The 234,764-nt window shown below is 28.9% G+C and overlaps 1 protein-coding gene across 1 annotated transcript; it reads left to right on the forward strand.

Moving 5' to 3' along the window:
- Positions 1-8,068: 8,068 nt before the first annotated feature.
- bark (C-type lectin domain-containing protein bark beetle) lies at positions 8,069-233,830 on the forward strand. Its single transcript, XM_075368299.1, has 36 exons — positions 8,069-8,818; positions 131,988-132,148; positions 139,153-139,346; positions 141,988-142,162; positions 143,571-143,740; positions 144,788-145,017; positions 147,992-148,241; positions 149,409-150,227; positions 152,978-153,197; positions 156,140-156,385; positions 158,473-158,671; positions 159,062-159,225; positions 161,195-161,421; positions 168,274-168,459; positions 170,907-171,151; positions 176,416-176,659; positions 178,763-178,877; positions 181,571-181,780; positions 185,647-186,073; positions 189,273-189,542; positions 190,402-190,691; positions 195,729-195,988; positions 196,706-196,856; positions 197,921-198,181; positions 199,868-200,125; positions 202,035-202,273; positions 203,351-203,562; positions 204,416-204,646; positions 206,024-206,148; positions 209,007-209,132; positions 210,839-210,856; positions 212,843-213,098; positions 218,519-218,720; positions 220,283-220,533; positions 231,699-231,891; positions 232,585-233,830. The coding sequence occupies exons 1-36, from the start codon at positions 8,450-8,452 to the stop codon at positions 232,953-232,955; spliced, it is 8,565 nt and encodes a 2,854-aa protein (XP_075224414.1). The 5' UTR covers positions 8,069-8,449; the 3' UTR covers positions 232,956-233,830.
- Positions 233,831-234,764: the final 934 nt, after the last annotated feature.

Raw genomic sequence — 234,764 nt, forward strand, 5'->3', positions numbered from 1 at the left:
CACTAAATTTTAAATTATTTTTATCTTATGAAAACTGTTGTTAGTAAAAAAAGAAAAATTTAAGAACTAAAATTGTATCTTACTAAAAAATATGGTTATATTAAGTTTTACCCATAAAGCATTAAGTGTGATTTATGAATTAGTATACAATAATACTACTGATACTACTATCATTATATTAAAGTTTTCTGCGTCACATTTTTTTCTGCACAGTTTTAATTTTAGGTGAATTTCTGGTGAAACACTCAGAATGGAATGCCAGTGTGTTAGGAGGGTGCATTATCCCTCTATGGGCTGTACAGGCCTGTACAGCCCATAGAGGGCTATTTCATGATCCAAACCCAATGAAACTTATTTAAAACTATTTAGTTGTGTTCATAGCGACACGGGTATGAACTTGCATGTATGTAGTATACAAATATCAACAATTTACAGGTTCCAACTTGATGTGTACTTACTCCTTGTAATTTGGTCTGCTTGTGTAATATTCACTATGAGAATGTCATGTTCAAACATACATATGATACATCTGAACATGTTATGCCCTCAGAAGTGTAAAAGAGGCATAAGGAATAATAGAACAGCAGTTTAGTTTAGAATGCTAAGCATGCATCTGGTGCCTTTATTTAAATTTTTTAAAGTATTGTTTCATTGAAATTTTGGTTTTTAGTGTGCTGTTAAAAGGTGTAACTTTTTTCTCAATTAGATTCTTATGCAAAATGGATAAATTTGTTAAAAAACGAAGTGAACCACTTTCATCCAGTGAGTCAATTGATAAAAAGACAAGATTGTACAATGACCGTTATTTAAATTACAGTTTTAACTTATTGGATGGAAAGCCGTGCATTGTTTGCTTTCAAGTCCTCTCTGATGAAAGCATAAAGCCATCAGAAATAATTTGACACTTGCAAACTAAACATCTGGATCATAAAAACAACCCTTGCAATTTTTCAGAAGAAAATAACATAATTTGAGAAATCAACAAGCTTTTATTTGTAAATCAAGCCATATAAAAGTACACTTGAAGCACCTTATCTCATAGCATTAAGATTAGCTAAAATGTCCAGATTCCATAGAATCCAGAAAACTTTGTATTGCCTGATGAAATTAATATGGTTAGTGTTTTAATACACATGAAAAAGCAAAAAATTGAAAAGAAATTCTGCTTTTTAACGATATAGTATCAAGGCAAATTGATGACATGGCTGCTGATGTTTGCTAGCAAATATCAAGTGAGTTCAAGTGAAATTTTTAGTATTCAATTTGATGAATCAACAGATGTGACAAACATTTCCCAATTCTTATGTTTTGTGAAATTCAAGTGCGATAGGGACAGTTCAGTCAAAGAAAACATGTTGTTTTGCAAATCAGTACCAGGTTATGCAACAGGACAATGTCTTTTTTATGTTTTTTATGAAGCTACTAAAAGCTATAACATAGATCGGATAAAATGTATTGCAGTATGTAGTAATGGTGCAAAAGCGTTAATAAAAAGAAAGAACAGAGGATTTCAGAAAAAATTAAAAGATCTTATACCAAGGCCAGAATGAACCCAGTGCTGTTTCCTTCACAAACATGATCTTGCCACAAAAAATATGCTGAAAAATGTCAAACAAATTCTTTGAAAAAATGGTTAATTTTATTAAAAGTCAACCATTATAGAGTATGCTAGGCAAACTATGCAATGAATTGGGTGAAAAGAAGAAATTCCTTCTTTTCCACACAGACGTCAGATAGGTGGTTATTAGTTATTGCTGGGGAAAGTGTTAATCCAGCTATTGGTAAATTAATCACATTTTTCCAGAATAGACAAATACCATTCTCAGTGTTTTTGAAAAATAAATGAGTATATGTTGCTTGCTGTTGGCTTACTTAACTTTTGTATTTTCTCATTTAAACGACTTGAATGTGAATTTACAAGGATGCAATAAAAACATTTTATTAATGACAAAGTTCATGCTTTCATTAAGAAGCTTGATACGGGATTATTCGCCTTCAAAACAAAAAATTTGGTATGTTTCCATTCTCTTCCAATTATATTGAAAAATTGTTATTTTGAGATAAATTTGGTGACTATTATTCACCACAGTTTGGATACCATGAAGAAGCATTTGCGTGAGCTAAAAATTCAGTTGGTGGAGTATTTCCTGGAAGGTAAAAATGTTTTCTGAAAGAGGTGGGTACTGAATCCATTTAGTGAAAACACTGTTGCAGCTGCGAAGTTACTAGTTGAGATTCACAACTAGTTCATTGAAATGTTCACCAATGTAACATTACAAGTACAATCCACATTTGAAAATTTATTTAGCTACATTTTGGCTTACTAGATCCTCATTCTTCCTCTGAAGTCATACCTTACGGTGGTTCCAGAGGCTAAACAGAAAAAAAATATACATTTTGGCTTGCTCGTCAAAATGAATATGGAAATTTAGTCATAGAAGCATTCAAGATGTTAATACCTTTCCTTAATGTCTTTCCTCGGTGAAGAGGGTTTTTCATCTATGGTTGCACTAAAAACTAAATATAAGAACCATCATCACTTAAAAACAATTTGTTCTTGTATGTTTCTATCATAGATTTATGCATGGAGAAACTTTTAAATGAAAAACAAATACAAGCATCTCATGAATTTATTTTCTTTACATGCATACTTATAAATGTAAGTAAAATGTATACAATAAGTGATTTTTTTTTTTTCATGAAATGATTTCATTATTGTTTTACGTATAAACTTGGAGGTTAATTTCACAATTTCCCTTTCATATCATCACAACCCCCAGGTTGAGAATCACTGTTCTAGATCATCGATTTTGAAATGCAAGGAGGATGGCATCTACTAGGAGTATTGCTAATTTGCATCATTTTCCTGACCCACTTCACTTTCATTCATTCTCTGAAAACAATTATATTGTTAAGTGGTCTAGCAGATTTGAGCCTAATAACTGATGCTTTGTTCTAGTTTTTTATGCACTATTTACATCATGACGTGTATAGGTTGGCTGATATCCGATAGTTGCCTATCAGTCTGGTAAATTTCAATTGGGTGGTGGGACACTTATTTACTAAAACCACCCAATCTCACATAAACTTCTAAGATTTTTAATCATGATCCATAGGTTAATCTTCACAGCTTGTTACATGAAGATAATTTCATTTTGAAGTGTTTAACACTGCAAAATACCTTGCATCTGGTATATATATTTTAAATTCTATTAATATAAACCAATTAGTACAGAATATTGAGATACGAAATATTTCACCTTAATTTTACTTTTTTGCAGGATCCCATGAAAGTACTTTCATGGGATCCTGCATCCTCAGTCATGATTGAGGATGTAGGATCCTGTGAAAGTACTTGCATGGTAAAATATTTCTTATCTCAATATTCTGTATGAGTTGGTTTATATGAATATAATTTAATGCAAAGTGGTCAATAGAGGACATGAGTCAATTGAATTAAGCAGTCTCCAATTAAATTTATTCATAAACAAGTGGCCAAACATATCAAGGTTAACAGTTCATGATCATATTAAAAAGGCTTGGATATGAATCAAATCCGTTTTGACCAACTTTTGTGAGTAAATTATCAGATGGAGATAAACAAGTGTGTTGCAGATCGTTGTGCTTTATTGGCACAATTTTGAAATGAGGTATCTCACCCAAGAGTGTTGTTTTTTCTGATGACTGTGTAATGTATCACAATTCACGAGCTAGAAATGTGGTTTTCTGGGTTAAGAAGAATTGTCATTTGTGTGTCAGTTGGAAAAAAATTCAGCATATATCATGGTATGGGCCGGATTTCTTGTTAGACCATTTTTTTTTTTTTTTTTAAAGTATGAATGATTCTTATTTGCAGATGTTGAAAAAATTAAATGTTAATACCTCACAAAACAAAGGGTTTCATGGAATGTGTCTGGATACAGTTAGGCAAGGATCCAATTCATCTTGAGTTTGAGAACATGATTTCCTAAATGTACAATTTCCAGGCCGCTGGATCGGCAGTTATTCATAACCACCATACCACCCCCATAGTAATGGCCACCATGAAGCCTTGATCTTAAACATACTTGACTACTCAGTGGGGAGTAATCAAGACCTATATATCTCAACATCAATAGACAACAAATGAACAATTGCATAACAGTGTGGATAAAGCCGTTGGAAATATAACCCTGGAGATATCAACATGTCATGGATAACTTTGTGTGTTCAGCACAAACAGATCCATTGGATAATTAATTACTGATATATATATATATATATATATATATATATATATATAAATGTTCAAAGTATATACTAAGTCCACAACATATATTTGTATGTATGTACAGAGACTTCTTGGACAAACTAGTTACCTCAAGAGTGAGTGAAATTGGAAAAAGCACAATAATTATGAAAGAAGAAATGAAAATAATTAACATATAAAGAAATTAATGGTTCTGTATAAATTAATGATCAGTAACTCTGTTGTGTCGCATATCTAAAAATTAGCCTTCTTTATCTTTAAGAATAATTCTCTGAACAAATAAACTTCACCACTTCATAATACAATTCTAACTCTTTCCAGCTTTAACTGTAACTTATAAATTTCATACAGTGAACTTTTTCAGCACTTACAAGACCTTTTCATTGGTAAAAGTTGTATGTTTTCTCTATAGAGGGACTTCATCATTAGCAGAAGTTTTTATTGTTGCAGTCATCAATATTCACTGTCATGGGAGGACAAACTATATTGATGAAGAATGGATAGTTAAAGCTGTAATACATCAGCAATGTTACTGATTGTTGTCAGCCACTTTTTATTACAAATGATTCATTTCTCTTAAACATGTTAAATATATTTCAACATTCCTGTTAAACTTTTCACATACTTTTGGAAAATCAAATTTATTTATAATTATGTTAATTTCTGTTATTAATTTCATAAATACTGCATTTTATCAATAAGCAGTACTTTTAATATTAATACTACTGTAAGAAACTATCGTACATAATAGAATGAATCTGTTTTCATGAACCTAAGTCTGAATTTCACAATAACTAAGATAGAATTCTTAGATAGACATAACAACTACTTTAAAAAATATAATATGCTATCTTTAGTACTAAAATTAAAATTGAATTGCTATTTTAGCAAATTCTTACCTAGACACAATGCAATGCAATTGCCTTAAAAAATTATATATTTCTTGGCACATCAATAGACTTTACAGTGTTACATAAACAGCTTTCTGATTGTAATTGGCTTAGCAATTTTGGAGAACAGGTTCTCACAGTATAATCTAGCACCATTTTAGAGATTTTATTTTTTTTTATCTTCCTAGGTTAATATTAACAGTGAACTAGTTAAACTTTAAACAGTATTATTTAAAAATTAAACTTTTCAAAAAACAATTGTTAAAATTGCTAAAGAGTTTAACAATTTTATAAATCTCTTGGTTATGTGTTGTAGTTATTTATGAACATATAAGCCTTTCAGGTGACTCCATACTGGAACTTTTTACATAATTAATTTACAAAAAGAAATTAATCTTAAAAGAGAAAAGGAAGAAGGTAGAAAGAATAAGAGGAAATTGTATGGCTTAAAGAAAAGAAAGGGAGAGAATTACCAGTCATTCAATATAAACTGGAAATGTTTGTTGGATCCATAATATGATTTTATAAATGGGGCAAATTACTAAAGAATGGATCAACTGTCAGAATTAAATTATTGAGTAAGCTCAGTCTTAATTAAAAATTAAATGTAATAATGCATTGATATTGTTTTTGGCAATAAGAATAAATAATTTAATAATTAAAGCAAAGAGTTAATAATAAATAATTCATCCCATCTATTGTCTATTGCCTCACTTAATGTTAATTAAAAATGTACATAATTATGAATATTTCACTATAGTAAAAAAATAAAATTTTTGTTTATGATTTTTATCTACACTTCATCTTACTTTGTGTTAAAAAAATTCATATCTTTCAGTTTATGCTAAGCTTATAATGATGTAGAAAATGCTGATTGAATAATAATATAAAATAATTTTAATGAAATTTCAGTTAAGTGTTTCAATAACAGTTTGTTGTTTTTATTCTAGCATTATTTTCTGTATAAGAACAATTAAAAAAGTATACACATTTTATTCAAAGATGATTATCATGTTTTGTGAACAGGTTCGGTGTTAGACCAGAAATATGCCTGTGATCAGTTTTAATGACGCAGATTGTACAAGACATTGAAGCAGTAGTTACAAGGTCTCCTCATAAATTTTTGCAGAAACTAAGCCGGGAAAAGAGCATTTCACTAGGTTCAGCCCATACTGCAGTGAGGAAATTGCTGAAATGTTATCCGTATCAAATGCAGGTTCTCCATGGGCTAAGTAATGCTGATTATGCTAAAGGGTTCATTATTGTCAATGTTCAAGAACTTCATTAGAGGCAACATTGACATTTTAGTTCAAGTGTTTTTCACAGATGAAGCATGGTTCATAGTCATGAGTATGTTAGACCCATGACAGGGTATGATGGGTATGTAAATAGTCAGAACTACCAGACCTGGGGTACTGAAAACCTGCACATTTTCTTTGAATCTCCCCTACACCCAGATAAAATAAATGTGCGGTATATGGTTTCAAGGCAATGAATAATAGGACTCTTGCTTTTTGAAAGAACTTGTGGATGCTGCTATCTACTAAGAAATTATCCAGTAGTTCACAGCCTTACTGCAAAAGGATGAGCATGACTGCTGGTTGCAACAGGACAGTGCCACTTGCCCTACAGCTTACTCTATTATGGAGGTGCTGCAGGATTTTTTTTTGTGAAAGAATCATTTCTAATGGATTGTGGTCAACAAGATCCCCAAATCTGACTTTTCCAGACTTCTTTCTTTGGGGTTACTTTAAAGAAATTGTCTATAGGAGCAATCAACACATCCTACAGTAATAGAAGACAAACATTACTAATGGCCAAGACAGGTCATTGGTAATTGCCATTTTTATTTTTCAGGAAATAGACAGGGTATAGCGAACAAGAGTAGTCGGAACATGATCAAATGTATTGACAAGTGCAAAGAAGTGAATGGACATCAATTTCGACACCTGTAAATTATTATGCGTTTGCCAATACACTATTATTTATAAACTAAGTAATGGGGCCTCTTTTAAGTCAAACTGTATTTTCAAAAATTTAAAGGCACTGTTTTAATCTGCCTGTTAGTAAATAATAATTAAAAATATCATACATCTATTTTCCTTCCTACCTCTGAAATATGAACTCTAAAAACAGAATATAAATAAAATTCAATTTTCAGAAAAAAATTTCTTTAGTTAGCAATTATGTTACTACAGTTGTTTATTTTTATAACAGATAGCATTACAATTCATACACACAGTTTAATTATGACTGCTAACAGCAGTAAAGTAATGTCAGCATTTTATTTTAACAATGTGCTAACAGGACTAATACAAACTAGTCATTCGCTCGCTGAAAGCAAATCTTAATTAGCTGGAACGCTCTGTAGTACTTTGAGAGTTTAAAATAAACGAGTCTTAATTAATTTCTAACGTTAGGTTTATTATAAATACGAAAATTAAAATTAATTATAAATAATCTTAGGGAAAGAGATTATTTTAAATTGTAAATTCAAATCTTTACCTACATAATGTAACTACAGAATATTCGTTGAATATAATAAAATTTTAAGTAAAAAATTTGATATTTTTAATAATGAACATTCGTCCAATTTCTTTCTTAGAAATTAATTTTATCATAGTTCAATAATTTTACAATAGATAGCGTAAGGATATACATTTTTCGAATTTGAAAATACGAAAATCATAACACTGGTCATGTCCGTTCAACAGTCACTTATCAAGGTAGTTTCGTGTTAGCTGCTGCTGGAATGCAGGTGCGTCTACCTGGTGTGACGTCACTTACCCACGTGACCTTGCAATGACTGTCCGTTCGTTCGTCTGAGAAGTGGGAGGATTAGTTTTGTTGGGTGGTGGGGAAGTAACTTGTAACGAAGAGTTTAAACCGCTGGCTTGGTGACTGTTGTGTTTGTACGTTCGCGATTTAGTTAATGTTCTGTTGTAACACCTGGTTTGATCGGTTGTTTATGTCAGTTTCTTTATTATTGTATGTAACTACTATAGTATTCTCTTTATGTTTAGTTATATTGTAAAATGTTGCTTCTTTTTTACGGGTTAAAAGTGTTTTGTATTTATAAAATTCCTTTGAAAGTAAAAATCTTTTTAAATGATTTTGTTCATCAACGTTAGACAATGAAAGTGGTTTTAAACGTACACAGGTAACAGTGGGAACGCCCTCGTTATTATGAAGTTATGATTCTTAATATACTTAAAACGCGCGTAATTATAATATTAATGTAATTTCCTTCATAAAGTTTTATTTTTTATTTTTATAATACATATTAATAACTTTCAAGCCTTAGATAACTATGGCATCAATTAAACGAAATAAAATATTACAAAGACGTTGGAGGACGTTAAATTATGATATATTTAGTAAAATGTTTTTGTTTATATTTTATTTAATATGTGTTCAAAATATATGCGACTGTGAAACAACATTGTATCAACAGCAGTTTACTACTACACCTTTGATTAATGAAGAAAAATTACCAACAGAAATTTCAGGAGGTTTAATCGTTAATCAAAGAATGAGATTAGAAAAATCTTCTAGCCCGTTTCTTGTCCGCGAAGATATTATTATAGACAGATCTTCTGAATTGACGATTGATCCAGGTGTCGAAATTAGATTTTCTCCGATGGTTGGAATAACTATTCGCGGAATATTAACAGCCAAGGTAAGCTGGTTATTTTTATTTTTAAAAATGACAATAACGAACCTTAAAAGTCGTTTTATATATATATATATATATATATATATATATATAAATATATTAGACGATCATTCTTAGTGTCTTCTTATACTCTTAGCTTACAAATATTGATTTAATGAAATATCGCAAGACATTAGAACTGTAACGCTTTAAACGTTATTTCTTTATTATATTTTACGTTAACCTTTTATTTTACTTATACAGTTGTAAATTTTTTATGTACTTTAAAAGAGAGTGAAGTATTTACTTTTTTTATTATTTATTTGTAAATTTTACTCTTTATGTTTCTTGAGAACTTAATTTTATATTGAAAAAGAGTTAAAAGTTTTATTACGTACAAGGAAATTTTGTCTTTTTCCTTTAAATATGCAATTAGGTTTCTCTTCGATTTAAAGTAAAATGTTTGGTGAATTGTCTTTGTCACCCTATTTTCTTCTATAAAAATTTAAAGTTTGCATAAAAATAAATAATCCAAATCTTTGAGAACTTCATTTTTATCTCCATAATACTTAATTTTGAGGTGATTTTTTTTTCGCATGGTAATAAAATTATCTTAACTTTTTCTTCCCGAAAACAGTAATAATGAATATAATAAGACTACGTATGTTTCATGATGTGTTTTTTAAATGAATGTCTTTGAATGTAATATTTTACATTTTTTTATGATTATAAAAGTTATAGTACTATGAAAGAATCCTAATTTTATGGGAATCTAGGGTTTAAGGTATGTTGTATTCTCTGAAGTAATGCTTAACTGTGGACTCGGAGGTTAAAACGAAAACAAAAAAAGGTATGTTGTATTCGAATGGAATTGTGCATTGTGTAAAGAATACAATACTCGACGAATTACAAAACTACGAGAATCTTGTTTTTATTGTTTAATTTTCCTTATTGGCTAGGTTTACATAAAGGCATTCTAGACAACTGTCAAAGACAAGAGTTTAGTCGAACCGAAACCATATAGTAAAAACGAACAAAACAATCTTAACTAATTCCTAAATAAAAAAAAACTCATTAGTTTTTTAATGAGAAACCATACCACATTTACAGAATGAACATTAATGCTTTATAATACTTTGTACTCTTTTGGTACTTATTTTAAATCTTTACTGTTTTTTACATTAGCAACGATACGTTATTTTAAAAAAAAAATAGCTGGACTTTGCTGTAATTTTACGTTACTACAATATTAATGTCACGTTTTAACATGAATTAGAAAATTTATTTGTATTTTAAAAAATGTAAGTGAATAAATTTAGAAATACATAACTGGTTAAGTGTTATTAAATTTATCGGAGAGCATTGCCTAGATTTTGGTTCTCCATTTCAAAAGTAGAAAAGGAGAAATCTCTCATATTTATATCATGAAATTGTAAATTTTTTATTTGTTAGTATTTATTTAATATAAAATAAATATCCTCTGACTTGATATCTCGTAGAGTGTTACTAGAAATTCAAATTGTGATATAAAACAGCGAATAAAACCTTGTGATGGCTATTATGATATATTGTTTAAAATAAGATTATAAAAAGATAATCTTTATTATAAACAATTTTTTCGCAGGGGTTGTTATTTTCGAGTAAATCGCGTTAATAATGTTATGATTAGATATTTCGAAAAGAAAAGGGGATAGTATTTCAAAATTATACATTTACACAAGATTTGTTTTACAATTATTCAATAAATTAAAAAGTTTTAATTTTTAAAAATGTGTCATTGATATATATTTTCAAAATATGAAATTCATCCCTTCCCTAAAACTACTGACGTCTCGGTTGTGTTGGTATCTTCATTGATTCTTGAAAAAAAATGAACACCCATACCAATTTTTATGCTTCTTTGTTGTTTTTTTTTTTTTATTAGAAAATTGTTTTATTAATCTATTATTTTTTATATATTAATTTTTTAATATATTTTTGCTAGTCTATACCTTTGTTTCTTCATAAGAAATAAAATATATTTTTACCACTTACATAGCCTTATTAAATTATTAATATATATAATACTGTCTTACAGAATTGTTTTTTTCAGTTTTGACTTTTTTTTATGATAGTGACTTATGGACGAAATTAATTTTTAAGAAAATGTTTGTTTCTGAAATGTTTCACGTTAGGTTACCCTATAAAAAAACAGAAACTAAAAAATTAAGATTTTAAGTTTTTGAAGTTTTATTTGTATATTTCTAGAAAAATCGTTCAAATAATTGTTTTATGTTTGTGCAGCCCACTCAAGTAAGCTCTGTTTTTTAAGATACTTTGTAGTGAACTATCTATTTTAAAATAGCATTCAGATTAGTGGATCCATAATAATTTTATTTTCTAGTTTTCTTTCGAAGAGGATTTTTAAAATACCATTTAAATCTTTTCCATCAAGCATTAGACATCACTGCCTGTTGGGTCATCCAAAACTTAAATGGACCTCCCATCGCATTCTCGGTCGGCCTATATTTCTTCCTGTAGATTGATAGTCTTTGAACTGCATGGGAAATCTTCCCACATCCATACGTTCAGCATGATATTTCCACTTTAGCTGGTATCCTTGTCAACATTACATTCTGTCTTAACGACTGTACCTTGCTACTGACCTCAAAAACCTCATTTCTGCATTCTTGAACCTCTGCCTTTGTGTACTAGTCCACATTTCAACTCCCGAAAAAACAAGCTGGAACCGATAATACCTTATATAATCCGGGACCTCCGGATGAAAGGCCGTGAGGCTACCACTTGCGCCACGGAGGCCGGCAAAATATCTGATATGTACAACACATGACTTCTTTGTACGTTTATTTTTGTTTAACTTCCGGGTCCACCGTTAGGTATTACTTCAGAGGATGTGATGAACGATTTTGCAGCGTGTGTGAAAATGCCATGCCTGTCCGGGATTCGAACCCGGGACCTGCGGATGAAAAAGTGAGAGATTGGTGGAATAAAAGGTCACATTAAACTAAACTACTCTTGGGTTCATTTCATTTTTCACTTGCCAACAATTTTTATAAGTGGAAATTTAATTTACATGATTGTATTAATACCAATGGTGTCAAATGCTCAGTAAATTAAATGTTCAACTACTCTTACAACCAACAAATCATCGATAAGTATGTATTCTGAGCTAGCTTACAAACAATTTGGCAGTTCTTCTGTAGTAGATGCCCCCATTTTTCAAAAGTTTAAAATTATGTGTTGAAACTACAGTTTGTGTACTTAAATTTCTGTTAGTGTGTTAATAAAAAATACTGTTGTACACTTAGATTAAATTTTTTTTAAATCAACATTAATTGACTGCAGTTTGTTGTTGACTGTTTCGTCATAATAACAAAACCGGACTTCCTGTTATGGCCGCGTTATATTAGCAGTTATCGGCTGGGGCAAAGGTTGCCGTTATCAAATTATTTTCCTTGAATTTGGTCCTTCGTTAGTGAGTTAGCGAGTAACGTTCTATTCTTTCCATTATTTTCAATTCCAAAAATACCGCTTTCAAAATTCCTGCAACGGAAGAAAATTCTCCATGTGCTGCGGATCACAGTATAACTTTACACTTGTCTACAAGCACGATTGGTATCGGAAAAAGGATGTCGAATTGAGAAAGGTACTTGGCTCGAGGACTCAAATTACTATTTCAGTAGCGTTTCTGCTTAATCCGAGCAAACGAATACATGACAGAATTCGATTTCAGAGTAAACCACCGATTAGAAAAATTTCGTACAAGAAGTTTGTGCGGATTCAGAATTGAAAAATCCCATTAAAATCGGGGACCCGGGTAAGACAGTTGAGATTGACGAAAGTTGTTTCTCGCATAGAAAATACAACGTAAGCTGTGTTATTGTTTTTGGGGGCATATGTCGGTTGGATAGGCAGGATTTTCTTTTCACTGTTTCGAACCGAAAGACAGAAAAGCTAGAAGATTGTGTCGTGGCATCCAGGAACAACAGTTATACCAGATTGCTGGAATTCATATCCCAATGTCCCTCGAATTTCGGAAGTGACTAATACTTACTGCTTTGTCAATCATAGTGAAAATTTTGTGAACCCTATATCCGGAGCCCATATGCAAACAATAGAGAGTAATTTAGCGTCAGTTAAAGACTGAAATAAGCGAAAGACGTTTCAGGGATACGACTTGTTCGTTCCCCTGAAACTGGATGCTGGAAAACATCTACGCTTTACAACTACCGGAATAACAAATACGCACAATTTATTATGCTTCAGCTAGGTTAGGTTAGGGTAGGATAGGTTTTTTTTTTTAGGAAAGTCAACTGCAGAAGATCCGATTTGGCATAATTCTTACACATTATGAATACTTAGAAATGTTTATTTTAGTTCCTTTATTCTCTGTACTTTACCAACGTTTCACTTGGGCTGTTGAAGATATCACGATTTATTATTATATCGCATATGTCAATTATTATGAAAAAACGTAAAAAAACATTAAAAGGAAGAAGAGTTCTTGTATTTTTCGTAACACAATCATTACAATCTAGAATCTGTTATTACAGCAGTAAATTATGCTAGTGGTGTCATAATTATGGATATGCTGTAATCATACATTTTTACTCATAAAAACTCTGTTAATTGGCCTAGAGAATAGCGATTAATCTTCTATATATTTTTTAATTATTCTTTTTTTTGCAGTTAATATTAATTGATTACATCTCATGAACTCTCATAAATTCAGTTATATCTTTTATGATAACCTTACAAATTGCCTAACTCGCTTTAAAATAACTCTAAATAATAAAGGTTATTTTTATTTCATTACTCTCACTTTTATAATAAGTTAAGCAATTTCATTTAATTATTGAAATTTTTAATGAAAGTATATTTTGTGTACGCTTTAACTTGGCTTTTACCTCATGAAAAATCCGAAAAGAAGTTCTAAAAAATACATTATTAAGAACGGCTAAACATATTTTCCTTATCTGATTTAGGTATTTTTTTTGAAAAAATTACTTTTCAATTATTTATCACTTTTTTCCAATAACAACTGTTTCAATCAAAAAATGCAAAAAGAAGTCCTGTTATGTTCGCTTTGGTAAGCTGATAATGAAAATACATATAGTAATAAAGATTAACTACTACTACGAAGGTGATGATAGTATCTAATAAAGAAATTTTAAATAACGCTGTAGAAAGAAAAATACTGTAATAATCGCTATATAACTCATTCTTAATTGCTTTTATGAACAGCTGTTCATAAGACAAGGCGCCGCCAGTTAATTTAGTTTTGAATTAATTTGCTAAACATTGCTGATACTGGTTCGATTTATTTGCTTACATATTTGCTATATATATTTATTTGCTACATATTTTGTTTGCATATTTATTTTGTTCACATATTTGCTTACAAACATCATTTCAACGTAATGATTCCTTTTTACGGACTCTATTCGTGTTATCAAAACGAGGGTAAATGTTTTTTAATCATTCTTGGTTGAAATAGCCGCTACATGAAACAAAAATCTGATGTGGACACTATATGACTTCCTTGTATGCCTATTAAATTATATTTACACATTTTCTTTTTAAATGAAAAGTACATAAAATTTTATTTCATTAATAACTTCTGATTTTTTTTTAAATTGTTATTATTGAAATATTATCTATCGTAAAAATGTTTTTACAATCGGAGGTTAATAATTATTAATAAATCAATATATTTAAATTAAAAAAATAGAGAAGATGAAATCGGATTTGAAACGATGTGCCTTCCTCTTGTAAGATCCAAATATTTCATTAATCAAAATTTTATTTGACTATAACTCTGGAACCAATGAAAATAAGTACCACTTCTTTTTTATGTTTGAAAATCATAAAAACCACTTCTTTTTTCTTATGGTTGAAAAGCTCTCAATGAGGGCTAGCTCATTGTAATGAGGTACTCAGTAATAACTGCAGTTAAGAAAAAATTCAAAATCCAAATCTCTCTAATTTTGGGCTTTATTGGATACTTTTGGTCCAGTCGATTGTAATCAAAAGGGGAGGTGCAGAACTAGATGTTACGACAGTCCTAAATCCAAAATTTCAACATCCTACGACTAATCGTTTTGAGTGTTGCGAAATACATACGTACGTACAGATGTCACGTCGAAACTACTCAAAATGAATTCAGGGATGATCAATATGGATATTTCCGCTGAAATCTGGAAACCGAAATTTTTCGCGATCACAGTAATTCCTTTATTTTAAAACCGGTTTTTAATCAATTAAAAGCCGGCAGTAATAATTTTCAAAAAACGGCCGAATATGATTTGAACTATGAGAAAAGATATTTTACTCATTTGGAGCATTGATTTTTTTGCACGTTTTGCTCCGATTTAAAGTTGATTTAAATAATCTTATAATGTTGATTAAAAAAAATATTTTTATTTATTTATGTATTTTTTTAATGCAATTCAATAATAAATGAAATATATGTTAATAAAAAAATTAATTTGATAATAAAATGAGATCGCTATCTATTTTTACTTCCTTGTACGAAGTAAAGGAAATATTGTGATCGTGAAAAATTTCGGTTTCCAGATTTCAACGGAAATATCCGTTTTGACCATCCTTGAATCCATTTTGACTAGTTCGGCGTGACGTCTGTACGTACGTAACTGATATAACTCAAAAAAAACCCCGCGTTGGTGTAGTGGTGAACGCGTCTTCCCAAATCAGCTGATTTGGAAGTTGAGAGTTCCAGCGTTCAAGTCCTAGTAAAGTCAGTTATTTTTACACGGATTTCATATCGTGGATACCGGTGTTCTTTGGTGGTTGGGTTTCAATTAACCATACATCTCAGGAATGGTCGAACTGAGACTATACAAGACTACACTTCATTTACACTCATATATATCACATCTTCATTCATCCTTTGAAGTATTATCTGAACGGTAATTACCGGAGGCTAAACAGGAAAAGAAAACAAAAACAAAAACGATTAGCCGTAGGATGTTGAAATTTTAGCTTTAGGACTGTTGTAACATCTAGTTATGGACCTCCCGTTTTAATTGCAATCGACTGAATCAAAAGTGTCCAAAAAAGTGACTTTTTCTTAACTGCAGTAATTAGCCCTCATTGAGAGCTTTTCAACGATATATCATAAGTGGTATTTATTCTCATTGGTTCCAAATTTATAGCCAAATAAAACTTTAATTAATAAAATATTTGGATCTTAGGGGAAGGCACATTACACTTTATGTACTTTTCATTTTTTTTAAATGTTTAAATGTAATTTAATAGGCGTACAAGGATTATTGTCCACATCAGATTTTTTAATTTTAATATTATTAAGTTCAAACATCGCCATTGTAATGTAAAGTTACATCGCGAATGTAACTTTATGTTTAGATTCTATTTAAAAAATACAACTCTTTAAAACATACAACTATTTAAAAAAAATACAACAAAATCGTAAATATATCGTTTCCGGATATATTTACGATTTTGATATTGGAAATCCACCTAAAAGATATAGATTTCTACGTTTTAGGAATTCTAGAATACGATATAAAACTGTATTACTGTCCGAATTTCATCATATTTTTAATTTATTTAATTTTATTGATTATAGATTCAATTCCTTATTTACCTATCCTCTGTAGATACTCAATTACTATCGAAAAAAGAAAAACTTTTTCTTTTTGAAAAATCTCTCTTTGTAATTTAACTAATGTTTTTTTTGGTTTTGATTATAAACAACGAATATTCGTAAGTTTGTGTCCCAAGATTCATCAGTATATTTTCTTTAATAAAATTTACGAACATACTTTTCATTTATGATATATAATGATGAAATTTCAATATTCTGGACTTAAATTGTAATTATTTGTTTAATTCGGTATAAATTGCCACGAAATTATATTGTTTAGAGATTGTTATGATTACTTTGACGATGTTATAAAGGATGAAAAACTTGTTTCGATACCAAGGTCAGAATTCGCTTCGGCTGTTCTTTTTTATACGTACATAAACAGTCTCAGTTCCTTAATATCTCTCTGTATTCTGTTGTAATGAAAATACGTTAACTGATGGCGTCAATTATTAAAGTTATCTTTTGATGTTTTAATTAGAATAATCAAAATGGTTTTGATATATTCATATGTGTGTGAAAATATTTTCACTTGACATAGCAGAACCCATTTTTTTGCAACACATGAGACCATATTAAATTTTACTTTTTTATAACGTTAGAACGTTATCATGAATTTAGTTTATTTTCGTACTAGAAGATCGATAGCTGATGGTTATGGCCTGATTCTATTTCTAAGGAAGTAAAAATGAAAACAATAGCAATTGTTTCTGATTCACGTTCAAGATATGATTTTGCTCTAAAAAAAAATTAAATTTTCATTATTCCCATGCATTTGAGATTATTTTCGTCCTTCTGGATTACTGTTTTTATACAGTTATAAAAACCATTTCTCCCTAAATATAACGTTGGATGATTAAAGAAGAAAATGATTTCGTACGATTTAGTTTTTAATAAATATTCTATTTATGTACAGTAAAATGTAGCAGATGTGATATCGGTTTTTTTCATCGCGTAAATTTTATTCCTATGGTTATGAAAATTATTTAAGTACAAATTTACAATCTATGGCCAACTGCATTTATAGATATTACGTTTGATTACCGTACATAATTTTATGATTATCTACCAGGTAGTTCAGGTATTGTTTTTTTTAATGCCTTGTCTGTAACAAGCCCATCTATATATATATATATATATATTTGTGTATATAAATGTGGGGGGGGGGGGGTTAAGTAGATAACCCTTAATTTTGTTAGGGGTTAATTAATTAATTTGACTCATTTATTTTTTTTTTACAAATCGTTCCACTGGTTGGTCTGACCTTATTCTGCATTTTTTCTGTACTAATCTTTTAACCTCAATGTATTTACTAATATTAGTCAAAGTTTAGAAAGTTCAGTCGACGCATAGTGTGGAGATATACAGCAAGTTGCTCCGTGCTATCTACGACGTCTTGTCGCGGTACATGTTTCTTCCACAATTTATTACCGGGCCATAGCTATTTTATAAACCCAGGTAGAACAACTGCGCATCTATGTGTAACGTTTTCTAAACTTTAATATATCATAAACTATCTACTTTAAATATTCCAATTTTTGTCATCCTCTACAAGTTTTATCTTATATACATCTTCTTATTACGGAATAAAGTAGCGTGAATCTCTTGGTAAAAGGTTTTCCAACCTAAACTCGTCATCGCAAATCAGCTGATTTCGAAGGCGAGAGTTCTAAGGTTCAAATCCTAGTAAAGACTTTTACTTTTATACGGATTTGAATACTAGATCGTGAATACCGGTGTTCTTTGGTGGTTGGGTTTCAATTAATTACACATGTCAGAAACGGTCGACCTGAGACTGTACAAGACTACTACACTTCATTTACACTCATACATATCATCCTCATTCACCCTCTCAAGTAATACCTTACGGTGGTTGTGGAGAGTAAACAGAAAAAAAGATTTTCCAACCTATCTCGTCTCTTTACTAAGAATCTGCCATAAATTGCCCTCCTTTATTATTCTTCTTTTCATTCTGAATTTTATCAGGCCACATAATTTTCAGCATCCTCCTGTAACAACTCATTTCATGTTCTTTTCCTTTCTGTTTTTCTCATCGCTCCTGTTTTACAATCACAAAGCGCTGTACTTCATAGAAATACTTATAACATTTTTTTTTCTACTTCTTGCATCTATATTTGATATTAGTAGATTTTTTTTTATGGTTAAAAGCTCTCTCCTTACTTGTACCTAATTGCTTTTATCGTAGACTTTACTTTGTCCATCCTTTGTTATTGCATTTCGTAAATAACATAATTTTCTCTCTTCTAGTATATTGCATTCCCCTAACTTAATGTTTAATTCCTCATTACGCTTCGGGTCACATTTTATTTCATTCGTTTCACTTTGAGATTGAAGTTCTCTCTTACTAATCAATCCAATGTCATTCAATGTATTTTTAACTCATGTTCGTTTTTGCTAAAAAAAAAGTCACAAGTGACTCTTATCGTCTTTATTTTTCTCTTTTCTAAACGTTTTCATTGAATTATTCTATGTAAATTTTAAAAAAATGATATATTCTTCTCCCAAAGAGCTTTATTTAAGTTTTGAAAACATATTTATTAAAATTGGTTTGGTTTGTGTTAAAAAAAGCTGATAATTTTAATTAATTTTCATCGTCTACCGTTATAGAATAAAAAGGAAAGGTTTTTGACACAAACCTTTCACCATTAGATGTGAACAAGAAACCTTAAAAAGATTACAATAATTAATATTTATGAAATTATTATAAATGTAAAAGAATCAAATATTTTTAGCTGATCATTAAATTATTATTTTTTAAAGCATTCGCCATTAAAAAAGACGCATTCTTTTTGGCATTATTCCTCTGTAAGACGAATTCGGAATCTTGTCTCGTGAGGGATGGGAAAATAAATCGAAAGAAAGTATGAAATAAAATAATATACAACGAATTTATTTATTTTATTCATTTTCAGGAACTTTAGAAAAGTGATAAAATTTTGTTTTCTGCCAGCAGAACGGTTGCTAATATTGGTCTTTTGTTGGATTGGCACCTGGGTTAAGTCAGCATTTTTATTTATTTGATGTCAAGTAAACCATAATGGAATTTGGTTACGTTTTTTCTTTCTTTGTTTTAGTGATTTGGTTTACTATACCGTTTGTTTCCAGACTGGCTAATTTAAAACTCTATCTGTTCGAATATGATGTGTTAAAATTAAAATAATTGACCGCTTGTAACAAACGTTATGTGCATCAAGTCCTTTTACTGTCATTATTACAAAATCACATGAAACAGATCGCGCAAATCGAAGAATTTTATCCTCTTTGATATTTTCTTCATAGATTCTTTGTTGAGTTTACCTCATCCGTTGGGTTATTATTATTATTGTTTTTTTTATATATCTGCACATTAACCTATTTCTAAGTTCTTTTTATCGTAATGTACTAAGTTGCCTAATATTTATCGTTCGTTGAACAACATGATGAAATGTGATAAAAATATTAAACAAATTAAAATGATAAATTATATTATGAAAATCATATTTAGAAAACATTTTTGAGTGTAATTATACAGTTTCTTCTTCAATGAAGTAACCAATGCCACTGTTTTTTGTTGGCGCTCGTCTCAATAAGGTTTCGACACCATAAAGGTAAATTGTGACACACTTATCCGGTAACAAATTTTATCATTCCACACAACACGAGTATACAGCTTTTTTTACACATGTTACATCTTCTAATTTACATACCTTTATAACTACACTGAATAACTGAACATGATAAAACGTCTGGAATAAGTTAAGGCTTATTTTATCCAGACTTATAGAAAAAAATCCTTCATAAAATTAAAAACATATTTAGTATCGGAAAATATGTAATATTAATATGTTATGTATATGTACTATACAACACTTATACAAAATATTACTACGCCTATTTAAAAATAGTTATAAAGTAAATAAAATTATACACAATAAATTAACAAAAAACTCACGAAATAAAATAAAATGTATAATATAAAATGTAATATAATATTTAAAGTGAAAAAAATAATTTGATTGGTAATCCTGTGGAATTTTAATTTCCGGTCCACCAGGACGAGGGAGAAGGGAATCTCCCAATGGGAAAAAGGGAAATTCAAAGGTGGCTGACTGCGACACTAGCGTTATTTGTGGTGACAGAAGGTACTATAGACGCAGTATGCCCACTTATCCACTAAGTTAGAGCATATTTTGGGGCGGGGGTGCGATTTTGTAAATAAAAAAGGTTTCTTGTAGATATTGTTATTTTTTTAATTGTTAGCAAATGTGCCTTTAGAAAATTATGACCTTAATTAGGCGAAATATGGAAATACTGAGGATGACCTTGCTCTACAGCCTCGCCCCATGATCCATTAAATTGAAAATTTAATGGCATTAATGCCCCCATATAGAAATAATCTGGCCAAATTTGGTCAAAATCGGTCCAGAGTTCTGGAAATATAAGGTGATTTAGAGGCCAACACCGAACACACACACGTACATACGAACATTAACATACGGAAAATTACCATTCGTTTTTTTGGGTTCCTTTGGTGTCAAAACGTCAAGATCCGGTGAAAACCGCATATACCCAAATTGAACCGATTACAATACTTTCCCTTTTAGAGCTATAGCGCTATCTACACGGGAAATTATGAATTCTACAAACATGTAAATTTGACAGACCAAATATATTTAATGATCATACACAACATAAATTGAATAAATTATTAGACCGCATGCTGAAGAGTTTTACTAATGTTTTAAGTCAGGAAATATTATTACCAATTACGCAAACTTTATTGAACAAGAACTGGTAATTATCTCTGAAAGATCCTCTGGAAGGACAATTTTAAATTAATTTACAAGCTGGTCTTTATCATTTTTAATGTTATAATAAAATTTCTCTTACATAAAACTGTAATTAATACGCAGATACCCTACATAACAGACACGAATCAACGATTACTGCTATTAAAATCTGTTTATGTAAACGTGTTGACGTTCTTCCATTATTTTTTCTTTTAATGATGGTTTTTTTTCTGTAAACAGACTAAAGCATACGGGTGCTTATTACTATTATTGAGCTGTATCGTGATTTATGTAACCTTTATTTATAAAGTAAGCCTAGTTATGTATATGGTACTCGGCATTGATCGGCTATGTAATGAAGGACACTCTTTTGTAACTTGCATGACATTTTGCAGGAACTTTCATTGTTTTCAATATTAACCAGATATTTACTGCAAACAAACTGTATATTTCTGTATCCGTTAATGCTTTTATGTTATAAATCATTGTTACATTGTACGCATTAACAGATATTTATAAATTTTTCTGATTAAAGATATATTTAATTAATTGTTTCGCTAATTGTATCCTAGATGTAGAATATAATTATGTTTTTTTTAAATTATTTACAATTACTGAATTCATTTTTTATCCATATTTAGTAATGTTTCAAGTATCTTCAAGTCATCAGAATGTGTGTTTGTTTTTTAATTTATCTTAAAACAATAAATTACAAATATTGCTAATATACTTATCTGTAATTTTCGTATTTAAATATTTTTAAATTAAATTTAATAAAAGTATGTTCTGATGAACCAGAAATCTTTTGGTTCATTAGAAAAAAAATACTTTGTGTGGTTGATTGATAAAGTACTAAAACAGGACAAAAATAAAAACGGTAAGTTTAAAAACTAATTTTATAAATACGATATTTTTATTTAATTGATTATTATTATCGTTTAAAATTTGTTTCTTTCAATATTCCGCCTTCTTTTATAATTTTTTTTTTGTGTGTGAATATATTTCTTATAATCCCAAATGATTCTGGAAATAATTAATTAAACTTCAAGATTTTTTTGTGGGTAGGCGAGTAAAGATTGATTAATTGATTGGGGGAGAAGTACTTTACATTAAAAATAATCTCAATACGAGCTCACTATGATGTATGATCCATAATTGTTTTATCTCAAAATAATTTTTTTGTTTCTTTTGACTAAGATTGTTTTCTAATAAAATGTAACTTTTACACTGATATTTTTAAAGTAACATGAGAACTTGTATAATTGGAAATTGAAGCAACGATATTTTGAACAGCCTAGTGGTGAAATGAAACCATTGTTGTTTTATAGAAACGATAAACTGCGATTCGAAAAACAGTGAAAATTTATATATTTGGCAGCGCGTAACGCTTCGACGAGGGGAAAGGAGAGTATAGATTCCGATAAATGTCACGAAGGGTGGCAAAGTGTACTTGTTTCACGCGGAAAGAAAAAACTCTCGACTTTTCATTAATTTAATTTAGTTTTAATACTTATATATTTTTTTAATCTGGTTTAATATTGCTAACAATATACTCGTACAGTTACCTCAATAAAAAACCTTCGACTTGCAGCAACATAACGAGACCTATTCAAATTTTTTCGACTTTAAATTGAGCGTAACTCAACGACTCAACCAATCTTCATCAGATTTTCACTTCCACAACTTCAGATACAAAACCGTAGCATATCTAAATTTCAGTGAAATTGATGTACCTTTATTTTTTCCTGTTTAGCCTCCGGAAATCACCGTCAGGTATTACTTCAGAGGATGATATATATGTATGTATGTAAGTTAAGTGTAGTCTTGTACAGTCTCAGGTCGACCATTTCTGAGATGTGTGTTTAATTGAAATCCAACCACCAAAGTACTAGGATTTGAACGTTGGAACTTTCGACTTCGAAATCAGCTGATTTCCGAAGACGCGGTCACCACTAGACCAACCTGTTGGGTTACACATAGGCATATAAATACATAAGTATACGTCAATTTAAGTGAATAGTATTTTCATACTCCTCATATCTCAAAATGTAAAGAAAATTCATTTCACCCACCATGCGACCGAAAGTTATCTTACTTTTCCTCGAAAAGTTGGTGAAAATTTGAATAATTTTATTAATATTACTTACGTTCATTGTATTCATTTGATCAAAAAAATTTACATTTTAACAGGATCAAACTATAGAAAAACAGAAAGCTTTATTAAAACTATTATGAACAAGTAATACGAGCAAGAAGGAAAGTATGGTATTCATTCAAAAAATTGGATATCTTTTTTTTTGCATTTCTCAACCTTCCTTGACCCAGGGCCCTCAAAAAAAAAGTGGGAGGTAATGTTGACGGTTTAAAGCTTAATAACTTTTGATCGGATTAACTGATTTTGGTAAAATTTTGTGAGACACTTGTGTATATGGGGCTGTTCGTTGATAACATTCTGGATAGAATATCTCCATTGAGTGAGGTAAATAGTTTTTTGGGGTTAATTTTCTCAAAATTTTGCAAATATCACCCCACTTTATATTAAGTTCAGTACATGCGCGCATGCTTATCTTTTTTTTTAATTTTCCAAAATTCTCCCTTCTCCAAAAACCGAAAATGCTATCTTTTTATTTATTGCCTATTTTTAACCGATTTTTTTTATGTCTTCCTAGGCATAATAGTAGAGTAAGTAACAAAAAAATACTTTGTAGACAATGTAGTGGAGCCGATCAAAGTTTAAAAATATCGATTCTTTTTAACTTCCGGGACCACCGTTAGATATTGCTTCAGAGGATGAGATGAATGATTTGTAACGTGTGTGAAAATGGCATGTCTGACCGGTGTTCGAACCCGAAACCTCCAAATGAAAGGCTGAGACGCTACCACTCGCGCCACGGAGGCCGGCGGTTTTTTTTTTAGTAGGTCTAGTGGTGAACTCGTCATTTGTGACGACGAGAACTGCGTCTAGATCTAAGGTTTAATCCTAGTGAAGGCAGTTACTTACTTACTTTTATTAGGATTTGAGTACTAGATCGTGGATACCGGTGTTCTGTGGTGGTTGGGTTTCAATTAATCACACATCTCAGAAATGGTCGACCTGAGACTGTACAAGACTGCACTTTACTTACACCTCACACATATTATCCTCTGAAACCTGACGGTGATTCCCGGAGGCTAAAAAGGAATAAAAAAGGTTATGTGATATACCTACGATTCGTTATATATCGTTAAAAAAAAATAGAAAATATTTTAGGGGGAGAAATTCCGAAAGAGTACCTTGCTCTTTGTAAACTATTAAAAAAAAACGAAACAATGTAAAATAAACTTCTGATTCTTTATCAAAGATTGTATACTTGTATTTTTACATATACCTATAAGTCTATTCATACATGTTTAGGTTATACGTGAATACACGCTTACTTTATTGGTTTATTCCAGTATAATCATGTACGTAGGCTGTATTCATATAAGAGTGTTATTCACCTTTATACGGAATGTAGTGACAATTTCACACGTTGTATATTGCTTATTATACGCATAGGACATACATTGATACACCGCAGTTTGGACACACCGAATTGCTTTTGCTTTTCACTCATTCATTTTCCATTGTTGAAAGTAACAACAACACTGTGTAATTGAACCGTATATAACAACAATAACGATAACTATAAAAAAGACATTCCTATATCAATTGATCGACCGGCGAGTCCCACATACCTTGACATATAGGCTATGTTATTCTTTCGTATTTTGTACGTAGAACAATAAGCTACGTGTTCGGATCTGTTACTACATTATGATGTGTAAGTGCGTATCTGTGTTATTTTATTGAACTCTGTGGTTAGAGGTCAATTATATAATGTAATATATACTTTGAACATTTTCTTTAAACTTTTGCTCTTACTTCATCGTTACTTTCTATAGATTAATAAGCATATCTGCTTCTGAGAAATATAAATCAATTTTATTTCTAAGTTCTTTTCTCTTTCTCTACAAACCTTTTATTTTTACACGTATCTTGCTTCTAGAAAGTATATTTCTAATAATTCATCCCATTTCTGTTTTATAATTTTCATCAACACTTAAATAGATAGATAAAAAAAAGTAAGACTTTCGTTTCCTATTATTCTTTAGAATAACAAAATTATTTTTATCATTAAAATTTTATTTTTTAGCAAATTGTTTCTATCCATTTTAATCATAATTTATTTTTACATATTTTAATAAAGATTAATGAGGTCATCCATAAATGATGTCATGTTGCTAGAAGGAAATAGGTCTTTGAAAATGTTATAGTTTGTGAGGTTATTGGAATATAATGAAAGTTTTTTAAATTTTTGGGCTTTTTTGAACAAAAAGTGTCCAAAAAAGCCCAATATCCCAAAATGGATTTTAACTTTTTCTGAACTGAAGTTATTACTGTGTTTAGCTCATTACAATGAGGGCTTATTAGCTTTTCAACGATATATCATAAGTGCTATTTATTTTCATTGGTTCCAGAGTTATAGCTAAATAAAATTTTAATAAATAAAATATTTGGACCTTAGGGAAAGACACATCGGTTCGAATCAGACTTCATCTCCTTTTTTTAACCTTTTTTTTAGTTTAAATATTTTGATTTATTAATAACTATTAACCTATCATTGTAAAAAAATTTTACGATGAATAATTATTCAATAATAACATATATATATATATATATATATATATATATATATATATGTAATATACTTTTAGAACGTTCTACTAAACTTCATGTAAAAATAGGAGTATAATAGGAGCATGTATAAATAAATACAAACGCAAGAATTTCGAAGTCTATTAAAAACAAAACATATATGTGGTAGATTTTAACTAGGTATTAAACAAAACAAAATTTTAATTATTACAAAACAAAGGAATAAATATTTTAGAAAAATAATAAATCCAAACTATAAAATAGCAATAAAAACGACTTACAAACAATTAAATTTACAATTGAAAATTTTGTTTCTTTAATACATAAACTATTTTTCGTCTTTTGTCTTTTACCTCAGATTTCTCTTAAACAACTAAAAAACAATTTTTTTTTCAATTTTTTCTGGTTATATTTCATATGAAATCACTAAATTTAGCTCTGTATTTGAGTCCCAAAAATTACAATCTGACCTAATTTTACCGATGGCGAAGAAATCAGGGCGAAATCTTTCGCCAGCCGACACTCGCTAACGAAGTGTTTCCTAACCTATGTTTATATGAGCTTTCCTTTTTTTTTCACTAGTAGAACGTAACCTGAACGTTTGTTACATACTTCGTGAATCACTCAGTATATAGTGAATCATGTATATAGTGAATCTCAGTATATAGTGTGGTAATAATCATGTCTATTTCATCCTTTTTATACAGTTGAAATTATGGTAAAAAATAATGAATAAATTACACTCAGGGCCGGTAAATTTTAATTTTTCCTTGAACTCGGTGGTATATATTTTAAAAATATGTATAAAAATGTTTAATATTATTAATATAATAATAATAATTTCAGTATTTTTTTATGACAGCATAATTAGTAAGTTTATATTTAGTTGGCAGATAACGTGAAGGCTGTTAAATTTAATTACACCTTATTTCTATATTGCGAATGAGGAAAATAATCATATAAATTGGTATTGTAGTCACATAATTAAACGTATATCTTATTTTTGTAATTATTTATATTAATGTGTGCGATAACACATGTAAAGGGCTGCTTACTTTATTTGTATCATATGAACTGTTGTAGTACCCGCATATTAATTTAGTTCAATTGTGACATTTTTATTTTTTACGTTTTTATAAATAATATAAAAATAATAAATTTAATCCTATATACATATATTAAAAAAGTTGTGCTGGAAACCTATTTTCGGTCCTTTTGGGCGGTCTACTGGACGAATCTTAGTAATTTTTTTTTATTTTGCTCGGAATTACAATCAGATCATCAGGCGTCATCAGACCCCAAAATTGAGTGAGAATTCCTCAAAAAATCCTCATTTTTTTTAGTTAATTGAGGAAATTTCCCAGGTTATTACTCACAGGAAAATCACTTTGAAGGTCTGTCGATGCTTGATGATACATCTATGGGCCATTCCGAGCAGAATAGAAATAAATCAGCATGATCCGTCCAGTAAATGGACGAGAAATATATTTTGAGTACCCATTTTACCTGTGGTGGGAAAGGAAAGAAAAAAACAAGGGATTTGCGGGTGAGACGTGAAATAAGTGGAATAGGTTTTTAGCCAATTTTTTTAAATATATAACTTTGTAATAAAAACGCTGTGGAGTAGCACGGGTCTACTAGGTGTTTTGTCGGAATAGGTTTTTAGCCGATATTTTAAATACGTAACTTACTTTGTAATAACGCTACGGAGCAGCAAGGGACCACTGGTATCAAATAAATTAACATCAATTTAACGAAATCTTGAGAAATGTTTGACCTTAATGTTGATACTTTACTGTAAAGTAATAATAATAATAATAATAATAATGATAATATTATTATTTCTTATAATACTTATTTTTATTATTAGAAATTCGTTGAAGGTGTAATTCGTGCAGAAGAAGATTAGATTACAAGAAAAATATTCTCATGAAGAAAAATCATGATTATTATTTTATTACCATAAATACGGTAAATGTAGTTCTTTTACTGTTAAATGGATGTGCTCGTTCTTATTTCAAGATTCCTTATCACATTTAGATTGTTCAATTTCTTGAATAATTGCAGCAAATGTTAATGTAAATTTACTTTTATTTTAATATCATACAGTATGTATTATCAAAAGATATTTTGCGCAGATAAGATTTTATATGTTCTATCATTAAATATAATTATTTTATTTATTTTTTTTTTAATTATCTTACATTGAATAAATACTTCACATTTAATTAATTTTACAAGAAAATTTATATGTTTAGAAATTTATGGAATTTTGTACTGTCAAGAAAACCCAATACTATCGAAAAAACTTATTGTTATTTCTATAAGAAAATAATGAAAATTAAACCTTTTTCTTATTAGTATTAAGTAAATTTGTGAAAATTTCAGAAAAAAATTATATGTATAAAAAAACTGTGCGTAGACTTGTAAAAAAATGGTATAGTTTTCTTAGGATCAAAATATGGGTTTCTTTTATGATTTAATTTATAATCATAAAGTATAAATTAAAAATATATATATATAAGCCTCAAAATAAAAATTTAATTCTTAGTTTTTACACGATATATTAACTTGGTAATCCGAATAAACTTTGGATTATATAAAATATAATTTTTATCATTAAAAAAATAATAATATTTAAGAAGAAAGATTGTAAACTTTTCTTTTCTTGAAATACATTTTTTTTTTAAACTTCGAAAATCTTACGTTTGTTAGAGAATCTTCCTAGTTTCTATGAATTGTATTTATACCATTTTACTAAGAATAAAAATTTTTACATGTTTTGTTTAAAAGTTGTACGTGTTTATTACCCATTTAACAATGTTATTTTACATCAAACATAAAATTGCATATATTTCGACTATAATTTTTAGTCTTTTATCTGAGATTTCTCGAAAACTACTAAAAATTCAGTTCTTGGACCTAATTTTTCAATTTTCCAAATTAGATGTCTACAAAAACTTACCCCTTAAATTGAGTCCCATAAATCATAGCCAGGCTTAATTTTACCGAAGGAGCAGAAATAAGGGCGAAATGTTTCGCCAGCAAACACTCCCTAACGAAGCGTTTCCAAATCTATGTTTATGTGAAATTTCTTCTTTATTTTCACTAGTAGAACGTGTCCTGAAAGTTTATTAGATTATTCGTGAATCACTCTGTATTATACGAAAATATATTCAACGTTTGAAATTTTTGTAGCGTGTGAAAATACCATTCCTGACCGGGATACGAACCCGAGGCCTCCGGATGATGGGCCGAGACGTTACCACTCGCGACACGGAGGACGGCTTTTATGAAGTGTTAAAATGCATCAATGTGTAGTACTATTAAGTAATTTACACTGAACTGACGTATTCGATTCTGTAAACTAATCACAGTCGATGGATAAAAGCAACAAACAAAAAATACTTGCTTATCTGTGTGTTAATTTTTTAAATTATTTCGTTGATGGAGCTATTGATTAGCACAACTGATCGAACTTAAATCTGGATAATGTCACCATCCAGAAAATTTAAATTTTAAACTACTTTGATATAATAAAATTAGAATGTTTAAAAACAGTTCAATTGGAAAGGGGAAAGTAAATTTCTATTAGATCAGTTGCGTAAATGTAAATCCCGTACATTTTTAACGGCCAAATAACAATTCCATCAAATTCGTTCTTAATAAAGGTAACTTATTATTACGTAGGTATTAATAATGTAAGTATAATATTAAAAAATATTAGTTATATAGTATACTCTGTTCAGTGAAAGATGAATCCTGGCTTTAGAATCTTGTACCGTACTGTTCTTTTTACATAAAATAATTTTAAAAAGATTTTTTTTAACTTATCTTGTAAATAAAAAAAACCTTTGTTCTTTTGACACATTTTATAAAATTTATTTGGAAACATTACAGTTGCTAATAAAGAAGAGAATACACGATTTTTACCAGTAACCTTATATCTAAGATACAAGGCACATGTAATTTTCATAAAAAATTTCCCTTTGTATGTAATATTCTCAGATATTTTTTTAGTATGGAAAAAATATTTCAACCTTTAAAGTGTTGAAACGCGACTGTACTGCCATAACTGGGCATCTCAAGGTGGGGGGACCATCGTTGGAGCGATGTTACTCAGTTCGGTGGACTTCAACACTGTGACGGGGTCTGTGACGACTTCGACACTGTGACGGAATACTGCAAATGAAATATCGGGAAGCGAGGGATTGAGGAACAGCTTCGTACGGAGCTGCCGTTCGCCTGTGCTTGCACGGGTGATCTCGGTGGTGATGAAGTGCGGGGACTCTCGAGCCCCTGAACTAAAAGACTGAGTCCCGGTGGGGCTGTCCCCGTTAGAGGCAAAACACAAAGGACCTAGTTCCGGTTGCTGGGTGATGTTGGTCGGGAATGGCGTTTCCCTAGTCTGGTGACTAGAGGCAAAGGCACCTCCCGGAACGGTGTTCATGTTTAATTAGTGGTCTGGTTCCGGAAGGCAGGGAAAAAAACAAATATTTAAAGTTTTAAAGGTTAACAAATTCATCGTTATTTAATAAGGTACCGTAATTTTTTTTTAAATCTAGAAGAAATTTTAATGAGGTTATCCTGTAATTAAATGTAAGAAAACGTAAGATTTTTGTGATTATCACGAGAATACTATAATAGTGTGTATTCACATCGAGTGAATCATTCGCGACACTGAGTAATTGTAGGATGATGAACTAATTAAATTTTATTGTTTTTCTTTTTTTTTTATTATTTATTCATATTTGAACAATATAAAACTATTAACTTTTTAAGCAACAAAACGAATTAAAAAATTTCATTCTTCCGGTCATCTTTCAGCAAGAGTGACTGAAAAAGTAGTTATAACTTGAGTTTTAAAAACTTTGTATTTCATCAATTTGATTCGGTTTATTGCTTAAAAAATTGATAATTTTAAGCGATTTTTAACCTCGATCGTCATAGACATAAACGTTATATGATAATGTAGTACATTATAATATAGTTTGAACTTACTGGTTTGGTCTAGTGGTAAACTCGGCGACGTAAATCAGCTGATTTCGAAGTCGAAATTCTCAGGTTCAAATTCTAATAGAGGTAGTTGTTACTTTGATTCAGATTTGAATACTAGATCGTGGATAACGGTGTTCTTTGCTAATGACTTTAATTACTGTTGCGACTATAAATGAAAGTATTAAAATATATATATATAGTTTGGATAAATTTATTAAACATTTATTATTAAAAGTGAAAAAAAAATTGGCATTATTTGAAGGATTAAAAGAAATCAAATTTTTTGTATGTACACATATTAACACATCGTTGCTGTAAATCAGCTCCTGAAATGTTCTTTCAACTCCACATCTAAAAATTAAACCTGTATTACTTTCCTCCGAGCGGAACGAGGTTTCGCTCACTTTTCTTTTAATTTTTTTTTTGGAAAACAATCTGTAGATTTTATTACAGTTTCATTTCTTTTAAATGAATTCTGTAATTTAAGAATAAAATTGCGTTCTATTTCTCTAATACAAATATTTAACATAACAAGCATAGAATAATGTATAATATATCTTACAATATGTATTCGTGTTGTTGTAATGTAATTATAATATTACTACATCGATCGTATAATGAAAACACTTAAACTTTTTTTTTGCGATTGATCGACATAATCGACAACTGATACACCAATATGGTCGGTTTTTTGTAATTTTTTTTAACTCTTAGGTCTTCAGGGTAACATTTTACACGACATAAGTGGTTAATTACAGGATATGTAGGTTATATAAAGGAGCATTAAATTTCAACTTCGATGATGTGTGAAATTAAAACCGAAGAAACAGTTTTCATATTTAATGTCTTCTTTTATTTACTTAATTTAAATATCAAATAATAACACTATTTAAATATTCAAATTTTTTTTTTGGCTGAAGAATTAATTCACTATAAAAAAGCTGGTGTGTGGGAATGTGCAAATGGAAATCTTTAGCTTTTGAAAAACGCCATTCTTGAACCGGAATTCGAATCCGGGATCTCCAGATGAAAGACCGAAAGCTACCACTAAAGGTTTGAAGGTAAAGGTTTGAAAAAAATACCCGATACCCTTTTTTTTTGACATGATCATCATACTTTTTCCTTTAACGTAGCTATTCTAGGTACATTTGCCGGGAAAGTAATATTTTCTCCATTTTTAAGCCTATTCCAAAAAAAACCTTAAGAAAGAGCTAATAAATTTTTCGATCTGTTGATGATTTAAATATATTACACGTGCTTTTATTACATTTGTTTTAGAAAATAAGATAATCAATATTATTCTTGAAAACACTCGCAGTCATTGATGATTTCTGATAAAACTCAGACTTGAACGTTGGAAGACAAACAATTTTAATTCATAAAAAATTTTACAAGACGTATATTTAATGCTAGATTGTTGGGATAACTTGAGTAGTGATTTTTTTGGACTGGCAGTAATTCTTTCAATATCGGTAATGGCCTGTGGAATCCTAACGGAAGGTTGTCTATTTTGTTTTGCTTGATGATATTGCCATATAAGCTTGAAGCTTATGCGTGAGATATGGAAATGTAGCGTATGAAAAATGCCGTGCCGGACAGGGATTCGAACCCAGGACCTCCGGATGAGAGGCCGAGACCCTACCACTCGCGCCACGGATTTTGCTTCGCATTTAAACCGAACGTGTTTACGCCATTTTTTTTTAACTAAATCGTATATGCTATTCTGCGCTGGGATACAGGCATTCGGAAATTTTTCTACGAATATTTGAGTAATTTTTCAAACGATCCAGAACGAATATAGGCCTCAACTATAGCTATCCTCTCCTGGATTGAATAAGGCATTTTACACAAACACAAATGCACTCACAGTACTGCTCTGCAACAAAACATGTACTGTACTGACCCGTAACCACCTGACAGATGGCAGCAACAATCAGTAGTTACACATATATCCACTAGTCGCGCTAGTTGTGTGACAGTCTTTCATAAATAGTGTTGGGTAGCGGTTTCATTATGGGTTCGGTTTTATGTTGCTCATTCTGTATATTTCTATTTATGGGGCATTGATGCCATTTAATTTTCAACTTAAAAGATCAAGGGGGATGAGGCTGTAGGACAAGGTGACCCTCAGCATCTCGAGATTTCGCCTAATTAAGGTAATTTTTTTCTTAGGCACATTTGTTAAGAATTAAAAAATAATATTTGCCAAAAGTTTTTTTTGCAAAATCGCACCCTAACCCCAAAAAATTCTGTTATACTCGTCTACTATGTTGTGGTGTCACAGGTGAGCGGTAAAATTAAATAAATGAATAATATTTAAAGTGTAAAATGTATTCGGTCTAGCTGGCTCTCGAACTCGATCATCCGGTTGACTCGGCACCGGTACCTGGTGCGTTAAGACTCGTGGCTACACCAATCTGCCGACCGTACAAGCAAAATTTGTTCTGTGTAAGTTGTGAAATTAAATCAGTTTAATTAGTGCCGACCGTTGAAGCCAGTATTGCCACACCCGCGCGAATTAAATACGGTGGTATACGCGCGCGCTTTAGTTAGAATCATTGAATTAAATAAACGAATAAATATATTTAAATAAAATGAGAAATACTTTAAGTTAAGTTGTCTGTGTAAGCTGTGCATCAGAAATAACCCACAGTTTTCAACTTTTATATTGTTAATTTTATAAAGTTACAATATTAAACTTTTTTTTTAAATAGTAAAATAAGTTCAGTTTTACTGAATTCGTAATTTATCTAGGAACTTCCTATATAATATGAACGAATGTATTGTCTTACAAGTTATATTTACTTAAGAATAAAATATGAAGTACCTTGCCGGTTTTTTTAATAAATGTACGTGTAAGGAATGTGAATGAAAAACATTCACAAAGATTTTATTAACTGTGGAATAAGTATTACTAATTAGATATGTTAATATATAACGTAATCAAAATAGCTAAAAGGATTAAAATTAAAAAAAAAAATTATATCTAAAAAAGTAAGTAAACCAATAATTACAGGAATTTAAGAACGTATATTAAATTTAAACGGAAGCCGTACAAAAAAAAGTTTATTTTTGTATTAAGTTTTTTATTAAACCTGTTTATAATTATTATTTTAGTTTAAATTTAAATTAAATCAACTAATGCGGGTTACAAGTTATAATTTAACAATAATATTTTTGTCGACAATGAAAGTTCTATTTAATGTATTTTGTTTTTTTATCAATCGACTAGTATTGATTTTATTAAAAACCGTCACTGTATCTTAACATGAAACAATTTTACTATTTAATTAATTATTAATGAATAGTCATTAATTAAAAATAGTAGTTTCTTTATAAAGACAATCTCTTATAAGTTTGGTAATTATTGCATTTTTGTTTTAATTCAAGCTTTTAAAATAATATTTTTTACATGAAATAATTATTATTACAGTTTAAATTGAAATAAATGTAAGCCTGATAGTCTGTTTTGTAATTTTTTGAAATAAAAAATAAAAGTTAAATTGGTTCACATAATTTCTCAACCTAAAACATTTAATTTTTTTTCATTTGGAATTCTCTATGGATTTAAAAATATTTTGAAATGTGGACCTGTCATATAAAATTACATACACAATGACGTAAAATAAATAATACCGAAGTTAAACTAAATTTTATGTTGATACTTGCAAAATTGTCGATCTCATTTCATTATCTTTTTATCGATATTGTAACTCCCATGCAAATTTGTGATTTAAGTCAAATCTCTTCTAAGCTCTCTGTGTACATTCATAAAAGAATCAACAGTAAATAAAAAAGAGGTTAACTTATTTTTTCGGTTTTCTATTAAAAAAAAGTTGGCAACAAAGTTGTTATATTTTTTTGGCATTGGTTATTATTTATATGATAGAAAGTAATGATACGCAAAAAAGTTTAAAAAGATTTTTTTTAAATCGATATTTTAAATTGATCGGCTTCCCAACCACCAATATTGTCCCCAAAGTTTTTTTTGGGGCCACTTGCACTATTACTATGCTTAGGAAGACAGAAAAAAAATCGGTTAAAAATATGCAATAAATAAAAAAACCTTTTTTTTTATTTTTGGGGAAAGGGAAGAATTTGAGGGCAAAGTTTTTTTTTTAAATAGTAAAATAAGCATGTACGCTTAATATAAAATGGTTATGTTTGCAAAATTTTGAGAAAATTGACCCCAAAATTATCTTCCCTACCCGCTGGATATATCAACCCCAAAAATTTACCAAAAAATTGCCTCTTACACACGAATCTCTGTACAAAATTTTATCAAAATCGGTTTATCCAGTCAAGAGTTATTAAGCTTCAAACACTCATACATACGAACATTATACCCCCCCCCACTTTTTTTGGTTTTTGGGGTCCTTGGCACATGTAACGTCGATAAATGTAAAAAAACCCATACCCCATTTTGTGACTGATTACCATACTTTCCTTGCAGTATAGTTCTAGAGCTATAATGCCAGGAATGTAAAAAATAATGTTAATTTAACAGAAATAGGGAAAAACTCGATTTATCCATATTTTTACGTATAAAAGATTATAATTTATTCGTACTACTTCGTCTATAAATTGTCACTGCATTCATTAATAATTACCATATAATCTGTAATTTTCAGCTTTTCGTTCTACACCCTTTTCATTCTAATAAATTCAACCTTGATCTTTCCACTAATCCTCCCGGTTCTTTCTCTTATACCTTTAATCATTTATTCCAGAAGATCACTTTAACGCAGTATCTTTTCCTGTGCCATATCCTTTTGCTACTTTTAATATGTTTCTTTCATTGTTTCAAATACTAACAACCTTATCTCATCACCTTCCTTAATACCTTTGTATCCACCTCGTTCACTGTCGCATCCTTAAAAAAGTTAAATTTTTTTTTCCTTAATCTGTTCTCTATGATCTAATGTAGTACTTTTTATTTTTTCTTAAAGGCTCTCTAAACTTTTCGCATTATAGGTTCAATACATATATTAGTTTTGTTTTTAATCAAATGATATACATCTAAGAATTTGTTAGAGAAAATTTTTTTGATTTTTAAAAATCAAAATAATTTCATCTGGTTAATAAGTTATAAAACCACAAAGATTTTGATGATTATATCGTTGTTTGTTATATAATTAAAGGGTATATACCTACTCTCTTCCATTCTAACTTAAAATACATAAAATATCAAATATCAATAAATAAGATTTATTGATGTAAAATACATTAATATAATTTATTGAAAATACATTTTTATCTCATTTTATAAATTTATTTTAAAAAAAACTTTAAAAATAAAGTTATAAATTTTAATGTTTTGTTTTATATTTTACGAAAATAAATGAAAGTGAATAATATGCAATAAATGAATAATAATAAACAAAACGCTTTCATTTGAAAGATCATAATTTCATTTCATTCAGCATGTTTATTTATTTTCTGCGGTTTTGCTTTATTTACGTACTTTTTTTCAGAATAAATGGTTTACCAACACATAATTTATCACCATTATTGTAAGCTTACACTGGTAATCCATCTTTCCATTTATACTAATACCTTAGTTTAATCTAATATTAGACCGACTCCGTTGAATTTATAAAACCCTGTCATTATTTTATTGAATTATGTTTTCTTTTATATACAGTATAAATAAGTATATAGTAATTTTGGGGTAATATTATCTCTCTACCGTGGACAAAACAGTTGTTTACGTGTACCTTGATAGGCGGAGAATCGCTTACGTCCTTTGCATTATCATCGAAATTTCAAAGCCGTAAAAGAAAAGCACTTGGATATTTTGTTGCGCGATTTAAAAAAATCTATTTTGTTGAGGTAATAAGAATGAAAACACACTTAAACAGCGCCGTAATTTTGAAAAAGTATATTAAATTTGTTCACATATTACAAGTAATTTATTTTCCTTTGTGGAACACAAAATGAAACTTATAGGCTGAATAGAAATGCTGTAAGGTGTATAGTATATACGTAATACCTTTCATCATCACAATTTTTACTCGTAAGTCTGTACTGAAAAATCACGACGTTGTCATTTTATGTTCTTTTTAACTTTGAAAGTTGTTACATACTCAAACTTCGCTATAAAGCAACGAATGTTTGCCTACCCACAATTAAATTTGGAAGAAGGCGAAGTTTCAATCAATTATTCTCCTTATAAAGATAGTACAGCCGATATTAATGAACTTTTTCCGTTAATAATGAAAATAAATGTAAATATAAATGTTATGCTGAGATGTATGCAGCCTTTACATATATATATATATATATATATATATATATATCCTAAATAAAATTGGCCCTTGGCCCGCTTACTTTGTAAGGATTAAATAAAAATATTTAAAAATAATAAGTATTCTTTTTAACATTGTTTAAACAGTTATTTAGTTACTATCATGATATTTAAAATCATTTATATTAAAATTTCTGGTAGCAATACATCTTCCAAACTTGGCTAATCAAAATAAGATTATAGAGATTAAGAGAGCTTTTCAGTTACAGAAAGTTGTTAAAAACCCCTTCACAAAAAACAACCAAGGAATAATAAGGTACTTTCTAAAAGAATTGTTCTAAAATTTAAAAAAAAAAACACTGAAAGGTGAAAAAAGGAACCTCCTAACTAATAAAAAAGAAAAGGCAAAGGAAAAAACAAGAAGAGTTGAAAATAAAATTTATTTAGTAAAAAAGGCAAAACAAAACTTTATTAAGGTAATAAAGAAAACCAGTTAAGATTTTAACAAGAAAAAAGTGTAAGTTGTAAGTTTCAAGTGTAAAAGCAACACGATTTTAGAATAGAAACTCGGCAAGAAAATGTTTCTGGAATAAACTTTAGTATAACAAAATAAAATCTAGTCAAAAAACCAAAAGAAGACCTACAACATCTGATAAAACTATAATATAAAGATGTATTTATAAGTTAAACCAAAAGTAAATTAACTTAAATAAAGAGAAAAAAACAGAAATGGTAGAACCATAACCATATGAGTTGGGTGGGATTAAGCCGATCCGGGAGGTACACCCTCACCATAGTATTTTTGTTGTGTTTATAAATTACTTTTTTCCATTTTGTAAATTCTAAATAATATAAAACAGTGTACTTAAAAAAATATATTTTTTTAAATAAAATTATGAATCAAAATTCATAATTTTTTTATAAAACTTCTCATACCATGTAGAAATAAAATTTAGTGATCAAGTTTAATTTCGTGACAACTTGAAATTTTTGTGTATCTAATAAAACATTTCAATAAATGAATAAATTTCACTAAAACTTTGATTAATTGTTAATTGAAATTAAAAAGAAATTAATTTTACTATAGAAAAAAATTTAGTTTTAAGATTAACATAATTTCAAAATTGCGCGTAAACCTGTTGAATGGTTTAAGTCGTTATTATTTCGCCGGCTTTCTCATTAATTCTGTGGTAAAAAAAAAATAAATAAAAATGAATAAGTAATATTATATCATGTCTAAAAGTACTGAGGTTATGGAGACCAAAATCGAGAATACATTTATTATTATTGGAAAATAACATTATGAGACCACATATGCGCCATTTTTTTTAAGATTGCCATTTTCCGGCATCACCATAAACCCGTCGCTTCTGTGTTTTCTCGTAAAAAAATTGTGACACAAAGTTTCATAGGCCTCTTTTGAAAATAACTTAACATCATTTAGGGAATTCTGCAGAAACCGAAACAAATGATAGTCTGACGGCGCCAGGTACCAGGACTATACGGTGGATGCATTAAAACCTCCCAGTCAAGTTCTTTCAATTCCTGACGGGTCGTTAAAGATGTATGCAGTCTGGCGTTTTCAGCGTGGTATACGTCACCCTTTCTGTTGACCAGATCCGCCGTTTCTTTTAAATTGCTAATCAAAATTGTGCTAATTGTCGACAGTACAGGTCTGAGTCAATCGTTCTGCCTGGAGGCAGCAGTTCGTGAGGCACAACCCCCTTCCAATCCCATCAGACACAGCATAACCTTCCTGGGCATCAGTATGGGCTTTTCCACAGAGCTGTGGAGCTTCTCCTCGTTTCGACCACGATCTTTTTCGCACATTGTTGTCGCAGGTTATCCACTTTTCATTACTCGTGATCAACCGCTTCAGAAATGGCAAGATTTCCTTACGTTTAAATAGAGATTTGCAAATAAAAATTCGATCGAGTAAATTTTTCTGAGTAAGATCACGTGGTACCAAAAAGATGGAGTTTCTTTTTGTAGCCAACTTTCTCCAAATGGTTTAACACTGTTTGGTGATGGATTTTTAGGGCATTGGCGAAGTCATGACTGCTTACATGTCGGTCTTCCTCGATTTATGCCTGAATACGCTAACGCTGTCTCGTGCGCTAAAGACTCAATACGTTTTAGACTACCTATTATTCATATCTATGAGTTTCGGTACACATTTGCTTAAAAAGGAATTCTTTAAGTATTTCTTGATAAAAGGGAATATTTAGATTTTAATTATGCAGGTGAGAAAAATCCCGAAGTTAGAACGGTTAACCCTTGATCCCTTCAGGAATGAGAAACATGCGCGTTCTTATTATAGAATAAAATATTTAAAATGTAACATATCCATTACGTATGTTCTCATTTATTGAATTACGTTTTTGAGAACAAGAACACTTTCCAAGAACAATTGAAAATAATCACATTCCAAGAACTCGGTGTACCAAACTTTAAATAATTTTATTAATTATGTCGTAAATCTACGAAGAGTCGTAGATGTAAAATGGATATTAAAAATAAGGTAGAACAAGAAAAGAGAAACATGATAAAGAAAAAGAAATTTTTGATCCGTTTGTGTATAGGGACATCGGCACCCATTCTCCGATTCATCGTGTATACTCCCAGTAAGTTATATTCAATGGATAGGACATTTATGTGTTACAAAAAACTTACTTTCCTGTAGAAAATTAAGAATCATCCAAGATAGTTTGAGGATCCTAAATTAATTATATTCCTGAAGTTATATGACAGTTAGAGGTATCTAGCTAATGGTTCAGCCCGATGTCCACTGGAGATATTCTTCTGCCATTATATAAATATAATAATTATATTATATTATGTATATATATATATATGTATGTGTGTGTGTGTGTGTGTGCATGTATAAATATATATTTATGAACTAACTCTATTATTATTTGAACTGAATTGTTTAGCGTTCCTCTGAGATTTGGTCCTTAATTATTTTGTTATTTTCATCTTTTATATGTAAGTCATAGAAAAGTGATGGTGGAAGGATGTGGAGTCCCCCGTTCAAAATCTAAAAAAAACGAGTAAAGTTGTAACCAAATGTAGTCATTTTTAATAAAATTGATAACCAAAAAATAAATGTAATATTAATGTAATTGTTAGATTTTTAAAAAGATATAATTGTAAGATGTAAAAAAAAAAATTGAGGTTGGATTACTCAAGGAAGGTCAGTGCTTAATGTGAAGCAATAGTATGTACAACACATTAATGCAACATACAGACATTCTGTTTAATAGCATAACTCAGAGAGAGAGAGGGAGGGTGAGAGAATCGTTCACGATTGGAAGCCGCTTCAGCTGAATCTCAACCCTTACCTTATGTAGCTAATCGTCCATAACGGTAGTCGTCTTTTTCCTTAGAACACCTTTTTTCTAGTTGTTAGATATACCCCTCTACCACTAACCGATAACTTTCTTGAAATTCATTATTCTACAGCAGAAAGAAACTGAAAAAATGGATCCAGTAAGGACTTCAACGTGATTATCAAAATAGAAAAGATCTTCAAAATCTTAATAGGGAGTAATAATAATAGGGAATAGGGAGTATCTTCAAAATAGAAAAGTAAAAAATAAATCCATTACAATTACACTTACTGTCTGTAATTAAAAATTTCACTTAATTATGTACCTGAGGAGTTTAGTAACAAATATATCAGTTTAACTATTTCCTTGCAGATAACGTCACAGATTCAATATTTGATCTGTTAAATCTCATTTAAGTATTTCCCTTACATTAAAAATTGTCTAGTGCTTACGTTCTCGTACGGGCGTATTCAGATGGTCCTTTCTTCGAAATGTTTGGATGACTAAAAGAGCATCACGGTTTGGCTGATATTTGTAATGGATAGTTTTTTTTTTTTACTATCTTTACACAGCCTTCATGAAATAAAATCAACAATATTCATCTTCCTTAATTAAAATTTCCACAATATTTTATATTTCCCTTAGGATTATCATAATTGATTTGCGTGTTATTTTCTGTCCTTCTTAGCATTATCATTCTAACATTCATAATAGAAAGGAGGCACTCCGAAATGAGACAATTACGGCCGTTAGATTGGCAATGCTAGTAAGGGCAGAAAATAACACTTAAATCAATTCCTTAATTAATGTTGAACTTTCCATGGTCTGTCAGAACCTTCGATAACGATTGATCCATGTCTACTAGTAATATTTCTTTCAAATAATCTCTTAGAAATGGAAAGAACGAGTAATGGTATACATAAAAAAGCACTATTTGTTTTATTCGGTGTTCAGCATATCCCTAGAATTATTAGAGCAGTTAAAAAATCAGTGCTTCGTTTATGGTTTTTAATAACTGATAGTTTAGATACTTATGCTTATCAATCGGATTGAGAGCGGGCAGATTCATGTTATTTTTAAGCTACTATCTGATCTTTATAAAAAATTCCTCCTTAGTTTATAATAAAAAAAAAAACATTATACATTTTCTCTCTGTGATTTTATAACATTTTTTTTTTAGTTTTAATTTATTTTTTATACAATACCAATTTTTTAATATATATAAATCAGTAACGTTTCGGTTCATTAGTTTTATTGTTTTTATTTATAAAAAAAAAGTAGGAAAAAGGCTGCCTATTATACCTTGACTGTGAACTGTATACTGAATAGATAAAAAGTAATGTATATAAGCTATTTATATACATAGGCTACTGAATTAATAACCTTAACAACCGATGTTCCGCTACCTGTATTTTTTTCTGTTTGTTTGTTGTTTTTTTATCTAGTATTTTTAAACAAAACATCTTTAAACATTAATTCTTTGACGCATTTTTCATTATCAGATAAAATGACTGAAAGTTAATGGTAATCACTACTAAAATGTCACGTTTATTTGTTAAAATTGTTTGTTTGTTGTTTGTTTTTAATACATTCTTATCGCTTTGGAGATTCAAAAACATTATTCATTTGATGTTTAATAATTAAATGGATATTTTCACTTTTTATTTTATGTAAGAGTATATAGTTCGACCGTACCTGAGATGTATGGTTAATTGAAACCCAACCCCATCAAAGAACATCAGTATCCACGATCTAGTATTCAAATCCGTATAAAAATAACTGACTTTACTTTACTAAGACTTGAACACTGGAACTCTCGACTTCCAAATCAGCTGATTTGGGAAGACGTGTTCACCACTAGACCAACCCGGTGAGTTTCAATGTAACGTGTTATATCAACCTTATATCTGTACCTTATTTTCCGTACTTTCTTTAGAAAGTACGGAAAATTACTTCACTCACAATTCTTATTATTTTCCTCATTGGAGGACCTTTTGGACAGACGGTTTTCCATGTATTAGTCTACCTTTTATCAAGGTATATTCGTAGATATTTTAGTCAGAATTTTTCTTTCTTTTTAGATAAAACTAATTTCTTTAAATATCCTTTACAATTCTTTTTTTTATTAGATATCTATGCCAATTTAAAAATTAATAACTACCAACAATTTACTAGCGTTTAATTTGATAATGGTTTCAAAAAGCCCAAAAGTAAAGAATGGAAAGAAATGTTATTTTTTAGTACGGGTTTTTTTAGTCAGATTTGGTATTTTTTAAAAAGTTTATTTGATATTTTTTAATTTTATTAGACTATTATTTAGGTTTGGAATAAACTTATACACTATTCATATGAATACCTCTCGCAAGAAATGCCAAGATGAGGGATCTGCGTCTTCTTAAAAATAACAAAAGAACATACAAAACAGCAATTTGAAAAACTATTGAATATGACAATACTCTCTGGATTGCGGCTAGTCTGTATAGTATTTTCATCCTAATTTTTCTATCTAATTTTCTTTAACATTTATGTGTGAAAATACTTTGAATCTCATAATGAAATTAGGTTATTATATCATTATGCTATTATAATTCAATACCTAGCAATTATGACGATAAAATATTTTTTTTAAATCCTTAAGATCACGGGTATAATTAATGTATTTTCCATTTAGAAAATCATTGAAGTTATATGTAAAAGATTTAACAGCAGGAAAATTAAATGAACTTCTACACAATTAAAAAGGAATCATAAAAATCAGCCCATTTGGTAAAGAGGAAGGTTTGAACGTATATAAAGAAGTAACAGGTGGAGGTCTAAGTGGGAACTTCCTTTTATTAAAGTAAAAGATTTCTTAATTAATAAAAACAAATATCATTCACGAAAATTTATGAATGATAATGATATTTACTTGAAATCAAACCATATTTATAACGACAGATAACTGAAGCACCGTAATCCACAAATTACTCACTCATTCACGTGGTCATAAATTAGAGATTTGTTAAAATGATAAAAATAAAAATTTTTCATAAAAATGATTAAATTATTTCATTAAAAATAATATTTTGGATTTTTATATTTTAGGTTTTAATTTTTACCAATCTAAATCTTTACATTACAAAAATAAGTCTTGAAGGATTATCACAGAAGTCCTGAACTTATTCTTTATAAATAGATGTTTATTTTTAAATTATATTTTTTCTTTTACAATATAATATTTTCGTTGAAAATATATAAAATCATGAACCCTATTATCAACTAGTTTCTCTGTATTTGTTTTTCAAATGAAAATTTTCATTGTAACCAGTATAATTTCGTAACAGTAAAGAGAAATCAGTTGTGAATCTATTTTAATGATAAAAAAGATGAGTAAGCTGAATAACTATACATTTAGTAGTTTAATATCATTTCTAGTAATGTTAAATATTATTTTATTTACATAACGTATTTTGATCAGCTTCCGCAAACTTTCATGATTTATTACCCACTCGGTATATTTTTTCGACATATTTTATGATTTAGGTTAGATTCTGATATAAAGAAATTCAGGTCTCCTTGGCGCGAGTGGTAGCGTTTCATCCGAAGGACCCGGGTTTGAATCCTGGTCAGGCATTGCATTTTCACACGCTACAAAATTGCCATTTCATCTCATCCTCTGAAGCAATACCTAACGGTGGTCCGGAAGGCTAAAACAAAAAAAAAATTTTTATGAAATGAAATTAAGATTAAGTTACTTTTAAATGACACTGATTTAATTTAGATCGAAAAAATATAAATTAGAATTACGTAAGTTTAGGTTTATGATTCAATGTTATTTTTGAAATGATTATTTGTAAATATTTGAAATGGGTTGTTATAATTTAGTTTTTAAAGTCTCATCAATCTAAATTCTTATATTGCAGAAGGAAGGTTTAAAGAATTTTCAAAGAAGTCCTAAATCTATTCTTTATAAACATGTTTAGTTTTAAATTATATTTTGTCTTTTGCTGAATAATATTATTATCATTGAATTTAATTGATTAAACAATTTTTATTTCACTTAAATTATGATTAATGGTTTTCCTGTTAATTTATAAGGAAAGACTTTCTTAACAAAAAATATTTCTTTTATTTTAATAGTAGATTCATCAATGAAGTATTCTAACTTTTTTTTTATAAATTAAAAATCTTTAGGTGTTTCTTACGTATTAAGAATTTTAAATAGAATATGAAGGATGTGTTATTACATCATCAGATTGTTACCGCTTGGAATTTCATTGTTGTATACGAGGGTTCATGGGCATATTCATAGTTGGTTTTTCAATTATTTTATCTAGTAAGTACCCAATATTGATTTCACTATAAATTATTATTCAGAGTGATTCAGGAAGAAAGGGAAATAATTTGGGAACTAATTCTGGAGTTTGAGATAAGAAAAAAAGTTCATACCGCATATGTCCGAAAACGCTTTGTTATTGAGTCACGATTACCGAAAAATTTCGATCGGATTTCAGTTCCCCCGGTGAAATTGTCATACTGAAATTTTTAAGGCATAAACCTGATCGTTTCTTATGTTTTTTGACCTGAAAAGTTTTATGAATACTTGATAATTTCTCATTGGCGAAACAAATTGAAATATATTACCATCAATTTGATGGATAGCAACACAGTTCACGAATGAAGTAAGACAGTGCTTAGATGAAAAATTTACTTGTAATTTAGATTGAACATAGTGGGCCGGTAAATTGGCCACTTAGATCACCGGACCTTACTCCTTTAAGTTAGAGTTTATGGGGAAAGTAGACACACATGAAAAACTGATGGTGTACATTCTCCGTGCTGTTGCCCTTGTCAAGGATTGCAAACATATCATTAGTTTGGTCAAAGGGCCGGCCTCGGTGGCGCGAGTGGTAGCGTCTCGGCCTTTCATCCGGAGGTCCCGGGTTCGAATCCCGGTCAGGCGTGACATTTTCACACACACTACAAATTATTCATCTCATCCTCTGAAGAAATGTCTAATGGTGGACCTGGAGGTTAAAGAAAAAAAAAGAAAAGGGTTGAAAAGTGTGTCTATGTCATTGGTGAAATTATGAAGTATACAGTATCGACCACAATGAGTATTTTTTTAAAGTGAATTAAAAATATTTTAATTTTTGAAAGATCTAAATTTATTGTACTAAAAACAGCTGTTTTTTTTTTTTTTTTAATTCATAACATTTTTCTGTTACTCTGTTTTGTTTTAAATAATAACAAATGATTATATTTTTGTTTCTCACACAATTTATTACATCAGTTTTCTCAGAATTAAATTATCTACAAGTTTTGTAATATAATTACGCATATATTAGTCATTTAACAAAGATATTGTAATTAAAACGCAAAAAAAGCTTGTTTTTCATCACAGATTTTTCTGTTTTACGTTGGATATCATGAAAACTACGAAAGACACAATTCAGGGACCTATTATATTCGATTTTAATGTCAAAAAAACACAAGAAATCATCCAATTTACCGCTTGTATAACGCCTTAAAAATTTCAGTATGACCTCATTTCATCGGGTGAACTGACATCCGGACAAAATAATTTTGCTAGCCGTAACTCGATAACAAAGTGTTTTTGAACATGTTTGCATCAACTTTTTTCCTTATTTCAAGCTCTAGATTCATTCCCCAAATTACTTCCCTTTCCTCCTAAATCACCTGAACTTTATATTGTAAAATCAATTTATTCTTCATTCACTAATAAACTGATGCATACATTAGCATTTATTTGTTACTATTTATTATCACAATAGTGAAGAAAATGTGATTAAATCGATTAATTTCAATTTGTTATGGTTTTATTATAATTTTTAACAAAGCTAATAATAAAATTCTTCTGTGAAAAATCGAAATTTTTCACTTAATAAACTGAATCATTAATCGCACTGTTTTATTAATGTACCAGTATTTTCAAACATATTAGCAATACACCAGCTGACACCTCAAAAGGTCAAAACCCTACCATTTTCTTATGTTATAAAATTGAATTTTATTTCATGTGTAATCAACTGGGATTCGAACCCAGAATTTTCTGAATGAAAAACAGAGATTCTACCATTCCACCGCGGAGGTACGTTATTTAAATAGTTAATATTATGTTTTTTGATTGCATTCTAAATTTTGACAAACAGTACGAAGTTTTTGACAATCGAACAATGAAATTATGAAATCAACTTTTTAGAGTAGAGCATATTTCAACAGTAAAGAATTAAGTTACGTAATTTTTTAAATGCCGCATTCATTAAATGGGTAATCACGTTCATATTTCTAATACATTGAACTTTTAGATCATATTTTAAATATGTCTTCTTAATTCGTATAAAACTGTCAGAAATAACTTCTCGTAGAATCACAATGTGATAATAATGTCGGTTATTGATGAAAGCTAGTCGTGCGTACACAAAAATGTTTTGATGTGTAAAAAAAAACTCCGTTATAATATTTTCCTTAATTCTTTAATAAAATAATCATTAACGAAATTTTCGTTCTGATGATTGTCATTTACACCGTAGTTTTATATATTTTGTATACTGTATACCCGTGGAACATATTTTTTTTTTTTTTTGTAATTGGTAATAAAGAGATCTCTGTTTAATGTTTTTTCTATTTAAAAGGGTTTTTATTACGCTCATTTTTATTTTTTATTTTTTTGCAATATTTTATGTATAGTGTAATATATTGTTTTTGTTTTTTATTTAAATTAACTTTCTTTTTCTGTTTTTAGTTTTGTAAACGAATGAGTTTTATACTTTTCTGTATTCTTATTTCATCTTAAGAATTAGAATTACTTATTATATCTTACTTAGCCTTGGTTCTATAAGATCTTGATCTGAATACTACAATAATCACTATAAAAAATAAATAAATTTTTTTTACAGTTTTTAAAAAAAAGTACATTATTTCTTTCAGTCACATGGAGGATTGGGAATGAAAATAAAGTTTCGTTTCATTTTGAGGTATGAAGAGTACGAAAACACCTTCGTGTATAAAATTTTGTAACTTGAAAATTCCTCAGAATACCATTCTTGTATTGTGGCTCGAAAATCTTCAGAACTACAGATCAATTTCATTGAAATTTAGATAACCTCAATACGAGGTTGAGTTGACTCTATAGTGATGTACCAGGTGATTCAAAAAGGACTTCACAAATTTAAAACCATATAAAAATTTATTGAGATAACTTACAGGTTCGGTTGAGGTCTCATTTCATAGAAAAACACATCAAGTCACCCAACGTTCACTTTGGTTCGAATGGCTTTCATTTGTAATTCGACATACATCCCGCCTGAAGTCGATTTTATTCCAGACTGTAGCCAGCAAGTCGGATGTTATCTCTGCAACCGCGGCGTTAATTCGAAGTCTTAGCTCAACAAAGTGATACATAAACCCGATCTTTAATGAAACCCCACAAGAAAAAATCTAACGGGGTAAAATCTGGGGAGCGAGGTGGCCATACAGTTGGACCTTCACGACCAATCCATCCGCCTGGGAATCGAGTATCAAGAAAATGTCGGATTTCCAGGTGGTAGTGAGGTGGTGCTCCATCTTTCTGATAGTAATGGCATCCATCTTGGTCATCATCGTCTAACCGAGGAATTAGAAAATCTTTAAACACGTCCAGATAAACGATACCGTTTACGGTTGCCTCCTACAAGAACAACGGGCTGTATGTACAGTTGTTTATTGCTTAGGGCACAAAAAACATTGACCTTAGGCCTATCACCAATGTGCTGCAAATTTTAATAAGGGTTTTCGCTACCCCATATTTGACAGTTATGAATGTTCATCTTGCCGCTGATGTGAAATTTCGACTCATCACTAAAAATTACATCGTCTAAAAATGTATAGTTGTTAAAAACGACATAAAAATGTATAGGGCTGTTTTGTCTGGAAGAAGAACAACCTGTCTCATCGAAGGTTGGTACCAAGAGTAAATTTTATGCCTACCAGGATACTCTCTAACGTACTCTACGAAAATTACGTTTAACTGCAGTTTCTGACTGCAAATCGTGAAACCAAAACACTCGGCGAACACGTTCCGCACCAGTAAATGTAAACATTTTTAAAAACACTGGTGACAGCACTGATGGCCGAATTCGGTACTATTGAATTGTGTGAGTCAAAACTTGTGTTTTACTATGAAATGAGACCTGAATCGAATATGTAAGTTATTTAAATAAATTTTTATATGCTTTTAAAGCTGTGAAGTCCTTTTTGAATCACTTGGGTATTTTTCATATGCAGTTAGTCACAGTGGTGAGTTCAAATTGATGCTTGTGTATTCTCATTAATCGAACGTATGTTGTGCCTTGTACTCTGAAAATCAATGTTTAGAATGCGAAATAATGAGAGCATCGGAAACGAAACGTCTGTCTTCTTGCGCAAAACTGCGCCAGAATTTTTTTATTATTCCACTATTTCTAGATTTTTCAATAAAGTCAATCTGTTCACTTTAAATATAATTGAAATCATAGGAATACAATACCTTTATATATATATAATTTTCTTTGTCATATATATGATAAAGAAAAGAAAATTTTACCTATATTATCTTTGAATAAAAAAATACGACAGTCATAATATGTACAGGTAAGCCTATCATGTATATTATCAGCCTACTATTTCGGTTCTTTCTTGCAAGAGTTATGGTGTGTGTAGAAACTGAACGTAAAATGTTATGTTAAATTTATGAAAATCTGGTTATTACTTCTTCGAACTACTTATCAAAGAAAAATAATAATAATAATCTAAATAAAATTATAACCGTAAAAAAATATTTAACATAAAAATTATAACTTCCAATACCTATAATGGCAAAATTAAATATACCTTTGGATTGTAGAATTATTATCTATTTCTTATTTGCTACGTTTATATTGGTGTAATTTTTTTAATTTTTACTGTTTGACTAGTATGCTTACTTATAGTAAATACTAAAGAATAATATAAACAAAAATCTAGTTTTGTTGAATGCGTGTTAGTAATACAATTATATATTACTAAAATAATAAATTATATAAAATAATAAAATTTTAAACCCAGCTTTGACAGATATTATCGTAAACTTTAAAATATATATAAATATTTTAATGTTTTATGTAAAAAACCGTAAAACATTTTTCTAGATTTATATTGTTAAATGCGCTCGCCTGATAAATTACTATAAAAGCGTTTCGAAGAGGATAATAAAAACCATTAAAAAGTTGTACTAATTTTAATATACTAATTTTGATATATAAAAATGTCAAATATTTTTACGCTGTATTAATATAATTTTAAATTATTACAGGTCACCTGAATACACTTCAAATAAATCAACCTCACTGAACTATTTTATTACCTTTTTAATGATCATTATTTTTCTCTCTATTATGAAAAACACAATAAATATAATTAGAGAATAACAAACAGATAAATTCATCTTGCAGAGGATTTTAAAATACCGCTTACTATTCTTCTCAGTCATGGTTAAAAAAAATTAATAATAAATACATTTCAAAATAAACTTTTTTTAAAATGTGGACATGTATTCTAAAATTAAATGCTCTTCTCAATGAAAAAGACAGCAGTTTAAAAATAATAACCTTAGTATAAATTAAACGGAAGTTGACTGGTTTTTATCTTAATCTAAACATTTATCTTCAATTTCCATTCGTTTATTAATATAATGCTTTTTTAAACCTGTTTTTAGAAGTTAAAAAGAAAAAAAAAGTACCGTAATTCCCTGGAAATTCTGACGTCTTTTTGATTTAATTTTTTCTTACTGCGTTTTAAAATTTTAGCTGGATAGTAACACAATAATATTAATTTAATAATGTATTTTATAAAAAGTACATTAAGATAAAAATAAATATTAACTGTAAACATTTCTGTTAAGGAAATGCTGTATTCGAATAGGAAGCGAACGTAAAAAAATGAGTGAAAGAAAAAAGGAAGGTTGTAAATAGAACAAAAAGAAACAAAGCGGAGAGAATAAGAAAACAAAATGTTGAAAAAATACTATATATATAGACAAGAACAAGTGCAAAATACGAGGAAATAGAATGCTCGAGTGATTATAGTAGCCTGTAGCTGGGCATCGAACTCGTTTTGTGTTGCCCCAAACCCGTCCATCCTTTGTCTTAACCGTCTTGTGGACCGTAACGTAGAGTCTGATTATAATTACCAAGAGAATGCTTGTTACTTAAGTCGTGCATTATTTAGGTATTTATCCGTTCATAATTTTTTTGTTACTCTTTTGCATTATATATTGGAATACCGGATGAAGAAAAGCTAAAATAAAATAAAACAAAGAATCATTTACATACGACAAAATTATTTATTTCTCACCTCTCTCTTTCTAAATGTATATATATATATATATATATATATATATATATATATATATAATTTTTTGTTTCAACGAACGAACAGTTCGTTATTGAATTCAATAAGTACGTATTTGAACTCTTTTTGTCTCATATTTTGATTTCGAATTCGGTTTAAATATCGTTAAAGGATTATAAAAATACACAAATGACCGCGATCGACTGTCGGGTTTTCCACAATATGGCCGCCAAAATTAAAATTTTGTAATGATTACGTAATAAAGTGTAAGGTATCAAGTTGGTTCAAACGCACTAATGTAAGGTTTACTAAAACGCATAAAATATATAAATATAAATTTTGTTAGATCCTAAAATGGCGGAAAAAATTAACTTTTTAATTATTTGTAAAAATATAAAATTTGCCATAAAACAGACAGAACAAGAGATAAATAAATTATATTAGCTTATATAGGAACTCAATAGGAATTTATTAAAACAATAACAAACCCATTTTCGCCACCTGTTAATTTTAAAAAAATAATAATAATTTAAAATTAGAAAAATGTCTAACTTTTTAATTGTAACAAATATTGAAAAGGAACAACATCATATAATATTTGAAATCATGATTAATATATAATGTGACTACTGATTTGATCGGCCACCAAATAAAGATCACGTACGTGACGTAACGGAACTTTAAAACATAAAAATTCATATCTATAAAATCTATAAAGAACAGTTACATTAAGTCAAACAATAATACTGAAACTTGTTATACACACATTTAATGTATAATAATCTGGTTTAAACAGAAGTTAAAAAAAAATAATAACTTTGTTATAAATGAATTAATAATAATTGAAACAGTAATAATAATAATAAGAATGTTAGTTCGGAAAGGTCTTCTTAGACTTTTCATAACCCACCGGATTGGTCTAGTGATGAATGCGTTTTCCGAAATCAACTGATTTGGAAGTCGAGAGTTCCAGCGTTCAAGTCCTAGTAAAGTCAGTTATTTTTACACGGATTTGAATACTAGATTGTGGATACCGATTTTCTTTGGTGGTTGGGTTTCAATTAACCACACATCTCAGGAATGGTCGAACTGAGACTGTTCAAGACTACACTTTATTTACACATATCATCCTCATTCATCCTCTTAAGTATTATCTGAATGGTAATTCCCGAAGGCTAACCAGGAAAAAGAAAGAATTTTCATTTATAAATAGTTTTACTTTTTCTACATTTTTTCGACACCGGTCACTGAAGGACAACGTAGAGTAGGTCATTTCTGGCTAGTTCTTTAGCGCATCAATACTCCATTCTTTTCATTGTAGTGTTTCCTCCTTTTTTCCGACTAATTTAAGTTAGCGCATTCTTTTATTCTACTTCTGGATCCCTTTGAATTCTAAGATTTTTTCTTAATCACCTTTCTGTCTTTTAAATCCGTCATATTTATTTTTGCTACCCTTAGGTCCTCTTTAACTTGCTTGAATCATTTAATGTTCGTCTTGTCACCATTACACTTTTCAAAAATTCTCTTCGTAAGTCTGTTTGAATCCACTCTTGTCAGATGTCCGTAGAATGCCAGTTTTCGCGTACGTATTGCTTCCGTGATTCTATCTAACTCCAGAAAAGTTCCTCATGCTTACTTAATTTCCATTAAACGTTAGTTTTTCTTGGCCCTAGATTTTTCTTAGTATCCTTATTTCAAAAAGTTTCAGTTTATCTATTTCCCCTTGGTTCAGAGCTACGCATTTTGCCGCGTATGAAAAACCTCTTGGTCGGATTACCGGTCGCGTATAGTGCCTGATCTTGCCCATCCTTGAGATCCGTTCCTTATTGTGCACGTCCTTCATTAGGCCATACGATTTTAGATTCTTACTGATCCTGACGGTGTTTGCTTCCTTGTTCATTACATTTTGTTGGATAACGTCACTAAAGTACCTAAATTTACTCGATTTTTTAATTTTTCCAAGTTCTGTCCGTAACAATTTTGGTGTGTTCTTAATATTCATCAAATACTCTCTTTTTTCTACGAAATTTAATACCCTGCCTGTTTGGTCATTCCGTGTAGAACATTTATTTCTTCTGCTGTTTCTATATTTTATATATATTATATATTTTTATATATATATATTTATTTATTTAATGCATATTTTTTTTAACACAATAGATCGTTGGGTTTAAAAATGGACCTAGATTAGAATATATCTAGATTAACTGAAAAAGATGAATTAATTTACCCGTTTATCTAATCCAATCTTTTTTATGGCTGTAGTATATTTAAAAGAAATTTAAGAGCCACCAATAACATTTGTTTTTTCTTAGGGTAGTAATGCTTAATTATATACAGCGTGCCCCTTTAGGGCACAGAATGAGAATGTCATTTGTAGAGCTGTATTTCGGTTTGTTTGTCATGCTCATATAACCAGTATAAGAATTGGTTTCCTCATGTGACTGACACACGATTCTTATTATTCTTAAGCTTGACTTTGTCTTTTTCGAATGCGATTTATAAGTAGTGTCAAACCGGTAATTAATTTCGGTTATGTGGATCCTAATATACATATAGGTTAATTATTATTAATATTATAATTTAATCAATTAATTAATTATTTAGTAAATCTACATCTAGCAGAATAGTTTTTCTTTAGTTTTAATTACATTTAAAAGATGAATACAAGGAAATTTCATGCCTACTGTAATCCTATAAAAGCCTACTGCAATCTATAAAATGTTAGTTTTTGAGAGTTTGAATGATAAAGATACTACTTACTTACTTACATTTCAACCATTATGATTTATCTAAATACAGTTTTTAAAATTTCAAACGGGAATTTGTTCCTTTATAGATGAATTTCTCTTTTTTTAACCGATTTTGGAAGAAGAGGAATGTTTTCAATTTGACCCGTATCCTTTTTTTAATTATTTTGCGTTAGTTCAAGCCTTCCAAACGATCAACTATCTATGATTCATTTTTATTTTATTTATAGGTTATTCCGGTGGTCCAGTAATTTCTTCCTGATAACTTAAAAAAAATATTTATCGAAAAATTACTTATCTAAAAACAGATGATCGAAGATATTTTTTATAACATTATTTTTGTATTCAAATTAAATTCAAGCGAAACTTTAAAAAAAATCGTTTTAAAAAACTTAAGATAGAACAAACAAATATTTATGAGTAGATTTTCGTATTCAGATAACTTTATTTCAAGTTCAGTAAGTAGTTACGTGTCTTCTTATTTTTATTAATAAATATTTTTTTATTCTTCTGCGATTCTTACAAAAGGTTTTTTTTTTACATGAGTTTCAACCAAACACACACTTTACCCTTTATTAATTAAAAATTTTAGAATTCTTATACAAAATAAGAATATTGAGTTTAAAATGTACTAAAAATTTGAAAATAATATTGAATTATTTTTAATTTGGATTCCTTGATATTGATGACAAAGTGAAAATATATTTTTTTTTTAATTTGATGTCACAGTTGACTTTTACAGGCAAATTGAATCGCATTATTTTTTATTTAGTATGGCTTTTAAGTTTTTTTAAGTTATTTTATATAAGAAAAACATTTTTGAAATTTTCTCTGAACAGAATACTGTTAAAAGGATGGGTTATTCATAATATAAATTTATCTAACCTTTCAACTAGCTTTATGTTTTATGTTTACGAAATTTGTATTTACGTATTAATTTTTTTGTGTTACTATAATATTTTCAAACTTTTATGAAATAGCAGTTTTTCTTTTTAAACAAATTTACCTACAAATATAATATATACATATATAAATAAACGGTGTGTATTAACATAACCTAATATCATAAGAAAGTGTTAAATTAAAATAGACCTTTCAAGTTGCAGCCTGTTTATGATAATCAATAAAAATGTACGTACACGTCTATTACTATATTGAAGCATAGGCTATTTGTGAGTATAATTATGTATATTTGTTGTCGGTGGGTGTACAATAGCAGTTTTTTTTTATGAATAATTAAATATACCGCCACGGATATTCTGTTTATACTATTACCTTTTTACTACTCCGTCTATTAGTAATGTTTAGTAATGTACTTATATAACAGATGAAACGTGTTGTAAGTGGTCAAAAAATTACTTCTCGTGAATTTTTTTCTCGACATTTCCCTTAGTTTAAAAAATGATTTTGTATATTTGAATGTTATACAAGCGCTATTTACTGCTTGCGTGTTTTGCTTTATTTAAAAGGAACGGTTTAATTTGCAATCATAAAAATTGGTGCGAAATGTTGCAATAGTTCTGTTTTTTTTTTTTTTTTTTTTTTTTTTTTTTTTTAAATTGAATTGCAATGAAGAGATTAAAGATGAGTACTTTATCTTCTAAAGAGCCTTTCTGATCATAATGTTCAAATTATACTTGTTTTTTAGCTAGTTAGAAATAAAACTGGAAACAATGCAACAGGAAATTATTATTATTTTTCAAATTGAATTAAGCTTCTTACCCTCTCCCTTTACTAAAAACCCGAGTTAAAATATATTGAAATTTTTTAATTTTCTTGAAATTTTACAATTTTTTTCTTGTAATGACGCGTTGTAAGGGTAGGAGATATTCCAGCCTTTTTAAGTAATTTTTTGTTCAACTTTTTTTAACATTTTTTCATTTGAATTTAACTACATTTAGTAATTTAAAAAATGTATTCGAAACTGTATGTTGTTCTTTAGTAGTTTAAAAAAAATTATTTGGTAAATAAATTATTTTTATTACTGTTCTGTAGAAAGTTGGTGCTAATTCATAATTGTGAATTGTAAAAAAAAAATATTTATATTTTATTATATAATAATAATAATATTTATATTTATAAATATTGTGAATTGTAAAATAATATTCATATATATGTGAATCTTTGCATATCTTATTGAATCCATAAATGTAATGATAATACTTGAAAAAACTAATCGGAGAGCTGGAACTGGACTATCCGAACAAAGTGATGAGCTTGCTTATACACTGTATGTGGAGCCGCTGAATCGTCAGGAGCCGAGTGCATCCGAAAGGAGCCGTGTGAACTGTAAAGAGCCTAGTGATGTCGACAGGAGCCGGGTGCATCCGAAAAGAGCCGGGCGTAGTGTAAAGAGCCGAAAGAATCCCACCGAAACCGAAGCTCTTTAAATTTAAAAGTCCTATATTAAATGAAAATTAAAGTTCCAACATTTAAACAGATGCGACAAAAAGAGTGCACATTTATAAGAATATTTAAAAATTAAGTAATTTAAATAACCCTGAGTCTTAACAGTTCTTTAGATAAAAAATCTAAATAGAAACTTGGAGGTAAAAATAAATTTAAGCTTTTATCCAAATACCAAGATTAATTTTCTTTTATTCAAAATGTAATGTCAGTCAGTTTTTCAAATATTTTAGCCATTCTTCTTTTTATACGACTGCCCAAAAAGGAGTGTAATGAATTTCATGTGTTTGTATATATATTTTTTCCACCATAGCAGCTCAACGGCTGAACCGATTTAGATATATGATCATACGTTGGAATCTTTACGTTATCGTAAATGTCATCATAGAATAAATAAATATGTATATATTTATACATGTTTAAATAAATTTAAAAATTTCGAAAAATAATTATACTATATACAAAATTGTCACCCGCACTCTCTTTAATTATTCTATATTAAACAGAAATGTTTCTTTGGCAGTCGTGTTTTTTAATTTTTAATATTTATATCTTGTTCAAAGGATATATCTTTTCTTTTTCCTGTTTAGCCTCCGGTAACTACCGTTTAAGAGGATGAATGAGGATGAGTGTAAATGAAGTGTAGTCTTGTACATTCTCAGTTCGACCAATCCTGAGATGTGTGGTTAATTGAAACCCAACCACCAAAGAACACCGGTATCCACGATCTAGCATTCAAATCCATGTAAAAATAACTGGCTTTATTAGACTTGAACGCTGGAACTCTCGGCTTCCAAATCAGCTGATTTGGGAAGACGCGTTCACCACTATACCAACCCGGTGGGTTCAAAGGATATATCTGGAAATTTTTCTTTGAAATTAAATTTTTTATGGAATTGGGATATTGACGTATTTAACGTATCCGTGAAGTCTGAAAATGCAAAAATATATAAACAGATATAAATATCAGATTATGGTGATCAGTTTTTTAAATTGAAATAATTTTCATTTAATTTTTCCGTATTGTTTTGAATCTAAAAACTCAATCGTGCGGAATTGAATTCTGACTTCAGCAGATTTTTTAAAAAACCGGAAAAAAAATTAATTACATAATTTGTCTCTCTTCAAAACGGGCTGGATTGTGTAAGTGTGTATATATTACTGTGAAGGACTGAAATTAGAGAATGCCTATATTCTCCGGTGAATATCAACACATACCAAATATTTCTGTGAAAGACCGAAATATTTGCTTATTGGGACCTTCGCCAGTATATATTGACAAACACAGATAAGCTCTGGTGAGGGTCGAAACGATAACTAGAAAAAAATCATCCAATACCAATCTCTAAGGTAAATTGGTTTCGAGAAACTCTCGTAAAAGAAGGAAGTTAAATTTTTGCCAAACTTAACCTACGCTTCGCTTAGCTCGCTAATCTCATCTAAGTAGATGAAATATAAAATTTATATATGTTATTCCAACACGGAAAGCGTTTAATCAAATTCACCGCATTCAGATGCACTGATGATGAAATCTGAATAAACATATTTTTATTAAAAAAAAAACTGAAAAAAGGGCAAACCATCTGACCATTTATTTGTATCGTTATCGTTAATCCACGCAGTTAACATACTCTGTATGTCCTGATTGGGCCTTTCAGTTTATAAAATGCTGAAAATTTGATTAAATCTTTTTATAGATGCGGTGAATTTGATTAATCGTCTTCATGTTGCAAAATAACATATATAATTTGTTATTTAACGTTAATTAGACGAGGATAGTGAAGATATGTTTGGCTTAAATTTAAACTTCCTTTTTTAAGATGGTTTTGTTCAGATTCGTGTGTTTTCTTCATACTCTTGATAAATGTAAACATATCCTGTCATTTTCTTATTTTTTATCTTTTTAATAATGAACCAGCTGAGCTTAAGTATTATTAAGCAATTAATAACTTATGATTTCACTTTATTTTAAACTGTGAACTAAACACATTACTAATTTTATATTTGTTCTAACTATAACATATATTTTGTATTAACTACAGTATGAAACGAAGATGATTTAAAATATTAACTAATTTATTGTAATTTTAAAGTAAATAAAGAAAGTGTAAATTATCCATAGTTTATTTATCCGGCAATTACTTATTGTATGCTATTACCACAATCAACTTATACACCGCGGGTGGAATGACTGTACAGGTTTCGCGTAATCATTTACCTTAGAGATTGGTATTAAGTGATTGTTTTTTAATTTATAGTTATCGTTTCGACCCTCACCGTAGCTTATCTGTGTTCGTCGACATATTCCGTCAAAGGGCCAAATAAGCAAATATTTCGGTCTTTCATCAACGTATTTGGTATGTGTTGATATTCACCGGAGATATCGGTCTTTCATGTTAACATATATATTTTTAAGTAACAATTTTTATGACGTGATATATACTCTACGAGCTTTTACAATACTTTCTCAGATATATTTTTGTCATGAATAATTTTTATCGTCACTTACCAATGCTATATTCTTAGGAAGATAAAACTAGAAAATGTGTTTTTGAATTTTCAATTTGTAATCCGAAAATATTGGAAACAACTAACAAAAGCTTCATTCAAAGGACAAAATATTTATAAGATATTTATCCCTTCACATGTGGAATTACAACTTCATTTTGAAAATTCGGATACAATATGTTTATTGAGCTCAAAAAAGTCAAAGAAATACCGCGATAAGAATTAAGTATTTGGCCTTGAGAAGAATGGTTACTTCTTAATAATTCGAGCAGGTCGATTTATAGTTTCATTCTGGTAACTAAAATTACACTAACTTCTTTAAGGGTTCTTTAAGGGCTTAATTACATTAAACTTCTATTAAAATCAGTAAAACTTTTTTAAAAACTTATCAGTCAGCTAGATTTACAAAAAAGAAGAAAATACAATTATAAAGTGTTTGATTAAACTTCTTTTGTCAAACTGCTTTCTGGACGAGCATAATAAAATTTATTAAGGTGTTTAAATTAAGAACAATTTTTAAATAAATTACTATATACAAATTATCTATAAGGTACATAGTAGGAAGATATTGAAAAAATAATGACCCCTTTAGAGCTACATAATTTCATATTTATTTTTCCCACTCTGATTCACGTTTTCTCACAGAATATTTCTCCTGTTCACTAATATATACTTACTATTATATGTATATTTATACGTTCTACGTACTATATCATTATATTGCATACCATAAACTAACATATTTTTTATTATTTTTTCTATTTTCAAACATCTTGGTTTATTATCTGATCTGTGTTTCCGAAATAGTATTTTGTGTTTATTATTTTTATATGGTAAGGCATTTTATGATTGTGTGCACATAACTGAAGGAACGTCCTGATTCCTCTATATTTAGTACTAGTGAACCTTATTGATTACTCTAACAGGATTGTAAGATGGGTACATTGTCCTATAGATATCCCCCATGGTTTCGGCTATTATCAGTGTTATGTCGACCTACAAAGGTTATATTATACAATGACCTATATAAATCCTCACTTCCTGGGCGATACCACCTAGGATTATTTTGTTTAATGGGTATAGGCATAGTAAGGATATTGAGATCTATTCTTCCTACTTTTATCCAAAAATATAAATAAAAACAGAAAGTAATTAAAACTATATCAAAATAATTATATCACTATTTTGGTTTACTATATATCGTAGTAACATAGATCACTTTGCCTCAGTTTTTCTTCCCGACAAGAAAGTAAGTCTCATGTATTTTATCTAACTAATTTTCCTTGTGAAAATATATGAATATTTGTAGCAAGTGTGAAGTTATAATAATTTAAAAAAATAAATAAATAGATTTAAAAAAGTATTTATTATTTTTAAAACTTCGTCTTAAAATGAAATAAATTGTAAAATATAATGTAGTCTGTATACATTCATAGAGAGCCGCCTGGGGAGAGAAATAAAACCAGATGATATAAGTGTAACAGTAAGAAAGTTTTTTTTCCATACAAATGCTCTCTTTGCCCTGGGAAATTTTGGCATTCAAATCCAAGTTCCAGCTCCTCACTAGATCCAGAATGTTTTATATATATATATATATATTTCAAACGATAGAAAGATATACCCCATTTCTCCGGGTTTTCTGATTAATATAAATTTTTTTTTGTCATTTTTTTAAAATGATCTTTTCTTATCAAATACAATATAATATTACATTTAAAAAAGAACTGCGTCACATCCTGAAATATTGTACAAATTTTACGTTATTTGACGTGTTTAGAAGAAAATAGAAGTTGATTAATTCGTAAGAAAAATTGAAAATTAATTAATGTATTAAACTTACATAACTATTAAGTTACAGTTTAAGTTATCTTGATGATTGTTTGATAACTTACGTTTTATATCCATTAACTTTTTTATTTACCTACGGGTGTACCGTTAGGTATTGCTTCAGAGGATGAGATGAAGTTTGTAACGTGTGTGAAAATGCCGTGCCTGACCGAGATTCGAACCCGGGACCTCTGGATATAAGGCCGAAACACTACCACTCGCGCCACGGAGGCCGGCATTAATCTTTACTCTACCCAGCGTTTATGTAACAGAGACAAAACATTAAGATCGGTTAAAATAATGTACTCCCTCCTCAGATTTTTCTATTTAAAAAAATTTTAAATCCTCTAGTTTAAAAACATTAAAATATTGTTTATAAAATTCTGTAATATTGATATTTATTTTGCTTTGTACATCAGGAAAGATTTAAAATACAATCAGTTTGGTTGTTTTTTATACTTGTTGAAATAAATACCTTGTCAAACATTTTGAAAATGATTGGTTTCTTTTGAAGCGAAAAACGCATAAAAACATAATATTAAAAGTCTTATTGTATGAAAAGGTCGAAAATACATTATTATTTTTTATTAAAATGCTATTGATTAGCGTCAATTTTATAGGTCACTAAAAAATAATAGTAATTTCAAATCAGCTGTCCCTTGTGTAAATAAATTGAAAATAAATTGTTTTACTTAATATTTATTCATAATTATGCAAGTTAGCGTTTAAAACGCTGATTATTATATTTAAATAATAAATTGCTTATTCTCTTTTGTCCCAAAAAGGATCACAAGCTAGAATTTAACGTTAGTTGTAAAATATACGTACGTAAATTGAATTCGTTGATGCTTGGTAATGAATTCATAGTATACTTAGTTACTCATGCATGACTACTGTATTATATTTTAATTGCAGTTGAAACTTTTAATTGGCTATTAAATTAATTTATACAGACTTTTTTTAAGAAATTGAAATTTTTACCAATAATTCTTCAGTAGTTCTAATTAAAAGTAAACATTTAAAAATTATTGTTATTGTCGTATATGATAGCAGTTAATCTAAAAATTAATATTTTTCAAGTTTTAATGTATAGTTCTTCGGCTAAGTATTCTGTTTTTCCGGTGAGAAGACAAATTATCGTATTTAAATTATAAATCAGATTTCCTTTAACGATGATAAAATTATATTTCAAATTCTCTAAAATACATGATCTTTTAGTTGAAAATAAGAGTCATAATAATATAATATTTCCTCGACCGTTTTAACTGACTAACTTTTCCACGAAAGTCAGACTTTCCTCACCTCTTTTCACTTCCGTAATCCTTGATAAATTCCTTTCTATAAATTGTAGCCTTCATATAAACAACTTTTTTTTCTAATTAAATTTAGTTAATTTCAATTAAAATATATACGTTGTAACTTTAAATGAATGGGTCAATAGTAACAAAGGATCTTGTGGAAATCTTAATAATTATAATCTTTAATCATTTTTTTATCAACCTATGTTTAAATGTAATGTAAACATAAAAAAGCGAAAAGAGAATTCATCCACTTTTATTTTATCAAAATGAATTTAAAAAAAAATATTATTAACTAAATTAAAGTAATTTTAATGTATAAGAAAATCGGGTATATGCCAGGGATGCACGGGTACCGGAAAGGCGTTCCGGTACTGCTTTTAGGGGGAAAAAAATTATCATTTCACATAAAATAAAGCCGATAAAGAATATAACCTAAATCAGAGGTTCCCAAACTTATTTTTCTCATAGACCACTTTCAAAATTTTGCTGGTTCCGGTGGACCCCCTGCAGCTACATTTCTACCATATTTTCAGTCGACGGAAAATGTGAAGATTAGATCTAACTATGAAAATTTGCGTTACGGCTGAGTTCCACGAACTAACAGCTTCCGAAAAAAAAAGTGAAACTTGATTGGTTAATTTTTGATTGACTGTGTTGTGAGTGGATGTCAAAAAAGTAAAGTTGGCCAATCAAAAAAAATGCTTCCATCCAACTTTACATTTTTGACATCTACTCACAGCACAAGAAAGCAATAAATTCTCACTTATTTTATTTAGAAAACTTCCCATACAGAATGGTAAAAAGCAAAAGAAAAATAGTATATTTTTTTGTGTTGCATTTATTCAAATATGTAATCATTACACTACTAATTATTATTGTTATCATATTGTAATACAATATAATAAAATTGTGATAATATAATTAAAATTAAACATTAATAACGTAATGTAACTTCTACAATGACAATCACAAAATAGTTACAATTTTAATGGGAGGGATTGATTTTTACTTGATGGACTGACAGCAAATTACCAATATTTGGCTTCAGTTTTGTTAGGAATAAGCGCAAATCTCCCCGTTCTGTGATATTGAATCTGTTCCTTTTTTTTGATAAAGGGTTTGTAACGACACTAAAACTTTTTTCGACAAGATATGACGAGGGAAACGCTATCAAAAGTTTTCTCGCAATTCCCCACAGTCCAGGATATTTTTCTGGTATTTCTGCCTGCAGCCAAAATGTTTGATACCCTCTATTAAATTTCACCTTCAGCTCCTCATTAGTGCTAAGCTCGAGTAGCTCCTCTTGTAATATCACATTCTCCACTTCCGTTTCATCAAATGGATTTATGATCCATGGTGGTATTTCCATCGTCAGAATATCTTCAAATCTGATTTTGAAGTCATCATGCAGGGCAATTAAATGTTGAACGTATGTCTGAATATCCTCATCAAGGCATTCTACCTGTGACAAGTTTGAAAACTGGGAAAATACGCGCCGACTAATATTTTGCTTCATAAATTTCAATTTTCCAAGAAAAGCTTAAATTACACCCTTTATTTTTATTAAATTGAGACTGTCCCCTTGTAATTGTAAGTTAATGTCATTAAATTTTTTGAACAAATCTGACAAATACGCGATGTCAGCTTTCAAAGTGATCAGGTTTTCTTTTAAATCTGAATCTTTACCTTCCAGAAACTCTAAAACTGATTCAAAAATTGAGTAAAATCGTGTTAAACATGCACCTTTCGACAACCAGCGTACTTCAGTATGTAAGAGCAATCGTTGGAAGTCTTCATCATTTTCATCGCACAATTGGGCAAATAAACGCGTATTCAATGCATTGCTTCTTATCTTGTTAACAGCATTAATTACAAGTTGACGTGATTGGTGCAATCTATCACTCAGATTTTTCGCTACTAGGTGTTGTCGGTGGATTACACAGTGAATTGGAGTTACCTCTGGTATAATTCTTTTAAGATGGCTTATAAACCCACGATATCGCCCGACCATGGCAGGAGCTCCATCTGTTGCCACCGAAATGACGTTTGTGAATGGAATTGATTTTTCGTTAGAAAATTGTTTAACCATTTTTTTGTCACGCCAGCGTACACCCCGTCGAGTCTCCCGTGGACCCCTGGGGGTCCACCTGAACCACTTTGGTAATCAATGACCTAAATTATAACAATCAGACCGCAAGAAAATGGTTCTTGCTTCTGAATATCCGTAGGCAAACTGCGACAAAATAAATCGTTAAAAATCTAATTCACGAACAATTTTAACGTTTAACATCATGAGAAAGATAAGTTTTTCTTCTTCAATGTAAACACCTAAATGGATATGCATTTTCATAACATTATAATGTAACCAGCCGCCTGTGGATATGCTGAACCATATTTTTGTTGAGGTCTGCTATAATGCAAAATCAAACGTTCCGGAAATGGAAACTTTAAGAGTGCACCCCTGGTATATGCAGTTTGGGATTTCCACTTTACTTGGCTGAAATTGCGGCATAATTCCCACAGATAAATTTTATGACTATCAGAACGGATGGAACCCAAAACGATTCATAATAATGGAATACTTATACGAATCAAAACAACATATTGCAGCATTAAAAAAAAGAACCCAAAAAAATTCGGTGCATGATAAATAATTTATTAAGTATACAATAAATTTATTTACCAAGTATATACCTTTTTCAGGTACTATTGTATTTTATTTTCTCCATTATTACAGTTTTTTTCACCTTCGGGAGTACGTCTATCCTACATCCAAAACTGTTGAAATTGAAAACAAAATTTCTACACGTTATTTTCATTTTCTGGTAATTTTAATTAAGTTTTCAAATAAGATGCACAGTTCCAGCTAGATTACTAATCAATAGATTGGATCAAACGATTTTAGCCGTCTAAAAGAAAAACAAAAACAAGTAAAGTAGGTTACTCATTCTCCCTAAATGAACTAATTAAAACCCAATTATATGCGTCTTTTTAATTTTTCATTTTCTCGTACAAAATTATTACCTAAATCCTCTCTTGCAAAATGTGTATTTGCACATATTGGGTAGACTACAAATTGAAACTGCAGTAATTTGTGCCATAGATTTTACCACGCAATAATACGACTGTGTAAAATGAACGGTTAGATTTACGCTACTATGAATTGTTTTATTTTTCTTCACCCACTTTTAAGATTTTTCCTGTAGATGATAATCTAATTCCTTTATATTGTATACTGATCCATTATTTTTACAATTCTTTTTTATTAACTGTTTGTAACAGATCTCTCTTATAATATTTTTCAGTTCCTTCAATTTACCATTTCCCCACAATATTTTTTCATTACTCATAAAGTTTTCTCAAATTTACCTATTGCGATAGAACCAGTCGTATTCTTTTAAGAATCATATTAGATTTGTGACTGTTATGAGATTTAAATAATATAATACCTTTTCCATGATTGATTCTTTAAATAAGCTTGAGGCTTAAACATGGGAATAAGGAATGAATATTTTGAAGCGTATAAAGAATTTCATGCCTGATTATTATTAGAACCCGGAACCTTCCTAATGAAAGGCTAAAATGCCGGTGATAAATTTTAAGAATATACTGAAATGTTTTTACGATTATAATATCAAAATATCTTCAACGAGTTTTATTATTATTCATAGTTAATATGAAATATCTTCATGCGTGGTTCCAGCAAAAATCTTTGATTTTTTTTTACGTGTATTTGAATGTTCCAAAAATACCATGTTTTTCAAAATGAATATCGGAGTTTTAAAGTTACGTAATATTTATTAAGTTTTACTTACATTGATAAATTATACATGAAATGAAAGATCAACTCAAACAGTTTTTTCCATAAGTGTTTAATGTGACCACTATTCGTCATAAGGCACACATCTAGTCGATAGCAGAGTTCATCCCATACTTTAATCAACAAATCTGGAGTAACTGATGTGTCAGCTGCTTCAATCCTGTGTCTGAAGTCGGGTAGGTCAGCTGGTAACTGTGATCCTTTATAAACCACCAAAGAAAAACATCACACGGGGTCAGATTGAGCGAACGAGAAGGCCAAGGCTAACAAGCCCTGTCATCTGGTCCCCGGGACCAATATAGCGGTCGGGGAGAATTTCTTTCAATAACGTACAGCGTTATGCCAGTGACGAAGCGCACCATCTTGTTGCCAAATAAAGTTCTTGGTTCGTATTGCAGTTGAAAGATCCATAGTTGTAGCATATCAAGATAGTTTATTCCAGATAAGCTTGCTTCCGCGAAAAAGAGCGGCCCGTAAACTTGCCGTCTTGATTCGGTACAAAAAACATTCAGTTTTGTGAGTCTCATTCACACTGCAATATTTCCTGAAGAGTTTCTGATCCCCAGATGCGGATATTATGAATGTTTACTTTTCCATGAACATGAAATGTTGATTCGTCACTGAATACGACACGATAAAGAAAGTCTTCATCGTCACGGTGCATCATTTCGCTTTCTGTTGGGGGGGGGGGGGGTGGCCATCTTTGCTACTATCGCCTTCAAACGGAAGCTAGAGGAAATAGTTTATTAACTTGCGCACAGCGAACGAAAACTGTTGAATTGCTCTTTCATTTCATACATAACTAATTAATGTAGGTGAAACTTGAGAAATATTAAATAGCTTTAAAACCTCAATATTCGTTTTGAAACACACGGTATAGTATTAGAAAAAATCTGTCTATTCGTTTAATATTCATTACATGTTTTTATGTATTTCATTATGTTTAGGTAGGTTAAGATATTATATTTTTTTTGTTCAGCACTAAATATGAATTTATTGATAAAAGTAATATATCAAATAGTATATTTAGTACATATAATCCATACATAGCCATTTTTTTATACACTATAAAAATTAATATATTATTTTGATAATTAAGTATTTTATAGAATATTTGTATTAGATAATTTTTTTAATTAAACATTTTCTTTTGTTTTAATTCTATTTTTTCTCTTAATTTTTCTATAAGATGCAGTATAATCTGTTATAAAGAATAATAAACACGAGATATTCTATTCATCTTACCTCCATAACTCCCAGATCCAGTAAATCTAGTTCTAACAGCGTAGTGTTAGTCTTACTGCGAGTAAATGTTACTGTTGTAGCCAGTTTGGCGGTAACCTCGTTTCTCTGTCGACTTAACATTTTTTAATCAATATTTGTAGGGAGTCCTATTTTCCAAAAGTCTGCTGCCATTTATCATTCCCAAATTTACGTCTTAAATAAATTTAATTTATGAGTATTCTTTACTGAGTCATTGATATATGATTACAATCAATTTTTTCTTTATATTGTTTGTTCCATTTTTCTTATGAAAGTGACGTATATGAAGCACCGGAAGATAAGAAAACCCTATCACAATTGCTTTTTCTGAAAATAAAGATGCTCATACAACTACTTTCAATGATTAAGAGAAAGTGAAGTATTACTTAAAAATCTGAATATCATCTGCATTTCGGTGGAGTTAGGTATATTTGGGTAGATATAGGAGGTAACAGGAAACTATTTGACTTCATTTTTTCATAGCATGAATGACAATTTTTTTAAGAATAGTTTGTTAGTCGTCATTAGTAAAGACTTGTACATCTTGGCGGGTCATCTACATTACGCACTTACATTTTACATCTATATTTTTTCTCCATTTTTAAATTTCATATTCATTTTTCTCACTAACATATTTTACAATCAACTATATAAATTTTGAAAACTTCTGTACATTATTAAAGGTTACAAAAGATTAACAAGACAACAACCAACAAAAGAAAAACTTTTTCGTTGGTTCCAGTCGTCTTTAAAATTTTTACAGCTTAAGTTACAATAACATTAATTACAACGGATTAAAATGAGTATAGAATACCAAAGTTAAATAAGAGAAATTATGATGTAACAGAGGTCATGTAGGAATCAAGTTGAAAAAAAATCAATTTCTTAACCCGATCAATGGTAATGGATTTACGATTACTTTTATTATAATCATTTAAGTTAAAAGGGATGGAATTTATAAGACTCAATTTAGATAGATTAGCTATCTTCTAATAGTTGTAAAATTAAATAGATAATATCTGAAATTATTATAATTGTTCGTACATTATAAATGCAATCATGTGGGGATTCAAATTCGTTACTGTAGTAATAAAAATATTTAATTATACTCAGTAGATACAACTACAAAAAGTAATCATGCCATTGAAGACCTTAAATATTAAGCAACTCGGTTACGTTCTTGGTTTATTTAATGTTGTTTTTATAATTAGTTTTTCCATGTAAATAAGTCAATTAAATGTCAGTCAAATTCTTCACCCCATATTATTAAACCTTTTTGCAGAACAGATTGTATAAAAGAGTAATAAACTAATATTAATACCGGGATGCTAAGAATCTTTCTCTTTTTATAAAATTTATAAGATATATATATATATATATATATCTTAATCTTTGTTTGTAAATAGCAGGGATACACTCCTAAATTTTCCAGTACCGGAAGGTTTGATTTTGTATTACAGTAGACCGCAAAAATATGGTCCACAGCTACTGGCGGTCGACTATATGTCAATGTTATGAAAAATGTTCATTCATTTCGATATTACATTGATAAGAAGCAAATTTTATTTTTATCATGTCATATGTTTAACTTTTTTCTTAGATTAGTTTTAACGACTTTTGCCTGTTGTCGCCGTTTGCCTGCAGGTATCCAAAAGCAAGGACCATTTTCTTGCGGTCTATCGAATCTATTTAAAGTGGTCTTAGTCTTCTAAACATTACCTAAAACTTTTATCTGAAACAATTTTTGATATGACCAACCCTTACGGCAAGGAATGACCAAAATATTGATGAAATTGTAAGAAGATGGGACTTGCGTATGCTAAACATATGAAACTTTTTTCACATGCAACCATTGTCGTATTGAGTAAATTTGAAGTTTTTCTTAACTTTAAGGTGGAAATCTTTTTTATCCCCTACTTTTTTTTTACCTCCGGGTCCACCGTTAGGTATTGCTTCAAAGGATGAGATGAATGATTTGTAGCGTGTGTGAAAATGCCATGACTGACCGGGATTCGAACCCGGAACTTCGGGATGAAAGGCCGAGACGCTACCACTCGCGCCACGGAGGCCGGCTTTTATCCCCTACTTAGCACCAGTGAAATCTTCCTTCGCCTTCCGGCGTGCCGAAAGGGATTTTTTTTTGTTTATGTTGCGTATAACGTGTTGTTGGGTTGTTACAAAGTATGGAAACTACAATTACTAGGACTGGAATGTTGGTAACACTAATGTTTATCGTAGAACATGGGCAGTGAAATTCCTTTTATTAATTAAAAATGCATTTTGTACTTCATGAGTTCTCTTACAAGTTACTGATAATTAGTAGTATATACAGGAACTCATCACGTAAAGAAGATACATTTATGCACTCGCACGCGCGCTTGTTACACGATTTCAGTTGAATTAAATAAGTAAGAAGAAGTTAACGATTTCAAATAGTAATTATTACATTTTCTTCCACTATATTACGCAGAAATGTAAATTAAAAAATTAAAAAAACCAGTTCAGTTGTAGTCACAAAGGATTGGAAGAAAATCTTCCAACTTTATTAAAGTAATAAAGTTAACTCTTGTCCTTGACATTAATATTGTTTACTTACAAGTACTAATCCGATACATTTATTACTTTTTCTTTAAAACTAATGATACGATTTAAGCCTAACCGACACTCTTTATAATTAAAAGCACTATTACACAGTTTATCAATAATTAAAAGTTAACAAAATTTCATAACACGCATAACTTGAATAACAGACAAGTAATGCACACCTTTATTTTTTTTTCTGTTTTATTAATTTCCTGAAGTTGTTTAGGATTATTATTTTTTAGTATTTTATTAATCAATAACTCGTTATCGGAAGCAAACAACTTCATTAATTTCCTATCATTTTTTATACTTAGATAATTTTTTATTAATATATGTCGGAATGAATTATTATATATATTTATATACCTTTGTTAGGAAACAATTTATTAGTTTACTTTTAACTAATATGTTTACCTTAGAATATTTAAAATAAATATTTGGATTGAATGTTCTATTTTTCGAAGTAATTGATTCATGATTCTTTTTTTGTATACTTATTTTCGTAAAAAATAATTTTGTATGATATAAGTGTACTATTACTCTTTTATTTGGTCTGATTCCGTATCTTATTGTCAGGATTTTTCGCCAAAAAATAAATTTCACCGAGGGTTTGGTGTCGGTCATATGGAGCACCAGGTGATTTTTTATCCTATCGAGGTTTTATTTCCCATGAAGAACCAATACTCATGAAAGAACTTTTTTTGTAGAATCAACTGCCTAAGTGCGAAGCAATAGCATTTAGCAATAACTGGGCGGTTTTGAACCGCCTAGATTATTTATTTCCTCCCTGTATTCAACATATTTGACGAACCTTTCCCGATCCGTCATCTCTTTAGGATCTTGATGGAGGTTTAATAAACCATCTTCGGTACAAACAATAGAAAATAAATAACTTCTATGGTATGACCAGGTGTACAGATCGGGGGAAAATGTACAATAGAAAATGTGGAAATGGAGATCGTTTACAAAGAAGGAAAAAAGTAAGTCGAAAAGGAATTATTGGAATGAGAGTATAGAAGAGACAGATAAATAATGTAATGAAGGTCGGAATACGGGAAATGGTTGCAATAGTTGTAAAATTGCATTGGTCTGCTGTGATTTGATTTCCTTAAAAGGTGGGATTAAAGTATTTTAGTACAACTATAAAGTTTTGGCTCATCCAATTGAAATGCATTGGATGAGCCAAAACTCATTTTCCAGTTTATTTTGATTATAAATTGTGTAAGAAAATAAATAAATGGACATAAGCATTAAGAAAATTATTCATTAATTCATGTATGGTTCTTTTTTTATGTATGAAAAATTACATTGACATCTTCCTACCCTTTAAAAATCATAAATTTGAGCTCTTTTTACACTACTCCCAAAAGGGAGTGTAATGTGTTTAGGGCGTATGCAAGTATGTTTGTTTGCTCCTCGATAGCAGCTCAACGGCTGAACTGATTTATATGTATGATCCCGGGTTGAAATCTTTACGTTACCAGGACTGCACCACGGAGGCTATATATATATTTAAATAAATTTAAAACAAAATTACGCTATGTACAAATATTATATAAGAAATTGTCACTCGCACGTTTTTTTAAAATTATCCTATATTAGTAATTATCCTGTATTAAAGAGCAATGTTTGTCAGCAATGTATTTTTTTGTCAGTGGTGTTACTTAATTTTTAATATTTATCTCTTATAACATTATGTCATTTATACCCACGCAGCGTGAAAGATAAAAAATATATTCTTTAGTAAATCTTATACTCGGCCTTTCATATCTGGCATATCCACAAGACATTCATGGATGCAAACCTGTCAGCACGACATTCTCCAAGATATATTTGTCTATCCTGGTCCGCTCAGGCCTATGTTTGAGGCGCCCTTTAATCAGGTCTAAATACGGACATAGACCGGCACCTTACTCCGTTAATTTAATCTATTTACATCTAATTTCAGTATAATTTAATTTAATATGAAATTTATTAATTAGTTTAAAATGAAACTTAAGTTAATAAATCTAATAAATTGAAATTTATACAAGTGTACATTTGTAATAATAAGTAAAAATTAGAATATCCTTCGGAATTCAAGTGAAATGGACAATGGCGGTGTACTTTTTCCTGTATCTGAGACGCTCCATGACGTCAATTTTGATTACGTTCACCGTCTGTAGATGTAAATAGGTCGTAACATGAATAATTTTTTTATTTTACGATGCTATTATTTTGTAAAGATCATTAGCTCAAAACAGGCTATTCCTCTACAATAATCAATCAGTAATGTCCGAAACAGTCAGTACGAAACAGTAATTATAGTATCTGTTAAATGCTGTACGATTATTTCTGGTGTTGCCTAAACCATTCATACAATCGCCAGTTCCCTCGATTCATATTTTATTTTACTTTTGACTAAATTAATTAAATTTTGTGTAAGAGCTTAATTTGTTAAATTCTGTACAAAATAGGCAATGTCTGCTGTTCACGGAACCTAAAGTATATTTTTTATATTTAAATAATTATTTATTTACTTTTCAATTTTATAATTCGTGGCTCGTTCAAAACGTAATAAATTTGCCGTACTTAAAATTATAGCCGTATAATTTGTTACTACTTCATCATCTGTTTGCCTCACATAATTGATAACTGACTTTTAACGTCCTTGTTAATAAATACGTGATGTTAACGCTCCATTAATCGTAACGATTTTTCAGTGAAGTGTAACATTCTATTTTAAAACAAAATATATATATTTAAAGAAATAATTTATATATCAGGTAATACTTTAATCTTTAGTATTACCAGTAGTAAATAAATTTAGGTTATAATTTAATAAAATAATTTCAGTTTCTTGATAGTATTAAATTTTATTTGCTATTTGATCACTTAGCTGAGAAGGGATATACACGTACTGAGAATTTCATATCTTTAATTTTGAATGCGCTAATTTTAAAAAGGAACAGAACGAACTAAAACCGAGCGATTTTAATTTTGCATTTTCTAAATTATTGATTTCAATGAATGAATGTTTTAGCTTACTATTTTAAACATAGCTTTAATAATTTCCTTGACACGAAAACCATCATTAATTCTTTTCGAATGTATTTTCTTTCTTATTTATTAAATTTATTATAAATAGAAATAAACTATTTTTCCAACAAACTAGATCAGAATAAAATATTTTTGAGTTACGATTATTATATCAGTAAATTTCAAGAAATGTAAAAACTGGGGATATCTTTAACAATGAGGATTAAAATAAATATAGCACCTGAACAAATTTGGTGCGATGATTAACGTCTACAGATGATCAAAGCCAACAGATAGGAACAGGCTTACATACGGACACGTTTTGAAAACTATTGTTAAATATATAAACCTCTAAAACTTAAATCATATTCAAAAAAAGAATATTATCTCGAACGCAGTTTTTATTTCTAATAAATAGTTTATATATATATTTTACTCAACCACCATCTGGAGTGCTGTATCTAAATACTATAATCACTTAATAAATGAAAAATACTTTTATTGCCATATTGCAACATCTGTTATACTGCCATCATTTCTGTGATGCAGGTCTCGGGCCTGATTCATATCTGACTAAAAACATAGTTAATTCTAAGTGGTTTATGTTACTTCTACGTTACTGGTATACTTTGGTCAATAGGTTTCTTTAATAAGAACTGATCGGTCTGACTCAGAAATAAACAAATGTCAGATCAATTAGAGATACATTATACTGTAGAGCATTACAATTATAAATATATATATATATATATATATATATATATATATAGCTATATTCGTGTGTCTATATAGCGTGTTAGCGGCTCGACCAAGATATTGAGAGAATAACAAGTTAAAAATTAAAAAAAAATACAATTTATTAGTTAAAAACATAAAATTAATAATAATAGTAATAATGAATATATGAAATATAAAATAGTAATTCAAATAAAAAGGTCAAGAATTGTTTAGACAGTTAAATTATAAAAACCGGAATACAGTGAAATTTACTGTAAATGTTATAATGATCCCTAATATTAAAACCTAATATTACATGAACAAGATAACGCTAGAAAAGTCTAAAGTTTATTCAGTTCAATTTCTGCAAATATTATTACTTTTACTATTTACAATAGAACCACCCTACACTTTATGAATGAATAATACTGTCGCTTTCACTACTGTTTAACTTCCTGCATTCACCCACTGTTCAGAATGGAATGCTCGTGACGTACTCTTCACTCAGCGTGATACCACACGCTTACTGATATCGCTGTCACCGCAACCGTGTCGAGCCCGGGTTTGCAAAACTATAGCTTGTAATCACGACTACGCCGAACTACTGACCGCTGGTTCCTGGCAATATTTATATCCCCTGGCCTGCAGAACCAGTACTCGCCTCATCCCTTAACTGTAAAAGCGTAATAATTTTCATCGTCCGCGCCCTTAAGTTTTCCCATAAATACTTATTCCGATCCGGTAACCCTTCTGTTCGAACAACAGCTTTTGGAGGTGTCATTGTCTGTATTACAAAAAAATAAATTGTTAAACGGACCTGTTAGTCTGAGAAAAGAATCCCGTTTAGTTCCTTGTGGATTGATCCTTTCATTATTATTTTCTCATTCTTTCTTCTTAATTGGAAGAAAATTGTTATTCTAGTCCGTATGCTGGTCCTGTTACAATATATATACACACACACACACTTTAAAATACTTATTAACTTGTAACTTTAACTTTAAAATTCAATATGTTTTTAAAAATGTAACATATATTTTGTCTGAAACTATATAAACCTTCCCTAATCACGTACGTGTTTCAAAACATTGAACACGTGAATAAGGCGAATAAATAATATTGAATATCTGATTTCAAATCGTTTGGGGTGTGTAATTTTTTAATATCTAAAAATTAAATTTCAGTGATGTATTGACATAATCTTTAATTTATAAGTTTTCTGTCTATTTAATCTTTTTTTTTTTTTTTGAGGAGTTTAAAAAATTATCATCCTCATTTTATTACTTCCAATACAGTAAAATAATACAAAATATAACGTATTTAATTCTCAACATTTTCATTTTTTTCGACCACTTTGTAAATTCCCTATACTTGATAACTTTGAGTGAAACATCGTAAAAATAAATCACGTGACTAATCAAAAGGAAAGTTTTTTCAAAGGAACGTAGCATGTACATGTAAAAACTTAAAAATTTAACATAGGGTTACATATTATTTGGCCTGTGTGATATATCAATAAAAGTAAATCCTCCTGCCATCTTCCTCACAGCCATTACATTTCTGAAATATGATCATCATATATTCTGAAACAGGTTAGTGACAAAATCAAAGTTGTTTGACATACTTTCATGAAGAACTAACAAAGTTGTTCTTGAACGTTTATTGTCATCTTTTAATCATTAGTCTTCAAGGGGTTCTATAGTATACCTAAACGTATTAACATAAGTTCGATCAAGGCGCCGTTGTTCTTCGCTCTCATTTACTCAGTCCTCATTTTCTAATTATACATAGGTTCTTTATTTATAGGTCCTGGGTTCGAATCCCGGTCAGCAATTGCATTTTTTCACACACGCTACAAAGCATCCATTCCATCCTCATCCTCTGCGGAAAAAAATGCTTAACTGCGGGCCCGGAGGTTAAAAAAAAATCCTTTAATATTAAAATATTATAATTATAGTGGTGCTCAAACAGTATAAGCTCCAATAAATGCTTTTACTTCCAGTTGGTATTCTATAATATAGTAATAATGACGTATAGTTTTTATACATAATGAAAGATAACTTATCTCTATGTTACAACATTTATAAAGTACTTGATTTTATATCGCATTAATTGTATATACTATTACTCATTATTTGATTTTTTTTTTAATTATACGACGAATTCAAATAAGACTCATCTTATGATTAGATGTTTTTTAAAATGTCGTATTTCCCCATTTAAAAAGAAAAAACACATTCGTATTCGTATTAAGAGAAAGTTGTTCTACGAACAAGGTGAAACTATATATGGATTTGTATTTCACATGTATAAATAATACTTTATACTAACATACGCGCATGCACAGGTATAAAAAAAAGAGTATGAGAGTAAGAAAGTAAGTTTTATCGTATAGGAAGTATAATATGTTTTGTTGTTGGCCTTCAATGATTTCTGGTATGTTTATATGACACATCATTTAAGAGTTATGAAATCCTCTGATTTGTCAGCTTTTTTTTAAAATAATAATAATATAATCAACATATTTATTATTTTTAAATACAACAGTAACTGTTCTTTGAATGAATTTAAATTGTGCTAGTAAATGATTACGCAGTTGGTTCTAGTTTTATATACATTCATCCTTTAAATATTCTTATTTAATAATTGCAATTTTGAATTAGCTAACGGGAATTTTACTTTTAGACCAGTAATCTGAAAAATTAAAATTAAAAAATTAGATGAAACTATATTTATAAATTATATCCTTATTATTTTACCTTATTTGATGTAAATTATCGTCTAATGAACTCTTTATCCCTTAGGAAATCTCACTCTAAACGTTTTTATATTTTCTAAATGTAAAGTAATCGCGTGGTATCATGCAATTAGATAACTGTACAGCACGTTAGATTAAAGTCTAATTTTTATTTATTATTATTCCATCCTTCCATGGTCCTTATATTTTAATTTTGTTAATGTTTATTCGTTTTTAAACTACCACGATGTAGTGTGTGTGTCTGTGTGTGTTTATAAATTTTAATAGCGTTTTTAAGTTTTAATTTTTATATTGTTTAAAATTAGTATGTTACAAAATAATTACATGACAATTTCCTCAATGTGACATTCATCAAATTAGAGCATAATACTTAGATATGAAACAGAACTGACCTTGCTCTGTCATTGAAATATGTACTGAACAACGAGGACTTACCTTGAAATTTTAACATTATTATAAAGATAAAAACTACGTAAAAATTGTGTAAATAAAAAAGACTATAAATAAAAACTAAGGAAAATTGGCTGTCTTTCCAGAACATTACGTTTTACATAATTCTCACGATACGCACACAGTAATTGAAACAATGAATTGTTTCGCAATATTTGCTAACATATTTAATTAATAAACATACCCTAGTGTTATTTAATAAAATAAAACTCTTTGAGATACAGAATTATTTTTCATTTCTTCGGTACGTTTCCAAAGATATGAACGCCACTAAAGATTGCAGAGAGAAAATTTGCGGTCCCTTTCTCCTTCTGACATTTAGAGCGAGAAAAAAAAAATTGTATTAAAAATTACTGCTTTCAATTAAAAGTAACAATATTAAGACCCTGAAAAAAAATTTAAAATTTAAAATAAAATTTAAAAATAAAATAAAATTTAAAAATTTAAATTTTATTTATTTATTTTTTAAAAATATTTATTAATATTTTTACGTAAACACCCTTACGATCGTGAACATAATTTTCAACTGATATTCGAAGTTGGTTAATGGATGAATAAACACGTGTTTTCATAACTAGGGAGTGTACATATTTTATCAGTCCTCAAGGTCAGACGTTCTATCTTGTTCAAGGTTATAATTTTTACTGCTATTATTTAGAATAAGCATTAGTTATTATCTGATTTCAATGTTGATTTTATACGTAAAGTTCACTAACCGCATTTAGGAAACGATTTAACGTCTGTGACATGATCCATTAAATAAAAATACTTATTCAGATATACAAAAAGAGATACAAAACTGTTGTATATACAAAAGAGATTAAGGCTTGTCTTCGCTGCAGAAGATAAACAGTTCGATACCCGCCTATACCAGTTTTATTAGTTCTTAGTTAAATGTTAAACGGCTTCTCGACACTGTTTCCTGGTGATCCAGAAATATAAAATGCTACAGAAGACTTAACAAAGGATGTTTACGCGCTTAGAATCAAGAAAGTTGCTCAAAATGTATTCAGATATTCAGAATATCATCCGAATCAGTAAAAGTGATTCTTGAAAACAGTTAAATCCATGTTGTTATTCTTAATTATTCCCGTGGTAATTGCAATCATTTACGCGCTTTTTAGAAATATGGTGGAACTCTTTCATTAACTTATAATTCGTCCAACTGAATACAATAACAGCTGAGGCGTTTTCTGTTACGTTCTAAATAAATTATAAATATCTTATCTCTTTAACGATTTTTTTTTAAATAATTTTTTATGTATAAATTTTACTGCCTTTTCGAAAATAAATTACGGTATTAATTTCAATTGTATGTTATGAGTGGGGGGGTGGTGGTAAAAATGAATTTTATTTATATTTTTAAGATATGAGGAGTATGAAAATACCATTCACTTAAATTGGAGTTTCCTTATTTATTATAGGCGTATGTATAAAATTTTGTGGCACGAAAATTTCCAAAACCACTTGATCAATTTTATTGAAGTTAATTTATACTGTAGTAGTGTATTTGAAGTTGTGGGTGTTAAAATTTGATGAAAATTGATTGAGTCGTTCTTCAGTTATACTCAACTTAAGGTCGAAAAGATTTGAGAGCGGCATGTTAGAAGCACGGTTCGTTAAGATGATACAAGTTGGAACTTTGACGTTTCTTTATCTGCGGTATCTATTGTTAACAATATTAAACCAAATTAAATTAACGAAAAAGACTGTCTTCTTGCTCAGAACTGCGGAAAAACATTTTTTTTATATTTGATAGGATTTTTATCAAGTTTAGTCTATATTTGACTGTATCTATCGGATGTATTAACAAACAAATTAATTATTCCATCTGTTATACTAGTTTTCCTAATTGTTACAAATCCGAAAACCGTTATAATTATCTCTTATTTACAATTTTCAGTAGCAGACTAGAGTTTGGTTGTAAAAGTTCCACCATTCCACCAACATATTATGACCAACCTCTAGTTAAATTTTTATTGTTTTTTCATAGTTTTAAATGAATATAAAATTACATATACATATAATCAATTTTAGGTTTATATTTTAGAATTTAATATTATAGTTTATATATAATTTTTGAGTAATGTTCGTACATTTTTTCGGAATGGAAGAACAAATTGTATTTGTACAAACCAAAAAAATTGAGATATATATATATATATATATATATATATATATATCCTAACTACCAAAGCTAATGAAATATGTTCTTAAAAACATTAACCACATCCGGCAACTTTAATAAATTTTTATTAAATGTGGTTTTGTGGTTGGTAAATGAATCAAGGAATCTTTTTTACATTAATTCTATATTTAGGTTGTATTAAACGTATGATCATAAAATTTTACGAGTTAGATATGAATTAAGAAAAAAGATACACCATTCGGACGCAAAAAATAAAGATTTAATAATATTATTTCTGATATCGTTTTTCAATAATAAAATTGCAAGAATATATTTCTTGTATGACTTCAAAGGTCGTCATACTTTTAAATTTCATCTCCTTTATCGTCTCAGATGTCTGTTAACTTGGAATTGTCTTATAAGTAGTTGTTTAACAATCTTATAACATGTTTCTGCAAGCTTCTTATAGATAGCTACGTAAGGAATTTTTAATATTTTATCGATGTAAAAGGCAAGTATAACAGAAGTCCAATATGAAACGTACGTTGTAAAATTGTTATATGTAAACTTGTATACCTACCGAGTTAGACTGTGATTTACTTTTTGATATAGGCTATCATTTTTTCTTTAATTTATTACAACAAAATGTAAATCTTTAATAATTAAATTTACTTTATTGCCGATCTCCGCGGCTAAATGGTAGTGTCTCGGTCTTTCATCCGCAGGTCCCGGGTTCGAATCTCGTTTAGGCATGGCATTTTTTTCATACGCTACTAATTTCCGTCGGGCTAACGATCATAGCCGTCGATGTCTGTAAAACTAAAAAAAATATACTTTATTATTAAAAAAAATTGGTAAATTTGAATATACAGTATATTAAACCATTTATTTATTTTTGAAATTGTTTTCGCACAAATTGAATTTTTGTGATAATCCTTACGATTTTGTCTTACTACTATGAAGAAATATTCTATAAACAAATAATTTAATTTAAATTTCCGAAAGGAAATTTTCGTCTCTTGTTTCTATCCAATTCTTTTATTATTAATTAGATTAAAAAAACTTTAATAATGAAAAATCAAAAGTTCTTTTATTTAAATTTCTATCGGATACTCAAACATATTACTTAATAGATAAGAAATTATAAATTTCTGTAGGTAAGGATATATCACTCTAACATTAATTTATATCATTCTTACATTCCTAATCAATTTCAAACCTTCATGAAATTGCAGAAATTAGGATGCTTTGTGTTTCCTAAACTTTGATTATGGTAAAATATAATTTTATTTTTAATACCAGCTTGCGCTGGTATTAAACTTTTTATTAGTGTTTAATAAATTTATATCACGATTCTACGACTATACGTAGTGTAGTGTGTCATGAATTTATGTAGATGTTATATTTCATGTAATTTTCTAATAGGCCTGGATTTTGAAAGGTAAAAATGTTTGTAAATACAATTCTTTCTTTCCTCCTCAATAATTTGGTGTTATATATTATTATATTGATTATATTTTACATAAAAGTTATTTGCCAAAGTTTCAATTGCAACATTACATGAATTAAAATAAATTATAAATTATTAATTATAAATAAATTTACGAAGTAGTTTATTTATTTTTTTTTAATTAATGTTTATAAAAAATTATCTTATATTAATATATTACTATTTTCTGTTTCATAATAATACATTAATTTTACGACGCATACATTTAATTCATTATAGTTTTATAAGTAATAAATTTTTTATCGTTTTCTAAAGTATTATTACAGCTGAATTTTATAAGTTTTCCTTCATTTATTTTTGAGAAATTAATTCTTTACATGTTTAAGGTAGTTTTTATATTAAACTCAAAGTAGTTACATTTTAAAATGTTAATTTAATTAATTTCCATAATGTTTGCATAATTTTATTATCGTTTAACTGATTAATTTGTAAACTAAATAAAATACCGGTTATTACATTTTTTAAGAAATATGATTTTAGATTCTTATTGAGCTATTTAAAGGTTTTGTTGTTCCAGTAAATCGGGAATATGGGTTATATATAGCATTCTCTCTAGTTTGGGAAAATTTCGAAGATAATCAGTGAAACGCGTGGAAATTTGATGCATTTTTAAACACTTACAAGCGGCATTCGTCAGAGTTGCTTTGTCTGAGATTAATAATGTTGATATATTGCCATTCCCTGCAGTACACAGAATGAAGATGCCACTTGTAGAACTGAATATCACCCGTATTTTTGTAATTTTAGCATTCTGATGCGTAATTATTAGGATCAATAATGAAAAGAAACAGGAAAGCACTTCTCTCCTCACTTTCTTGATAATCATAGTATGGAATGTGTCTCTTTTATTTGTGGGGATGTCTGTGCTATTTTCTAGATCTCATCCTTTTCGATTTTGGCATTTAACGTAAATATTAACGTATCTAATTACGTTTAAATTTCTGAATGAAATTAAATATACCACAATATTTTTAAATAATTGATAATTAATTTTAAAAAAAGAAACGTAACTCATTCTTTCCTCGGATCTTCGTTTATAATTAGCTACAAAATTAATTAATTAATTAGAATTAAATGATCAACAAAGTGTAACATATTTAGTAATAAAACAGTAAATATAACTGAACTAATAACGCAACATTTCCTGCTGAATATGTTTAAAATGATAATTACAAACATTCTGTACTTTGTTACCTGTAACTGTATCTGTCTGGCTGGTTATAATATGCAGATATTAAAAATGTGTTAAATTAGAATACTACTTATTTATAGTAAAACATTATTTTTTCCTTATTGTTTTATTTTTACTTTCCTGACGAGCGATATATACATAATTAAGAGCAAGATTCAAAAAATTTATTTAAAAAAAATACTATTAAATCCTAATTTAAATTTAATGAAAATAAAAAATCCAAAAACAAAAATAAATGTAGGTAGTAGTTACATAGCTGATGCAGCTACGTAAAACTATTGGTGTATTATCTAAAATTTTGCAAAAAACTGGCAATCTTAACGTTTCATAACCTTCTAATTGAAAAATACAGAAAAAAGAACTATTGAAGATCCCGAAAGGATGCTCGTGGGCGCACTCACACAAATATATATATTAGCCTGTATTTTAATAAACATCTTTGGACTGCCTGAACATTAAAATTTTTAATTTACCTTAAATATTTCTATATATGAGAGTGACTAAATTTTGAACTTAAATCAGACTAGGAGTTAGTCTGATTAGTCTGGTTAGTCTGGAGTTAGTCTAAACATTATGGTGTTTAGCGCCATTTTAGAATTTCATTTTTTTTGTAGAGGTATAATCATGATTATTTAAAAACTCTGTGGGGTTTTTGAATCTGTCAAGGCGAAGCCGGGAAGTTTATGCAACCCTTTGTCGGCACTTTTTTATACATAATAAAAAAAACTTCTATTCAAATAAATAAATGTACTTTATTCTGATTAGTATTTAATTATACCTAATTTACATTACGTCATAATAGATAAAAGGTCGGCTTTTTGTCTAATATCTAGCCTATAAAATTATAATTATATGAAAATTCTGTGTTCCAACAGATTTTTATTTAATATTAGTATTTTATTTTTATAATTAATTTAATTATTACTTAACGTTCATATTTAGTTTAGAACTGTAATTAATTTTTAAATTCTGATCGATTTCAGCATGCACTGTTCTTTTAATGTAATCTATTAAAATGTCAGGTGCGGTACGTTTATATTTGTAAACATTTAAAAAGTAAATGCTTGTGTATCTAAATGTCGATAAAGAGTAGGTTGATATCACAATAACTTTACTACGGTAACTGCAAAACATTAATAGAACCTATGACGTCATCCTGTACTATCAGAACTCACATTCAGTATAATCGTACATCACGTTACAATACTACATTGTTGTCAGCAACCTGTTGTAAGGTAAATACATTACACCCAATTATTATCTATCAACACCTGTCATATTCTTACGGTTTTCCGTATGATAGCAATAGAGTTAAATGTCACATCCATCTTTATCTATTTTAAAAGTTCATCACATTTACAAACCGTTATATTTCCATGCCGACAATACTCCTGTTCACTAACAAATGACATTTGATGCTGTGGTACAAGAGAGAAGGATTAAAAAAAAAACCATTGAGCATCTTAATTATTATTTAAAATGTTATGCTTTTTATAGAATAAAAGCTCTTTAAATTTAATTGAAATATTTTTCCTAAATTATTATTTTGTGTGACCTTTAAATCTCTGAAAGAAAATTGATTTGGATTAAATTTCTTATTTTGAAGAGAAATGTCACTCAGAGGAGTTCTTTTTGAACAAAATATAACATATTAAGAATTCTTGATGTTTAAAAAAAAACCTTCTTGAGAACAATTTCAAAAGATCATTAAAATTTTTTAATTAGGAAAATACTATTTCGATAAATTTTCATTCTTGTGAAAATAATATTTTGGTTAATCGTCAAAATTGGTCAGTTGTATATTTAAAAGATTCGGATTAACTTTTCTTTTTTCTTTTTTAAACGTAATTCGGGACAATTAGTGTAATAAGTACATATAAAATTGCCAAACGTGTGTTGAGGCTTTAAATGCGCATACATGGCTTAAAAGATGAGGGCAACCTTAGCCCCACTACTGCTGGTATTAGGATTCATAACGTGATAACAACTCCCTACTTTTTTCGTATTTTTCCACATAAAAATTGTTTAATATAGCATATTTTATAATAATTGATGAATAAAACATTAGAGAAAACACACTAACTTGCTGCTTTATACCGCTCATTTTAAACATATTAGTCAAGGTTACCGAGCAAAGCAAGCGTAGGTTAATGTCAAGTGAAACAATAACAGATTAGAAAATGTACCTGAGAGAGGTGTGTGTGCAGATCCTTTATTATTAAAAACCCCAAAAAGGTAGATAGTCCAGGAATGACGGTAGAAATAGACTAGTGCTCATTTTAAAAAAAAGGTACAACAGAGGCATCCCAACCCCCGTAGGGGAAGTCACCCACCTTGTGATGATTCAAAGTGTGATGATTCACAAGGTCGCCACACCACCCTCCCGTTTCCAGCCCCGATGGGCTTTAACGGTCGTCTTTTGACCCTCTAACTGATTACACCTCACAGTAATTAGCCAGACCTCAGTTGGGATGCCACCCATGTAAATGCCTCGTTAGACATTTACATCAGTGAAATTTTAACTCAGCCTTCGCCTTCGTTGTAGACTTCTTTCGGGCATCTTGACTGTCCTACTTCGTCGCCCTCTGAACTAGCTAAACGAGTTCGCGGAAGCACAAACCCCGCGCCTAGTTCTACATTTTAAGTAAGCTTCAAGTGAGTAAATGTCTCATAATATTCAAGCAATTTCAGTAATTATAAAACATTTTTGTGTGGAAAAATGCGGGGAAAAATGGGTGGTGTAAAACGAAAAAGTACCCAAACATGGATATTTTGTCGTGATTTACAGTAGATTATTTAGAATTATAGAAATTTTAGCTTCAGTTTTTATTTCTCAATTAATAATTGAATTTACGTAAAAAGATTTATAGTTAATCAACTAAACATTTCACGTGAGTTGATTACCACCACACTTAATCAGTGAAATCTCTAAAAAAAAAAAAATCAAAACAATTTTGTATAATTAATTACAATATTTAATGCTAGAAAAACTGGTTAAGTAGAGTTACTGCGTAGTAAAAAAAAACATAGGCAAGCAATAGTCATAGACAAAGACATAGTCATGTCCTGCAATGAAACCTCAAATATTTTTTTTACATATTGAATGCTGCAAACTGAGATTTAGTGATGAGATTATTTTGTAAATGAAAATTCGAGTTAGCCTATGTTCATTAGCCCAAAAAGCTTGTTTAATATTAAACATGTAACTTGCAGTAATGAGGATAGTTATCCTCTTAATTACATAATTTTATTATTATGATTAAACAGACTTAGGAGTACTTCTTTATTCCAGACGGTGAGAGTAAGAATGGATTTTATTAATAATACTTGAATTTTATTATTTACTTTTAATTAGTGAAATTAATTAGTAGCTTATGTAGCATAATGCCTGTAATTAATTTTTAAAACTATTGTAATTAGTTAACTTAGTACACCATTCTACTACGCACTCATTCTCTTATCCGCTTTCACTGTGACTGAACATGATTAACCAGTCTTAAATAGTTTTATACTAAAGCAGGTAATTCTAATTAAATATGTCTTTTACTTTATTTAATTGAATTACTTGATTTGTATGTGACGTAGATTGGTAAAAATTCTTTCCGCATCAAAAAATTGTGGGTTGTCTAAAAAGAGAGGAAAAATTCTAAAGAAATATTTTTATACATTTTTGATGAAACATTTTCTTGAATCGGTTTACGAGTTGGATTTTCTACCTATTAAACGTAGTATATAACACTTATTTATTATTTGTATTTTAGAAGTTTTATGCGACCTGCCTTCACGCGAAAGACACTTAGAAATGGAATTATCAAATCGATTAAGAGTTAGCCTTCCCTCAGATCACATGAAGGATGAACACTACATGTACGAGGTGTGATCAAAAAATATGGTGAATAATTTTTTATTAAAAAAAGTAATAAGGTTCCATAGAATTCGATTTAATCTCCTTCAAAGTACTGTCCTTGGCTAGCAATGCAGTTATCCCAACGTTGACTCCATGACTGGAGGCATTTCTGGAAGGCGTCTTTCGGAAGGGCTTTCAGCTGCTCGGTCGTGGCCCTCTCAATGTCAGCAATGGTGTCAAAACGTTTTCCTTTAAGTACAGTTTTAATTTTTGGGAAGAGCCAAAAGTCGCATTGTGCTAAATCCGGTGAGTATGGCGGATGTGGACAGACAGGAACACTTTTTTCGGCCAAAAACTCGCGAATGAGAAGCGAGGTGACACGGCGCGTTGTGGTGAAGAAAGAAGCCATTGGTCTATTTTTCTGGTCGCTTTTTTCGTACGTCGTTTCGCTTTGAACGGATCCGTACGAGATGTTAAGGTCTTCCGATAGCTCTCGAATAGTCATTCGTCTGTTTGAACGAACCATTGTTTCCACTTTTTGCACATTTTCAACTGTTTTTGAGGTTACTGGACGTCCCGCACGCTGATCGTCTTCAACAGACTCATTTCCGTTTTTAAATCGGTCATACCACTTGTACACAATCTTCAAAGTTACCACATTTTCGCCGTACTCCGATTCTAACCTTTCGTGAGCTTCTTTGGCACTCTTTTGCAACTTAAAACAAAACTTAATGTTAATGCGTTGTTCAAAATCCATGTTGCGCGTCAGACACGATAAACACAACCACACTCTAGCGGCTCTGGCAGCTGATTAGCAAGCTCAAACGTGTTAAAATTTGTCCCTGTCTGTCTCAGTTGATCACGCTATAAAATGTAGCGTCGGCAGTTGCCGCTATAAAAATTTATAGCGTAAATTTATATTTATGATCACACCTCGTACAGGTTCCGGCATCCTGAGTTTCCACCTTGAAGAATCTATATCCGCAGAACTGGTAATGAAATGAGGATCTAAAGTGAAAGAAGGATTAAGCAAAACGAAAATAAGTAAATAGTGAAAAAATACATTTTATTAAGGCACTTTATTAACAACCCCACTCTCAATTCAAGGTTTTCTTCAGGCGGTAGATGCTCGTTTGAGCGGAATCATTCAGAAGGTCGGACTATCTTTATTCAGGATTTGAGCAGCTTATTTAGCATTTATCAAGACTTTACATTGATCTTTCAAATATGTTATGTATAAAGACGCATTTCTTCCAGAAATTGGAGCCGCTCATTCTAGAAATTGTGTTGTGGTTTATGATATATCTAACTGAACTATAGACCGTTCAGGCAGGATATGATGATTTTATATCCCTTAAAATATAATTCATCAATCCTGTCTATTTCATTAATATTAGAAGTTATTGCAGTTAATAATTCAAAGAATAGCTAAAAAGCTGTTTTTTTTTTAATATATACTTGCATTTTAGACACAGTCAACCTATTCGTAGGTTTGCTTTTCAATATAAATTATTAAAAATATAATTTTCTTAAAAATTCTCCATTTTATTTATAAGTATTGCCGTTTCTTCAACAATACAATAAAATTTGACTGTGTTCACGACAGTAAAAAAAAAAATATCGGTATTTTTGGCAATGTGAATCGTAGATGCTATGTATATATACCAGTTTCATTTGTACCAGTAATACATTATACCAGTATACATTTATACCGGTAATGGGAATTGATAATTATATTGAAAAAAATTAAAACAAAAATATATAGAAAGTAAAAATTACTCGGTATTAAATCTTTCCGGTAAGTAAAGTATTTCTAAAATGATAGTCTATAAAGTCAAATGCTCTACACTGAAAATAAGAAATTTTATAGCGAATTTGTACTGTGTTTTCATGGTGATTTTTGATCGAGATGGTCAAAAAGATGGTTGTATGTAAATGCTCAAAATATATTTAGAAACTTATATAAATCTTTAAAAAAAGAGAGAAAAAATAAAGTCAAAACATTTTATAAAAACTTGATTCATTATTTTCATGGTGAGAAAAATAATCTAAAGGTTCTGTTTTTACACTTCGTGGAAATCGTATTTGTAATTGTTGAATTCCGAACTGGAAATAGTGGTTACTTTTATCATATTTTTACATCAGGCTTAAAGGTAAGGCTTGTTTAATTTAATCTATTTCTACTTCAGTTTTAGAAAGAGAAACTGAAGTAATTGTTACTTCAGTGTAATTTAAACAATGACAAGTCAAATTTATTTATGTTTTTATAGTTATTTAATCTGTGTCAGCCCTTGAGTTTTATTTATATATAATTGAGGAGTATTTTTTAATCTAGACTTTTTCATTAATTTACATTTTTATAAGCTAAATTCTTTTTTATTTTTATTAAAAGTTTTGTTCCAATTTTTTAAATTATGCTAATAAATTCTAGAAATCTTTTACTTAAAATTTTCCTATAAAATCATAGTAATTATTTTAAAACAACCACAAATTATAAGTAATATCCTACTTCATTATATGAACAAAATACAGAGTTATCATAAAAGAATGGTGCGGTTTTGAACATGGTTTAAATTAAAACAGAATTACTTACAGTTTATGTTTTTTATTTTTCAAATTTGTCTCTCAAACATTTTTTTACATAATTAATAAATTTCAATATGTGCGTCCTTAGTCGCTCGACAAATGTCCAAACGATACTCAACTTCTCTCCAAACATTAGTTAACATTTCTTCGTTAATGGTTGTCATTGCTTCATTAATCCTGTTTTTTAAGTGGTTTAGGTCGCGAATTTTTTGTGTATAAACAACGCTTTTGATGTACGCCCACAAGAAAAAATCGCAAGGTGTCAGGTCTGGACTCCTTGGAGGCAAAAAGTATGGGTCCTTGCCGGCCTATCCATCGATCTCCAAATTTTTCGTTCAAAGCGTCCGTGACCAACGCATTGAAGTGCGGGGGAGCACCATCTTGTTGGAAATGAAGTCGATGAATGTTTTCGAGTTCATCCAGCTGAGGAAAGCAATAATCGGTTAATATGTCAAGATACACAACTCCATTAATTGTGTTTTCAGCAAAGAAGAAAGGCCCTATTACACGATTTTTCATCACACCACACCAAACATTGACTTTAGGCGAATCGCGTTGTTTCTCAGTAATTGCGTGTGGGTTTTCAGAGCCCCATATTCGTGAATTGTGTCTGTTAACACATGGAATGTAGCTTCGTCTGTAAAAATTATATCATCTAAATATGATTCGTTTTCACTTATTCTGTCCAACATTTCAACAGCGAAATAGTAACGTTTTACACCATCATCGGGTTTCAATTCCTGCATTATCTGGATTTTATAAGCGTGTAATTTCAGTCTTTTATGTAAAACTTTGTGAACTGTTGATTTTGGAATACCTTATTCGACGCTTCGACGGGGGATGGACTTCCCAGGACTTCTAATTGCTGATTGTCTAATTAGTTCAACCGTTTCGTCTGGTACACTTGGTCTGCCGGTTGATTTCTGTTTCTTAACTGATCCAGTTTCTTCGAATTGTTTGAACCAACATGTTATGTTATTTTTGTGTGGTGGATCTCTTCCGAATTCACGTCGAAACGCACGTTGAACTAAAATTACGGATTTTAATTCAGGTATCAATAAAACACACTTTGCTTTGTCTTTATCCGAGAACACAGTAAACTCGCTAAACTCACCGCAACAACAATACAAGAATTGACGTTGTGGTGATAAACAAAAAACTGCTGATAAACAAACTTTTGGGTTGGAGGCTTTCAGGGATACCAACATAACATCTAGAAATTTCCCTACAATCTTCCTATGAATTACTGAAACCGCACCATTCTTTTATGATAACTCTGTGTAGTTTTAATTTCTATGCTTTCATAAAAACGTCTTTAAGATCTATTTATTTTAGCACACGCTGTTTCAAATTTGACATGATTTATTTTTAAAATAAATTTTATACATGAAAGGTGTGTGCAAGGTTATCCTAGAAATTTTATTTTGTTTTTTCACGCTATTGGCTTTCTTAATGTTTGTTTTTTGCCCCTAGACTTGCTGAAATATCAGTGGAGAAAGCATAACTACCGTTGTTTCAAAGAATTATTTATTAAGCAAGAATCATATATGCCACACTACGCTTCGGTGATTTTATAACGCTGTTTTATTATTTTTTTATAGCTTAAATTGGTCATTTTCAGTAAACTTTCTAAACTTATCTATGGGTTTTTCTTATTTGATTTTTTTGTTGTTGAGGAAAACGGTTTTAAAAGAATCATTATAATTAATTGATTTGATTTAAGTTAATTTTTATCAACTTTTTTTAACTGAGCCAATTTAATTTATAAAATTTCTTTAAGTAGTTTTCTTTTATATTATAATGAATTTTCTTTACAATTGTTACGTTTATTAATTCATTACACTCTTTGCGGTATATGAGAATTAAAAAATAGAAAATAAATTATTTCTGAACTGTTTAGGAAAAAAATTGTTTAGAAGCATTACCCAGTCAGGCGAAAAGTTATTTCTGTTGTTTCATTCTGTAGATACAACTTAATACATATAAGAGGTAATTTCTTTTGCTAAACGTGATTGAACGCTTTGATTGAATTAATACTTTCCACAGTCTAACTCATACCTCATTCACTCACTCAATCTGTCTCTCTCCCCCCTTTCTCACTCGCTCATTCTCTTCCTCCTTTAATGATGAGGGTACTTTTTAGTATCAACCTAGTGTTCATGGATGACAATTTAACCGATTACTTGTAACCAGAATTGGTGTGACCAAAATAAGTTTATATAACTATAAATTTCGTTAGAGAAGTAATTTTATTTTTTCTGAGTTAATGATTTCTGAGTAAATTTTATAAAATTACGAATTTGAATGTCGTTTATCTAACTGCGTGATCCGTCTTTTGTTTCAAACCGTTTATCCTATTTCAGATTCTGTAACTAATTATAAATTGGCTTACAATGTTTTTTTTTTGTCATTAAGCACTTGACTGATTTGATGTAATTTTTTTCTTTCATTCTATAATACTTTAATCCTCCGTAGCGGACTGTTAGCGTATTTTCCTGTCATACGGAAAGTTCCGGATTCAAATTCCGGTAATGCTTGCATTTTTCATATTCTACATTTCGTATCGTTTTTATTTGTTTTTATATGATATTCTTTCAAGATTAAAAATTACATCTACTTTTTCATTCATTTATTTATTTTATACTTTTTAATCGTATATATTTTTTATAAAAAAAATTTGCACCAAAATTCTTCCCAGTCTAGAAGGTTTGGTAGAACTACAGAACCGAATAGATAGTCGTTAGTAATCCTGCCCATCTGTTTTGAGAAAATCATTGCAGATGGCTGCTTTGGTAGAAAGTATGAGGATTCTCCTCGCTCAAAATATGCTGGTTGAAGGTCTAATGAAACAAACTTTATCTGTGAATAGAATGCTGGCAGAGAAGAAGGTTCTTCAGTAATTTTTCTTTGAAACCAGTTTCAAAGAAAAACCAGTGATAATTTGGAAGAAAATTGTCATAATACTTTCTGTCATAAGTTGGTTATTTGACAATCGATTTTCAAAAGTAGGTGTCATTTGTTCACAATAAAATGTTTAACGTATTAATGTTAAGCAATAAATTCTTAACATTAGTTATTAATAATTAACAATATTTTTTATATTTATTAATCTTTAATCTCCTAATATTGGACATTACTTTTACACATCATAATTATAATTCCATATAGATATAATAAAATATCCATGCAAAAAATTTAATTTCAGTTTATCAAAAATAAAATTCTAAAGGAAAAATGTTTTTATTTTTACTTTTTTAACTTAAAAAAAAGATTACCAAAGATTAAAAGATTTATCAAAGCTGCTAAATCCGTAAAAATTAAACATAATACCAGTATATTTTTCCTGGCCAGACTTCATTAATTCATTCATACATTTTTTACTTGTCAACGTTTAGAAAGCCTAAATACAGACTATACCTAAATTGGTTGGCTGGCTATACATTTTCAGATTCTACTTCTCAAAATGTCATATAAAAAAATGTCGATTTACCCTTCGTTTTCCTTCTGTCCGCCATTATTATTTTTTATTTTCACAGATTTATCGTAAAACATCCTACTTTCCAATTTTCTCAACCTAATTAGTGTTCTACATTCTTCTAAAACGCTATATTTCATAAGCGTCTTTCTTTGCCTTTCTATATTTTAACGTTTCCCTGCCACTTGATCCTTCATGTCGAAACATTTTTTTGTAATTTCTAATCCCATGTTGAACATCATTTGGATATCTACCCTAAGTCAGGTCCTTTGTACTTTATCCATAACCAATCTCCTCTATTCCCAGATAATCTTTTAAAATCATTGTTTCTCCCACTTTCTTTAAATCGTAGTATTCACCATTTCCTGGTCTCTCTTTTTTTGCAACTTTTACTGATCCTTCTAGGATTATTTCAATCAATCTTTCTTTTCTTATGGTGTATCTCCAGCCAATTAGATTTTCTATTCTGAATTATTCTGATTGCATTCTCATTAATTCTCCTCATTATCTCTTAATTTTTTACTTTAATCATTTAATCTCCTCTATGCACACATTTCAAATGTTTTTTAACCTTTCGTCATCCTTTCTGATATTGATAAATACGAGTATCAAAAGAAAATTTAGATATCATACTATTTTTGATATTATTATATTTCTTTTCTTCATTAATGATTTCCTTTCTTGTGTTAACCTACCGATAAGTAATGTTCATCTACTTTTATTCTTTTCTTCAAATATTACCTTTTTTACTTTCAAATTTATTTTTTCTCGTCTATTGACTCCATATCATTTCATAATTTTTCAGATGCATATTTAGTTTTGCTTAAATGGTTGATATAATCAGCTTAATCTGAATGTATTAATCTTTTAATTTTGTATTATTATTATTATTCTGCTCGTATATTCTTTTTTTTCCATTACTTAATTTTAAATAAAAAGTTTAATAAAACTAAAGGGTTGAGACATTTTCCAAAGCTATTTAAAAGTTATTTTTAAGAACTGGATTATTATGATCTCAAAAGTACAATATTTTAGAAAGTAAAAAGATTAGATAATTTTAACAATTAAAATGGTCATAACCCTCTGCACGCCCGTTTTTTCAAATGTTACGCAAATAAACGAAAAAAAAGATTGTAAAAATCTTAATTACCTATACCGGTCCAAGTTAGATGTAATAGTCATTATTAAATAATTAGATTGAACATAGATGCAGATAGGTGATGAAACTTCATTGATTGATATTTTTTGATAAAAGTTAAAAAATATTATTTTTTTGTAACGTTTCAAGTATTTAAATTGCACCCGAGAAATTGTCTAGCGTTTTTATACTTTCTACAATTATTTTGAAGCTATTTAAAGTTTAAAACACTGTAGATCATGTAATGACTACAATTATATTCGGTCTGCTCCATTTATTTGTATAAATTATAAAGCACTACTTTATTGACTTTAAAAAACTGTGTTCTTTACATTTTACTGTTCAGTTTAAAATTATTAAAGTAATTACTGTTATTACTTTTATTATAGTTTTGTATTTGATGTCTTCATAATTGCTTGTATAATAAAATCAATTTGAAGTACTACCTTTGACAGCTCTACTTTTTATTTATTGTTACTTATTTAAGATATTGAATGTATTTCAGTATTTTAAGTCCGTTTGGTGTGAAATTTTATTGTCCTTTAATTTTTTTTGTTTAATTGTTATTGTTTCTATTTTTATCATTAAATAATTTAAGAAAAGTACAGTTAAAAAAAAAACAAATATTTTATTCTATTGTTCTGTTATTTTTATATCGTTATACGAGTACATTTTAACATTTCCGTACCATTTATACTAGTGTATTATTATTACACATTATTTACTATTACTTTTTTCCTTTCTTTTATTGTTTTATTCTTTATTTTAATGTTGTCAAATGGTCTGAAAAGAGTTTATGATTATACTACATTCATTTCTTTAAGGGGTATTTAGTATAAGTATTTTTTATGGAGCATTTTAATGACCTTGTAGTGGATATTAAGACCAACATCCAAAAATTTATATGTTCATTAATATATTTCAGGTTCGATTGTATTGTCTTGAATATTTTTATAAAATTATTATTTCTTTTTTCCATTTATTATGTACATTGTAATTTATTCTCCTCTGCGAATTGAAAAAATAGATGTAGAAATTAAAATAAATTGGCATCAATGGAAGTTTTTAAATAATTTTTATTAAATATTTGAAAATTTCTTACTGTAAGAATAAATAATTTTATAATTTTCTCTTGTTCTACTGTAATTTTTTTATTATATTATTATTTCATTTGTATTTATTATTATTATTATTTATTATTAGCATAATAAATAAAATAAAATATTCTATTTACATAATTTTATACACGATTATCGCCATAAATTTCTTAGTTATATTTCGTAGAGAAGTGATATTATACAAATTCTTCTACCGAAGCTTTTTGTATTATAAAATTGTATTTATAATAATTTTATATTCGCCTATCTCCATGGCGTAGTTGTAGTGTCTCCCTCTTTTATTCGGAGGTTCCAGGTTCGAATCTGTCAGGCATGGCATTTTTCATACGCTACATAGTTTCTATTTCATATTCCCACGCGCAAAGCTTCGAGCTTATACGGTGAATTAATAAAAAAAAATCCTTATAAAGAATATATTATTATCCTTAATAAGGCATTAAGGATATTATTTAAATATTAATTATTTATTTAATTTTCTATATTTAGCAGATATTTTTTTTAAATATTTTATAATAATCATTAAAAAATGAAAAACAGAATTTGTATAGAGATGTTTTTTATCTTAAAAGATATTACGGTTAAATTTTTGCATTGATTTCAGTTGCTGTTATTTGTTAACATTTGTGCAGGTGTTACATTTATTAAGTTTTATTATTATTGTTGTTGTTTACTTTACAGTAACACTTACCGTGTATATATTCTTATAACGTGCTTGCAAGATGTAGCTTGTTACAAAATTACTATAATTTAAAATAAAACTTAGAAAAACAAATAAATATCAAGAAAAAAAAATTAAAAACAAAATTAAGGTAAAAGAAAACCTAATTATTAATTATTATTATAGGAATAAAAAATAATTTTAACTAGAATTTTGCTATTACGTCCTTGATTTTTTCCCAGTAGTTGATTTTTTGTAAACAAAAAATAGAAACTTAAAAAGAAAATTCTATGGAAACCGTTTCATTCTTTTGATCTTTATTAAGATATAAACCAGAAAATGGGAAAACGCTCAAAAGCCGTCTACAAAAAGAGTTTTTGCTTTAAAACTTTATGGCATTTCGATTTTTAAACAATCATCATAAATATTTACATACATATATAACGAGGAAATAATATATAAAAAGTAAATAATAAATATAAATTAAAAAAAATATATATATATATATTTATGAAATTATAAAACAAATATATCTAATAACGTTTAAAGAATAAAAGTAAAAAATATAAACAAGTTTTTAGGCAGTCCCAATCGAAAATGTAAAGTTACCGTAAAAATATTTAAACCAATAAACCTTTTAATTCTGATTGCCCACCACGGCCATATATATTTTGAATTTATTAATATCAATTCTTTAATTATTAAACTTTATTACTTCAAATTAATAAATCAACTAATTATAATGACTTTAAAACCTATCAAACTGATACTCCCTTCCATGAACAAGATTTAAGGTAGGGGATAAGCGTTTAATGTTCCGTGCACTAACAGAAAATTTGTCGAAAACTTTTTTAATAAATTAAAATTTATTAAAGGCTATTAGATATTAGTCCGTAGTCCACTATCATTTTTTAACAATGAATCTACCAATATCAACCTTACTTTTTCGAGTTTAGTTGGGGAATTCACTTTATCAAAACTGATTAAATAGATTTCCCAATTAACTCTTTTGCGTTACGGGTATTATTTTTAAACTCGGTTTATTTCGAAATAATGAATTTTTATTTTTTAATTTTTTTAACATAACACAATGAAGTTTAAACAGTGGTATTAAAATATTATCTTATTTAATTTTTGTTTTTATTAAATGATTTTATTTCTACATTTACCAATTTTGAAATTATTCTTGTTTCAGTTTAAAATTGTAATACAGTATTTTTCCGCCATGTTTCCGGTCGTTTTGCTTTACAAAATTATTTACAAAAGCTTTTATATATGTTTTCAGATTATGAAAAATAAAACTGTTTTCTATTCGTAATCATGTATTTGAACTCTGCTATTTATTATAATGGTTATTTATTAAAATAGCTAGTTTATGAGTCAGACTGAGTGACGTCATGTAATAGGACGTGTCATAGAACCAACTTTACATCGTTATCGTTTCCTAATCAACTATAATCTACTTTTATTGTAAGAGAAGCTTAAGTAAGAGAAGTACTTATTTATTTCTTGAACAACGTAACGTTATTGTTTGATGGAGTTAAAGAAACGTACATGAGTATTTTGAACTAATAGTGGAAAATACAAATATTTGTTTAAAAGTTTCCAAAAAAGTGACCTGATTTTGAATATAATAATCCAATAATTTTGTAGAGGAAGAAAACAATCCCCTTTCTTCTAATTTTGGATGGAAGGGGGTCAACATTATTTAGTAAGAGTACTTTTATCTTTCATCTAATCACTAAAAGACCCGGCATTGCTTCGCTATTGCTTGATTTGAGTTGTATATGAACACAGTTGAAAGTTTGATAAAACATTAACAAAATGAATATTACGGAACTTCACAAAATTTAACCTTTCCCTTTTATCCTTTTCCCTTTCCTTTTCCCTAATTTTAATTTTCCCGTTTTACTTTTCCCTTTCCTTACCCCGTTTTTCCTTCCATTATTTCCCATTTCCTTTTTTCTCCTTTCCGTTTCCTTTTCCCCATTTTCCCCTTTCTCTTTTTTCCGTTTTTCCATTTTCCCCTTTTACCTTTTTTCGTTTTTTCCCTTTTTCCCCGCGTGTAAATCGGTCTAGTAGTTTTTTAGTCTATAGCGGACACACATATCGGAAACATTGAAGTGGAATCGTAAAATATCTAGTATAGTGTGTTGCTTTTATGTCCAACAGATAGCACTGTTTTTATTTTTAAAAAAACATGTTTTTACCTGTCACAGGTGTGACATCTTAGGTATATAAAAGCGCGCGCGTATTCGAATGCAACGTTGTGTCAAAATTTCAAAGCAATCAGTGAAGAACTTTCGCAGATTTAATATTTTGAACAAACGAACATTTACATTTTTATTTATGTAGATTATGATTCCATTGGTGATAAATCAGTCGTCGAGTTCACAAACTTTAAGATAATATCATGATTTGTTTCTTTGAAAGCAAATTATGTACGAGAGGTTTCCTCTAAAATAAAGACCGTTTCATTGTAAAAATTTGATTCTGATATCTTTATATATATTTTTTATTTCTCTTACTGCATACCATATGCTACTTTATTTTAAACTGCCACATGAATTAAGACATTTATCGTAGCGATACACCATCTTCAATATATCGTCTTCGTATTCTTCTGCCTCCAGTCCATTTAGCCAATGAACAGCATTTTTAAGTTCATCGTCACCCGCGAATTGCTTACCACTCGAAAATTCTTTCAATATCCCAAACAAATGGTAATCAGAAGGAGCTAAGTCCGGACTACATGGTGGCGATCGTAAATTTCCCATCCAATCGTTCTCAGTAAATCACATGTCGGGCTCACAACATGTAGATGTGCATTATCATGCAGTAGGACGACGCCGTCGGACAGTCGCCCACGTCGCCGAATATGAATAGCGCGCCGTAACTTACGTAGAGTTTTGCAGTAGGCTTCGCATTTATAGTCGTTCCACGTGATATGAAATCAATCAGCCGTATGCTAAACCGATCCCAAAATACTGTGGTCATCAGTTTGCGTCCAAATGGCTGTGGCTTGACCTTTGTCAGCCTGGTTGGGGATTGAGGATGTCGTCATTCACTTGATTGCCGTTTTCTCTCTGGCGTGTAATACGAAATCCATGTTTCATCGCCAGTAACAATTTAATTAAGAAATTCATCACCTTTTTCTGTGTAGCGCATCAAAAATTCCAAAGCAGATCCCATTTGGATCTTTTTGTGACGTTCCGTTAAGAAGTGCGGCACCCAACGTGCACAAACCTTTCTGAAGCCTAAATGGTCATGAACAATGCGACCAGTAACAGCTCTTGAAACATCAGGAAAAAGAAGGTCCAGGTCGGAAATCGTTGAGCGACGATCTTTTCTGATTTCATTATCGACGCGTTTCAACTAGTCCTCGGTGATTATCGAGGGCCTCCCCGAACGTTCTTCATTATCCACATTAATTCTGTTATTTCTAAACCTTTCACACCATTTTCGGACGTTTCTTTCGTTCATTATATTATCACCGTACACAGCAACCAACTGCCTATGAATTTCAACTGATTTAACGTTTTGATGTTTTAAAAACGTATGACTTCACGTATTTCACATTCGGCGGCAACATTGATTTTCCTATTCATTTTATAATGTAATAATACGTACATAATAAACGATACCATAACGCGACAACTGACAGACAAAAATGGAGTGTGTACATTACTAGCGCGGCCATGAACAACACAAGTTCGCCAACCGTAAGGATAGAAATTTTCCAGCGGTTTTTACCTTAGAGATATTCCCCATAAATCTAAAAGTAAAATTAAGATCCACTTACCATTATTTAGGAATATTTTCGGGTTTTCAATATAATATTTAAGGTTTATTTTCTTATATAATGAATCATTTTCGTATAACAAACTAAATCCTAAATATATTCTTTAAAAATTCTTTTATAGAAGTGGTGAGAGTTTCTCCCTCTCCTCTATCAGACCAAAAAAGAAGCTTATTAACCTTCAGAATTACTATGTAACCTTTAAAGAAACCAATGTAAACAGATAATAGTGATTCTACTTTGCTAGTGTTTATATAATACGAGTTTTGTTGCAGCGGAAACAATTTTATCCGTCACGACAAAATATAACATGAATATTCTGTATTTCATGCAGAGTAGATTGTATTCTCTTTTCATTAATCAGATTTTATTGAAATTGCTTTTTACGAGTAGACGTAGATATTTTTAATTTATGCTTTTCTTGTAAGTCAACAACATCGTCGATGAACTCTTATAATAACTGTTATGATATATTGCGAGGATCAAATCCATGTAATTGTTTTTAACTTTCCGTTTTATTGGTTCATTATGGTTTTACGTTTCAGTTAAATGCTAGGAGACGTTAACCTAAATCTGGATTTCTAAATGCAATTAGGTTAAACTATTAGTATATAGTAGACATCATTTTAAGAAAAGGTTTTATAATTAATAAGTCTTTATTATAATTTTTTTTTTCAAGAGAGGGAAAGTGTGAGTGACCAATATTTTGTAGAAATGAAGTTGAGTAAGCCAATTATCAAACCGGCGCTTTGTTAAACTAAACTTGTTTATATGATCTGAGATAGCGAAATATTCTCTTTTGATAAAAAGATCACTAAAATAGTTTTGTACGTGATATTTCTTTCAATATTATTCAGTTATTTCGAATTTAATTATTTATTACGTCACATTTACTGCTATTTTCAGTAATTTCCTCTTCTTAACTTCTATCTACCGAAGACATCTTCTTTCGAAAGATTCTTTGTCTTTTCTATTATACGTCCCGTACTTTTTTTATGTGTTATTTATGAATTGTTGCTTTTTTTCATATGTTCGCTGTGTTTAGAACCTGCGACCATCGCAGCACAAGACTAGCACCTTTCCACACGGACAGTACGAATTTGTAGTAAAGCGGAGTTCATACAGCTCGTACAGTCATACAGTCGTGTAACCATAACAGCGTTTTTCAAAAACGATTTTACAGCATACTGTTATACGGTAACTAAAGAAACACCATCACCTTAAACTTCACAAATAAAAATAAAATAGAATATTTAAAAAAATGCAAAGTTTCAGTTACCATTTTGTCATTAGCTCATCCAAAAACCAGACGCCATACGGAGAAAAGAAACCTGTAAAGTATTTTTAAATCTGTGTTATTACATACTTAACTCACACATTTTAACATATTCTACACACGTAACTAACCTAAAAAAACTTCGAATAATGGAACATTATTATGCAGACACGTTAATTTTTATGCATACAACGAAATATTACAAAACATTGCGTACAAATACAACGAGATATTACAAAACATTGCGTACAAATAGACAATACCAGATCACTCTTTATTTGTAAGCCGTATAGGCATAAGCAGTTGATAGTTCTACAATATTATTTAACTACGACATTATTTAATCATTTAATATAATTTTTTAAACGATATAGGTCAATTTTATATGAAATTGCGAGAAATAATTAAAAATGTGCGGGGCGCATAACAGAAAAGACCCATTTCTCGTTTGCATTGTCATCGGTTATTTAAATTTAATAATTTTTATTTTTTGAAATATGAGTTTATTAAAATTATTGAGTTTTTATGTATTTTATCTGAGTAAACATAATTATCGAATAATTTAATACGTGTTATTTTTACGTGAATAAATTCATTTTATTCATAATTAAAAAACAAAAGTAATGAAATGTAGTAGAAATAATAAAGATGGACCGCTGAATGTGAAAATAGGAGGAGAAAAGATTATGGAGGTAGAAGAATTTTGTTATTTGGGAAGTAGAATTACTAAAGATGGACGAAGCAGGAGCGATATAAAATGCCGAATAGCACAAGCTAAACGAGCCTTCAGTAAGAAATATAAGTTGTTTACATCAAAAATTAATTTAAATGTCAGGAAAAGATTTTTGAAAGTGTATGTTTGGAGTGTCGCTTTATATGGAAGTGAAACTTGGACAATCGGAGTATCTGAGAAGAAAAGGTTAGAAGCTTTTGAAATGTGGTGCTATAGGAGAATGTTAAAAATCAGATGGGTGGATAAAGTGACAAATGAGGAGGTATTGCGGCAAATAGATGAAGAAAGAAGCATTTGGAAAAATATAGTTAAAAGAAGAGACAGACTTATAGGCCACATACTAAGGCATCCTGGAATAGTCGCTTTAATTTTGGAAGGACAGGTGGAAGGGAAAAATTGTGTAGGCAGGCCACGTTTGGAATATGTAAAACAAATTGTTAGGGATGTAGGATGTAGAGGGTATACTGAAATGAAACGACTAGCACTAGATAGGGAATCTTGGAGAGCTGCATCAAACCAGTCAAATGACTGAAGACAAAAAAAAAAAAAAAAAAAAACAAAACAAAATAGTTCAGTTTAAAATAAAGAAAATTTAATTTTGGCAAATTTAATTAACATCAGTATTTACACTACGGAATGAATGTTCAGTGATTTATTTTTATTTCTACCGTAATTTTTCCGATAAGTTTATAACGCGATTCATGTAAAGGTAAAAACATCAAAGGCGGTCTTATTTAACTTTAAAACTTATATCAACTAATTTATTTTTAAAAACTCACATTTTTCCACACCAAACTAAAAGTATAAGTTTTGTCTTAAATCTATGTTTAATATAACTCGGCTGTACGCCGTGTTTCACAAGGCGTTATTTGATAATTATAGGTATTTGCCGTTATAGGCCGTTATTTGATAAAAATTTTATATTTTTTTGTACCCACGTTAAAGAATGTAAGGAATTTTTCTTTCCCTAATGGTAAAGTGATTTTTGGTTAATATCACCTTCCTACCGAGAATTCGGTAGTGTTTTTGTACGCGGACGAAGTGTAAAAGATATAACAACAGGAAATTACCTGTATGAATGTTATTTTTATTCTACCTACAATTAAAAAGAATTTTTTTTAGTATTTATTATTTTATTACTACGTGATAAAACAAAGATGTTGATATTACTATTCTTACAGTCAGGAATTCTAACCGTGACTGTCAAATTAGTAGTACAATTTTCATTTCTATGTTATAAAATTACCGCCCACAACCTATATAATCTAGTTGCTTCTCGTTAGGTTCTGACTTTTGACTTGACCCTTCAACTATAATCCTCATAATGTTAATGTTATATGTACAAGTTATAATTCAGCTTGACGAATGGTGATTAGATCGAGAGGTCATATCTTACTTGTGTAACATCTGCCTGCAGTCTGAAGTTCATTTTTCTTCTAATTGCAATTTACTTCTTTCTATCAGTTCATGAAAGAAGTTTTTTTTCTGTTTTAATTCTTTTTTTCCTTTTCATCCTTCCTTTTTACATAACATAAATAACATTATTGTCAAAAAATATACGACCGTCTGAATGACTTCATTCTTTCTTCTTTAATCCTTCTCATCATTTTCTCTCTTAAATGCATCCTGAAACCGTTTCTGTATGTAACAGCGCGCGCTTTATATGTAGACTTAAACGTCAAACATCATTTAGACAAACAGGAAACGTCATTTCTTTATTTTTTGTACCGAGTTCGTGCATTACTCCTTTAGCATTAGCTAACTCTTATATCGCTTCTTCTATTTCATATGTTTTTTCTCTTTATTCACATTCTTTTCTCCCTGTCTTTTTTTTTTACAGAAGTACTAGCTGTGTTTCTTTTTCTGATTATCATTTATTTAAATAAATATTTAAGTTGGTTTATATATGAACTAAGTTTTAGAAAATAAATAACTAAATTTGGAATGGCGGCTTGTCGTTTTATTTTGAGTATTTATTTTTTATAAGTCTAATAAAAATCTGTCTAACACTTGAGAGTTTTAAAAAATGTTGGGTTAGTGACTTGGGTTAAAACTTTATAGAAGAGTAGGTAATTTTTTTTATTACTGTAATTGAAAGCTCAGGTTTTTTTTTTTAAAATGAGGGGAAACTCTTCTTGGTCTCACTTTCTGGAGATACTAGAAAGATACTTAAAACAATCAGATACTTAAAAAAAAACATTTTTGTGTAACCTAAATCGGCTTTCTCTCACTCCCACTCACTCTCTCTCTCTCTCTCTCTCTCTCTCTCTCTCTCTCTATATATATATATATATATATATATATTATCAGTGGCGGCTCGCAGCTAAAATTAGTTGAGGTGTTGGTTCAGAAAATAGTTTTCTGGGCCTTTTCAAGGCCATGGTTAACGTTTTCTGTAAAATAAAAGAACCGAAAAAATGAATCAAATCCAATAGCTGGAATCAGGATAATAATCTAAATTCTACACTTTGTCACATTCAACAATATGGTACACAATGTACACAGTTGTAGTACAATATTCAATTTTTTAAGTACATTTTACTTAAAAACCGTATTCGATTTAACCGAATAATAATAAAATTTCCGCTTAAAAACAGTATAGTCCAACGGTACTCGATTTAAATTTCACACAAATTATAAATTTGTGTAACTCTGTGTAAATTTTTACGCAGAAACAAATACATAATTAGTTTTTGCTAATTACCTTCTCTTTCGCCCTTCCAGCGTGTTTTTCGACAGATTTGGCAATCAAAGAGCCCTTGCTTTCCACCATCTTCTGATCACTACTGAAAAAACAACTAAACCACTTTCATATTCCTTCCAGCTAGTTTGTTATTTTATTTTCATAATGTGTACGTTGCAACCAACCTGTTCAACTAGTGAACAATAAGCAACCTCCCCTCACGGCCCAATGAGGTGAGAATGATATGTATGTCGTGTAAATTATATATATTCTTGTACAGACCCAGACTGACCACTCCCGAGACATGTGGTTAATTAAATCCAGCCACCAAAGTACCTAACCCACCGGGTTGGTCTAGTGGTGTACGCGTCTTCCCAAATCAGCCGATTTGGAAGTCGAGATTTCCAGCGTTCAAGTCCTATTAAAGGCAGTTACTTTTATACAGATTTGAATACTAGATCGTGGATACCGGTGGTCTTTGGTGGTTGGGTTTCAATTAACCATACATCTCAGGAATGGTCGAACTGAGACTGTACAAGACTACACTTCATTTACACTCATACATATCATCCTCTGAAGTATTATCTGAAAGGTAATTACCGGAGGCTAAACAAAAAAAGAAAATAAATAAAAAGCCTCCAAAATACACCGGTATCCATTGTCTAGTATTCAAATCCGTATAAAAGCAACCAACGTTTACTAGGGTTTGAACTTAGAACCTTTGACTTCGAAAATCAGCTGTTAAACAAGTGATTAGTCATAAGTTAACCATTAGATTAACCCGGTAGACTTAAATTTCTTTACATTTCGTGAAAATAAGTAATGAGATTAATGTAAGTATCACAAGGCAAAACCAGCTGACAAAACAGCTATTTAGTGAAGTTATGTTTTTAAATAAATCTGAAGTCAATACTACTATACTGTATATTAAGTAGACTACAATGTTTTTTTGTACACGGTGGGTCTTTTAATGAACGCTATTTGATGATTTTTAATTAAATAATTTAGCACCCGATATTTATTTTTATTATAATTAAATTAAATCTAATTTGTTTATTCAATTTTTTAATGTAGAAAATGTATTGCTGTATTTGCCTTAAATTGTTATTTTAAATACAAACTTTACTGTTATAATTATAAAATGAATTTTTTAAGTTAATGATTTCATGCAACTTTCAGTTTATTAATCATCAGTTTAAATAAATAAAAAATAAAATGTCAGTATGGCAAATAGTTGTTATTTGTATAACAACAGATAGCGTAATCACGTACATTCAGTTAAAGCGTTTGTACCGTTCTTTAACTACCTTTCTTTTAAAATAGTATAAAAGAAATGCAAATCCTGCTCCCTTGTCTGAAACTGTCAACTTTGTAATGTTAAATATATTATTTGATTTTTAATGATTCATAATATTAGGCTTTATAAGAATTTTATTTATTTTGAATGTGTAACAACATGGCTCATGATTTATTGTAAAAAGTAGCAATAGAGGTGGTTAATATTATATGTATATATATGTAACGGATTTAATCTTCGTAAGAAATGAATTTGTTTTTAAAATAACTAAATCGTACATTTTTAACTGTAATTTAAATCCCCGTTATTATTTATATTTTTACTATTAACATATTCGGTAATGATATCTTGACTCACGACTCATGACTCACTGAGGTACAATTTACTTTTATTGGCGTTCATATACTATTAATACAAACATACGAATTATTAGATAATTAGATTATACATTTTTTTGTATGAAATGGCATTAATTACTCTATTTTACAAAATAACTTTGAATGTTATTATTAGAATTTTTAATTCTTTTTAATTTATTAAGCTGAATGTCGTCTTGCGAAATACATATGTTCTTCACAGACTACATTCTGATTGTACTTTCGATGAATTATAAACAGCGTATTTCTTATCTAATTTTTCATTTTAATTAATTTAGTAATTAACATTTAACCTCATTTTTTTCATTAATTATTTAATTTGCATAAATTATTGTTAATTCTGTTCCAACGCTCACCATAAAATGGGAAAGTTTACACTGTTTTACTTTTATTTAGTTACAGGGAATAAATATAATTACAATATATTATTCTATTATAGTTCTTTATCAAAAAAAAATTTCTAATAATTTCTCGATTTATTCGTAGTTTTTTAATGATCATCTGTGCGTCATAGTCTTTCGAAGAGATAAACTAAATGTATCCAAAACTTCAAGAACAGAGTACATTAATCTTCAGTTTACATCCTAATGAGAGTAGTAAGATTTATTTTGCTTTACATAGGCGGTTAATTTAAAAAGTTAATTTCTTAACCTAATAATAAGATCTTACTGTAATAGGTTTTTTTCACTTATTTGATAGATACAGGGGTTCAATCTCGTATTATTCAATAAAATTTTATTTAATTGTAAACCTTTTTCGTAGAATATAATCAGAATTTTTCATACTCTTTTCCTTTAATATTTAATCTAGTTTCCTTTATTTTTCACTCTCTGATATTTCTTGACCTCAGAGTTTTTTAAATCTAGTTTTTTTACTTTAATAAAAAGGATTAATATAATACAATTTTGTAAGCATAAACATTGATACGAAAGAAAATTATTTTCATTATTGTATTTATAAAATTTTAATAAAAAGAGCTGACACACTTGTAGGACTTTACCGTCACGCGGCTAAAGCCGCGTCCAGCCGCTTTGTGGGTTGTTTCTGATGCACGGCTTTCACACACAACTTAATTTAAAATATTTATCATTTTATTTAAATATAATATTTATTCGTTTATTTATTGCAATGATACTAACTAAAGTGCGCACGCCTACCGTATTTAATTCGTGCGAGTACTAGTGGCGTCTCTCGATGTAAGTTAATGTAATTTCATAACTTGCACAGAACAAATTTCGCTTTTACGGTCGACAGATTGGTTTAGTCGCAAGGCTTAACGCACCAGGTATCGAGTCAAGGTGCGATTGAGACCTACCCAGACCGAGTTACATTTTTACACTTTAAATATCGTTACTTTATTTTATTCCACCGCTCACCTGAGATGTCACAACATAGCAGACGAGTAAAAGAAAACTTTTTGAGGCGGGAGTGCGATTTTGCACATTTTTTTTCAATTATTGTTATTTTTTAATTGCTAACAAATGTGCTTAAGAAAAATATGATCTTAATTAGGCGATATCTCGAGATACTGAGGTTGACCTTCCTCTACAGCCTCACCCCTTGACCTTTTAAGTTGAAAATTTTATGGCATCAATACTCTCCATATATAGAAGTAATCTGACCAAGTTTGGTTAAAATAGGTCCGGTAGTTCTGGAAATATAAGATCATTTAATGGCCAACACTGAACACACACATACATAAGAGCATTAACATCGGAAAATTTCCATCCGGTTTTATTGATTCCTTAGGTGTCAAAATGTCAAGATCCAGTGAAAACCAGCGTATTCCCAAATTGGACCGATTACAACACTTTCCCTTTTGGAGCTATAACTCTTCTATAATGATATCTATACGGCAATGTAAAAGACTAATATTAGATGACTAATATTAGTCTGAAAAGACTAATTCAGTTTATTATCAACTATAAGTAACAAGAACGCACAAAACTGCTACAATACGTCACAAATTTTGCATCTACACTGATGAAAAACCGGCTAGGATAATTATTTCAATTTACACGGGAGGTGAAAAATTGCCCTCTGCAATATGTATCTAATACTACCTCATGCTTCTCAAAATATCTTATTTCGTTTGGATAGTTGCTAGGGTTCTTTCCTATTATGACCCCACCCCTTCTTGATTGCAATTATAATTGCGAAAAAGAATATGTTTTAATTTATTTTATTTAACGGTGTAATTATATAATCGTTTAATGTTACAATAACTCCTGTAATATTAAAATTATAAGTACCCGTTATTTTTGTCACTTAATATTAGTTTAAATTACTCATTTGATTCATTGACTAAAGGTCGATAGTAATATAAAATATTGAAACGTGAATGAAACGTCAATAAAAATTTATACATGTAAATTGATGAACTTATTTGGCAAACCTTTACACGATATAATGGCATTTTGATATTAAACAACAATTTAGATCCGGAGTAACAGTGCAAGGTGAAAAGATAAAGATGGTACGATTTGCTGATGATATAATAATTCTGGCCGAGAGTAAAAAAGATTTAGAAGAAACAATGAATGGCATTGATGAAATCCTTCACAAGAACTACCACATGAAAATAAACAAGAACAAAACGAAATTAATGAACTGAGTAGAAATGAAGTAGGATGGACCAGTGAATGTAAAAATAGGACCAGAAAAGATTATAGAGATATAAGAATTTTGTTATTTGGGATCTTTGTTATAAGAATTACTAAAGATGGTCGAAGCAGGAGCGATATAAAATTCCAAATAGCGCAGGCGAAACGAGCTTGCAGTCAGATATATAATTTTCTTACATCAAAAATTAATTTAAACATTAGGAAAGCATTTTGCCATTAATGGCTTACATATTAAAGCATCCTGGAATAGGAAAAATGTTGCAGACTGGCAACGTCTGGAATACGTAAAACAAATTGTTACGGGTGTAAGATGTAGGGGGTATATCGAAATGAAACGATTGGCACTAGATAGTGAATCTTGGAGAGCTGCATCAAACTGATCGAACTGGTGACTGAAGACATAATAAATGACATTTTGGGCACCTAAATAAAAATTAAAGCAGTATTGCAGTTTAATAAGTGTGCTTAGTTTTTTAATTAGAATTGCAGAGGTATATAATTATAGTGCAGAAGTTAATTATTCGTAAAATAAAAGTATAAGGAATGAATAAATGGGATTTTAAAATCTGAATTTAATTAATAAATGAAGATATATTACAATATTTGTAAAGATATGTGACATTTTTCTCAATATTGAGTTCATTAAACATATGATGAGGAGATAACAGGAAACACCCAGGTGGTGTATTACATCTGAAAATCGTGTAGCTGACACTTTATGGATACTGTTGCTGCAAAATAATGGACACTATCCATTATTTGCGGACAGATACTGTTATTTTTTACTCGAAGATTGAATTACAGCATGTCCCCAGTACGGTTAGACATTTCATGAAGTACTTAAGTTACTACATGCGGTTGCGATGTATTTTAAGACAAAGGGATTAATTTTTACTGACAAGCAAAATTGGAATATAATTTTTTTAATGATAGTGTATTTCGGAATATATAAAACGTTTTACTTAAAAATTTATTTCGTTTTAATGCTCCTACTGAGATTTTCCGTTAGATAGAGAGGTAGATGGACCGGTAAGTATTTCTTATACGCTATATAGTACAGTCTATTATAACAACTAGAGGTGAACTCTTTCTTTAATAAGTTCAGGTCACGCAGCTCCTCTCCCCCTCCAAAGCACCCACGCCGGTCCTATTCCCCCTCTCTTAATAACTGCTTGCCGTACATTTATCCTTTTAAATTCTTATCTGTTACGGCTCGTGCCTTCTTCGTTATGGTTTCTTACTAATAATTATTTTAATTCATAATATTACACTTTATTGTGTTGTTAAATGCACCGTTCTTGTTTTGTATTATGTCTGCTTCAGTTAAAAACCGAGTTCAACTGCAGCAAGTTTAACTCTGTATTTGACACCTATCCGCGGTCATTGATATGAAATATTTGTTTCTTTCGTAGTTGCCTGGAAATTTATATGTTTTACGTACCTGTTTATGTACAACACGTACATAATATTTAAGTAATTCTTTTCTTCTACTATAAAAAAAAGGTTACATATTTTCATTTATGATTATTCACTTGTACCGTTTAAATGAAAATTCGAAATAAGTCTTTGTGGGAATAATCCGTTACATGCACTGTCCCTTTCCGTTCATCTGGGGAATCCTCATAAGTACAATTGATAAATAAGATTTGGTATAGACCTATTGCAAAAATCTTATTCAGGGATGCAATGATACCGGAACTCCATTTCAATACTGTTTTTTGGGAGAAATAAAAATTGTCCTATCATATAAAATTTGTTTTAACTTTATAAGTCTAGCTTACATTTTTATTTTTAATTATTCGTTATCATATTTCCTATTGAAAGATCAGTAGCGGCTAGTAGCTAAAATTAGTTGGGATGCTGCTCCAGAAAATATTTTTCTGGACCTTTTCAATGCCATGGTTAAAGTTTTCTGTAAAATAAAAGAAACGATAAATAATGAATCAAAAGAATAGCTGGAAGCAGTGTAATAATCTAATTTTACACTTTATCACATCCAAGAATATGGTACACGGTTTTTAAGCACATTGTGCTTAAAAACCTTATTCAATTTAACCGAATAAATAATAAAATGTCGATACAGATAATATTTTTTAGTATTATTAGATAATAACTTAATAAAATGTCCGCTTAAAAACACTATAGTCCAATGGTACTTAATTTAAATTTCTACGTACACAGAAACAATGATTAGTTTTTACTAATTACCTTCTCTTTCACCCTTCCAGCGTGTTTTTGGACAAATTTGGCAAAGAGCCCTTGCTTTCCGCCATCTTCTGATCACTTCTGAAAAAACAACTAAACCACTTTCATATTCCTTTCACCGACTAAACTATGAAAGGGAAAGAACAAGGAACTTGTCCCCTGTTCACTATAGAGATTGGCTGTACGGTGAACATCATTACTCTCAGAGAAATATACGCTTCACTAATATATCTTGTATCTCAGATTTTTACTTCCTTGTACGAAGTTAAGTAATTTGTGATCGCAAAAAATTTCGATTTCCAGATTTCAATAGAAATATTCATTTTGACCATCCCTGAATCCATTTTGTCTAGTTTCGGCGTGACGTCTGTACATATGTATCTCGTATAACTCCAAAACGATTAACCGTAGGATGTTGAAATTTTGGATTTATGACTTGTAACAACTAGTTGTGCACCTCCGCTTTTGATTGCAATCGACTGAACCAAAAATGTCCAAAAAAAGCCCAAAATTCAAAAGTGGATTTTGATTTTTTCGTAATTGCAATTGTAGCCCTCATTGAGAGCTTTCAGCGTTATATCATGTGGTACTTATTTTCACTGTTCCAGAGTTGTAGCCCAATAAAATTTTAAGTAATGAAATATTTGGATCGTAGGGAAAGGCACATCGGTTCGAATCAGATTTCTTGTCATTTTTTTTAAATTTAAGTATATTGATTTATTAATAATTATTAAACTGATTGTAAAAAAAAATTACGATGAATTATAATTCATTAAAAAAAATGAATATAGAAGTCTTTAATGAAATAAAATTTTATCTACTTTTCATTTTAAAAACAGGTGTAACACCAATAATAAAAACTGAGACAAACAGTGTAAAGCGACAAATTAATTTACCCTTTTTTCAGGTATGCTTACAGTAATTGATTTATTATTAGGTGTGTTGATTTATTTCCATTGTCATTCAACCGAATTTTATATAATGATTTACAAAGAATTTGACTTAATTTTTGCCTTTATTCGAAACTACATATAAAAGTAACAATTCGAGCCTAATGCAGTTAAAAATTGGCATTGAAAAATATTCGATAATATTCCGGAAACGATTCCAAAAAAATTGTATCGATAGACTGCCTAACTGTTTCCAACCACGCCAAGATACCAAAAACAGAGAGAAAAAACTTGACACTGTATATAAGATGTTTAGTGTTAAACACGTATCATAAAACAGAGTAAAATAAACAAATATATTATTTGATTTTCTCTCAATTATTTTGAAAAAACACAACCTTGCACAACCAATTATTTCGGTACACATACCTTGCCCAGGTGATACAAATAAAAATAAAGGAAATAAAATTTATTTGAATTAAATAAAATGTATATATATGTATTATTGATGCATGTATACTCCCTCTATTGTTATTCTTTGTCTTTGTGCATGTTATTTCTTTTGTTTTTTGTATTTACCTTTTTCGTTATATACGTACTTTTTTTTTTGCTTGGTTATATCGCCACATAAGCTTGAAGCTCATGTGTGGGATATGAAAATGGAATTTTGTAGCGTATGAAAAATGCCCTGCCTCATCGGGATTCGAACCCGGAACCTCCGGATGAAGACCGAGATGCTACCACTCCGCCACGGAGTTCGCTGATCACCTGATCACCGAATCTGTATTGTATCATCGAATTGTATCACCTGATCACCTGAGGAGGGTACTGTGCACCTAAACAGCTGTTGTGGTTTTTAAAATAATTTTTTTAAAATCAATTAATATATCCATCGATTATATGTATTTATTATAAATCAATTGAAGGTTTTTTCTTTGTGAATGATTCTTCAATGAAAATCCCAATATTTTACATTGTAACATTTTTTTTAAATATATTGTTTTTCTTATTGATATTTATCCAATTTTGTGAACTTTATTAGTTTGTTCCGTTACGGTTTAACTAAAAGTTGATTGTTTGTTTTATGTTTATATGCATTAACCGAAACGATTTAGGCGACCGGAAATGCTAAGCTTAATATGTAACAAATAATTGATGATTCTCGTCAATCATAGAAACGCTGCGAGATGCGTTCTCAATTGCCCCTTTGCCAGCTTCACATTTGCGAAATTTTCAACGCTCATCTATTCACAGTACTCCTGTCAACAGTTTCACTACCGTAAACCGCTTTTAAACGATGAAAAATATTCGTAAGATTCACATTTTCTATTGTTAAAAATTCGATCACTGCACGCTGTTTTAACCGTGTTGATGATATAGTGGCCGTACTCTTCGCCATTTTAACTGCTACAGAAAACAAACCGGTAAACAGATTTCAGCGCATTATCCCAGGTTTGTAGAGGGGGATTTTAGCTATTGCCTCCTGCCACGCCCAACTTGACCTTTAGCCCACCTTTTGTCTCCGTTTAGCATGCGCGCGCGGGCAGAATATGTTTCATATGTATATAATAATATTATCTTTTCTATAAAAAAGGATGGTGCGTGGATTTGTTTGTTTGATTTATAAGTTCACATTTTTATTTTAGTTGCTATTGGCTTAGAGCGAACCATTTCACGTGTAAACATAACGTATTTCATTCTTTTTCATTTTTTCTTATGGGATAAAAGGTTTACGGGATAAACCATGTAACATTTTCGAGGCGAGCCACATCCCGCCTTTTTTCTAGTTCATAATAAACAACCGTATAATTATATTTAAAACATCATACTGCGTATTCTGATATGCAGACTATGTTTTGATAAATGTTAAAACTATATTTTAATCTCTGGACTATGTCAAAACATGAAATTTGCTTTTAATTGATAAAAATATGTATAAATCTCTTAGCTCAATATATCCTAGAAAAATCTGTGCTTAAATGTAATTTTATCATTATTATCCTTGACTTGTCTTGGCGTTAGTTTATTGACGGATCACTGAATAATCAGTCTGATTACTTATCTACTTCATAGTCTCCTGCTGTGTAATATAATGTTTATTAATAGAGACCGGATTATATGCAACATAAAAAGCTTGAAATATGCATGAAAAATGTTAAAAATACGAAAGAAAAGTGTCAAAATATGCAACTTTAAATAATAATAAATAGTAATTTTTAGTTTTTTTTATTTCAAAATTAGCATACAATTAGTAATTAGTTGAATAACATATCGATAAATTTAATAATTAACAATTATTTAACATTTTTTTTACTTTTGTAAACATAATCAGAAGTACTGTTCCGCGGCTGTTAAGTGCGCTCTAAGAGCCGTGCAGCTAATAGGTTTGTCCGGCTACAACGTAAGATTTCATTTATTAACAAGATACCCTACTGAAAAATATTGTAAATATAGCGAAATATGCATAATAACTAGATTTTAAAGAAAATATGCAATAACCGATGAGAATGGGCTTGATATGCAAATATGCAAATGCATATAATCCGTTTATTAAATTCCATACTCCAGTATTTTAAGTTACTCGACTGTTATTCTAATTAAACATTTGAAGTTCTTTGATTGAAAAAAAAACTGTGATAAACCCAACTTTCTACTGCAAATATTGTTCTGAATATAAAATTTGCCTTGTCTCTATGTGAAGAATATGGGTAGTCGGGCAATATCCAGCTCTTTCTCTCTCTCTCTCTCTCTCTCTTGTGTGTGTGTGTGTGTTTTATCCATTTTATTTATTTATTTTTACCAATTCTTTTTTTGATTAATGCAAAAGTTTTTCATTAAATGACAAATTATAGTATGTATGTTATATTTTTAATTATAATTTAATATAATTTATTAATATTAATAAATACAGTTTACTTAAAATGTGTTTTTTCACATTGCTTCAATCCCAGTCTACGAATTTTTACTAAAATTTTGTAAAAAAAAAAGTGTGAAAATTCTCCCTATTGTACGTAATTGGAAAATTATGAATAAATTATTTTTATTTATCTAGTTATTTTTTAATGAATTGAAGAATGAAACGCTTAGTTTTCTTCATATTTTATGTCATAGTTTACAACTCCGATGACTAAGCATCTATAATAATACTGAATTGACCGGAGTATGAAGTTTCTGAATGTAATATCGAAATGAAAAAAAAAAATTAACTGGGTTTGTAGTACCGTTAATTTGTAAACTAGTTCAGATTTTTCTTCGATACCTCACGTTTCTATTCTCTATAATTCAATTTGTATTGCGGTACGTAGATCAGACAATGGTACTATCTGTTATTGCATTCCTTTTGTTTTTATGACTATTACGAAATCAGTTCATGGCAAATCAACGGTTGATTTGTCATGAATTTATTAATTCAGTTTAACATTAACTTTTTTTTTTTTTTATTTTATTAATGTTTCGTAATATTTTCTATTTTAATAGAAAATGTAGAATTTTTATTAAAACTGGATAAGCTTATAATTGAAGTAAATTTAATTTTTGGCAGTCATTTATTCGTTTACCACATGTTTAATTATTTTAAAAAAATGTATTTATGTTTCTCTGTAGTAATATCAAAACCTCTAAACCAATTTAAAAATAATATTCCGTTCTCGGTCTCATGGAACTTGATAAAACGATCGGCATGGAGCTACAAAAAATAAACCCTGGATAACTATTTCTCTATTCAAGAGTAAGAAATTTCAAATAACGATGCGTGGAGACACAGCTACACCGAGGTCGGACGCTTTGACGCCAAGCTGTAGACAACAATTATTGACTTTTTAAGAGTGGTTTAGATTTGACCTATATAATTTATATAGAATCTTTAAATGCACGTTTTTCATTCTTTATATAATTATAGAAATAAAATAGAATAGAAATTTTTAACGAAGAATACCAAATTTTATTATTTTTTAAATAATGCATTTTGGAACAATTCATTTTTAACCACTACCTTCTTTGTACTGGATAATATCTCCCCAGTAACTTTTTATCATTGTACACTTTCAACAAAACATGACAGTCGTTCTATGTTCAAAATATAACATCTGTAGTTACATTATATTGTTATGTTCTGTGAGGGACCCATTACCTGCGTGGAATGCGTCCCCGCAGGTATTTCCTGCGGAAACTCCTCCTGTCCTAGCGTAACTTACCCATCTGCAGCAACTATTTTGTCTAACGCTTCCCTGGTATTTTTATAATATTATCAATAATTGGAATATATTTATAATTGTTTTAAAATGTAAAAATGGAATAGAATTAATAACATACGAACTGAACATTTAATGTTTAAATGGACGGGGATCTCAAGGCAACAGCATTTTGTTTTTACCACAAAATATTATTTATTTAATAATTAAAAAAATCTCTTAAAGCAGTTTTTATTTTCATAGATGACCGTAGAAATTTCATTTGAAATTATCGTTGTTAATTATATATTTTATTTCTTTCTAATGAATATTTGAAATATTTAACAATAAAAAATTACTATTTACTAATTTAATGACTCGTACATGTCATTAAAATAGTAACTGCTTGGAATAATTTTTTTCCTTTGAGCTATTGTTTTAAATGATAACACTACACTAATACCATTGACTATAATTGAATAGTTAATCTTTTTGGTTGAAATGTTAACTCCTTCCATAATATCATAGTATTATACTTTTCTTTTTCTGTATCATTAAATTATTATTTTTTATATTATATTAATTTATAATAGATTGAGATATCCTTATTTAAGATTAGTTAAAATTATAAGTTTCATTTGAAAATTACCCGTTGTTGTATATAAATCCTGTTTAAAACGTATTAAAATTATATTTAATATTCATTATCTTTTAATTTACATTATCTTACCCACGGATTCGTTTTAATGTTACCCGTGTCAAAAATAATAGTTTTTCATTCTTAATAAAGTAGAGATGTAAACCCTTTTTGTTTTAAAGAAATAAGAATGTATCTATTACACCAGTGATTCATAACCGGGGGTGCCCGCACCCCTGGGGGTGCGGGAGAAGCCTCTAACAATATACATATATTATTTTTGCGATATTTGAAAAGTATGTATTTGAATTTTCGATGACATCAACCAATTGTTTTTTGTTTAAAAATGGTTAGGTAGATTTGGCTACGTCCGCTCCCACTCCCCTACTCTCTACCTGAGTCTATTATTGTTTCTGCGTCAAAAACGTGTTTTTCTAAACCTAAAAATCGAAATGTATTTTTCAATGAGGTGCGGAGACCTTTTTTCAGATTCAAAGGGGTGTGGCTCACTTAAAAGGTTAAAAAACACTGTATTACACTGATAAAATAATCATAATATATGATTTTAGAAGTGATTATAAGATCTACTTTGCAAAGATATGTCGGAAGTTCCGTTTATAGCTACTAAAATCCCACCAGGCTGGTCTAGTCGTAAACTTGTCGTCACTAATAACTTGTTTAACAGTTGATTTTCGAAGTTGAAGGTTCTGAGGTTCAAATCGTAGTAAAGGTTAGATACTGTTACACATATTTGAATACTAGATAGTAGATAACGGTGTACTTTGATGATTGGGGGTTCAATTAATCACTTATCTCAGGAATGGTCAGCCTGAGTCTATATAAAACTATACCTCATTTACATATATACATAACATCCTCATCTCATTGGGCTTTGGGAATATCTAAATACTTATTGTTCTTATTGTTACTCTATTATTTTATCGTTAAATTCGATTTTACCAATCGAATTTATTTCTCTTTTTTTATCCCTTTTTAATAAAACTATTATAATCTCTTGTAAACTAATACTTTTATTTTTTTTTTTAAGAAGTGATGGGAATTAAAAAGCTGTTTCATCGTCAGTACTTTCATTTACATACAGAATTTATTATTAAAACAAGCTGTGGTATATTTTCTTTTAAATTTTATTATTTCAGATACATTATCAAGTTTTTGTACGCTACATAGTAATATCAAGTACTACTATCTAGCGGCGCGATTCATAAAGGTACATTAAAAAAAATGAGTAAAATTACATATTCCAGTCCCGCGTCCATGAAATGAAAAAAGGTTGTCTAACAAAATTCGAGATATTTTTTGAAATTATTCTTTATTACTAATCCAAATGAACTGAAATATAATGTTTTCACACTTATTTTTTTCCCATTTTCATTCCACTGTTAGCTTAGGTCATGTTTAGAACTGTAAACGTAGTTCGTTGACTTCGTCGCCTCTTACCGACAAAGTTCTAACGAACTCTCTGTGATAATATAAACGAGGAAAAAAAGCTTTTTTACCATGAGAGTAACGAAGTTCCAGGATAATACTTTAAAAAAATCTTATAAACAAAAGTTATTTTTAACGCTATGTGATTTAATCTGTCCACGTATAGTTTTTTTTTTTAAATATTATTTAACAAAGAAAATGGTAAAAAAACAGTTTCTTTTTGCGGTTTGTAGTCTCTGTGAAGTGGTGTATAGTTTATCAAACTACTCTTTCAAATCGGATAACTGAATGTTAAGTTAATAACAGAAAAACTAAAAAAGATTAAGTTGTATTAGATTTTTTAGAGTAACAGTGGATGGATAAACAGAAATTCTAAAAGTAATAGAAATCATATTTATGTAATAATATTATTAAAGGACATCTTTAAAACCGTTAGCATACAATTCAGAAAACCAATTTTATTACCAACATTCTTAGTGTGTATGTATGGTTTTTATGAAAATTATAGTTAAGAAAATTTTATTGTAAAACTTTAATGTTACATTATTATTCTCAAAATTATTCTAAAATAAATTGATCCAGTATTCGTCAGTTCATTTTTTTTTTTACGTTTTTATTTCGTGTATATTTCCTATTATTTTAAATAATAAACGCAAGCACACTTCATAATTAATTGGTTACGCATTGCTGATATTTATTCTGAGTTTATTAGCCTATCCTTCCTCACTAATTCTATCTTTCGACATGCAGGAAGATTGTTTTTTTAATGCTAGTAGCAAAGCGAATTTCAAAACACTTTGTCAATATTTTGACACATTAGTTACATTATCTAGGTTTCTTGTTTAACTTTCTTACGTGATTACGCAATATAAAATATTTGACGCGTGAAAATTTATCATCATTAGAAATTACGCGTGTAGCTTGAAGCTACGTACGTATAAAACTATCGTGCAATGAACAGTATAGTGGTTTGGTTGCTGTAAAGGAATTTGATTTCACGGAGAGAATGTATTATTTCAAATAAATACAAAAGAACGTGAAATATTATGTACATAAAATTATGAGTTATTGCTATCAATCAGATCCAAAATCCAAGAATCTTTTTATTTAGTTTACTTTACTAAAATGTATATTGTTCATTCAGAGATTAGGGAAAATAGCATTATAATTTATTGGATAGAATAAAAATTCATTCAATCTTATTCGTTTGATAAGAAGGCCCGGACTTCAGTAAAATTAACTAACTAATGATCTCTTTATTATAACTGAATAATAAGGTAAGGCAATGTTTCGAATTGGTTATTGTAACATTCAAAATGTAAAAGTAAGGTAAGATCTGTATCGTAATCTTTGATTTAAAAAAATTTCGAACAGAAAAATTACATAGCCGTCTGTAACTGCAACAGTATATAAACTGTCTCTTTTCTAACAGATTATGGCTGTTAATAAAAGAAAAATTAAGTTTTTCTGTTTAATAAAACTTTTACATTAATGATACCCATTTATTTTTCATGCGAATATTGTTAGAAAAATTATTTAATTGATATTAGCTGTGAAATAAGACTAAGCAAAGTTCAGTACAAGAGATAAATATTGTTTTATTACCGTCAATTATTAATTATATCATATAAAGAAAATTTACCGGTCTTTGAAATTAGTTGAATTCTATTCAGTCTAACTAATTTATTTATTTTAACTTAATTTGTTTTCATATATTTACAAAAATAATATTTTAAACTGATGAAAAAGCGTTCTTAATTTTGTTTTATTTAGCGTAATCATCGGTAGTAACACAATCATCATATTGCGCAGATAACAGGATGGAGTGAGAAGCTATGTTTTTGTCTCCAATAATACATTAATTTTCTTTGACGTCTATGCTGAAGTGTGTTTACTATATCTGTTTCCCTATACCTGCCTGCCTGTAACAATATACTGTATATGTAACTTCTCTTTACGCGAATACGGTATTGGAAAAAGTTAAATACAACTAAACTTGATTAGTGCAATTATATTGTCTTTCTACCTGCAGAGTTTTGTACATCAATGCATGTAGTTTTAAACTGTAGTGGTATTTGAAAATTATTTGGAAAATTTCCATTAAGTTAATTTCAATTTTATACGAGTAAAAATTTAGATCAAATCACAAAGTAATGTTTTTTTTTTTTCGAAAATGATTTTAATGGTTAGATTAATTAATTTTAAAGTGATATGATTTCTTATTTTATTATGTGATAATCTATTTTTTTCCAAATAGGTGCTGATTAGTTTACTTTTTCCCAGCCTAATTACTATTCGGTCGTAATTTTTATTAATTTTCAGGTCACTCACACCTAAACTCTTGCTGTTAATTGACTCCCTACAATTAAATTTTACAGATAATAAGATATTCTGATCTAATTAAAATATAACTTCACTTGCAACAACTGAATTAAAACAAGATCTTAAAATATCAAACAACATCGTCGACAATGTTATTATTTAAAAATGTTTAATGAAAATTTGGGAAAAAAGTGTTTGTAAATACTTCAAACAGTTTTTTTCTTTCAGAAGTGATCACGTAACGAAGATAAATCGTTATTGTATGAACATTTAGTAATGTTGTTACTTTCTTTGACTCTTTATGTTTAAATTTCTTTTGTATCGCGATTGAAATGTTAAATATTTTTCTTTGTACTGGTAAGTATTATTATTGTAAATAGAGAAAAATAAAAACGAAATGAAAAGAGATTTTATTTTACTTCTTTTTAAATGGTGAAATTAATCTAGGAGACTCGGTTTGGTTACTTCATGGACAAAAGGAAAACGGTTGTCGGTTCCGGCGACCGACCAAGCTTGGCCTGAATAACGGTCATTCATAACACTATACAACACAAACAGTGGGCGAAAAAAATGAAGAAAAAATTCAGAATAATTTTACAATATTTCATTCCTGTACAGCAGTGTTACGAAAATATAATATACAAACTATATTTTCTAAATTTTACATATTAAAAATTGAAGGGCCCATACTCGTATATACACAAACAGTAAACAAGCAATAATCTGAAAGTACGATTTATTTTTCATTAGTTTAAAACATTTATATGATTGAACTTTGAGATTTAATTATTATAATTAAAGATTTTATTTTTATATTTTAAAATTAAAGTAATTTTATTACAAAATATTTTTTTTTATAAATTATTTTATTAAAAAAACCATTAAATCTGGCAATAATGCTGAGATAGATCTCCCCACCCGAAATAAAATCTCTATTACGGTCCAAGGTGACCTTGAACCGCTTTTCTAATTCTATATTATCTAATAAACGAAATGATACAACGTTAAAATGACAAAACAAAGTCATATATTACCAAAAATTACTTAGGAAAATTCATTGTAGCATGAGGACATACATGTTTCCTAATACTCAAAAAATAAGAAATTTCTAATGTAAATATGACCGACAGTCAGATTTTAATTACTATTTCTCAAAGATTAATTTTTTGGATCCAAAGCATATATGAATTACCGCAGAAAATCTATTTGATTTCAGCCTAAATATTATAAATATACATCTTTTTTAATTTAGATGCGTACACGAAAATTCATTTTTATAATGCTGATATTCTTGGTGGTACAACAAAAATGTACACGTGAAATTATGAAACATAATTTATATATTTATTATCTGTTTAAATATTAATTTTGGTTAAAACGTTGTCAGTTTTTTTTTTAAATAAAATTTTTTAAAAATAAATTTTTAATTGTTAGATCTGCATTAAAATTATTTATTAATTTTATTTATATATTTACTTTTACACAAGCACAACAGGGTTACGTCCTCTTACACTTACTAGGTGAAAATAAATTTTGTAGCGCGTAAAAAAAATTCTATGCCTGACCGGGATTCGACCGCGGGACCTCCGGATGAAAGGCCGAGACGCTACCACTCGTGCTACGGAGGCCGAAGGTCTTCTTCGTTATTTGGGTTTAATTAACTACACGTTTCAGGAATAGTCGGCTTGATCTGTTTAAGACTACACATTTACAGTTACATTCCTGTCGCTAATGACTTCTAATTGTAGATGCTATTATAAATAATTAAAAAAAAAAAAAAAATCATAATGTAATTTTTAAAATGAGTCATCTTAAAACTATAATAAGCATGATTTTGATTATTTCTGCAGTTTCTTTTTTCAAAATTGAACATGAAAGATTATTCTTTGTGTTTCTATATTTCCTGTGATGTAAATATGATTATAATTTATTAATATATGTGATTAACTTTTATATTATATTATTATTACTAATTATTTATTATTAGTGTACGTGTACACTTTTTTATACGTTTACGTAATTGTGTTACTTAACAGTTTAGAAGGAACTTACACCGAACTAATTTTTTAACAAACAGGCTCTTAATTGACTTCAGTCATTAAAATATCTTGTGATAATTTATTTTATAGCAGTCTCCGCCCACTTGTGGGTGGTTTCTCTCTAAGTATAAATTAAAAAAAACTTCAAAGAAAAAGTTAAATAAAAATAAAAACTATTAAAGAGAGAAATAAAGCAGAATTTTAAGAATATCTGGAATTACTTTTGAAAATTATGTTTTTTGTCAGATATAACCAGATGTGTGGATCCAATTGGTGTATAGGATAATTTTGAAAGAATCTATCTGTAACAATAACAATTAACCTTTGTGGCCAGCTCCTCGTGAATTATTAGATGAGTTATAACGATTCCTTTTTTTTAATTCTCTCGTTTAGAATGGATTTTAAAAAGATTTTCTAAACTGTCATGTAGTTCATAAAATTTTTAATGAGAAATTATTTTAAAATACTTCGAAAAGGATTTGTTCTTTTTTAACTAAAAATGTTTTGAACCATCGAATTATTTTAAAAAGTTAGTGTCGATAAGAAACATTATTAAAAATTAAACTGAGATTCTATTAATCCAATCAATATTGTAGGTAGACCATAAGAAAGCTACCTATTGTAATGGGTACCATGATTAGTATTCTGGAAAATTTCGACATATCAAAACCAGTCAGCTCAAAAACTTATATATATATTTCACTTTCTTGTGTACACGATAACTGTCGTAATTTTGCACAAATCACTTTCAAATTTTCCTTAAAAACAACTCGTCCCAAAATCTCGATCGAGTTCGTTAACGGCCAAACTCGAACCATGGGAGTAAAAAGTTAAAAAAAATATCGTTATAACTTTCTTATTAAGTAAAATATCGAATTCGTTTAAAGTTCATACTATTCTTTAGATAGGGGCCTAAAACTTATATAACTAAAGTTCTTTGATATCACCAACCATTGGCCTAGAGGGTGGAAAAATGGGGTTTTGAAGACAACAAAAACCATACCTCCTTTAATAGGCACAGTATCGAATTCGAAAGTGGTCGTTACTCCTCTAAACATTATCTAACTTTTGTATGAAACAATTTTTGATATGACCATCCCTTACGGTAAGGGATGACCAAAATGTTGCTGGAATTGTAAGAAGATGGGACTTGTCGTACACTAAACATGTGAAACATTTTTTCACGCAACCATAGTCGTATTGAGCAAATTTGAAGTTTTTCTTAACTTTAGGTGGAAATCTTTTTTATCCCCTATTTAGCACCGGTGAAATCTACTTCCGGCTTGCCGAAGGGATTTTTTGATTTGAACTATATCTTTTGTAATGTGTTTTTTGTGTTTTGAATTTTTCTATTTTGCTTGTTTTATTGCGCGTTTTGATTGTTGGTTTTATTTGTTTTATATTACTGTTATTTAGTTTGTATCCGAGATACTTGGCGTTAGTGTTGTTGAACTAGCTTGTTTATTATAGAAGCATTGCTTTTGGACGGCTCTTCGTTGTGCGCCACAAAAAAGAAAAAAGAATCTTTTAGGCCGACGAGAAGACACGAATGATGACTGCATAGATCGATGTTCCCGGCTAAGTCGAGAACAACGATTATAATTGTTTCACTAGCCAGACTAAATTATAATAATAAAGCTTTCACGATCTTATAGCCTATATTCTGTATTTTAAAATAACGTCACGGAAGATTTGAAACTGCTAACTGTAAACTGAATCTGCTATTCAATTTCATATTCCTAACTATATAATACAAATAAATGAACAAATACATCAGACATTAAATATAGTAATATTAATAACAAAATAAAACATAATGATGTATACATTTATAAATTGCTTTATAAATGACACCAGCACAACGAATTAACTGTTAGTTATTTTTTAGGCTCGTGCATGTTATATATGTGTGAAATGCAACGACTTAACGTATGATAATTTATTCAAATAATGGTTAATGAATAGTTATGTAGCAACAATCATTTTCACACATTATGAAATTATTACAAAAATAAATTTCTTGAGCAATCTAAAAAAAAAAAAAAACAAAGAAAATCCATTATTTTTTCACGTGTACATGTACCGCTTGCATGTTTGTGTTTGACAGTTTTTAAGAAATTATGATTTTTATCTTTTAGGACAAAAATTATGTTTATTACTTAAAAAATTACTTTGGGTATGAAGGAATTGATTTGATTGATGAAGAAAAAATACTAAACTTGAAAAGAAATAATGTTGAAAAATTAATTGTAAAAGGTAAAAAAAAACTCCTCATAAGATTAGATGATCGAAAAAATTCATCATTGTTAGTAAATTCATATTTTTACAGAGACAAACTGAAATGAAAACTGATTGAAATTGCCTTATAACTGGAAATAGAAGACAGAAAAATGTTTTTCTTCATTGGTCGATATTGTTGTAAATTAATTATTTAATTACTTATCCTGAGAAGAAAAGACTAGAAGCTTTTGAATTGTGGTGCTATAGGAGAATGATAGAAATCAGATGGGTGGATAAAGTGACAAATGAAGAGGTGTTGCGGCAAATTGATGAAAAAAGAAGCATTTGGGAAAATATAGTTAAAAGAAGAGACAGACTTATAGGCCACATACTAAGGCATCCTGGAATAGTCGCTTTAATATTGGAAGGACAGGTAGAAGGGAAAAATTGTGTAGGCAGGCCACGTTTGGAGTATATAAAACAAATTGTTAGGGATGTGGGATGTAGAGGGTATACCGATGAAACGGCTAGCACTAGATAGAGAATATTGGAGAGCGCATCAAACCAGTCAAAGACAAAAAAAAAATTACTTATAAGAAGAATAATACAAAATAATTTCATATTTTTTAATATATAAAAAAAACGAAGTTGTTTATTAATCGCAAACGAGATAAAGATTAAAAATTAAAAAATACGACTGCCAAAAAAAAAAACATTGCTCCTTAATATAGGATAATTAAAGAGCGTGCGGGTGACAGTTTTGTATATTGTATAATTTTGTTTTCAAATTTTTTAAATTTATTTAAACATTATATATACATATATGTATTTATGTAACCTATGATACTCCCGGTTATGTAAGAATTCCAACGCGGGGTCATACATCTAAATTGGTTCAGTTGTTGAGCTGCTACGATGGAACAAACATACATGTATACAATCTAAATACATTTCACTTCTTTTTGGGTAGTCATATAATAAATTATTAGAGTATGAACCACAGTGAGTGGTTTATAAATATATTTTTAAAAGTAAATTAAAAATATTTTAATTTTTCAAAGGTCTAAATTTATTGTAAAAAAATCACCTATTTTTTTACAAATTCATAAGATTATTTTTTAAGTTAATTTTTTTCGTTGTTAGATAAATTTTCTAAGAATAAAATTTTCAACACGTTATTTAACAAACTTATTGTACTGCGTAGGATATCATGACTACAAGAAAACTAGGATATAAAAACTACAAGAAATACAGTTCTGGGACTATTTTATTTGATTTTTCAGGTAAAGAAAACATATAAAACCATCAAGTGTATCCCTTATAAACTGAAATTTCACCGGTGGAACTGAAATCCGGGCGAAATTTTTTTCTAGCCATAACTCGATAACAATGCGTTTTCAGACATATGTTTGTATGAACCTTTCCTTATTTCAAGCTCCAGAATCAGTTTCCATCAGTCTGGATTTACTTATTTTTTTAGCCAATAAATTGCAATTATATAAATATTCTCAATTTTCAATCTCTCAATATCCTGATCGCGAAGACGCGACAATATTTCCTTTAAAAAATACGGAAAAAATTTTTTTTTGTCTGATTAAATCTTGAATACATTTGGTTGAAGTGCTATTGCAAGTAACATGCATGGATTCACAAAATCCTGAGAAGGATATTCTTAGGGGATGACTTAATTTTTAGTTCAAACCTTTCAATGAACGATTAAAATTCTGAAATTTTTTTTATTAGATATTTAGGATGAAAAAATTCAAAATTCTAAAAAAGTAACTTTATTTTATTATAGTAATGAAAATATAGCTCTTATAAAAATATTAGTGTTAAATACCAAACTAAAAAACATTAAAATTTTAAATTTGAGGAATTAAATAATCATACCTCTTAATAAATAAAATTTTTAAAAAAACCGAAGGATCAAATTAATATTTGGAAAAATATTTTATAATAAACAGTTTTTATTCTGAATTACAGTTTTACATTCATTGAAAAATGTTGAATTGGATAAGCTTTACAAAGACAAAATCTTCTTAAAATATTTATGTACTTATTTATCCATTTACTTAACAGTTGTACTTAACTTATCCATTTACAACTATAAGTCTGATACCCAATTCCAACTACACTCATCTTCTATCAATAACAAATATTGAATTTAACGTAGCATGTTAAAAATGTCAAGTCAACTGGGATACGAACCTAGAATCTTCCGGATGAATGACAGAGACGCTAACATTATGCCATTGATGCTTAATGGTAGCTGGCCATTATAGTAATTTTTAACAAAAAAAGTATGTTATCCTTTTTTAATCCTTTATTCATGACAAAAAAAGAATTTAAAGTACGTTGTGAAAAATGCCAAGCCTAACTGGTGTTCGAACTCAGAACCTTCCGGGTGAAAAATAGAGGTAGTACTTTTACATCATCGAGGTTTAGTGTTCGCTGACTATTACACTAATTTTAAAAAATAATTATGTTCTACCTGGGCGTTTTGTTAATAGAATACGAAAAAAGGTCAGCAGAAAATAGTAAAATCGATTATTGATACGAACCCTATTCGTTACTAAGGTAACTAAACGGAGTAAATACACGTGTAAGTTGAATGTATTGTACTGTTTAACTAAATTAAACTATTTTCAATCAGTTTCTTATAATTAAGAAAATCTGTAACGATTATGTATAGTAACTGTAAAAAATCAATTTTTCCTGCGCTCTTTTTTTAGTGTTATAAACTAAAAAATTTATTATATAAGATTAACTTATTCAATATTAGTTAAATCAAAATTAATTTAAAATAAGTTTGTATTTTAATGTAAAATAATTTTTTTAAAGATAATCATATAAAATAAATTATTTAATTAAATGCATCAATTAAATAATTGTAATTAAAATTCAATTTCAATTAGATAATGGGATAATTTCAATTAGATAATGGGATAATTTAATTAAATTAAATAATCTTTTGTTTTAAATAATGTTATATAATAAAATAAACTTTAAAGTTGAATAGACCTAAAAAAAATAATTATATAATAATAAGATTATTTAAAAATACATAATTATTAAAAAATATAAAAAACCTCATGATCTAACTTTTATTTTAAAGTTCAGTTCACTAAAATTATTATATATAATCGCTTATACTTAATTATTTGCTCATTAAGAATAAATTTATTATTATATTTCTAATATATTTTATCAATTTTTAAGCTAATAATTCTGTAAGTTTGATCCGTTGTTTATTTTTTGTACTTAAATTGTACTTAAAGTTAGGGGTAGCTTTATTTACTATTATTGGGTTAGAGGGGTTGAAGTCCTTTTTAAAATATTTATTATTTATTTTGTAATTTGCAATTAATTTTATTAAGTTCCTTTAAAAATATTTTTTTATTTAAAAATTTGTTTGATCTTTGTTTTTAAATTTGGCTTTAAGTTTATAACGAATTTAAATTTTTGTTCGGTGATTTATTCTTAATGAATTGATATTTATTTTCAGTGTTAGTTTTTTAATTTAATTTTTTACTTTAAGTTATACTTTTTGGAACTAAAAAATGTTGTGCCGGCATTTGCGTTCAAGTTAATTATTTTAGAATTTAGTTTAATTTTATTTTTTTATATTTTGTATTTAGGTGAAATTTATATAATAAATTTAAATAAGTAACATGTTTTATAAATAAGTAGCATGTAAAATATTCGATGATAACATTCTCACTTTCTTTTAACTGTATCATACGTAAGCAATAATTTGATGACATTATTTTGTTTTGCTTCCGTTGTTTGGTTCAAGCTATTCATTCATTCATTCAGTTATTACTGTTACACCATTATTTTCATTATAAATACTATTATTATCATCATTCTAATTCAGTATTTGCCATTGAGTAAAATAATACAACTTTTTTAAAATTTATTTTCGTGAAACAACAAATTTATATTTTTATGAAGATAATTATGTTGGGGTATTTTCTCTTCTTAGCCGTGCACCTTTTTTATGCATTATTTAAGAATTTTAGTTGTTTTTTCCTCAAATTCGCTGAGTTTGGATCCTATGACCATCCGAAAATAAGACACACGTTTCCATTCGGACATTGCGAGTTTACAATAAAGCAGGATAAATTTTAGCTCAGATAGACGTGTCACCCAAAACAAATTTTTCAACAACAGTTTTACAGAGTACTGTTACACGGCAACTAACGAAACATCACAAGGAATCATATGATAGTAAAATATTAATAAGATGCAAGCTTTCACTTATCTTTTTGTAATTAGGTCATCCAAAAAGCAGACTTGCTGAACGGAGAAAACTAACTTATAAAGAACTTAACTAGCTTATTAAGAACTATGCGAATGCACACTTAACTCACACATTTTTAACTTTTCTTTTACATTTAACTAACTAAATCTAACCTAAACAATACTTCGAATAACGGGAAATTATTGTACAGGTACATTATTTTTTTGTGCACAGAACAAGATCTCAACATTGTGTACAAATAGACAATACCAGATTTGCTATCTTATCTGTAAGCTGTACTCTCCAACTCAGTTTCACAAAATTATTTATATACAACATTATTTAATCATTTAATATGGTGATTTAAATAACATTACGTTGTAGTTTCATATAAATCCACGACAGATAAGAAAAAAACAGGATAATTACAAAAGACCATTTGCTGATTTTTTTATTAATTTATAAATTGTGCAACATTAATTATTTCACTAATCTGGTAGAAAATAATGTCTGGTACTATATAATGTTTTGTGTTTTTTTCTTTCTGGTGGGAAGTGGTATCAGCGACAGAAATAAAAAAATTGGGGGATATTTTGAATAAAATACAGTTTTGTAAGATGGACTTAATGAATTTAAAGAATCTGTACATGCTACTCGTTATAATACAGTACGTTCGAAAAAGTCGCTGTGCAGTATGCTTTAAAATTATGTGATGCATTCTGTTCTTTCGGCGTTAGGTTGGTTGCCGTGTGGGTTCGTTGGGCGTTGCTCACTAATAAACCAAGACGTCAGTTGTTAAGTTTTGATTGAAAGTGCTTCATTTCGTTTATCGGAATCAGTCGTTGCGAGAAACTTAATGGTTCTTTCGGAAGAGGAACGCATTTTTCTCGTTGAACACGTCTTTCGTGAAGGTGACAAGTATACTGATTTATTAAAACACAGGTTTTCTGAAAAATTGTCAAATACTCCTGTTTCCCAGCGTAATGCAATTCGAACTCTTATCGAAAAATTTCGGGCAACAGGCTTTGTTGAAGACGCTGATCGAAGTGGAAGACCACTACACCTAAAAACAGAAGCTGCTTGATATTTCGGATGATATGACCGAAAGTCCATCAGAGTCAATCCGTAATTTAGCACAGCAGCAAGATAGTACTTGCTAGAAAAGAACTGAAACTTTTCTCCTACAAAGTAATGTGTGTTCAAGAACTGAAACCCAAAGATCATGCCAAAAGACTAAATTTTTGTCAATGGTTTAAACGTTTTATTGACAAAAATTCCGTGGGTATCCTCGACCTTACGTTTTTTTACAGTTGAAACGTGGTTTCATCGGGGAAGGTATATTAATTCACAAACACGACTGTAGTCGGCAACTAACTCCCGAATTACACGAAGCGAAAATTGAAGTCTGGGTTGATGTAAGGGAAACGCGCATTGTGGGTCCAATCTTTTTTTAAAAATACAGGTAATTGTAATCGTTATTGTGTTTTTATAACAAACTTCATTAGTCAGTTAACAGAAGTGGAAATCAATCATGGTTGGTTCCAACAAGATGGCACCACAGTTAACAGGTCAATGACCTATATACGAATTGTCTTTGGTGAACGAATCATTTCGAGGGTTTGTGGCCAACAACATCGCCCGATTTGATTCCCCTTGATTACTTTCTACGGGAGCCAGCGAAACAGGCAGTGTATTACAACAGACCACTCGAAACATATATTTTCAAAAATCTTTTCCCGATATTTAAATTAATTTTTGATGTAAACAAATTATATTTCTGACTGAAGGCTCGTTTCGCCTGTGCTATTCGGCATTTTATATCGCTACTGCTTCGTCCATCTTTAGTAATTCTACTTCCCAAATAACAAAATTATTCTACCTCCATAATCTTTTCTCCTCCTATTTTCACATTCACCTTCTACATCTTCGTTATTTCTACTACATTTTATAAAATAATGAAATAAAAATACAAGGTAATAATTAAGAAAGATTCGTTATTATACTTCCATAATTCTAGTGCGCAGCAGCTTTTCAAACGCTCTGTACAATGATTTTTTTTGTTTTTTTTTATTTAATTGTCTTATTTACCGTTCATTTATTTAATGTTCAATAAAAATTTATTATTTTTTTTTATTAAGTTTCAAATTATGTTTACTTTAAAAAAAACGAATGCAATTGTTCGTATAATTCCTCAACAAAACAATTGGGATCTGCAATGTTATTACCGCGAGAGTATTCAGATAACTCCAAACTGAACGAGAACCTCATATTAATTATGTATTTTCCACTCTCTTATTTTTATTTATTCTGTAAATATTTAACGGGAATAGTTTAATTTCACTTGTATAATATACGGTCCGTTTATATTCTAGGCGCGGGCGCGCGTACGCGTATACACACATCTCTATACTGATTGTAGTACCATGACGTGTCTGTAGCACCCTCATGCTTTTGAAAAAAGATCACGTTTAAGTGTTCGTTACATGCAAACAGAGAATGGTGTATAAAATTTATGGTTAGTATACTAGATATCAATAAATAATCGCGTTCTGAAATGGATATAGATTAAACTCTTTAAATATTAAAACGGTTAAAAATATAAAACTCAGTAAAGAAAAAAATAAAAAGGCTGCTGATCGTTTCAGTTAAATCAGTCAACGTTGATGTAGAATTATAAACTCCGCATTTTCTTTTCCCTTTTTTTTCAGTAAATTACTTTTTTTTATATCCTAGTATTTTATAACACTATATTTTTTTTTACAGTTTTATGTATAAAATAAATTTTCTCAGTAATGAATTCGATGGTGCATTGATATTTCTCAATTTTTAAATAAAAAAAATGTATATTTTTTGTTACATACTGTTGCTTAACTCCCGTCAGACTATTATAATGTTTAACAATATTTTTAAAAAATAAGGCTAAATTAAAAAGTACATGTAAAAGATGTCAAAATGTAAACTTATTAGGATATTTATAGAGAACTATGATTCAAACAAATATTAAATACTATGTTTTTGAAAACTGTTTTATTTTGCAAACAAATTTAGAAAAAAATATAAGTTAAATTAATTTTACTTAAAACTTATAATATATTCATTTTTTAAGAACTATACGTTTAAAAATCACGAAAACTATATTTTAATTATCCTCAGTTGTTGTAACTTTCACGAACCATTATTGTTTTTAATGAAATGAAGTCACTTGTATTTTTTGATTGCTTACATTTTGATCGATAATAATCCTCTTTATTGATTTTCTGTATTCAGTACTTGCTGTTGCAGGCAAAACTATCTTGATCGAAGCAGGCCTAATAGTTTTCAGGTGGCAAAATTTCTACCACAATTCATTCATCTTCTTCATTGTCTTTGTATCACTGGCCAGGATGTTTTCAACTATATTATGTCAATAAATTTGGTTGCTGTTATTACCTCATCATTAGCTTTTGGATGTTTGTCAATATCAGATGAATGCAGTTCTCTACATTAAGCTGTTTAATCCATTCTATTTGCATCAGGTAGTAACTTTCATCATCTTCTAAAACTGTTTTCTGCATGGACTAGCTCACCAAAATGAAGAAAAGATATTATTTCATCATTTTTTTTCTTCAGTGAGAAGAAGCAGCATTTTTCCCTTCTGTAATTGCCCTTAGAACATTTGATAATACTCTAGGTCCATTAGTTGCAGTACCTTTGCAATTTTGACTAGTAAAAAGACAATTTTAAGTTGTATGAATCCTTGGGTGTCTGGATATGCTACACAGTTGTCTATATCAACAAAAGAATTTTTCTTTTTTAATCTGTTGTACCATTTTCAAATTTCTTCTTCGAAGATCAGAGCAGTCATCCACACTGATTTATTATTCTTTTGGTGCTTCACAAGTAACTACTTAACTTTTTTTTTAAATCTAAGCTTTCTGTAATTAATATCGTTAAGTGCTGTTTCTCAGTTCCCATCATATTGATACAAATTAGGCGCATTTACCATTTCTTTAGAAAATTTGTCAGCTACACACTTTTCACTTTTAAACTTCACTATCTTGTCTGGCAGCATTTTAAAAAGAGTTGCGTTTCATCATCATTAAAATGGCTTCCTTCTGATAACATTTACATATTCTAGGCCACTTGTTTTCAAACCATGCATTAGTAACATTAATCTTTTGTTCAACCATTAATTCTTCAAAATGTGAAATTTTGACTGTTTAAATTTGTGCAGCCAGCCGTTAGAGGCTTGAAAGGTTTCTATTCCCAGCTTTTCAATGAAGAATCCTGTTTTAGTTATCAAAACTGAACAGTTAACTGGAAAATGTGATTTCATGTTGCTGAAACCAATGAAAAACTGCTGCTTCTAGATAAAGTTAAACTGTTGCTCAAATTTATTTACAATTACTGTTTCCCTTATGGTATGCTCTCAGTAATCATTGATGGTTTACTGTTTCTCTGTATTATCTCTACTATTGAGGAAGAAAATTAAAAACTGCAGCAAACAACAACTTTGTTGTTTTGTTTCCCATTTATAATGCCTGAATTAATCAAATTTTGTGATTGATAAAAAGAATTTTATATTTTATTAGGTACAATCTCAACAAAAAAAATTGAAAATATAGTAACTAATGTATACAAATATCAGGTTTATTAATAATGGTAACTTTAATTATTAGAGTCAGATTGTACCTGGTACCGCCCACGACTACGTGCTCTATGATATAAAGTTTTCGTATCACAAGACAATGATGAGAAAAATAAATTCAATTGTACAATATTTTTTAGTCATTGACTACCTATGAGGTTAGACATGTTACAGAATTATAAAAATCTCTCAATGAGAATTACAGTGTAATGAGTACATGTACAGTTAGTACAGTATTGACGGTTAGATACTTTGTAGTTTGTATATGTCAGGAAAGCAACTCCAGTATTGGAAATTTGTAGACCATTAAATATTCAAAAATCATTAAAATACATTAAACATCTTGTAAGTTGTCCAATGCGTTTAGCACTCCACTTATTAAGTTTCTGTAATATACTTGATTATATTTCTACCATTCCCATGTAATTATTTCTAGCTATCAAATGCAATCAATTTTATATAATGTGTAAAACATGCAATATTTATATTTTTTTTAAATTAATTACAAGTTTGTAAAATATTTGTTTTATTTTTCAGGGTACGGATGAAGATAGAATAGTTTTAAGACCAGTTTCTGAACCAGAGAGAGGACCAAATTTTCGAACTGTTCGCCTTGTAGATGGTCTATCACCTTTAAATGGTAGATTACAAGTTCTTCATCATGATGAATGGCGTTCTGTTTGTACAAATTCTCGCAAGTGAGTATTAAAATTTTTTTTAAATTTATTAATTTACAAGTTGCTAAAGAATTCTACATTTTTGACAGTTCTTTTGCGTTTCATATCTAGTGCATCAGTCATTAAGTGTATTTTTCTGAAAGTTAAAGGGCATGATCATCCTTTTTTTCCATAAATTTAATGTACTAGACCTGTTTATACTGCATAGATTTTGTAACATCTGATGGTAGGATATTAGTCTTAAAAACTGCTTAATAATTCACACAGATACGATCATATTGATAACTGCAGCAATTTGATAAGAAATATAAATACTCTGTGTCTTTAGCTGGTAAATACAATAATGAATCTGGTTATATTTACATTGAGGAAGTTTGGATAAAGTAGATTTTTCTGTGTGCCGTCAGGTAAAAGGGGTAAGGTTTGTGAATTACTATTAAAATTACATTTTTTGATACAATATTATTGTAATATGACTGGAATTTGTTAATCATTTTAATAAAGAGGCACTTAAAAAATTTGTTAAACCGTCACATTTATAAAAAGTTTGGATCATGAACATTTTTTTTTATTTGAGATTTCTATCTGTTTTAATTGAAGTAGGAGATCTAGTTTTATCAAATATCTACCTTAGACACTACTTTGACTTTTTTCAAAGGTAAACAGTTCAAAGGTAAAGTACCTACCCACCGAGTTTCAGTAAGTTTCCCCATAACCAGAAAGTTTCCATACATAAGGAGCTGGTTGAAATTGATATAATTCCCATTTTACATTTTCCAAGGAGAAAGGAAGTAGAAAACGAAAATGAAATGATATAAGGGATTAATTAAATTGATTAAATGAAGGGGTTAATCAGAGAAATACCATTTATTGGAATAGATGAGGGTAGTTTAATGTATTTACCAGGAATAGTAATATCTGTTAAACAGGCTTATGTTGGTCTATAAATATAAGCTTGAATTTCATTTTGCCACAGAATTGTTTTTAATTTCAACTATATTATATCTCAAAATGACATTATGCAGATATTTAAACATTTAGTTTAATTTGTATTTTAAATACTATTTATTCAAACAGCTAATTTTCATTGAAAAATGTTCTTTTTGTTGCAATGTTTTATTCTCTCTTGAACAAAAATCAACGATTTGTATAAAAAAAATAATAAGTGGTGATATTTTAGGATGTGAATGAACAAGTCACATTAATAGTATTATTAGGTTAATTAACAGTATGGTATTGACATTTCTAATAATTGAGGAACAAAAATGAAATGAAATTAGATCTGTTACCTAGATTTAACATGCTGTGGCTTGTCTTTTGATGTAATTATTGGCTCCTATTGTTAGATAGACACAAATAAAATGTTCATATAGCACAGTCTGTCAGTTTGTATTTTAAATCCGCATCATTTTAATTTTAAAACCTGATATATTATTAAGCTATTAAATAGAAATAAGTCTACAGTGAGAAGCAACTTCATGGTTCTTGCTCCATCAATGTATTTCTAGGAGAAAATTTCAAATAAGTAAATTCTTAAATAATGAAATTAAAGATTAGAATTTTAATACAAATAAATAAATTATAATAAATAAAATTTAAATAAGAATTTCAAAGTTTAATTTAAAACATGATATAACCAACAAATAAAATAATGCCAGTAGCATAAATATTTATTTTTCTTGAGGGTAAATTTTTACTTTACTTCCAATTAGTATTACTACATTGTACACCACCTAAATTCAAAAATAACCCGAAGAGATAGCCCACATTCTTTCACTGGCAAGAGTAAAAGCTGTTAAGATGTTCCAGGATAAATTATTTATTTAATTTTATAAATATTATGTTATTTTATGATGTTAAGCGACATAGTTGTAGGTTATTTGATATGAGTCACAAATCATTCCTGAAAAATTATATAGTCATTCTGAAGAACAATAAAAATCCCACATTAAATATTTATATTTCTAATGATTTTCTGTTTATTTCGATTTTTTATTTTTCAATTTTTTTAAAAACATTAATATTTACACAGGAACATTTTGTTATGCTTTGATAAAACATCTTTTGTTGACACAATTAAATATCTACAACCTATTCCCGCTGAACAAGAGAATTGATGTGAATAATATCTGTAATTGACTTGAAGGAGAAAAAGTCCAACAGCAATTAATTCCACTATATTTAAATTTTTTCTGTCTAGCTGCCAATAGGTTATAATGAAATGAATTTTTTGTAGCACTGAAAAAATGCAATATGTGATCAGGACTCAAACCTAGAGTCTCCGATGAAAAGCAATTAGACTACCATTTCACCACAGATATCGGCAGTTGTAACTAATAATAATTTTTTATTTAAAAGAAAATTATAAAATAAAAATTTATTAATTATTAGAAGATTTAAGTAATAAAAAGGATTTTATAAATCAAACTATAACTGTACTATGTGCATTCAAGGCTTTTGCATGTAGTGTATTCAGTTACTAAATCAATAATTTATTTTTATTTACTGTTTTTATTATTATTATTAATGTTTAAGCAAATTTAGGAAATTTGGTATAGAATTTGTAAAAATACTAATCATGACTGGTATTCAGACCTGAAACCATCCAGATGAAAGACAAAGACGCTACAACAAACCATAACACCATATAGCATTGATTCTCAACCTTTTTAGCTCCACAACCTCCAAAAAGTATATATTAATATATATAATGAATATTTTTCATGACCCCCCAATACTAACCCAATGAAATCTAGTTAAATCTATTTAGCTGCATTGATAGCGACGAATATGAACATGCATGTATGAAGTGTACAAACATGAACAATTTACTGGTTCCAACTTGATGTGCATGTGTTCATTGAAATTTGGTGTGCTTGAATAATTTTCACCGTGAGACCATCATGTTCGAACATGCATATGATACATTTGAACATGTCATGCTCTTAGCAGTATAAAAGAGGCGTAAGGGATTGCAGAATGTCAGTTTAGTTTTGAATGCAAAGCGTGTACCAATTCCATCAATAGGAGTAAAAATAGACGCAATCCCAGGACGACTTAATCAAATCAGCCTAATAAGGTGCCTTATTTAAGGCATTAAAACCATCTCATTGAAAATAATAATAACTGAGGATTCGGTTTTTTAGTGTGCGGTCAAATGGTGTAACTGTTTCTTTTTTTTCAGTTAGATTCTTATCCAAAATGATACCTCATTTATAAATAAAACAAAGTTTTCCAAATTTAAATACATTCACGATCTCCCTTTCATATCACTGTGCCTCCCCCCTGGAGATCACAATCCCCAGGTTACAAAACTGCCATAAACTTTACCTTCCATGTTTATAAGCCATAATAACAGTTTTGTATGACCTCAAAATAACATGTATAATAAAAACTGAAATTGTTTTTATTCTGATAATTTTTTGGGATTATTTAAATTAATAGCTTATGATTTGCTCCTTTTAATGTTTTGTGGTTGCTTTATTATTTGCAGGCATTAAATATGGATCTGATAAATAACCCTTTAGTAATGTATATCATGTATTTTGTTAAATATAGTATTAAAAAATCTCTTCAAAAAGCTTTTTAATATTTCATAAAATTTATTTAAACATTTATGTGATGAATTTTTAATGATAAATTGCTTCAGAGTCCTTAGCTGTGGTAAGTGATCCCATGAAAAAAGTACAGATGCTAGAAATATAATTTTACTTTTGGTTACAAGCATATAACTAAATTAAAATGCCCTAAATCTCAAAATTTAAAATTTCTTTTCAAATACTCAACTGATTTGTACCTTTTTTTAATATCACTATGTATTAAAATCATACTATTTAATCTAGTAGTTAATTAGAACAATATTATCTTAATAATGATAATTACTACTGTTATATGCAAATGTTTGCATTAAACCATTTAATTAAAGAAACAATAGATGGTGTATTTTATCAAAGAAGTTTAGGTAAGAATTTTATCTACTAATCTATGAAGTTAATAACGTCCATAATTATAAAGGCAATTTGTTATTTCATGGATCTCTAACCCAAAAATAAAGAATTTATTTCAATAATTGATCATGCAAACATTAATTATGTATGTAATAAGAAAAACATGTACAAAAGAAGTCATTTTACCCACACATCTATTCACTATCTGCATCCCATAGTACACAAAATCATAAAAGTAAGTTTCAATTTTTTCCCATTTTTAAAAAATTGAAATAAAATAGCAATCATCTTAACTGCTGTGCAATAGGTAGTTCTGTGTAAAATTATTTGAGGTGAGACTCAAGTTTATGTAGTACACTGATTTAAATAGAAGTATACCAGTAGTATACTGGAATTAAATCCTGTTTTAATTTGCAAGTGGTGAGTGTTCTATTTTAATTTAAATTTATGTATTGTGATAGTTATAACAGCTGATTAGTGCAATGGAAGAGTTTTATTCAACTAACCAATGTTTTGAATAAAATAACTTTAAACAGGAAATAACTATATGAAATAAAATTACAACTTTTTTTACATACATTGCTGAATATTTTGAAAGATAATAAGAAATCTACTCTGATTTCCGTAATGGAATGTTAGTGAATCAACCGTTACCTGAAAGATCTTAGGTTCAAATTCAGATCAGACTTTGAATAGTTGATTGTGGATACCAGTGTTTTTTGGTGCTTGGGTTTCAATTAACCACACATCTTAAGAATGGTCGACCTGAGACTGTACAACACTACACTTCATTTACATATCATCCTTTTTTATTCTCTGAAGTAATAAAGAAAGCATTTATTGAGAAACAACAGTAAATTAAATTTTTAGGAAAATCTAGTGAATTGGTGTATTTTGGAATATGTACTGCTTTATCAGTGTAAAGAATCATCATGAAATATGGAAAAAGAATGGTTTGAAATAACTAAAATTTGAGGAAATACATGTTAGCAGGCATGGAAGAAATTAGGTAGATGAATAAAAAGATTGAATAATCATATGTTGAGTAAAAAAAAAAAAAAAAATTAATTGACACACTTTAAATAAGAGATAGTAAGTATTATTTAACTCATGTCCTTATGGAAGAAGAATTAACTAAAGAAAAAGGCTGTAAAAGATGAAAAGTGTAACTTTGAGAGATTAGTAGAAGATGGAAGAATCTATTAAAGAAAAAAGTGATTGATTTTAAGATTGAAAATTTAATAGAAATACTCCTGTTTTCAGGTAAAATTATCCTTAATAAGGTAATCTTAATGATGAAGGTGATAATGAAAAATAGAATGAATAATTTAACAAATTTCAAAGTTTAAAAAAAAAATTATAGAATTATTTTACAGAAATTTTGGAATTAATTATTAACAAGGGTTAATTAATGATTAAGTGTTACATGTAAGTAATATAATTCAATCATTATCTACAACATTGTTTTAATCAGGTTATATTAACAGCATCTTTACCTACTTAACTTGGTCTTTCAAATCATTTAAAACTACCTTTTTTCATTTTGACTCTGGTATATTAAAATGAGTGATCTGACTTCTAGATAATATTATTATTTTGATATGATATTTTTATGCTAATTACTTTAATTAGAGCATAACCAAAATTATTTATTGCCTATGAACTTCATATGTTTGTGAAAATTGCACCTAACTGCTGCTATTAAAGTATGTGTGTGGGAAACATTTAAACAATACAACAATACAAAATTTAATTTAATATTCTATTTACATTATCAAATAGTTTGAGAAACAAGGTTACTAACAATGAGAAATAAACCTATATTATGTAGAAATAAACAGTTTTTCATTCAAAATGCTATCTTGAATCTTGATATATAATTGTTTTTTATTTATTGTTGATGTAGTTGTGTGTGGAGAAATGAGTGCAATTGTTAGAATGCTGCTTGCATTTATTTAAAAAAAAAGAAAAATAATATTGAAAGAAAAGTTTGCTAATTGAGTTTTAGTGTTATATTTTTTTTTAGTAGAGTGTATTAAAAAAAAACTATGTGGTTCATTTTTTCATTTAACAAAAATAAACTAAAATACAGTTAAAGCTGATTGAAAGAGAAAGATTTTTAAGGATTAACTAAAAAGAAATAATATTTTTTAACCTTTGTTCTGAGCTAGTTGTTATCTTCAGGAGCTTATGAAGAACCTTCCTATGAATTTATTTTACTGTAATTCATCCAGTTTCACTTAATTATTGAATTTCAATCTGATTTTATACAGCCAGTGTACAGTACAATTTGTAGGTACATTTTCCTGCATTATTTACTAATGTTTCATGCTTCTCTATAGGTTTTTCATGTTTTCCTCATTTTGGCATGTAAAGTATAAATTTTTGTGCTTTAAAAATTTAAACCATTTGGAATAAGGGTAAATAACATGTAATAAGCTCATAAAAGACATTGCATTTAATTTTCCCTTATTTTTATAATTCCATAAATTTTTCCAGGTGTAACATAAAAATTTTAACTATTTGGAACATAAAATGAATTAATCTTTTTCTTAGTAATATGTTGGGATGTTACAGAGGGTTAGCACTGGGCCCTTATATTCATGGGAAGTTCTATTCATGGTGAGATTGGATCAATTATATTTTGATGCTATGGGATCCTCAATACCTCCCTAGACATCATTTTGTTGTTCTCTTCATAATTGTCATCCAGGTACAGCTGTGTTTCTTCCTCGATTCAGATTCTAGGTAAGTAGGTAAATCCCCTGATAGCTTGCTTGATGGATCCTTCATACTGGAACATCTGAAGGATAAGAATCTTAGACAACAGAAATACAGATATGAATTATGCTGGAGCTGAAAGCCATATTTAATGAACCACTTACCATAGATCACCAACATTCAGCGAAGCTGTATGCAGATTTCTCTGTGGATAATAAATGCATATTGGTTTCATTTATTTTCCCTTAGTAGGCAATCCTTTTTTTTAATTTAGTTTACAGTGTTATTATCTTTATAAACTTATAGTAAAATTGTTTTTCTACATTAATTGGTAAACAAATTTAATTTTTATTTCAGCTGGACAGTTAGTGATCTCGAAGTAGTTTGTAGAGATCTCGGATTTCAAGGAGGTGCTTGGGGAGGATGGATGGACAGGCAGCCAGGATTTCCACAGCCCAGGCTATTATTAGAGAGACCAAACTGTCGTGGAACTGAGGCTTCTTTACAAGAATGTGATTGGGGCAGCCGTCAGCTTGGTGCGGGAGTCTGTGGTTAGTATAATTACTGTAATTTTTTATTACATTGTATAATGAAATTCTGATAGAATTTCTTGTATAAGGAAATTATGGAGGTAGAAGAATTTTGTTATTTGGGAAGTAGAATTACTAAAGATGGACGAAGCAGGAGCGATATAAAATACAAAAAGCACAGGCAAGAAATATAATTCAGTCAGAAATATAATTTGTATACATCAAAAATTAATTTAAATGTCAAGGAAACATTTTTGAAAGTATATGTTTGGAGCATAGCTTTATATGGAAGTGAAACTTGGACGATCGGAGTACCTGAGAAGAAAAGATTAGGAGCTTTTGATATGTGGTGCTATAGGAGAATGTTAAAATCAGATGGGTGGGTAAAGTGACAACTTGATTAAAGATGTGTTGCAGTAAATTGATAAAGAAAGAAGCATTTGGAAAAATGTAGTTAAAAGAAGAGACAGAGTTATAGGCCACATATTAAGGCATCCTGGATTACTTGTTTTAATATTAGAGGGACAGGTGCAGGCATATATATACAGGGAGAAATTGTGCAGGCAGGCAATGTTTGGAATATGTAAAACAAATTGTTAGGGATGTAAGATGTAGGGGGTATACCAAAATGAAATGACTAGCACTAGATAGGGAATCTTGGAGAGCTGCAGCAAACCATCAAATGACTGAAGACAAAAAAAATGAAATTTGGTCCAATAAGGAGATTGGTATAGAAAGCTAAATGAATACTAAAATTCCAGGAATATATGAATAAAAGGTTGTAAAAAATGAAACAGAAGTAGGAGTAAAAGAAAAATGATCTGTATGAACTGTTTAATACAAACTAAAAGGATGCAGTGGTAGGTTCCCACCTTATATTTTGTAAGACCTATGAGGTTGATATAGAGATATATTTCTCTTGCAAATGAATGTCTTAAACGTTTACCCAACAGACATACATATATAAATCAGTCATAAAGATATATTCATTTTAATAATAGCAATACTATCTTGTTCTTCATGCTCTATATCAAAAGATTTTGAAAAATGTCCATAGTCATATACTCTGTCTTACCATGAATCTCAACAATACTAGAATCTTCTTAAGTTTACTAAGGTTTCTACCAAATTTGTAAGTTAAAATTTATAAACTCTACTTAACCTTTAAGTATTTACAACCTTAGTAATCAGTCTATGGAGGATTGATTCCATCAGTGGATTAAAATGTAATTGATATTTTATAAAATTACATAAAAAACTCATTTTCTTTCATGTAGCCTATTATTAAGATGTACCAACTGTAATATTCTTTAAAATAATTGTTTTAAATATCTTAATTTATTTGAAAAAGATTGGGATTCAATTCAACTTAAGATTATTCACTTGTCATGAAAGAATTTGTGGCTGCAGAACCTTTTGACCGTAGAAAGTAAAGTGACAATAAAATATTGAGTTGTTAGGCCAGTTCATTTCCCAATTTTGTTAAAAACTGCAGCATTTGATTCCCTGAAATGGTGATTGTGGAAACAAAGCAACATCTTGCTGAAAACCCGAGTTTGCCTTTTCCGGACCCTGATCCTGCCAATTTTACTGTATGAAGCAGAAACATGGACGATACTTAAGACAGACATGAGCAAACTTGAAGTGTTCCAAATGCAATCCTATGCCAGATCATCAGAGTCTCACTTCACGATCACATCCCAACCCCATCGCCATTGCTGCAAACAACAGCCTACAATCAAGGAACAGATTCAAAAATGAAGATTGCGATTGTTTGGCCATGTCTGCAGAATGAGTGGAAACCAACTACCATACGTACCCCTCTGGCATGAACAACCCACCCATTGGAGAGCCCAATGAACAGCTCCAAAAAAAAACTTGCATCAAGCAGATCAATGATGATATAAAAAACTGCAGACTAAACCTTAATGAGGCTAGGACAATGGCCATGGATCACCATGCATGGAAGCGTCTTGTTAATGAAATCAGAGAACCATTTGCACCCACAGCAGTGTATAGGCTTAGAAGTCGATCCAGTGCAAACACCAGCTAGGGATCAAAAGAAGAGGAAGAACAGTGAACAACAATATGGCTACATAGCAAGTTTATGATCTCAGTGAAGTAACTATAAGCTATGTATTTTGAGATAAATTATAATTGGGTGAAAATGAAATAACACAATAGCAGATGCATAATTAGTCTCACATGATGTAACCGATACTGTTATAAATCCTACCATTTCACAGAGCTAAACAGTACTTCTTTAAGAGGTATTTTAATCGTAGTTATGAAAAAAATAATTGAAATAAGATTACTGAAATTAAAACAGCATACAATGTTTTTGGGCAGAAATATAATGTACGTAAAATGAATTTTCTTTCCAATTTCTGCACAATAAACTCGACTGTATTTTTGGGGATTTGCCATACTAAAGATTATTATTATATAACTTTCAGTTCATAATCTATAAAACCTATTATTTTTTTTTTCAATAATTTGAACTGTTAGTACATTAATATCTTGAATTAACTGGATTGTACTGTATTCTCTTTGTATTTTTAGTATTTCTCATATGAAAATTAGTATCTAATATGTTTTATTATTTTGTTAGTAATCATTAAATACTATTTATTATCAATTATAATATTTTTTTCTATTTCAGATTATCATCCTGATTTAATTGTTCAGTGCTTACCTTACCATGTTACATCTCCTGATATTGCGCAGCACTGGAGGGGAATTAGATTTGAACAAGCACCATTTGATCGTTCTTTGACATTTCAAAATACATTATATGTTCATGTATCATATTCAGAATTATCTTATGTTGATATAAGGTTTGTTTAATGCATCTGTACTTACTTAAAAATAATCTACAGTTATAATGGTAAAATAAAAAAGTTAAAAATATTTTAATATAGAATATTTGTATGTAAAATGTTCAAGGTTTCTTAATCCAAGCTGTTTTGGTTGTAATTCTTTCCATAAAACATGTAACTTCTACTTGTCTCTGTAGCTTATCAAATTTCATAAAGTACAAAGGTGAAAAACCAATTGGATCATAACATGTATTCTTAATAAACTTAATTAAAAGCTCTTTAACATTGTCATTGATTGGAAATGCTGGCTAGAAAGAAAGCTCTTCAGAAGCAGAAATAGATAAATTCCCTTAAGAGGAATGTCTGAGTTATATGGTTCTCCACTTCTTTCCAACCAAAAGATAAGATGAATTAATGAGTTTGAACAGTAAAGTAGAACTTAGCGTTTATGAAAATATATTTATGTACATCTCTTTATCTTACCTTTTTAGGTTTCTAGAAACCTTTTAGAAAAGAGAACTTTTTACAAAACTGAAAAGATCTCGCTATTATATTCTATTATATTTTTATTATATTCAAAAGTAACATTACATCATACCATTTGGAATGACATTTTGATCCAAATTGCTCAATATAGAGAGTCTTCAAGGTCTTATATGCCATTCCATACACATTTCATTATGATAATAAACATCAAACTGTGATTAATTTTTGTCAGTTTCATCTCTTTAACATTATTTAAAGAATACTTTTAAAAAATGCATTTTACAGAAGTAAGAGTTGTTCCAATCAACTTTTTATGTGTTACTGGAAAATTGTGAAAACAGGGAATTTGTGATTTCCTGGGGAAATTACAAAATGCTCAATATTTCAGGTAAATCATAGATCATAAAAAAACTTGTAGGAGAGTTGTGAAGTCTGTGGGGAATTCACAATTTACTTGATTTCAATTAGCTAAAATACAAAATGATCATTAATGTTCTGGGTCATTTAGACTGGTTTTGGTATTCACTTTATCTCTAGTAGGTTTGGAAGGGAAATTCTAATGGAAGATCCTAAAGAGATTTAGTCCCTCATAAAATTATTTTAAAAGATAATTCATTTTTCTTTAATATACTATTTCTTTAGAGTACATGTCTTGTTTTATTTCATCTGACTTTTTTGAAGAAAATTTGGAACATAAATACATTCTTTTGATGTTATACATATTAATTCACTGATTGCAAGCATTTTGAAAGAAATATTTCAGTAGTGATTAGAAGTTAATAGTTGCTATCAGAATTGGTGACCTAAATGAACCACTTTTAACCTGCATAGCGCACTTATTTATAGCCTATTATATAAATTATATTGTATAATTGTAAATTGAGAGCTATTTTTCCATAATATATTAAATTCAATAAATTACTGTATTCATTTTTTTTAGGTTTGCTGGCTCTGGAAGAGATTATAATGCAACGTCAGCAGTTCATGTGGATGGCGTACCTCCTATTATGAAACTTGTTACAGTTTCACATTCGGCGTATACTGGGATTAATATAACAAATCCTGGAGCTCCAGTTACATTACATGGCTGTTCTATTAGAAATAATAGAGGTGTGTTATTTTAATTTTTTATTATTATTGCTTGTATTAATAAATGTGGTATAGGTTTTTTTTTATAAAAAGAGAAAATATTCCTCTTAATGCTATGCCAGGTTCTGTGTGCTAAGAATGCAGTTAGCAGTTTGATTAGGGAAAAAAAATTATTCTGATAGAATGGAGTAAAATTATAGAATGGAGTTAAATTATATTTTTAAATAAAATAAATCAAAAGTGTGTTGCTACCTGATAGAGCTGTTGGTAATGGTAAATGATCTTATGACTTTTTATTACGGTTTTGAGAGTAACTTATTATTAACTTTCTTACCTGAAAATTTTGGCATGAAGCATATGGATGTTAATATAATTATGTTAATGTTTTATATTTTCTGTCGCTAATATTTTTTAAAATTTTATTCCTAATTTTGATTAAGATGTCTGTAATTGTAGATATATATGCCAAATATTACGTTGCATTGAGTTTATCATTATAGTTGTCAGTTGTCGTAAATATATCAGTTAAACAATGCAAAATCTCTGTAAAAGCCAATTGTCAGTGCAGCAAGGAATGTGATTAATGTTTAATGGATAAGTGTATCAGTTTTAGTGTGTTTTCTGTGTGCTTATATTGATAGTGTACTGACCTCTACCTTTGTACTGACAGAAATACTTCATTTTTGCGTGAGTTCTGAGAAATTGACTGATTTGTCATGTTCATATTTTGCAGTTGACTATAAATTAAATTATTTGCTGAAAAGTGAGACAAATATGTTGTATTGTCTTGCATTGCTTTTGTACAGAAGTATGATGTCATCTGCACATCAGTACATATAGAATATTGTGTTTGTTGTTTTTTGTTTCTCTTTAAGTTACAATACTCCATATTTTTACATCTTACTTAATACACCATTTATTAAAACCTTAACTAAACTGTAACTTTGAGTTAGTTAAGAACAACTTTGAGAAATGTTTATTTATTTTTTGTACTATAGAATCATTTTATTAATTACTCTATCTTTATTTTTCCTATGAATAGTAATTTAATTTAATTTTTCATTACAGGATATGGGTTTTATATGAATACTTCAACTGGTGGTGTTCTAGTTGATAATTGTGTACTTACAGACAATGGTGCTGATGGTATTAAATATGTTCAACATACTGAATTAATTACATCAAGGAAAGATATTTATGACTTCTGCACATTTCCAACCACAGCCAGCCAAACATTTCCTTTAACAATATCTTTTGAACAAAATTTATTCAGTCCTTCAGTTAAAGATTGCAGCAAGGTATGAAAATAAAAGTTCCTTGATTTTGTTTATTGTATTATTTTATATTTATTAATTTTATTATTTACTATTGATATAAAAATGATGTACTACTTCATTTTTTTGCTAGTTAAATTTTAAAGAATACAATTGTAATTGTTTTCTAACTTCCTCATTTTATAATATTCTTAGAAGTGGTTATACTTGATCCTACAGAAAACTCAGATTTTTATTAAAAATAATACAAAACAGCCTTGTCTTGTAAAGTAATAACTATGCTCTAACATCAGAATCCAAATATCAAAATTGAAATTGTGATCCTGCAAAATTTAGAAATGAAATTCCATTTCATGCTCATGCTCATGGAATAATATATAGCATTTCCTCATGCTCATGTTTATATTTTTAATTTTATTGTTTTTTCTAGATTTCTATATGTGTAAATTTATTTACATACTTATTAAACAGAGCAGTATTTTTAGATAAAACTTTCTTTATAAGTAAAAAATATTTTATTATTTTTAATAATTATCTGTTCATGAAGAACAAAAAAATTACTCTTAAAAATTTATAAAACAATAAATTTTATTTTATTTGGTAAATAATTTCATTTTTTTTCAGTAATAAATCACCTTAAACTCTTGTGTTTTGTTTTGTCAACCATATAGTAAAGAAAGTAAATATTAAGAAAGTGTCATTCTTAATACATCTTCATTTTTTTAATTAGATTCAAAGTTAACGTACTACAACCAAACAATACTTAAATCTGGTGTACATATTTTATATTTTTCTGTTTTTTTTTTGCTATTATTTTTTTCAATAATGTTTTAAGAAATGAAAATGTAAACTATAAATATTATAAAACATTTGCAATATATTACATAAATAGTCGATTCTAAGGAAGTGTAATTTATCAGATTCTTACTAAGTATGCAGTATATTAGAGTGGCCAAAGTAGTTAGCTGATAGGAATTATTATTAGTCATAGCCAACTGACAACTGACAGTTTGGTGAACTAGACTTATTTACATGAATGTGACAACATTAGTCCAATATAATTTGTGTTAAAAAGACAAATAAGATTCTTTTTGTTTGCATTAAATTTGATTTAATATAACTAATTAATTTTCATTCATTTTTTATTGTCTTTAAGTTTCTTTTTTGATATTATTCCATTATATATAATTTAATTATATATTATAAAATATTTATTGTTATAAGTATTGATAGACACTAAATATAAATATTTTATTGATGTAATTTTGTTAGTCTGTGATATTTTTAAATTATTATTTAGACATAATATAATCATATATATGCAGTAAAAGCAAGTGTGTTGTTATATGTCTGTTAAGAGCCATAATAAAAAAAATTTATACCAGTATATATTACAAATCATTCCCAAGATTATCCATTGAATAGGTTACAAGCATTTCATGACAGGCTTTCCAAGGAATATGAGGTTGAAGACATTTCCTATTGACTTCTTCAGCAAGCCAAATACACCGTTCCATGTTGACAAACTAAACCCACTGAAATGTTCAGCTTTACAAGTGACATACCTTTGTTATATTCACAAAAGGTACTAAATTTATAAAAAAATATCATTACTGTCAGAAACAGCACTTTGACTAGTGCCTCTTGTACCTCGTTGGTTTACATAGTAGAACAAATGGTATAAAGTACAAATGACATGTACCTCTTCATTTAAGAAGCCACATATTGCATACATTACCTTCAGGAGTGCGCTGGAGCTGGAACAGGGAGAAATAAAAAATTGTTTTTTCACATAAAATTTGTTCTAAGTTAATGTCTGACTTACATTTCACTTTAACATTTAACATTCATTGTTATCTTACATTTTAATATAATATACTATATCACTTTCCTAAATGATGTGTGATGAAGGACACTGCTGTTGTCTTAGGCAAACGGTGACAAATAAGTTGCTAAAAATCTAATCCATGAACAAACGTTAAATATTTGACTCAAAAAAAATAACTTTTGCTTTTTATCAAGCTAAAAATTGAAATGAATGTGCATTTTACAGGACATTGTAATATAGCCACCCTCCTCTGGCTGTGGATCATGTTCTTACAGTCTGTCATAATAAAAAATCAAATGTTCTGGTACTTGAAAATTTACAAGTGCACCCCTGATTACTTTTATTTAATAGAAAAATGAAAGTAACTACATTTAAAGAACTATCTCTCAAGTTACAGTGCAGTTAGAACAAGTATTATTGCCTTGTCTGGTTAGACAGGTTGCTGTATTCTGTTATAATTATGGCATGAATATCATGGAACGATAGTCATTATTGATAACATATCAGTATCACTTAACATTTCAAAATTAAGCAAAGAAAATAATAAATATATTGTAATAATAATAATAATAATAATAATAATAATAATAAATGATAGAATAATGATAATGATAAATAATAAAATGGTTACATAATTTTATGTACACAATTTTTCTAATCATCAAATATATTTGATAAATTTTATTTTTAATTTATTTAAGTTATCAACACATTAAATTTAGGTAATCTTTTTTGATGTGGTCATTTTGCATAGGGTTACCCTAACCCATTCTTCTCATTTTGTTATTTTAAAGATTGTATAATTACTAAACATAAAAAGTTAAATGTGAAATCTAATATTCATGATGTTAAATCAACGTGAAGTTCAATTTTTAAGAGTTGTACCTTCCTTTAATAGCCATTAATATGTATTGCTAAATAATATATGCCTCAAATATATCGGTTTAAATAATAATCACTTCTGTCCTGCAAACATCTGTTTGAAATGTATGAATGGATATAATATATTCTGTCAGTTACTTATCAAAGAAATGTTACAACTGATTTTGTGGATTACAACTACTGCTGTTCCAGATTTTTATTGATATATGATTTTATTTATGTTACTAAAAATAATTTTGTATGAACTATTTTTTGATGAATTAATCTTTTTTTGTTTCTCTTTTGCAGTATTTTTTCACAAAACCAGATTATGTATTAACTTTTCACTATTTACAAGCAGTAACAGATAGAAATGAAAGTGCAAAAATTATAATTTATGATGGAGGTGGATCAAATGATAGAATATTGGGAGAAATAAAATTAAGAAACAATACAAAACCCCAGAGTGTTACAACAACTCGCAGTAACATGTATGTTAGATATGTTTCTGAGGCTCATACTGAAGTAGTTGGATTTTTTAGAATAACATCAGGGCCTTGTAAGTAATAAATCTATATTATCTATAATAATTTATTACTCCTGTTTTTTAATCTGAAGTTTTTTTAAAAGTGTTCTGTAGTTAGATTATAGAAGAATAAGCCACTTAACTGAAAACAAAATTCACATATAAGTGTTTATTATTATTATATCTCCTATTATATTTATGTAAATACAACAAATAAATAATTTTTTACTTGTACTTACCCAGAATTAAATTGGAAGGGTTAGGTTTTGAATCCCATTCAGGCTTCATATTTTTTTAACCTCCACAAAACTCACTTCTTATCATAAAAATAAAAAAAAGTTAGGGTAGTTGTTATTGAGCATAAGCCTGATAATTACTGGAGAAAGAATAAGTAAATAAAAAATTAACATTTTGTTTATAATTTAAGTGTATACTAGGGAACCCGTGCTGCTCCATAGCATCAATAAATAAATTGGCTTAAGTTATATTAGATAATTTACTTTGCGGTTCATAAGACTTCCTTCCAGACAACATTAGCTGTGTGTCAACCCTTAGGTTTCATCTCCATTTTCATATTTTTAAAAGATTTTGTAGTTGGTAGGGCAACATTATGTCAATGGGTAAAAACTGGTTCAGGTAGGTAGATTCCTACTTGGTTCAGAGTTTGTCCTTGCGCCTTGTTGATGGTCATGCAAAATGCTAACTGTGTGGGAAATTGTTTTCATTTAAAAGAAAATGGGATAGTAGTGTCAAATGGTATTAAATCAATTTGAGGCCTCAGTAACCATTGTCATGCATATATGTGTCTTCTTATTGGTTAATTTAATTAACATTCCCTCTAAATTTTTTAGGGATTGAATGATCAAAGTCAATTTGGGCACTTGACATGGTGAGTGTTCTAAGACCCATATGAATTCTTTCCCTTAATTAGTTAGTGAGATATCTCGATTTGAATGCCATTGAGGTAAGGTATTGAGTATGAGAAAAGCTGTGTTCCCTTAAAACTCCTCTTATAAATGAGTGAGCCTAGTGGGTGGGTGCATGCTGGTTAACTGTGGCCTGATGTAACCTCAACTAAGTCTGTAACTAAATTAGTTACTGAGTAATTGCAGAAAAACTAAATCTTTTTAGCTTGTTTAACAAACTTTTTTTGATATATAGATAAATGCTTACCTAATTTAATTTTTTTTCTGTTTTCAGCTAAATGGTATGACTTAAATGTAACTGATTCAACAGTGGCTGATAATAATGGAAGAGGTATTGCAGTTGAAAAACTTAATAGTCGTGTTCATATCCAACGAAGTTCTATTTCAAATAATAATCATATAGCTGGTATTCATGTTTTATATGGTGCTGGAGATATAAATGTAACTGATTCAAGAATTGCATTCAATAAAGGCGATGGTTTAAATATTAGTTATACTGGTGGAAGTATTAATGTAACAAGGTCATCATTATCATCCAATAATGGTTATGGTTTAGCTGTTTGGCTAAATGATACAACAGATCCAGAATTTATATCATACCATCAAGAAACTGTTGTAGCATACAGTGAAATATTTAGAAATGTTGAAACTGGCATTTTAGTTGGTAATTTTTGTAGTAATGGTATAGTTAATATTACTGGTAATTGGTTCAATTTAAGTTTATCAAATGCCGTTGAGATTAAATCATGTTGGAAACAAAATGTTAAAGTTACTAAACTACAAATTGGTCATAATATTTTTATACAAAATAAAAAATTAGGCATTAAAATTAAACCGGCAGTTAATTTAGATGCTACTATTGAATTTAATAGAATTACTGGTCATCAATATGGTGGTATTTTAATTAAAAATGATCCAACTATAGAAGAATTTGAATTAATGCATAGTAATGTTTTAATAAGAAACAATGAATTATTTGATAATAAAGGTGTATATGTTATTAATATTGGACTGTCTCCATATAGTGAATTACAAAAAGGACTCATTACTTGGAACTTCATAAAAGATAATCGTATAAAGGAACCATTTGATGGTAAGTACAATTGATCATTAATAATAATGACTTTTAGTTTGTTTTTTAATTAATATCTTTGTTCTATTTAGTCAATATATGTTTGATGTTTGAGAATTTCAACTGAAGCCATGCAGTCAGAATATGTTTGAATTATGCTATCGTGTACATTACTTGGAATGTTAACTGTTTTGTGTGTATATATATATGTGTGTGTGTGTGTGTGTGTGTGTGTGTGTGTGTGTCAGCATTGCATGATTCCATTCTTCATTAGTTTACTATAAGAGTTTCAAGTTGCTATATCACTTATTATAGAATTTACAGTCCATCAAAGTAGAGAGTGAATCATTAAGGCATTTTTTGGAAAATGGGAAAAAGGAAATTTGTCCAATGATTAAAAACTTTTTCTGAAAAGCTTAAATGTAAGGAGATTAAAGATGAGCTTGAAACGACATCACCGAGTTTAAAGTGGGTCAAATATGCACTAGCGCTGAACCACGCAGTGAACAGCCTTCTGAAGTGACTATGCCAGAAATTATAGAAAAAGTGCGTAAAATTGTTTTGTCAGATAGACGAGTGACAGTGAACGAGTTAGCAGAGACTGTAGGCATGTCAACAGAACAAGTGCGCAATATTTTGGCATGAAAAAGGTGTGCAATAGATAGATGGATACCACATTTGCTCACATCCGACCAAAAACAGTGCCAAAAAAAAAACATTTCAAGTGATTGCCTTGAGCTCTTTCAGCAGAATCCAGAGGAATTTTTACTTTGATTTGTGATGGTTGATGAGACTGATCAGGCTCCCAATGACCTTCACTTGTTTTCTTACAAAAAAAAAAGTGGCTGGAGGAAAAAATTTTCAACCAGTAATGAGGTTATTGCCATGATAGGTGGTTATTTTAAGGAGTTGGATAAATCGATGTACAAACTGGCATAAGTGCTCTTGTGGAATGCTGGGCTAAGAGTACAGATCTTATTGGTGACTATGTTGAAAAATAAATCAAAATGAACCCAGAAAAATTTTATTTCCTTAATGTTATGTTCTAGGCCTTTTTTTTTCTTTTTCCTGTTTAGCCTCCGGTAACTACCGTTTAGATAATTCTTCAGAGGATGAATGAGGATGATATGTATGAATGTAAATGAAGTGTAGTCTTGTACATTCTCAGTTCGACCATTCCTGAGATGTGTGGTTAATTGAAACCCAACCACCAAAGAACACCGGTATCCACGATCTAGTATTCAAGTCCATGTAAAAATAGCTGGCTTTACTAGGACTTGAACGCTGGAACTCTCGACTTCCAAATCTGCTGATTTGGGAAGACGCGTTCACCACTAGACCAACCCGGTGGTTATGTTCTAGGCCTAGAACGTTTCATCCCCACTCTCGTATTACAACCTGGAATAAGATTCCTTAAGGAAGACCCTCACTTTCCTCATGAATTAAATATTGTATTCAGAAAGTCACTGTGCAGTATGCTTTAGAATTAGTGGTACATTTCGTTTCATGTTGTTTCATTTATTGGGATCAATATTTGCGAGAAATGTAATGGTTCGTTCAGTAAAAAAAAAAAAAAAAACATTTTTCATGTTAAACAAGTCTTTCTTGAAGGTATACCACAAGATTTCTGTGAAGTGTTACACTTCATAATTTCAGTGAAAAGCAAAGTTTTCAAACACACTGTATAAGGTGTGGAAGTACAAAATTGAACTACAGACTGTTCAGCCAGATTCCTTGGGGAGGGATTTCAAAATCTCACATTTATCAAAAAAAATTTTTGTATACACTGAAAGTGATTTTTCTTTTTTTATTTCATTAAAGACGGTAAAAAGATTTAGTTTCTTCTTTTTCAATTTTACATAGATCTTCAATTATTTATTTCAGTTTGTTAATTAAAGACTACTGTACATTTAAATTATTCTTTTCATTTGTATGATTCAAAATAGAAAGAATAACTTTTTTGTTATTAAATCATTTAAACAACTAATTATAAAAATATATTTAAAATTAGATAAGAATCTACTGTAACTTTCATACTCATACAAATGTTTTGCTCAAGATTGCTTTTAGTGGTACATTTCGTTTCATGTTGTTTCATTTATTGGGATCAATATTTGCGAGAAATGTAATGGTTCGTTCAGTAAAAAAAAAAAAAAAAACATTTTTCATGTTAAACAAGTCTTTCTTGAAGGTATACCACAAGATTTCTGTGAAGTGTTACACTTCATAATTTCAGTGAAAAGCAAAGTTTTCAAACACACTGTATAAGGTGTGGAAGTACAAAATTGAACTACAGACTGTTCAGCCAGATTCCTTGGGGAGGGATTTCAAAATCTCACATTTATCAAAAAAAATTTTTGTATACACTGAAAGTGATTTTTCTTTTTTTATTTCATTAAAGACGGTAAAAAGATTTAGTTTCTTCTTTTTCAATTTTACATAGATCTTCAATTATTTATTTCAGTTTGTTAATTAAAGACTACTGTACATTTAAATTATTCTTTTCATTTGTATGATTCAAAATAGAAAGAATAACTTTTTTGTTATTAAATCATTTAAACAACTAATTATAAAAATATATTTAAAATTAGATAAGAATCTACTGTAACTTTCATACTCATACAAATGTTTTGCTCAAGATTGCTTTTTTACAGTTAAATCTATCTCAGTTTATTAATTACATTAACTGTATACTTCTGTGAATATTTTAGTTTGTGTTCTGTTTCGGTTTTATCTATGTAAATTGATTTTTATTTTTTAATTATATATAGGTGAAAGAGAAGTTAAAAGACTAATTCCTCGAAGTAGAGTTGCAGCGCCTCTTGTGATCTCATCTGCTAATGTTCATGTGTATCGTAACATTTTACAAAATCATGATTCTGAGTATGAAATTGGTTCTCACTTAGAAGATCAAAGTCAGGTTATTAATTGTACATATAACTGGTTGAGTTACTCTACTGAAGAAAAAATTTATCGAAGACTATTTAACAGGTATAGCATTTTTATTTATGATAATTTTGTGTAATATACTTTTTCTGTTTGGCAATTTATTTTGTCTTCATTTTTGTAAGTATACATGTTTATAAATATATATTTTTTATAAATTTATATTAATACACTATAATAATATTATAGTGTAATATTATATTTATAATATTTACTATATAATATTTATATAAATATTAAGTACACTTTAAATCCACTACCATTAGAGATACATAAAATTACAATTTATTTAATTAAACAACTAAACCAGTAGGAAATGACAATGACATCTCCCTTCATGTGGCACTTTCATTGTTTCATACAATATATTTGGTCTTAATTTTTACAAATATACACATTAAGAAAAACAGTCACATCCTAAATTGATAATAACAAAATGACTGTATACTAAACACGTTTGAGATATGTTATCGAATATCATTTACATTTGACATTTACACTTTGAACTACTGTAAGATTAATACCATTAACAACTGCAATGTAGGCAATTACACTGATGAAGGAGCTGCAACAACAGCTATAAAAAGATTTTAAAGAATAATTTCCTTATAAATTGAAAGTGAATAACTTTAAAAATAATTTTTAAAATATGTTACTTTTCTGGCATGTTGATCAATAATTTATTTAGTAACCTTGTTAAGTATACAAATTTATCAAATCGCACCTAAATACAGGCTGGATAATTTATTAAAATGCATTGTTATGTTAGCTTGTACTAGTTTATACTGATTATTATACTTAATCCATCTTCTGGCAGATTTGTTTCGTATTTGTTCTTAGATTTGAAAATGGTGTAATATTTTGTTTAAAACAGACTGTTTGTAAAATTATTTCCAAGATTTCCAAATTATTTTCTCTATTGTGTAATGAAATATTAAATTTTATTTTTATTATGAAAATATATGTTCATTTTCTTAATAACCTATTTATTTACCTTATATATAAGTATATCTTATAAACTGTATTTATTTTTTCTTGTTATTAAGTTTACACAATATTATCATTCAAAGTTAGAGATTACAAAACGTGTTCTTTGTTCTCAATGATGAATTTTGTTTATGATTTTTTATCAAAGAAAATAAGGTATATTTTTCTGAAAGAAGATGTACAAAAAACCATCTTTTTTTAAAATTTATTCAGTTATACGATACAATTAGCAGTTTAACAATAGCAGTTAGTTTATTCAGCTGTTGTTGGCAAAGGAAAAATCAAATTTTAATTATTACCTATTAAAAGACATTTTTCTTCATTATTATTGTAGTATCAGTTTTAATAAATTTTTTTGTGCCTTCTGGAACCCAATGTTCCAAAATTTTACACCCTTGACATAAAAAAACTTAAAAGCATGGCTTTCAATTTGAATTTGCTTTGACTAGTTTTTTTCATTTTTAGTGACGATAATGTTTTCTTGTGCATTACCTGTCATTTTACCTCACAATCTTATTGGAAGACCAGGTTTTATTACAAGTGATGACCTTTTTTTTTAAAAAAAGGTTGTGGTTGACATCAAGTTGCTCATGGTGTTCTTTCTGCTCTAGTATGAGAACCCCCCTAGAGAAAATCTTGGTTCAAACCTTTTTCATGCTAAGATCCTCATACAAAATTTTCCACTCAGTCTCTTTGTCAATTTTCACAGCTTTAGCTACCATTTGGACACTGAGCTGTCTTCCCAAACATTCAACCAAACTTTTTCTACATTTTCTCACTCTAGAAGTGGAAGATCATCCAGGCTGTTCATCGTTTTCCACGATCTGATGTCTTTCACTGAATCTTTTGTTCCACTCAAACACACTTGCACAAGAAATGCAGTCTTTGCTATAAGCTTCACTAGGCATTTGAAAACATTTCATTGGTGAATTGTTCAATTTTACTAAAAAACATTATATTGGCATGTTTAGCTCAACTTTTAGACTCAGCTTTATTCCAGTATTAAGCAGAAAAAGTACCTGCACTAAATGATGACTCATTGAGCTGAACAGCTGAGCGTATTGATTTTTATCATCTAGGTTCTGACAAATCCAGGTCTTTGCCAAAGAGCTCAGAATCAATTTGTTCTTACTGCTTTCTTTAAGAGGTAGAAACACTGTTTTATTTTAGTTTTCACAGTTTTCATTATTTAATTAATGTGCCTCATAGATTGAAGATACAGTACCTTAGAATATGATAATTGTACATCATAGTAACCAAAAATAAGTTTTCATTCAAAAGAGTAAAAATCAACTGGAGTTTTTTTGGCATCATTTATCCACCACTTCCTATTGATAAAAACTGTAAATATTACTCTTGAACTATTTTGCATGATGTTTCTGTAACCTTGGAGGTTGGAAGACAATTATATTTTATGTATAATCAAATTTTTGTGTGCTCTCCAATATAATTAAATGTATAAGTAAGAAAAAATCTTAGGCATCTCCATTTCATGAAAGTTAACCAGTTCATTTTTCCTTTTATACATATGACCCCCCCACATCCTGCTATATAATACAACTATTTATTGAACATGCATCTTTTCTTTTTATAAAAGAATAGAAAAGCCTGAATCTAGCTGACAATCACTTGGGCCAAAAGATAAGAAATATTGTATATTGTATGAACTGCAACGGTTGATATCATTCATTACATCACATATGGATGATAGCCAGGTTGTATTATAAAAGTGTTATACCAGTTTGTCTGCATTATTGTACCAGTATGCCTGATATGTAACTATAATCAATAGTTATAAATTTCAGAATTACAGATCACTTGGGATTAATCTACCTTTAAATCTATTAAATCTATTAAAGTTTTTATTGGATTTAATGTCAATTTAAAAAAAAATTAATAATTTCAGTGTTAAAATATAACTGCTTAATGTTAGTTATAAAAAAAATCTTTGTTTACAAAAGTAACAATAACTTAAATATTTTGTTTTGTCTGTTTTACAGGAAAGATCGATATAATTTAGCTAAAATAGAGTATGTACCATTTTTACTTCATAGCAGCAATCCTGGTGCAACAACAATTATGTCATTTCCAACATTTGTTCCACAGTTTCAGACAAGAGCTATGATGGATGTTGGAGGGGAAGTTGATGGTATTGAAAATTTAAGAGCTGGTGAATATCTAGTAACAAGAGACATAAATATTCGTCCTGGTGGAAAATTAACTCTAGAACCTGGAGTTACTTTAAGGCACGTATAATCTAAATTATGATTTTTTTCTATGGACATTTGTCTCTACTAAAATGGCTTTTTGTTACTGATTTAAAGATTACACTGCATTGTTTAATGTTGATGTATAAAAACTCGTATTTAAAAATAACTTCAGTCATTTCATAATTTCATTATTTTGGATTGTATGCTCTAAAATATTTTAGATTTTAAGGAACTATCATGCTAAATTTGAATTGATAGAAAAGTTTACCATCTTACTCAGAACCAACAATCATTTCTGTAATTTACTATATAATATCTTATTTAAGAATTTTCATCAAATTTTAGTGTAACAATCTATTGATTAATTAATTTTATAGTATTTACATTTTCCTCCTTATCTTTCTGTTTTCAAGTGCTGTAGTGTTTTTATGTGGTATATGTTAAACCCTCTTCAGAATTTCTTTCAAATTTAAAAAGACACTAAAACATATACTTGCTATGGAAGATAAAAACAAAGTATATTATTTTAAAAGTTGCTTGTTTGATATTTTTTGTTTTAATAGTAACATTATGAATGAGGTGTGAAGATATTTCATCCCACTAAACATGCAATTGCTGTTGCAAAAAAAAAATTAACTCTCAATTTTCATGAAAGAAGTAGCGTCTTTTCTAGAAAGCTCCAAGTTAAACCCTTTTCAGGCTTAGCATTTTTAATTCTGTACAGAATTTTTTTTCATTGTGACAAATTTTTAGAATATATGAACAATTAATAATTTTAAAAATTTTACGTTTTTTCACTTACATTTATACATGTGATGTTTCTTGATTTACACAATACTGCAATAAAATTTCACCAGTTTTAAATTATCAAACTTATTTAAACTTCTTAAATATTCTCAAATTTAATAATTTTCAACAAAAATTATCCCTCTGTATCCATGAAATACACATCCCAAAACCTATATAGGTAATACTAAACCTAGAGCAAGATCATACAGATAATATGTGTGTACGTGTGTGTGATTATTCATTTACATAAATACCTAAAGAAAAAGTAAATTGATAAATTATAGATAATAATCATTAACAAGATTGAAAGTACACTAAAAATATGGTTAACTCACAATTCATACACATTCTTATAATGAATTACTGAAATTCATGAATTATCTATAAAATAAGTTTAAAATTCAGCAAATATACTGAACATTATTAACCAATCATAAAGTGCAAACAGATTAAACTTAACTGTAAGAATTTTTAAAATAAAGTGTCCTTGTAATTTTCAGTTCACAATAAAAGCAATTAAAGTGAAATTTCCTTGTAATTTAATTTGGCTATTTACACATTTCATTTTTCGATTTTGTATTTTTTGTACTTATTATTATCAGTAACAACAATAGCACCAATTTCAAAATTACTATCACTTATTTGCTTGAAAATTCCAAATTTAAAAAGACACTGAAACATATACTTGCTATGGAAGATAAAAACAAAATATATTATTTTAAAAGTTATAAAATTCTTCCCTCCAAGCTTAAATATTCTCTTTCTCAGGCATATTCTATTTCTCAGGTATGTTAAACAAGGAATGCCTGTTTAACTTTATTAAAAATTGCACTTTCCCTTCACCAAATAAAATAATCTTTAAAAAATCCTTTTAATTAAACAAACTGAATTGCTTGCTCTTTTTTTTTAGTATACATTGAAACTTGTTCATTATTTGTTCATAACTTGTTCATTGTAAACTACATCTGCATCTACATAACTAACAGACATGGTTTCATTACACATAATTACTGCAATAAAGCAGCAAAATTTTTTTTATGTAAACAAGAATTAATTGTTTTTTAGCATCAGCAACAAACTTTAAACAAATATTCTTTTTAAGCCAAAAGACAGTAAAATATTATATAATAACAATTATGAAAATAAAAGGTGTTAATATGAATTACAATTAATCATAGGCCATGCAGGTGATCTATGGAAAATAAACCACGTTCATATTTGCTTTCTCTCTTTAGTATCATTTTTGTTCTTTACACTCACACATACATGCATAGGCACTTTTTTATTGGTATTAACAAATAAATAATTGTAATATTAATTGAAAATATGTTTAGGTTTCCCCCTGGAGTTGGTATGATGGTTGCTGGAAAACTGGAAGCGAGAGGAAGATTTACAAATGATATACTGTTAACACTAAGGCAGGAGGTAACACAGAATATACTGGAGACTGAAACAGAAGCACCCATACCACCAACAGATACTCCTCCAGTACGATTACTAGGTGGCAGGACACCTCATGAAGGAAGACTTCAGGTAATCAGAATCGTATAATTTAATGTTCATATGTTAATTAATCATATTCATTCTGTTATTAAATAATGAACATTCAATAAAAAAATAATTTTAGAAAATTGTTATTAAAGTACCATTAATTCTTTCTTAATAATATATACATAAGGAGAGTTTAAGGCTTCTAACCTTTCTAAGATGGTTGCCATTAACAACAATGGTATCAGATATTCAACTAAAGAGGAGCAGATAAAAACTTCTAAAAAGCCTTTTAAAGAAAAAATTCCATTTATTTGAAAGAAGTTTTTTAATACTAAATAATTTTGCAGAGTTATGTTTCATTGTGCTTTTCAAGAAATTTGATAAATAATTTGTTTATGCAGCAAGTTACAATTACTAAATGTCTTTGTTTAGGTACGAATTGGGGAAGAATGGGGTACTGTTTGTGACTATGGCTGGAATATAAGAGACGCAGCTCTTGTTTGTCATCAGTTAGGACTAGTTCTGAATCCTGATGATTGGTTTCTACAGAGAGCAGATATACCAGTTGCTGGAATTTCAGAAAAAATATTACTTAGGTATTATTATTATTATTATTTTTTATTGTTATATAAAATCTAATTATAGTTTTATCAATCATCAGAATGCGAAAATAATAAAAATAAAAATATAAAAAAGTAATCACAGCTGACAGAAAATTATGACAGAGATTTTTAAAATTTAAAAGTTTAAAAATTTACACTATAAATTACATATTATATTCAGACTTCTTTTCCTTGGTTAATTAAAATAGATAACTATTATCTAGCAAACCTTAGCTATAGCTAAAGTTTGTGTGTTGTGCCATAAAATGTGGAATAGTAGAGAAGATGAATGAGAATGCGGAATTGCACACAGTACCTGATTTACTTCTCTGTTTTTATCTAGGCTTATGAATAATTAAATTTATTTAACATTATAGTTTTATCCTCAATAATTGCCTAAACCAGTTCCCTTTTTAGCAACATAATCTGCCATCTTATTTTCAGTAATCCTCAGTAATTGCCTCAACTGGCTCCCTCTTTAGCAACATAATCTGCTAACTTATTTTCAGCAACTTCATAGTGTTTTAAAACTCACATAAAGCAAACTTCAAATTATTAATTTTAGAGACCACAGAAAGCATTTACTGTATTGTCATCAATATTGTTCTCTTGTTGATGATAATGGTATTGAAATTTTGGATTGTGTTTACTTCAGCGACGAGGCATGGTTTCAATTGGATGGCTACATTAACAGTCAAAACTGCTGAATATGGAGGTGAGAATCCTTATGCATATCATGAACGACTATTACACAAATGTAAAATTGGTGTTTGGTATGTGATCTCCTGGTGTCGTGTAATAGGGTCTTTATTTTTTGACAAATCTGTAGACAGTGTGGTTTATAGCAACTTAATTGAAAAGTTTTATTGCCATGTTAGATTTACACAAACAAGAATGTTGGTTCCAGCATGATAACATAACATGTCATACTGCTAGTGAAATGCTGGATATGTTTCAGGAATTTTTTGGCCATCATTCGATATCAAATGGGTTATGGCCTCCAAGATCCCTAGTTACACCAGTAAACTTTTTCTTTTGGGGGTATTTAAAAAGTGTAGTTTTTATAAACAATCCTCATACACTTGACAAATTGAAGGCTAACAGAAAGTGAGATTTTAAAAATTACTGATCAAACATTATGAAAAGTGGCTGGAAATCTTATTATGAAAGATGTACGAACCTGCATTGGGATTACAGGAAATCATTTTGAACATTTATTTTAAAGTTATTAAAAATAATTTGAATATTGTTGTATAAGTATTTTATTAACATTAATATTTTTGTTATAAATTCACATTGTTACACAATTGGGTTGTGTCCTTTTTGAAACAACCATTAGTATCACTTATGTAATGAAACAGTTTTCTAAGCAATCTACAGTGGAAAACAACTATGTGTTTTTATTCCCAAAATATTTTTGTATAAAGAAAAAATTAAGTTTGCTAAATCCATAAAAAATTATTAACTACAACAGAACTAATTAATCATCAAAGATCTCAATGATAAAAGAGTGTAATTGAAAATACATTAGTGTAAGAAAGTAAATTAACTACCTATATCAAAATGGCAATTAATTAACTCTATGGTGACATATCCATATCTACTTTTTCATGGTAATAAAATCAATCTCCAGCATTTGTTACTGCAGGCACTGTTTTAAGAAGTAAGGTAATTATTGTTTTTTAACAAATGGCAATTGGATAGTCACCAGCTTTCAATAACTTTCTAATTTCAATATTATGATAAAGTGACAGTGTAGCTGATGTATCTTTATGTCATTAAAAGTACAAAATACCATTATATGTTATTTACTTAGGGTTTATTATTTTTATTCTATCATTATTTTTTATTATATTCTTTTCATGAAACATGATGTGTGATAAAGGATAAGAACCCTTAGATATTAATAGCAATAATTATAAACAGAAATAATAACTAAATAAGTGGTCTACTTTTATTTCAGCAATGTCCAGTGTAATGAAGAAGATTTAGATATAACTGAATGTAGATCTGAACGTGCTCCTCATATTGAAAATTCATGCACTCATGAACATGATGTGGGTTTACGTTGCTATGAACCTCATTGGGCAGGAGTACGTCTTGGTGTTTTAGCTGAGAGGTGTCATTTACAGTACGTCACAGTTGAACAGGCTGGGTTATTAGATTATGCCACCAATGCTTTCAAACCAGGTTTGTATTGTACATTCATTTCAACATAAATATCTCCGGTTTATGTACAAAAATATAATAATTAAAGTAAAAGGAAATCTGTATTACTGCATTCGGAATTTTTTATGAAACAAACATGTTAAATTAAGATCCATATAGTATCCAAATTAACTTAAATTTATTTTAATTAAAAAAAAACAAAAAAAAAACAAGAACAATGCACACTATCTGATTTACTTTTTCATTTTTATCTAGGCTTATGAATAATTAAATTTATTTAACCATTTAGATTAACTCTCAGTTTTTTCATCAAGTTGTGTTTTCTAATTTATATTTAAATTCTTGTACATCCATATTATGTTATCTTTATACTTCTATGTTTTTATTCTACATCATTATCAATTATTATCTTACATCTCATGAAATATTTGTTGATTCTTATTTATTGTTTTTTGAATTATGATAAAGTTGGAAACCATATTTTCAACATCAGGTATATTATTCAAAGGTATTAGAAAACACATAGGTATTTTCTAATATTTGATATTTCATCCTAATCTAATTTATGAGGGTTATTTTTTTTTCAAGGTCCGATCAGTCGCGAAATAAAAACCCACACAAAAATCAGATGAACCTTTGCGCATATGTGTAGCACAGCGTCTCTAGTATGGCCTTCAATCACGCTGTGTCACTTTGTTTAGTTCTGAACATGCAGCTAGCACGTAAACATGTCTACAACAATAGCATCTCCTGCCAAGTGTGAAGTGCGCGCGGTAATTCAATTTCTTCAGGCTGAGGGGTGTAATGCAGCTGAAATTCATCGACGAATAAGTAATGTGTACGGTGAAACTTCAATGAGTGCCAGCAAAGTGCAACAATGGTGCAGCAAATTTAAAGCAGGACGTACAGATGTTCATGATGCAGGCGGTCAGGGAAGGAAGCGAGTGTCAACCGATGATCTCGTTGAGCAAGTGGATGAGGCAATTTGAGAAAATCATCGGTTCACAATTTCCATATTGAGTGATTCATTTCCTGAAATTTCAAGGTCAGCTCTCTACACCGTTGTGAGTGAGAGACTTCATTCAGTACTGCAAACTGTGTGCGAGATGGGTTCCCAAGATGCTGTCCAACCATCACAAAACAATGAGAATGGACGCCTCCCTAACGTTTCTCCAGCGCTACTACAATGAAGGAGAAGATTTTTTGAACAAAATTGTCACAGGGAACGAGACATGGGTCCATTTTGAAACTGAAGAAACAAAAGAACAATCCAAACAATGGATGCATTCTCATTCTTCCAGTAAACCAAAGAAGTTCAAGCGAACCTTTTCCAACAGAAAGTGCATGGTTACTGTGTTCTGGGATCGGAATGGAGTTTTCTTGGTGGAATTCATGGAACGTGGCACAACCATCACTGCAGCCTCATACTGCGTGACTCTTCAACCTCTACAAAGGGCAATTCAGAATAAGCGGAGAGGAATGTTGTCATCAGACATTGTCTTTCTCCATGACAATGCTCGGCCGCACACTGCAGCTGTAACAAAGAAGCTCCTGCAGCGTTTTCATTGGGAAGTGTTTGATCACCCACCATACAGCTCGGACTTGGCTCCATCCAGTTTTCACCTCTTTGCTCACATGAGACACTGGCTAGGAGGACAACATCTTGGCACAGACATCGAGCTGCAGACCAGCATAGAAACATGGCTGAAAACACACCTGTGTTTTCAGCTGCCTGTTTTCATAGAACAGAGCCGCCTGACTCTGTTCTATGACGAGGGTATTGGGAAGTTGGTACCACGCTACGACAAATGTCTAAATCGGAGTGGCGACTATATAGAGAAATAGCGTAACTATGTAAGTACTTGTTACAAATAAAAAATTTTTTATTTTCACTGCGGTTTTAATTTCGTGACCAATCGGACCTTGAAAAAAATAACCCTCGTATTATAAAAACCATAGCTACTTATACACAAGATCTCACAAGGACATGTAATCTAACAAACAAACATATATCTTAAACTATTGAATTTTATAAAATAAAGAAATGTATACAGCATTAATTAGTATTTTCATTGCTGAATGATTTGAGTATAAATCATACGATATCATAAATGTCAGTGCTTTCACCACCAAGTCATAAAGGTATTAATGTATTGAGTGGCTGAAAAGTAACTTGCAGCTAACTTTTTTTATAATTGAGATAACTAAATCGGGTTTGCAGCATTCTTCCTTGTATCAATGGGGCTACTTCAATGAGTGATTTTTGCCGCCCAAAAATCACTCTGATTTTTGAGCGGCAAGAGGTAGGGACAGTTCAAAAATTTTAAATGGAACCAATGGTTATTTGATATTTCATTTTAAAGAGCTTGATGAGAGAAGAAAAATGATACAATTAAAAAATAAATTCTGATGGCTTAATCCAAAATGGCCGCCAACATTGTGTTTCTTTCAGATATGGTTGTATGCTTCCCTTTAATTATTTTGTTTTTTGAAGTATCCTGATTTTTTTTTTGAAAATTTTCTCTGATAACTGAGAGGCTAACTCAGTAGGCCCGAATTTAGAGTATTCAACCTTTAGGGTAGGCAGGGGTCAGGGGTAGCTCAAAAATTTTAAATGGGGCATATGGTCATGTAATACCGTATTTTAAAGGTCTTTCTTTGCAAGGTAAGCAAAATGGTATGAGAAAGATTAAATTCTGACTATTTAAACCAAAATGGCAACCACAAATTTCACTACATTTATTAAAAACTAGCTGACCTGGCAATGATTTTCTATTGCTAGATTTAAGTGTATATATAGATTAAATGAACATAGTTGAAAATGTTATATCAATTATTGTATTTAGTTAAAATTAGATATTTACATATACATTATTATTTTTATGTTTTGGATTATGTAAATTGTAATTACTGTTTTATTCAATTTTAAGTTCATTGCAATGCTCTTAGATATGCAATGTTTTTGGTGATTTCATTTGGCATGTATACAAAGAAATCCCTTGGTTTTCCTACATGGGAACATGCAACGTATAATTGTCCATGAGAAAAACATGAATTCTCTAAATTCAATCCATCTACTTGCAATGATTGACCTGGTGATTTGTTTATTGTTATTGCAAAAGTCAGTTTAATTGGAAATTGCAATCGTTTGAATTTGAATGACTTATCTGTTTGTATTATTGGTATACATGGTATTAGCACATCCTCTCCTTCGAATTTGCCAATTAAAATTGTTGCTTCAATTATATTGTTTAATAATCTTTTGACTACCAATCTGGTACCATTGCAAAAACGGGGTAGGTCAATGTTAGAATGATAGGAACACCAATAGATTAATGATGTGTGGTGGCAATCCAGATAAATCAAGTGAATTTAATAATTCAGTTGGATAATTACTGCTTCGATCTATCAATCTATAACAGTATCTATTGATTTGTAAGTAGCTGTTTCTCCTGGTAATATATGTTGAATGCTGATATTAATGAAATGTACATCCACATGCTGCTAATATTGCACATTCATTTAGCAATTGATGACTTTTGTAATTTTGTTTGATATCTGGAAATATGCATTGAAATAATTCTTCTTGTGAGTGAGTGAGTGATACTGTAAAAATTGTTTGGTAATTTAATGGAGTCTGTTGTTTCTTTAATTGTAATTTTCCCATTTCCAGTATCCAATAATTGTATTGCAAAATGTTCTGCAGAAGGATCGTTTTGTAATTTAACACGCATGTTTGCCATCAATGAAAGTTTATTATTGTCCCCACAATTGTTTATTTGTGTCTCCACAAATGTGATGCTTTTAAACACACATTTAGTTCATCAGCTTGTGTTGAACATGGAATAACAGGTAATGCCTATCGAAAATCACTGTTAATAATATCAGCGCACCACCGAATGGCTGTTCAAAATTGCAATGTCTGATGCAGAACTTCCAATGATTTTTTATGCACCATTGTGCATTCGTATCCCATATTATTATCTTGCACTGCTGGAATACTTTACTCATTCCTGATGTTTTTGAAATACTGCATGTTGGTGTTTCATTGCTTTGTATATTCAATGAAAATTTAAGTCTTTAATGTGTGTTCGATAACCATCCAAAAGAGTCGCCGCAGTTTCAGATGATGCAATATTATTTTCTGCACGTATGGTTGCCAGTACCTTTGAAATAAGAAATGATTTTTCTGTGCCACCTGGCATATCCAAGAAATAAATTCTACCACTTTTATAACTTGTTACTTGCATTATTGCATCTTAAACATGTTTTTTTCTTGAAGTAATTTTTGAATATTTGATTGTACAAATATATTTAATTTATTGATGTCAGAGTTTTTTTCACATTGTAATTCAGTATGAAATATGAGGTGCGACAATAAAGTAATGAGACTGATTTTTCTTTGCAAGATGTGGCAACCCTGCAACTTGCGTAGGCACACCATCTTTGACCTTGGTCTATAAGCTACTTCTAGTCCAAGCGGCACATTGATGCAACTGCTCAGTCGTGAGTTGTGCTGTAATAAGTGAACACGTGTTTGTGTCTCTCGTCACAGAAATGAAACCGCAAAATATTGCGCAATGGCATGCCATTTCTTTTTGCGTTAAATTGGGTGAAAACGCGACGACAACTTATGGTAAGGTTCAGAAGGCTTTTGGAGAGGAGGTTATGTCAAGAGCTCAAGTTTTTCGGTGGCATAACATTTTTAGTGAAGGCAGAATGAATGTTAAAGATGAAGACCGCAGTGGACGACCATCAACGGACAGATGTCAACTTGACCAGGGTGCGTGAAATCATACGATCTGATCGAAGATTATCTGTGAAAATGATTGCAGAAGAAAACATCAATCAAGAAACGGTTCGTCTAATATTAACTGAAGATCTTGGTATGAGAAAGATTTGTGCAAAAATGGTCCCCAAAAATCTCACACAACAACAGTGAGAAACACGGAAAAATGTGGCAGCCGATCTGTTAGAGCAAACAGAAATCAATCCAGATTTGTTGAGCTGTGTTATCACTGGTGATGAAGGTTGGTTTTTTCAATACGATCCAGAGACAAAACGCCAAAGTTCACAATGGTGCACAAAGGGATCACCCGGACCAAAAAAAGCTTGCATGTCAAAGTGCTTCTTGCATGTTGTGTGCTTCTTCGATTCCAAGGGAATTGTTTATAAAGAGCGGGTGCCTCCTGGACAAACAGTTTACCAATATTTCTACAAAGAAATTTTAGAAAGACTTCGTAAACGAATTCTTCATGTCCATGCCAACATTGCTGATAATTGGATTTTGCATCACATAATGCGCCATCCCATACTGCTCTGTCAGTACAGAAATTCTTAAACTCAAAACAAATTTCAGTACTACCACAGCCACCTTATTCACCAGATATCGCTCCGTGCGACTTTTTTCTATTTCCAAGAGTCAAAATTACGGTCAAGGGACACCATTTTCAAACAACACAAAATGTCCAAAAAGCTGTGACGAGGGTCTTGGAGGATATTACAGAAGATGAGTTCCAGAAATGTTACCATCAATGGCAGAAGTGCTGAAAGTGTGTGCAATCAGAGGGGAACTTCTTTGAAGGAGACAACACTAAAACAGTAAACAACATTTTTTTTCACATCAGTCTCATTACTGTATTGTCGCACCTCGTATGTCATTAGCTAGTTGATTAGGTGATGTCATTCCCAGTTGTGACAATGCTTTATTAACAATTACCATCCAATTGTCTTCAATTAAAACCAATGCTTCATTATACATTTCTGATGTGAATTGCAAGTTTCGGTTTAAACATCTTATATGAAGTAAATGCAGAATGTCTTCAGTCATAAAATCTTTATATTTTCCCATAATTCATTTGATAATGAACATGTTGATAATATGATTGCAAATAAAGCGTGTATTTTATTTGAGTGAGCAGAAATTGTTGCATTAGCTAGTGAACTATCCCATTGTGTGTTGTTTTCAAGTAAATTCAATTTTTGACATGCTTCTTTATACATTGCACACAAACGACCATCAACTGTTCCTAAATTTTGGAATGGTGGTCCACCAATAACAAATGCAAATAATAACATTCTGCCTGATTTGGATGAACAGTCAATGTTCAAAAGCAATCTTCCAAAGCATCTGTATATAATCTTCCAAAGCATCTGTTGAAAATAAATTTTGCTGACCTTTAACTTTTTCCCCTGTAGGCATCGTTGGAGTTCTTTTTTCTATGCATTCCAAGTGAAATATGTTGATATGTCTGAATATAACAATGTTTTGACAAATTTATCAGTTCACCATAATGAAAAAAATGCAGTCAATGTTGTTGGTGTGGTGTTGCTGTTTTTTCAGGTATATTTTCTGTTGTGAAATAAAATCATTGCCCATTTTCAAGATGAACTGCCAAATGAACAACTGTCGGGTTTCTTTCATGAATTGGAAAGGATAAAATACGCACACTGCTTCATTGCTATTAATATAACGTCCAAGTTGATACTGTTTGATTTCATCAACAAATCCATTCTCACTTGATACTCCAAAAATTTTTATCAAGCTCTTTAAAATGATGTATCAAAGGATCGCTGGTCTCATTTTTAAATGGTTGAGTTGCTTTCCACCCCCTCCCAGTACCCAAAAATCAAAAAGAGTGAAATATATGTTCACTGAAGTAGCACCCAGTACAAGGAAGAATGCTGCAAAGCCACATCCAGTTAATTCAATTATAAAAAAATTTACAGGGATGAATAAGCTACTTTTCAGCCACCCATTATATTTAGGGATTGCTTGATTGTTTAGTTATATTTTTTTCTAAACACCAGTAACATATAACATACATACGTACTCTTATTTCAGTTATTAAAGATATTCTTTGTATTTTACAGCATTACAAGTCGATTTTTCACGACACACAATGGAAAGTGTTCGTCTAGTTCATAATGTACAAGATGGTCTTGGTGTTGTATATTCTGATATACATTCAGGTAATGGAAATTCAGCAAAAAACTGTGAATTCAGTAATAATAAAGGAAGTGGAGTCAGTTTCAAACAGTTAGGATTTAAAATATCAGGTATTACAAAAATTAGCACTAGCTTAATTTTATCTTATAAATAAAAAATAATTACTTGTTCTTTTTATTATATATATAAAATTATTATATACAAAAGAATTCCTTACCAGTAGGATTTCCACTATCAGCAATTATGTGAGAAATATATTTACAGGATTTTGAGAGTAAATTAGTGCATGATATCACCCATATACATAGTTTTAATATTGACATGGTGTGTTGATATTCTCATTATTTATAACCCAATATTAAACAGTGAACATCTAATAACATTAAACAAATTAAATTTGTGTATGAAAATTAAAAATACACATTTGAAATAGATAATAGTGGAATGTTAAATTATTTAGATGTCAATACTGAAATAAACAAGGACAACCGAATTGAAACATAAGTATATAGAAAATCTACATCTAACAATATAACAATTCATAAAAAATAAAATCAACCTTGATCTCATAAAATTAACACTTATACAAATATGATTAATAGAGCAATCAAATACATAAATAATAAAGAAAAGTTAAATGATGAAATAAACATCATGAAACATATAGTAGTTGAAAATGGATATGATACTAGTTTAATTAATAATATTTATAAAAAACAATTATCAAAATAACTACCTTACAACCAATATGTAATAGATTCAAGAGTGAAAAAATAGACAAAAAGTTTTTATACACTAATAATATTAAAAATATTACTAAAACTTACAATAAAGAAATATTTAAACTAGCATACAAACCTAATAACATAATAAAATAAACAATCTGTGTGTAATTTATAAAATTGATTGTAATGATTGTGATGGTATTTATGTAGGAAAAACAAATAGATCCTTTAAAACTAGATTTTTTGAACATTATAGAAATTATGAAAATAATAAATTGGCATATCAATATGACAAACCAGTTAATAAACAATAACTATTTTATTTCTGATATTAACACAAACTTACAAATATTAGAAATTAATAAAGCTGACATAAAATTAAATATATTAGAAAAATATTATTATATATATATATATATATACTTGCAAAATTTCAATTTGATAACCATCAGATAGTGTTTGAGAGAAACAGTCTTATAAAAACTGGAATAGATAGCAGCACTAATATAAATTAATATACAATTTTCATCATTTAGTAGTTTTATTTTTAAATTTTTTATCATACAATAATAGAATTATTTTAATCATGACTGAGATTGCAGATCCTGCAAAAATACTTTCATGAAAAATTAAGATAAGATATGTCTTATCTCAATATTCTGTACTAAGTAGTTTATTTAATAGAATTTAAATATATATATTTATAAGATTGTTTATAAGAGTCCATTAATTACCATTACTATTGCCATTGCCATTACCATAATCATGACTATAACTTTTCTGTACTGGATGTACTAAAAATGTACATCAGATTTATTTAATGTATATTAAATAATTATCTTTGATTAATTATCAAAGATAATTTACACTTCCATACCTTAATGCATTCATTAGCCAGTCTTTAAATGAATAATTTGCAGACAGATAGAAAAGGCTTGATACCTTGGTTCCCAAGAAGTCCAGACCTAACCTATTGTAATTTTTCTTTATGGAGATACATTAAAAACATTATTTATTTCTAAAAAATTACTTGAAGAAAAGAATTAAGAAAATAATTACAACCATAACAGAAGAGATATGTTATATTGTATGGTCAGAAATTAAATATTGCTTGGACATTTGTCAAACAATGAAGGATTATGTGACAAAACTGTTACATTCAGTTCTACTAGTGACAACTTTTACTGACAACTCTTACTTCAAACATCCTACTGCAGTGACTTTTAGACTTTTAGTGAATGTTGTTATTCTCAGTCAGCAAATCTGTTAGTACTTTTTGCACTTAAGATGGTGCACACAGCTTTAAGAAACAAAGGACTAATATAAAGCAGTAAATTAATAAACCCCAGTCTACTTCAAAACTATGCATTTTTTACACAGTGCTGCTACTTCTTAGTCACATTAAAATTAAAATGGTATTGATACTTTAACAATGAGTAATCATTTACTGTAGCTGTCACTCCTTGCTGAAAATCATTAATAATTTATAAACAGTATCCATAGAAAAAACTGACAACTGTCCAAATGCCTGCTGTCACCAAGATAATTGTCTTTATAAAAAGTAAGTGTGGGACATGTAACCACAAAATTAATCAGTCACCTAAATGATATTTATATTTTAATACCTTAAGATACATTAAAAATTATTTATCATATTTAAAAATAAAAGCCGTATAATTTTAAAATAATACTAATAGACAATGTTATGCAGAAAAGATGTTTCTCATTTCATTGCAAGTGTCTGTATTATTAAGTTACTTTGTTAAATATTTTATAAATTTAATATTATTTAATTTAAATTAAATAGTGTTAATAATTTACTTTTTTATCAGGTACATCAATTGAAAATAATGAAATTGCTGGTATAAGGCATAACCCAGCATTATCAAACAGTTACCAGCGTGAATTAGCTGGTTGGTTTAAACCATTACCTGATATTATGTCACAATCTATTCCATACAGCCCAGTTTTTATTCCTCAAGCATTTCCAAGTATTGATCTTGATGAAGGCACAACTAAGTATTTGATTACACAAAGAGTTACTCATGATGCCATTGATAAAATGTTTACAGTTAGAGTAAGTAAATTAATTTTTTTCTTATTGAACATTGATTTATTTTTTACAAACTTTGATGGTGTTAGTAGTTTCTCATAATTCTTTAGGTGCTGTTTCAAGTAATGGTTTGGAATATTTAAAATACTTATTGTATGAGGTAGAATTTTGTTGAATGTATCATTATTAGTTGAATTTTATTTTGTGTGTGCCTTATTTATTATTTATATTTTATAAGTTGATCATCCTTTATCCAGAAGGTTTGCAGTTATTTTTGTAATTTCTTAATATACATGATAACTGCAATTTATGAGAAAATATATTCCCCATTTGTTGTGTTAATTTAACTAAATTAATAATTATTTATCATATTTTAAAATTAATACATTATCTGCAGCACCGGTAATATATGTCCTGCATGGACTAGTACTGCCATGCGTCCTCAACTCTAACCACACACCAGTTACTTGCTAACAAGCTTGTTAAAGAATTCTGTTCTGTGAATTACAGCTGACATATACCCTGTATTCTTGAACCATCAAGTGCAGCGTGGAAAAATACTTCCTGTATATCTTTTTTATTTTATATAATACTTATCTTTTTATTCTCCTTTTTGTATTATAACCAATGTTTAAAACTAGTCAAAAGGTTTAGCCATCTATAAGAAATAGTATGAACGAACTATCATACTTGGAAACAGTTTGGCTAAATTCCATACGATATATTTGTACAAATTACTAACTTTGTACAGGGAATTTTCACCCTGGAGGCAGTGGCAAATAAGTTGAAATAGTACTTCTTTTTATATAAGTACGATTTCTTTATAATTTATTCCTGCTACAAACCACCTATATAGAATTACGTTTATTTTTTGTTATTGCTTCAACAGTGGAAAAGTAAAACTTTCTCATAAAAGCATTCAGTGAATGATTTAAAAGATTAGTTAATTATTTATGTTAATAAAATGGTAATTATTATTTTTTTTTTTTAATATCGAGATATATCAAGAGTGTAATAAATTGACATAATTGAAAATAGATAGAACTTGTAATTAAATGTTATTACTTGACAAATTCACATTTGCCAAAATAATAAAATTTTATCATTATGTAAATTTTGATTCAGTGAAATACAAGAAAGCATTAATCCTAGAAAAGATGTGGTAAATCTACTTACGTGAAACAGATCACAGAAAAAAATAAACAAGTACATTGAAAGTGAATAATATAAACCATAATAAAAATGCAATGAATATATTTAATAATAAATATTACGCCACTCAACAAAAGAAAAATGTAGGAAATTCTTTAAAAAAATGAATGAAATTACCTAAAATCATTATTTTAAATAAAAACAATATTCGTAAAGTTACAGTAGAAATTAAGAAAGTAAAGTAATTAGTACAAATGTTTAAGAATGAACTAAATCTAAATTCAGATGAAAGATCGCATTGAATTATTTGGATGAAACAAAATTGAAATTATTATCTGCATATTTAAAATTTAATAATGTCTGCATACCTTTTAATGAATGGATATCAAACTGAAATATTTCAATGAAAACCTAATCATAATTTTGTAGTTAAATTACTCTGGGAAAAAATCACTATCCACCACAAAATAATCTTGACTAAAAATATGAAACAATTTTAGTTCTCTGCTTGTCTAACATGATATATTCATATTTTCTCTGAGAAGAACTGAAGCACTTTAAACACAAAGCCGGTTTTCCATCACATTCATCATAATACATGTTAACCTTTTTGACTTTGTTGTCCATGTCTTGGCTCGATAAAGTTTGATGTAAAATCTTGTAATAGCCACTGTATTTTCAGTGTTTCTTTTCGTCCAGATTGATTTTTGATGAATTAATTCTCTTAGGAGTTCTTGGTTTTTGCATCTGATTTGTTTCTGCAACCAGAGCTTTGATTATCATTTCCTTAAAATTTAAAATTGAACATTTTTTTTTACATTTGCTATTGTATAAAACCCATGCATTGGTTAATAATAATGAACCAGATATTAATCTAGGGGTACTTTTCTATACAACTTTACTCCTTTTCTTAAAACTGTGTAATAGCTACTAATTTGATCATTGAAATCAACACCTTTTTTGGCATCGTTGTGATTAATTATGTGCTCTGGTTTTGTCACTGGTTCCTTTCACAACTTTTTCTGTAAATATTAACAAGTCATGTTCCTCTTTTGTAATTAGTATAAGTACCCGTCACTTGTCTTTCCACATAATTATTTTTATGTTCTCCTTCATAATCCCAATTATTTCTCCTTTTTTAATTCTTTGGTAAACAATATTCTTTAGCAGATATTTCCGATCTTTTCGTAATGTTCCACACATGTTTGTTTTTTGCAATAGCAAGTAATTTGCTGCATTGATGCTTGTATAGAAGTTGTCTACTTAGTGTATTCTTCCAAATTCCATTAAATTTTTTAACAGTTCTTTAATTACAAATAACACATGACTTTCTCTAACATTAGTGTCCCCTTTTCCTTTGTTAATTAAAAAATTAAACACAAAACAATTTGTAGTGCAAAGTTTGTATATTTTCACACCATATTTATGCCGCTTATTTTTTATATACTGCCTGAAAGACAGCCAACCCTGCCATGGTACCATAGACTCATCTATTACAATGTTCTCTCCAGGAATGACGCATTATTGGAATTTTTATAATAAATTATCAATTAGAGGGTATATTTTGTAACATTTATCATGTTGTTTATGAGAATCATCAACAAAGTGCAAACAACGAAGGAGTTGTTTGCACAAAACAAACTGAAAAATCGATCACATGACTTAATATTTGAGATAAAATCATTACGAAACATATTATCTTTTCACCAGTAAAGCTGCAGTTTTGGTGAATTAATCATACCCATAGTCATAATAAAGGGAAAAAAATTTTTCAAACTTGTTTTTGTCAGTTTCAGTCCACTTTTTTTATTCTGCTATTTATAATAATAGACAAACATAATAAGACAAACATTTACATCTGCAGAATTAATGTGTGTTATGGGACTATTTGGGCCATAGATAATTTCAAGGACAAACACTGCTGCACAGAAAGTCTGTTGAGATGAATCGAGCTGCACACCAAACCATTGCTTTGTATGGGATAATATGTCCCGTAATGTACTCTAAAAGGCTGCCTATCTCTCATTGCTGCAGCAAACATGTTGAAGTGGTATAATTTTAAAATACATACTAATAGATGATCCTATGTAGCAAAGATGTTTCTATTTCATTGTAAGTGTCTGCATCATTTCAATTTGTAATCTGATTTTCTTGTAAATTTGTAGAACTTCTGTTCAGATGCTATTACTTACAGCTCGTTCTGATAGACTTATATTTGTTTATCCCTCCTTATTTCCTTTTATATTTATTCTAAAATAACAAATAAACTTGCTTTAAAACTTACATAAGACAAAAATCTTCAAATAAGTACAATATGATGCAGAAGTAAAAAAAAACTGACAAAATATGTGTGAAGAGAATGATTTACACATTAAGTGCAAATGTCAATAGACTTCTCTGTCTTAATTCTTTTATATTTAGGTTATTTTTCTTCAAAAAATTATGAATACTAGTGGCAACCTCTGACTTTATTTGCATACTTATAACAATATAGTTTATAAAAAGAGATTTTTTTTTCTTTAAAGAAAATAAATAAAGGATTCATCAAAATTTTTGCAGTAGTACTCATGGAATAAAGAAATTAACACATTTCACAAACTGAAAAATTGTTTAAAAACTGCATAATTTCTTAATTTTTTGAAAAAGGAACATATAATATTTAGTTTATTTTCTAGTCCTGTTATTTTTGTCAAGTTTATTTTTTATGCTGCTTTTCAGTTGTTCAACTATATGAGGATTACTAGTTTACTCAATATTTTTCATAACCAAGAAACATTCTGGTTTTGTTTGATTAGCAGACCTGAAGGGCCATGATTATTTTTTTGAGATGTGATATAAAAACCTTTTATAGAAAATTTTTGATTTTGGCTGCTGTATTAGTTATGGGACCATTTCGTTGCTGGTTTTGACAATGCCTAGCTTTAAGTGTCTAAAAAGTTATAAATTATTTATAATGATAAAAGCATAGTTATTTAGAGTATTATTACAATAAAAATAACTCCAATTATTTTATTCTGTGAAAAAACCAATTTCATAGGGATGATTTTTATAACTTGTGAACTTATTTTGTCCTAAATTTGGTTATTATGTACGTTAATGTGTATGCCTTATCACTGAAATAAAAAATTAATATTGTTTATGAACTTTTAATAAGCAATTAAAATCTCTTACAGTAACTGATGTGTAGCTTCATTCTTTAAGTTGATTTACATGATTTTGTACTTAAGATCATCATTTTAAGTATCCTATTGCTCTTAAAAATGTTGTTTTTGAATTCTAACTCAAGAACATAGTTTATACTGAGATGGTTTTAGGATACTGTAATGTTTAATTTTTAATGTTTCAACTACTTTGACCATTAGCTCTAAGAACAGCCTAAGTGTCTTGAATTGCCTCATACCATATATTATTTGTAGTGTATGTTAATTTTTAATCGCTCAATTGCTTTTATGAAAGCAGTAACCTAAAATAGACATAAAAATAATAATTTTACTATATATTGTTGCTGAGAAAAATATTTTCAAATTTCGGATTGTGTAACTTCAGGATCTCCTATTAATCAGACAAAGAAAAGATAAAATGACATATGGAGGTGGTTTGTTATGTTATGAGGGAGATTATATTGAAAAAAGAATCATATAATAGAATTTGAGGCTCTAAAGGAAGAGGGTAATCCAAGAAATAAACATTGTAAATCCATAAGGAAGGTAGTAAACTAAACAATTATTAAAAGAATCACAAAACTAGCCAGATCAAAGAAGTTTATGTATCCTCAACAAGATCCAGTTTGACAAAGGTCATTGACAAAGAGTTTAAATTATTAAGTCATATACAATTATTCTTTTTATCCTAAAATATATTAAAAATTACAATACAAAAAATAACAAAAGTCTTAGCACCAATCAGTAAACCAAAGGAGCAAACTTCAGTGAATGTATAGAATTATAAATCTTGTCCTATTTGGAATGTTGTTTATTATGGTTTATTTCTAGTAAATTTGATTAGAAAACCAATTTATTTGTGATTAAAGAAAACTGTTCTTATGCTAACATAAGGATACACCCTTATTTTATTTTAATTGATATGGTAGTTATTTAATTCATGTTTTTCTAAGTAATTATTTTGTTATTTTGTAGTGTAAACCTGGATTTATGGTTGGTATTCAGCTTTTAAATCCTACCCATAATAGAAGTACTGAAAATATAATTATATATGATACTCATACTATCAGTAATGTTAAAGCGAATGTATTGATTTGGAATGTACGTAATGACCTTGCTGCATTTCCAGCAGCCAGTAGTTCATTTGGTATTGTATTAGATTATCGTAGTGGCTTGGATGCTTTAGGAGGTGCTGTTATAGTTGTGTCTGCTATAAGAGGTAAATAATTACTTTTAGTTTACTTGTTTTCAATTGTATAATTTGTTTCTTCAGTTTTATAATAGAAATAATATTTTTAATTTAACTCTTTTCTTCAGTTGCAGAAGTTCTCTGCTTACATACATTCAAAGATCCTATAAGTAACATACCGCATTATCCATGATGTACTAACTTGTTTATGAATTCATAAATTAAGCCTATTTTTCATTCAATTGATAATGTATTTTTCTGGATTGTAAAGGATACTCTTTCCAGATAAGCAATGATTAGTAAAGAAAAAGATTGATAATATCAAACCTTCAAACTAATATCAAACTGACATTTTACACTTTTAGTTATTGGTATAAAAATGTTGTGATTTAATCATGTATACATTAGAGTTTTGTATTTAACAAAAAAAAAAGTATGTATATATAATAAAACTTAGTTTGTAAGTTTCTTGTCTACTACTCCAGGTTAAAGACCTATATAATTTCATATATTTGTAATTCATCATTGGAAAGGGAGTTTTGGTAATTTATCTTTTTAATAATTACTCTTTGCCAATTTAACATGATTATTCCTACATATTAATTTAAATAAACACAATGTACTCAGTTGTATTCAAACTTATTTTAACAGAATTTTCAAATGTTAAAATACCAATATGTATTAATAAAAAATTAGATTAGAAGCATTGTTTTATTTGATTAGGGTTCACATTTATATAAAAATATTCACAAAAATTAAATGAAAATTTCAAAAACCATTTTGTATAAATTTTTATGTTTTAAATGGTAAAAAAAAATTAAGAGACTATGAGTATGCAACATTTGTAGGTAAAAATATAACTTCAAAATTTGTTTATTATGAAATATGTACTAACATAAAAAAATTAAGCTATTTTTGAAAAACTTTATAATTACCTTATTTTAATCATATGTTTACAGATACAGTAACTTTTTAATTACGTTTTGCTGAGTGAGAGGATTTTTATATATAGAAGCAATGGAAATAATAAATTGCTGAAAAATGCTGTTTGGCTTTGTAGAGAATGTTTCTTACCAAGCTTCCATCTTGCAATGGGTTAAAAATCTTATTATAGAATGTTTTTCAACTTGTGTATTTTATAACTGCCCTGAGAATTACTTGTTTTTTTTTTTACATTTCTATTTTTATCTGTGATTTAGAATAAGCAAAATAGCTAATGCTGAAATTTTGCTTGAAATTCCATTTTAAATTTGTTATTTGATTATATATGAACTGTGAACATAGTTAACCACTCCAAATAGCCTGTTTAGTGTCACCATAATGCTCATAATTTAATCTCACCACTCCCATAATAAAATTTGAGAATTTTTTTATTCAGATAAAGCTGTATTAAAATCCAGTTTAATATTATTACTTTCACAGCATTTTATTATATAATATTGTAATAAGAGAAAATATTGTGAGTCAAAAATATGGGTTCTTGTCACTTTAAGATTTAATGATAATATTAAATGTTTGTAAAAACTGAACAAGGTAATGAGGTAGTTTTCAAAACAACTGAGAATGTTTTGCAAACCATTTGTGGGTTTTTTCTTATAATTATTTATGATATTTGTCATTCAGTAATAGACTGTGCTGTTGGTAATTTAGGATAATTCTTGTGCATTACTAATATTAATAGAAAATGTTGTGCATAATATCATAAAAATCAGCTAGTGGCTTAGTGAAAACTGAAATAGTCATTTAATTAATAAAATAATATATCAGAAATCAGACATAAAAGTTATGCCCTTTTTCAAACACCAGCGTATTTTACGAATGAAAATCATCAAGCATTATTCTAGTTACTAGTTAATAAGTTGATTAACACATTGGTCTTTGAAAAAAAAATGTACATTCTCAATGAAGTTTCAGAGTTGGCTAACTCACAACTTTCATACTGAACCTTTTTCATCCATACCTCTACATAAAATCATTCATCCCTACGGACAGATTGTTTTTTAACATAATTATTATCAGTTACTCTTGCCACTAACTACTATGTATTAGATATATATCCTAAAGAATGTTTTTAAAGAATAATTAAATTTTTCTTGTAAATTGTTTTGTATAATTTTTTTTCTCAATTTTTAGGACCAACATATGATGCCTTAGGGAGAATTACCAGAGGACCAATACCAACTTTAAGTCTGACTAATACAAGAATAAAAGGCAACAGCCGTGGTATATGGGCTTCGTTTTACAATAGGTAAGAAAATGAATACCAAATTTTAGAATAAAAGTAATTATTTATTTTAATTTTAATATAAAATATTGCTTTCTTATTGTATTTTATCCTGTTGTGTGTTTTGTACCTGTGTAAATTTATGTAAACATATTAGTGTTAACTAATCCAAAACATTCTTGCAGTATATATAAACATAATATTCATGTGGATATTCAGTCAACAGCAGCTATCATTTTTGTTCGTATAATCAAATGTTCAGATGAATTCAGTACTTGCTGATAATTCATAGTCCATCAGATTTTTCTTGTCATTTGTTACACAAGATGTTTTTATTTATTTTAATCTTTTATTCAGTTGTGTTAATCTTTTGTGTTAGTGTACCAGTATGTAAACCTTTAAAAACTTCATGACGTATATTTGTTTTTATGCTTACATATTTATTGTTTTCATTTAATATTGTTTATTGATTTATTTAAAAAAATGTAATTCATTAATAAATCAAAAGTAAATCATTATTGTTTATAGACTGATTACAGAAGCCCCTGGATAATCCGAACTAATAAAAATCTGTGGCTATTCAGATTATGAAAAATTTGGATTATTAAGCGTTCAACTTAAAGGTACAGGATAGAGTATCAAGGCAAGTTTTGGATGTCAAAATAAGTGCTGAAACTTTCTTTCAGTATACAAACAACAATTTTATTACTGTGTTGATATTTACAATCTAAAAATGGATTTTATTTTTGTTTTTTTAAAAAGTCCTGTGATTTTTATCTGTTTCATTGAAGTTAGCGACTAAGTTGGAAACATTCTTTTGCATTTACGTTAATCCAGTTCATAATATCTTCTTTTGTTGTTCCCAGTTCAAGGTTCTAATTACTTCTACTACGCTTTCTATTTGTTTAATTAGACTTTTGCCTACATTTTCAATGTGTTTAATCATAGAAGGTAAAAGTTTTTTCCATAATGCTCAAATTAAAGACTTGTCAATTGAATCCAAAGCAGTAGCAAGAGAAATCACATTTTTCAGATTAATTACTTTAAGCAGGCTACTATATCATCATTTTGAGAAATTACTTGTATTAGATCCGTTGCAATGTGGAGGACCATAAAACCCTTCTGGTAGGTTTTAGAGCGAATGTGAACTGTAGATGCGTAGGTGATAAATTGAAACAATGCCTTGTTGCTTATTGAATGGTTATTTAATATCTTGTCGTCTTGACATTTCGATATCATATGATTGAACATTTAACATATAATGTAATACATATAATTAAACTTAATAACGTATAAATATAAAAAGAAAATAAGTGTTCATCCGAACATTAGTATGTGTGTCCATCCGGACTGAATGTACAACACGACCGCTCTGGGTCAGATTCTAGCGCCAAATGAATACAGGTCGCTACATCATAATGACCACTCCTTGCGGTAGGTATTATGACGTAGGACATGGTGTGACCATAGCTTGCCGGAGAGTCCTAGGTCTGACTAGGTAGCAGTACCCACCAGCACAAGTGGAACGTAACAACTTGGAAAAGAAAATCTTTTCTGTATTTAATTTTAATTTACATTTTGGTCCATTGATTGTAAAATGGCTGTGTAATTTGGTGGCAAGAACATAGTGGTTATTTTTCAATCTTCATTAGTCAACTGTTCTACGTCTGGATGCCCTGGACAATTATCTAACTACTGAGCCTTCTCTTTCAAATTGATAGATTTCAAGTAATTCTTCACAGACGGCACAAAAACACCGTGAAACCATTTATAAAATATTCATCCAAGCATTTACCTGATTTCTGTATTCAACTGGCAATAAAAAAATTTTAAACACCCTTGGATTTTTAGCTTTAACTATTATTAAAAGTTGTAATTTATGATAACCAGAAATTTTAACGCAAATTATAAATGTAATACTCTCTTTTGATATTTTTCAACCTGGAACAGAAGCTTCAGGTTGATGAGCGAATGTTTTATGAGGCAGCAATCGCCGCAGCAAACTGCTTTCACTTAGTTATCAATTTTTTTTTCTGTCAGTTGTAGTTATTTAATTTTTTTTAAGAAGTTTATTTTGAAATGGCTCAACAACACTAGGATTGGAAGAAAGTTTTTCCTCCTGTAATCAACAGACAGGGTATCCCATATCTTTTTTTAAATCCTTTCAACACTCGACACGAGTAGGAAAGGTTAAGTTTGTGTGTAGACTCCACTATTTAAACATTTATTTGGTGTAACATTATCGTTGTATTATAGTTTGTTAGTTGATTATGTAAACTGTGATTTGTTTATGGTTTTGTGATTGTTTTAGGGCTTCTGAAATATTTTATTAGTCTTATTTAAAATTAATTTGCATAGATAGCCTACAGGCTACCTAGGCTTGTTTGGTAGGTAGTTCTAATTCCCTTTGAACTGCACACCTGGGAGTGAAACCAATATTTCTACTGTGTTTTATTGTACATTTTTTAAATTGTTTAGTATTACTTCAGTTTCTGACAGTTATTTATTATTAAGTGGGCTGTTAATTTTTTTTTTAACAGCTGTTGTTGATAGTAACCATCTTTATTTGTAATAAGCTTGTTATTAAAAGCTTATGCAATCTAACATTATTCTATCAACTGACTGGAATATATGATTTAACTTAGCCTTAAAGAAATGGAAAAGTGGAATAAAAGAAAACAGATACCATTATTCTTTTATGATCTCTTTTTTTACAGATATTTGACTGAAAATTATGAACACTTTTTAAGAAAATCAAATGAATCAATTCAACTAGTAGCATGTGACATATCACATAATAAAGAGGAAGCTGTGTACATTGATTCACCATTCTGGAATATATACGAAAGTAATATCTCAGAAATAATTGTAGTCATCAATAATTCTCTTATCACAGACAATGGCAGAGGGATATTCCAGTTTAGCAGGTAATTTAAAACATCTATTTATTTTTGCATTAGATACCTAACACCTATTGAGTAGAACTACTCCAAGATTTCATTTGCAGACATATTAAAGAATAATCATATAAGAAAAGTGAATCATAAAATTAATATCAATCAAAATCTAAATTACAACTAAAATAACAGGCAAAAGAACAGTCAAGTAAAACAAACAAGCTCAGTACAAAAATCTCATTTATTCTACAAAATCCATTCTCCATTTGGAAAGTTCTCCCTACAAATAGATAATTATCAGTCAGAACCTAATTCAGAATCTTTAATGTCTTCAAACAGTGATGTTTCAGTTTGTGCTATTATATTATAATCTAAATTGTCTTCAATTTCAGCTTCGGTTCAAGTAACCAACCTCTCAGGCTTCTAATATTCTGATAAAAGAACTTAATAGAATCAACATTGCTGTGTGGTTATTGGTATTCTTCTTTTTGCAAGCGATATATCGAACTCAATTATCATAGGCAAAGAAAAGATGCTCTTTACCAATATTAGTTCTTGTTTAATTTCAGAGTGTACCTCATTTGTTTTGTTATTTTGTAAGATCTCTTTTTATAACATATCTACCATTTGCAATATATTTTTATATTGAAATATCCAGTTAACATGATCTGATCTGATCTTCATGTATACATAAGTAAAACTGTTTATTTCTTCAAAACATTCTAAAACCTGAACTGATTGCCTCGTAAAAATGCTGTCTCATTAAATTTAGCAAATGAGAATGTATAGAGACAATATTCTGGCTCAACGTGTATATTTAAATTAAATTTTTTACTTTTCCTTGAAAATTCTTACTGTGGATTATGAGGGTTGATGACCCAAGGGCTCAAACTGATAAAGACTTCCTTTTAACACCATTCTTGTTACACTAACACACATATACACAATCAAAACAATTTTTTGCCAGTTGTGGCACATCCCATACACAGTAACAGTGGCAGAAGCTGTTTTGGTTGAGCTGCCATACTACCATACATCATGACATCTTTAAAGCTTCTTTTCTCTGTAACTGAAAGAGTTTTTGAAAAAGACAGAGATCTTTTTTGTAAAAAAACTTTTATTAAAATACTGCAAGTAATCTCCAAATTTGATTTAACTAATTGTTTGGCCATAGTAAAGTTGAATATCAGCAAAGAACATAATCTGGTTGTTACCATAAGCCATTAAAACAGCCACCATCTTGAAACAGCGAAATATTTTGTAGTGGGAATAGTCCTATGTTCTTACCATACATAAAAAATTATTCATGCAAATGTTAATTAATCAATTGGGTTAGTAATTTTTGTATCAAACATCTGAAACTTCACAACACGCCACCTAAACACTCATTCTTGACAAATATCATAGTTATTTAGACATACTTGTGCTATCTGTGTGTTAAATCGAGAACTTCCTGAACAGCCCTAGAAATATTAAAAGTATAAATTGCATTACAAATTACAAAAAATTCATTGAATTAATATCCATCAGGTACAATGATAAAAAATGTTGAGCAATTTTTAAAATTTTACTTATTTTAAAAGTTATAAGATTTTTGCTTGTGTTTTATTTAGCTTTTCCTCTAAATCAAACTTTACATGAAAGTAGATTTTAAGAAATGATCAATCAATGATTAGATGTGTAGAACAAATAAACGTTTTATGAATATCTTAAATAAGATTCCCCATAGATGTTTTAAAAAAATTGTAAGAAAAATATCTGATTTTTGTTTTATTTATATGTTAAATAATTTTTACTAAAATTATTTTAGTAAAAAATAATGAATTTTATTAATCTTTTTATTTATTATTGTTCTTTTAAATACTGTGAATATCATTTGAAACCTGATACAAATATAATTATTTAAAATTTTATAGAACTTTTAAAAGATAATTAAAATGATAGAAAAAATTAAAAGTATTTCCTAGTATTTTGGACTATGTATTGTGTTTAGTTAAAATTCTTTAATAAAATCGTAAGATATTTTAAGATTTCGTATTTAACATTTATATCACAAGAATGTTATAATTTCTTTCTGTATCTCAATAAAAATTTGATGTTTCATGCAAATCTGCTAAGGTATTTGACTGAAAGATTAATGAGGTACGTAACTATGTTAAATGAAAAGAAAACAATTTATTAGAACTGTGATAGTGCTTGATATAACAATATATGCTGTACTTAAATGTTATCAGTATTAGTATTAATCAGTATTAGTCACAGTGTGAAATGCTTTACCATTGCTTTCATATTATTAAATTTCATTTGGAAGTAATATTTATTTTTAAATTTGTTTTTTGATGCTAAAATTATGCTTTATGTCATGAAATAAGTTAATTTTATACATGCTTCATTAGATTCAGTGGTTGTTGCTTATAAATAAAGATGTAGAGAATTTTAAAATATTTTTCTCTTTAGTAGATGATTTTCAAACAAATTTGTAATAGTTTTAAAATGATTTAAATATGTGTACTAGTGTATATTCTTTATACTGATGTTAATTATGATAGATAACTTACAGTTTTTATAAAAACATATTTTTAAAGAATTCATATTTTCATATTTTTAAAGAATGCTTCTGTAGTTCAAGTTTTTTTACTTCAAATATAAACCGGAATCACTGTTATATTATTGTTTACTTATAATATTGGTGAAACAACAAATATTTGCAGTTCTGTTTGAATGTTAATATCCGTGATGTAGCATGTTTAAACAGTTTTAAATAAATTTCAGTGTACTTTATTTTAAGGTAATCTGATTCTGAACTACTGTTTACCCTTAATCAAAGTCCTTCAAAGATTGCTATTGGGAGCGAATATTGTACTGTTTAGTACGATGCTGGCTTGTTTTTAGTTTTAAAACATCTTTGTTATCATGAGTTTTATTCTATGTATAGTTTAGATCATTCATTAAGACATTTTCAATTGCAAAGGCAGGTTTCCAATGGGAAGATCATTGAAAACCTAATCCAAATATCAATCCTTCATCTAGTATTCGGAACTTCCACTAGCAATCTGAAAAAACTTGCTTAGAAAAAAGTTTGCACAGACTCAGTTAAAGTTTTTATAACTTTTAATATAAAATAAAATGTTTTGTATTTGATTAAAATGGTTATGTTTAGTTAATTTATCTTACACAAACTAGCTTGCATGGATGTTGTTGACTGCAGTAGTACCACACTATAAATATTTTCATATTTGTTTTTTAATGATAAGATCAGAATTTCTTCTTTTTGCTTTAGTTTACAAAATTTAAGATTTGCTACTGACTTAAAAACTTCCTACTGAAATCCTTAAGCTTCCTAGACTTTCTTTTTTTTAATGCAATTACACCACTTGAAAATCAGCAATTTTTATCATTGGCAATCCAAAAAAAATGCTGCATTCAAAAATTGGTTATGCCAGAAACTTTTGTTTTTTATTATTGGGAAAAAGGGATTTTCTTATATATTGAATTGTGTAAATAAATATATTTCTAGTTTGGTTATAAAATGTTCATAAGTTTTAATTTGCATTCTTTCGGGACAGAAATTAATTAGATTTATTAAATTGTATAAAAGAAATTGTTTAATTTTTGTAAGCACATTTTCGACTGGGCTTATCCTAATTTTTATTACGTATTCTACTCTAGGTATTTTTTATTTGATTGCCCAGTATTTCATTTGTATTTTTTTGTTGATAATGTATTTATCCACAAATTATGGACATCTGATTTATGAGAAACTGATGTAAGTTATCATGTCTTAAGTGACACCTTTCTAGAATAATAATATTAATAAACATTAAGAAAATATTTATGTCTAATAACAATTAGTAAATTCCTTAAATTTTGTTTTAATTCAAATTTTTTTCTTCCAGAGATTTGCGTAATTCAAACAATCTATTTCACTGGCAACTACATGACAATTCTATTGAACGTAATACAGCAGGTGGACTTGAACTCTCATTACCATACGTATGGCAATATAATGAAAATTTCACTCATTCAGTAAGATTACGTAACAATACTTGGCGTAATAATAATATGTTTGGTGTTATTGTTGGAGGACATTTTGCACGTCTTAATATAACTCGGAATGTATTTGAAGATAATATTTGTCGGAATGGATTAATTTCAATTCAAGGAATGGAAAAACGATTGCTTATTACTAAAAACATTATTGAGAGAAATTCTGGAACATTCATGTTGGAATTTAAAGCTGATAGTCAGTCTGAAATTATGGGTGATTTATTTGCTGAATGTATGGAAAATTTGATAAAGAAAAATAAACCACCATCCCCACAGGTATGTAGCATAATTGAAATAGTTTTCATGTCTTTTTATTCTAAATTTTTTATTTTTCTCAGTAACTTAATCTTGTTTCACATTATATTCAATAATTTTACTATAAAATTTAATTTTGAGTCATAAATTTTACTAACATACTGATCTTACTCACTTTATGAACTATTGATAAAGATACATAGAGAACCAATATTCTTTATTTAAACAAAGCATCTTGTCTAGTTCTGTACTGAAGAAAAATGTTATGGCAATTCTAAAAGAAACTATTTGTATTGAAATTATGAATAAGCCTGTAACTTTAATTTTTGTTATGATGGTTCAAAGAAAAAGTATATATATATTTCAAAAAGTATATATATATTTCATTAATATATTGTCTATTGTGTTAATTTTAAACTTACCATATATTTCCAGTAACTAGTTTTCATGATATCCCACATCATCAGTTTGTATTAAATTCTATATCTATTAAATTAAAAAATTTTCTTTTGTTTGTCATTTTATTCACAGTTATGTTTTATATTTTCAGTAATATTATGAGTGTACATGCAAATTTTGCTGTCCAGTATTGGACAGCAAAATTTACATACATACTCATAATATTATTGAAATTATGAAACAACTTTAAATAAAATTACAAAAAATTAAAAGAAAGAATATGTTTTAATGTAAAAGATGCAGAATTTAATTCTAACTAAAGATGCAGATACTGTGAAAAGTGTTATTGGAAATTAAATATGGTAAATTTAACTTGTCCACTAATTATCTCAAATTAATATTAATATTACCTCAAAGTTTTCTACTACCAGCATATCACAGAATAAAAATATCCATAATATTTACAATACATGTTTTGGGTGTAAAAAATTTGAGAAGTTCCCAGTAAAAATAAATAGATTTTATTTTCACCAAGTATTTTAATACTTTTCTTGCTTTTTTCAAATACAAGGTCTATTCAGAAAATAACCGAAATTTATTTTTTTAATATTTTTTATTAATTTTACAGATTATTGGTCCTTGTCTCCTTCAAAGTACTCCCCTCTCCTATTCACACATTTTTTCCCAGCAGTGTTTCCACTTAATAATTAATAAGAAAGAAGTGTTTCCACTTAATAATTTTGGAAATAAGAAAAAATCACAAGGAGCCAGGTCTGGTGAGTAGGAAGGCTGAGGGAGGACAGTCATCTGATTTTTGGCACAAAACTGATGAATTGACAAAGCTGAGTGTGTGGGCACATTATCTTAGTGAAAGAGCCTTGAGATGTCTTGCCTCAACTCTGGTCTCTTTTTACAAATTTTTTCATGTAACCATTGTAAAATGTCTTGATAGTATGCATGGTTCACTGTTTCACCATGAGGCAAGAATTGAAAATGCACACTTTGATTAAAATAAAAAATAAAACAAACATCACTTTGACATTGGATCAAGACTGACGTACTTTTTCGGAGAATGGAGATATTTAGCCAATCCATGATTGAACTTATGTCTCGATGTCATAGCCATAAACCCAGCTTTCATCTCCCATTATGATACTTTACATGAATGTTTCATCGTCATTGACTTGTTCAAGAAGTTGCCAACAAACGTCCACTCAATATTATTTCTGCTGTTCAGTCTTCAAACAAGGAACAAACTTTCCTGCAACTCGATGCATGTTCAATTTTTCAGTCAAACTGTATGGCATGATCCAATTGAGATTCTTACCTTTTCTACAAGTTCTCTGACAGTCAGTTGGTGATTTGCACGCATTAGATTGTTGATTTTCTGAACTTGGGTGTCATCAGTTAAAGTTGAAGGCCTTCCTGATCGAGGATCATCTTCAACTGACTGACAGCCACTTTTAAATTGTGAAAACCATTCATAATCTTGCTTTTGACCCAGAGCATCATCTCCATAATCTTGTTTCAAAAGTTGAAACATTTTTGTGAAAGTTTTCCACTGTTTCATGCAAAATTTTACATTGTATTGTTGCTTCTGAAAATCACAAATTACAAAAATCGCTACTAGCACCTAAACACATTGCACTAATAACAACATATTGCATATCAACATTATTGTATTGTATAACAACATATTATCGTGTTATTGCAATAACAATAACACGAAAATTAAATGAGGTATCAACAATCCAAGAACATGTGGTTACAGAGGAGGTTATGCAGAACAAAATGCTGCCAACCACACATCACGAAATATCTCTGTTGGTGCATAATTAAAAATGTTTGTGATTATTTTCTGAACAGACCTCGTAGTTTATAAGCAGTGAACTAGTTTACTGTTTAAACATTTTTTAAGCTCTTTTATTGTTATATTTCCTTCATGTAATTATTAGTCTTAATCTACTATGATCATCCCTTTTTCAAGACTTTTTAAAAAATAATGATTGCTGCTAGGTTTGATGATGAAAAGCAGTTCTGTTGAGATTTTTCTCTTGTAAATCTGTGAGATTATTTTGTAAAACATAAATTTATTGAATAGTATTAAAGTTAGACAATAGTGTCCTTTTTTGAAGAAGGATGAATATTCATGATGAAGAAGAGAGTTATTACCCTGCAGGTTATTACAGATAATTGGTGGAAAAAGATGTTAAAAACTGTCTATACAGCTTCAGAATTATCTTTCAAACTATTGAATATTTAAGTCAATAATTAATGAAAAAGAAAAGCAAATGAAGGCTAAAAATACAGTTTAACAGATAATTGAAATCACTGCCCGCAAGTAATCCAAATGAAAGAAGAACCTAGTAAAATGAAATTAACAATACCTGAAAAAATTATGTACCGGTAGTTGTATTTGTATTCTGATTCTATAATTACAGTTGGTGTTGTGCAGCTGCTGACAATTCCTGTGACAGGACCTTTAACTGAATACCAATCACAGAGTATATCAGTAATATAGAAATTAAACCAACTACAATTACCTAAACCATTTCTTTGGAATTAATCAGGGACCTGAAGCTCTAGAAATGGCTCCAGTAACAACTGATTAACTATGAGTATATTAATAGCTTAAAAGACAGATGATATTTCAGAAAACCAAGCAACTTAGTATAGAATACCAGTTTATTCAAAATAGAGTTTTCTGTCATCATTCAGCTTTCAAAAATAAAATTTTGCTTGCATTACAAATGTTGAAAAGATATATTTTAATTTAATAAGAGATTTTGATTGTAATATTATCTTATTGTACCTTTTTCAGACTCCATCCAGTGTAATAGTATTTGATGGATTGCAAAGAGTTCGTGTTCGTAGAAATTTGTTATCTGATAATAGTTTGGGTTATGCATTAGTTGCTGGTGTAAGAACAGCTCGTTTGGACTCATCTTTAGATGTTACTGAAAACTGGTGGGGAACTACTGATATAAATGTTATTAAAGAAAAAATATTTGATTTTGATGACTGGAATAATCATGCTTTAGCTAACTTTAGACCATATCTGATTGAAGAATCATTTGAAGGTTCATTGTCAGTAAGTATTTTAGTATAAACATATTTTTCTGTATATTTATTGACTGTTACATATTCAGTTACTAGTAACTTTTTATTAAATAATATAGTGAGTACAATCCATAAATTCTAAGGATTATTTTATAAAAAATGAAACTTAACTAAAATTATTCCTTACTGTTGCCTTTTAAGTAGTTCCCTTAGAAGATTATAAATTGTTATCATTGTTTTCTCTTATTTGAATGAAACCTGAAAATCTTTTCTTGTTAACACCTCATATAATTTTTCACTGGATTTTCTCAGAGATTTCAAATTTTTTTCTCTTCAATTTCATGTTGAAGAATAGAAAGAAAAATCACAGGGCACAAATCTGGTAACATAAGATTGGGGACAATTACATAGTTTTTGGAATCCAAAAACTGCTGTGTCAGAAGGTGGTTATTTACCTGAGGTGTCAAGGTTCATTATTGTGATAGAATACCTAGTTGTTGCTGTGCCACTTGTGTGGTAGTTTTGTCTTAATTCTTCTTGCTACTATTTTAGAAGTTTGCATTATATGTCTAGCTCCAAAAAAATTAACATGGTACCTATCAAATTTTGGGTAAAATTTCCATCTTCAGAGTAGAGGAAGGATGATTAAAATTTTTATCATTATATTTTAATTTTGTTATTATATTTTTTATCATTATAAATTAATTTTTTGCCATTTGTAAACTAATTGTTCCAAGTGTATATCTGGACATAACATATACCATGATCACCAAATGTTTATTTATAAACTTTATGCATTTGCATCATTAAAAATAATCTAGTGATTGTTTAAAATTGACTGTAAGTCCTCTTGAAATAATGTCTAATTTCTGTATTTTTTCCTTTTACAGGGCTCATGGGATCAACCTGATATAATAGATCTTTTTAATCTTGGTGGAAGACTTAAAGGATCATTAACTCTTCATCCAAGAAGTGACCCGTATGTTATAAATTCAGATTTGACAGTAATGCCTGATGTTACATTAACACTTACACCAGGTGTTGTTATGGAATTTGCTCCAAAAGTAGGTATACTTGTACTTGGACGTCTTGTAGCAAGAGGTAGAAGAGGTGAAGAAATAATTTTACGACCACATCCTGGAAAGCAGATTCAGAAACCACTGTCAGCTTTGACTCAAAAGTAATTTTTTTTAGTTTCTATGATTTATGACAAATAAAAGTTATCAATTATAATTCTAGAGAAATTTTTCAAGAAATATGAATTAGTTACATTAATCTTTTGCTTTTTTAGCAGTTAAAATTTATCCACTTTCATAGTGAATATTATTTCTTAGTAAAGTAGATGGAAGTTGTGCTTTCACATTAGTTTAGGAATATAGGAGAGACATAAAAAGGTAAAAGATTTTCCTAGATAAAAAATCCAAGATTTAAAAATTAACTGATCATGGCAAAGAAATAAGCCCAAATTAACCCCAGCTGGCCTCTTTTATTGCCTCTAATGTAGTTTTGTTAAATGTAGGTTATTTGTATTTGTAGTATCCTTTTCTTTTCTAGGTTAGGATTTCTAATTATTGGTCATGGTCATCACCTTTTCCTCTTTAACATTCTTGATCCCTACCCCATTATTAAATCTATGGATGTAATTCTGAGTCTGCTAAATCCTCTTGCTTAGACTGCAGGATTTAAATAAAACAAGCCAGTGCAGCCTTGGTCTCATGTGGTCAAGAACTGCCTTTGGATCAACTTAAGTACTCTGTTTCCTGCCCAGAGAAAAACATATCGGGTAAAATGAGGTCTAATAATCTCTCCATTAAGGGATTAAAGAAAATTATTCATTTGTAATGATATCAGTAATTGGTAGTTATTGCTTAATAATGTGTGCTAGTAATTAATTTAGAATAAAATAATAAATTCTATATAAACTAAATAAATGTTTTTGGAATCTAATTTTCTGACAGTTCCTGTTGTATGCATGACTATGTATTCTGTTGTTTTTTACCATTATCTGCAAACATTGCAGAAAACTTCATATTATGATGAAGTATTCTGAAAATTTTTAATTTAAAAAAAAAATTAATTTTTAGAAATGGTGTTTATTGATAAATTAGTAATAAATAAATATATATATATACACATACACACACACACACACACACACACATCTTTCAAATTCCATAGAGGAGTAGTAGTGTTTGCGTCTCATGGGAAAGATTCTGGGTTAAAATCTAGTTCAGGCTTAGCTTAGTCTATAAAATTTGTCATTCATAAAAAAAGTACAGAAATTGTAATTGGCAAACAACAAATGAATATGTGTATGTTTATAAATATATATTTTTTTTGAAATTAATATTTTTAAGATTCATTATTCCTCTGTGCTGCTAAATTATATTTAAATTCTATTAAATAAACCACCTAGTACAGAATATTGAGATAAGACATATCTTACCTTAATTTCTCATGAAAGTACTTTCACAGTAAGTGTTATATGGATAATAATAATCTCTCCATGAGAGATTGAAATAATTTTGTTATTACATAATAAAGACATAAATAAAAATACTAAAATAATGATAATTGCTTATTAATTTACATGATGCTGATATCCGTTGCAGTTTTTTAAGAATGTCTCTCTCAAACACTGTCTGATAGGTTATCAAATTGAAGTTTTGTTTTTATTTATATGTATATATTTTCTAATATATTATATATACACTTTAGTTCATATTTTTTTGCCAATAATTTCTAAGGGTTTCAGATCTTCTTGCCCTTTCTTGTTGAGAGTACACCCGGCTTATTGTTTTCTTGGGTTTTGATAGGAATCTTGTTTCTTTATTTTTTAATCTCTCATAGTTTCCGGTTTTCGTTTTTAGGTTTTCACGGGTTATGTCTAATTCCTCCATGTCTTTCTGTACTTCGTATAACCAGTTCAGTCTGCTTTTCTTGTTCCAGAAAAGTTCGATTATCCGTCTGATAAGTCTGGCCTCTTCCATTCTGAAAATATGCCCTAGAAAGGAAATTATCTTTTTTCTAAATTTATTAGTTATCGGGATGATCGTTTTGTAAATCTCTTCGTTTGGAATAATTCTCCAAATCCTGTCTTTTTTAATGTTTTTCCCAATGCATTGTCGTAGAATCTGTCTTTCAATCTTTTCCAGTTTGTCGGTAAACCTTGTCTGGTACGGTCCAAATATGGTTTCGCATCCGTAAAGTATTTCTGGTTGGATAACTGAGTTATAATGTCTTATTTTTGTGTTTATGGACATGCATTTTTTGTTATAGATGTTTTGTGTTATTATTGTGGCTTTGATGAGTTTATTTATTCTTTCATTCCAGTTTGGATTTTCTTGGAGGTTGTGTGTGATGTTTTCCCCCAGATATTTAAAGTTTTCTACTAGTTCTATGCCATTATTGTTTATTTTTACTTTGCTTATGCATAGTGGGTCTCTCACCATAATTTTGGTTTTTTCGTATGAAATTTTTAGACCAAGTTTTCCTGTAATCTCTTCCAGTGTTGACAGTTGGTATCTGGCCTCTTCTATATTTTGGGATAGTAGGGCTAAATCGTCCGCAAAGCCTAGACAATTTACTGAGATACCTTTTCCTATTTTATATTTTAATGTTGTCTTTATTTAATTTTTTCTAATCCCGTATTATAAATTCAAGGACACAGTTGAATAAAAGTGATGACAGTCCATCTTCTTGTCTCAGTCCTGTTTTGATGTGGAATGGATCAGATATTTCTCCCCTGAATTTAACCTTGGATTTGGTATCCGTTAGTGTTAGTCCGATGATTTTAACTAGTTTTGGTGAAGCCCTAAATTTCTCAGGATTTTTAGCAGGGATTCTCGATGTACACAATCATATGCTTTCCTGAAATCAATAAAAGTCACTACCAGTTGTTTATTCCTTAGTTTATGATACCTTATAATTAATTTTAAATTTAGAATTTGTTCTGGGCAGCCTCGCCATGGTCTAAATCCCCCTTGGTATTCCCCTAGTTCTTGTTCCAGTTGGTCTTTGATTCTGTTGTAAATTATTCTTGATAGAATTTTGTAAGTTTATATTACTAGGTGGTTTATATTAATAGAATTTAATAACTTTGTGAAAATTCAAATAATTCATCAACATACTGACCACTGTGCCAAATCCCCCAAATAACAACAAAATAACCACCAAACATACTAAGAGAACCTAACAAACTAATACCAACAGTCAACTTTTGTGAGATCCCGCATCATCAGTCGATACAAAATTTCAAAATTACATCAAACAAAAACAAAAAATAAGTAAATAAAAACTAAAAATCTGATGTGGACACCAAACGACTTCCTTTTACACCTATTAAATTACATATACACATTTTTTTTTACAGTCAGAGGTTAATAGTTATTAATAAATAAAATAATATTTAAAATAAAAAAAAGAAGGAAATGAGGTTGGATTCAAACCATTGTGCCTTCCCCTTGTACATCCCAACCCCATAGGGGAAGACACCCGCCTACTAGTGGCGTTCCTGTCGCTATAACCCGCCCTGTTCCTTGCCTTGTTGGGCTTTAACAGGAGTCGTCTATGCCCTCTGACTTTTTACATCTCATAGCAATAACCCTGGCCTTTTTGGGATGCCACCAATGTAAATGCCTCCGTAGACATTTGCATCAGTGATTTAATAACTCAGCTTATTGCCTTAGGCGAGGCCGTAGGCCTCGTCCGGACATCTTGAATGTCCTGCATAATATCCCTCTGAACTAGCTAACCGAGCTCGCAAAGCACGAACCCCGGGCCTAGTTGTACTTATTATGAGCCATTTTCGTGAATGTCTTGTAATTTGAGGCAAAATTAACACAACATACCACCAAACAAGTTGATCGCAACAATAAAATTTAGCTTCCTCTTATACAATCCAAATATTTCATTAATTAAAACTTTATTTGGCCATAACTCTTCAATGAAAATAAGAACCACTTATGATATATTGTTAAAAAGCCCTCAATGAGGGCTGATTACTACAGTTAAGAAAAAGTCCAAAATCCATATTTTTTAATTTTGGACTTTTTTGGACCCTTCTGGTCCAGAATTGCAATCAAAAGGGAATGTGCACAACCAGATGTTAGAACAGTCCTAAATCCAAAATTGTAATATTCTACGGCTAATCGTTTTTGAGTTATGCGAGATCCATTTGTATGTATGTACAGACATCATGCCAAAACTAGTCAAAATGGATTCAGGGATGGTCAAAATCTATATTTCCACTAAAATCTGAAAACTGAAATTTTTCACAATCACAATACTTCGTAGAGGGAAGTAAAAATTTAGAAAACATAAATCCTAATAACCACAACATTTGAACAACACAACTCATTATAAACTGGAATGATCATTCCAATTGAGGGTTATGTTTCCTAAATTTTTAGTTTTTATTTATATATTTTTTGTTTTTGTTTGATTTAATTTTGGAATTTTGTACAGAATGTTGATGTGGAGCTCACAAAAGTTAACTTTTGGTATTAGTTTTTTAGGTTCTATTACTGTGTTTGATGATTATTTTGTTGTTATTTAATAGAATTTAATATATATATGTATATATACAAACACAAAATTACTTATTTCTTTTTTATTTTAATGCGGATTTCTGGGGCTGCCGCCATTCCTCTGCTCCCAACTTCTATCAAAATCTGTCCTGGCAGTCCTCCACATTTAAACCTCCTGCCACCATTACCTCAGTTATGCCATCCATCCATGTATGTCTTGGCCGCTTCATTTTCATCTGCCCGGTGGTACTCATTCCAAAACATTCTTAGGGAGATACTCCTCCACTATTCAATTGACATGCCCAAACCAAGCCAACTGCCTTCTGCGAACATCCATGTAAAATTTCCCCTTCCATATTCATTTTTTCTCCTATCAAAGAGTTCCTCACTTATCTATTCTTGTTCTTTGAATACTGTGCCTCATAAAACCCATTTCAGTCACCAACAATCATTCTTCATCTCTTTTCTTCACATCCCAAACTTCTGAGTTCTACAATATTACTCTGCACCAATAATCTATATATCCTTACCTTTGCCTGTAACCCCATTTGACCATTCCATAAGACTGAGTGTATTGCTTCAGTCATTTTTTTTACTCTTATTAACTCTTATTTCTTTTATATTTATAAAAAAATTAAATGTTTAAGAAAATACTGAAACACATTCATAATAATCAAATTTTTTTTCAGGAGTTTAAGACTTTGTACTGGGAGAAAATGTATTGATTCAACAGCAAAAGGTGAAGGATTTCTGGAATATCTAAATTCAACAACTTTACAGTGGGTTCCTATCTGTGATAGCAGATTTGCAGAAAAGAATGCTGAAGTTGTTTGTCGTGAATTAGGTTTTGAGTCACTCAATGCATGGGTTTCACATGGGCCTCGAGTTGAATTCCATCCTAATTCATTATCTAGGATCTGGTCTTATCCAGAACCTGTTCAGTGCTCAGGTATAACATTTTCATTAACTATAATTTTAGCTTGAAGTCATTTATTTTTCTTTAATCCATTTATTACAAAAACTCCTGAACTAATATCTGTAATTAAGTTTGTACACAAATTTTAACTATGAATTTACAGTTTTCTAACAACACTTGATTGCTATGTTTAAAATTTCATCACTTACATATAACAAAACACCTATGCCCAAAATAGCATTGCTAACTAAATAAATAAGTTAGCAATTGCTACCCAGAATTCTTAAGCAGTTAAGTTTCATGAATTTTAACTATCAAAATATTACACATTTTTTATTCATGATTGATAGGTACAATTCAATTTTTGCCACATCATATTTAAAAAGTTCTTTCATGTTGAAAATATCATAGCAGATGGTGCATTGAAATCTATAGTATGTGACTTTTACGCACCCTCACTATGTCAAGTTTTCAGGGAACAGGATTTTCTGGGTATCTGCTAACTTCCAAGTTCAGTTAACATGTGTATCATTTTTAGCAAAAAATTAATTATGTTAGAGTACATCATTCCATAATAAAATTACACATTTTTATAAAAATACTGAATTCTAAACATCATCTGCTAATTGTACATGGGCAATTTTTACTTATGCACATGGATAATAATGTTAATTATTTAATATGATTATTTTATAATGTATGGAAAATGTGTTATTTATTAATTTATTTTCTTTTCCATTTAAAATTCAGGAAGTGAAAATAGACTGGAAGAATGTAATATAAGACTGAATGGGCAATTGCATGGTATCAGACATAAATGCTATTGGAATAGTAATTTTGTTTTCATTAAATGTGGTTATCGTAATTTACCAGCAGATTTGGACTACTGGGGTGGAATTAGGTAATTAGATTTAGTAGCAAATATTATTTGTTGTTTTATTAAGTTGGAATTAATATTTACAAGATTTTGTGTGTAGTGGTTAGAAAATTATGCATATTTAGACTTTTAAGCCATTGCTTATTTCAATGGGTGAACCTGTTAAAATTATGAGCAAAAAATTTAATGTTTGGTATACATATATTCTTTTAAAGTATTACTGTAGGTTCTACTTTTAAATGTTGTATCGGGAAATAAAATATATTTCCTCTTTTGATATCAATTCTAGTTGTGTTATGATTTATTCATTTTTCTTAGATTTTGTTTTCTTGTTGATAGTGAAACTAGATAATTTTTTTTTTTTTACATCAATTTATCTCCTGTTTAATTAAAAGTGGCACATTTGTGCCACTTTGAATTAATCTTAATTAATTTTAATTATTATCTTATTTACATGTGCTAATTATTTTATATGCAGGGTTTTATAGTTTAGATGCTTATTTAGGAATTTCCATTTTGGAAAATAAGGAAATTTAAAAAAAACTTGTTTTATTTAGTGTAAATTGTTATAAATAAATTCATATAACCCCCATAAAAATAAATTTTGCATTAAAAAATAGTTACTGAACAGTTCTTTTAATTTATATGTTCTTAATGAGATAGTACTTGATTGAATAATTAATTAATTGTTTTCATGATTGAAAATGACAGCTCATTCAATACTAAATAGAATATGTCAATGTTTGTGATTAAATTTCCCAATTTGATGTACTTGAATTAATTTTAAAGGTATTGATGAGATTCAGGCAAAAGTTAGTCATAAACTCTTACAAATATTGTTAGACCGTATATTTATCTTAAAAACTGCCTATACACATGGTGAAGTGGTAGTATGTTTGCCTTTCATCTGAAATTTTTTTGGGTTAAAATTCTGGTCAGCCTTAGTAGTTTTCATGATCTACAAATTTTGTATGTCACATGATAGGCTTCCTGTAGTGAATTATTCATTAATAAAATAATAGCTTTTATTTCATATTCTATGAAATGAAGTTTATTTAATAAATTTTAATTGTGAATTGTTATTTTAGATTTGCCAGTTCTGAATTTGAACAGAGTGCATATGAACATAGAGTTCATGATGCAGTGACTCATGAAACTGTCAGGCGCAGTGATTCTGTTATTGAGTATGCTAACATCACTGGTGCTGGCCTGTTACATAATTTACGGTCACCAGCTATATTGGCTGTATCAAAATCACCTTTAATTACTAATGTCAATATAACTAATTCAGCATCTCATGGAATTTCATTAATATCACCAACTGATACTGTCAGTCTTCTTTTCAACTGGTAAGTAATTACCTTACACATTTATTTTTTAACTGCTTAGATGATGTGCAATATTCAGATTAATAAAATAGACAGTTTTGTAAGCAAATTAGTTGATTTCCCATTATACATTTATTTTAGTAATTTTGTACATAGTTAAAGCATACATGCATTGTTTACAATTAATCCTTTCTATCTAAGCAGCTCATGGATGGAAAGGGTTCAACCTGTATCCTTACTCTTACATTGCTAACATATGTTTGCATTTCCTTTTTAAATTCATTTTTATTTATATATATTTGCTTTACAATGATTATAATTCTTAATAGTCATAAATTTTTTTCAAACTTATTCATCAGTGTTTGATTATTTTTTATTTTATAAAAATTCGGATATCCATAGAAAACAAAGTGTTCTTGGATTTTATTCAAAAACAAAGTGTTTCCAATTTAAATCACATACGAAAATCAATATTTGTTTAGTTTTTACATTCCTATAGATAGGGTACCTTTTTTGTATTATAGGAATGACATTATTAATAAAATAAATTAAATTTAACTAGGTTGGAACATATTGTGTAATGCTATGTGATCAAAAATTCAACCTTGTAATTCTTCAACTTAACCTCTTATAAATTACATTCATCAGAATTTTATTCAACTACCATAAATGTGTTCAAATATCAGTTATTCTGTTTAAATTAAAAAGAAAAAGTAAGTTAATCATTCACTCAGATTGTTTGAAGATACTTTTAGAAAACATTTATAAATGTATAAGTATGTACACTTTTATGAATGAAAATTGCAAGAAGGATCATGGATTTACCTCATTTAAATTTATTGAATTGCTCCTGAGAACCTGAACGCATGGATGACACCTTCTGTAATAACTATCTTCTAAAAACTAATAGTTACTAAGTTGAACATTACATTAGGAACTGCAAACTTCAACCTTGTCCTCCAGATAAAATAAAAATTTTATCAATTTTTAAAGGATATTTCATTTTCATTAAATATTAATCATATGAGTAATGAAAATGTTGGCTTCATATTTATGTATTTAATTTGATATGTTTATGAATATGAACATACAAGCAAAACCTTCGCCAAAGGATTAGTTCTTGTGCTTCATGCCATTACACTTCCTACTATGAAAGAATGCATTTTATATACCACCTCTGCACAGTAAGAGGACTAATTAAAATTAAATTATTTTATTGCAAAAATAAACTTGAATTGTTTCACATAAATATATTTACAAAACAAATATTTTATTTTAAGATTCTTTAGGTAATACAAACATTTAATATTATAATACAAAAAAAAAATAATACTGCTTTTTTAATGTATTAAAATGTAATATATAATGATATGTATAATTAAATGTAGCATGTGAAATGAAATATAGCAATTGAATAATATGTATAATATGTTATGTATTAAATTTATATTTAATGTAAATATAAAATACCTTTTTTGTGTTTATTTTTATATTGTAATATAATTAAACGGTTGTTTTACCTAAAGAATCTTAAAATGAAATAGTTTTTGTCTATACAAACAACTGAAAAGTTTCTTTTATGATTATATATTATAAATTTTAATTTATTGCATTAAAAAAGTAATTATCTTTAACAATATTTTATTGATTTAATGAATATAATTTATCTTTTTTTATTTATGATTTATTTTATCATTTTATTTCAAGGGTGCAAAACTCATTAGGTGCTGGTATCACCATAGCTTCATTGACTGGTGAAGGCAGAGAGAGCGAAGAAAGTTCATTTACTCCAGCTAAAAATGTATTTATTCCTCACAAAGCATTCAGTCTTGTTGATATGTGTGATCCTGCTAAAGAAATTACTGTACAAGAACGTATGCTAGTTTATTATAAATATGAAAATCGTCCTGTTAGCTGTGTTAAAATATTTTACAGCGCTTTTAGGATTAAACCATTTGGATTCAGGTAAAAATAGATATTAGATATGAATGTATGAAATAAAAATATTTACATGTTAATATTTTAATGAGTACAATTTTCTTCTACCAGAATTCCCGACAATTGTGGGAAGGTGGTTATTGACATATGCAAAATTATTATTAAAATTTCACCATTACAGAAATTCATTATAATAAATCTTGTGTTATATTTTATGGTAAAAATTATATTGGCATACATTGAACATTAATATATTTTTATAAAGTTTATTAGAAAGAGATAATGAATTAGACTGAAGAAACTGATAACAGTTGATGTTTATTATAATTTTGTGAAAAAGTAATCATAAAAACAAAAGACAGAAATGTATGTGATACAATCTCAAGATTAATTATAGATAAAACATAGTCAATAAAGAAATATCAATGGAAGAATTAGAAATTAGAATCAGTTTTGAAAATACACACTAAATTTTACTCATGGTTGTTATTATGATAGAGAAAATAGCCTCTCTTGGGCTATCAAATAATTTATATATGTGTTCACTTTTGTTGCACAGAATATACCTGCATATTATAGAAATACTAGGCGAATGCCACAAGCGACATTCCCATCAGTGTTCTACTAACGTAAACTCCAAACAAAACACATCTAATCAAGTCTCAAACAAGACTGAATGACTTTCTAAAATGAAGAAACTGAACTCTACCTACCTGAATGACGAAAATAAGTTCGACACATAACAAATCATAAAATGCAACCCAAAAACATTAACAAAACATAACAATAAAAGTAAATAATGTAACATAGAGTAACATAAAATATAACTAACAAAAACAAACATATCTATAATCAAACAGAAACAAAAACAGCAACAGTTTAACAAACTATAAAACAAAATAACAATAAAACCAAACAGAAACACAAAGTCAGAAAGTCCAAGCAGAACATCACACCCCTTCAGCAATCCTTTCTTTTGCCAAATATGTAATAAAACTTTCTACGATCAACCACTCGGCCCAGCTTTTTCAATTTTTTCAATTAACACGGAGATAAAGTGTCGATCCGATAATAAAGCTGAAAAATGGTCCCCATGCGCATTAAGTCATTCCTAGCACATTCATACATCACATGATAAGCATCATCCAACAATCTGCATTGCGACACGTACCATAGTCTTCCAGGGCGGATTTCTGAAGTCTGTCCCAAAAAGCGTCATACCCAGAAAGAAATTGCATCACAAACTTGTTCAGGTGTACCCAAGAGACATCTCGCAAATCAACAACATTAGGGAAAAGATCATGTGGTATCCCTGTCTTTCATTTAGATTTACAGTCTTGACATTTTTCATATACTACAAAAATGATCTCTTATTAAAAGAAAAGAAAAGTAAGGTAACCAAAATAAGCATCATCCTGTTTTTGTCAATGTGAACTCATTTATTGTGTTTTTACTTAATTAAACAGTGATAAATATCACTGTTTACCTGTTGAAATTTACAATTTTTTTCATCATACTCATTGTGTTTTTTAAATACTATTAAATGTAAACAATTATATTATACTTTTAAATATTTTTGCAATAGGCTTCAATAAAAATGAAATTTATGTAGAAAATAATTTTTGTATCAATATATATATTTGTTTTCCTTTTGAAAATTTTGAATAATTCATCGTCATATTGACCAATATTCTAATTAAATTCAAAAATTAACAACTTAACTACCATAACAGTAACAAAGTACTGGTATTAGAAACACACACAATAGTACTGTTATCAATTTGTTTAAGTTTTTTCTGTTTTGTTTGGTGCTTAAGTTGTTCTTTTGAATATATATATATATATATATATATGTGTGTGTGTGTGTGTGTGTGTGTGTGTGTGTGTGTGTATATACATAATATAATATAATAATTTGTTTGTATTTTTGTTTCAGACTACTTCAATTTAATCTTGTAAATTCAACAGATGAAATATTGCTGTATGATGGCAATATTTACTTACCTCGTTGGTCAAAACTTGCTGCTCGTATTGATAACAAATCTGGTCTTGAAAAAAAGTTCATCACTACTCGTACAGCTAGTCTTAGTATTAAAATGACAACTAGTGGTGCTTCTGAAAACTATGGTTTTATTGCAGAAATTGTTACTCTTCCAATTTCAGCAATAGGTTTCAGTAAGTGCAAATTTTGTTTATGTCATTTATTTGCCCAATTTTATCAATCATAAATTGTATATTTCATAATTAAATTGTATAATCTTTTTTTTTTTATTTTAAGTAGTTATTTCTGTAGTATATTCCATTTTGTCATTTGAATACAACTATTATTCATAAATAAAAGTTTTTAGTATTCACAAAAGAACGCATTGTTTGTTTTCCATTATGTTGAATGTAACATTACTTTGTATCCTAAATTTTATTTTATTTTTTTTTATAATTTTAATATAATACACTAATACAGTAGGTATAGCTTTAGAAACTACTATCTTTAGATATATATATATATGTTTTAATGTAATAGATACAGAATTTTTTACCACTAAAGATGTGATATACCGTGAAAACCAGTTATTGGAAATTAATATGATAAGTTTAACTTATCAAATTACTGTGTTTTGGATATATATATATATATATGTACAGGTAGTATTATTAAGCATAATTATGTTATGTATAACAAACTCACCAATTGAGAGTTGCCTCGTAGTCTTTAAACTTCAGATTTGAGCTAGTTACAGCTTACATTAAAAAGTAAATTATGTTATTAATTTAGTAATAATATCTATTATATAAAACAAATTATTTGAAATTATCAATAATACTGTAGTTAAAAATGTAATAGGTTAGAGATATCAGAAAAATATCATATTTACAAATTTAAATCCCATTATATGATGAACCATGAAATACTTCATGAATGGGTTAATTTATTATATTTGTAAAGTTTGAAAGGAAATTTCAAATTGTTTCATTGGTTATAATACTTACTTTAAATTTTGAACATAGAACCTGAAACCATAAAAATGACTACTCTCATTATGATACTAAATAATTAAGTATTTAATACTTAAAGGATTTTTTCTTGTAATTATTTTTTTTTTAATGTAGTAAGTTATATTTTTGAAAAGATGGTCGTGATTAATAAATGAAGAAGGATCAAAGGAGATCTCTTAATTGGTGAGTTCTGCTTTATTACTTTATTGAGCATTATATAATAATAGTAATGTTTCTTTCTTTTTTTAATACTTACAGATAGAGATGTTCAACATAATATATCTTATTCAGCATTAACCAATAATTGGCAAGGAGCTGTGCAATATGTTAGTGCAGGTGAAGTTAACCCGAGAACTACGTTAGAGTGGAATCAGATTAAGGATAATTGTGTTCAGCTGTATGGAAATTTTACTACTTGTCGAGCTGCTATTGAAATGGATCTTCAAAATACTCAAAATCTTCATTTTAGAGTAAGTGTATTGCTACATAATTTTTGTAGCTATTTGACTATAGTGAATTAGAAAAAGATTATGCTAAAAAAACTGTTTTTAAAAATTTCTTCTTAAAAATCTAAACATACATGGTCATCTCACTTATTAAACAACCATCATCAATAGGTATTGTGATAAGATGTGAATAAATTGATAATAATTAATTAACAGATAAAAAAATAAATTTCTTTCAAAGTTCTTTGAGCATAATCTTGTCTTAAAATTTATTTTAATAACAATTTAACATAGCCATTTATTTATTCATGTAAGTTGAATATTATTTCAATTAATGCTGAACAATTTATTTAAGGTCTGATTGATTTATTTGAATTATAGATATATAAGTTTATGTATTCTGTATGACACTGAAATGTAGAATAAGAAAGGAAATAAGGAAATTAGATTTACCTATTAACCTATGGTATAATTATAGTCCATTGTCAAAGGGAAACGTGGGTTCTTTCGGACATAAAATAAGATCATGACGTATATACATTAATGAAAATTTCTAAGTCTGTTGTCCTTCCTGTGCGATCAGTCGAAGAAAAAGGTATTTATAGCATAAATTATATTTATTGTGTTTAGCCTAGAAAAGAAGATGATGGATTAGAAGTTAACTAAAATGGATGTAGAAAATTTGATTATTTTGCTTGGTATTGTAATAATTATTACAAAAGTATTGTCATAAAGATTTGAAATATAGAGAGGAATATTTATTCTACTGCAGGCAGGATTTTTTAATTTATGAATGAAGATAAGGTTTTACCCTAATAACTTTTAATGAGGTAACTTTCTGTAATGATGAATTTATTGTATTTCTTTGTTTTTACAGAACAATTTGGTGAAAGGTAATCAAGGTGGTCTTTGGATTCGAGCTGATTCTAGAGGATCTGCAACATCCCTTAAAGGATGGATTCATAATAATTTATTTGTTGAAAATCACCAAAATCCAGCACTTAGTATTGAAGGTCGTCAAAGTAGTCCTTACCAAGAAGTTACAATATATCGTAATTATTGGACAAGAAATAATGCACCATATAAAAATATTATCAAACTTAATCAGGTATTTATTAAATTACAGTTAATATTAATATAATTCTAATGATCCTATCAAGATAAATTACCCTCATATCCATGCTGTCTCCATCCTCTACCCGCTTGTTGATACTTCCATAGAATCAATTGGAACAGTGTGGCTGGTACACTTGTTCAATCTGTTGGACTTGGCTAATAAACTGCAGTCAAGAAAGCTTGGTAGGATGGCAATGGTGCCTGTGCCTGGGTATGCCTGGAAGCCTTACTTCATCCAGGGATTACATAAAGAATCTGGCTGTTGATTCTGAGGTGCCTTTCAATTAAAGAGACCTTTCTATACAATGAAGAATAGAATAGCTTCTAGTCTTCCCATAAATTTATCATAACACTTTAAAAATCATCGGAATGATATTTAAATTTTACTATATACAATTCCCTTTACTGGAGATTCACTATTTTTTTCCAGGATATACTTAATGCAGATTTTTTTAGAACATACTACTCTAGTATTTAAAACTATCACAAACTACTAATTTCTATACTCCTTAATTGTATATGAAAGTATTTATATTTTTTTTATTTATTAAATTTGTTTTGCTTGTTACAGTAACAATGGAGAAGCTTACTGCAGTTTATTTTTTATAATTATTTTTTTCTTCACCAATTTATATAAACATTATTTTTATCTGTCAAGATCTATGTATAATTAATTAACATTAATGATTCAGCATGAATGACCAACTTTTTTTAATTTTTATTTGGATAGCCTCCATATCACCTTTTATTTAATTACAATATCTTGTATTAAATTTGATTAGGAATAAGTAAGCAGTAATGAATCTTTAAATCTCTGTATCAAATAACAACTGTATTAGCACTACTGATTATTGAATATCATGGATTTGATTCCCACAACAATTTGGATTTAAAAAATAATAAAAACATTACAAATAAAGAATTTAATATCAGTAAAATAATATTTAAAAATTTCAGTATCTGCAAACAGAACGTTCAGCTTTTTGGTGAAAATTAATTCAACAGCAGCATCATGCTTGACCACATTTTCAGAAGTCTGCAGAATTCCTTTTAGTATCTTAGTTAAAAAAGATTAAAAGTTGATAAAGGCATATATTCCGATACTTTTTAAATCTTTAAAAATATTCTTTTAATGTTTGACTCAAAATGTTATACCTTATGAATCATCCTTAATGAAGCATCACAACTCTTAACTAAATAGAAGCCCTGTTGATCATTTACTTTAAGTTTTTTATTTCATTGTATTAAGCATTCTCGAGTTAAGTAATTTTAATTAAGAAAAAAAATGTTCAGCTTATTGCTTGTTGCAACTATTTTTTAAGAAGTTGTGTATATAATATTATTTTATTATTTATGTTTTTCTATATAGGTTGTATCTAATTTTACATATAATTATGTACATAAAAATCTTGGCAGTCACATTCTTGAAGTGTCAGGTTTTGAAAGAGTAAGACTTCCAATATATCAAACAACATCACATAATGGATTTTATTGGTAAATTAACATTTAATTAACTTAAAATTTTCATTTTATATAATAAATCTGAAAGCATTTTCATAAACACATTTAATTACAACTTCATGGCACAAATATTATAAGCATACTATTTGTTTAATTCTAAGTTTATTGTCTTGTTACTTATATTACATTCCTAACTGCTAAACCAATGTTTTTTTTTCTTTTTTCTGTTTAATACTATTTTTAGAGTTAGTTATTGCTTATATCTGTGATCTTTGATGAAAACAATTCTACCAAAAAGAATATTAGAACTTTATCACTGGTTATTTTGCAATGTTTAATGGTATATTATTTTAGCAGGCCAAGAGTTATTGTTTAATAACCTGTCTTACTGAAATAGATTGTCACATAATGATGAATTATTTATTTTTGCTTAGTAGCAAATATGTACTGTAAAATGAATATGCTTTCAGTAAATTCTAGCTAACAGTAGCTAAGGATTGTGAAAAATGTATCAATGCAAAGCAGTTTTTTCAAATGCTGTATTTTGCGATAAATTGTACATTTTTTACATATTCACCTTCACCATTTATTACTAAATAATAGTTTTTTTTTAAAATATAACTTTCATTTAGATTAAGATTTTTTTTAGATTAACAGAGATTAAAGGTTAGTTATTAATAACTAAGAATAAAAAACTATTTACTTTTTTAATATTACAATTTAAGATTTCATTATTAATACTTTTCTATATTTTAAAAAACTTTCAGTTCTATTAAATTACATTAAGTTTTCATTCTAGTTTTCTTTATTAATATAAATAAAATTTAGTTCTTAAAAGAGTGTAGTATTAAATATCAGAAATTATTTAATTTTTATGAAAATACATGTCATATTTTTTATTAAAATATTAATTTATTATAAACATATTTTGTCAAAATAAGAGGATTGTTATATATCTTATACACTTTCTAATTCAGAAGTTTTTCTTTTTCAAAAAAAATATTTTTTTAATTAATCAATGCACCCATCCTACTGGTTGATCTATTCAATCTGGATGCAATAGGTATGTCATATTCTCTGATTATGTTGATATTCTCATTATATATAACTCAATATTAAACAATGAACATCTAATAACATTAAACAAATTAAATTCTTGTAATGAAAATTTTAAATTCACTGAAATAGATAATAATAGAATGTTAAATTATTTAGACGTCAATAACAAAATAAACAAGGATAACCAAATTGAAATATCAGTATATAGAAAACCTACATTCAACAAGGTAACAATTCATAAAAAATCAAGTCATCCTTGATGTCATAAAATTAACACTTATACAAATGTGATTAATAGAGTAATCAAATACACAATAATAACAAAGAAAAGTTAAATGATGAAATAAACATCATTAAAGATATAACAGTTGAAAAAGGATATGATACTATTTTAATTAATAATATTTAATAAAAAACAACTATCAAAACACAATAACAAAATAATTACCTTACAAACAATACATAGTAGGACAAAAAAAGTGAAAAAATATTCATAAAGTATTTATATACCAATATCATTGAAAAAATTACTAAAACTCACAATAAAGAAATATTTAAACCAATGTACAAATCTAATAACCACATAATAAAATATTAAGATAAAAAAAAAAAAAATGAAATAATCTGTGTGGAATTTATAAAATTAAATGTAATGATTATGACGGTATTCGTAAAGGAAAAAAACAAATATATCCTTTAAACTAGATTTCTTGAACATTGTAGAAATTACAAAAATATTAAATTAGCTGTATCAATATGACAGACCATTTAATAAACAATAACCATTCTATTTCTGATATTAATAGAAATTCAGAATTATTTGAAATTAATAAAGATGACAAAATTTAATATATTAGAAAAATATTACACATATAAATACAAACAAAATTTCAGTTTGGTAACTGAGGGAGACTTTCTTACGAAAACTGCAACAGGTAGCAGCACTCATGTAAATTAATACACAATTATCATTATTTTAATATTTTATTATACAATAACAAATTATTTTAATCATGACTGAGAATGCAGGATCCCACAAAAGTACTTTCATGAAAAATTAAGGTATGATATGTATTATCTCAATATTCTGTACTAGGTGGTTTTTTTTTCATCTTTTGTGACCGCATAGGATCACTTTAATCAGTCCATTATCCAAGTTTCTTCGAAGGGACTGTTCAGACCTTACAGTCCTCCCAGTACTCTTTCATAAATTTTGATCTCATGCCATTTCTGGTTTTGAAAATGTTCGTGTTGCAAGTTTCTTTCTTGTGAGTGTTTTTGTCTTTGATATATTTTTTGTTTAATTTTATCTTGTCTGTGGTGTCTTCTGGTGTAAGGCCAATTTACTTCAGATCCTCTTTTATTTGTCTGATCCATCTGCATCCTGACTTGGTGTTTTTCATGTCGAGATTGTACTGTACCAGCTGTTTCAGAAATCTCAAATCTTACATCCTCATGATGTGTCCAAAGAATCCTAGTCTCCTCTTATGCATGGTATCAGTAACATGTTCTAACATTTTGTACATTACTTTGTTGGGCATGATCCACTACTGCCTGTCTTTCTGGTACTTTTTGTTGGTGCAGGTACTTCCAGATCTTCTTTTGATTTTATGTAGTCTGTCAGTCTTTGATTGTTGGACAAAGTGGTTTATTTAATATAATTTAACAGTACAGAGGAATAATATCAATCTTTAAAAGATTAATTTAAATAAAGTAATATATATATATATATTGATGTTGTTGATTCTATATGTTGAAAACTAACAGGGTAGAGAAAGATAATCATAATTTATTGACACATTTATTGATGCAATTTTTGTTTTAAATTACAGGAACTATGCAATAGAACGAGATTCAAAAGGAACAATTGTTGCTGGAACTGCTGGACAGCATTATATTGATAACATACTTTTTAATCCTGAAAATGACTATGAGATAGTCACTGTTAACAGATCTCTGTAAGTTTAACATGCTGTTTTTTATTATACTTTTTATTAAATTTTATTCATTTATTTTAATTATTGTTGTTATTTTCTTAATTTTAATTTTGTAGATTGTCTTCAAGGACTGTTAGTGGGTTTTTTTAATATCAGACACAGTAACTGTGAGAATTATATCATTCTTCTACATGATGCTTAGCTATTTTTGTAGGTTACATAACAAACATAATAGATTATACAAAAAAGTCAATAAAAATTTACAAAAGAACATCACGCCCACTACCAATACATTTTTCATTAATTGTTTTCAATGTTTCCCATAGGATTCAAAATCAGTTTATTTTATTTTATTCTGAGATCATTCAATTTTAACAAGATATTGAAACCCCTTACATAACAAATTTTGGTACTTAAGTCTAGGTAGAGGCTGAACATAGTAAAGTAGTAATATAACTTATATGACTGCAGGATTTCAGATGTTTTATCTCTTCTAACAAAAAAAACTGATGGTGGAAAAATCTCAGATTTAACTTGATGGCACGTAGCTTATTAATGGAGAATTCATGCCAAATAAAGCATTGAAGCGTGCAAACTTTAGTGTTTTTTTTTTTTTTTTATGGAATCATGTTTATTAATAGTACTGTTGTTAAGTTATTCATTAGGAAGAACATTTACAAAATTTCTCTTTCAAGATGTGGTATAGTGATTACTGTAGTAACTTAATAATACTAGTAATTTATGTTTGATGTAGGAGGTTTTTCACTATACTTTTGTTTAATGTACTTTTCAATAGCCTGCTGTGTAATGTTCCATGTAAATGCAGAATTGAAATATGCATTATGTAAAACTATTTATAATCTTAGGAAACTATTACTTGTAAATTACAAAACTTCTGCTACCAAAAAATAATAGGCAGTGTTGTCATAAACAATATAATATCCTTACAATATTTAAGCTACACATTAAATTTTAAATTTAATACAATATATACACCCAGCCTTTTTTTATAACAAGTGAAAATTCCTTGGCACATTACAAAAGAAATTGTTTTCAAATAGGTTTATATATTGTAGTAACCTCATGTCTGGAAAGCACATCATGTTCTGATGATAATTATTGTAATTATTTAGTCAAAAAGTACTGTAGAAAATAAGGAATAAAGACACCTTAGTTTATTTTATTATAATAAAATTGCTAAACTGTTTATAGTTTTTTCCCCATTATTTCACAAATAATACACTATAGCTAACAGTTAAAATTGTGAAAATAATTTTTTTTTTTATATATATATATAATTTGGTATTCTTTCAGGTATAAATATTACACAAAAAAAATAATAATTTACTCATTTCTCTTGACTAACCTGCTTATTTTCATTGGTTTTTGGTCTTTCCTAGATATGCTGGTGATGGTTAACAGTTCATATATATTTCTATTCTTTTATCAGTTTTATAAATATTATTTATTGCATTTTACTGTTAAAAAACAACATTTTTATAAAATTTCCTTAAATACAAGTTTATTTAATTTTCATGTACTATATATGTAAAGTATTATGAGTTAGTGTTTATTTATAGTAAAGTCTATTTATAATTTTTTTAAATCACTGAATGTAAAAAAAATCATTAGACAGGCATCTTCTCTTTATTTTAATTACTAGTGATAATATATTTATAAAGAAAAAATTAATATTAATTTGTCTTTTTTATATTTGATGGATTCAGCTCAGGATTTCAATGGAGGTGAGTTAAATAAAATTTGAAGTGCCTGCTATTCTTATTTATTTCTTTTTTTTAATAGTTGACAATATTATTTAGTGCTGTGTTTAATGTAAATTAAGTTTATTATTTTTTTATTGTAGCTTTTATGATATTGCTCTGAAATGACTAATTTTAATTTTATTTTGCATCTTTTTGTATTTTAATAATTTTAATTGTTAGTGTTATATCAGTCATTTTTATTGTTTTTGTTATGTTTGCCCATGTTTAGCTAATTATATCTTCTATTCTTTCAATTTTTATTTTTACTAACGACTTCTGACAATTTTTCTGTTTTAATCAGCTTCTATTACATTCTAAATTTAGAAGTTATCCAAAAAAATTCTGTTTCCTCTCTGTTAACCCTTGAAGTAGTACTTGTTTGAAAATTTGTACAGTTTGTCTTCATAATGATAATTTATATTAATATGGGTTTTTGTATATTAGTGTATATTTCTGTATATTTATTTCTTAATTACTTTTAGTTTAGATTTTAATTCAGTTAAGTTAATGTAATTGAATTATGCATGTAGAAATCCTATGAAGGTCTTAACTAAGGTTATAACATTTATTATACCTTGTTTAATACTAGTTTAAAATTGTTAAAACTAATGTAGTATATTTTATATTGAATTTAAAATTATGTGCACTGTTTTTGATATCCACTTAACAATTTTTTTTTTTGTATTTAGATACTTTGTTTGAAATTAATACACTGCATGTGTTTTGAGAAGATGTTCACACTTAATTATGTCTGTAACCTAAAGACTTATACTATGTGTTAAAAAAAAAATTATTGTTCAAATAATGCTTATTAATATAGCTTACATTTTTCTTCTTTTGTTTTGCTTTATTGCCGTTGTGTAATACTAAATATTTTATATTAACTGTTATATTTATAGTTTGGAATGGTTTTCAAAGCATTTATTTTGTTTCTTTAAAAAGCATGGGAAATATAACATTTTTTTCACTATTGTTTATTTATATTTTTTCATATCTATTGTTATTAATAAAACCACTAATTAAATTTGAAGATTTTAAATTACAATAGTATAACTATATTTATTTTAGGTTAAAGTAATTCATTCACTTTTCTTATTATGTTCTTAATACTTTTCTTATTTGCCATAAAAGAAAACCCTTGTCTGAAGAGACATAACAAATAATGGACCTTGAATTATTATTATTAGTCTACATGAGCTATGAGGATTGAAGAACTTTAAGAACACCAGTATTTTAATGTAGATTCTTCTTCCTTAATACTTTTTTCTCCCAGTTATTAATAAAAATTGTAAATATATCCATTAATTTGTAACAGTATTGTACAAAACACTTAATTTAGCAAAAGAAAAGTTCTCTTAATAAAGAAATAATAGCATTAAAGAAGAAATAATATTTCTTTTTAAATGACTACCTGATAGGAATAAATTGGTAGGGAAAAACAGATAAAACTCTTTATTTAAAAATACCTAAAACAGTCAGTTTTTATATAAGCTCTTAACAAAGTTACATAACTTAACATACAAACAGCATTAACTTAACATTGTAATGCTGGGAAAACAGACAAAAAATAAGGTACTATTATAGATAATTTATACAAACTTTTCTTCAAATAAATATATTTTGCAGCATTATTAAGAAGTTTTAAATACAAATATAGAAATATACTTGACTTGAATTTAGTTATTACGTTAATACCATCTTTGAGAAAAACATGAAATATCAAGTTTGTATGGTGCATATTTGTGTTTATCTGTATATTAAGTATTGTTAAAATTAAGTTAATGAAAAACCTTTTTCTTTATTTTTTACAGAGAACTCGTATTTTCTGTTAAGAACAGCAGGACTGTAAATTTTATACAACAGTAATTTTTTTTTAATAGAACAATGTAGCATTTAATGAAATTTTCTCTTTAATATATTTTCTGTTGAGTAATTATTTTTACAATGATGAATTTTTTGTGATTACAGTGTTGATATATGGAAGACACCAATTGATGCAAAACATAATTATTGGGGTTTTAATTCAACATTAGCTGTTGCTGGACGAATTAAAGATCGTATGGATGAACCGCATTTACTTGAAGTTGATTTTAAGCCATTTCATATGAACAATTGTACCATATTAGATGGTAAATGTCCTCCAGGTTGGAGTCTTGTTGGAGATACATGTTACATATATGTTGGTGCTCCTATGACTTTTAGAGAAGCTCGTGAATTTTGTAGAGTATGTATATTTATATTTATTTCACTTTTAATTAATGTAGATGATTATTCATATAAAGTCTGCCAATGTTTTTGCATAATTATTATTTTAATTGTTACAGGATTTAGTACTAATTTTAAGCTTTTCATGTTTCACTGGTCCTTTGCATACATTTTATCTCTTTTGCTTTCTCCTTTACTTTTCCTGATCTTTTTTTTATTTCAATTTTTATTTCTTTTCAATTGTGGTTTTGTTTATTACCCTGAATTTGACAGGTCTGAACTTAACTCAAAAATGTTAACCCAAAAACTTGGAAAATAAAATACATTTTTTTCTAACTGACAGTAACAGTACATATTTTTACCATCTGATAATTCCATAATACTATAAAATACCATAATAGGACTTCTCAGAGATTAGCATCCTGAAAATTGCAGTATATGAAGTAAACTGCCAGTAGAGCCATATTCGATAAATTGTTCCTGTAAATCAATGAAGTTAGGAAAGCTGAGTGCAGTTCTCTGTATGCTGTTGGTATTTTTTAGTAGATATTGATGATAGTAGTCAGTATAACTTGAACAGTTTTAATTTCTGTTTGGTTTAAATGAAAATATTAATTTCTGGCAAGTCAATGCTCACTTCTCTTGCCTGACTGTTCGTCAGGACCTTGCAGCATTTGTTACCCACAAGGTTGTGAGAGTAGTAATGATAAATAACAATTAAAGAATTCAAGCTTTAGAGAAACCTGAAAAAGAACTAAATTATAAAAGACAGAATAGCAGTAATTATTGTAACTGAAGTACATAGACCTTTGACAAGGAAAACTTCACAACTTATTTATTTAGTTTTTTCTTCTTTTTTCTTTTTTATTAGTATTTTTAATTGACAACTTCATCCCCAAGGGGGCTAGGGCTCAATTAATAGCTTAAACTCTTCCCTGGAATAACACAAATTTGAAAGCAATTGGTCAGTTGGTTCTCATATGATGCGAGAACATACAAACAAAGAATAGATAAACAGACAAACAAACTTTCAGCTTTATATATGATGTAAAAAAAATCAGTACAGTAGAAATGTACTGTGAATGAGTCAAAAGTATGGAAACTCCTCAACAACTTTAAAACTGTACCAGATAGAATACTCTCAGGATAAGGTATAGTATTGGTCAATTAAATTACCTTTTGATGAGAAAAAGGATTTCAACCCCTTGTTGGGGGATGCCCATATTTTAAATGGTAATACCCTTTGAGTGATAAATCATTTTAAAGTCTCTTTAAGGCAAGAAAAATGGTGTAAGTAAAAATTGATTCAATGTCTATACCCAACATATTGGCGAGATAAAGTTTGAATTTTGAAATTATTAAATTTAGTAAGTTTACATAATAAAATTAAATAAAAAGGAATTAAACTGTTAAATTAAAATTTAATCTAATTTAATTAAAATTTATTTTAAAAGTTAAAATTAAATATTTAAAAATTAAAAAAATTGTGTTTTTTAACAAAAAAATCGTTTTTGTTCCAGTTTAATGAGTAAATAAATAGAAATATTGTGTAAAAACATTTATCTGTTCATGCTGATCAGCTGGTCATTTATGGTTTCTTACCATTGTTGCAAAAATGTAGCTTACTTCATCGTTGTGTAATATTCCATTTAGAGTGTTTCATTTCTACACTGTTAGTTTCTTATGAATTTATTATGATTGGTTGGCTAATTGATTTTGTCCCTTTTTACAAAATTTGTAAACTTTTGTTATTTACATCTTTTTTACCTTTTAATTGTTTTTACTGTTAATTTTTTCTGTGCTGCCTACCAACATTGCTATCAATATGTCACATAGTGAACAGGAGAGGGTCAAACTTTTAATGATTAGGGTCTTTGGTGATAGAATTAGGTCGTGTGATGAAGTTTGTAAATTGTTCAGTGTAACATTTAATAATCATAGCCTAAAATTATAGACTATGAAAAGGTATAGTGTCGAAAAATCATCAAAAAGATTTGAAAAAACAGGGAGCGTTAATAATAGGGGGAAACCAGAGAGGCCTAAATCTACAACAAATTATAAGATAATATCTAATGATTCTTTCCTCGACTTCATTCCTTCAACTCTACATTCATTCCTCGACTTGAACATAACATTAGTCAAAGTTCAGTGATTCAATTATTAAAGAGTGAAAATTTCAAACCCTTCAAAATTCATCTGGTTCTAGAACTTAGTGAAGTTGCAATGATTAAAGACTTGAGTTCTGCAAAATTATGATGAAAAATATTAGTGCAAATACTAATTTATTAAACAGCAGTTTTTAGTGATAAGGCCATATTTTTTTAAAATGGTAATGTAAATCACCATAATTGACAATACTGGACTGATATTAACCCACACTGATATTAATTGTAAGGCACATATACAGTATCCAGTCGAAGTAAATGTATGGACATGTTTTATTTATGGATGATTGATAGGAGTTAATTTATTGATAGAAATTTAAACGCAGTGAAATATGAGGCTTTGCTTCTTGACCATATCATTCTAAATATTCAAAAATGTTGTTTGCTCCAACTTCTAAAACATTTGATTTCAACAAGAAATCTGTCTCATTTTGGTCTTAAGGTACGTGAAATTTTAAATGCATTTTTTCCTGAAAGATGTATTGGTTGAAGGGGTCAAATAGAATGGCCAGCAAGATTACCTAACTTGTCACCATTGAATTACATTCTACCCCAAGATATCAATGATTTACAAAACAGAATTCAAGAATCAGCCCAAAATATCACTAGGGAATCGTTGAATAATGATTGTGCATACTGTCAAACAACGGAAGGAGGATATTTCAAACATTTATTAAAAGGAAATGTAAGTAAATAAGCAATGTTATGCTTAATAAATCATTTGTTTTAAATAAATTTATTTCATAATATCCATTTAATGGATGGAACAAAACAAAAGTAATGAAATGTAGTAGAAATAACAAAGATGGACCGCTGAATGTGAAAATAGGAGGAGAAAAGATTATGGAGGTAGAAGAATTTTGTTATTTGGGAAGTAAAATTACTAAAGATGGACGAAGCAGGAGCGATATAAAATGCCGAATAGCACAAGCTAAACGAGCCTTCAGTAAGAAATATAATTTGTTTACTGCAAAAATTAATTTAAATGTCAGGAAAAGATTTTTGAAAGTGTATGTTTGGAGTGTCGCTTTATATGGAAGTGAAACTTGGACGATCGGAGTATATGAGAAGAAAAGATTAGAAGCTTTTGAAATGTGGTGCTATAGGAGAATGTTAAAAATCAGATGGGTGGATAAAGTGACAAATGAAGAGGTATTGCGGCAAATAGATGAAGAAAGAAGCATTTGGAAAAATATAGTTAAAAGAAGAGGCAGACTTATAGGCCACATACTAAGGCATCCTGGAATAGTCGCTTTAATATTGGAAGGACAGGTAGAAGGGAAAAATTGTGTAGGCAGGCCACGTTTGGAGTATGTAAAACAAATTGTTGGGGATGTAGGATGTAGAGGGTATACTGAAATGAAACGACTAGCACTAGATAGGCAATCTTGGAGAGCTGCATCAAACCAGTCAAATGACTGAAGACAAAAAAAAAAATCCATTTAATAAAATTTGTATAAATTTATTTATCTGCGATAATGGTTCCTTAAATTATCAGTATATTTTTTTCAAAATCCAAACTTTACCCCACTGCCATTTTGGTTATAGACATCTGACCACCCTTTTATTTATACTATTTTTATTATCTTAAAGAGACCTTTAAAGTGACGTATCGCACAAAGGGTGTTACCATTTAAAATATTTGAATTACAACCCCTGCGCCACCCCCAAGAAGGGGTTGAAATTCTATTTCTCATTAAAAGGTAAAGTAGTTGACTGATACCTTATCCTGAAAGTTACACTATTCTTTCTGGAACGGTTTTAAAGTTGTTGAGGGTTTCCATACTTTTGACTCACTCCATATATAACACAATAATTATATAATTATTTATTAAAAATTACTGTTAATAACATCTATTTTATTCATTCACATTTAATAAGCTATATTCTATTCTACAATAAAAGTTCATTTTCAAATAAAAGCAATTTAAAACTTTTGCTTTTAGTTTTGTTCAGCTGAACAAAAAAATACTTATAGTTTGATTCCTGGCTTTGCACTTCACCTTACTACCACACACTTATGGTATAAATTTTCTGTTTAAAAGAATTGTCTTCCTCAAAGAACAATGTAAGTTTATTGCAACTTAAGTTCCAGAATGTTACATTTGGTTAAGACAAGTCATAGTATGCATATACCATGTCAGTTTGGGTAGTGATCACCACATTGGCTTTTAGTTAAGATAGACTGAAGTTCAATTCCTAATATGATCTGGTGTTTTGTAATCATTCATTTCATTCAAATCATCTCACTCATTAGAATACAACTATAAGTCATATCTAAGATAGTATTATCTTTTAAAAATGGAAATATATAAACCTATCAGTTGGAGTGGTGGTCAGAATAGCCTCTTTTTGCATAACAAACCCTTTTACACAACAGTTCTGAAATTTGATATTTTTTCATGATTTCATTTAACATTAAAAAATTAAAATTATTTTAATTTTTGTGCACATATATATATATATATGCCTGTTATTTAAAAATAGGAAATCTTGTAAGCTATAAGAGAAATAAATTGAATTTATTAATGCTTGGAAAAAAAATTTAGCTCCCAAGAAGTAGTATCCAGTTTATTCATTTAACTTGTTTTCAGAATATTGCTATTTTTTTTTTTTTTATGTTCTTTTTATTCACCTTCCTTGTTTTATAATTTTAATTTTTGACCACTTACTTATGTTTGGTCCTAGGCAAGGTGGTTAATTACCCTGAAAAATTCTGGTTAATAGATAATTCTTTCTCACCATGAACCCCTCCTTTGATTTCTTCTTTCCCATTATCAGTTTTTGTTTTTTTTTAACCTCCAGGACCATCGTTAGGTATTGCTTGAGAGGTTAAGATGAATGATTTGTAGCATGTGTGAAAATACCATTCCTGACTGGGATTTGAACCCGTGACCTCTGGATGAAAGGCCAAGATGCTACCACTCACACCACGAAGGCCGGCTTCCTCATTATCAGTTATGTGGGTACAGATCTAACTTAACCATTCAAAGAATAACAGAATTTGAAAAGCCAGCATCCTTGGGATTTGGAAGGGATACTGTTTGTGGGGACCAACTTGGAGATCTCTTTCCTGTACTATGACTACGTAACAAGCCCTACTAATAAAGTGCCTGTTGGGTAAAGCCTAATCCCACCTCCCAACAGTTATATATTTTGTTTCATTATTCATAATTTTGATGAATATTTAAAATTGCTTTTATTAATTTGTTTTTTGCATTTATTAATTTACTATATTTATTTATTTAATATATGTTTATTTTACTTTTTATAGTCAGATAATGCATCAATGCCATATGTAATGGGAAATCACCATCAATTGTATCACTTTTTGAGGAAACAGCAAGAAAATTTTAATTTTTATGACCGTGTATGGGTGCAGCATATTGATAAAATAGGTCAATGTACTGTATTTGTCTTCCAAACAATAGAAGTGGATCATTGCCAACGATTAAATCCTTTTGTTTGTGAAATGGGTACGTACTGAAAAATCATTTTGTTTTATTTTCTTTAATTTCAGTTATTGATAATAAATTCAAACAAGTGATCAGTAAAATGAACATCATCAATCAATAAGAATATACTGATGTTAATCATCCTTCTTGTAGATAACAAATATAGCCAAGCTTAGAAACAAATCATGTTAGAATAAGTGTTTAAAATTATAATTATTCGTGTTTAATATTTACTGTAAGATATTCACTGAAACAGTTTGATTTTCTTCTGGAAAAAACTCTTTTTTCTTTTTGAAGAAAAAATTAAACAATTTAATTTTTCTTGCTATTTATCATCTGGAAATTGTTATTAAGACAGTGCAAATTTATTGAAAAGAAATTTGTCCAAAATGCATTGCTTTCTTATAAATTCATCCAGTTTGTCTGTAAAAAAAAGTAATGGTTATGTAAATTGTTACTGATTATGAAGCACACACATATTTTCAAATTCTAAATGCTTGGATCTAAAAATGCTAATTCTAAAAATTTAGATCTAACAGACTTTTTACTTATATGAAAACTTTTAACATTTTATTCGAATGATACTAATGAGATCTAATGTCAGTTACACATTATGAAGGACTTTTATGTAACAATTGGTATTATGTTACCATTGCCACCTTTAATAAATTATGTAACCATTCTGAACATGATCATACAAATTTTATTTTATAAACAAAATTATTCTGGATACCATTCTATGGTTTCCAGTGCTATGCGGTGCTTATGCAGCGGCCACAAACTATCTGTAATCTCATTCATGGTATATGGGTATCATGGATGCCCATCTACCATCCATTCTGTTCAATGCTGGTAAGGCAGCAGTTCATAAAATATGATGTTATTATTTCCTTCACCAATAGAAAGGTATTAGGTAATAGAAAGGTGAAACATGATTTATTTTTTTTTGCAAGTGAAAGCACTGAATGTTTTTGAGGTTCATCAAAAGTGAATGTTTATGGTGACAATGTTATTATTGTCACACTAAGAGAATGTTATGAGAAATTCAGAGCAGAAGTAATATAACACAGTGACAAATTCAATTATTGTTGAAATGAAAAATAGTAGCTACAGTGTTTTGGAACTGCAAGAAACTTTCATCAAAGTTCAAGAAAGCAGTAGCATTTCAAGTTTATTGTGAAATGCTATGAAAAGGAAAAGGCTTTATTTGAGCAATTAAAATGAGATTTTTTACTAAACTTCTTACATCCTGGACTTGATATCAACTAATTCCCATTTTTTTAGTTACATGAATGTCTAGTAGGCCACCCAGCATATGAGCACTGTTTGAACTCATAGCTGAGAACCCTGGGAGTAGAATACTTAAGTAAGGAATTCTTCAGCCTCATTCAAAGTAAGATGAAATTAATATTTTTAAGAGTTCATAGATTTCATTTCAAAGTAGATTTAGAAACCTATTATCATGTTTCTACATAACTAAATAACCGCTTATGATTTTTTAATTCTACCATTTATATTTAATTTCTTCTCTGCACAGTATGGTAGGCATTACAAAAAAAATTAGATTCTTTTTTCTTTTTCAGATCCAAAAGTACATATAGATCCACTAAGCTGGCGTAAGGATGTTGTGACAATTGCTGTTCTTGGATCAGGAATACTTCTCATAATTTTATTGGCACTTATTGCTGGTTTTTGGTATTCAAAATCGAAACATCGCCATTCTGAGCGCTTACAAAGAAGAAATTCAATTAGACAATCTCTTCATTCTGTTCGCTCAATTGGATCATCACATGGAGGTTTTTCTTCAATTGGATATGCAAGGAAAGGTCCTTCTGTAAGTATTCATAAAATGTATAAATAAATTTATTTGCTAGCACAATTAAAGTCTCTAAATATATAGTTTTTTATTTTACTTGTTTGCTTTTACTTTTTATTTTTTCATGACTAACTCAGTCAGGATTCATTTTAATTTAATTTCAATTGGAAAAATAAAAAAAAAAAAGATAAAAAATACAAAATCTGAAATATTTTTTTAGGAATTAGCTGTTTTTATTTTACCCAAGGAATTTCTCTTTTTCATAATGTGTATTAATCAAAATTATATTTTACAACTATTCAATCTTGTCTTTTTTTGTGAGAATAATACTTAGGACTTAAATGAGTAGGTATTATACGGTAGGTTTATACAACCACCACCTGATTGAAGACGGCTGTTAGTGTTGTAATTATAAAATTAAGAAAAAACATTATAAAAATTATTTTATAAGTGGAGTGAAGATAGTAAGGGTGTGCAAGTTTGTACTAAAAAGTTTGTAAATTATCCTAGTAATTAGTAGTTTGTATTTAGGCTGGTCATTTGGGATACATAAAATTACAAATTGATACTGTAGTTCCGCTACTTATCTGCTCTTATGTTCTTCAGTATTGCTAATTATTTTTCTTTTATTGAAATCTGAGGGCCCATCACCAGTTTTAGATTTTGTGTACTAATCTGTACAACCTACTGAAACCTTCATTATCTGAACAGCATCTGCATTTTATCTTATTCACTTATGTCTATAAATCATTTTTTTCTGATTAAAATCTAAATATTAAAATTTAATTTATTATGTTATATGTTACTGAATTGTTATTATTAAAATCTTGAAAACGATAATTAATAAGAAATGTTTATATTAGGACTTTCCTCTCAAATTGGAAACACTGAATGAAGGTGAGTTAAGTGTTAGCTTAGCTTATTTGTTTTTATTTTCATTATACAATATTATTTTGAGAATCATTGAAATTATTCATTATGTTACTGCAGTTAATACATAATTTCTTTACGCATTTTTTAATGTTGTTTTAATTTCTTTAGAGTTTGGAACAATAAAAATTTTGTAAATATTTATTGATCATTAAATAGTGTTTTTTTGTCTTTTTTTTAATTGCATTTTTTAATGTGATAAAGAGTTCGATAACATTTTAATGTTTCTGTATATATTGTCTGATTACATGCATGACTTTTAGTTAACTTACACAACTGCAAGCAGATTGTACCCAAGTAGATTTAATGTAAATTATATAAATAAAGAGAACTACCTAAATAGAAAAAAGTAATAAAATAAATTTAAAAAACATTCTATAATTAACAAAATGACTTACTTCAAAAGAGTTCCAGTCATTTTTATGATCATCTTCAACTGACCCTGCTGTTCCATAATCTTCAAAACAAATTTATTTCCTAGCAATGTGTTCACCATTTCTTCTATAACTATTAGTTTAATTCAAAGAACAATACCATCTGGAAATCATAATATATTTTTTCTTACTGAATTGTAAAACTATCTTTTTCCTTCAATTTGTTTGTTGCGTCTTCATATACTCATCAACAAGCATTTAGAACAGTCTATATCTTTGTAACACTTTCCTGAATTGAAATTCATCTGTCTATCCAAACTTAAGCCAATTTTTCTCAATTTTTAATATTTCATTCAATTTCATTTTATGCCTTCTCATGATCTACAAAAACTTCATAGGTAAACAAGTTTTCTTCAAGTTAAAATTCTTTCCCTTGTTCCCATGCACTTTTTGAAATCACATTTGTCATTATTTATCTATACCACATTGTTATCATACATAAACTACTGATGTGAATATTTTTAAAAAGTAAGATGTCTGATTTATTGTGGTGGAGTCTCATTTGTATATCTTAGTAATTGCCATAGGATTGCAACTGATTGTTATTGTTGACATCTATGGACACTTCCTGAATATCCACTTGTCCTACTCATTTACACTGTAGTAATTATGGTGATTTTTTTTTATTCTTACCAATTTTTTTCATCAATCATTTGACTGGTTTGATACTATTCTGTACTCCTTTCTTTTCTGTGCTAATACTATAACTCAACTTATTTATTACACCATACATCCTTAAGAATCTGTTTTATTCATTACAATCTCTGTATACCTCAGATGTTTTTTTTCTAGTATCTGTCTCTCATAATTATCAGATTAACAAAACTAAAATGTCTTAATATATGCTTGACAAACCTAGCTCATTTTTAAAAAATTTTTCTGTATACCTATTTCCTCTTCTATTCATCTTAAGATATTGCCTATAATATCTTAAAGATATTGCCTTAAGATATTGCACAATTTTGATTTTTATCAATATACTTAAACCTTGTCTCGTGAAACCATGCAGCAAATCAAAACATAAAAGTATGATGATTCTAATTTAATTTAAATTAATCTAGCGCAATCCATCTGAAAAAAAACCCTTGTCTACTAGTAACATAAAAATGAAGTAAACATTACTTGTAATACAAAAATTAGAAAATTGTGTTAAAATGATCCATGTAACTTAAAAATAAGAATTTTAAGAAAGTATGTTATTACCACTATATTAAAATTTCATCAAGTAAAAGAAAAAAAATATTTGTTACGTCAGTGTATTTCTTCAATATCTGGTAAACTAGTGTCTGTTGAACTACTGTCAACGTTTCCCAAATTTATCACAATATCTTCAATAATATTTTCACATAAATTGTCCACTTCCCATGCTTTTTTCTTTTTTAATTACATATTGAATACAATCTTTCCTAGCATTTGCATCTGCTCTATTAATAAGTATATACTCTAATAAGTTATACCATCAATAAATGTTTTACATTACTTAATTTAAATGTGTTACTTTACTTCCTATGTAGCTTTTGACTGCCAATTCTAGATTCAGTTTAATGTAGCCCATATCAATTCTATCCAGTTAAATTTTTAATGGTATTTAGGAAGACGCAATGCAACACATTTTTTTTAATTTTTCAATTTCATTTACTAGATAATGAATATATTTATATATTTTTGTTTAACTGATTCTACTATTTTTAAAAGTTCTACTTTTAATATAACTTCAGTGTACACAGTTTTCTTTGATTATAACAATTTGGCAGTTTACAATTTTCAGGTCAAAACATTTGGAAATTTTTTAATTTTTCTGTTAATGGTACATTATTATGACAGATCCTTCAGCAGCAATTTTGACAATTTTTTTTTTAAATTGCATAAAATGTCACCATTCATTTCATTGTGATACTCTTGGGAAGATCTGGATTCAAATACACATAACCATTGATCAAAAACCCATTTTCATTTCCTACTTGCGTTACCATTAATAGTTTACCTTTTAGGTTTTCACCTCAGTTGACAAACCTTTCATAAAAGCATCTTTAGTGCTCTTTATTTTTGTTATTCACCCATACCTTTTCCTGTATATTGTCCTGCATTAACTCAAGTTTTATCAACATAATTAATTGTCTTACCCTCTTCATGAAATCACTTAATTTCTCTTAAATATTTTCTATGCCTTGAAATAATATTTTTGCATTCAATCAATAAAGAACTATTTTTTCTGGACATGAAACAAAAATTCATTGATTTTAAGACACAATGTAATTAATCTACTTCTAGAAAAATTTGGCAGTTTAGAATTGGTATTCATGGCATTTAATGTTTTGTTCAAGTTAGGAATCTTGATATTGAAATAAAATAAATTAACTTTTTTCTGACAGCAGTTTTAGTACAATTGCCTAACTTATCAATCATTTTCACATGCTTTCAAGTCTTTTTAGGGCTAACATGTTTACAATTTTGTTTTATGGTTATATATATGTTGCCAATTACTTTCTTTTTTTTGAGCTACTTAAGGGTTTTTCCGGTTTATGTTTCACGACAGAATCATTCATCATTAAAATCTTGCATAAAAACACAGAGTAAATTAAAATTAATGAAAATAACACTAAATAAAACTGTTATAAAATTGTATCATGCTGTACAGAGTAAACAGTAGCATTTCAGTAGACTGAAATACTTTTTTTTACTGAAGTGAATAATGATGGTGTGAAGCATTGCAAATTATGTTATCTTTATTAAATATCAATAACAAAGACTCTACAAAATTGCTTATCATTGGCATGCCATGGTGCCAGAAAATGATAGCTTACAGTGCATTGTTGTTACACAAAGCAATAGTTGCACTTGTACATATTAGTGACAGAATGACTGAACTATTGAGATATTACTCATGCATGATGAATTATAAGTATATTATATTATATTGCTATACATATTTATTTATATTATTTTGATATACATAAAAAAATTGAATTTCAATCAACCTTATATAACACCATTTCAAAGGCCTCATTCTTATTCAGGTTTTTCATGTATTACTGCCATAAAACATGTTAATATTACTACCCTCACAAATATTTCAAAAATTTCTTCCTAATCTTTAAATACTAGCAAACATTTTTGCATGAAAACTCTTGTTGCTTGTGCCAGTTCGCTTTTGATGTCTACCCTTTGTAATTGTTCTATCTAATAACAAAATTCTATAATTTGTGGTTTATTGTATTTCTATATCTTAAAATTTTATTCCCATTCCCCATTACCCTATTTCGTCACATTTTTTTTTGGTTCATTCTTTTTTCAAACTGAATTTTTCTCCTCACAATAAATCCATTCCATTCATTAGTTCTTAACTTTTTCTTTACTTTCCATCAAAAGAACAATATCACAATTATATATTTTTTTTTACTTGATATCGATAAATTTTTCATCAATTCCTATGTTTGTTCTACATAAAAGATAACAAAATTGAAACAGACTACATTATTATCTCACCTTTCAACAACTACCCCCATTTTGTTATTTTAATCTTCTATGTATCAAAGTGATCTTCGTGTTAAGTCTCATATCTCTTGAGAATAAATTTCTTTCTTTGTTTAACTCTTATTTTGAATTTGTAATTATCTGTATTTTTTCCACTTATCTTCTCTTTCTCCTCTTTGGAATAACATTCATTCCTATTTTGGTAGTAGTATTTTTATGTTACATTTCTTTAGTGTTCTTTTACACTTCTATTGTTTTATCTGTCTTTTCCCTTTACCATAATTATATTTCTTTCTGCTTCATTACATCTTTCTTTGAATAACTTTTCCTTTTTCTTATGTTACCTCTGTATATTATTTCACAAACACACATTAATTTTATATATTATTTGTTTACATAGTAATTATTACTTTCTTGATTTTTTTTTTTAAATTTAACTTTCCTGAAACTCACTTCTTTGTTGAAGGTAGTTAATTCACTTCTACTAGGTTTAACCTGCATTAAGTCATAACAAAACTGTAATTGCTACCCAAGTCTGTTCTCAATATGTTTGACTTACAAAGGACCGAAGATCTAAAAAATAAAATGTTTCAATTAAACATTTTTTTTATCTTATAGAACATCATAACAGTGTCAGCACTTAATTTATTTTTTACTGAAATTGTAGACTGGAGTTGGATCAACCATTCCTGATCCAGTACTTTAACTTCGACCATTGGACAAGACCAAAGATATTTACATATTAGAACTGTAACTCAGGCATTAATTCCAAAAAAAAGTAATTACTTTATACTTTTACTTGGGATCATCACAAGATAGCTATGATACTGATTGTTGGTGATGTGAAGATTAGTAATTCTGATTAATGACTAACATTTTATAAGCGTACAAGTGCTTAAGAGATATATAAACTTTTGATCTTAGAATATTTAATCATAATGTGGAAACTTCTTTTGACATCTGAAAACTGCATAAAAACACACTAAACATGAAAAGTTTATACTGTTAAATTCAAACTTATTTGATGTTCATTATTTCTTATTAGTGGGAACACACTATAAATATTGTCCATTATGCAAATTATGTTAACCCATTTTTACGATCAAAACACATTTTTTATAATTAAAATATTTCTTTTACTGTAGAGATTATAGTATATGCTGCTTTGTTTTCTTGTTATTATTATTCCTATACTTTATTTTGTACTAGTGGAAATATGCTATAATATTGTCAATTATGTGATTTATGTTAACCCATTTTTATGATCAAAACACATTTTTTATAATTAAAATATTTATTTTACTATAGAGATTATAGTATACGCTGCTTTCTTTTCTTGTTATTATTATTCCTATACATCAGTTTTTGTTTTTTGGAACCATTGTATTTATGATATGATTTCCTGACTACCAGTTATAATCATTTTCCATCTGTTTTCGATATGCATCTAAAACTAACACATCCATTTCTTACTAATTATTAAATTAATAGTAAATAAAAAAATTAACATTAGACTAGCATTTGGTTTTTCATAAAGTTTAATTTTAAATAAGTATGCTTATTACATTATTGAAATAAGATTTATACTTTAGAAATACAAATTTTATAAATTTTTAACATCCAATTTCAACTCTACTACTCTAATGTCAGTCATACATTTTATCTATTTACCAAGTTTATCATGAAAATATGAAGTAAAAATTTTATAATATTTGAAGATGCCAATTGGTAATCCTGATCCTTATGAATAAAAGATAGTTACCATTTTGCCATGAAGATTGACAGAATTAATGTTTTTTAGAACAGATATTAATTTTTCAAGTTTCACTCCATGAAATGGCCAGTAATCTTTCTTAATAAAACAATCAGTTTCCTCCTTTTTCATGATCATCTCTCTGATGAACAGTTATTCTAAATTACTTAAATAACAGAACTGTTATTTTAATAGTTATAAAATAAACTTATTTACGCCCTTTCTGATTTATGAGTATATAAATCTTACTTTTCTGTTGTTTTAAGAAACATTTTACAAAGACTAGTATCATCCTGAAAATCGATCTCTCTGTATAAGTATATGTTATCTAAAATAAATGTCATACAGTAGGCTTTATTTTTTCTAAGAATTACATACTTTATAACAATTGGCTCAGTAGAAGGTTAACGACATAAGGTAAGTGGCCTGCATCTGTGTTTTGTATAGAGTTGATTTATTTGGCTCTGTGTGGATCTGTTATTAAAAAATTTACTGCTGTAGATTAAGCAGTACTAACAGTTTTTGGATAAATTTGTTATGTATATATATTATAATTTTTGTAATTAATGATTTGCATGTAGTATTTTAGTAACTGTAAACAGTATTGTAATTTTACATAGTTCAACACAGTAATAATATATGAGATGTGTTCAAAAAGTAATAAGAATTTTTATTTTTTGAAAACAATTTTATTTATTCCTCTAAAATAGTATATTTATTCCTTCAAAATAGTCCCCATTAATTATTATACACTTATGCCAGGGCTTTTTCCAATCACCAAAACACTACTGGAACTCAATCTTTGGAATAGTGTTTAGCTCTTTCAACTATTCGCTATTAATCTCATCTGTGCTTGTAAAACAATGGCCCTTTAAGGTTCTCTTTATTTTTGGGAATAGGAAAAAGTCACATGGGACCATGTCTGGTGAATATGGCAGCTGGGGTAGCATTACAGAGTTGTTTTTGGCTAAAAACTGATGAACAAGCAATGAAGTGTGAGCAGGCACATTATCATGATGCAAAAGCCATGAATTGTTTCCCTACAAATCCAAGCGTTTTTTTACAGATTGTTTCATGCAAACGGTGTTGGACTTGTAGGTAATACTCCTTATTGATCGTTTGACCTTGTGGCAAGAAGTCATGATGCACTATGCTGTTAAAAATCAAAGAACACATTGAGCATAATCTTCAGATTCGACCATACTTGTTGAGCTTTTTTCAGTCTTGGTGATCCAGAATGCCTCCACTGGGATGATTTAGTCTTAGTTTTGACATCATATCCATAAACCCATGTTTCATCACCTGTTATGATACGTTTCAGTAGTTCTGATTGTTGTTGACTTCATTTAGCGACTCCTGAGCAACTTCCATTTGCTGCTGTTTTTGTTTGAAATTCAATAATTTTGGAACAAATTTTGTTGTCACACGTTTCATACCCAAAGCATCCAAAAAAATTTCATGGCATGAGCCAACTGATATCCCAACATCATCAACAACTTCTCTGATTGTGATTTGGTGATCATTCATAATCATTTCTTTCACTTTTTCCACATTTTCATTGCTTATCATCTTCGTCTTCACGACCTTCTTGGAAACACTTATACCACTCATAAAACATTGCTACACTTTATTCCATTTTTAAAGCAAAATTTAATATAAATTCTCTGATCCAGTATTTATACAAATAAACAAATCACCTATTGTACCATAACACATGTTATCCTTTTGAGAGCTGACAACACTCTAAACATCCAATATGGCTAAAAATGTAAGATACTTTTCATACATGATTACCACCAATACAACAATGAAAAAATCTCGAGAATCAGACTTATACAACCCATGAAGTTTCAAAATTCTTTTTACTTTTTGAACACACCTCCTATATTTATAACAAAGTATAAATAGTGTACTACAAATAGTAAATCATTTTATTAATTATATTATCCTATGACTCTTTCACCAATTATTTTGCTGTAAAACCACCTTTTATGGAGAAACAGGGTAATTGTATAAATTGGATTATGTTGTATTATGAAGAAGCCGGATTGTGTTGTACTATGAAGTAGCTGATTACATATATTCTTGCTTTAATAATCTGAATCTTCCTCTATACTCTGTACAGTCAATTAACTATGGCTTTTACGGCTTATGATATCTGCATCATAATTCTGTGGTATGTGCACACATGAGCATGCACTTCTATGTTTATTTATAATATGGTAAATAGTTGATTATATTAAAAACTATACAATATTATTTGAGGAGTTAAATATTTTGGTTTTTTCTTTCACTAACTTTCAATAATTTTTATTTAAAACTATCACCTTTTTAACTGACAAATTAAACCAAATTTATTAAATACGCAGGAAATCTTTGGGCTCATTTAAGGAAGTGAAACATAAGTCATCTGTTTCTCACACTTTTAAATTCATGCATAATACTTTGTCATTTTGCAGCCACTTTCAAAATACACCAAAAACAGTAATTTTTTATCAGTATATATATAGTTTACATTCAGTCAAAATTTGCAATCAATACATGATTAAAATAATAGAAAAATTTTAATACCTATGTTCATTTATCATACTCTTGTTGAATATTCAGTAATGGTAAAAATAAAATTGTTTTGTAACTTATAAAATTAAAATATTGTAACTGATTGTATGTGTATTAAATACCACAACCATAATGGTCTAGCTGACTTGACAAGAGTCAGTTCCAAAAGTAGTAACATCTTTATTAAGTAGCCATCTTTATTAATAATAAGCACCGCATCCTAGACTCATTAGAGAAAATGAGAGTGTATGGTTTCCCATTGGCTTCTTCAGTGAGCAAAGTATGAGGGTAGGTCTAGAAATAAGGTTCCCATCAATTTTACATCGTAAAATTACATAGAAATTTACATCGTTGGAAAGAAGAAACTTTGCTCTATTTTTCTACATAATTGACATCTTTTTCTACGCATTTTTGTAGATGGTGCTCCAATTTCTGTATCCCAATATCATAGAACTCTGCTGCCAACCCATTGAGGAAGCTTTTCACTACTTCTTTGACTTCATCGTTGCTCTAGAAGCATTGGCGACTCAAGTGTTCCTTTAACTTGGGGAACAAGTGATAATCACTAGGCGCAAGGTCAGGACTGTATGGTGGGTGGGGCATGAGACAGTCCACCCAAAGTGTATCAAAAGTTCCTGGGTTTGATGGGAGACATGAGGTCGGGCGTTGTCGTGAAGCAGCATTATACCTGCTGTCGGTCGTCCTCGCCGGCGGTTCTGGTTAGCTCGCTTGAGTTTTCTTAGTGTTGCACAATAACTGTCTGCGTTGATTGTTGTCCCAGGTTCCATTAAATCGATCAGCAGTATCCCCTTACGATCTCAAAAAACACTGGCCATGACTGCAACTGGTGACCCTGAGTGACGCCACTGTTTCGTTTCGTTTCGGGAGTGAAATGAAACACCCACATTTCGTCTCCTGTAACAATGGAGTCCAACAATCCTTCCTTATCTTCTTGACACTTTTGAAGAAACTGGCGAGCACAGTCAAGGCGTTTCTCCTTGTATTCTGATGTCAATAGCCGCAGTACCCATCAAGCACAACACTTGTGATAACCCAATTTTTCAGTCAAAGCTCTTTCCACTGTACCGTAAGAACTCCCAGGAATCTGAGCAGCAAGTTCACGGATGGTGATCCTCCTGTTTTGAAGCACTTCGCGTTGGATCATCTCGATAACTGACGGTCTTCCACTCTATTCATCATCGTGAACTTCCTTCCGACCAGCACTAAACTCCCTGCACCAATTTCAGATGTGTTGAACGGACATACACTTGTCGCCATACACCTCTGTCAACTGACGATGAATATCCATGGGTGGAGTCCCTTGGCTTGCAAAAAGCAAATTATGGAACGAATCTCGCACTTGGCAGGATCAACAAGTGGAACCTCCATCTCGGATGGCTGCTGAGCCAAGACTGAGCAGTGCAGTAAAGCGCGGCCGGGGGGGAATCAAGAGTGGAGGAACAACCGCGCACAATGGTGTTGCCGGATTTTGCCTCGCACCTTCCCATGCGGCTGGAGCTCTTTTGGGAACCTTATTTCTGGATCGATCCTCATATATGGCAAATTTGTATGACAAGCTGGTGATATTCAGCTCTACAAAGTGGCAGCTCAAGTTGTTTACATGTGATAAGAAATACTGAGATAGTTAGTATAAGCAGCAAATTAAAGTACCTCTTTCCATAGTGAATATTATAACTGCTCTGACTCATCAGGGCAGAAGTCATTAAAAATATAAAATAAGAACTGAATTGTTGTTTTGCATAATATGTAATATTGATATACTGAATATTGGTTTCTTACTGTCACTACTTATTACTAGGGATTGTTTGTAATTTATCAACTAAATTCAGTTTAACCCTTGTTTAGTAGTTTTACTTCAGTTGTCCCTGAAAACTCTGTTATTGTAAACCTGTATGTAGTCATATTATGATAGAGATAAAAATAAAATATTGTAATAGCAATTCCAATCTTTCTAATAGTTAATAATCACTATCAGCAAACATTTTATAATATGATTTTTTTCTCTCTTACAGAGTCAGCAATCGAGTCCGACACTGAATAAAAATAGCGACTATAAAAAGATGAATGGTAGTGTAGACTCTATGGACAAGTCCCAGTTAAACTCTTCATTGGAAGATACACAGAGTTATGATATCTATGAGGCACATAATCCTTCTGCAGCTGAGGCCATCAACCATGGTTTTGACTTAGCATATCGCAACCAAGGTGAGTATGATTTTTTTTAATCAATATAATAATTAGTTATTATCTGTGTAATATAATCCTCAGTTAGATGGTGATTCTCCTGATCAGAAGCACTTTCATTTGAGTCAATCATCCCCTCCCTTACCATTCCACTTTCCTTATTCTTTATCCCTTATCCACAGATACCAACCCTGTGGCTACAATTTTGGCTCCTCTCTGCTCTTGACTGTCACCTTATAATAACCATTAGGTTATCTATCTTTTTCTTTTTTGGCTTAAAATAAAGGGGCTTTTTTTGTTAAGATGATCGATTCTTCTCGGGAATCTGTGTTTTTCAATGTTTTTATTATTTTATTATAATTTATATTCACATTAATTAAACTAAATAAAAATTACGAGTTATATAATCATTTACAAGACAAGTTATAATCAAGAAAATAACACTCTTCATGTAAAGCCATTTTAACTTAATGGTTCTCCAATGTTTGGAATGTCACAGGGAGTAGATTCTGGAAATTGAAGGATGTGAAGTAAGTGAAAAGTCAGCAGCCAAAGCCATGTTTAGTAAACCAGGTCCTGTAGAGTTAAAACAATTAGGGTAAAGATATCCTGTTGCATAATGGAACATCCATATGGAAATAAATATGTTGAATTTTTTCTCTAATGTTGCATTGTTTTCTATTAAATCATTTGATAAATGTATGATTTTTTCAGGTTTCCGTGATAATTCAACTTTTGCATCACGTGATAATAGTACATGGCAATCAACTGAAGATTATTTACATAATTCATCAACACTGCCTCTAAATGCCAGTCTTAATGCACTTACTGATTCTACATTAGATGGTCTCAAATCCAAACGAGATTATCAACAGGATCGTGAATATCCTGTTTATTACGAACGACCCAAGAGCTCAACTCTCTTGGAAACAAATCTTGATGAAGCTTTACCGTCTCCTGCCCCACCTCCACGTGCAAAATCAGAAGCTCTCCTTGAAACTAATTTAGATTACCCATTACCACCCCCTCAACAAGATCTCAGCACTTTTCGAAGTAAAAGTCAACCTCTGGAAACTGCTATGTAGTTAATAATATTAATTAATAATTTAACAATAGTTATTGAGACTGAAAAGTAAAACTAGATGTGACTTAATATTAGCCAGGATAGTTAAGTTTTCATTTCTGCTGAAATTCTTAATTTGTTCCTTAAATTTTGTTACTATTTTATATTCAATAAACACTTCTATTTTTTTTTTTATTTTTAGTAATTAAAAAATGATGCAGATTATCAGTAAATTTTGTATCCCATGTTTAAATTTTACTAAATATTTCTGCAAATTTAAGAAGATTTAAAAAAAATGAAATAATCTATAAAATAGATTGTGTCCAAGTTCCCATTATTTGTAAGATATTTTTCGTACTTATATCCATTGATTTTACTATAACATATCAGTATTGTTATGTTTTTTTATTCTTGCCCATGTCGTATGCATAATATTTTTATTGAGCAATTGGGAAATATAACTTTTTCTTTTCTTGTATTTGTGAAATTAAAAATTTCCTATGATCTGAAATGTTAGCTTTTAAAATGAAATCATAAATTACAAATTTACAAATTAAAAAGTTATTAACAGGTTGACGCCCAAGAGTGTTTTCCAAAAATTTTGTTCACTATATTTAGAGCAAAGGTTAAGAAGCTGAATAATTTTAAATTTTCTTAGGCCTTGACCTTTACTGTAGCACTTTTATTCATGAAAAAGCTTGTTTGGACTGTCTTAAATTGTGAAACAAAGTAGTCCCAAAGAGTCAGTGAATAAAATCATGTGTTCAGTACTCTTATATGACTGATTAGTCCCATCCTTTCTTCGCAAACAATAAATCCTAAAAATGTATATATTATACATAGATTAAGAATTATAGTACCTATAGTCATATATATATATATATATATATATATATATATATATATATATATATAAAATAAGAAATATTTAAAAAATAAAACAATATCTGATAATCAATTTATTGTACTTAAAATTAATTAAAAAACTAAGTCAATACATCTAAAAATGATTTTTGCAAACAACATAACAGTATTCAATTATCATATTTACTTTCAAACCATGAATATGTATTTAAAGAATATTCTTACAAAGAACGAAAGCTAAAACACTACCCAGTATAATTGCAAATCCAATATTTTAAAACTCCAAAATGAAAAACTAATGAGAAAATTACTAAAAAAAAATCTCAATGAAAACTATGCATATAATTTTGAAATACATATTTCAAAAAAAGATCAGGCAATAATGTTTATCACTCACTGGACATTTTAGGGCAGGCTTCAGGCATATAGTGACTGTTACTTTGCGTCCAATTTCAACTACTAATATTTGGTAGCATGTAAAACATCTATCTTTTTTTGCTTGAATAAGAACATGATTATTCTCAACAGTAGCCAACTTATACACAAAAATATTTGTTACATTCTCTTGAAATCAGTAAAAGAAATTTTATTGCCAGTAACCGTTTGAAATATTGAAAAAGTATTCGTAACAGCAACTGATAAAATGAGGTCAAAGGCAATCTTGCAATATCATTTTAGGCTTCACCTAAGAGGAGATGAATATGAAGACATTTGATCCCTTTGGTCAATGAAAGACTTGGGTTATTGAAATTGGTGACCACATTTGGTTTGATAACTGTACTTCCATGCTGTTCAACAACTGATGTACTAGCATTATGTTTTCTGGTGATCACGAGAAGATTATGCTTATCTTTCCATTTGAGGACGACTACAATTGATTTTTTTAGTGTAAATTTTTCCTTTTTTCAATTTTTTTTATATGACCTGTTTTGGGTTCCCTTTCCTCTTAGCACAATGGGTACCAATT

The sequence above is a fragment of the Lycorma delicatula genome, chromosome 6 (assembly GCF_047948215.1).
Source record: "Lycorma delicatula isolate Av1 chromosome 6, ASM4794821v1, whole genome shotgun sequence".
Taxonomy (NCBI): domain Eukaryota; kingdom Metazoa; phylum Arthropoda; class Insecta; order Hemiptera; family Fulgoridae; genus Lycorma; species Lycorma delicatula.

Bases quoted from the DNA above. Each gene is read 5' to 3' on its own strand.
- bark (XM_075368299.1), top strand. From the start codon at position 8,450: ATGGCATCAATTAAACGAAATAAAATATTACAAAGACGTTGGAGGACG. The intron at 161,422-168,273 runs GTTTGTATTGTA...TGTATTTTACAG, and splicing joins CACCAATGCTTTCAAACCAG to CATTACAAGTCGATTTTTCA. The intron at 198,182-199,867 runs GTAAGTAATTAC...TTTTATTTCAAG, and splicing joins GTCAGTCTTCTTTTCAACTG to GGTGCAAAACTCATTAGGTG.